We start from the raw sequence: 288,358 nt of genomic DNA on the forward strand, positions 1-288,358 counted from the left end.
GTCCAAATCCTACCTGAACAGGAATCCATTTCCTCGACAACCTTCTAGGCAGAGACTCATCTGCAAGTCTTCATAGTAGGGGAATGCACTGCTTCTGACGGCCTTCTATCTGCTTTTGGAGAACTCTAAGTATTAAAAAGTTTTTTTTCTTATACTGAGACAGAATTTGCCTTTACAAATTTTTTCATTTTATTTTCTCAGTCTAGAGTTCAATGGCCACTTACAAGCCCCATCCCCCTGCTGCTTAGAACAGAAGCTTTGACCCAGATCAATGGACAGAATTAATGCAACAATCATTTATTAAGCACCTGCTATGTTCCAGGCACTACCTGCCTGGACCTATTCATCTGTCCTAAAGTAGCCTAGAGTCTCTCTCTCTTCCTCCCACCCTGGGGCTCGCTAAATTGGTGCCAGACAGTGTAGATGCCAGCTTGACTTTAGCACCTACTGTGGTTCAGAACTCCTGAAATAAGCTGATCCACCACCCTTAGCATCTGCAGTAGACCAGACTGTATACATGTGTCACCAGACCCAACTTCGCTACAGTTTTCTTCCAGTATTCCTCTATTCTGTGTTGTGGGATCTAGTCTAAACCAGTCTAATCTTGTCTCCATATTCAATCCATCCATAGCAACCAAAGTGATTTTACTAAAATGGAGATTTGATTAGGTCACACACACACACAAAACTCCAAAGATTCCCTATTGCCTCCAGGATCATACATAAAATCTTCTTTTTGGCATTTAAATGAATATTATTCATATTCATTTAATACTATATTATTATACAATATATTATTCATATTCATAACCTGGCCCTTCTTACTTTTCTACTCATCTTATGTTTTATTCCTGTCTACACACTCTGTATCCCAGGAGAACAGGCCAACTTGCTCTACTGAGGCTACATTTCATTTGTCTGTGCTTTGTATACTCATCTCCTTGCCTGGAATATTCTCCCTCCTCCCTTCTGTCTCATGGAACCCCTGGCTTCCTTCAAGACTCAGCTCAAACAATACCTGTATTCCACCCCCACCAATGCCAACTGCTAGGGGACCCTGCCCTGAACTGCTTTCCCTTCATTTTGTATATATTCTGTATAAACTGATGTCAATCGATCAACAAGCATTTATTAAGTCCACACTATGGGTTGCAACATTGTACTAGGTCCTGGGGACACAATAAAGTAAGCTCTTTAAGAGTTTGTTAATATTCTGTGTGCAGGTCATCTCTTTGTTTAGAATATAAACTCCTTGAGGCCAGAGGCTCTCACACATTAGGTTTTGTATTGCCAGTGTTCAGCACAGTACTTCCCATAAGACAACCTTTCAAATACTTGGAACTGCTCCCATATGCCCCTCTCTCCTTACCGTCTCCCCAGGCTAAACATCCCCAATTCTTGCTTTGAATGTTTTATTAAGATATTTTGTTTTTATTTCACTTATGTTTTCCAGTCTCTGTCTCTGCCTGTATCTCTATCTCTGTATCTCTGCCTCTCTGTTTCTCTGTGTGTCTCTCTGTGTCTCTGCCTCTGTCTCTCTATCTCTGTCTCTCTGTCTCTCTCTCTATATATATATAAAATATATATTTCTCTCTCTCTCTCTGTCTCCCTCTCTCTTCCTCCCTCCCCCTACCAGAGGGTCATCCCTTATTTTTAAAAAAAAAAGGGAAGAGGGAACAGTTTAGCAAAATGAAGGGATGTACAATCAGTACCTCCTCTTCCTTTTCTCTCTCTCTCTTCTTAACTCTGTACAATCTCTTTTCACACGTTATCATTAAACCAAAACTGTTCTGCTCAAGTTCCCCATGATCTCTTAATTGCCATATTTAATGACCTTTTGTCAATCCCCATCCTTCATAGCTTTTCTACAGTCTTTGCCATGGGCAATCACTTTCTTCTCCTTCACATTTTCTCCAGTTGTCTATGACACTGCTCTCTCCTGGTTCTCCTCTGCCTCTCTGACCAATCCTTCTGTCTCCTTTGGAAGATCATCATCTATGTCATGCTAACCATGGACGTCCCCGAGGCTCTGTCTTGGCCCCTCTTTTCATCTCCCTTTTTACTCTCTAGCTTGGATGTTTTATTATTTCCAAGGGATTCAATTATCAGCTCTGTGTAGACGATTTCCTGACCTATTTATTCATCCTTAATCTCTTTTCAGATCTTAAGTCTCACATTTCCAATTGTCCATTGGATATCCAGAACTGGACTGCTACAGACATCTTAAACACATCACATACAAAACTGAACCCATTACCTTTCCCTCCTAATCCTTCCTTCTTTGAAACACTCTTATTACTGTCGAAGGCACCACCATTGTCCCAGTCACTCAGGCTCATAACCTCAGTGTCGCCCTTCACTTCTCACTCATACTCACGTCACATATTCAATCTTTTGCCAACTCTTGTAACATCTCTCCTGTGAGAAAGAAAGAAAGATCTTCATGTTCTAGCAGCTCCCACCTCCTACTGGACTAGCTGATGAGTCACATCCCTGCCTCCCCCCTCCCCACATTTGCTTTATTAGAATTCAATCAGCAAGCATTTATTAAGCCAGTCCTAAGTGTCAGGCACTGTGCTAAGTTTGAGAAAAATACAAAGAAAGGCAAAAATAGGATCCTTCTCTTAACAAGCTTACATTCTGATGGAGGAGACAACATACAACAAGTTGTATGTACAAGATATGTACAATGTAAACGTAAGGTAATCTCAAAGGGAATAAGAGCAAAGGGGGAGTCAGGGAGGGAGGCAAGGAAAGATTGCTTGCAAGAAGGTGGGATTTGAATTGAGTCTTGAAGGAAACCAGGAGAGCCAGGAGGAGGAGGTGAGGATGGAGAACATTCCCATTATGGGGGAATGGTAACCAGGGAAGCCAGGAGCTGGAGTTGAGAATGGAAAACATTTCCAATATGAGGGTGGAGAAGTTGGGGAAACCAAGAGATGGAGGTGAGGAGGGGAACATTCCCAATATGGAGGTAGAGAAGTCAGAGAAGCCAGGAGATGGAAGTGAGGATAGACAACATTCCCAATGTTGGAGGAAGCTGTCAGGAAAGCCAGGAGATGGAGGTGAGGATAGACAACATTCCCAGTGTTGGAGGAAGCTGTCAGGGAAGCCAGGAGAGGGAGGTGAGGATAGAGAACATTCCCAATACTGGGGGTAGGGGACAGCCAGGGAAAAAATACAGAGTCAGGGAATGGGAGTAACATGTTCCAGGAGCGAAAAGAAGCTCAGTTTAGGGAAATAAAAGAATCCTGCAAAGGCATCAAGTTTACAGGAGAACAAAAGTCCTGTTGCCGTACTATCATTATCCTGCTCCAACAAAGGCATGGTAATGCCACCATAAAGTCAAACGTTGGTTCTTTTCCTCATAGTATCTTTTGGACTAGGGTCTATAAATTGTTTCCCTACTGATCTCTAAGATGATTTGGGAAACATCCCATGTAACTGTCTGGTAAGAGAAACCAAGCAGGACTGAGAAGTCAAGCCAAGGGCTGGAAGCCAGTGATCCCCCAAGGCAGCACATTTCTTTGGGGAAAGATGCTTTCTAGCTTTTCCAGCAATGAGAGGTGGGAAAGCCTGGGGAGCTAAAGATGTGCTCATGACAAAAGGACTGTTTTGTGATAAGCAAAAGGAATAAGAAACAATGAGCAGTATAGTCTGGGCAGACTGACAACCAAACATTTACCTGGGCCAACTTTAATCAGCATTAAAGTAGGTATGGTCTTTATGGTGGGCTGAGATTTCTGTCAAACTAGGGAAAACCCACTGTCAGATAGATAGACTGATTGATAGATATGTAGACAGAAAAATAGGCCCATCAATAATTGACAGGATTTTTTCAGCATATACTACATGCCAAACACTGGGCTACACCCTAGGAATACAAATAAGTAAGATAATCCCCACCCTCAAGCAGCTTATATTCTAATGGGAGAAGACAGTATCAAGGGGAATTGGAAAGAGAGGGGGCAACCTATGTCATGGCCGTATGACATGGTCATTACTGGAAAGTGGTTTGGAAGCCTAGTTCCAGGAAAAATAAGGCAAAAGCTCACCTCTCACAACCCAGGGTGGGTCCAGAGGCAGAGTCCCGAGTTCCTTTGAGAGGAAGTAGTGATCTATTAGAATCTGAGTTCCTTGAGGGTAGGAACTACCTTTTGCCTGTTTTTGTTTCCCCAGCCTAACACACAGTAGGTGCTTGATAAATCTTATTGACTGACTGATAGTTTAAGTAGAGGCGACATGGTATGAAAATGACCAAAAATGACTGTTTATAATGGTTAATGTATTTACTAGAGTGTAAATGAATGTTGGAGTCTTTCTTGAAAAAATCATAGCTAGCTACCATTTACATAACACTTTAAGTATTGCAAAATATCATACATATTATCTCATTTTATCCTAGCAATAATACTGGGAAGTAGGTGCTATTATTGTGTCTACTTTATAGATAAGGAAACTGAAGCACAGAGGTGATGTGACTTACCCAGGGTCACACAGCTAATAAATGTCTGAGGCTAGATTTAAACTCAGGCCTTTCTGATTTCAATTCCACAGCATTATCCACTACCCCACTTGGCTGTCTCTAAAAGAGATTTTGATAGGCAACTGTCTGAGGAGAGCTGAAGAGGGATTATTTCATAGAATGGTGAAAAGTGGGAAGGTAAAAGTGGTCCAATGGATTGAGTGCCTGGTCTGAAGTCAGAAAGACTCCTCTGAGCCCTGAGTTCAAATCTAGTTCCAGATACTTACTAGCTGGACAAGTCACTTTAACCTCATTTGTCTCACTTTCCTCATCTATAAAATGAGCTGGAGAAGGAAACGGTAAACCACTCCAGTATCTTTGCCAAGAAAACCCTAAATGAGGTCACCAGGAGTCAGATACAACTTCAACAACAACAAAGGATGCTGGGTGTAAGAGGCGTGCAGAAAGAGGTTATTTCACAAGTAGCTCTAGGGATGACCCTGCTGAATATGATTAAGGCATCTTCAGCTTTTTAATGGTTTAATAGTGTTACGAAGAAAGAGAGCTGAGAATTCATTCTTTTATAATGAACATAGTATTCTGCAATCCCCTTCAGAAATTGAAAGGGGTACAAAAGCAAGACAGAATAATCTAAGAGGGATATTGCAATAAATACTACCTTTAGACTTTCCATAATGACACTAATCTCCAGGCTAAGGAAAAACTTAAACTCCTTGAATAGGGAACAATCTCAGGGAGAGTGAAATGAGGGTCAATAAAAGTTTTATCTGGACAGTTATATAATTACTAGTCCCTTAACCTCTCCTTGCCTCAATTTCCTTATTTCTATGCCAGAGGGGAGTTGGATTTAATGATCTTTATGGCTCCTTCCAGCTTTAACTCTATGATCCTATGAGCAACAGAAAATAAGTAGAGGCCAGGAGTATGAACAACTGTTCTCTACAAGATTAGAAAGTCATCTATGACATATCTATAGATTTTTGAGGACCTCAGAGAAAATGTCATCTAGTTCAGTCCTTTCCTGCAATAGACGAGGAAACTGAGGTATAGGCATGTTCGATGGCTTGCCCAAGACAACATGGGTAGTAAGTAATTGTATCAAAATAGGTATCATTGAAAGTTTGGGTGTGAGTTCCAAGTCTTCCTGCTTCCAGCACCCTATGACCTGCTACTGACTCAGGGATCTTTCTAATGCCACCATCCAATAACCAACCCTGGTTCCTCTAGATTATTTAGTTTAATGATCATGATAGCTTTATGCCTGCTATAGACAAACTCTACTCTCACTCTTCTATTAAAGTTCTCTTTCCTGCCATCAAAGTTCTAGAGAGAAAACTGACTTTTTCTTCCTTTGCCTCCTTACTACCCCCAATGGGGACTTACTTTTAGTTCCACAATTCTTTTTTTTTATTATTATTGTTATATATGCTGCCGAAGTGAGCGGTTCCACAATTCTTCACCCTTGAAATTGCCTGGCACTCATTTAGGCATCGGTTGTCATGAGTTCTCTCACTCTTTCAAGATGTGGTGACAGAATCAGACTGCATTACATACATAAAACCTATTTGCTTCATTGTGAATGTCTTCTATGGTTCTTAATCACCAGTTAACTGGCAAAGGATCTGATCCATTATTTCATTAATTTATACAAGACTTCTGATTAAAGTCCTCTGGGCAAGTGGCACAACGATGATATTCATGGAAATATCAAAAGAAAATTCAATTCACATAGTCCCAGATAATAGCAAATGTATCCACGGATTAAACGCAAGCATGATTATCTGGAACTGTATTATCTACCTAGCTGGTTATTCTAATGGTATCTTGAATTGAACAGAACGGGTAGGAATCCTTTCCTGACAAATTCTCTTGAAGTAATTGGGATTTGTTCCTTTTTAAAGTTATATTGATGTGTTTTGTTTTTACATTATAAACACTTCATGATAGGTTTCTTGTAATACCATAAAACAGTTAAGTAAAATTAATAATACAGTGATGTTATCTGAAAGGGCAATATTTAGCATCTGTAGCACATGCACACACCACCTATTTTTTTAAATTTAGCAGAAATCTATTTTCCAAAAGAACAATTTACACTATCACATCAATATTATAAAAATGAACAATTGTGAGGATTTTTATAAATTGATGAAGAATGACGTGAGCAGGACCAGGAGAACAATTTATATAATGACACTGGAAAAAACAAACAACTTTGAAAACTGTAAGCTATGATCAATGTGATGACCATTCACGATTTCAGAGAACAGATGATGAAACATGCTATCCATTACAGAAAGGTGATGGATTTAGGGTGTAGAATGAGACATAATAAATTTTTGTATACAGTCATTGAGGGAATTTGTTTTGCTTCACTATGCATATTTATTACAAGGAATATATTTGTTTGTTGGATTTTTTCAATGAGATGGGAGGGAGAGAAAATAGATTTCTGTTGATTTGTTCCTTTAATCAAATTTATGCTGAAGCAATATAGCACTGAGGATTGGGAGCTGGACCTAAAATTCAGATCCTGGCATCTGAAACTTCTTGAAACTAACCAGTTTCAAGACTGGTAAACCAACCTTAACCTCTAGGTGCCTCTGGCAATTCCTTACTTCTCACCTAAGTTACTTCTCACCTAAGTCATAAATGGATTGCTGTATTAGTTGTGAACACTTCTCCATGCTGAAGTAATCTGGAATACAAATCCTTTTTCTACCACCCCATAAAATATACTTGGCATAGCCATGGCTACATTTTGCCATTGATAACTGAAGCAAGCCCCTGTATTGTGATTACAAAGCCCTTTCCCATAGGTATCTACAAAGGTTTATGTCCTTGGTTGGACCCACCTTCATACCATGGAGCTGGACTCAAATGCAGAATTCTTTGACCAAGTCCTTGGGAAAACCAAAGGGTCACTTTAAGAGGTCAACTTATTTTTAGGTTGCCTGTGTTGTTGTGTCTTGATGCCTAGACTTTGACCTTCTGGGCTACATACAAAGCAAAAATTCACAGGTTTTTCTTTCTTCCTCTCCCTGGGTCTTTTCACCACCATATGGCATTGGTGTAGTCAGGCCTCACATCTCAGAAGTTTTCTTGTTTGTCATTTCTTCTAGATTGCTATCCTACCGTGCAATCCTCTACAGGCTGGCCTTCAAGAATCTCCCTCATCTCCAGAAAAATGGGAGTTGATGGTGAAACAGTGGTGCTGAAGAACTTGCTCATTGGGGTCAACTTGATCTTGCTAGGTTCTGTCTTCAAACCCTCAGAGTGTCAATTGGAGGTGACAACGGAAAGGGTCAAGAGACAGACAGTGGAGGAAGAAGGGGGATTTGTTAACTACAGTGCATCCAGCAAAGAGCATCCCATGGTCTTCAACCATGTATATAACATCAATGTGCCCTTGGACAGCCTCTGTTCTTCTGGTCTGGAGGCTTCAGCAGAGCAAGAAGTGAGTGCAGAAGATGAGAGGATATACATGGACCACACCTCGGACAGTGAGAGCCATGTCACCTTCACTCACAGGATCAACCTTCCTAAACAGGCCTGCAGATGCTCCTCCTCTGCCCAGCTCATGCAGGAACTACTGAATCGGATTGAAATGCTGGAGAGGGAAGTGTCTATGCTTCGAGACCAATGCACCTCCAACTGCTGCCAGGAAAATGCAGCCACAGGTAGCATGGAATGCATGAGATCTTGGTGGGGAGAAGCTGGAGAGTGAATTAAGCACTAAGGATGAAATCCTGCATTTCTTCATAGTGCCAGGGGGGAAAAGTACTCTGTGTATAACACTCTGTTAATAAATCTCTAAGATCTAAATGTAGCCCATCCCAGGGGATTCAGTTCAGGGAATTTCTACATTGCTTAGTCCATTTGCAATACATTAACCTGATTTCGGGAGGATGAGTCAGGTAATAGTACATTGATTCAGCAGCATATCTTCTGTGGCAAGTGGGGGATTTGATGTCTGTCTTCATTCATCTTTGGTTTTCACAGGCTGTTGGATTGATATCTAACCATGTTAACCTGGAGGACTAGAGAATTCAGTTACTGTGTTCATTCAATCTCAGGCTTTCTCCCATCTCTGTAAATGAGAGCCATCATGGGCTCAAAGGAGATCTCCATTGAGAAAGGAATTGAAATCCTTTCTCCCACTCCACCTCATTCCATCCTAAAAGACTCCAAGCTCAGAGGAAATACACCACCACCCACCACTACCATGCAGTCACACTTCTGCCAGTGATGCCTTCTTAACTCTGACACAAGAGACCTTCCTCTCTCTGATGATAAGGGGAATCTAGTTCCTTTCCAAAGTTCACTTTCAACTGTCCTTACACAAAATGGGTCTCTGCCCTGTCCAGGAAAAGTAGCCTCCTCTGGTAATAACAGGGGAAATTATTTTCTTATTTTGGTACTAACTTTGATTGCTGTGTGATCAGATAATACAGAAGCTTTCTTGGGGATGAAAGCAGAAAGCAGAAGGGATGAAATTTTAATAGTGTCTGAATGGCACACAAGTCCAGAGGGATTGCAAGCAAGCTCATCTTGAGATTCTGTAGCTGGCTGGTGATCATTTTCTCAGTAGTGAAATATTTTATGTTTTTTCTCACCTCATTCTCCCACTCCCAAACTAAGAACCCAAATAAAGAATCAGAAGATGTAAGAAACAATAAATCCAATCCAAGATTTCTAATCTTATGATTCTTCGTAATTCTTTGTTCAGTTTAATTTTTTTAAAAATATAATCAGAAAAATTCAACAAATATCTATTAAACACTAATATGCACAAAAGGTGTACTAAAGTGTTGTGGATAAAGAACTAGCCTTGGAATTAGGAAAACTGAGATTTATAACCTGCATCTGACATGTTCTTTCTGTGTGACGCTCAATGAGATTTGCCCACATAGATGACATCCCAGGTATAGATTCCATTCCTACTCCCTCAAAAAATGCAATTCATTATACTAGGCTCTTGGGATACAAAGAAAGAATTCATCCTGTCCTCACAGAGCTCATAATCTACTGGGAGAATATATATACAGATGTAAGCAAATACAGTCTCTTTGGAGGAGGGATAAAATATTAACAGCTGAGTGAATCAGCAAAGGTCCCAAGTGGGAGGGGAGATATCTAAGCTGAGTGTTGAAGGAAACTAGGGAATCTAAGAGCCTTAAGAGAGGAGGGGAAAATGAGGCATAAATGCTCACTCTGAAAATTTAACCATCAGTTCTCATAAGTGGGTTAAAGTTGGCACTGGCCTACTCCCTCTAAGACTCCTCCACCTCCAAATCTATATCCATCTAACTCTGGACTATGATCATCATCATCTTCATGGTCTTCATCACAGCTCACACTGATGAGATTAAGTCAACAAACACATATTAAGTCGAGTACTAGTAAGGTTAGGAATCACTTCTTAAAGTGATATAAACAGTCAATAAAGATATATTAATCACCTATTATGTGATGATGAGCACAAGCACTGTGCTGAGTTAGTCAAGTGTTATTGTACCCATTTTAAAGATTAAGAAACTGAGTCTCAAAGAGGAAAAGTTCCTTAGCCTCTGTGGCTAGAAAGTGTCAGAACTGATATTCAACTGCCCCCAGCTGCCAACAACCCTATGTCTTCTAGCTCTAAGTCCAACAGTTTTCCCAATCATCAGACTGCCTCCCACAGTAAAAGGCATGTGCTAAGTCATATCCACTAGAGCCATCCCAGCAAGCCATGAGTGCCATAGGCAATGGCAGTTATGCAAGGATGGAGTGAGCAGGAGAAAACACATGGTCAAGAGCACAGCTGTCATCACCTCCCTTAGAATAAGATGATAATTTACTCCCAGAGGGATAACTGCTGTTAGCTCCACCCTCTCCTAGAAGGCGTTTTATTAGAGCAGTCACTATCTCCTTCCCACCTGTTTCCTGATCATTCCAGGTCAACTGGATTATATCCCGCACTGCAGTGGCCATGGAAATTTCAGCCTAGAGTCCTGTGGTTGCATCTGCAACGAAGGCTGGTTTGGGAAGAATTGCTCGGAGCCCTACTGCCCCATGGGCTGCTCCAGCCGCGGGGTGTGTGTGGAAGGCCAGTGCGTGTGCGACAGTGATTACAGCGGTGATGACTGCTCAGAGCTCCGGTGCCCAACTGACTGCAGCTCCCGTGGACTCTGTGTGGACGGCGAGTGCGTGTGTGAAGAGGCGTACACGGGAGAAGACTGCAGTGAGCTGCGGTGTCCCGGGGACTGCTCGGGGAAAGGGAGATGCTCCAATGGCACCTGCTTCTGCCAGGAGGGCTATGTTGGGGAAGACTGTAGCCAGCGCCAGTGCCTGAATGCCTGCAGTGGGCGAGGGCACTGCCAGGACGGGATCTGCTTCTGTGAGGAAGGCTACCAGGGTCCTGACTGCTCTGCAGGTAGGAAGGATGAGACTGGAATGGGAGAGAGGGGTGTAGGCTCACTGAGGTGCCATTTCCAAAATGATCTCTATCTGTTGTTACTAGGATGATGTAAAATAAAATTGATGGTTTTCCAACAGAAGAAATTCACATCCAGAGAAAGCTCACTTACTCTCAAGGGGAGAAAGTTGGGTCACCATGTTGACAAGGCAGATCAAGCATTGAAAAGGGGAGAAAGCAGAAGTGGTCAAGGACTGCCTCAAACAAAAGACCATCACATCTGAAACCAGGAAGCAAAGCCAATACTACTAATAATGATAACACATAACTGGGGGGCTTGTGATGGGGATTATTTTTTTAACAAGGCTCTCCCTAAATGTGGGCAGCTGCCTACATCATCTGATTTGGCAGATGCTACCCACCCTCAGATATCTCCCACACTATCTTGCCACGTCATTGCCCTCAAATCTTCCCAGTGACTCCCATTTTGAAATGCATTTAGGAAAAAAAAAACTAGTTTTAAACTCTTTTGTATCTGAACTTAATGATCATGAGCAAGATATCATTCATTTATATAATTATACCTTAACCTGTGAAGTTAAGGTGGGGTTGATTTCTTTGGTGGACAGAACTTCCAGTAAAAAAGCTTCCTTTTCCACTGAATATAAGCAACTGCCCTATAATTTTAAAGTCAAAGAGGGTTGTTTAGAACCGTGGTCTCCACATAGGTCTCTGGAGACCTATGGTTTAACTCAGAGGTGAATGTGATCAGCCAATTAGGGAAAGGGAATATGAGCTACATCACCCCCTCCCTGCACAAACCAACCATGGGACTTGTCTCCAACATAACCATATACACCCTTTGCCCAGTACACCCCAAGAGTCCCCTACTTCATTCCCTTCCATTGCTGTACCAGCTCTCAGCCTTTTCTCTCTCTTACCAGATTGGCTCCTCAGGTAGTTATAACCTAACCCAGATTCCCAGCAACTACACAGAGCCATTAGAAATACTCCTCTCCATTCCCTACTAAAACCATACTCATAAGGGAAAAAAATATACCTAACATGGTTGTACAATCAAGAAAGTTTGGAGATTCCTGGCCTAGGTCATTGAGAGCTGAAATAATTTAGTCAATGTCCCATAATCACTATGTACCAGAGGTACATAGAACTCAGGTCTTCCAGACTCCAAGGTCGACTTTCTTTTGCTCCATGCTGTCTCTTACTATGCGTTTATATTAAGGAAAGACTAACATTATTTAGGAAAAAGTATGCAAAAATTAGCTAGCATAACTAGTAGCAATTTAGTATTTGATACCCAGTAGAATAAGAAAAAAGAATGTCAAACAATCATGACTCATTTTTTACCAGATGCTGCTATGGCGAAGTGGGGGCCCCCTAGTATGGTGTATGCTTGTAATCCCAGTGACTGGGAACCTGAGGCTGGGAGACCTCTTGGGTTCAAGAGTCCTGAGCTATAGTAGGTTATGCCAATGGGGTTGTCCACACTGAGGTCAACCTCAATATGGAAAACCCCTGAGAGCAGAGGGCTGCAGGTTGCCTAAGCAGAGGGCTAACACCCAGGTCAGAAATGGAGCGGATCAAAGCTCCCATGATTGTCAGTAGTGGGACTGACCCTCTGCACTTCCAACCTAGGCAAGATAAGAAGACTCAGTCTTAAAACAATAATAATAAAAAACAACCCCCCACACAAAGTTGGGGTCTATCTCCCATCAATAATCAATAAGTTTACGTGATGATGCTCTTATCTCAGAACCCAATCTCTGGGTCTGACAAACTGCTGGTGATTTACTGGTCAGATCTGATTGTTTCACAGCAGAAAAATTATCTTAATCATTTAGCCACTGTTCAGCCTCCTCTTATCAAATCATTGATTACTGTTGATCCATTTTTTTAAACTTTCAAATTCAGATGAAACTATTGACCCCTGCCATCTAGTGCTCATTCTGTAGTGACAGGTTGAGATTGACTTTAGGAGATAAACAGAAAGAAACACTTAACATTCTGATGCATTGGGGAAAATGCCTGACCCAAAGCTATAACAAGCACAGGGTAAACGGAACTTTGTTCCAGGACACTGATATCTCAGGGGGAAGGGCCCCACTTCATCCCCTCAAAAAAGTCCTATAACAACTACCTCAGGAAAGGTCCTCCCTCCTCCTGGGTTCGCAGAACAACCATCATCACCACCAAAACCCCCAGGGTCTAAATCCCCTTGATGCCACTCACAGTCACCTTCCTTTCTAACCTCCATGGAACTAAGCCACCCCTCTATCTGCATTCAGACTGTGCTCTTCATAACTGCCTTGCCTCTTCCCAACCCCCAACCCCTGAATTTTTTTCCAGGTACAATTATGACTTTGCTGAGAGCTCCTAACTTAACATAATGGGAAGGATTCTATCCAATATGGAGGGATGCTTGTTCATTCCTCAGCATAACCAATGATGTGATCCTAGGAAAAGGAATAGTCACAGAGAGGTCTCATTCCCCTTTTGCCTATTCTCAATATATATCCTTCCTGAAGGAGAGAAATAGAGATAAGGCAAGCTGCAATAGCATATTCTTTAATCATGTTCCTTACCAATCTCAAGGAGTTCATTTGAAAGAGGATTTTGCAAACCCGAAAATGCTACATGGTAAATTGGTTATCATTTTAAGTCCTTATTTCAGTTTATTAAGATGCTTTAACTTCAATTATTTCATTTATTATCATGCCTTTGGTTTTTATTCCCAATTGAATGAAATATCGATTTTAGAAAAGAACCAAATAACCAAACTAATATTGTACCAGTGCTTTCACTAGAACACTGCCAGAAGAGGAAAACTCTTCTGATGAGGAGGGCCTCATTGGTCTTGTCACTAAAGCCACCAAGTTAGCAGTAGGAGAGCAGGAGCCTAGAGAATAAATCCTTTAGGAGATCATGAATTGTTCTCCATCAGAAAGCACTCTCTAAACAAAGCATATTCCAGAGCACTCTAGTCCAGGCTCAGCCTCTATAGCTGTCTAGATTGTGTCCAGGTTACTGACAGCTCTTGGCTGGGACCTTAGGAATTAGTCAAAGACTTTACTCTCTATTCATTCAAGATTTAGGCTAGGAAGCAAGGCTATGTCCTCCTACAGTTATCCCTTCTACATCATGACTTTTCCTGTTGTGGTTTCAATATATTAAAGGTCAGTATAAGAAATTAGATGGGGAATTTTGGGGGGAGCTTTTCAGAAGCCGCAGATAACACCTGAAGGCCAGCAGACAATACAGGGCTTCTCACCAGATACTTAACCCAAACTCCACAATAAGGCACTTTAAACACCCCTTAAAAGAAAAATGAAAAATTCAGACTTCTTCTCTGGTACAAAGGGAAGACCAAAAAACTTTATGAGAATTTTCCCTAAACCTCCATGATGTGGAAGGGAGTGTGTTTGTCCTTCATTGCCGAAGAAGACCATGCCATCAGAGAAATAAGACAGGACTTGCACTTGACTTTGTTTTGAGTGAGTGAGGGCTGATATGGAAGGGATAACTGTACATAAAAGAGTGGCTTTGAGGAAAAGCAACCCAAACAATTCGATGACTCAGCACCCTAAAATAAAGCTGTAGCTATCTACATCTCTCCTACCTTAAAGAGAGATGAGGTTAGTTGAAGAGACCCTCATTCTGCCAATGCAAGTGATTAGTGGGGTATGTGTGAGGGTAGCCAAGGTTGCAGGGACTATCTTATTTCACTGATATGAGCTAACAGACAATATCCCCATTAGCTCTTACAGTCAATCAATAAACTTTTATTAAGCATTAAACGTATGCCTGGAGCTTCGCTAAGCATTGGATCATACAAAAGAAAAAGTAAAAAGAACTTTCATTCTAATGGGAAAGGACAGTACATAACTAGGTATGTTCTCTATTCATTCTAGATTAGGGTAAGGAAGCAAAGCTATACCCTTCTACAGAAAGAATGAGTTTGAGGAAAAGAACCCAAGCAATTTTGTTGCTAAAGACCATAAAATAAAGCTAAAAACACTAACACCTCTCTTCTGCCTTAGGGAAGTCAAAGGGATCTGAAATTGGGTGAGGAGGCCCTCATTCTGCTAGTGCAAATGACTTTGGGGTACATGTCTACAAATACAGAGTGGATGGAAGATGCTGAAAATGTGAAATCTTCCAGAGAAGAAAGGGGGAAAAGCAAAGAGTCATTAGACTAATTAAAGTAATAACCCATCATTTACATTTAGAAGCTGCACTTGTTCATTATGGCCTTTTGAATACTGATTTTTCATCTTTGGCTTAATCTGTGGGCTGCTGGAGCTTGTAAGTCCATCTTAGTTAGGTTTTAAATTCCTTTTTGTCTTTCTTTAAGGGTGCTGGTGTTAATTCCTCATTAGTTTAGTACATGGATGCTTCAAGAAACATTAATTTTTAGACAGCGGTTGAGGATAAGTGCGAGGGAGAAACCAAGACTAAAAATTAATAATCACAAAGCAAGTGACCAATAATATCTCCTATTAATTTGAAATATGACCCTTTTAGGATGCATGTGCTGATGAAAGGGCAAGTAATTTGCCTTCATCAGACCCTCTGGTGGCCTGTAGGCATTGCTGAAGCCTCCTCAGTGCTGAACTAAAAAGAGCAAGGATAGCTAGACAACAGCTCAAAGTCCAGGGACCAAAGTAGGTTATCGGTAGGCAGAGTGACGTGGGGCCAAAATTTTTCAAATATAATCATCATCCATCAGTTTTAAGTAAATACCCAAGATGGCACACAGCCTTGGAGTAGGCACTGTAGAAGTAAGAGTACAGAAGGCAGAGAAGACAGGAGCCTTGATCTCAACTGGGTTACATTCTTCTTCACCCAAGGCAGACAGGCATAGATATGGTCAATAAAAACACTACATGTCATGACAGATAAGTCAAGGATAAAGGAATGAAATTGGTCTGGAATAGGGGAAGCAATCCCCTGACTTCCTATTGTCTATGTATTGCCTCCTGGCAGTTGCCCCTCCCGAGGACCTGCGTGTAGCCGCAATCAGCGACAGGTCCATTGAGCTGGAATGGGACGGGCCGATGGCAGTGACAGAATATGTGATCTCTTACCAGCCAACGGTCCTGGGAGGTCTTCAGCTCCAGCAACGGGTTCCTGGGGATTGGAGTGCCATTACCATCAAGGAGCTGGAGCCAGGACTTACCTACAACATCAGTGTCTTTGCTGTCATTAGTGACACCCTCAGCCTCCCTGCTCTTGCCAAGGTGGCCACTCGTATGTATTGTATTCTCTTCCTCTCCATTTTTCTTTGCAAGGGAACTAATGATTATATTGCTTCAAGAGTTCATTTATTAAGATCCTTCTCTGTATAGGGGGCTATGCTAGGCATAGAAGATATCAAGGCACAAATGAAACTATTCCTGCTTTCAAGGAGCTTACATCCTAATGGGGGGGGGGTGGGGTGGAATATACAGAAATTGCTAAATGTAAGGTAATCTGGAGAGAAAACTAACAATTGGCATCAGAGATGGACTCATGCAAGAGGTGACACATGAACTCAGACTTAAAAGTAAGTAACCATTCTGAAAAAGCTGCTAGATGAGGACAGCATGAATTCCAATCATGGGGTACATACCCTGTGCAGAAACACACAGGAGTGCGATGTCAAATTTGAGGAAGAGCTAGTAGTCAAGTATAGACATAGCATAGAGTACATAAAAAAGGTATAATGTGAAATAACCCCAAAAAGATAGATTACACCCAAATTATAGAGGTCATTAAATGTTGAATTAAAGAGTTTTACACAATTGGCAATCATAACTGTGGATGTGAATGGGATGAACTCACCCACAAAATGGAAGCACATAGCAGAGTGGAATTAAAGAGCTTATACTTAATTCTAACGACAACAGGAAGCTACTGAAGATTTGGTGGTGATGGTGAATGACAGTAAATCCTCTCTCCATCTTAGGGAGGTTGTTCTGGCAGCTGTGTGGAAGATGGATTGAGATGTTTGTGACCAGAGAATTGTCATGGTCAAGCTTGAGGAAATAAGGGTAGAATGTTAGTATCATTCCTGTGACTGACAGAGGCAGAGTAAAGAGAGGGCAGGTGAGGAAACTGATGTACTAGAAAGCCTAAAGTGTTATAAGGGTGAAATCATTATGAATATCAAAGTCTCTGAGTATGAAGAAAAGGACAATAGAGAAGAAGACTGAACTAATAGTTAAAATCCTTAAGAAAGGAAGTAGAATAACTTAGAGTTCAATCAACGATGGCAACAATTTCTATGGTACAATTTAGATGGATGGAAGGAAGCTCAAGAGAGTAGAATTTGTTGTGATGGCAATTAGAGAGACAGGAAAGGGAAGCAGGGAGCAAGGACTGTGCTGATTCTTCCCTGATATTTGTTTTTAGTAGTGTGACTGGAGAGGTGGGCTAGAGATTAGAAATCTTTTCTCCTCATTCTGCATGGATACTTGAAACTATTCCCCTTCTGAGGGGAGAAGTTTCCGGAAGAGAAGATTAATCTTTACAAAGCTGCATTAACATAAAAGTATTTAAGGCGATTTCCAAAATCAGTCTATCTGCTTAAAACATGGAATCCAAGAATTGAAAGGTGCTTTAGCCATCAACAAACATTTTGTCTTTTATGCACTCAACAGATATTTACTAAGTACTTACTGTATACAGAAGACTATGCTAGATGAAGGTAGAGTTTACTAGGGGGGTGAAAAAGAAGTGATCCCTGCACTTATCCTCATGTAATCAATGGTCTAGTAGAGAATACAAGCATCAGTAAAGATATGACACATTATGGCATGTGAAGTGATGAGGAAGAGTGCAAAATGTTTGAGGAGGGGTTTTAAAAAGTGGAAGAGGGCATTCTGGGAATCAGGAACAACTCAAAGAAAGGTACAGGCAAGAAAGTTCAGAGTATCTATGCTCAGGGAGCAGAAAGTCCATTTTACCCACTGTGTAATGGAAAGGAATAGTATGAAATAAGACTGGAAAGATAAAGTGTTTCTTGATTGTAGGGAACTAGTCAAAGACGTTTGAGCTTGACTCAGTAAGCAATAAGGAGCCATTGGAGATTTATTTTAGCACAGAAAGAGATGTGTCCAGATCACTGAGAAAATTATTATAGAAGTGACAAGAAGGATAGATATTGAGAGGAGAGACAGAGAGACAGAAAATAGATTAAGAGGGGGAGAGGAGGGAAAAAAGACAGAGAGAGAAAGGGAGAAGAGAAGAAAAAGAGAGAGAGAGAAAAGAGACACACAGACAGAGAGAGATTGACACAAAGAGAGAAGAGACAGAGAGAGAAAGTTCAGAGACAGAAAGTTCAGAGAGACGGAGAGAGATACAGACAGACAGAGACAGACACAGAGAGAGACAGAAAGAGACGGAGAGACAGAAAGATGGAGAGAGAGAGAGAGAGAGAGAGAGAGAGAGAGAGAGAGAGAGAGAGAGAGAGAGAGAGAGAGAGAGAGAGAGAGAGAATGAATACTGATTAGGAAGTTTTTTCACTAGCTCAGACAGGTGGTAATGGGGACCTGTATGAGCACAGCCAGTAAATAGAGAACATGGCTTGTATGTAATAGATATTACAGAAGTGGGGATCGATAAGACTTAGTAGTTGATTGTATATGTGAAGTGAGAGAAAGGGAAGAATCAGAAGTAACTCCAAAGTTTCAAACACAGGAGTCTGGAGGACTAGCATTTCCACAGGAAGGAATAGTGAAGTCAGTTATAAAGAGGAAAAACTAAAAGGGAAAGTAATAAGATTGATTCAGGTCATGATACATTTGAAATTCCTGTGGGACAACCAGATAGAGGGATCCTGTTGGCAGGTGGAAATGTAGGTCTGATGCTCAGAAGAAAGTTCAGCCCAAAAGATATTGGAGAGGTGTCTGAACTGAGGTAGTATCTGAATGTGTGAGAATGAATGAAATTGCTGAAGAAGAACTAGGGAGTAAAGGTGAAGGACAGACCTTTAAGGAACATTCACCTTAAGGAATCAGTTAGAGGATGGAGATCTAATGGACAGATTAAATATGTAGGAGGAAAAGTAAAAGGTGATGGTGTCTCTGAGACCAAAAGAGAAGAGAGAGTCCATTAGGAGTGGGGTAGACAATGACGCTCAATGTTGCAGAGAGGGCAAAAGGATAGAAAGTCCTCAAGAGCCAGCCTCACCACTAACTGTAACCATGAAATTACTTCATGTCTCTAGGCTTCTGTTTCCTCATCTGTAAAGGGAAAGGTAATTTTTAGATCAGTGGTGTCAAATTCAAATAGAAATGTGGGCCAATGAATTGTACCTTCAGATCCCTGCAGGCCACATTGTGACTCAGAAAACCATATAGTAATTTGATCTGTTTCATTATATTTTTATTTATTTTGCTAAATACTTCCCAAAGTCTTGTTCAGAATACATTAAGGAATGCTGTGGGCCAGATATGGCCCATGGCCTGAGTGTTTGATGCCTCTAATCTAGGGGATGTCTTAGGTCCCTTTCAACTCTGATATTATATCATTTTATCACTCTGTAACTGCAAAAGGTCTTTGGATTTGGCAATTGTTAGTTCACTAGTGACCTTTGAAAGAGAGATTTTAAATGACTGGGAAAGAGGAGAGTCACATTACAAAGGGCTGAGAAAGAGTGAATAATGAGGAAGAGAACTCACTTGGCCATGAACTGGCAGAGAAAGAAATGACTTAGTGGTTGGAAGGGGTAGGAGGCTCAAGTGGGAGAAGGTGAAGAAAGCTAAAATTTGTATTTTTTTCCAGAGACATTCAGCATCATGGCAGCAGAAAAATAAAACTAGATGACAGGCATCACTCAGATATTCCCCAACAATTCAATGCAATTCAGTAAACATGTATTTAGCGTCAGCTGTGTACAAGGCCCTGTGTCAGGATCCAAGGCTTCAAAGACAAAATGAAATATAATCCTTAACTTCAAGAGGTTCCTATGGTGCTGGATGGAGATTTGCAGGTCAGTTATAAGAGCATCCTAAGGATTTAATTAGGCAGCTGGTGGCACAGTGATTAGAGCTATGGGCCTGGAGTCATGAAGACCCAAGTTCAAATCCTTAGGCACTTACTAGCTCTGGGATACTGGGTTAGAAACTTACCCTGGTCTACCTCAGTTTCCTCAACTGTAAAGTGGGAATACTAATAGCACCTGCCTCTCAGGAATGTTGTGAGGATCAAAGAAGATATGTTTGTAGAGACCTTAGACCAGTGCCTGCGCATAGTAGGCACTTGATAAATGCTCATTCCCTCCCCTCCTTTCCTCTTCCTTTGGGGGTCCCCATTATGTTCCCAGAACTGTGAGGCACTGAAAGAGATATAAGTATAAGCCACATGAGGATTAGAGAAAAAAGGTAATATTAATTAATCATTCAACCAACAAGCATTTATTAATCACCCACAATGCACCAGACGTTGTGTTGAGTGCTAAAGATACTAAGAAAAAAAGGGAGGTAGTCCTTGCTCTCAGGAGCTCACCTTCTTCCCAGAAATATGAAACAGTAATAGGGGAAAAAAAGGAAGTATATAGTTAAATACTCCATACATTATTATATTTTATAAATACAATACGAGTCCAGAAAAAAAATAAAAAGGCGGAATCAAGTAATGATGGAAGGTTTCATGCAGGAAGCAGTATCTGAATTAGAATTTGAAGGATATGAACATTTTGGCTAGGCAGAGGGGAAAGACTTCTTAGAAGTACAGAATCTCAACAGGGGAAGGGACCCCTACAAGTCAACCCCACAGCTGAACTTATACCTTTACAAGATCCCCTCTATAAAACTCACCAGAAAAGTGGTCATCAAGGCTTAACCTGAGGCCAACTTTCAAGGCAGCTTATTTCCCTTTTGTGTAGTTCTAGTGATTACAAAGTGTTATCTACATCGAACTTATAACTGCTTCTCTTCATCTTCCCCCCATTACTCCTGGTTCAGTTCTATGAGGTCAAGTAGAATTGGAAATGTTACCTGTTCCCCCTCGCTTCAGAAAGGACTAAAAACCGAGCCATCCAGATAGGAGAAAAAAATCACGCCTGCCAGAGTTCACGAACAGATTCAATAATTCATTTGGGTGACTAATAACCTTCAGTGTTACAATAGAGGACGCCCCCAGATGGAAGCTGACTTTATGTGTACATCTGTCTATAATTATCTTTGTTTGTATTTGACCTTTTACTAATTCCTCTGGTGCCCAAGAACCAGCTTAAAATCTCCTGCATGATAACATTACAAAGGTAGGTTACCATCTGCTGTTTTTCCCACCTTGCTCATGGATGACTCACCACTCTGGATACCCTGGCAGGACTCCCAAATGTCTCCTCTCTGATTTATTCGTGTATAAAGCAATGAAGTCTCCATCCTTCCCAGGGTTTGTTATGCCAACTCAGGGCATCCCCTTAAGCGTGCTCCCAGGTGACAAAGGCAAAATCATATAATCTCCACTGACAAGCTTTCCAAGGGTTAAGAACCAACCAGGCTCCTTCTCAGGCATGCTGCAAGAGAAGGAACCCAAACAGAGAGAGGAAGATGCTGTTAGTTCTCCTAAGGGAATATCCCAGGAGACAATAGCCAAAATGGGGGCAAGCACCCTGGAGAACATAGCCAAGTAGGGGCTGCCACAGGTCAGAATGGGTAATTGGAATACCATTCTAAAAAATACATTGTCACCTGGGTTAAGCACAGAAAGTTGGAGGAAGGTACAGAAGAGAAGCCAGAGGGAAGCTGAAGAAAGATTGAGAGATACAAGGGGAAAAAATGCTAGAGGTCAAGAAGAAAAAAAAAACAGAAAAGAGGAAGAATGAAGATAAAGAATTCATGAGGGAGGGAAAGAACATGAGGTGAGGAAGGAGAACACTGGACAAGGAGAGATAAAACGAACTTTTTAAAAATATTCTTAATTTTAGTTTTAATGTTTACATTTTCCCCCGCAGAAGCTGGCTGTTACTTAAAGCACTGGAATATCCTACCTCCTTGTCTCACTCTTCTGAACAAAACAAAATACTCATTGTTAGTGGTGAAAAGCATACTATTTCATGAAAAAGAAATCACCCAGTCTTGCCTGGGTTGCTGGTTTACCTCTGTACCTTTGGCCAACTCACCTCAATAATCCTGTGCACACCATGGGGACACACACTTGTTCCATCTGTGCCTCCTGGGCATATGAGGAAGGCTCCAAAGAAGACTTTGGGAAAGCATTTGGGGCTTCTTTGCGAAAAGGCACTACATAAAAACAAAGACAACAGCTGGAAGAGGGGTTAAGTGGGACCTTTTTCTTGAGCAACTGAACCATTTTATAATAGGAAGTATAGGAAAATCATTTGTTAGGGAATCTATTCAATTATTTATATGTTAATTAAGCTAAGACCAAAGTCCACGATGAGGAAGAGGCTTTTCACTGAGTGTATAGATTCTCTGTGTATAGATTTCTCTGCACATTCTGTGGGATGTATGGGGTAGAGGGCAGTCTGCTGAGAAGCTGAAGTTAATGCTCTGTGGCTGATCCATGGGCTCATCGGGGTTACCCATGAAACCATCACCCACATTGCTGTATTCCAGATCTCTCCACCCCTCAAGGGCTGCAGTTCAAGACTATCACAGAGACCACCGTGGAGGTGCAGTGGGAGCCCTTCTCCTTCTCCTTCGATGGGTGGGAGATCAGCTTCATCCCAAAGGTAACAACCACTTGGTTACACTGCTTCATGCCCTACATCCTCGAGCTAATCTCCACCTGGAATTGGGTCAGTTGTATAGAAGAAGTTGCTGCCTAAAGGTGATAAAACCCGGAGAGGCTGAAAGTTAGCATAGCTAGCTAACAGCAGAACCAGGAGTAGAATTTATATCCCTTCTTCCTTTTCCAGAGGCATTTCTAACATGCCAAGCTGCATTTCTCTTGGTTGAATAAAATATGGTGCTAATTATACATTTACATCCAGTCAGGATGTTTTTGTGGAAGAAACATTGGACTTGGATCCAGGAAACTTGGACTCTTGTCCCAGTTCTGCCACTAAGTATTTGTGTTTCCTTTTTGGAAAGGCATTTAGCCTCTCTGAGCCTCAGTTTCCATTTCTGTAAAATGGTAATAATTGCTTTACTACCCTCTAAGTAGTATTGGTATGGGGAAAAAATTTTGCAGTCCTCAAAATACTAAAGATGAGTTGTTGGTAAATAGCCCCCTCTGCAAGATGAAGGAGACCACAAGGTCATCTCTAGAAATAGTGAACTGGAAGAGGAGCCTATTTGTTTGCACAGGGGACCAGATTTAAACTTGTCCCACTGGTCAATTGCCTGAAATTAATACATATGATCAACCTGAGGATGAAAGTAAAACTGAAGACATTCAACAGAGCTGCTGCTTCTCTCAACAGTTTCAGGATTTAGTAGGTGCAGCCATTCAAAAAAGCAAAACCGTTCCTTAAGATGGCTCTCTTCTTTTGGGAGGGGGGCAAGAAAGGCTAGATTCAGTCAGACTCCTGTCCCATCTGGCTGTGCTGTATTCTACATGTACCAGTAATACTAAGGGATACTTTGTGGAAACATTTTCCATGGCATCATTCTCTAAAGGTTACAGCCCTAACAACTCTGGCTTCCTTAATAGCTCATTAGAACTCTATCATGAATTTAGATAAACTCTTCTTGAACTTTTTTTATATTTTCTACCTGTACTTCTGAAGGTAATGAGTTCCATAAGTTTACTGCCTACTGGATGAAATAGTTCTTTTAATAATCTCCAAGAGTTGTCCTCTAGTTCTGCATGTTTTGCAAAAAATTTTGGGATCATAGAATTTTAGATTTAGAAGGTACTCTAGCAGTCATCTAGGTTCTCTGTGCTCCCAAATAATGTCCTGCACTCCATTCCAAAAAAATGATCACATAGTCTTTTCTTGAAGATTTCCAATGAATAGGGTAGCCTCTCCACCTGTCAGCCTATCTAGAGTTATAGTCTAGGTTAAGGTTATAGGCCTAACCTTCAGAGAATGATGTCATCCATTATAGTTTTTATAAACGTCAATCATATCCCCTTTCTCCTCTTCCTCTGTCCAAATTGGGGAGTATTTGCAAACAAATTACTGTATCTTCCTGCCTTTTTGACTCAAGAGCTATTTCTAATGAGTAATTGTACATTCTAGTCAAAAGTTTCCTGATTTCAGCTTTGAGTGCCTTTGAAACTTAGAATCATAGAATTTTAGAGTCAGAAAGAACCCTAGAGACCACCTAGTACATTAACTCCCTCATTTTTACAGACCTGAAAACTGAAACCCAGAGAAGGTAAGGGACTGTCACACAGCTAGTTAGTGTCAGTGCTAAGACAAGAACTCAAATCTCCTGACTTCTAGTTCAGTGTTCTTTCCATTGGGCCATACTGCCTCTCTCTAAGGTGGGTTGATGGCATGTTTATATCATGACCAATGATTAATTTATTATGAAATTTTATTTTATGAGAAATGAATTTTAAAGGAATGTATTTGTATAACTATAGTGACAAATATTGACCCTAGATGAAAGTTGGGAAAATCCACCTTCCCCCTTCTTTGCAGAAGTGGGATACTATGAGAGCACAATATTGAATGTTATTAGATGTGTTGACTGATTTTGCCAGATTGCTTTTTTCCCTTTTTTTCTCTCTTATTCTTCTGTACAAGAGTTAGCTTAATGGGTGAAAAAGGGAGAGAGAGGCATATTGGAAATGGAGTGAATTTTGAAAACAAAAGATAATCAACAAAAAAATTAAGGAATTAAAAAGGAAAAAAAGCACCATGCAACTTGGCTGCATGCCATCCCTATAGAAGAATGTGAGGAAATGGTCTTTTGCAAAGAGAGGGAAATCATATCACCCTACAGCTACACAGAGACAAAATTCTGTGCTGGCTTCCTCCATGCCCACCCCTAAACAAAAGCGTTAGATCAAGGCAGGATCCAGTGTCCTTAAAGAATAAACATTTTATCATTCACATGGTAACCCTTTTATTTTCTCCTTGGAAGAGTTAAGTCACATAAACTTTTTAAGAGTAGTTCTCTAAAGTTGCATCTGGGGTATTCTCTGCATTCAGTTCTGGGGATAACTGGCTTGAAAAGAAGCCAAATGTGTGTGGAAGGTTCTGGTGATAAGAGTTTGCCATGGCAATGCAAGACTCAGCCTCTAGTTTTGCATAGCCAGGGGTGTTGAGAATGGAGCATGGAATGATGAGTGAGTGTATGTGTGCAGGCTGATTGAGCTGATACAGAGTGATGTGAGTTGGACGGGAGAAAATAATGTAATATTATTACAAGTCAGCATGAGCATTTTGTGAAGATGTCCGTGTGTGGATCCCCAGAAAGTTGTGAATGAATCTTGGTGCATAAACCCTGAGGGACTGATTTTTCCCCAGAGTGAGCCTTCATTTAATTAACTTCTGAGCTGTGGAAAGAGAAAGCCCATGGGGCTCCATGGAGGTTCACATGTTCCTCTGGTACTGGGAGCCTGAAAACACATGCAGTTCTGGGTCTCAGTGCCTTCCCATGCAACCATCTCAGCAGACAAGGTGCAATACAAAGAGAACCCTAACGGATACTGTATCTGACGATGAGACTCTGAGCCGCAAGTACGCTCTCCATTAAAAATGACATTGTCTGAGTCCAGACAGCTTGAGAGGCACAATTTTAGAAGCTTAAGCTGTGTTAGTAGGTTAGCATTAGCACTTCTCTGCTGCCACCAAACACTAAAAAGGATAGACTGATAAATGGAGAAAAGGGGAACAGAGAGGACAATCTAGCAAAGTATATAGGAAACACCTCTTGGACAAAGAGGAGAAAATCCAGCCCCATACATTCTTTTTTGCCTCTTCTATCTGTTCTCCTCTCTTTCCCCTCTATTTTAATCTTTGTTCTTACTCTGCTCCCATTTTGTATTAGCACATTGGAGTAAATCATGTCACTAAGCTCTAACTCATCTGACTGAAGGAGAAACAAGACATTGATAGATTCACATCTGATTGAACTCCAAGAGAAAAGCCAGATAGAGCAAAATAATAGTTCCTGACTATATAAAAAATGTGAATGTCTTTCCTACTTTTAAATATGCTTGTATGTTTGTATAGATGTTTAGACACACACACACACACACACACACACACAGAACTATCTCCTCTAAATAGCCAAGGTCATGTTCTTCAGGATTAAGGATAGATTGCCAGCAAAACCTGATGAATGCTACCCAACATCACCATTTTGTCTGAGACAAAGTTCATTCTATATCACATGATGACTAATTTCCATTGACAAACTCAACTAATTCATGAAGAGGCAAAGAAATATTTTTTTAATTGGCAGTTCATTTATTAAAACTTCAAACAAGCTATATAGTCATTTTGTATCACTCTTAAGCCTGATGGGAATTGGTAGTGGCTCTAGGCACATGACTATCTACATGACTAGGTTGGAGATTGTCAGACATTGGTCTAGCATATGCTGAACTCATACAAACCTTCTCTCCCAGTGATGTTTCTTTTTCTTTCCTTCTTGAATCTCCCAGAACAACGAAGGGGGAGTGATTGCCCAACTCCCTAGTGATGTCACATCCTTCAACCAGACAGGCCTAAAGCCAGGGGAGGAGTACATTGTTAATGTGGTGGCTCTCAAAGATCAAGCACGAAGCCCCCCAACATCAGCCAGCATCTCAACTCGTAAGTTATTCCTGCACTCTGACTTACCCCTCTGGCCTAGGAGCTGACCCTAGGAATCTCAATGCTGACTATTCTGTTTATAATAGGAACCTATTGCCTTCCCAAAGAACTCTGGTGAAATTTTACAGAGACTAAGGAAGGTTATAGATTGAGTATAAAGAGTACCCAAGGGTCAAAAGCAAGAAAATCTGGGTTCAAGTCCTCTCTCTAACGGTCACAATTTTTCAGTGCTACATACAACTCTCTAAACCTATAGGAAGCAGAGGAATTTCCCAAGTGCAGTAATAGTTTCCTCATGGGAAGCTACCTCTTTGAGTGAAATCACGGGTCCTGTCAAAAATAAATAAATAAGCAAATGAAAAAGTAAGGGCCAGACTCCTTCCCTGACTTGTTAACTAGACTCCCAAATAACAGGTTGAAAACTAGGAGATAAAAAGATTCCTTTCCAATATTTCCTGCTTCTGTTCTCAGTCATCAAAGAACTTACTCGCTTACTACTTGACCCCTTTAGAAAAAGAGGAAATGGAACATGGAGTCAAATTGAACAAGGCACTATTAGAACTAGCTCAGTGGGGACTTAGTTGATGGTAGAGATGAGGTGACATTATTCTCTCACTAGGATAGGTTCATTCCATCCTCATTTGTTATATTGGCAGAGTTAGGTAGGTAGATAGGTTGCCTATTTCTCTTTAAGTGACTCTTTTCCCACTTGATAAGTGTAACTTTCATGTTGGGAGGGAAAAAGACATTTACCATGTGTGTATTAATAGCCAAAATTATCTAAGGGTTAAAAACATACTTTGATAGTAACCGTTTTGGCCCCATTTTATAGATAAGGAAAACTGACACAGAGATTAAACAGCTTGTCCAGTTAGAAGCAGAAAATAGAATAAAATCCAGACTTTCTGCCTCCAGCATAAAAGACTTTTTCAAACACTCATGAAATATTAGTTGTGCACATTCCTCAGCCCCAAAAACCAAAGGAGTTTAAACTATTGAACTAGCTCCATTTTCCAAATTGATGCCTACTTCCTTACCCTTAGAGCAACAACTAACTGGAATATACAATGACCTAAGACCAATTGTGTAGCTTAGTGGGTAACCCTTACAACATAGTTCCAAATCAAAGAATTTTTGGGTCCTGAATTTGACATTCAGACTTAGTCCAGGGTTTTTCTAGTCCAAAGAGAATCTAGGGAAAATCCCAACACCCAAGAAATCTAATCCATTCCATGGTTGAGACCCTAGAAACAGACACATTACAAGATTGGGGCAATGTGAGTTTTGCCCAATGGCCATTTGTGGTATTTGTCCTGTTCTATTAACAACTGAACTTAGAACCTTATTAGCAGCAATCAGTTAAAATAGGAAGATCTAAGTTGGTCGTTCTTCCTGACCTATAACCAATCTATCCTACAAGTCAATTTGTTTGTGGCTCCACTGTTTCCCACCAACATCCCACTTCCCCAGCATTGGAGTCTTTCCAAGTGTCTATCCATGAGCTCTAGTAAATCAGGGTCTTTGTCTTGAGAACCAAGTCCCAGAGTCTACTATCTGCACAAGCAGAATGGCTTATTATGCCTTTACCTAAGGCACACCTGACGTAGCTGAACTTAGTTTTACAACCCACTATGGTAACATTTATATGTAATTCTTAGCTAATACTTCACAGCCTTAAAGTCCTCCCTGATGTTTAGCACAAAAAATGCTTTAGGAGTTGAAGAAGACTGTAGACCAAAGAACAAGAACAACAAAGAGAATTATTAAGCACCTACTAAGTGCCAGTCATTGTATCAAGCATCAGACATATAAAGAAACCAAAAGATATACCCTGCTCTCAAAGACAGTATAGTCTAATGGGAAGAATTTTCCTTCAAGTCCCAGCTAAAGTCAAACCTTCTACAAGAAGACTTCCATGATCCCGCTAAATTCTAGTGCCCTTCTTCTGTTGATTTTTTCCTGTTTATCATATATATATATATGTATGTATGTATGTGTGTATACACATAAATGCACACATATGTATTACAAATATATGCACATGTATATATACATATATACATACACACATATATATATACACACATACATGCATATTGTATGTATGTGTGGTTTACACCTAGTTTTCACAAGCTGTTTCTCTCCATTAGACTGTGAGTCCAAGAGCAGAGACTGACTTTTTTCTTTTTTTGTTTCCATACCCAGTGCTTACCATAGAGCCTTGCATATAATAGGTACTTAATAAATGCTTAATGAGTGACTGAGAAGATATAAAATAGCTAAATACATTAGAGTCATGTAGATCCTTTCTTTAAAGGAGTTTTAAGACCTTAGAGAATGGGGCCAAATCTTGTCTTGGTCTTATTCCTAGACCACTTTCATGAAAATTCTTTAGCTGTACTTGGTTTAGAAGTCCCCTAAAATTATTTTTTAAATGGCTATTTCTGGTCATTTTATATTTGGCTAAATTGAAAGTCACTGCAAGAGAGAAAGGAAAAAAGAAAGGAAGAAAGAGAGAAGGAGAGTAGGGAGGAAAAAAGAGAGAAGGAAAGAAGGAAGAGAAAGAAAGGGAGAGTAAGGAAAGAAGGAAGGAAAGAAGAAAGGAAGGGAGGGAGAAAAAGGAAGGAAGGAAGGAAGGAAGGAAGGAAGGAAGGAAGGGAGGAAGGAAGGAAGAAAGAAAGAGAAAGAAGGAAGGAAAGAAGTGAGGAAATGGGAGGAAGGAATTATCTGTACAAGATTCCTTTCTGAGAATTCAGTGGGAGACATGAGGTCAAGTTGAAGATCAGTTTATTTTTCCTGGTTTGCTGTGTGACATCAATGCAAAGAGACCAGGTCAAGTTCACTTAAGGATGGCCCCCCCCCAAGGTCAGGATCTGAGGGGTACCTACTGAAGAGGTAGCCAACTCCTAACCAACCTGGCCTGGTGCCTTTAGAAATTTTTTTTAATGTTTCTCTCTGCCACGGTCTAACCTGTACCAAGCACCCCCTGCAAAGCACTGAACTGTTATCAGACATTCAGGCAGGCTTTTTTCAATACAAACCATTCCATGAATGCAAATGACAAGACCACCTGCTGAGAGAGCTCTCTGTGCAACATGATCTCATTCTAATAAGGTTAGTTGTTAAAATAAGGTTTTGTGGATTTAAGGGGTTGAAGGACAAAAGTCTCATGTAATAATTTAAATCTTTATGCTACCATTTTTTTCTTCAAGGATCTCATGTTTACTGTTATTTTAAAACTCATATCACAGTAGATAGAGTATGAGCTCTGAAGACAAAGGACCTGGGTTCAGATCTTCCTTCCCGTACTTGCTACTTGTGTGACCAGGAGCAAATCACTTAAACTCCAGGAGTTTGTTTTCTCATCTATAAAATGAGGGGGTTGGACTGAATGACCTCTAAGGTCCCTTCTGCATCTAAAGTTATAACCCTATGATCATTCTCTGTAAGGCAGATTGGTGACCAGTATGGATTTCTCCCCCAACTCCCATTTCATAAGTGGAGAAAATGAGGCAAAAGGGGGCAAAGTAGCTCAAAGTAGTACCAGTGGTGGCATGACATTCATATAACTTTTCAAGGGTTGCAAAGTACTTGACATAGCACATGTGGGAAGAAAACCTAGATCTCTTGCTTCCAGAGCTAGAGATAAATGTGATATTAAGGGGAAAAAAAATAACCTACATGTCAATGGAGTCTCACTTCAGGGGACACCAAAACAAGTTGACAATTTCCATTCCAGTTGATGGTAGCTAAAACCACTGGAGAATTTGTCTCAAACCTTAGAGCACAGGTCAAACCCAGCCTCAGAGGGTCCCCAAAACTTAACCTACTTGACGCTAAGGGACTCACTTCAGGAGGATGCTAGATATGCGTCCATCTGGAAGGGGTGTGCTAGTAAATATTTACCAGCGCTCTGAAAAAAAAGTGTATGCATGATATACTTTTGAGTTTAATCTGTATTCTTAATATTTTGTCCATCAGTTTCTTAAATTTAAACTATCAACAAAAAATAAATCAAACCCTGCTTTATGGCATTTGCTGATTTCAGACGTCTAAATGCTAACACTGAAAATTTAGCAATCTGCTCTCCTGAGCCCCATTGGATTTGGCTCTAACACACCCCTGCTTATAGGATACATTTCATTCTGTAGCCAACCTAAGTAAATCAGTCTACTTCTGAACTAGCCTAGGGCAGGCCAAACAATAAATCTCAGATTGATTAGAAAATGCTAGTCTCTTTTCTTCCCACTACCCTTCCTACCCTACTACCCTCCCCCCCACACCTCCTGCAACACACACACACACACACACACACACACACACACACACACACACACACACACACACCTCATTCTGACCAGAGCAGAATCCCTGGATCTGGATGACTAGGGCTAATATGGAACTAATTGGTTATTTTAGGGTAATTCTATATCAAGATGTGTTCTCCCAAACCTGGCATGGTCCAGATGCACTTCAGGAGTCTTGGTATGGCCCTACATATGCAGAGTGAAATCCAGGGACTTAGAAAAGGCAGTATTTTACATTACAGCAGTAATGTCTTTTTGGTACAATAACATGCTCAAACAAGTGGAAAACAGAGATAGTCCAGAGCTGCCTTTGGAGAGGTAAAGTGTTATGGAGAAGGACCTCTTTCGTTGGCTGCCATTTTCCAGCGGGGCATGTTTCATGTCAACTAATGCAAAGATCTATCATAGTCTGTTGCCTTCTTCCTGCTTTAAGTCATCATGACTGCTGTGTGGCTCATGCAGCTGAGCAGGGATATTTACTGGTCAGAGCTAAAGTTCCCCTGGGCAGCCAGTCTGAAAATCATGAATGTTTGGATTGGGCTAGCTGCTTCATAGGCTCAAGGCTCTTGGAGATGATGAGAGGTAGGCAAAAGTCCAAACAGGTGTGGATATTGCATGGTCTTTTGTCTTTACTGCTAGGCAGAGATATAATTGGCTAGCTCAAGGTAACAGATGCCCTTTCCTTCCAAGGGCCAGTATATCCAAAGCAACTGTATAGAGAGCTAGAATCAAAGTCAGGAAGACTTGGGTTAAAATCTTGCTCAAGACACTGACTATTTGTGTGACCCTGGGCAAGTTATTTGACCTTTCTTAGATTCAGTTCCTCCTCTGTAAAATGAGGGCATTGGACTTAATCTCTACAACTCCTTCCAACTCATGTTCTATGATGCTATGAATATAAGTATCACAATCCAATTGAAAAAAAAAACTAGGCTTAGAGAAAGCTGAGTTCTACACTAATCATTGTCTCACTGGAAGATCTCAAGGATGCCACCTCACCCTCCCTGGGCCTTCCTTTCCCCATCCGTAAAGTATAGGGAATAACACCTGCCTTCATTCTACCTACCTCATAGGCAGCATGAGGATGCTAAGAGAGAACTGTTATGAAGGTGCTATGCCAGTAATGATCTTTTATCAAAAGTATACTCCCCATCCATTTTCATTCCATCATTTTGTTTCTCACCTAGTCATTGATGGACCCACACAGATCTTAGTTCGAGATGTCTCAGACACTGTGGCCTTCGTGGAGTGGACCCCACCTCGAGCCAAAGTTGACTTCATTCTCCTGAAATATGGGCTAGTCGATGGAGAGGGTGGTAGGACTACCTTCAGGCTGCAGCCTCCACTGAGTCAATATTCTGTGCAAGCCTTGAGACCTGGCTCCCACTATGAAGTGTCTGTCAGCGCCATTAGAGGGACCAATGAGAGTACTTCCACCATCACTCACTTCACAACAGGTATGGCAATAGATGGGGAGGAAAATTGAGGGAGAAAGGAAAGCAGAACTGCTTGGAGAACCACACCACCTGAAAAAATAATAAATAAATGATCAGATCTTTCCTGAAGTACAGGTAAAGGTTTGATCTTGAAGAAAGGAAAATAAGATGGATGACAGAACAACGGATCTAGAGACAGAAGGAACTGCACTGGGTATCTAGGACAAACCCCTCATTGTACAGGGAGATTAAATGATTTGCCCAAGAATACATGGGTAGAAAGCATCAGAGGCACAATATGAATCCAGATCCTACAAATTCAGTGCCAGTCAATGGATATGAAGTACCTACTGTATGCCAGGAACTGTGTTAAGTGCTGGTGATAAAAAAAGAGGCCAAAGATAATCCTTGTCATCAGGGGTTTTACAACCCAATGGGAGGGATAACATGCAAACAAATATGTACAAATATGTTATTCACAGGATTAACAGGAAATAATAAAGGGAAGACACTAGAATTAAAAGAGGTTGTATAAGTAAGTCTTCCTATGGAACAGGACTTCTTAAAATTTTTCCACTTCTGACTCCTTTTTGCCTGAGAAATTTCTACATGACCGTGGGTACATAGGCATATAAAATAGGTATACAAATTAAGGAGAGGTCCTCTGGTCCAACTCGGGGGGCAAGGAGCCCTGAATCCTAAAATTGCAAGATTTTGACATGTCACTGTTCATCTCAGTGTCTCTAAGCTAGATCCACACTACCATCAAGTGCCATGATATTGAATTGAATTTAAAAAAAACCAACCAAAAAAAAAACCTAGCTGGATTTATCTCTTCTTAGAAAGGAGAGTAGATAGATTTTAGTAGATAGGGTGCTGTTGCACTTGGACTTGTTGGTAGACTTGGAGTTAGGAACATGTCAGTTCAAATCCTGCCTCAGAAACTTAATAGCTCTATGACTTGGGCCAAGTCTATATGTCTATTTCTTCATCTATACAGGGAGACTTAATGGCCTCTATGGTGAGTTCTAGATCAAAATCTATGATCCTATGACCTCTGCTGGAATCCTGTTCTGATGAGTCATGGTACTAGGAGGATCATGAGTTCTGGGGGACTATGCCAGCAGAGAGTGAGCCATCTCAGGCTCTACCAAGCTGGAGGGATTTTAGATATGACAGTAAACTGAGTACCTGTCTTCCCGGGCTAAGCCTGTGTTTGGAGAGGCTCATTGGCAAAAAGTTAGCTTAACAAGGGCAGAACTCACTAAAACTATCACTTGGATGTACAGGCATTGCCCCATGGATTGGTGGAGTCATTCATCATGTAGATGAATCTTTTAGTAACTTTGAAATATTTTCTGAATATGCCAGGCAGTCCCAGTAGAGGATGGAGAACCCAAGACTTAGCTATGTTTGCTAGATACAAAGCACTAAATTTCTTCCCATTGATCTTCCCCCTTCCTCCTTCCCCTCTACATCCCATTGCCCAAGACCCATTTTAAGAATGGTGTCTAGAGAACAGAATCCAAAATGCTGAATTTGGAGTTGGAGAACCTGCTCTGATATCCTTACTTCCTGGACAGATAATTTTATCTCTCTGGGCCTCATCTTAGCTCTTTCCTCATCTTATAAACAGGGAGAGGAGATGAGGAAGACAGCCTCTAAAGTCCCTTCTACCTCTAAATCTATAATCCTGTGAATGACAGTTCCTCTCTGATTCTCCAGTGTTGGTCTTGCCTCCCACCTGCCTTGCCCCATATGGGCAACGCAAGTGTCATGCTCATTTCTTTATTGCAAGATCACATTTGCTTGGAAGGAGGCTTTTCTGGTGCTGTTCTCAGATAAGGGATTGGAGAAGCAATAAAGCAGGAGAGAGCTCTCCACCAAGCAGTCACATATAAAAGAAAACTCTTGATGTTTAGCCTGAAAAGATGGGGATGAGATTGGCTGGTGGCCCAGGCAAATTCCAATCAAGAGCAATTACATTCTGCCACCTAGAAACTCTTGCGGCAGCCTCCATTCAACACAGCATGGTTTTCTGTTGCCAGTTATACTGCAGACTGGCAGCTGTTAAGCATCTGCTGCTTCATTCCCTCTGCAAGGCCATTCTCCCACTCCTGGAGGGGGTCATGTGGAGAGGAAGGGCAGGACAGTGAGGCGAGGAGCCATTCTGTGGACAAGCAGCATCACAAGGCCTCTAGTTAGTTAGCAGGAGCCAGTCATGTTAAGAAGAGGTAAAGGCCAAGAGCTCTCAGTCATTTCATCGTTCCATTTAAATTCAGATTAGTCAGAGTGCTTTCCCAGGTGATGCTTTAGAGGGCCTGAGGACACCAACTGGGTAGGTGGTTAAAACAGAGGCTTTGGTTTCTAGGAGTAACATTGACTCTATCAGGACCATAAGTGTGTGTGTGTGTGTGTGTGTGTGTGTGTGTGTGTGTGTGTGTGTGTGTGTGTGTGTGTGTGTGTATGAGAGAGAGAGAGAGAGAGAGAGAGAGAGAGAGAGTATGTGTGGGAGATAGAGACAAAGACAGATACAGACAGATACATAGAGACAGTGAGAGACAGATTGATGGAGATATAGGGAGAGAAACACAAAGAGACAGAAAGTCAGAGCAAGACTAGGAAAGAGAGATTCGCACTAAAGGAAGCTAGGTGGTATAGTGGATAGAGCACAGTGTGTGACCTCAAAAACACCTGAGTTCAAATCCTGCCTCAGGCACTTACTCATTATGTTACCCTCAACAAGTCATTTAGCTAAGACCTGTCTGTTTCATCCATAAAATGTGGATTGTCATAGAACCTGACTCATGGGGTTGTTGGGAGAATCAAATAAATAAATATGGGTAAAGCATCTTGCAAACCATAAAAGTGTTATATAAGGGTTGCTATTGCCTTGTACAATTTGTATATTGTATTGTTTTGTCACCAAATTCATAATCATATTATTATTATTAATATTCAAATGCCACCTCATCCAATGACAGCTGATCCCTCTAGACTGTAAATGATGGTGATGATTTTTGCCTTGGTCACTCATATGGGAGTTACCTTCATTATAAAGAATGAGGCTCCAGTTCTCCCTGTGAAGCATAATTTCAAAATAAATTTTATTGACATCTTTTGTTTTTCATTTATTCAGAATTTTCCATACTATCCTTCCTCTTCTCCCTTTTAAAGAGCCATTCCATATAATAAATAATTTTTTTAAAGAAAAGAAGAAAGAAAATCAGCAAAATCAATCAACACATCCAAAAAGTCTCAAGTATAAGTACCACCTCCATGGACTTCCCGTCTTTGCACAGAAAAAGGGAAGAGGTTTCTCTCATTTCTCTTCTTTGGAGCATATGCATTCATTTTAATTTTTCAACATTCACTTTTGATTGTTTTGAAGTGGTTCTTTCACACTGTTCTTTTTTCTTTTAATATTTTACCTTTCATTTACATGTAAAAGCAATGTTAACATTTGTTTTTTACAGTTTTGAGTTCCAAATTCTCTCCCACCCTCTGTCCCCTCCACTCTCACTGAGAAGGCAAACAATTCAATAAAGGTTATACATGTGCAGTCATGAAAAACATATTTCCATACTAGTCATGTTGCGAGAGAAAACACAGACAAAAAACGCCCAAGAAAAATAAAGTTTGAAAAAATATGCTTTGATCTTCATTCAAATTCCATTAGTTCTTTCTCTGGAGGTGAATAGCATTTTTCATCACAAGTCCTTCAGAGTTGTCTTGGATCTTTGTATTGCTGACAACATCAAAGTCATTCCCAGTTGATTATTGTATCATATGTGTACAATGTTCTACTAGTTGTGTTTACTTCACTTTGCATCCATCCATATAAGTCTGTCCAGGTTTTTCTGAAACCATCCCGCTCATCATTTCTCATAGCATAATGATATTCCATCACAATCATATACCACATGTTCATTCATTCATTCATCCATTTCCTAATTGATGGGCATCTCCTCAATTTCCTTTTCTTTGCCACCACAAAAAGAGCTGCTATAAATATTTTTGACCCTTTTTATTTTTCTTTGATCTCTTTGGGATATAGAACCAACCGTCCTATTGCTAGGTGAAAAGCATGTCCTGTTTTATAGCCTTTTGAACATGGTTCTGAATTGCTCTAATGGCTGATCACTTCATAAATCCACCTATTTACGTTGTTGTCATTATGTATATTATTCTCTTGACTCTGAGTACTTCACTTATCATCAGTTGACATGTCTTTCAATGCTTCTCTGTGTTCATCATACTTGTCATTTCTTACCACATAGTTATATTCCGTTATATTCACTTATGGCAGTTCGTTTAGCCATTCTATCAGGTTATTATTTTTTCAAGGCTTTTCACTTTAAGGTACCAAACACAAACCCCAGGACTTCCTATATTAGAATAAGAATTAGCATTTATATAGCACTTGAAGGTTTGCAAAGCATTTTCACATATTATTTCATGTGATATGAAGGGATCTTAAGAAATCATCTGGGCCAAATGACCTCTTCACAGCTGTATCTCCTCTACTACATCATAGAATCCTCAATTTAAAGTGGGAAGGGGATACTAGAGGCAGGAGCAGGTTGGTGATTGTTTAACCACCAAAACCAACCAAAGAGTTTGGGGCTTGCCAAAACCACTCCACACACTTTAGCTTAATCCGCATTACATTCTCTTGATCACTTTTTTATGTTTTGCCAGTCAACATAAGAAGTCAAGTCCTAATTTATATGTTTGTCAGTTTCTGTAGTATAAATGGCCACACTGAAACATTAAGAAAGAACGAATTAGAGCTGGTATCAACACATCTTTGCTTAGAAGTCATCTTTTCCAACACTCCTTTAAAGAAAAGGAAAATTAATTTCAAAAAGATTAAGTGTCTTGTTCTTAAGTAACAAGTGATGGAGCGAAGACTCAAAACCTCATTCTCAGACCCCAAATCTGGTAGTCTTTTCACTGTTAGACCATGACATGGGTAACAAGCAATCAATAAACTTTTAACAAGTACCTACCATATAGTAGGCACTATGCTAAGCACAGAGACAAAATCTCTGCCCTCAAGGAGCTTATAAGACTTTCAGGGAAAGAGGTCCTTACACTACCTCCCAAGACAGCCTAAATAGATACTTTGGATGAGCTCTCATTGTTAAGACATTTTGTCGTTGTTGTTTTTTCCTTTGTATAGAACCAAAATCTGTCTCTTCAGCCTGTCTACAACTTCTACCCATTAATCATGATTCTCTCCTCTAGATCCAACAAAACAAACCTATACTGTCTTCCATGTGGTAACCCATCAAATATTGAAAGAAAGCTATCCTATCCCCTCTCCAGCCTCCCTTACAGGCTAGCCATCACTTCCTTTTTCTGTATAATATGGTCCAGAGTTCTCTCACCATCTTGGCTGCCCTTCCCCAGGCTGATTCCAATCTGCCAACATCCCTCCTGAAAAGAGGTTCCCAAAATTACACACAGAACTTCAGAGGTGGCCAAAAGGCCATAGCCCCATGAATTCATAAAATGATGTTACTATGGTTGTTTTGCTGTTTTGCAGAGATCGATGCCCCCAAGAACTTACGGGTGGGCTCCCGTTCGGCAACCAGCCTCGAACTTGAATGGGACAACAGTGAGGCTGAGGTTCAGGAGTACAAAGTGGTATACAGCACCCTGGCGGGTGAACAGTACCATGAGCTGATGGCCCCTAAGAATTCCGGACCTACCACTAGAGCCACCCTCACCAGTGAGTAATGCCTTCCCCACCTCTGAAGTCCTTCCTTCATTCCCTAGGGACATCACTGGGATCTGTGTTAGTCATTGGCTGCCCAAAGGTCCTCTAAAATTAGCTACCTCTTCCTGTGTAGAGCATGCATCCATGGCTTTCAATGTTTTAAAAGAATGAGTAAACTTAATGCCAGAATTTATATGAGCTTGTTGCATAATCTGTTCATTTGATTGGGAACAAGTAGTACCTCTCAGAAGATGTATCCATTAGTATGGAGGCTGGAGGTCTTGTTTTGTTAGGGTTTTTTTCCATCAATACGTTTTCTATCCCACTGGTTTGGGCATTTTTGTGTATGATGACAATTGCTAAGTTTATTTACTCTCTTTTCACAGTTTGTTGGGAATGGAGGATGAGTAAGGGAGTAATTGGTGTAGTGGATAGGGAATGAAAACCTGGGTAAGAGAGTTATAAACAATGGAACACCCTTCATTTTACAAATGAGGAAACTTGGACCCAGGAAGGTTAAGTCATTTGCTTAAAGTCACACAGGTTATATGCACCAGAAGTGGAATTTGTACACATATCCTCTGATTTCAGACCTGATGTTCTTTCCACTCTACTGTGGTTCCTATATCCTCTCATCATAGTAAGAAAGCCAGGACAACTGAACTGTGGGAACAGCAAAGCAGTAGCTATGAGCACCCATAGCCATTAAGGCAACCCCTGTATATTTCTCCATCTTTTAAAGGCAGGCAGATGACAGCTGAGCCTAGACTCAGGAAGACCTGAATTCAAATGTGACCTCAAATATTTACTAACTGTGAGACCCTGGGCAAGTCTCTTAAATCTCTGTTTGCCTCAGGTTCCTCAACTGAAAAAAGGTAGATAATAGCACCTCACCTATCTTACACCTGGTAGGCATCATCTAAATGCTTCTTCCCTTCTCATTACCCACCCTCACACCACCTTCCCTCCTCCCATTCTGAGGTTGCTTAAAGACAGCAGACAAGATCAAAAGAAGTATAATCTCTGCATTGGTGTGTGTAAATCTAGCCTTCATTCCCACTGTTGCTTAGTGACTCCATTGAAAGGAACTGAAAAATAAGGAGCCAGGGAAGAATATTTTATTGTGGCTCCAGGTATCTTTTGTTCATGGCTTTTCTCATGCATTTCTGTGTTACTCTACAATGTATGTATGACTAAGTGAGTCTCCTGTGTCAGGATCTGCTACAAACTACCTATGATTATAGGCACAGAGAACAGAAGGATTCAATAGCGGATTGTGTCACCAAGTCCATAGTATCTCTGATAATACCCACTAAGCCTGGGTATCTGTGCCTTTTTGTGTGTCTCAGACCTTTGTGGCAGTCTGGTGAAGCCAGGTCAATAGACCTCTCAGAAGAATTTTTTTAGATGCATAAAAGAAAATATGTAGAATTACAAGGGAAACAAAATGTCAGTGAAAATAAGGACTTGGGTTTGGTTTTGTTTCCCTATCCAAGTTCATGAAACCACTAAAGATGCTTTGGGGTCCTTGGACCCCAAATTAAGAAGCTCTACTATAACTAATTCCTTATTCTTCCAGGAAATATTTGTATCAAAGGCTGTGATAATTCTAACACTCTCCACTAAATGCCTGTGTAGCTTAGTCTATTGCCCACCCTGATGTTGGGAAAGAATGAAGGCAAAAGGAGAAGGAGATGGCAGAGAATGAGATAGATAGATAGACAGATAGATAGATAGAAAGATAGATAGATAGATAGATAGATAGATAGATAGATAGATAGATAGATAGATAGATGGATGGATGGATGGAAGGAAGGAAAGAAAGAAAGAAAGAAAGAGAGAGAGAGATAGACAGGGTCATGGAAACAATGAACATGAACTTTGATAATGAAGGATAGAAGGGCCTGGCATTCTGTGGGGTCAGGAAGAGTTAGACATGATTGAATGACTGAACGACAAGAAAGTGCCTACCTCTGGTAATCTGACCAGCTTGTGCCTCTTTTCCATTTCCCAAAGAGAGACACAGACTAATGAGGCCCTTATAAGGGACCTCTGCTCTCCTGAAAAAAAAAAAGTGCTGCTCTCCAGACCTAGACCAGAAAGGGCATGTTTCAAGGGAAATACACGAACTCACTCAACCAGACGATGGGAAGCAGAACCCCAACATTGCCACTGAAGAGTCCCCATGTCACACAGACCTATAAGCATCCCTACAGGGAAGCTTGCCACTGTTTTCAGAGCATAATGACTTGCTTACCTTGGGCCAAAAAAAGTGTCCAAAACTATTTCACTAGCATCAAGGCATCTCTGCCTCCATGGTGGGAGTAAGAAGGAATAGGAAGTGGAGTGAGAAGAAAGAAGGGGAATCAGTTGATGAGAACTTGTCCCAGCTCTCTAAGTAAAGCTATTTTTCTTCTTTCTTTTTGCCTCTGTGACTCTGATGTTTTCTCTGCTCCATTGTGTTCTACCAGCTACTTCCAATGAGCATGCTTAAACTGGGGTTTGATTCCCACCAGGTGACTCAGTTTTCTTCCTGCATCTCTAGGACTATATCTCTGTTATCATCCAGGCATCACAGACAAATAAATGCAATGTGTGGGAGTGAAGATGGAAGGAGAATGCCCCTACCTGGCATGTTCTATCAATAGCCCAGATATGTCACAAGGCAGAAAAGATTAAACCCTAAGGGTAGGAATGGGAGGGAGGGATTAATAACATACTGTGTCCCTGTATCATCTGCCTTGGATGCATTAACTATTGAACTAGTGTGGCAGAGTAGAAAAAACACTGGCTTTGGAGTCAGAGATCCTAGGTTCAAATCCCAGCTCTGATGTTTACTTCCTGTGTAAATTGGGTAAGTAACTTATCCTCTTTGGTCCTTAGCTTTCTCGTCCATAAAATGAGTGAATTGGATTTGATGAGCTCTAAGGTCCCTTCCAAATTGAGATGTACCATCCAAAACTAATCCTCTGTGCAAATCTAGGTCTTCCTTACTCCAACGCTCTCTCCACTGTGCCATTCTTCCTCAGTAAAGTTACTATTTCCTGCTAGATCAAAAAAAAGTTTTAAGGAAACATGGAATACTTCAAGGAGCACTGAACTAAGAATCAGGAGATCTGAACTTTAGTTCCAGCTCTGCTTGAATGTGCTCTTTGACCTTGGACACATCATTTTGCTCCTTCAGACCTTGGTTTCTTAAGCTGTAAAATGAAGCATTTGCCCAAAATGGCTTCTGAGTTCTCTTCCAGCTCTGCTATCCTATGACATCATGGTGAGTGACAGAAAACATGCAGCTGTGTTGTCTAATGGGAGAGACACTTTGAATGACAGAAGTGAACTAGAGGCTGCCAACAGCCTTGCAAAGATTGATTTAGCTAGTCTCTATGCCTTGGCTTCCTCCAAAAGTATTTGCTGTCTTGGTAGACAAGACAGCAGCAAGTGCACAAAATAAACAAGGATAGTATAATCAAAGCCATTTTCCTTTGAGCTGAAACCTCCCCCATGACCTTGCCAAATGAGGCCAGTTAAAGTAAATATAATAAATGTTTTCCCCAGACAGACATGCTTATGAGGAAAAAAGAGGAGACCTAAAGATATGCTGACCAAGCAAGTTAATACGGGTAAATTAAACACAGAGGGAACCGACTAGCTGCCTTAAGTGGCTTTTGTGGATAGTTGGAGACATTCAGAAAAAGTAAGTTAAACAAGAGACTCCTAGAATTGGTGCTGAAGGAAACATGTTTTAAAAACAATTCATCGTGGTGTGGAGCCTCACGGTGATTTGGCATGAATGAGATTTCAAGGATTGTGGTTGCTTGAGAAAGGAAATGTTTAAATCCAGTAATGAACGACACAGGAAAGTGGCCATACCCACCCCCAAATTCAGAGAAAAGTCCTTTGTAAACCTTAAAGTATTATGAAGTGAGTTATTGTTATTAACCTACATATTCCTTTTTAAATCTCCCTATATATGAAATACAGCAAATAAGTGATCTAATAATTGGTGGAGGGGCAGCTAACCAAAGGGAGTGACAAAGGGAAGGCAGCATAGTAAAATAAAAAATTTATTGACTCTGGAATCAAAAACCTAGGTTGGATCTTTCCTGTGAGAGTCTTTGTGACCCTGGATAAATCACCGTGTCTCAACTGCTTCATCAGCGAAATGTTATTGTTCAACCTTCATTCTCAAAGAGAACCAATGACATCAAGAGGCAATGGCTTGACTTGATCATGAATTGGATTGAAGTGAGCCAGAGTTGCACAAAGTTGTCTGCCTCACTCTAAATTTCGAAGTCGTCAAAGTCCATGAAGCTATACTGGATGTCTTCTGAAGTCCTTTCCAGATCTAGAGCTACGAACCTATGAAGAAAATAATGGGAATGAAATATAACATATGTATGTATATGTATGCATATATATTGTATGCATATGCACATATTCATATGTAGTACAATTATTATTCCACATTTTAAAGATGAGTTTATCTCATTGTCCATCTTCTGTATCGGTCTAAGGTATAGAGATAGACACAGATATATAGATACAGCACACACACATATATGTAGAAAAAGATAAATAAATACACATATGCACATATACTGATGAATAACATCTGTAGGATGTTCATCCAACTGCACCCAGTGCAGCATCTGAGGCTGAGATGCAACAAGCTACGGATCCACTGCCACTTTGCTAATTTCAGCCTGACAACACCAAGAAAACGGGTTCTTCACCACTCAGCACCACACCATCCATCCGTGGAACCACCAGTTAAAGCGAAACACAACTTTCAGATGAACAAATGGAGAAATTTTGAATGTTGTGAAGAAGTTCACTTACCTTGGCAGAATACTTTCCAGGGATGTACGCACGGATAATGAGGTTGACATATGTATTGCCAGTGTTAGCTCAGCGTTTTGGTGGTTACAAAGGAAAGCGTGGGAGAGAAGAGGTATTAGGCTGCTTACCAAACTGATGGTCTACTGACCTCATTGTTGTATGCCTGTGAAACCTGGAGAGTATGCCAATGCCATGCCAGGAAACTGAATTGCTTCCATTTGAATTGTCTTAGGAAGATTCTGAAGATCATCTGGCAAGATAAGGTACTTTCTCAAACTGAATGGTCACTAATTCAAACTCTACTCCAGAGAGTGCAACTCCAATGAGCTGACCATGTTGTTCAAATGCCAAATATATGTTTGCCTAAACAGAGAACTTGCACAAGGCAAGGGTTCCCATGGAAGTCAGAAGAAGCAAAACAAGGACACTCTCAAGGCCTCTGAAGAACTTTGAAGTTTGTTGTGAAACATGGGAGATACTGGAGCAGGACTGCCCAGCATAGCATGCCTACATCAAAGAAGGTTCTGTGCTCTATGATCAAAGCAGAATTTCAGTATTTCAAAAGAAACATGAGATACACAAATTTAGAAACATCTACACTCCAAATGTTCACATGGATGATTTGTTCCCAATCTATGGTAGAGCCTTCCAAGTTCATATTGGTCTGATAGACCAAAGTCAGACGCACTGTGCTTGATCCCAACACAGTGATGTCATTGGGTCCTTTTTGAGAACAAAGGACAACAACCACCCAGTAGTTTGGACAATAGACAGTCTTTAGCCTCTTAGTTTATCTTACTTGGATGGTTGGGCCAAACTATTTTGAATAATAATGCATTTAATTTATAAACTGGGCTCAGAATTGGATAGGAGGAAGAGAACTTTCTGGGTTCCCTTTAGATATTCCAAAGTTCTTTTAGTGACCTGGAGTTTGTCCCTGAACCAAAGGTCTATCTTTTTAATAACAATATTTGATTCTTGATGCAATAATCTCTTAATGAACCCAAGCCTCTCTGTGAAACAAAGATCTATCTTCTTCATGCCAGTATTCTTTCTAAGATGTTGTAAAGCATGGAAACTATAGTCTCCAAAGAAGTGTAAGTGAGGATCACCCGAAGGATAATGGAGAAATCCACAGTGTATGTGAGCAGGATACAACATATTAAAAACAAAGAATTACACAGGGGAAGTTATGTAAAATACATTATACAGGAGATGTATGAGCTAAGAAAGATAAAATCATGTATCAAGAGTAAAAAAAAACTGTTGGACATCCCTTACTCAACTAGTAGCCTTTCAATGTCAAGGGCATAAGTAGAAGACCTGACTCTAGGCTCAATACTCTCTCTACTAGGCTACCAGCTGCCTCCAGAATGTTAGGTGGGCCCTCAAGAAAGAACTTTTGGGGCGTAGAGGAATGACAGTTACACATGATGAACAGACATGAAAAGGAAAGACATCCATCTGCCACAGTGGAGTCTTACTCAGGATGGAGAAAAGATGTTTTGCATCTGTTCCCTAAAGACCATGAGATCTTTTCATCTCTAAAACTATGAATTATCTCCATTAGAATATGAGCTCTCTGAGAGCAGGGACTGTCTTACATTTCTGTTTGGATCCTCAGCTTTTAGCATATGGCAACCACTTAAGAAATGTTCTTTCATTCATTTATTCATGGAGAAACTGAACTTCAGAGAGGTTAAGTGATTTGTCCATGGTCATGCAGCTAGTAAATGTCAGAGGCAGGATTTTAACCCCAGTTAGGCCTCCTGGCTCCTGGTCCAGCTACACAGCTCTACTCCTAACACAGGATATTCATAATACAGGAAACTGTATTATCACCACTGGGGAGGTGGGTTCGTTTTTGTTTTTGAGGCTATATGTAATTAGCTCCAGGAGCTTACCACTGAGGAGGTTTATAAAGGGAAATAGCTTAAGTGATTTACAAAGGGATTAGAGCCAGGGTAGAAAGTTCTCTGCCAGTCTGCTTGCTAATATAAGAATTACTAGGATTATCAATTCTCTTGCTGCTGGGCATGGAGGAGGGTGGGGTGGGGAAGGAGAATGGAAAGGGCAGAGTTTAGAGAGAGAAGGGGAAAACTGTAAGAAGTGTGCTCCAGGGATGGTTTTTGTTTTGGGAGGGGTTATATTTCTCTCTGCCTTACCCAGCTTTGGCCAATAAGAAAAGAGGCCTTTAGCCCCCAAGGGAAGCACTGATCCAGCTTTGGGAGCCTCAGGATTCCCTCACAAGAGCAAAAGAAATGTTAGCTCGCACAAAAGGTTATAAGAGAAATTAATAGCGCTATCACTGTGTTCTGATCACCTCCCAGTAAATAGCCTGTTGTTCTAGCTTTGACTTTGGATTGCCTTTCACATGCCCTTTGCCCTAGTAGTTGACAAAAAGCATTATAGTCACATTGACATGTATGCTTTTAATCTGCAGAAGAAGAAGCCTGAGGATCTAAGATCATTTTATAGATTCATCTCTCTCCTGAATTCAGGCTACGGATGAGGAACCTGCAGCCTTGAGGCCACATGTGGCTTCTGGGTCCTCGGGTACAGCCTTTTGACTGAGTCCAAACTTTATAGAACAAATCTTTTTATTAAGGGGATTTGTTGTGTGAAGTTTGAATTCAGTCAAAGAGCCTGGCTTGAGGACCTTGAGGGCCACATGTGGCCTTGAGGATGAAGGTTTCCCACCCCTGATCCAGACTTTTCCTAAATAATAAACTCCTTCTCTTTCAGAATCTTTAAGTAGCTCTTGATTGACCCATTCCTCATCTCTCCCCATACACCTGATATCCAGCAACAGAATTTGCTCCTGAATGGCAGTTTCTCTGAATGCAATATTTTTTTTTCTCTTTATTAGTGGTTTTTCTACCATTAAAAATAACTCTTTAGTCTCTGTAACTCTGGCATGAAGATATCTGTCTGGCCAACCACTGTACAATCCCTTTGTGGCCCAAAGGTGCTAGACATTCTTCACATAGAACTTGGCAGCCATTAATAGTTAACAGGACCTGGCCATGACAAGCCAGGTGACTTCTCAAGGAGTGCAGTGCCCAAAATCTCTAGGGAAAGAAGGATAGAGAAAGGATAAATTGTTGACCTTGGAATTTGGTTTGGGTTCTGTCCTCACTGATCTGGACTCCTGCAGAATAGTAGCACACTACTTTTCATGAGGCCTCTTGTTATTTTCCCCACTGGCGGGGATGAATTTGCTCTGATCCTGCCACACTCTGTCATCTGATTCCCTTGTGACAATAACACATATTTATGAGTCCAGGATCCTTCATCTGTTTCTAGGCAGTTGTTGCTGTGTTTGTCATTCACTGCCAAAGAAGACCATGCCATCAGAGAAATGATGACATGACTTGCACTTGACTTTGTTTTGAGTGAGGAATGGCTATACAAGGTCACCAGCCTCACTTCTCCTCCAGAGCCATCTGAATCCAGTGACCAGACATTCATCAGGATGATTGGAGATGGCCCAGGATGCACTGGGAGACCTTGGCCCCTTTAGGACAAGGTCTATTCAGGTACTTACTTAGGGTGAGTTAATGCCCATTCAGTGAATAGGACTGTTTAAGAAGTAGTCAGGGGATGGCCCCTTTAATGAGGCAAAGAAAACTACATCAGGCTGGGAGGGAAACAGCAATAGCTACTATTGATAATCACTCTTAAGCCAGGAGGGTCCAGAAGAGAGCCTTTACTCAAGGGTCTAGTATAGTCCAATCTATGGGCTCCATCAATCAATAAATATGTATTAAGCACCGACTGTGTGCCAGGCCAAGTGCTAAGCACTGGAGATATAAAAAGAGGCAAAAAATAGTCCCTACCCTCAAGGAGCTTAAAGTCTAACACAAAGATGAACAAACAAGCAGTATGCAGGATAAATAGGAGATAATTAACAAAGGAAAGGCACTAGAATTAAAAGGAGTTGTGGCAGGCTCCCTGTAGAGAGTGGGATTTTAGTGGGGACTTAAAGGAAGTCAGGAAAGTCAATAGTCAGAGATGAGGAGACAGAGGTGCTCTGGGCATAGGAGACAGCCAAAGAGAATGCCCAGAACCAAGAGATGGACTGCCTTGCTTGTATGACAGTCAGGAGGCCAATGTCACTGAATTGAAGAGGAGTGGAAAGGAAGGTGAAAGAAGACTGGAAAGGTAGAATGAGGGCATGGTTACCAAGGGCTTTGAATACAAAAAAATAATAGCATTTTGTATTTGATCCTGAGGCTGTAGGAAACCAGTGGAGCATAGTGGATAGAGGGACGACATAGTTGGACTTGTATTTCAGGAAAATCACTTTGGCAGTTGAATGAAGGAAGAACTGAAGTGGGGGATGAAGGCAGGTAGACTCACCAGCAGGTTATTGTAATAATCTAGGTGTGGGGTAATGAGGGTTTATATGCACTAGAGGGGTGGCAATCTCAGAAGAGAGAAAGAGGCTATTGGAGAGATGTTACAAAGGGGAAATCAACAGCCATTGGCAATAGCTTGAATGTGGGGAGTGAGAGAGAATGAGGAGTCCAGGATGACTACTAGGTTATGAACCTGAGTGACTAGGAAGATGATGTTGATCTCTGCAGTAATAGGGAAGATGGGAGGGAGAATAAGGTTTTGGAGGAAACAATAATTTGTTATGGGCATAATGAGTTTAAGATGTCTACTGGATGTCCAGCTGAGATGTCTAAAAGGCAGTTGGCAATGTGATACTGGAAGTCAGCAGAGAGATTGAGGCAGGAAACATAGGTGTGTGATATCATCAGTGTAGAGATGATAATCAGATCCATGAGAGCTGAAGAGATCACCAAGTGAAAAAATAAAGAGGAAAAAGAGAAGTCTGCCCAGGACAGATGCCTGATGGATGTCTACAGTTAGGAGGAGGGGCCAGCAAAGGAGAGGGTGGTCAGATAGAGAAGAAGAAAACCAGGAGAGAGTGATACCCTGAAAACTGAGTGAAAACAGTATCAAGGAGGAAAGGGTGATTTACAGTGTCAAAGGCTGCAGAGAAGTCAAGCGATATGAGGACTGAGTGGACTTGTCCAAAACCTGAGAGGTTAGCAGTCTTTCTGATTCGAGGTCTGGTAGTCTATCCACAGAGCCACCTAGCTGCCCCACTATGGAAGACTTAGAAGTCCTTAAAACTGAGGGCTTAGGAAGAATGTGAAAGATCCAATCCCTGCCTTCTAAGAATCTCAGAATTTACAATATCCTCCCAAGTAAAATGAAGCTTCCTTTGAGGTAGGGAGTCTCTTTTACTTTGTCTTTGTTATCCCCAATGCCTTGCCCATAACTGTTTGTTGGATAGGATCACTGATGTGGAGGCATTGGCTCAACAGGTATAGATTGAGAGGTCCTGAATGGCTCACTTATGGTCCAGTCAGCAGAATCCCTGACTCAGAATGACATTCTTCACTTTAGAAGAGGCCCATGCAACCCAGTAAGAGTTGCCAGCAAGTCCACCATCTAGGAAACTGAGTCACCTTATCTACACACACCCAGGCACAGTTACTAAAGTGAGAAAGCATTAAGAGACATTCCTGGGAAAGTTCTGCTAGTTTAGCTTGGGGACTTGAGAAGAGGAGCTATATTCCAAGGCCCCTTAGCTTCTGTTGAACTCCTGTTATTTTTAGGTCTTCCTCCTTGGGCTTACCTTGTCTGCCTCAGTTTTCGCACCTGTAAAATGATCTAGAGAAGGAAATGGCAAACCATTCTAGTTTCTTTGCCAAGAGGCCCCCAAATGGGGTCATAAAGAGTCAGATACAACCAAAAGTGACTGAATACACACACACACACGCACACACACACACATGCACACACACAGGGTTTAAGGTCTTTGTAGGAGATGGGTTCATTGGTAGAGAAGTCAAGGTACAAAAGCAACAAGCAGAACTCCTCACAGAACAGAAGAAGGATTTTCCATGAAGGAACTCAATTCTCTACCAAGACTCCAGCTGGCAAATCAAGTCAGACAAAGGCACTTAATGTTCCTTCACTTCACCCTGTCTGCACTCCCATGATGTGCCAGTTGCACAAACACCAAATTGTGTATAACAGCCTCAACGCCCTGTGGGCTATTGAGGGGAGGGAAGGGGGTGTCTAAGGTCCCAAGCTGAGACCTCACTTGGCCTTTTTCTGAGTGAAGTAACACTGACCCCAAGTGGCCACTTGAGTGAAGAACCTAGTGGATACTGGGAAGGGGTCTGCCTTTTTGGAGAAAGGGATGTCAGGCTCCAGGAAGAGTGAGGGTTCATAAAGGAGATGAGAGGAGACCATTAAACCCTTCTCCCACACAGGGGAAAGACTTCAATGGGGGGAGTGGAAGAAAGGGACCAGGGGAAGAGCCAGGTGGGATTTTTCAGCTTCTGCTTGGCATCTTAAGCAAGCCACACTTGTTTACAGTAAAGGATTGGAGACTGGATGTTCCAATAGGACTGAGAATGATGAGACCTGTTTTTCATTAATTTCATTGGCAAGGAGAACATTCCATCTGAGAAAGGTCCTTAAAAAAAGATAGGTTTCTTGAGCCAACTTCTTCCTTAAAATCTGCGCAGAGTTGGCCTAGTTAGCTGCTTTTCTTGATGTTTGGATACTATCCACACCCAAAGAACAGGGAGATGTCCTCAGAAATCTGAATGGGCCAAGAAACTCAGAAGAGGTTCATAGATGAGGTGAATGGGAGCTAGAGATCCTTTACCACTGGACAACAGCAGGTGGGGTCTTTTGTATAGGCAGAATAGGTGGTCTCTGATGGGGTATATTCATTAGGACTCAAGGAAGTGCCCTCTGCCTCCTAATATCTTTCAATTTTGGTGCCACAGCATTTGAAATGCCACCAGTAGTGACTTGTTGTTTTGAACTAAGCCCTTTCTTACCCTAAAGCAGCCTTCTTTGAGAGTACAAACATTCCTGGGATAGGTGCCCATTGGTGCCACTAGTTTTAGTATGAATTAACCATATCTTTGTTCTGTGTGATACAAGGAGGCAGGGGTAACCGAAAGCAACATGGCACATGCCTTTAGGAAGAGTGAGAGAATGATGCCTTGGAGTACTGAAGACAAACCATGCTTAGGTTACAATTTCACCTAATGTGATGACCAGCTAGCTTGGCACGTCTACAAAATCCATGCCTCCTTGGGAAAAAGCAGACAGCTCCAACCCCTGCCCAAGTTTGACTTTACACTTGAACTTCCCATCAGTCTTGCCTACTTAAGAGGGTCCCAGGTAGGTGAGAAACACTCAGGCTTCATTTCCTGACAAGGTCCCCTAAACCCAAATAGCCTTTTGAACCCCTTTCAGTCAGGTATTATGTCCGCATTCTTGCTCGCAAGAAACAGATCTGAGCTTCTCACCCCAGGTAGACAGAGTTAGCAGTCTAGAACCATGGGTTCACAACCTAAAGAAATGGTAGTCATTCTAGTTCCTGTATTCATAGCCCTTTCTGCTTAAATGTGAAATCATTAACATATTAGTCTAAACCACTGGCCCATCTCTGGATCCCTCTCTCTGGATCCTATTCATTCAATGAGAGTCATCCTAAGGGCCAAAATGGTACTTTCCAGCTCACATTAGGACCACTACCCCACATTATAATTGATTATCTTCATTTAGTTTTCCATGATCATAATCAAGGAAAGCCAGAGTCCTATAGACTGGCAGTGCCCCCCACCTTCTCTGACCTTCTCTGATATTTATAGGCAATTCCACAGAATTTGGAACTTAAATGTTCTTCAGTTTTGAATATGTGAGTTATTCTGTTCTCTCAAATAGGCTCCATGAGGGCAGGCATCATGCTTTATGTAGAATCTTGTACTTAGCCAGGTACTGATGGCATACATCTCAGTTACTGTGGAGGCAAAGCTCACAGATCTTTTGAGCTTGGGAGTTCTGGCTGGGTTTCTATGCAATTTGGTACTAATATGGTGAACTCCTGGGAGCAGAGGGTCATCATGGTGCCTAAAGAACAATGAGCCATCCTAAGGCAGAAAGTGAACAGGTGAAAGCTTCCCCACCAGTCAGAGTAGGACCAGACCTAAGAGTAGTCTCTGTACTTCAAGCCTGAGCAAGATAAGGGGAGAGATGGTTTACTTTTGTTCATCTGATTTACCTCTTAAATACAAATGACCACTCAGGAACAGCCACCACCACTTATGTTGTCATAAGGATTCCTTTCCTGTCCTAGCTGTGGCAACCTTAGTGTTTCTTTCTCCATTCACCACTCTAGACTTCACATTTATCTTCAATATCTCCTGCATTGATTTTCAGTTCCTGATTCTCCCACTTTCCCTTTCTGGGTCTGGAGTGGCAGGCCTGTTGAAAGAAATGAGGTTTTTATTCTTATTCAGTTGTTTCAATCACATCTGACTCTTTGTGGCCACATTTGAGGTTTTCTTGGCAAAGATACTGAAGTAGTTTGCCATCTACTTCTCTAGCTCATTTTACAGATAAGGAAACTGAGGCAAATACTGTTAAGTGACTTTCCCAGGGTCACACAGTTAGTAAGTATTTGAGGCTGGATTTGAACTCAGGAAGGTGAGTCTTCCTGACTCCAGGCCCAGCACTCTTTTCATTGTGCCACTTAGCTACCCAAGCAATGGGATAGGGGACAGGATAAGAAGAAAGGTGAAACTCCCAGAGTCACTCTTCTTTGCCACCCCTAAAGCCAGAGTCAGGACTAGGTGTAGGTGAAGGAAGCAGTCATCTAAGCTAAAACATACAGGCAGAAGTAGAAGGAAAAACACAAGGGAAAATTTTTAATATGGATTTTCTTAATGCACATACTTTAATTTCCCAAAGGTCTACCCTCCTTGGACATGTGTTCATGTGGTGATTTTTGGGTACCCTTCTTCTGTAGAGTTACTAAAGGATGAAACTATGTAGGACAAAAGACAAAAATACTGGAAAGATCTGTAAGAGGGTTATATAACACTCATTTCTCCATTAAAGACAGTAGATTCAAGAATATTTGGCTCTAATGTGTAAGCCCTGGATGTGCTGTGAAAATTGGAAATGATAGAGAAAGACAAAATTGAAGCAAGAACCTGGTTTAGACCAAGTATACACAGAGGAAATGAGTGCCGGAGGAAATATTTATAATTGACAGTAATTAAAGAATGTTTCTCAAATATCTAAGAGAACTTCAATATTTTTCCAAATCACATGTGAAGTCACAATGAAGGCCCAAAACCTTCAGGGGGTTTATAATCTATTAGGATTATAATCTATATATAATAGGAGTTTATAATCTGTTTGTGATAACAGAACACACATACACATGCAAAATTGAAGAACATTTAAGTTCCAAATTCTGTGGAATTGCCTATAAATATCAGAGAAGTTCAGAGAAGGTGGGGGCCACTCTGCCAGTCATAGGACTCTTGCTCTTCTTGTTTCAGGGGATATAGTTTTCAAATATCAAAAATTGAAACTTTCACATCTTTCTATGAGCACACCAAGAATTTGTCCAAGTTCTGTTCACTCCCAACACTCCTCTCATCTCAACACTGTTCAGCTACGCAGCATGCCTAACATCTTCACTCCTCTCCTCTCACAAAGGTGTCATCTTGTCCCTGTGAGAAAATGCCCAGGAAACTCCATACATCTGAGATTTGCCCTAAAATACGGGTGGACCTTAACTACAGGACCATAGGTAGACAAAAATATTTGTAAAGCACTTTGCAAATGTTAAAGGATTATATAAATATTATCCATTGTTATCAGTTACCTTTCTGAATTCCTACTATTCCCTATAGGAATTAGGTGAAAAGAGGCAAAGGGAACGTAGAAGGGAGTTGATTGGTTCACTGGCACTTGAATCAGGGTTGATTACCTCTATAGCCAAGAAGGAATTCAGACAACAAACTGGATGATCTCTGTGGTACCTATACTTCTACTGCATGACCTCTGAATTGCTGGCTCCTTCCATCATGCTAGTGAAGATGTATTAGTAACTGTTATGAAACTCTACCTTTGACCACAATGATCTGTAGTCCAATCAATTCATCAAACAAAAATTGCTGAACATTATTGAAGGCTGCTAACTCCATCCCCTTGCTACTCACTAGACCTGGCCAACACCCTCTGGCATCTACCCAGTTTCTCTATCTTTCTCCCAATTACATTTGTTCCCCATCACCTTCTCAGAAGGGCAGAAATTGGAGAGGACAGGAGTATGCTGTTTATTCAACCTGTAGAGACTTCTCACTGGAGTGGGCAAGGGACCACCATCTGCTCAAGTGGCTCCTTGAACTAATATAAACAGTACTTTGTCAGCTAAGGACCTACTCTCTCCAAGACTCAGGAGAGATCCAGAGCAGGCAGAGTGGGGAGAGAGAGATAGAGAGATGATGGATTGGTTAAGCACTTCCTATGTGACAAACATTGTACTAAGCATAGGTGAAACAAATACAACCACAATTCATTCCTGCCCTCAGGAAAGTTATTTTCTAATAAGAGAAAAAAAACCCATGAAAAAGGAAGTAAAAAAGTTGGAGAAGGAGGAAAAGTGGGGAAATGTTGAGATGGCCAGGAAGTGGCATTGTGACTGATGGCTAGCAAGACAACGCTTGTCATTTTCTGGTGTCCCAGGAGTGGATTCCATGATGCCTTGAGGAGTGAAGAGATTGGAAGAAGGGATAAGGATGATGGTGAGGAAGGGATCCAGGAAATCAAGCAGGGAGGGTTTTCAAAACTAGCCAATTTGGGGAGGAGAAGTTGGACCAAAGTGGGAAGACAATAGCCTCAGGTATACTTGATTGGGGAACACCTTTGTATGAACCCTTTCAGGTACGAAGGTAGGGCTTTCCTTGGCCTCTGTGTATTTTCTCCAGGATGTTTGTTTGGTCTGCTATCTATATCCATGCACAGAATCTCTTTGACGAGAGGCCAAAATATGTTTTTCTTGCAACCTCATCAAATGAAGAACCATCTTCATTTGCATAATCAATTGTCAGTCTGGCAATCACTGATGTCTAAGTGGTCAACTTTTTTTTCCTTTTATTTAGACTGAAGACACTTAAAAGTGAAATATTTTTACACTGCTTATTCTGGACTTAGCACTTAAAAAAAGCAACGTTTGAATTACGTTGGATCCTCCCTTTAACAATAATGGACCAAAGACGATGCCATATAACCTAATGGAGAGCAAAATGTATTTTGTGGAGCAAGAGAGTGGGAGCAAAGGAATTTAAGCGATTTCAGAACTTGAATAACTCTGCTTTCAAAAGTAATCAGGAAGCCAAAAGTGAGGTCCCATCAATGAAGTACCTACAGTCTGATCAGAGAGGAGCAGCTAAAAGGGCTGCCATTTTGAAATCCATATTTAGAAAACCAGGTGGGCTAAGGAGAACAGAATTGTGTAACTGACTTCAATGCCCAGGTTCAATATTGAGCAAGGGGAATGGTCGTATTAATTGCCTGTTAATGTCTAGACCTGCATTTTTTCCATCTGTAAAGTCTAGATGGGTCTATGGATAGATCCATCTCACACACTGGTGGCTTCTATCCCCACTGGACTCTTTGTTGTTGGGTAGGTGGGAAATACCTTCACAATAACTAATACACAACAAATATTTGGAACACAGTCCATTTCTAAATCGGGGGCTTCCAATGCTTCTTTCCTAGTCCCTGGAGCTCCAGAACAATGAAGGGCAGAGTAGGGTAAAATGGAGAGGAAAAAGGAGCCTTCCAAGTTGTTAGCGCATCGAAGTCTTTGGCTTTCTGCCAAACTGAATTTGGTATAACTGACCCAAGAAATCTCATAATCTGGATTCAGAAGTAGGATATCAATGGTCTAATTGTTTTTAATTTCTTAGTGTCTCATTTCTTCCAAGCCCTTCCCCAAAACCCTAGATGAGCACTGAGAAACATTGGATTTAATAAATTACGTAGAACTCTCAGAAACAGCCATGTTTTTCCCTCCTTGTTTCTTCGCAGAGGGGAAGGACTCTGAATGTGCAATATCACATATAATATCAGACTTTTTTGAAAAGTTGGCTAGTTTTACTGAATGTTTTTCCTCTTCTTTTTGATTCTTTTTTAAAGGTATAGTTCTTGGAGAGGGGGGCAAGAGAAAAGAATGCATTGGGGAATGAATAGAGACAAAATATATCAATTAACTTCAGTTTTTTAAGGAGAGGTATCCAACATGTATAAAGATAAGTAGATGAAGTCACTTTGTAATATATGTAATTCCCAACCTAAGTTCATAAGTCTAGAGACTGAAGAGGACCTGAGAGGCCATATAATCCAAACCTCCCATTTTGCAGATAATTAAAGTAATTTACCCAAGATCACACAAATGGTAGTGGAAGGGCTGATATTCATACTCAGGTCTAATAGCAACAGATTCAACATTCTCTCTACTACACCATGCTGCCCTTACAATATGAATGGTCCCCAGCAATTGGTGATGCAGCTAAGGGACCATGTGGCCACAGACCTTTTCCTCTATGGTTTCACCCACTGGTATTTCCCTCTTTCCTTTCTCCCCTTCACTCTTATCAGAATGTTACCTGGGACAGCCCTCCTCCACTCTAACCTGAAAACCTGATTCATGGACCCATAGAATAGTAACTATAAACTTGAAAACTCAAAAAGTCTTTAGAGACCCTCTAGTGTAAGCACCTCATAGTGTGGATGAGGAAACTGAAGCCCAGAGTTCAGTTTTAGACATGCTTAGTTTAAGATGTCCACAAGACAACCTGTTCAAGATGTCTAATAGCCATTTTGAGATGTCTGAATGAAGAGAAGTTAGAGCTGGGCAACTAGATTTGAGATTCATCAGCACAAAGACAACTGAGTATGTGGGAGCTGATGAGATCACCAAGTGAAATTGTATAGAAGGAGAAGAGAAAGGGGCCCAACACAAAACTCACTGCTATAGACTGCACAGGTTAACTTCAGAATCAGGATTAGAAGTCAGCTCTCCTTTACTCCCACTCTGGTGCTCTCTCCATGGTACCATCCTGCCAAAGCAAGGTATGATGGAAAATAACACTAATCTTGGGAATCAAAAAAACTATATTTGAATCGCATCCCTGGTCCTCACTAGATATAAGACCAAGGGCCAGTCATTGAACCTCCTGGAATTTTGGATTCTTCATTTTAAAAGTGGGATAATAATATTTGTACTGCCCTTTGAGGGTTGGTATAAGGGATGAAAGTGCCTTGTAAACCTCAAAATATAATATAAATATGGGTTGTTTTTAGGAAGCCCCAGTCCTTACAGATCCTTACCCTACTGATATCCCAGTTCTCAGTTCCTGTCTTGCTGAAGTCCTTTGTCATTGGTATATAGAGCCATTGTCAGTGGCTTAGAGCCTGAGTAATCCTCATTTTCACTGTCAAGTTTGGGGTAAGAGGCAGGGAGCCCCAATACCATAGCTTTGGGAGGAACTGGGTAGAATTCTGAATGGAACTTCCCAAAGAACTGTGACACATGAAGTGAAGAGAGGGTGCTATACTATTAGCAGGATGCCAGCCTTGAAGCACAAGGAGGCTTTGGTGTGTGGGCCTGGCATCTATGACTGTGATGGAATACTACAGTGCTCTAAGAAATGATGAGCTCAATGATCTTAGGAAAACATGGATAGACTTACATGAATAATGAAGAGCAAAATGAGCAGATCCAAGAGGACTGTACTCGGTAAAAGCAATATTGTTTTAAGAACAACTTTGAGCAAATAAGTCATTTTGACTATTATAAATACCCAAATTAACTACAAAGGACATATGAAAGAAGATGCCATCTGCATCTGGAGAAATAACTGATAAATAGAAGCATGTATAGAATAGCTTTACATGTATATGTATATACATATGTGTGTGCATGTATGTATATATACACATACATGTATATTTGTTCTCTAAGGTGGGGGGAGGGAAGAAAAAAAGAAAAATTTACATGATAACTTTATTATACATTTTAAAAGAATAGTAAGTTATACAGAATAAATTTGCAGTTTCACAGGCAATCACCTTTTGAAAATTATACTATGTTGTAGAAATGCTTGTTTTATTCCACAAATTAAAAATAAAACTAAGTTAAAATGTTGGTAGGCAAAAAATATGTATGACAAAATTGGGTAGGTGGGAAATGCCTTCATAATAACTAATTATTAATTATTATTGGTTAATAATAATTAATGATAATTAATTAGATTAATTATTAAATATTAATAACAAATATTTGGAACACAGTCCATTTCTAAATTTGGGGCTTCCTATGCTTCTTTCCTAGTCCCCAGAGCTCTAGGACAATGAAATCCTTTCTGATTGGGTCAATCTTCTCACTGTCGCAAGGCCTCATTCCCATTTCCTTGCCTTTGCTCATATTGGTCCCTTGCCTGGAATGCCCTCCCTTCTCACATCCACTTCAAATCACACCCACTCTGCAAGGCTTGCTTCCTCCAGGAATCTTTCCTTAACCACTCTACTGTTTATAATCTGTGCCACACAGTTTGGCATTTGCTTATATACTGATCTGTTTATTCTTGTTTCCTGCATGTTAGTCTTGGGAAGGGAACATGTCTTCATCAGAATGCCCAGAGTTTTACAAACAGAATTTTGAGGGCATGCTTGATGCTCAGCAAACACCTACTGACTGTCTGAACCAGCAGCAGACATTCAGGGAAGAACAGAATGAATGTAGGCTGGCATAAAAGTAGGGAAGAAAAAATCTACTATACTTGAAGTCAGGAAGCCCTGAGTTCAAATTCCCTCTCAGCAGCACTTGCTAGTTGTGTGACCATGGTCAACATGGTCAACAGAGTTGTTGAAAGGGTCAAGCAAGAACACACAGCATGAATAAATGAAGGAGCATTTAGTAATAACATAATATGTGCCACACACTGTGCTAGGTGCTAAGGATACAAGTCAAAAGATTCCCTGCTCTTAAGGAGCTCAGGTTCTAATTGAAGGAGATGACATAAAAGAAAGTTTAGCTAAAGTGTAACTAGAAATACTTCAAAGTCCTCAGGATGCAGATGGGTAATTATACCCGGGCATCCTTAGATAGCCTAAGGCTAAGTAGATCAGATGAGAGTGCCTGAGTAATGCGGGGTACAAAGGTAAGGCAAGTGGTAAGGCTCAGTGTCCCTCCATTTCACTGGAGGGAAGTGAATACTTTCTCAACCAAGTTGTGTTCATAATCAAGAACCCTGGACCCAGTGGGGAAGGCACCCCCAGTGGTAGCAAGCCTTCTAACCTTTCAGCCTTATTCTGTATTCTGAGATGACGCAGGGCCAGCAGAGGGGGTGAAAGAGGAAGGAGAGGTGGGAAGGACCCCCTGGCGAGTCTGGAGTCTAAGTCTCCCCCTCTAATGTTTATTATCTCCATGATCTCAGACAGGTTCCTTAACCTCCTAGTCCTCAGTTCTCTCATTTATTAAATGTGAGGGTTGGAATAAATGACCACTCAGTTCCCTTTCACTTGGAGAAAGGATAGTCTGAGAGGCTGGCAGGTGATGGAATCTACTTCCCAAACAAGTAATTACCTGAGTCACCTTCAAGAAAGGGAGCAGTCCTTCATGGACCACTGCTTGTTGGACTGAGTTGGGGCTAGAGGAGAGTGGGGTAAAGAGATAAAGAAGCCATCAATAAGTCCAATGGGATCTTGCAAAAGAGTATCCTTTGGGGACTGATCTATGGGTAGTCCTATGATATACTGGGAATGCACATTTTCTTTTTCAACAGAATTGTGTTTTACTTGCTGGCAAAGAGCAACAATCCACTTGTAGCACAGGGAGAAAGCTGCCAAAAAAATCAAAAGAAACCAGCAAGCACGAACCTATAACCTATGCCTGCTTCCCCATCCCCTAGATAGAAAGCTCAGAAAGAGAGCACTCGAAATTCTGCTCGACAGTTTTCTAGGAGAAGATGATTCTGTTGTAAATTATTGAACGTTTCATTTAAGCTTCATAAATAAAACTCAGACGAAAATGTTATATGTAAGATCAGTTTGGTAACATATAATTCCTATCTCCCTTGCTCTCTGTCACCCTTCATCTCTGTCTCACAATTCCTTCTTTATTATAGGCAATTGAAGGTCTCAATCAGTTGCCTGAGAGAACTAGTTTATATCTCAAAGGTAATCTAATTTCTGCAGCCAAGGGGCTTGTCTAGTATATAGACAAGAGACAACTGTATTCCATGTGTGCATGCTAGGGTGCTAGACTTACTCGATGCAAAAAAAGGGAACTCTGCCCAAGTCAAGAGATGTGGACTTCACTGATTCCTGGTCACCATATATCATGGGTCTGAACAGGCACTCAACGATTCAGGCTTCAGTGAACCAAAACCAAAGGGAAGACTGGCATATGTACCATGTATACACCAATGCATTTGATATGCATCTTCAGAAGGTAATTTTCCAGTGAGTGTTTGACAACCCTGCATACAAATGACTGGCCATAATGGAGGCAGTATGGTTTTGGAGAAATCACTGAACTGAAAGACCTAGGTTTTAAGCCCAGCTTCATCTTTTATTAGTTCTGTATGTGTGTATGTGTTTGTGTATGTGTGTGTGTGTGTGTGTGTGTGTGTGTGTGAGAGAGAGAGAGAGAGAGAGAGAGAGAGAGAGATAAGCTTGAGTAGGACGTTTGATCTCTCTGTACCTCAATTTCCTTCTCTATAAAATGGGCATAATAGTATCCTCTCTATTTACTTCACAGCATGGCTTCCTACCAAACAAGAGAGCACATTACAAAATGATTGTCTCATGTGTTTCAAGGAACAAGTTCTCCTGAAAGTTACCCTATTGTCAGTTCGCATCAAATGTCTCAAGCTAAATTGCCTTACTCAACATTCAAGGGAATTTTCTTTAAATATTCTTCTTTGATTCCACACCTAGACTCCTTCATCCTGAACCCACTCTATTTCTCAAGTCTATTCCCAGGTCAAGCAAGGGATTCCTTCCTCCACCTTGGCCCTATTCCACATGACAGCGAAGGGTCAAAGGACAATAAAAAGTAGTCCCTTTCCCCCCAAAAAAATTGCCAATTATGACAGATGAAAGATAAGTTAGAGGTTCCTCATTTTATCTGTAGGTGACCAACACTGTTGCAGAGGCCCCTTGGTAACATCTAATATCCTTCCTGAGTGTATTTCTAAAATAAGTAAAATAAGATGGTTAATGGATTGTAGCGAGAAAAGGAGTTCAGGATGGAGAAAGGAAAAGTCCAATTAACTCCTACATAAACAGGCATATGCAAAACCAGATCAATTCATTTCAAAACAATTCAGCAAATATTCATCAAGTGCCTATTATGTGCCAGGCACTGTGCTAGTCCTTTGAGATAAAAAGACCCAAAATGAAACAGTCCTTGTCCTCAAAGTGGGGGAAGGTAGACTATGTACATAAGTAAATTAATACAAACTGTATTACCGAAAGAGGGACAATGCTAATAAACTCAGAAGATCAGGGAAGGGTTGAGTGTAAGAGGTAGTCATGAGGTTTTCCTTGAAAGAAGGAACCCAGCAATTCTGTGAAGCAAAGTGGAGAACAATGCATTCCAGACATGGAGGACCACTTGTATCAAGGCAAAGGGGCAAGATGTAGAATATCCTTAAAGAGAACAGTTAGCAGGCTGTTCGTCTAGAAAAGAGAAGGCATGAAGGTGAGGGATTTCAAATAAAACAGGAAATATAGGTGGGAGTCAGATTGTCAAGGGCATTTAGTCATAGACTGAGATGTTTCCTATTGGGAATAAGTAACCACTGAAGTGTTTTGAGTAGGAGAGTGACATGTTCATACCAAAATTTTAGGACTATCAATTTGCCAGCTGCTTGGAAGGTAGATTGGAAAGGGGAGATCCTGAAAGAAGACAGATTGATTAGAAAGCTATTGCAATAGCCCTGGAGAGAGATGACAAGGTCCAAGCCAGGATAAAAGTTGTATGAGTGGAGAGAAGGGGAGAGATATTGTGCAGGACTGATAAGATTTGACAGTTGAATAACTAGGGAAGTTTATGAGAGAAAGAAAAGTTAAGGATGACTAGAAGAAGTGAAAAAGGGTGACTGGAAGGGCAAAGAATCATGGGAACATAGATATAGAGCAGGAAAGACCTTGGATTCTGCTGAGTCCAACCCCTTCATTTTATGAATGGGAACCTGAGGCCCAGAGAGGCTAGGTGTCTTGCCCAGTGGCACAGGTGGTATTCATCAGAGGTGAGATTTCAACCAAGGTTCTCTGACTGGATACAGTACTCTTTCCACTGCACCATGAATGATTGTACTATCAACAAATATAGGAAGGGCTGCATATATGGGATTGGGGGTGAGGGACTAGGGAAATAGATTGAATTCCACATTTTAGACATGTTGAGTTTGAGATGTCTACAGAAACTTCAGAAAGAAATTGGGAATAAAAAACTGGAGTTCAGGAGGGATGAAGACTGCATTTGGGAATTGACTACATAGAGGTGATAGCTGAATCCACAAGCCTTGCTGATGAGATCACCAAGGTAGAAAGTGCAGATGGAAAGAAGAGATGACAGAGCCCAAGATGCCCAGCCTTCTCAAGAAATGTAACCTTTCCTTCCTGTGTCTGGTGATAGATCTCGTGCCAGGGACAGAATATGGTGTTGGGATATCGGCGATCATGGGCAGTCAACAGAGTGTACCGGCCACCATGAATGCCAGGACAGGTAAGTGAGGAGGATCACAAAGATATTGCCACGAGGGAATCAATTTGAATAGACTGATAGATGAATACTAATGCCAGGTGAGGCTGCCTCCAATGACATGCGAAGGTTTATCTTATAGGAGAGTCAATCAGAAAGCAATATCCCCAAATGTCCATTTCCATTCTCAGCTACTAACACCTGGGTTGGGCGTGAGGAAAGTCAGAGAAGGAATAACCCAATATGTTTATCATATGAAGTGATGTTAAGAGCTGTCAGCCAGGGTGAAGTCCCAACCCTGTTCCTCAAAGATCTGGTCAGTGTTAGCCAGATTCTAAAGGAGTTATTTAATTCAACAAGATTTTGTGAAGCACCATTTACATGCCAAGCATTATGATGATACTGGTGATACAAAGACAAAAATGGGATAGCCCCTGCCTTCAGGGAACTTACACCAGTCACAAATAAAAATGAAAGACAGAGGGGAGAGAGTTCAAACAGGCCGAGGTGCATAGTGCAGCTAGTCTTGGATTGGAGCTGTGGTTCCCCCATCATGCTCATTTCAGTCTAGTGAATCTGATGGTCAGCTGACCCTGTCAGTTTCCTGAATTCCTATCACGGTAACAAGTTCTGGAAGGTTCACCAAGGTTTAGGTCCAGACCAAGACAATCTGGAAGAATTAATTACATAATCCAAACTGCAAAGAAAAGTCCCATCAAGTTCTATTCCATCCTACGTCTAGAGACTTCTTCTAGAGACCAGGCTAATCCAGGGCCACCCCAGAGACTCAGGTATACACATTCAGGTTAGGGATAGGGCTGCTAGATCAGCCTCTGCCCCTGTTTTGGCCTATGAAAGCCCTCTCATATGAAATGAATCAGAACTAATCTAGGTGACCCAGGGGTCTTCTGGCCCAGGATGTCTGAACCTGCTTCAGTCCAGTCCTGTATCCCTATGGCCTGCCCAGACTCCAAGTGACTGGAATTGGGATGGGGGCTGGGAGTTAGGAAGGTGGCCAGAGTGAATTCACCCCAATAGTCTCCTTGCTACTTGATGTTAGCATGGTTTTATATTAGGCAGCTTACTTGGAGACAGAGACAGATAGGAAGATAGAGACAGAAAGAAAATTAATGGGAACAGAGAGGATTCATCACATTCTAAAAAAGACTGAGAATCAGTAAGAAGCCTCCTCCCAGGGGTGGATATATTCCAGGGGTATCTGAGCTAATAATACCTTTCAGCTGATTGTCCATCTGCTTGCAAGCAGCTGGCTATCTTTCAAAAAGCAAGGTGCTAACAAAGTGTGAGATCATTGTCAGCAGTGACAGGCTAATCCTGGTGGCTGGCAGCCCTATCTGATTACCTCGAACCCCCAGGGGTGCCAATCCCTGCTCAGAATCGGGCTATGCTCCCCAGGACTGCTTTTCCATAAGCTGCTTCTGCTGAGTCTGATGAAGATCCCGCCTTTTGCCCATAGATTTGGACAATCCCCGTGACCTCATGGTAACAGCCTCCTCTGAGACCTCCATCTCCCTCATCTGGACCAAGGCCAGTGGTCCCATTGACCACTATAGAATCACCTTCACACCTGCATCTGGAATGTCCTCTGAGATCACTGTGCCCAAAGACAGGACTTCATATACACTTACAGACCTGGAGCCTGGTACTGAATACATCATATCAGTTACTGCAGAAAGAGGCAGACAACAGAGTATGGAATCCACAGTGGATGCCTTCACAGGTATTGTGATTACAGAGACACCTAGCTCAGCTCAGACTGATTTCTAGTGATTTGGCACTGATCCCATCCCAGAGGCATGAAAATCACAGGTCTTAGGCCAGGGAGGGAGAGGGAGAGCTCCAGTTCCTGCCTATATACTCCTACGATGCCAGGGAGCAAAACATCTCACTTGTTTTTAAAGCTTTTCCAGTTGAAATAGACTTAACATACATTCTAATACTTATTTCAAAGAGAAGAGAGGAGAATGAAAAAGAGAAGGGGAGATGAATAGGAAAATGGAAAAGGAGAAGGAGAGGAAGAAGGGAAAGGTGGAAAAGCGGGGGAGAGAGAGGGAGAGAGAGAGAGAAAGAGAGAGAGAGTAGCTCTCAGGTAAAACAGTCTTTTGAAGGTAGTTTGTGTGTGTGTGTGTGTGTGTGTGTGTGTTCATCCATGAAAGAGAAAAGAAGGTAAAGGGAAAAGGAGGAGAAAGAAAGGAGAAGGGGGAGATAAAAGAAACAGGAAAGGGAAAAGAGGTAAAGGAGGGGAAAAGGAGGGGAAGAGAAAATGGGAAAGGGGAGAAGAGGGAAAAGGAGGGAAAATGGGGAGGAGGGAATGCCAGATTACGTGGTAAGAATATAAAAGCAACAAGAAAAGTTTGTACTAAGAATAGTATCAGCCCAAAGAGGCTGGCTTTGTTTCATTCCTTTCCAATGGGCTTTCATGTCTTTCCAAGTAATCAGCCATCTTTGAAAGAGAGATGCCCTCTACCATACTATGCTGGCCTAAAATAAGGGGATATACAGGAAAGGGAACCTTCACCCAGTCTTCTCCCAGTCCTACCTGGTCACCTCCCTTGACTAAAAACACTTTGCCCTAGGAGAGCATTGGAAATAGCCAATGCTAAATACTATTAGTCCCAGAGAAATAAAACCAGACCTTGGCATCATTCTTGCCCATGAGCCTATGCCCATTCTTCTGTGGGGAAGAAGAGTCTTGAGGAATACGTGTAGTGGTCAATAGACTCTTGGTTCCTATTTGTAAGGCTTTTCTAGAATTCCAGAACACGTTTGTCCATAGGCAATAGGCTGTGGAACACCTGCTGCGTTGCTGGTGTCTAAGTCTAACTTTCCTTTTGGCTTATAGGTTTCCGTCCCATCACCCATCTGCACTTCTCTCATGTTACTTCCTCCAGTGTAAACATCACCTGGAGTGACCCATCCCCTCCAGCTGACAGGCTCCTCCTGAACTACAGTCCCCGAGATAAGGAGGAAGAGGCTTTGGAGGTCTCTTTGGATGCTACCAAAAGGCATGCCATTCTGATGGGTCTGCAACCAGCCACTGAGTATATTGTGAACCTGGTGGCTGTCCACGGGATGGTGACCTCTGAGCCAATTGTGGGCTCTATCACCACAGGTAAAATCAAGAGAGAGAAAGGGGAGGAGGAGAGTAGAAGTAAATCAGCAATAAAAAAACAAAAAAACAAATTAGGGAAGTGGATTTGTTCTGCTTTAAAATGTCTCTATGGTCACTAGTCAATCTCCTCAAACTAAACGAAAGATGGCAACAAAAAAGGCTCCTACCATCAATCAAGCAAGCATTTATTAGGCACCAAACACTGTGGTAGATGCTGAGGCTGAAACACAAAAATGTCCCTTCCCTGAAAAAGCTTACATTCTTTAAAACGGTAGCAGAGAATAGTGTTTTGTAGAAGCAACAAAACGCTGTCCTTCTTGCTCAAATATTTCTCTTCTGTGAACTTTAAAATATCTTGTTGGAGCTAACCTTCTACTAGCTTCCCCTTTATCCCCTTGGCCACTATGCTAAACCAACTTGACTTCATGTGGTTTAGCTGCTATTCATATAATACGTTCCATGTCATGTTACTTACCACCTATGTAACCTTGACAAAATCACTGAGTATCTCTGGGTTTCAGCTTCCTCATCTGTAAGATAAGGGGGCTAGAAGACCTCCAAGTCTTCTTTAGGTTCTAACATCTATGATCACATGATCTGGTGTACAGTTTTCGTCACATCTTTAGTCTTAGGTAAGGTTCCTCTTGAGTGATCCTTTAGACCAGGTCTGGGGGACCTATGTCCTCAAGGCCACATGGAGACTTCTAGGTCCTCGGGTATGGTCTTCAGACTAGGTCCAAGTTTTACACAACAAATCCTTTTATTAAGGGAATTTGTTCCATGAAGATTGGATTCAGTCAAAAGGCCTCACTTGAGGCCTGTGATGGCAGAGATGGCATTCATGTGGTTGAGTCCTTGTCCATGCTACCATTCCAAAGTTTTCCCCTGTTAGAATGTAATACTCCTTGAGAACAGGGACTGTCTTGCTCCTGTTTCTAGTTAGTATAGTTCTTTGAACATTGTAAGCACTTGATAAATGTTTCTCCTTTTATTTATTCATTCACTCATAGCACAAACATCATTGGCTCCTAGACTGGACAGGAAAGGAAAGGTGATGGTGGTGACTGTTATTGTTTTTAAAAATCTGTTCCTTTTTTTCCCTCTCATCCTGACCTTCCAGGGATTGATCCTCCTAAAGATATAGTAATAAGTAATGTGACCAAGGATTCTGTGACTGTCTCCTGGAGTCCTCCCATTGCGTCTTTTGACTACTATCGAGTATCCTATCGACCCACACAAGGTAATCCTGTGGTGACTAATTTATTCAGCCAAATTAACATATGGCACAGGAGAAAGAATGCTGCCATACCTAGGTTCAAATGCTGGCTCTGCTATTTATTTCATATATGACCTTGGGTCAAGTCACAAGTCTCTGGACCTCAACTTCCCCATCTGTAAAATAAAAAGTTTGGGGTAGATGACCTCTAAGGTCTCTCTCAGCTCTAATTCTGTCAACTATGAATTCAAATGGTCTTTGGAACTGAGGAAGCATTTCTACAGAAGAGTAATTGCAAACTGGAGGGCAAGAAACTCATCCCTCCCTGGTTTTTTTTTCCCCTTTTCACAGTAATTTTCTGATGTTCCATTATATTAAATAGTTTGATGATTTAATTCAATGCAATTCAAGTAGAAAAAACAGTGGGATCCCATTAAAATCTTGCCTACTTCCCACCCTATTTCTGGAACAAAATGTAATGCAGTTCATTAAAATCTGGGGGAAAAATTAACTAACCAGCAGTGCTAACTAATCCCTATTGTGTGACATTGAGAAGTGATTTGTCCTACCAAGAGAAGATAACAGGAACCAGGATTCAAACTTTAGGTAAGAGGCTGGACTGGGTGACTTCAGCTGCCTTATCTTTATAACAGAGCCCAGGTTGGGTAGTTTAGGGATGATAGAAAAATTCCCTGGTTCTTTGATTTTACAGTCCCTCACAAATCTGGGATTCTATGATGCTGTGGAAGTTAAGAAGTAAAGTCTAGAACTAGCCCTCCAGATGGTATCTTCAGGAATAGCAGAGGTGCCTATATACTAGAACAATTGGCATGGTACCCATCTAGCATCAGCCACACAGGACAAGCTGCAAATCAAGGAAGCTGGCATCGGACTCTGCACATTCATCATGTTCAGCTCTTACCAAAGTCTGGTTCATGATGATATGTAGTGAATAATCACCCTCGTGATGGGAAAAACAGAGTTTGCCAGAGCCTCCCCTCCCATGAAATGCCAGGATAATTTTTGCAGCCATACCTTTAGAAACTGACCTGCTACACAGGAGAAGTTGCTCTCTCATAGACAAACCAACTAGCATCTTCAATTTTTTTACATCGTAAGTTGGAAGAACCTTGAATCTCACTAACTCCTTGGTTCCTAACTTCATCACACCCCAAAAGGCATTCCCTTTCATGCTAGACATTAGGCTTCCTGAAACATGGAAGTCACTATTGAAATTTAACAGTAAGTTTTTATTCTTCGTAGTGGGGAGACTAGACAGCTCAGTGGTGCCCAACACAGTCAACGAATTCATCGTGACCAACCTGTATCCGGCTACAGAATACGAAATCAGCCTGAACAGCGTTCGAGGTCGAGAAGAGAGTGAGCGCATCTGCACACTTGTACATACAGGTAGGATGTCTCTCACTGGCCCCATGCATTGATGTTCCCTTCCAATGATATGCTACATACAGCAATAGAATGGAATGGGAAAGAATGTTGGACTAAGATTAGGAAATCTGGGTTCTATCCACCATGAAGCTTGGGAGGAATGATTTAACCTGTCTGCAATCTCAGTTTCCTCATCCATGAAATGGGGATAATAGTATCTGCCATGAATAGCTATTGTAAAGATGAAACAAGGTCATAAATACTAAAGCACTTTAGAAACTGTAAAGCATTCTACAAATGTAATCTATTACCAGCTTAAGCATTCCACTGCTCTGGAGGGGCCCCAGGTATCTACTCCAGCTGTGTCCTAGCCCCTGAGATCCCCCAGTAATAGAAAGTAGGAGACACAAGAAGAGAAGTCCTTTGTCCCTAAAACAGAGGATGCTGGGTCAGCAGTGAGTGACCTTTTTTTTACTAGTGCCAACTTGTACTGACTTGCAGGAGCCAATTATTAAAATTTCAGTATGAGCATTTATACCTCAGAAATAAGCAAATGCTGCAAATCATGTCTTAATTTATTATTTCGTTAATTATTGACTTCAGAAAAGGATGGAGAAGATGTTAATGATGCTAAGTAAACTTAAAAATGTGTCGACATGTCTTTTTCTTTTTTTTCCCATATTTTTTCTTTTTAAAAGAGCCAGTTGTTAAACACTTAGCCTCACATTGAATAATGCTAGGTGATTCATAATTTCTTTAAAAATCCACGTCCCTCTGTAAAATTGCAGTACCAGTTACTCACTGCCTCAGAGGTCCTGAAATTATGTTTTTAAAAATAAGTTATATTGATAACATAGTAGAAATCACGTTGGACCTGGGTTCGAATCTTGTCATTTACTGTGTGACCCTGGGAAATTCACTCTCTTGGCCTCATTTTCCTCATTCATAAAATGAGAGGTCTGGATGTGGTATCTTCTAAGATCCCTTGCAGTTCTAAGTCAATGATAGATTATCTTTTGTCTTCACATTCAAGTCTTTTCCCTAGGTTGACTCCTCCTTTGTAACAAAGGAAAAGGATTAAGCAAAAAACATCCAATACAGAAACCGTCTGGTGTTGTCTGTAATACTCTGTCCCATTAGACCACTCCCCCCCCCAAACCTCTGCCCAAAGGCAGGAGATATGTTTCATTATCTCTTCTTTAGCACCTTCACTGATTTCCCCATTACTCAGAGTTAAAAGTGTCAAGAATTTCAGGGGGCATTTGCAGCAAGCCTTAACTTCTGATGTGGAAAGTGCTGTCTTACAAAGCATGAAGCATATGGAACCTTTCTAAGTTTCACTGATGGAAGGAAGTTGCTGTATAAACACTGAATCATCCCCAGACAGGTGAGAATCCATCCTATTTTTAAAGCACTCCAGAGAAGGAAATTCTACATCCCTTGGCAACTTACTCCAGTACTAACTGTCTGTGTTGGGAAAGCCCCCCCATAACCTGTGAGTATATCCCTCAGAGGGTGTCATGGAAAGGGCATGAGATCTGAGTTCAAATCCCATCTTGTATATCTATTAGTCGTATTCCAGTCATTTAACTTTTCTGGACCTCAGTTTCCTCATGAGTAAAAGGAGTTAGAACAGATAATCTTTGAGGTCCTTTTCATCTCTCTTATTTGCAGAATAAATAAACAGCTAAGTCCCCATTAGTGCAAATAACCTCGTATGATTCAATTTAATGCTGCACATTTCCATTGTATTTGAACCAATTAACATATTTTGCATAATTATAACTTCAAATAGCACTAATTTGAATACATGGACCACTTCAGAGGATTTATTGTTTGCACTAATTATTTGCTTGACAGGATTTTGTGGGAGATCAAAAGAAATAATGTATGCAAAGTGCTTTGCAACCTAAAAGAGCTACATAAGCATCAGTTGTTGCTCTTACTGTTGTTAGTCACGGAAATGAAAAACAGCTAGTCAGTCTATTTTTTTTTTAATTCTTACTTGAAGGACAAGACTCATAGTTTCCTCTTCCGCCTTTGCCTAGCTTTGTCCACTTCATTAGCCTTCCCTGTCTGGTTCCTGATTCGTGGAGAATTTAGTCATCCTAGCCCAGAGGGGGGCAACCTTGTCCAATGAAAATAACACTGGGGGTAGTCAGAAATCCTCAGCCTGAATTCTTAGTACTAGTGATGATCATTATAGCTTGCATTTAGAATATGTATTGATTAGCAAAACACTAGTACACATGTTTATCTCATTTAAGTAAGTACTATTATTATCTCCATGTTACAAGATGAGGAAACTGAGGCTTACAGAGATGAAGAGACTTACCCAGGGTCACACAGCTAGTAAGTGTCTGAGTGAGGTTTTGAACCCGTCTTCTTGACTCCAGCCAGGTCCAACGCTCTACCTACTACACTACTAACTAGCAGTCTTCACATTAATGCTAACATTTGTATAGCACTTTAAACATTTAATTTTTAAATTTAATTTTAAAATTAATTTTAAAAATCTCATTGAACAAATAAATAATTTAATTAATTAATTTAATTTAAACATTAAACATTTGCAAAGCACTTTGTATGTTACTCTTTTGATTCTTATAACAACCCTAGAACACAGGTACCATTATTACATCTAGTCTACAGATAAGGAAACTGAGGCTCGTACATGCCCAGGGTCACATAACTAGTGAGTATCTGAAGGAGTATCTAAACTTAGATCTTCCAAGGTTCTTGTCCAATGCTCTATCTACCAAACAACATTGCTTTTCCCAGCTTGCTAGTTGTGTTAACGTAGGCAGGTCAGTCTCACTGAATTCCTTATTTCCTCCTCAGTCAGGGTAGCAAAATTCTGACACAAGATAGTTGTGAGGATCAAATTAGATGTCTGTAAAGTATTTTGTAATATGTATATAGCATAGTTCTATGTAAGCACCTTTTGTAGCTTTCGTAATACATCAGAATATGTTACATATATTTATATACCATGTCCCCTGTTTTTTATTATCTCATATTCCTATATATTGTGCATACCATATTATGTTTTAATATGTGATCTATACATGATAAAAGCAATCCAATATTAAGCACCTATTAGGTGGATGGTACAGTGGAAAGAGACCTGACACTGGAGTCAGAGGACCTGAGTTTAAGCCCCACTCTTGATATATATCACCTGTGATACTTCAAGAACATGAATGAAACTGCTTAGGCTTCTGTTCCATCATCTGTAAAATGAGAAAGTTGGACTGACTGGTGTCCAGCTTTAGGCCTTTGCTCCTATGTGCGGGTCACTAGGTGTGATTATTTAAACCTGTTCTGAATGACCTTAGCAGCAGCCTAAGGCAATCTGTCCAGCCTAGACCATCTGTCTTTCTAACTTTGCTGTAACCACAGTAAATGGGAAAAGGATGGGGCTCCCTCAGCAGGCAGTAGCCTCAGTTAGCCCCAATATTGGGGAATTCCCTTGCACCCACCAACACCGCCACCACCATGCCAGAGACCTTCGGGATGAATGAAAATTCCTCATGGTTTCTTCTCACATTGTCGGCAGTTTTGTTAGGAAAAACATCTGGAAGGCAAAACAAAGATTCCTACAGGAACAATGAAGTCCTTTTCCTACAGGATTTGCTAACCCTCTCCTTACACTGGGCCCCCTTCCTGCTAGAAGCCTATCCATACTTTCAAGTAATTCCTCTTCTCACACAGAGAGCATAGATTTAGAGATGAAAGCAACTATGGAGGTGACTGACTCTAAGAACTGGTACCCAGTGAACCATGGAAAGTTGCTTCAGTCTGCCTAAGAATGTTAGAAATCTAGGCCCTTTGCCAACCGGAAATATTTTCATCCTAGGAATTTTCAGAAGCTTCCTGACTGAAAGTGAAGGGAGCAGGGGAAATCTCTGGTCTGTCAAAAATATGCTATCTATTTGTATGCTTTGTAAAGTTTACATATTTGCAATGTTCAATAGATCTCATCATAGTAAGTGCACTTTGTCCAATGGTTCATAACACAATTCCTCCACCATCTTCCTGGTTCTTGTCTATAGCCTCCCATCAATCAGTCCTCAATGGATTCTCTGCTCAACACTACAGAACTTTCTTGAGACTAGAGTTTCTTAACTTTTAAGGGTCAGGGACCATTTTGGCAGACTGTTGAGCTCTACAGATCTCTTCCCAGAATATTTTTAAATAATTGAAGGAAGTTTAAAATTTCACTTAGAGGTTGATGAAAATAATTAACAATCCATAATAATTATATTATATTGAAAGAAATAAAAATATAATTTTTCCATTTCTGTTCATGAAACATCTGAAATCTATTCATAGAACCCCTAGTCCATGAAATCCATGTTAAGAATACCTGCTCTTGGTCTTTTATAATTCTATGGGCATCACTGCATCACTCAGATGGGCATGTCCATCTGTTTAAACCATCAAGACTTATATAAATGTGAACTGGTCTCATCACCATCACCACCACCACCACAATTATTGTGGCTATTAATTATGAAGAACAGGTGCCACTGAAGCAGATGCTTAATGATAACCAGTCAAAAATGGTCGTTAACACTGAGTCCCCTCACTGTAGTTCAGGTATACCTAGTATAGGAGCTCATAGTTTGCTTTTTTGGTGCATAAGGTCTATGATTTTAAACTTGTTGATAATAGGTCTCTCTCCAGGACATTTATCACATTTTATCTCTTGTTTGGCATGTATAGTGAGGCAAGTATCTTATCTCTAAAATTTTAGTTTGGGGTACTCAGATTTGGTTTGGTGAGAAAATTATCTCCACCAATGCAAAGCTTCCTAGACCAATGACAAATTAAGTTATTTTTTCCAGGGCTCAACCAGTCAATGTGTTGGAGGCAGGTACTGAAACTCAGGTGTTCCAGGCTACAAGGCCCGCCCCCGTATCCACCACACCAGTGCTGTCAAACTAAAATGAAAATGGGAGGCCTGACGGGCTGCATATTGACTTAGAAAGCCACAAATGAATATAACCTATGGATTATATTTTAAAATTTATTTTATTAAATATTTCCCAATTATATTTTAATCTGGACTCTAGACTCTGCACAAAATACTCTGTAAATGTAGCTTGAAATGTCTAACACTTCTGCGGCTGTACCATACTGCTTCTTTGTAATTACCACCCTTAATCTCACCTAGGTCTCACTTGAAGTAGCCAATGATGCAAAGTTCATCTACAAAAATTTCTTTAGATTTCTGAGTGTTTGGGCAACCTAAAATTCTAGGCGTATCTAGGTAGAAGAATGGTAGGCAAGCTCAGGACCCTCAAGTAGAGAACAGAGAAAGACCTATCATAGATGTTGGTCCCAAAAAGCATGGATTGATTCAAATTCATTTAATTCAGCAAACAGTTATAAAGCGCCTACTGTGTGCTATGCTAGAAACTGTTAGAAACAGGTCATGGTCCCTGCCCTTAAGGAAATGACAATCTGGTAGAAGAAATAAGACACACAAATGACTACCATAGTTAGAATATAAATAAGGAAAGGTAGCTTAAAAACTTCCTCTTAGCTGGAACTGTCCAGACTCCAAGAGAGTTTTCTCAGGAGGTAATAATGATGTTAATAGCTGCTAGAGAGGTAGTGTGGGGTAATGGGAAAGGTTTGGATTTGGATCCCAGTTGAGCCACTTACTGCCTGTGTGACCTTAGGCAAATCACTGTCTAAGCCTCATTCTCCTCATCTAGAAAGTATGGGGTTGGACTGGATGGTACCTTGGGTCCCTTTCAGCTCTATAACTTATGGTATTATCTTTATGGTGCTTTTAAGCTTGCAAAGTTACATATATATGTATATGCATGTATATATACATGTGGGTATATACACATATGTATGTATGTACATGTATATATATGCATATATATATGAAATTTTATTTGAGGTAGTGATTTCCCCATCATTAGCAGAGTCTTCTAGCAGAGACTGGATCACCACTTGTCAGAGATGTTGGGATCCTCTTCAGTTGTAGGTTAGACTGGGGTGACTTCTAAGCTCTTTTCAAATTCTGGGATTCTGAGAAACGTGCAGGAGAGCTCCAAAGAAAATGGTATGACATATTCAAAAAGGGAGAGATAATTTCTAGTTTTGGGAGAGGGAGGGAGACAGGAGAGGAGGGGAATGGATGAAGGAAGTTTTCATGAAAGAAATGACACCTGAGCAGAGCCTTGGAAGAAGAGATTTGAAAAAGCAGAGATAGAGGATGCCTCCAGGAGTGCATAGCATGTTCTATTTGGTTGGGCAGATGAGAACCACTTGTTCCAATGGCCATGAAGATGACTGTAGCAGGCATTGTGGAGCATTTAGAGCTTGGTCAGACATCAAAGAGGACAAGGTCATCCACTGCATCCCAGGCCATCATTAGTTGTCCTGACTTCTGTCCTGCCCCTGCATTTCAATGACTCTGGAAAAGAGTGAGGCTGTTGATGACTTTGTGCAACTCTGCTTCACTTAAACCTGATTCATGCTCAAGTCAAGGCATCACACCATGATGTTAGTGCTCCTTTTCAAAAACAAAAGATGAACTACACCAGCATGAGGCATAAAGGCAAGATGGTACATTCCTCTACTTACTTAGAGAGTCTGACAGAGCAGGGCTCTCACTGAGGATTAGGGACTATCAGAAGCACATCAGGAGGTGAGCAAACTCAATCTGCCCAATGGGAGAAACACTGGCTTCTCACAAGCTGCCTTCCATGTCCAGGAAAAGAATGCCTGGCAGCAGGAAGTACCTTCTGAGCACATGGAATAATCCCATTTGTAGTGAGATCAGAGTGGTGCTGGGACAGTTCACTTGACCTCCAATATTTCCTGGCCCCAGGTGCCATACAGCCTGTTTGCACTTCTGCCCTGTAAGATTCATTCCTTTGGGTTGAAAGCATGTCTTTCTCCAGACATTACTTTTTAAAGACATTAAAATGTAGATAGACCAGGAAGAAGAAATTGAATCACTAAGACTTTTAGCAAGAGTGGGCTGATCATATTACTTTCCTTCCTAATGCTAAAACTTAGTTTAACTTGCCCAAATACCTTTCTTCTCTTTCCAACCTGATAATAAACTCCTGGAGGGTGAGTTGCCTTGTATTCTTTTTATATTCCCCTCCAGTATTCAGGACCATACTATGTGTTCATATAGTGAACAGCTGCTCTATAAATGCTAGCTGATTGGCTCAGGTAATGAACCAGAAAAGGAATGAATATATGAACCAAAAGGAAAGGATGTGACAAAATGAGAGAACCAGAAGGTGACAGTAGAGAGAGCATCAGATTCAGTCAATAAACTTGGGTACTCTGATTCTAATTAGCTATGTGACCTTGGGTGAGTCACTATCTCTCCAGACAATGTTCTCATCTATAAAATGGGATAGAGGGTGGTCCATATTGTCTTTACAGTCTCCTGAAGGTCTAACATTCCTTGGCTCTGTGGGCAAGGGTATGAGATAGAATGGGCACAAGAGAGGTCAGAGAAGAGCTTCCTCTGCTTTATGATTATGTCTAGGACTGTGGCATCAAAGGACATGGATTTATATTCTAGTTTCTGCCACTTTCTTAAGTATGTAGCCTTGGCAAGTCACTCAAGTATCTCTGGATGTCATTCTGTCTCTTCATCTGTAAAACAAAGGAGTTGGACTAGATGATTTCTAATGCCCCTTCCAACCCTAAACCTGTGAATGATCTCTGCTTAACAGAATCCTGCCAAGTAAAGGACTGTTGTTCTTCACCCTCCCCTCCCCCTACCTGACCCTTATCTCTTTCATCCAACATTCCCTATTCCTTTTTCAGCCATGGACAATCCTGTGGACCTGGTTGCCACCAACATCACCCCAACAGAAGCCCTGCTACAGTGGAAATCACCTGTGAGTGAAGTGGAGAACTACGTCCTTGTACTAACACATTTCGCAGGTAGGTTTCTCCAAACTTGGGTGAGTGGGCAGGTGTGAGTGCATGTGTGTGCCCTAGGATTGGGTGGGGAGAATGGGGAAGGATGTAGAATAACCATCCTGTTTGGAGATGAAGCCACAAGGCTGTGATGACAAATCTGAGAACAAGAGGAGGAAGAAGACTTTCTCTAATCCCCCCACACAAAAAAACCAACAACATGATAAAATATAACAAAAAGCATCCAAACCATAAAAGCAGTGTCAGTTTGTGAACAGTTTACACCTACTGTGAACACCTACTAAGTGCCAGGCATTGTGCTCACATAGAAAGGCAAAAACACAGTCCTGACTCTCAAGAGCTCCTATTCTGACGGGGGAGACAGCATGCAAAAGCAGCATACATAAAAGTTATTCACAGTGTCAAGGGAAGGTAGTCTCAGGAGGATATCCAGGAAAGGCCACAGATAACACTGGACCCAAAGTCAAAGGACCTGCATTCAAATCCTGCCTGCCTGTGTGACCAAAGGCAAGTCACTGAACCACTCTGGGCTTCAATTTCCTCATCTGTAGTGAAGGGGGTTAAAACTAGGTGATCCCTAAGGCCTCTTCTAGCTCTGAGAATACATCTTCTGATCTAGCAATATTGCCTTGGTTTCAAATGGGCCTCTTCTGAGCTGGAATTCCTTATTCAGTTCATATCCATATGCACCTCATTTCAGTTGCCGGGGAAACAATCCTAGTGGATGGAATCAATGAAGAGTACCAACTAGTGGACCTGCTCCCTAATACTCACTACACAATCACCATGTACGCCACCAATGGACCTCTCACCAGCAGCACCATCAACACCAACTTTACCACCCGTAAGTACCCAATTGCTGGCCTAAGGTCCCAAACAGTGCATCTCTGTATTAGAGATGATATGCTCCAATATGTTAGACTAGGTAAAGGCCTTCAGGCAAGCATCTTAGGGTAATATTATGAAGAAAAAGCAATCTGACACAGCTGGGTGGCATCATGGATAGAGCACTGGACTTGGAGGCAGGAACACCTGAGCTCAAATCCTTCTTCCAACCTTTACAAGCTATGTGAAGGAATAAATGAATGAATAATTGAAAAAAGCTCTTATTAAATGCTTATTACTATGTATACAAAACATTGTGCTAAGTGCTGGGGATAAAAATAGAAAAAAACAAGGCATTTCCTGCTTTCAAGGAACTCATGTTCTAATGGAGAAGCTTTTAGCTGCAAGTCAGATGGAAAAGTCCCATGTTTGTTGGTAAGGAGCAGCAGCAAAGTGGATGGTAATGAAATGCCTCTTCTCTACCGTCATTTTCAGTGGCAAAATCCTATCAGTTTCCGCTATTGAACCATTTCACAGGGACAAGAACTTTGGTGGCAAAATTATCTTTGCTGGATTGTTGGTTGTTGTCCATCCTTCGTTTTTCAAAGAGGACTGATGACACCATGGGCTGATGCCTTGACTTGCCCTAAGAACTGAATTTAAGTGAGGCAAAGCTACACAAAGTCATCAGCCGCTCTCTCTTGCTTGTTGACAGCTGTGGCAGCACAGCAGCACCTGCAGGAGCAGCTGGCAGTTGGCATCTCACAGACTATCCCTAGGCAAGTCATTTAAATTCTCTCAGTCTCAGTTTCCTCATCTGCAAAATGGGGGCAATAATAGCACCCACTTCACAGGGTTGTTGTGAAGACCAGAATGAGATAAGCTGCAAAACTCTTATCAAAATCTGGAAGCACCATAGAAATGCTAGTGATTATTACTGATATTTTTAGATGAATTGATGTGGGGACAAAGGAAGATTCTTTATTTAGAATGTGAATATCCATGGAAAGATATAAGCTCAGGTCATTGGACATCTTGGTTCTGAGATTTAAAAAATTAAAAATATTTTGAAAGGATTTGAGGACTGAGTATCATTGATTTTGTTCATTCATCCATCCAATGAGTGTTTATCAGACATCTGTAACGTGGGTTCCTTGGATATGATTACCCTGTGAGTTTTGTTTTTATACAGCGTTGTGTTAGCAACTAAGACAGATCCAAAGGTAATTAAGACACAATTCCAACTCTAACAGAGCTAAGAGTTTTTGTCTTTGTACTCCCAAAGCTTAGCATAGTTCTTGCCACACAGTAGCTACCAAATAAATGCTTGTTGAATGGACTTGAATCAAATCGAATCCAGCAGGGAGACTGTAGCACACAAATAGTACATACTATACAATAAATGTCATCAGTATAGAGAAGTGACTGTGAGAAGTGTTGCAGTTCCGTAAAAGAGACAAAGCATTGACTGAGTGCCACTTGGTAAAGACAGTGTTCCAGCTTCAAGTCTCTGATGTGTTCTTTGGCTTTTGATTTAGTACAAGTCTTGGAGACTGGAGGCAGTCAGGTCAGGTGCTAGGGGACTTTCTCTCACAGTAGAATGATGAGGCACTGAAGATAGAAACTAGTCCAATAATCTACTGGGTTACAACAAAGCAACTGCAAACTGCTACTTATATACCTGAGTGAGTCACAGGGGCCAGTGAAAGCAAGTTTCAGCTTTCAGCAAACCAGAAGAAAATCTATTTTAGCTGCTTCCTGTAATACCAGGGCTTACGCAGCAAGGTCTGATAGAAAGGGTCAGACTGGGAATTCAGAAGAGCCAGATGGATATCAGAAGTCTGGGCAGGAAGGTATCACATCCACAAGGGCATTTTCTTAGGGGGCAGATGATGTGAGCAGACCCCAAAATCCAGGTAAGACATCAACCCAGAGGTCAGAGATCTGTCCGCACAGGCAAAGAAGACCAAGCAGGAAACAGGGTGGTCCATGGGGCCAAGGGTAGCAGTAATGCAATGGTTTTGTATATTGCCACCTACTCACTGGAATCCATGCCCCCACCTATTTGGTTACCCCACAAACTCCAGTTCAACTCATCATAGTACCCTGATTGTTGGAACCCAACTTCATTCATAGGTCCTTTATAGTTGATTTCAATATTCTGATGGAGGAACAAGACACAAAAGTGAGATGCTAGTGGGGAGGAATGGAAGGGGTAGAGAGAGACTTACCTACATAGTAGTTCGATGGAGAAAGTCCAGAGAGCAGGAAGGAAAGCCAGAAGAAGACTGAAGACATGGCTGACCTGGGCACTTGCCTTAAAATGGGAGATCTTGACATGAGTGTGCTGGAGCTAGTTTACAGTGGCTTGGGAGAGTCAATTGTTAAATTTCCAATGCGAGCATTTACACCTTCAAAATCACCACATACTACAAATCAAGGGCTGATTTTTGTTTTGCCTAGATTTTTCTAGACTTAAGAAAGTGATGGAAAATATACCAATATTATAGATTAAATTCAAAATTGCATCATGCATAATTTTTTTGTTCAGAGAGACAATTGTTAAGCATTCACCAGCAAACCATTGCATTTATCTAATGTCTTTTGAAGTAGTGGTTCCTTATAGACAAGACTCTTTCCCTGCCCATTAAAGAACAGGATCAGGGAATGAAAAAGACTCAGCCTACAAGTAAAAGTCAAGTAGACAAATGGATGAAGAGTAAGAGGGCATGGGGCCTTCCTGTTCATGAAATACTCATTCTCTCTCTCTCTCTCTCTCTCTCTCTCTCTCTCTCTCTCTCTCTCTCCTCCCTCCCTCCCTCCCTCCCTCCCTCCCTCCCTCCCTCCCTCCTCTCTCTCTCTCTCTCTCTCTCTCTCTCTCTCTCTCTCTCTCTCTCTCTCTCTCTCTCTTTCTCTCTCTCCTTTACAGTTCTCGATCCCCCCACAAACCTGACTGCCAGTGAGGTCACCAGACAGAGCGCTCTAATTTCCTGGCAGCCTCCTATGGCAGACATTGAGAACTACATCTTGACATATAAATCCAGTGATGGAAGCCGGAAGGTGAGTTGTGGATAAATGAGAAGGTTGAGTACAATCATGCCAATCACTCAGGAGTAAAGGGGGGAAGCAATAAGGGGAGAACACATACCAGAAAGAAAGGGCTAGGCCTCCTCAGTCATTTTTCACCAATTTGGTCAAGCCAAGGTGCGCTACATGACGCATACAAAAGGGTCATAGAATTTAGAGCTTTAAAGACCCTTAGGGATCCCCTTTATTTTTTTTGTGGGGAAGTTCCCAAGTTTTCTTATTATTGTCACAAAGTCTGTGTCTATAAATCACACAAAGACGAGGAGATTTGGCCAATTTGGAGTGAATATCTTCAATATAGATGGTTCTAGATAATTAAGATCCTCAAATAGAAAACTTGACAATGAGTAGAGCCATCTCAAAGAGATTAAGGGATTCCTAGACAGTCCTTCTTAGCATAGGTTCCCCCTCATGGTCTAAATGGTTCTGGAGGTAATGAAAAATTAAATTGCAATTGTTCTTAAATATACCCTGGATAAATGGCGTAACATATCTGAACCCACCTCCCCCAGACAGAGTAGAACTGCATTATCATCTTTTATGATACCACCTTCCCCATATTTCTGTGAACCGTGATTTCCTCTTCTCCTCTTCTCTCTCCTATTATGCAGGAGTTGATTGTAGATGCAGAAGATACTTGGATCCGTCTGGAAGGACTTTCAGAGAATTCTGAATATACAGTACTCTTGCAGTCAGCCCAGGATGCTGTTCACAGTGTGATCACCACTGCTAGCTTCACCACAGGTGAGGAAGTAATTGGGGCTTTCACACATTCACTCCCCCACACACACCCCCAAATACCAACATGGTCCTTCATAATCCTGGCTGAATCCTGGCCTTTAATGGAGCCCCTGAAAGAAATTAAGCTGCCTCTTCCTGCCAAAGAATGTATTTCTTCTACTTCTGCATGCGTCTACAAACATACTCACTTTGACTAAAGACATGGTACGCTACATAAGACTTCCTCTGTGGCTACCTGTTTTAAGGAAGGACACCAAATAAAGCAGGTTTCCTCTTCCCCTTTAATCTAAAAGGGCTTTTCCACCAAAGAACATCCTATCCACCTTGGCCCACAACATCTTTGTCTTCTCAGATTTCCATCTATTCTCTCCATCTCAGGGAGAACACAAAGCTGGAACATCCTGTAAATTAGTGGATGAGTGAGTGCATGAATAATAATAATAGCTAGCTAACATTTATATAGCTTTAAAATTTGTGAAATACCATACAGATGCTATCTCACCTTATCTCACAACAATCACAGGAGGTAGGTGCTATTATTATACCCATTTTCACAGATAAGGAAACTGAGGCAAGCAGCAATTAAACAACTTGCAAAGGGTAACACAGCTAGTAAGTGACTAAAACAGGATTTGAACTCAGGTCCCCTATCTATTGTATCACCTAACTTCCTTGCAAATAATATAATAAATAATGGTAAACTAGTTTAGTAAGTATTTTATGTGCTGAATGTTATACTGAGTTCTGATAATAAAAATGCAAAAAGCAAGACATCCTTTACCTTCAGAAAATTTACATCCTAACAAGGGAATACAACACATAAAGCTAGCAGAGAAGTAGCCTGAGAGAAGTCTTTTTGTTGAGGAAGCCATGGGGATAGTGAGGTGGGTCATAGTCAGGGTATGCTGGTGCCAGTTGCCAACAGCTACTGGGTTGATTGTTAACATTTCAGTGTGAGCATTTACACTTTGAAAATCAGCAAATGCTACAAATCAGGGCTTGTTTTGTTGTTTTCTTGAAGAAAATGATGGAGAAAACAATAATGCAGATGAAACTCAAAAATATGCAATGCATGCTCTTTTTTTTTTTTTTGGAGAGCTGGTTGTTAAACATTTACTAGCACATCCTTGGCCATAGGACAACTGATTGACATAATCTTTCCAGAAATGGTGGTGTTAATTTAATTGTTTTATTCAGTTAGAGGTGGAAAACAGAGGAAGGAAAGGAAAAGTAAGCCTGCACTGCAAACATAGCACGAAGATGTCCAGAGAACACCAGAGTTAGGGGGTCAGGGTTGATGTATAAGACAAAGTCCTGTCCTAGTTTTCAGGACATAGATTATCATGACCATGTCTAGTTCTGAGTCCTTTACCTGCTACATAGGATTCATGTATGAGCATGTGCACATGTGTATTAGTGTACATCCAAGAAGCATATCTAAGGTATTTAGATTCTTACACATATAGTACAGGTAACTATATTCATACCACTGTCCTTGTCGGGTTAGTTTCTTTTCTTAAGTTGCCATCTTCATGTTGCTAGAGAGAGGTGAGTGAGTAAAAACCCCCTTGTACATATGCAGTTTATGAAATTGAGTCTAGATCAAGAGTTAGGTCATGAAGCAGAGGATGGAAGCCAGAGCAGCATGTTTACCAAGTAATATGCAGTAAGTATATATTAAATATATATATTGTATAATTTGATATATATATATATATATATATATATGCCCCTCTTAAGGCACTGAAGTCAATGATGCTCAGTCCTCACACCCTTTCAAATGACTTTTAAAAAATCTAGAAAATTGATATCGTGCCTGAGCTCTGGGTTCAAGATCTTCCCTGCATTGTCCCATTACAAGGAAAGAATCCTTCAAAGTTCTCTTCCAAGTCACTTTTGGAGTTTCCCAACAAGAGACCTAGGGATTATAAAGAGTAAATTGGAAAAGAAACTAGAAGCAGAGCAACCATTTAAATATTGTTAAAGAGTAAAAGCGAAAAGCAGTGAGCACCTGGATCAAGGTGGATATAGTGGAAATGCAAAGGCAGGTGGAGAAGCAAAAGAGATCATGGAGGTAGGATCGTTAACTGCACTTAGCTATTGATTAAAAGTGACATAAAAGGGAAGAGTCAAAAAATGACTTTAGCATGGCTTCTATCCATTCACACGGCTTCCACGCTAGCTCTGTCCTTATCTTCTCTTTCCTTGACAATTGTTGTTTTGTTGGTCAGATGTTTTTCAGTCATGTTTGACTCCTTGTGACCCCATTTGGTGTTTTCTTGTCAAGGATACCAAAGTGATTTGCCATTTCATTCTCCAACTCATTTTGCAGATGAGGAAACTGAGGCAAACAGAGTTAAGCTCCTACGCACCAAAGACTAGATTTGAACTCAGGAATAAGAGTCTTCCAGACTCTAAGCTCTATTCTCTGTGCCACGTTGCTGCTCAAGACAATTCTAATAGCCAACTAACTGATCTTCCTGCCTATGCCTCTTTGCATTCCTATCTACCCTTCACACAGTTGCCAAAGTAGTTTTCCTGCACCATGAGTCTAAGCATGTCACTCTCTGCCCCCTTCCCCTTCAACAAACTCCTGTAGTTCCTTATTATCTCTAGGATCAAATGCCTTCTTCTCTTCCTTTTTTCTTCTTTTCCCATCCTTCCCCTTCCCTTCCATTCTGTTCCTTTCCCTTTTCTTCACATTTAAAATCCTTCACAATCTGATCCCAACCTCCCTTTCCAGTCTTGTTCCACATCATTTCCCTATATATGTTCTACTGTCCAGCCACAGTGACCTTCTTTCATTGCACTCCACCTCCTGTCTTCACTATCTTTGCCCTGGTTCTACCCCATGCTTGGAACTCCCTCCTCAACTCTGCCTCTACCTACTATCTTTCATGTTTCAACCAAGCACCCCTTTCTGCATGAAGCTTTCCCTGACCCTCATAGTTTCTAGTTCTTCTCTACTATCACCCTCAAAAAAAACCTTGTAATCATTTTGTATATATTCAATGTAAACTTCTATGTGTTCATGTTGCTTCCTTATGAGAATGTCAGCTCCTTGAGATCAGAGACTTCTATCCCCAAGGACTAACATAGTTCTTGGTATATAGTACAAAAGGGTGCCTAATAAATGCTGGTTGATTAATTGATTGGTTTAGGGGGCTGAGAGGGGCTTTGAAGTCTCTTCCAGTTCTGAGATTTTGAAATTCTGTGACTTGGATTTTTTAATGAAGTGAATCATGACTTAAAGAGAATTATTTCCCTTAAAAAAAAAAGACATAGATGGCAAGTACTTGAAAGAAACTCTCTATTTGCATATTTATTAGACACAAACTTATAATTTCAACCCGAAAATGCACAAATTTCATTGCTAGCTATGCAGTATGAGCCTTTAATTCATGTTTTGGTAATGCTACAGCTAGCTGTCACAAGCATTATGATAATATCACAGAATGTTTCTGTCTTTTTGATGACATCTTGAATCCAGAGAGAGTCTGCAACCTGCCAACTAAAAAAAGCCAGGAACCACTTAGCTACTCCTTCTGGGGTGAAGTCTAGGCCCTCATCACGTGCAAACACACTAATATCTGAAGCAGGGCTATAACTAGGATGGAGTGATTAGGATTTTGTCCCAGAGTACTGAAATTTAGAGTGCTGATATCACTTACAGTCCTTCAGCAGGAAAAAAAACTAACCTTAATACCTAGAAACAGATTTCCTCCATTGGTAGCCATATCCCAGGTAAGCTCCTCCCTAGCCTGGCTCTGTGTTGCCTCTTCCCCACCTCAGCAGTTGCATCTTAATGTCTTGGGGATCATCACAGCCCTACACCTACCCTACCACCACTCAGCAGAGTGAACATTTCCTGCTGCTTGCCCTGGGTACAGAAAAGAAAAACTGAAACTGTAAGGGATTGTCATTTACACCATAGTATGAATGAGTTTCAACTATTTTTATGAAATCAGGTTTTGATAGAGGTCAAAGAAGGAGAATATAAAAGCACTGAGTCCCTGAGGCAAGGCTGGGGAAAACATCAAGAAAGGGAAAGGACAGAAAAGGACAAAGCTTGAGAAGTTATCGCTGTCTTTCAGCACCTTGCCTAAGGCCAGCATTGGACAAGTGGTGATCTTTTGTTGCCTCAGAACTATGGGTCTGAATGGTAAAGGTCAGAGATTTCTGAGTGGTGGGTAATGGAGCTGCCGAGTATTAGTTGATTTTAATGGAGATCACCTGCACATCCTAATGCCTTCTAAAACACTGATGCAGAAAAAAAGCCTAAAACTGGATCCCAAGAGGGAGAAGGATCCATCACCTGTCAGGTCCTATACCCACTCCCAGCAGAAAAAAAAAAAAGATAAGACAATTGTTTTAAGCATACTCTTTGTGGCTGATTTAAGAAATCTGGGATTTTTCTCCAAGAAAAAAAGAGAGGGGAAACATATTACAAAACACTTCTTTTGATCAAGATGTCTTCTCTTTCTGTGTTCCTGCCACACAATGTACAACTATTTCATTCCTTCCATCATGTTAATAGCTGCCTGTCCTGTTGTCTCTGGTGTTTGCACAAGACTCAGGGGGGAATTATATACAAGTAGTATGGAAGGGGAAAAAATATAGATACATTATTTATAATTTACTGTCGCCTGAAATTTCATCCAAGGTCTACTTGTCTTTTAAAGACATGAATATAAATGAGGAAACAAATATTCCCCACAGAGCAACAGGGCTTGGTGAAATGATCATCCTCAAGGCAGTTCCTTTTGTCTGATTTAATGCTATAAGAAGCAAACAAGACTTTCGCTAAAACCTGTCATCAGAGACCTGTGGAGACGATAAAAATGGGTTATCAAGACCTTGGGGTTAAATAAAAACATTTGGTTGTGGATGTGCCCAGAGATGGGCAGGTATCTCTCTTGCCACCTTCACATGGGGCCCCTCGGATCCTTTGTCCCCTGTGTCCCAGATGCTGTGCTGTAATGCCCAGAAGGCTCATTTTAGCGAGGGTATCTGTTTTTAAAGCTGTGAACAATTAGGAAAGGAGCAAGCTCTGGCTCCTGGATGGAAAATATCTTGAAAATTTATGTAGTTAGCAGAAATATCCTAGTCAGGAAAAGTGGGTATGGAGAGTGACCCCTCAGGGTAGATAATCATTCATTCAATATTACATCTCTGCTCACAGGGAGAGAAAAGATGAGTTTTTGTTTAAAAGGAAAAGGAAAGAGAAAGCGTGAGTGGGAGATGTGTGGGTGGAGGGATGTCAGTTTCTTTTCTGCTGTATGTTGTGCTGGATAGCTTAAGCAGACTTCACCAAATGGAGCACTTTTCCCCCTCAGCACCCTCAGAGAGAAGGGAGACCTATCCCACTCTGTTCTCTCCTTAGGGTGAGACGGATGGCTAATAAAATTGAAAGTGCTTTTGTAGTCTGCTCCTCACACATATAAAATACACAGACAGAGAGATGGACAATATTGAAAATAGTAATTGGGTCAATAGGCAAGATTCACCAAAAAATGAGTGACGCTCAAGTACCATACCTCCATATTTGTCCAGTATCACTAAGGATTAAGCTGTTTCACTTCAGAAAAAATTCTGGATACTTAAAGTTTCCCTCTCCTTTGTTCATCAAAACTTCAATACAATTGAACTTTATTCTATAAAGACTGGTTGAGAAAACTGGGGAATACATAAGTCTAAAGATGAGAAGATGAGAAGAAGGGTCAGTACATGGGGGTTGTCTTTGAATAGGTGAAGGTCTGTCACATGGAAGAGTGTCTAGACCTGTTTTGCTTGGTCCTAGAGGGGAAGATGAGGAGATGTGAGGGGAAACTGAAAAGAAACAGATTTAAGTTTAATGTTGGGAAAAACTTCCTAAGCAGGAAAGCTGCCCAACAGTGAAATGAGCTGCCTAGGGAGAGAAAAACTCACTTCCTTTTAACTGGAGTTGATCGCGGAAAGGTCAGTTGGACACTTACCTAGGATGGTTATAGACAGTGTTCTTGTGCATCAGTTAGACTAAATTATCCCTAGATGCTTTAAAATTCTGAAATACTTTATCTTGTAAGGGCAATTAGGTGGTACAGCTGGGACCTGGAGTTAGGAAGACCTGAGTTCAAAACTCCCCTCAGATGTTTACTAGCTTTATGACCCTGGGCATGTTGTCACTTAACTTCTGTCTGCTTCAGTGCCCTCAACTATACAATGGGAATCATAATAGCATCTCCTTCTCAGATTTGTTGTGACAATCGAATGAGATAATAGCACTTGGGACACAGTAGGCCCTTAATAAACGTTTATTTCCCTCCTTCTTTCCTCTTACTTATGGTGAGACCAATGTTCTTCTCATTTCCTCCTGCTGCCTCATTTTATTTCTTCTTAAGACCCCAGGAAACTCCAAAGACAACATCATCAAAGCAGAGACGGCATTGGATCTGGAGTCTGAGGATCTGAGTTCAAATCTAACCTCACTTACTAGCTGTATGATCCTCAGGCAAGGCACCTAACTTCTGCCTGCCTCAGTTTCCTTAACTATAAAATGGGGATAATTGTAGCATCTACTTCTCAGGGTTGTTGTGAGAATCAAATAAGATATTCTTTGAAAAGCACTTTGCAAATCTAGCACCGTCTAAATGCTATTATTATTAATTACGTTAATTATTAGATTATATTGATAAGCACATGTATATGCTAGCTATTATTATTAATTGCATTGCTTATTAACTACATTATCTTATCAAACATTATAAATGCTAGCTATCATTATTGTTACTTACATTACTTCTATCATCTTAGTTAAAATAATAGAAATGTAGCTACCGTTTATAGATCACTTTAAATTTATAAAGCACTTTTCATAGAAGATCCCATGTGATCTTTACAAACAGTTCTGTGAAGTAGAAGCCATTATTATACCCATTTTAAAGATGAGAAAATTGAGACTTAGAAGTTAAATGACTTTGTCAGGGTAATACAGCTAATAATACCTGAGGCAGTATTTAAACCTAGGTGTTCCTGTGAGTAGAGGACTCTATCCATTATATCATGGTGTCTTAAGACAATCACCACCTCTACCTGTGTTGATTGAGAGGCAGTACTGTTAAACAGCTGATTCACCCAAGATCGTAAGAGGAGTAAGGGGCCAAGATGAGAACAAGGTTAGTTTCCTTCCCTTTCATTCTCTCCTCTTATTCACTGCTGCCCTAGAACACCCTGTGAATATTCTACACAAAGCCATTTCTAAGCAGTTCTTCCAGTGAATGCACCAACACTATCAATAGTAAAATTACCTTGGGAAACACTTAACCATGAGACATTTCAGGGTCCTTATCAATGGAGGTTGTTTCTGTCCTAACTCCTATAATAACTCTATTTAAGCTAAAATATTTTCTTCCCAAAAGTTTTCCTAGCCCAGAACTCCCCTTGCATCAAAAGAGAGAAACTCCTCATTTTCCAGTGAATCTGATAACCTTCCTTGTATGTACGATTATGATTGCCTGTAGGTCCTGAGAGTGAATTTCTGTGTGCAACAGTGACAAGATATGGATCTTGCAGACAGAAGGCTTGTATTTCAGGGCATTTTCCAACATGAGTTGCCCGTTCTATGCACATTATTTAGTTCATGAATTGAAACTCCTGAAAGTAAAGCATGAAAGAAAAGGGGAAAAAAAGGATAATGGGACAAATCCATAAAAGCAATAACAGAGAAAATGGTTAGAAGAGGGAACTCAAAATTTATACTTCAGAAATTTTAATTCCAAGAGAAACACAAAGAAGGAATAAACAAGGATATAGACCATGAATCGATAATAAAATTTCAGCATAGGCAAAAAGGAAGAAGAATTAATGAGAAGAACAAAGATATGCTTAGAAAAAGGGATGGGAGAAAATCCTAAAAAAACAAAAGAAGTTGGAGAGGAGGTGAAGAAGGGAGATTGTGAACTAATTACTGAGAGGAGAAAAAGGGCAAAAAGAGAGGAAAAAAATCGATAACCAAATAAAAGGATAAGAAAACAATAAGCAAAGCCACAAAATTAGGGGAAAGGATGACAAATGTCAGTTAGGTGGCGCCACAGTGCACAGAGTGCTGGGCTTGGAATCTGAAAAACCTGAGTTCAAATTCATTCTCAGACATTTACTAGCTGTATGACCTTGGGTAAGGCACTACCATTTTTGCCTCAGTTTCTCCATCTGTAAAATGGGATAATAAGAGGATCTATTTCCCAGGGTTATTATAAGGATTAAATGAGATAATATTTATAAAGTGCCTCACACAGTCTCTGGCACATGGTAAGTGCTATACAAATGTTAACTATTATCATTGTTACATGGAATTTGAGGGGAAGGTGGAGGGGACAATAATCTGTAGGGAAAGGGTTGCATCAAAGTAGCTTAAATAAAACTAAGTAGTGGGATAAAGTATTACAAGTAAAGTTAAAATATTTTTAAAAATTAAAACTCCCAGGCATACCAAAGACATAAATAGGGGAAAACACAAACATGATTTTATAACATTTCATATGAATGGGATAACGATACAATTCAACAAAAATCAACAAAATCAGATGAATGAATCAGAGAATAAAACCCTACAAACTTGTTTACAAGTAATACACCTAAAAAAAAGCAAAGAGGCACATAGAATCAAAACGAGAGACTTGAACAAAAATTACTATGCTTCACATAAATTAAAGTAGCAGCTATACTATCAGATATTGCTATCAAGCAAAAATAAAAGTTCACAATATCACTAAATATAAACAAGAAAATTCGAGTAGTAAGGGAACCATCGACAGTGAGCCAAGATCAATATTAAATTTATATATATGAAATGACATAACATCTAAATTCAAGTAAAAATGAACTGAAATATAAAAAATAACACAATAAGAGTAGGAAAGTTTAATTTCTCCTCAGAAATTGATAGATTTAGAAGAGAAATAAATAAAACTTAAGTTATAGAACTGAACATACTAAGAATTTAGAGCTAAAAAAGTGGAGAACCTTCTGAATGGGACTACTAGAGATTATGCATACCTAGTAGCACTATATGTGACTTTTACAAAAATAGACCACATATTAAGGCACGAGAAAATTGTAAATATATCTAATAAAAAGCAGAAACAACAAATGTGCCCTTTGCCCACTATAATGTGATAAAAATAGCAATCAATCCATAGAGTGAAAGTCATAGACCAAGATGAATGGGACAAGGAATAAAAATCATAAAAATAAATAAAACTATGTAAATAATAATGATGAGACAACAAATCAAGATTTCTCAGATACAATGGAGGCAATTCTCAGAGTTTAACGCTGGTCCCTACAGATATATACTAAGCAAAAGAAAGGAAAAGAGAGAATTAGTGAAGTGAATATGCAATTTTTTAAAATGAGAAAAGCAACAAATGAACAAACCTAAAATAACCACAAAGGAAAAGATCTTCAAAGATAGAGGAGACAGAGATAAACTGGAAAGACCATAGAAATGATTCACAAAGCTAAAAGCTGTTCCTTGAAAAGACTGACAAAAATGATAAAAATTATAGTCAGTATGAATAAAAAGAAGGGGTCAAAAAATCGAATGAAATAAAAATGAATGTGGTGAAATCGTAGCAAATGCAGAAGGAATGAAAGGAATCCTCAGAACCTACTAAACATGGATATATGTCAACAAAACTGAGAATTCAAAAGAAATACAGATTTATCTAAAAAATTATAAAATACCAAATTAATAGAATACCAAATAAGGATGTTAAATAATTCAGTATCATCAAAGTAAATTGAACTAACTATAAAGAAACTACCAAAAAACTACCAAAAAAAATCTTGGTCCAAAGGGATTCACAAATGACTTTTATCTAACTTTTAAAGAACAATTAGTTCCTATACTACAAAAATTATTCTCAGAAATTAAGAAACCCTTCCACCAAAGTCCTTTATGAGACAAACATAATCGTGATACCCAAACTAGTATGAATGTAAGCCTTTCCTACATATATTGATGCAATCAAGTGATATTGTTTCATTTTGGTTTTAATATGATATTAATTGTTTTCCTAATGTTGAACTATCCTTGCATCCTTCCTAGTATAAATTCAACTTGATCATAGTTAATGACTTTTGTATAACTTGCTATGATCTTTTTGCTAGGGTTTGATTTAACATTTTTGAATTGATATTCACTAATAGTATTGATCTATATAGTTCCTTTCCTATTTGCTAATGAAATGATGACTTACTTTAAAATTCCTAGAGAATCTGTGAAGAAACTGTGACAAGGTAACAATTTCAACAATGTTGCAAGCTACAAAATATATCCACAATAAAAGGTCTGTTTCATTTCCATCTCTTATATTCTCCAGCTGTGTAACAACAGACAAATCACTTAATTTCACTGATCCTCAGTATTTTCATCCATAAAACAGGGATAATAATACTGTACCTCCTACCTCCTAAGTTTGTTGTAAAGAAACCATTTTATAAACGGTAAGGTACTTTATAAATGGAAGTTCTTATCATTCAGTCAATTGACAAAGTGTCCCTTTCTATTCTTGACAAGGTGAAGATGTGTGGACTAGATTACAGTGGAGCTAGGATGATATGGAACTAGTTGAATGACCAGACCCAAAGAAATCATTGATGGATTAGTGTTGCCCTAGAGAGAAATCTCATGCGATAATAGTCCAGAGACCAGTTCTTGGCTCTATATTGTTCAACATTTTCATCAATGACTTGAACAAACTCATAAAAGACATAATTATCACATCTGCAGATAACATGACCCTGGGAAAAATAGTTATCATACTGAACATCAGAGTCAGGATCTAAATAGATCTTAATAAGCTAGAATTATGGGCCTAAGCTAATGAGATGAAATTTAAAAGGATGCATAATGAGTTTTTAGAGCAGCTTGGTGGTGCCATTGTGGATCAAACACCTGGTCTGGAATCAGGAAGACCTGAGTTCAAATCTGGCCTCAGTCACTTACTAGCTGCATGACCCTGGGCAAGTCACTTCACCCAGTTTGCCTCAGTTTCCTCATAGGTAAAATGAACTAGAGAAGGAAATAGCAGACTTCAGTATCTTTGCCAGAAAAAAAACCCAAATGGGGTCACAAAGAGTCAGACATGACAAGAACAACAAAATATGAGATTGTATACTGGGATTCAAAAAATTAACTTCACAAGTAAAAGATAGGAAAGCTATGATAAGACAACACAATTACAAAAAGGTTCTGGGGGTCTTAATGGAATACAGACTTAATACAAATCAACAATATGATGTGACAGCCAAAAAAAAACTAGTATCCAGAGTAAAGAAGGTGATAATTTACTTTACCCTGGTCACACATACCTGAAGTACTGTGTTTACTTTTTCAAACTGCATTTTAGAAATGACATGGATAAACTACAATCTATCCAGGAAAGGTCATCAGGGATGATGAGGGGTCTTATGTCAATATAAGGATTGAAGGAATTGAGAATTTTTACTCTGGAAAAGAGAAACCTTTTTTTTAGGGAAAAGTCATGTGGAAGTTGAATTAAACTTGTTCTGTTTGATCCAAGGGGGCTAGCAGAAGCAATGGGTAGATATTTTTAGACTTGTAATCAAGCAAAACACCCCAACTTTTACAGCTGTTTCAAAAGGTACTGGTTTTCCCTCCCTACAGGTCTTCCCACTGAACCAATGAATACTTGTCAGGATACTTTTGAGAGATTCTTCCCATATAGATTTGATTAAATAGACTCTGGCTCCAATTCTGAGATGCTAGATTCAGCAATATTATAAACTATATTGATTGAAATTAATCATTCTACAAGGGAAAAACAGCCACCTAGTATATCTAACACTCTTCAGTCCAAGTGATCACAACTTCAGTCTTTTTCATCATGGGAATCAGTGCCATCAGTTACTCATGAGAGTCCTTATTTCTACTCTCCAATTTCTTCCTCTCCCTGCAACTATATTTGTTAGTTATTCCAACAAAGAGAGAGCTATGACGCCTTCTTCATTTGGTATTTAGGAAAAATTTATTGATATAATTGGTTGGGCTCACTGAAAAACAATTAGTAATTCTAATTGTCTTTAAATAATGTATGTCTTGACATGAAAGCTGCAAAAATAGTTTCAACAAATATCAGCAATACCCTTTATACAGAACCTTTTATAAAACCACTGTTGCATTTTATTTGATTTTTTAAAAATATTTGGATAGAAAACCAGTCTGGTCTCTTTAAGCAGTCAGGTTATAAAATGAAGAAACTGTTCACAAAAGGGGAAGAGACTCTCTTAGTGATAAAGAGTAATATGCAAATGAAAGGATAGTATTTTCTACCATTTTGAGAAAGGTCATTACAAAATATGTGCAGAAAGGTAACAAATAGTGAGCCTGCAGTGACATTAGCAGGAAGATATTCAGACCTATTAGTGATTATAGATTAACAGGGAGGTGTGGAGCAGATGGAGTGCTGCACTTGGCATCAGGATCCTGCCTCTAACACTTATTAACTTAGCTGGTTAACCACTGGCAAGTCAAGTAATCTATCTCCGCCTCAGTTTCCTCATGTGTAAAAATGGCAATAATAATAGCACCTACCTTACAGGGCTGTTGGCAGGATCAAATGAAAAATTAAATGAAAAGCACTTGGTAAACTTTAAAGTTCTAAATAAATATTAGCTATTATAATTGAGAGGCAATATGGCATAGTTGCTAAAGAGCTTAGCCTCAAAACAAAGGAGACAGAGGTTGTCTGAATGCTCTGTTGTTTGTCCTTGATCTGAAAGAGGACCATGACTTCAGGGAAATGATGCCATGACTTGCAAGTAAATTGGATTTAAGTGAGAGAAGGCTGTACAAAATCATCAGCCTCACTTTCTCCTCCTGAGCCATATGGGTCAGGTGGCAAGATACAGATCAGGATGCCTGGAGATCACCCGGGATGCAGTGGGAGAACTTGGCCCTTTTAAAATAAGGTCTTTAAGAGGTCTCAGTTTGACTGGGGCAACATCCTTTCAGTGATTAAGGCTAGGTAAAAAATGTGGCAGAGAATGATCTCTTTTACCTAGTCAAAAAAGAAATATGAATCTGGGAGGGGAATACCCTCAGGGTTTCTGCCCAAAACAGAAACAATTACAATTTACATTCACTCTTAGGCAATTAAGACCCAAACAATGAACAAGTGGGGCTTAGTCTGGGACCAATTGTTGGCCAACTGATGAGAGCCAGAATGATTTGGGTTTAAGGCATGGTCCTTAAAAAAGAAATCTAGCTTGTAAACCCAAGTTATCTTGGGAGGTTTCCTATGGACAGATTGCCTGCAGATAAGGGTATATCTTATGTGAACAGAGGGAAGAGAAAGGAAGGGAAAGAAGAAAGGAATTAAGAGAGAGAGGGAGGGAGGGAGAAAGGGAGGGAGGGAGGGAGGGAGGAAGGAAGGAAGGAAGGAAGGAAGGAAGGAAGGAAGGAAGGAAGGAAGGAAGGAAGGAAGGAAGGAAGGAAGGAAGGAAGGAAGGAAGGAAGGAAGGAAGGAAGGAAGGAAGGAAGGAAGGAAGGAAGGAAGGAAGGAAGGAAGGAAGGAAGGAAGGAAGGAAGGAAGGAAGGAAAGAAAGAAAGAAAGAAAGAAAGAAAGAAAGAAAGAAAGAAAGAAAGAAAGAAAGAAAGAAAGAAAGAAAGAAAGAAACTGTGCTGCCCAACTGGCCAGTCCATTGGGTCCCCAGTGGGGCAGCTCCTATAACTCACATAAGTTGTGAAGAGGTGCATGACATTAGGGAAGTGATGCCATGGCCTGCAAGTGAATTAGATTTAAGTGAGGGAAGACTATGCAAAGTCACCAGTCTAACTTTCTCCTCTGGATCCAATGAGGTCCATCTGAGTCCAGTGGCAAGATATAGACTAGGATAACTGGAGATGGCCCTAGGAATTCTCTAGGAAACTCTGCAAGACTGTAAATTCAAGAGAATTCACATTGCAGGCTGACCTACATTAACAGTAGTTCTCTCATCTTAGAGTTCTGTAGACCAGAGAATTCAAACACCTATTTGCCAGCTGGAAACACTCCCTAGTGCAGCCTGAACAAGATTAAAATATAATTGGGAAATATTTAACAAAATAAATAAAAATAGAGCAGAACACAGAAAATGTTAATATGTGGTTTCCTAAGTCAATAAGCATTCGGTGAGGATTCTTATGTACCTTTATTATCTCCTTCTCCTATTTGAGTTTGACACTACTTCCGTAAATCAAGGAAATCAAAACTCTAGACCTTTCATTGTTTTCCTAGAATAGTAGCCTAGAACTGATGAGACCAAGAACCAGTAATAGTGTCCTGGGGTAGCCTGAAGATGAGAGTAAATTGATAATCCTTTCCCCAAGGATGACTGAAAGTAAATTGTTACGTGAATGGAAACTGGAATGTTTCATTTGCAATTAAGAGTCAACATTTCTTTTAATCTTTGCCTTAATATGGGAATTAAGTTGTTTATAAGAAGAAACAATTTTTTGTTTTCTTAATTTTAAAATCATATTTCTTAAGGAAAATCTAAAGTTAATGGATCAAAGGTTATACTCAGTCTGATGAGGGCTGGAAGGGGGGTACAGGAACTCCAAGACTGGAAAAATGGACTCAAGTATTGTTGAGGTCAAGGTACAGATTCATAACATTTTTCACTGGGCAAGAGTTCTTAGGGAACCTGCAGCCTTAGAGGGGTACAGATAAAGTTTACATAGGATACTCTATAGTATCACATGTGCCAAGTATGCTAGCTCAGGGTGGGATTAGGGAGTAGTTAAGGAGTGGTTAGTTCTTAAAGGAACTTGTGCTTTTGGTATCTACTAGGCAGGTATTTTACCCAGAGTTCATCTGGAAGTAGCCCAAGGGGGGCTACATGGAAGTGTGGTTTTAGTCCTGAAACATCACTAAGACAACTAAGGGTCCAAGCTGACTAAGAAATACCCAGGCTACTCTCATCAATGTCTTGTTAGACAAGATAAATGTAAGGGAGTCTAAGTCTAGGATACTTATGATTGGTTAGTGAGTAGTAAATGTCATTATGACCCATAGTCAGATCAGCCAGTACACAGCTGGTTCAGACTAATAAGTTCTACAAGTGCAGCTGGCTGCTGTATCAGGAGAGAGATAAAAGTTGTTGATGGGGCAGACTGTGTCCTTGGACTGGGGAGAAACTGCTTGGGATGGGGAGAAACTGCTTGGGATAGTATTTTGAGGCTAGAGGGAAATGTGATTTTTAAAAAGAAATGTGATTTTAGAATTGGGGTCCAAGCACATGCACCCAAGCATCCCATCAAGCTCTCTCAGTTAGTTACCCCTATTCAACTAGGCCCAAACTATTGTAAATAAGTGACCACCCTCCATTTGCTCCAGTTGTCCAAAGTGCCAATGTAACCCAAAGTGGAATTAAGATTAACATCATGTCATTGAACTAATGTTAGTAACAAAGGATTATAGCCTATGACGTATTTCAAGTTTTTTTATTATTATTACTAAATAAATTTTACTGAACACCAACAGTTTTACAGAATCACAGAACATGAAAGTTAGAGAGCATCTTAGCAGATGTAGAATTCCACCCATTCCCTCCAGCTCCAAATCTCTCCAGCACACCCCAGAAGTACTGATCTAGCCTTTGCCTGAAAATTTCCAGGGAGTTTGAAGCCACTGACACCCTAAGGAGCCCATTAGAATGTGAATTAGCTCTGATGACTACAAAGTACTTTTGACATCAGACCTAAATTTTTCCCTGCAGCTTCTGATCATTGCTTCCACTTCAAAGCTCTAGGACCCAATATAACAAATCTAAACATTCTTCAACTTGATAGCCCTTCAAACACTTGAAAATAGCTCTCATGCTTCCCATAAACCCTGTCTTCTCCTGGCTAAATATCCCTAGTTCTTTCAATAGAGCATCTTGTGACATGAACCTGATGACCCTTGATGTCCTCACCCTCTTACTGGCATGATTAGTTAATAAATAATCTGTGTCAGGAAAACTAGCGGAACCAATGAGGTTGCTGTGGGGTCTGCCTTCTGTGACTTAACGCTGTCCCTTTTTGTGACCTATCCACAATCTACTCTATTGGATCATTTACTACATACAGAAGCCTTTTCTAATTTGAACTGCATTATACCTAAAGTGTGCTGATTTCAGCTGGATCATTTTTGATGTGCTAAACCATTTTTGATATCTATTAATGACCATTAGCGAAGCTGGCATCTCTTTAGACAGCAGCTAAATTTGTTAAGCTATTCAAAGCCATAGAACTCCATTGTTTGTCAATATATTTTTATTTATTTTATTAAATGTCTCAATTACATGTAAAGAATTTTAACATTTTTTAATTTTTGAGTTTCAAATTCTTTTTTCCCTTCTCGACCCTCCCCATTCCTTGAGAAGACAAGAAACTTGATAGCTTATACATGCAAAGTCATGCAAACATATATTCATATTAGTCATGTTGCAAAAGAAAACACAGACAAGAAAGATAGGAAGCAAGGAAGGAAGGAAGCAAGGAAGGAAGGGAGGAAGGAAGGAAGAAAGGAAGGAAGGAAGGAAGGAAGGAAGGAAGGAAGGAAGGAAGGAAGGAAGGAATTTTCTTTGTTTTCTTTGGGATTACATACTTCACAGTGGTATAGTCGGGTCAAAGGGTACTCACAGTTTTATAGCCCTTTGGGCATAGTTCCAAATTGTTCTCCAAAATGGTTACATCTGTTCACAACTCCACCAACAGTGCATTAGCATCCCAATTTTTCCATATCCCCTCCAATACTTGTCATTTTTTTCTGTCATGTTAGCCATTCTGATAGGTGGGAGTTGGTACCTCAGAGTTGTTTTAATTTGCATTTCTCTAATCAATAGTGATTTGGAGCATTTTTTCCCATGACTATTCATAGCTTTGATTTCTTTTTCTGAAAATTGCGCACAGAACCTCATTCTTTTATCCTAATAAAGCTATTTATTAACAAGGCATTAACTTTGTAATTACCTCTTAACAAACAAAATCATGGAACAAACTTCAAAGTAGTATATTCATAAAGCAGCCAAATTTTGTGTTGCTCAAATGAGAGTCTTTCTTTGTAACCTAGTGCTCTGTATTACTTACGGCATTGGATCTAAATCTTTCAGTGTCCCTCTGATTAGGTACCAGTTGACTGCTAAGCATTATATTGCACCCTGAAACTAAACTCCTTAGGTCCAATTTTAACTAACTAGCAATTGTTCTCTAAATTGGATTGTTTCCACCCAATCTGTGAGATGAGTAGTAAATTACTTCCTCTCCTTCTTTCAATTCTCTTAAAAATAAAACCACACAGTAAAATAGTCATTTGACTGTTTGGTCCACTACAGAAATTTTTTTGAACCAGAATTCCATCTCCTGAGCTTGGTAACTGGCTTGAGCTGCATCTGGTTCTTTAATTACATGTGTGATGGTTTGGTAGAAATGCATCTCAGTTCAGCATCTATTTGTTAAGCACCAATGTGTAAGGTACTGTCGTATAAGGAACTGGGATACAAAGACAAAACAAACAGTCCATCAAAGAGATCGCCCTCTATTGGATAAGTAATCCCTCTATTACTACGTGCTGACTCTTAAAATACTTTGCAATATTTAAGTCAACAAGCATTTATTTTTTATTAACTTATTTGTTTTCAGTTTTCTACAATCACTTCCATGTATCTTAGATTCCCCCCCCCACCCTTTCTTCCCTGAGACAGTATGCAATTTTATATAGGTTCTACACATATATTCTTATTAAATATATTTTCACCTTAGTCATGTTGCATAGAAGAAGTAAAATGAATGGGAGAAACCATGAGAAAAAAAAAAGATAACACAAGAGAAAATAGTTGGATTCATTCTGCAATCCAGTTCCATATTTCTTTCTCTGGATGTGGAAGGCATTTTGCCTCCAGTCCATTGGGAATTTTTTAGGTCCTTGCATTGCTGTGAAAGGCTAAGTCTACCAGAAAAATTCCTCTCACACTGTAGTTGTTGCTGTGTACAAAGTTCTCATGGTTCTGCTCCTTTCACTCAGCATCAGATCATATAAGTCTTTCCAGGCCTCTCTGAAGTCTTCCTGTTCATCATTTCTTATAGCACAATAGTATTCCTTTACATTCATATACCACAATTTTCAACAAGCATTTATTAACCACCTGAAATGCACTAGACACTGGGATTACAAAGGAAGGTGAAAACAGAACTTACCTTCAAGGAGTTTACAATCTAGTGGTTTATAATCTGATTTTTAAAACTTTATAAACTTTCACACACATGTAAATTTGAATTAAAATTATTTTGGTGATGGTGGATGAAAATTGAGTCTTTTGTGTATGTGTGTTTCAACACAAAAATGTTTTCTATATTATGAACATGTAAATCACTAAACTTGTAGAGGAATAGAGTTCAGGTCTAGAGCTGAAATAATCTCTGCTGCCAGCAGTGCCCAAAGCATTAAACTCTCACTAAGGGGCACTTCATTTGCATCTCCTCTCCTTAATTGTTGTACTCATCAACCATTCTCTCTAGTGATTGCTGCTGCCATACTTACTCCACATCTACTTCCTGTTCTGTAGGACCAAGAAGATAAGATATGAGACAGGACTAGGTAATAATCTGATCAACTCATTGTACTAATTTCATATGGGAACTTCTCAGAAACCCTCCTCTGGTTTCTAAACCAAATGTGCATTCTAAATAACAAAAACCTTTTGAAGGAAACAAATATTTTACATGTCCATTTTAACTTGTATAAAATAAATTCCTGAAGAATTTCATGAGACTGGCAGTGTAGTATGGTAGAGATGCCAACGTTCTCTGACTTGACAGATAAATCCTGGAGGATTTATTCAATTGTCTGAGACAAATAAATTAAATGATTTGCCCAGGATCACACAGTCAATAAATGCAGAATTCAGGATTTGAATCCAGTCTTCCTGACCCCAAGGTGAGAATACCACCCACTATTTTATGTTGTTGATTTAAGTAATGTTGATGTACAGCAGTAAGGTCCATCCCTTTCATTTATGAGAAGTCTGGTTTTGAAAAGGGTGGTAAAAGAACTTTTCTATAAAAGAAAAGAATGAAATTGACTTTTTGAAGGATATAAAACACTTCCTTTCATATGTGAACAACTTGTTTGCTAAAAGGATCATACAAAAGCATTTTAAAACATTTGAAATTGAAAAACATTTTAAATCTACTTATGAAGAAATAGTTTCTCTAATAAAATGAGAGATAGAGGCTATTAGGAAGATAAAATAGAGGACTAATGAATTAACAAGGGCAGAGAAATTACTGAGGCTTCAGGACATTGTGATCTCTCAGCTCATTTGCATGTGACTGTTTTTAGAGTTTGAAAGGTTAGAAGTTACAAAATAGTAAATCAATTGACTGTTTAGATATCATGGGAAGATTTTAAAAATGAACTCTATTTCATACCTGATAGAAAGGTGAATTTCATGAATTTTACTTGATCAAGGAAAAGATGAGTCACTGACCACAAGGAGGCTCTGTTTCAAGGCATTAGAGGAAATGGAGAAGCCATCAGAAGAGCCAGCTAACAGAAAGGCTTCAACAGCAGTGCTCAGATGTGATGATTAGAAGAGAAAAACTTCTTTGCAGATTCGCCGAAGAAAAGTCTGGAAAAGTGGTTTCTGGGAAGCTCATTGGAAGAAAGCTGAACTCAGAAATAGTTGACGCTATTGCTTTCCAGCACCAAATACAGATTCAAAGAGATGAGGCCTCTGAGATATACCTAGTTGCTCTCTCGTGCCCTCTTTGGTACAAGAGGGAGAGATGAAGCAAAAGAGACAGGCTATGAGTCTGTTTTGCGGTAAGAAGAGATTTGGAGTTGATTGAACAAAGCACAATTCTGTTAAGTGAAGGAAGAGCCGGCTGAACTTGTCTTCGTTGTCCAGAGACTCATCTGAGTGATTTTGATCTGAACTTAGATTTGCTGTAAGAGAAGACTGAAAGATAATCAAACAAAGCAGAATACTGTTGAGTGAAGAGCTGACTGAGCGTGTCTGCTGTACTCAAAGAAAAGACTTGAGGAGCATTGCTGTTCTCTGGCTAAAGTGAACCCCTTGTCACTTCTTGTCAGTTATTTCATAGGCTTTCAGAGCCCCATTAAAGACAACTGTGACTTGAAAGGTTTTTTTTTACTATTTCATCAACTCAGATGAAAAAGGAGAGATTTTGCCCGGCAGGAGAGTAACGAAGACCAGAAGGGAAGCAGCTAGTAGAGCAGTGTCCTTGTGTGGTGTGGATTATTGCTGAAGGAGCCAAGGACATCAAGACTTGATATAGAAAGTTGTGAGATGCCCTTGGCATATATCATTCTCCACTCATGTGCCTCCTGCTAGGTTTCTATCATTATGTGCCCACTCTTTTCTATAGATACTACTGTGGAAGAGTGTGACCCAGGTTTATATGTAGACTTATGTTTTGATTCTTCCTGAATTTTTACTATATTGAGTAACTGTGATGATTATTCTTGCTTTTGCCTTATTGTTAAGTAAATGTTTCACATTTAAAATGTAAAGTCATAATGGTGACTGATTTATGTAAAGATGTTCTAAATGTACATTGGTTGGAGCTGAGGAGTTATAATGGCAAATGGTAGGAATATAATCACATACACGAATATAAACACAATAGGGTTACTATCACTTAGTACACTAAGCAAGTCATAACTTGGTAGTTATGTGGCAGTGGTCCTTCTCTGGAAAATACAGATCTGCCAGCGTGAAGGCAGGTTTGGTTAAAAAAAAAAACCAACCAAGAGCAAGAGAAAGGGGTTGTGTTGCAGCCAGATTATACCTCTATATGAATTAAATGAATTAATAAAAATGAATAAACTTATTACAGATGGGGCTCATTGTAAAATCTTTATAGAATTGTTTGCTGTCATGGAAAGGGAGGGAGGTAGAAATATTTGGAAGTCAAAATTTTATAAATGAATGTTGAAAATTATCTTTACTTGTAATTGGGAAAAAATACTATTAATAAAAAAGAAAAAAAACAAAAATAAAATTCATTGAAAGATTAAGGAACTTTTGATTTAAATGATAGAAAAAATGTTAATGTAGTTTAAACAAAGGTAGCTCAATAAAGAATTGAAAAAAATCTCTGGGGGCAGTATAGTACACTGGTAAGTTTCTATGACAACTGTCCATGCCATCCAATGTGTTCCCCGTCGATTACTAATTGGCCAGCCACAGTTAATTAGCTTTTAGTTAGATAGAGTTACTAAACATATATGGCACAAATAACTGTTACAGAAATGTCACCCCCAAAGTCTAGGGCACCCTCTCCCACAAATACACACAGAGCCAATGGGGAAAGTGGGTACAGACTTAAGAAACAACATCAAAGTCTTCACAGAGAAAACACACAGAAATGTGTAATGCATGCCTTTTGTCAAATAACCATGAGGGATTTCTGTTGAGTCCCAAGCCTTTTTAGAGTTCATAGTGTTACTTTTCTATGCCTCCAAAAGGTCCTAATCTCTCATGCAATGTATCAAGTTTGTCTTCTCTCAGCTCCAGGCTATTCTCTCCAATGACATGGTCAATATGGGAGTGAGTGTTGAGAAGGACATTCTCTCTGGACTAAACCACCCCTTCCTCTGGTAGAAGTGGCCTTCCTTAAAGCACTCTGGAAGCATAACTAATGTGTTGCTAGAATTGTTCTCATACACATAGACCCATAGGTTCATCTCATTTTTCCAGCCAATCCCTTCTTATGATTTGATCCAGTGATCTGAAGCACTTCAATCCTCCCCAAAATACATATATACATGTATCATGAAGTCACATTTGAGATCACACCCACAGAATATACACCAATAGGATCACCAGTGTTTTAGATCTGAATGGGACCTTCAAAACAATCTAGTCTAACCCCATCATTTTACAAGTGAGAAAACTGAGGCCCAGAGAGTTTAAGTAACCTGCTGAAGGTCACACAGGTAACAAGCAAAAAACCAAGGATCTAAACCCAGGTCCTGTTACTCCAAATCCAGCATACTTTTACTTCTACTTGCTACTATATTATACTGTCTCTCTTTTATATGTATGTGTATGTCTATACATGTATATGTATACATGCAGCTATATGGTACACATATGCTGCATAGATACATACAGCTATGCATATATACATGTATAGATACACATGTATATGTTAAGCACTAAAGCTTAAAACCATACTGAGACTCTTGAGATGTCCTATATAATATAGCTTTCTAAAAGGTTTACTATAAGAATATTACCCCAAAATGGCTCTTCTCCCCTAAAAGATTACCAACCTTTGTACTAATTCCTAATCCTCTGCTTCCTAGAGGTTTGCCTGAATGCATTCTTTAAGACAATAAGGAGTGGTGCTTAGGAGCCTCAGGAACTTTCCAAAGGTGGCTGACAAATTGATTGCCTGAAATGCTTACTGATTTGTTATGATCCACACATAAATGACCATAATCAGCAATTTTACGAAACTATAAAATATATCTCATATGGATCGAATGTACTTTTTCTCACAGCACAATTCAGGTATTCGCCTTATTGTGATAGCTTCCAGGTAGGTGTTCTGATGTATGCATATATGTATGTATGTACGTATGTATGTATGTGTATAGATATATTTTTCCTCCTTCCAAAACCTATTTTGGCTTTCTCTGCTGGGAGGGACTATTATAAATAATTAAAGAAATGACCATTCTTAGGAAATCTCCCTTTCTCCCTGTCCAGGGGGTCGGGTATTCCCTCATCCTCAGGACTGTGCCCAGCATTTGATGAATGGAGACACCCTCAGTGGGGTTTACACCATCTCCATCAATGGGGACCTGAGCCAGAAGGTCCAGGTGTACTGTGACATGACAACAGACGGGGGCGGCTGGATTGTAAGTAACTATGGGATTTCTCAGAGCCTCTCAACATTCATAGCATTCCACAAATTCACCTTTTTTCTTATCCATCACCACAATTCAACATGCCTCATTTCCTCAGTTTCCTGGAAACTCTGCTTAATAGCCCAGACACAGATAGGTTGAACAATATGGAAGCAAGTAAGATTAAAGATGGGAGGAGGAACCAGGAATTTGAGAGACAAACCAAGATTCTCTACCTTCCCACCCATTCCTTTCCCAAGCATTGTTAATTCGGAAGGAAAAGAAAGCAGAAGAGCAAGTTTTGGAGGAGTCTTAAACACTAAAGGTCCCTGAAAATTTTCTAATATTCTTGGTGAGAGCCACCATGACAGTAGTGATGGGGATGGAGATGGTGACAGAAGCAGGATGCTGAGGTCTTGAATCCTGAACAACCCTGAAAAAGAAAAGAAATCAAAATGAGCTTAATTCCAGATATTTAGTAGGACCACACAGAAGTTCTTCGTGAGCCTTAACTATAACAGGGAAACGGGTTGAAGTGCTTTTGTAGTTCTACACACCAGTAGGTTGGATGATCTCTAGGAGAGGCTCTTTCTTCTCAGTCCTACTATGTAAAGTCAGATATTAGGAGCCAGATAGAGGCATGCAGACCTATCTGGGATCAGGACCTCAGTATCCCTGTTCTTGTCACCATCTCTATATCCCCATTACTACTATCACTCTGATTCTCACAAGAATATTTGGGAATTTGGGGGGACCTTGAGTGTTCAATACTTTGAATTCAGAAAGGTCTCATTTTCTGTGCCTCTTGATAACTATGCCAGGGCTCTGATCAGTGCAGGCTTGAGTGTAAAATGAATGACTCTCCATCAATGCTTGCAACAATGTGGGCTATCTCAGAATGAATGCGTTTGCACAGGTGGTTTCCCATGCCTGGAATGTACTCTGTTCTCATGCCACATATCAAAATTCCAAGCTGCCTTCAAGCGTCTGTTCTGGAGGCCTTCCCTGTTCATCCCCATTTCTTCGTGCTTTGCTCTGCCATCATTTTTTTTGTTTATTTTTACTCTCTGTGGTATGTACTTATCTCTGTTTATGCTGAATCAACTCAACTCCTTGGAACTGGAAGGCAGGTATGACTTTGTTTTAACCATTGTGTCCCAAGTGCCTAACATGGTGCCTTGCACAGAGTAGGTTCTTAATAAACATTGCTTAGTTTGAATTTTTTTTAAATTGGAATGCTCCTAATGCCTGATCCCTGGGCAGCTGAGGAGTAAGGGATAAGAAGTCCTATATCCCAACCTTCTCCCCAACCAACTCCTATCTCCCCCACACCCACCCCCACCCCACTCACTACTCACATACAGAACTAGCCTTTTCAAATTGCTGAGAATGGGTGGTTTTTGAAGAATTAAATGGTACCTCTGTTCATAACAGCTGCTCTTGGGAGTCATTCCCTTTTATATCTCTGACATATGTGTGCCTCCTTCTTAAAGCATAATTGGAAATTGAAGTCGAAGCTGATTTATTGGAGGGTAAATGAAATTAGCACTTAAACAGCTTGGAAAGTGAATGATTTGCAGTTACTTTGCCTCCAATAGGATGGTGTCAGTCACTAGCTGATGAGAGCTATTCCCTTTCTTTTGAAAAACTCTAATTTAACTACATGGAAAAGCATAGGGCCAAAAGCATCTCTTCTAACCATTCAGAAAGATTTATGCATACCTGTGTTGTTGTCTACATTCAGAGAGTGAACATGATTGCCAATATCCTATTAGGAGAGTGTAGACATGGAAAGGGGAGCAAAGCATCTATGAAAATAGCAGGCCCAATACTAATGCCTTGTTTTGTTGCAGAGAGAGGCAGAGAGAGAGAGAGAGAGAGAGGAAGAAGAAGAAGAAGAGAGAGAAAAGAAAAGAGAGAGGAGAGGGGGGAAAGAGAGAGAGTAAGAGAGAAAGAGAAAAAGAGAGAGAGACAGAACTCAAATCTGCCTGATGTTTGCCTAGTACCCATCCTTAGCACCCATTCTCATTTCTCCCCCTTGCCTTTTTAGGTGTTCCAGAGACGGCAGAATGGCCTGACAGATTTTTTCCGGAAATGGGCAGATTACCGTGTTGGTTTCGGAAACTTAGAGGATGAGTTTTGGCTGGGTATTGACCCTCTGCTTTTCTTTTCTGTGCACTTTGACATTTTGTCCATCTCTTCCTTCTCTGTATCCATCTTGGGTTATGAGGAATTCTCTTCCCACTTACCTGCCCCGTCTCCTTGTGTCTGTTTAGAAAGCTGACAGCTCCCAAATCATTCTCATTCCCTTTCACTCTGTTTGGCTTCTGTATTGATCTGTTTTTATCTTATTGTGGTGTTTCCTCCTTTGTGCTATCTCTTCCTAGCCTCATTAACAGTCCGTTATGTTGACGGGATTTGACATGAGAGAACTACAAAGGGAGAGAGCTGCCCAGTTGGGGCAAATGGCAGAGTGAGTTTACAGGGGGGTCTTTCATCTCCAAGAAGCAAGGTACCAGCCAGCCTTAGTTAGGTCACAAGAGAAATGAGTCCAGTCACTTTGCTTAGCTCCACAAAGAAATATTATTACCCGCTTCAGGAAGGAAATGGGAAAATTAAGAAGGCATTAGAGGTGACTGGCAATTTCCTGGAGGTCCAGGAATGGCAGGAGGTATGGATCAGAATGGAGTTGTGTACAAACAGAATCTATGAGGTCAGTTTTTGATGCCAAATTAGACTCTGTCCACACATGAAATTTAACAGAAGTCAGACAAGGAGCCTAGAGGAAATTCAACAAACTCTGTTTCTCTTTTTAGTCAGATAATAGAGAGCATACTGAATTTGGAATCCAATGAGTGTCTTCCTATGAGCCTTAGGAAAATCATTTCATCTCTCAAGACCTTCATTTGCTCAAGGACTAGATGATCTCTAAAGCTTCTTTCAGTTCTAAGTCCTTTGACCCTATGACAATTGTTATGGGAATGATGGAATGGCAAGCAATCAACTAAAAATATTTATTGAGCATTTATGACATGCCCAACATAAGCATGATTGAAGCATAGGAAAGATAATAAGGCAAGACTCAATCCAGGATATTCATCAAGGGGCCAAACAAAAAGAAAGTAAAAGAGGTTCTTTGCCCTCATGCAGCTGATAATCTAGCTGGCAGGGCAAGACAAAAGTACGTAAAACAATAAGAGTGTGATTTAATTCTGAGCAGTATGGGGCTGACCGTAGCAGCTCAGGCACGAATTCAATTCAGGAAACATTTATTAAAAACCAATTACGTGCAAGGTATTGCATTAGGCACGGGACAGACAAAAACAAGAATGAAATTTTCTCTGCCCTCAGAGCTTTTATTCATTCCATTGAGGTGGTCAGGCTGGGGAGGTGGGGGAGGGTGTCTGACTGCTTCTTCTCTCCCCTACTGCGCAATCTCCTCTTTACTCAGCACAAGTTTCATGGACACAGACTCATTCTCCCTTCTCTTTACCAAGCTGCTCTGGACCAGATCTCACTCATATTCTTTGCTCTTCTCTACAGGATTGGATAACATGCACAAGATCACATCCCAAGGGCGCTATGAGTTGCGGATAGACATGCGAGACGGCCAAGAGGCAGCTTATGCCTATTATGACAAGTTCTCTATTGGGGACAGCAGAAGTCTCTACAAGCTCCGCATAGGAGACTACAATGGCACTGCTGGTACTTTCTTACCCCCATCCAGAACCCAAGGGCCACAGGGACCTGGCAAAGCTGGTGGGATTATGAAGCTCATGGATATTTCCACGTACAAGTGATTAACTTTTCATGGCACAAAGCAGAGTAATCTACTAAGAGTGTTGAGCTGAAGAGTTAGGGTCTTAATCCTGGTTCGGTCCCTAGCTCACTATGTGCTCTGAACAAGTCTTTTTACATTGTTGTGCCTCGGTTTTCTTATCAGTAAAATGGGAGGGATAGTGCCCACCCAACCTCAAAGACTCATAAAGATAAAATCAATGACATATGTAGAAGTGCTTTATAAAGCAAAAAGCTCCATGTGAATTCAAGATATTATTTCTATCATTCAGATTAACTAATAATTGGTTTATTGTCCTATAACATAATGAATAATTATTTGGATGGAAGTTCCCTAATGACATGACATGTAGCTATAAAGGTTTCATCACGGATAGGTGGTATGTATGCCAGGGTCCCTGTTCTTGGAGAAGTGCTACTAGTACAAATTAAACTCCCCAGGTCAGGGACACAAATAAATCAGTCAACCAAAGAGAAATACCCATGCCCTCACTTTGAGCCAGGCACGCCACTGAATGGAATGGGCTCACTTTATTTTCACATTTCACTTCTGTTTTCACTCCTTTGCCTGAGGTACGTGAATGTTGATTGTCTCTGCCTAGGTTTTTGGAGGAATTTAGTGGAGCTCTTTTGTGGTTGTTTAGTCATTTTTCAATCATGTTTAACTCTTTGCAAGCCCATTTGGGGTTTTCTTGGCAAAGATATTGGTGTGGTTTGCCATTTCCTTCTCCAGTTCATTTTTCAGATGAGGAAACTGAGGCAAACAGGGTTATGTGACTTGCCCAAGGTGACCCAGTCTAAAGTCAGATTAGAACTCAGGAAGAGGAGTCTTCCTGACTCCAGGCCCGAAACTCTATCCACTGTGTCCACCTAGCAGCCCCAAGCAGAGCTCTAAGCCCCAATTATTATATCATTAATTTTATTCAAAGAGACTCTGATCTGTTCCCAATCTTTTTTTAGAAGCATCAAGATAAGGTATGGAGAGGTGTTTTGCAAACTTTAGAGAGTTATATAAATGAGAGAGCCATGAGTATAAATCCACAGATCACCTCCTTCAGTCACTCTGAACTAACTTTAGCCATGGTTGCTGCTCTACATTTTTTGCTGCTCTCACCCGCTGAGGTTTCCTTTGTCACCGTGTATATATCGATGATCATTGCCAGTACCAATAATAAAATCTTGAAAGATTGCCACAAACCCTTCTGCTTAATTATGCAACAAGCTGAGCTTTAGATAATAATATTAACCAAAACCTGCATTTATAGGGCATTTCCCAAGATGCCTATGTCACCTTCACTATAACCCTATAAGGTATGTAATAGAGATACTCAATTTTTTAATTCTGTGACTGTGACTTGAGGAACTCTTGGTTTGAAAACTCCTTCCATTAATGCAGGACAGCAATTCATCTGTCACTTGGAGTCTTGGAGAGTTGTCTTGGGGCAGAGAGATTAAATAGACTAGCCTTTGGTTACATTACTTATGCCAGGTAGAGGAACTGAACTCAGTTCTTTCTGACTCTAAGGCCAGACTCCTATCCACTCTATCATACTTCTTTTCAAGATACCAGTTATTATCCCCATTTTACAGATGAGAAAATTGAGGTAAACTTAAAGAGGTAAACTGACTTACCACTGCCAATAAGTAGGAGAGCCAGAACTCAAATGAGCCTGAGGACTTTCCACCACATTCCTCTCAATTGTAAGGTCATCCTTATTCAGGTCTTGACACATGCTACTTTCAGTTGTTAGGTCTTCCTTATCATTCAGGTCTTGAAATGAAGTCGATTAAGCCAGGAATGACCAGGAGTCACCCAAACTCCCTTTTTACAGTACTCAAGATTATTCCTATGCCTATGGATAAACTATCCCTGGTCCTTGTTTCTCTAAAAGGAATAAAACACAGACTTTCCCAATTCTTCAAAACAGCATTTGAGGGGATGCACAAATCTAATTTAAACCAGAGTTTTACAGTTCTTGGTTTCATTGACCTTGTCTGTCTCTAACCTTGTCATCTAAACAGGTGACTTTCTGTTGGTTTTTCCTGCTTAACCATATCTCATATAGAGGTAGCCATGACTAGTTTTTATCAACCCATTTCTACTGGTTATAGTCGAATCTATTAGAGACAATTTCCTACTTCCAGTCTTGTGCTAGAAGGTGCTTTTATGGAAAAAAAAAAGGCACTTCATCTGTTGCCTGTGTTCAGGCAATCCTAGACAAATGGTTGTCTATCTTCAGTCTAAAGACCTAGAGGCAGGAAGATTTCATTGTCTTCCTCTCTCACAATTTTCAGAACCTAATATTTGCTCCAACTCCAGTCTCATTTAACTTGTTTTGTTGCTCAATCTAATTTTTGGATTGACTCTTACCAGTTATGGGTTTATAAACATTTTCACCGGCTTTCACCCTATTTATCAGTGCTTCTTCTGCCCCTCCACTCTGAGTTCATTCTTTCCTACTGTTCTCCTCAGCACAAGGATAAAAAAAATTTTAAGTGTTCGGCTAGGATTATAATAGGTGTCCAACATAAAATTACAGATCCATTTGTCCATAAAGATTGATTGAATGCTAATATGAACTAGCACTTTACTAGTCACTTAACAAAAGAAGTGTAAGGAGGCATGGTCTATGGCCATAAAGAGTTTGAGATATTTTTAAGAACATGAAATGGGATTGGATAGTAAATATGTGTGTGTATGTGTCTGTGTATTCAGATAAAAAGCACTATAACATATTTGAAGGTGAAAGGTGTTGGGTCTGATTGTGGCAGACATTGCAACAATTTTCAAGGACTCCCTTATGTCGCTAATATGTGAATAAAATAAATAGATAACAAGTTTTAAATTATGTAGTTATGACTATAAGTGTAGAAATCTAGAGAAGGGAGCCATTGATATGAGGTGGGACATTTGAGGAAATCTTTGCAAAGAATATTGACACTGAACTGGTTTTTGATGAATGAGATGGATTAGGAGAGTCAAAGAGAAATATGAATGGCATTTCAGGTAAGGCAAACAGCGTGATTAAAGGCCAAAAAATGATTTGACACATAGTGTATATAGTCAGGAAATCTTTCTGACTAGAGTAGATTGTATGAGCTGGAAAGCAGTGATAAATAATTTCAAGTGGATTAAATAAACACAACACAGACCTAGAAGGGACTTCAGAAATCATCTTTCTCTTATAAATGAGGAAACTGAGACCCAGAAAATTAATATGACTTGTCCTAGGTCACACATTTTATAAATAATGGAGCCAAGATTCAGTCTTCTAGCTCCAAAACTCTTCGTTCTATACCATGTTGTCTCTGTGGAACCGGGCTCAAGAAAGACCTTGAAAGCTACACTTTAGAATTTGGACTCGATGCAGTTAATGACAGAGACCTATTGTAGGTTATAAAACACAAGAGGAGCACAATAAAAGAGTTCTCTGTGAAGATTTTGCAAGAGGGAGTGGAGTGAAAGAGATTATCATTGTTAAAGTTCACAGTTAAGAGGCATAACAGTTATTGCAAACAAAAGGCAATGAGAATCTATAGTATAATGGAAAGAAATTTTAGATTCAGAGCATTATTTCAAATGAAAAAGTGACAGCAGTTGGTGACACTGAATATAGGAAATGAACGGGGGAGGGAGGGAAGAATTAAAGATTATTCCAAAGTTTCAATCCTAGGAGATGGGAAAATTGACAGAAATAAGAAATTGGAAAGTCGATTTAGGTAGGGGAGATATGGTGAATATTATTTGGGACATATTGAGTGTGAGGTGATTGGGAAACATTCAAGTGAAATATCTTATGTACTATGGAAAATGTTAGACTAGAGTGCCAGTGCATGGTTGGAACTAGAAATATAAATTTGGGAATCATTCAGATAGGAGTGTTAGTTGAAGCTATGGGAATCAGAACCATAGGAGACCTCCATAGAAATAGAACAGAGCTTAGGACAAAAGTTTGGGTAGAAGATGAAAAGGGAGGTAACAAAGGACACAGGAAGGGAGCAGAGACATTGGAAGATTATCAGAAAAATACAATATCATGAAAGCTAAGAGAGGAGAGGTTTACAGGGAAGAGTGGGTAGGTGGTAAACAAATGCCATGAAGAGTTTAAAGAAAATGGGCATTGAGAAAAAGTCACTGGATTTGGCAAGGAAGTTGTAGTAATCTTTGTGACAGCAATTTCTATAGAGTGGTAAGGACAAAAATTAGATTGTAGGATGTTAAGAAAGGAGTAAGAATGATTGGGAAATGGAGGCATTCATCAGAGACTACATTCAAGGAATGTGTTGCCCTTTGATCAACTGATCAAAAGTAAGTTGGGTTCAGATCCTCAAATCTAGACTGTCTGAGATAGATACCATGAGGGATACAGTGTAGTAACGCGAGCCATCCCAGGAGAGTTGTCAGGAGCCCCAAAAAGAGTTCTCTTTCATTTGTAGGGGACAAAGTTGTTTGTTAGTGTTACTTAAGGGAGAAGACATTTAATTGTGTTTGAAGGTGGAAGTATCAGGTATATATTATTCACCTGCTATAAAACCTTTAATTTCCCCTAGGATAAAATACAAACTTCTCAGCTTGGCTATGAAAGCCATCCATATAAACTGGTTCCAACTCACCGTTCTAGTCTTAACTCCCATTATTTTCCTTCACTAACTCTACATTCCTAGAAAACTGGACTTTTAGTCATTTTCCATGCTTGGCATCCCATCTCCCACCCCCCTGCAGTTAGAAAAGCCCCACACTATGCCTGTGAGGCATTCTTATCCACCAAACACAGTCTTCATCTTCTAGACAATGCTTCTCTGGAGCCTGAAGGCTCAGCTCAGGAGTCATCTGATTCGATTCCCAACCCCAGTTCCAGTCCTTAGAGTTCCCTCCCTCCTCAAATGTCCTTGTACTTACCTATGGGACATTATCTCTACCCACCCACATCTGAGTAGAAAGGAAACTCCTTGAGAACAATGGTCTTTTCATTTTTATCTTTGGATCTATCCCCAAAACTAGGTCTATGTAGGCATTTAATATATCTTTGTTGTACCAAGCATAAAGGAACATAAAGGAGCCCATGAAGTGGGAAAGATGGAAAATTCTAGAGAGGGAGAGTATAATTGTAGGACTGAAGTGCTGGAGGAGGGGGGATGGAATTTGGATCATCAGAGAGGAGAGAAAACTTCCACTGAACTGGAAAGGAGTGTAAGATAAAACATAGGGAAAGTACTCTGTTAAAGCTGGAGAGAATACAGCTCACTCCAGATGCTCTCAGTCTTCTCTGAGAGGCAGGATATGAATCATCTACTGACAAGGGAATATAGGAGCAAAGAATTAGAGATAGGAGGAGACAGAATTACAATAACCAGACTGAAGTTGTACCGTAGAAATCTGTAATGGGGCAGACAATAGTAGAACAGTGACTTATATGTAGCATTTTAAAGCTTGCAAAACACTTTACAAATATTATCGTCTTGTCCTCATGATAATCCTAGTACGAAAGTGCTATTATTATCTCCACTTAGGAGACTGAGGTTGAGAGAGGTTAAGTGACTTCCTCAGAGTCACACAGCTATTACGTTTCTAAGGGAGGATTTGAACTCAAGTCTTCCTGACCCCCCAAGTCTGAGCCCTAGCTGCCTCTAAATAGATATGGATAATGAAGGCAATCCAGTGCTGGAGATCAGTATGTAGCCTGGGTGAAAGGTCAGCATGTGAGGCACTTCAGGTGGCTGCAGAAAATAGCATTGAAGAAATCAGCCATGACGTATAAGATAAAGTAGTCTATTTTAGACCATGGGTAGCTAATGGACTCTCTGAAATGGGAATGTTTGAGTGGTTGTATTTCTTTGTGAGAGAAGAACACATTTTTAGGGATAACTATCCATTAAATCACACTTCTCTTTCTTTGCAGGGGATTCCCTTACTTATCACCAAGGGCGACCCTTCTCCACTGAGGACAGAGACAATGATGTTGCTGTTACCAATTGTGCCATGTCCTACAAGGGAGCTTGGTGGTACAAGAACTGCCACCGAACCAACCTAAATGGAAAGTATGGGGAGTCCAGGCACAGTCAGGTAAGGACAAATGTTGGGAGAAGGAGATACTTTGTTGTCTGTTTGCTTTTTTATTAGAAAGCAATCACCCTTTTAATTGTTTTAACCATTTCACACATCCAGGCACCTAAATATTGGTACCAATATTGGTAATCAATAGAGTCTGGAGTCCCACTGCCCTGTAGTTTACAAGGACACATGATTCTGAATCCCTTTTATTCCCTGTAAATAATCACATGGAATCTCATCTCCAGGAAGTCAAGAATACGGTGCAAATAATAGAATGAAAGCAGGATAGAGGACTAGAAGTCAAAGGAGGAAAAAGGAAGAGTTTTCAACTTCATATTGGATCTGAGAAGAGACACTAATCTTCAGTAGGACAGAATCAAACCATCCCCCAAAACTAGTACCCTGTAGGTTTCAAGAGGTCCTGGGGAAAGGGAAGAAGAATGATTCAGGGCAGGGGGGAAAAGGAGATTTAAACTTGTCACCAAAGTCATGTACTGACAGCAAACCCAACCTCTGGAACAATAGGACGCTCGAGAGGCCCCTTGGATATCCCAGAATCACAAGGTCATAGGCTCCTCTCCCATGATTAGTCGCAAGGTCCCACAAGAACACTGAGAAAAAGAAACTGTAAGCAAAATTGGAGGATCTTTTGAATATCCCTTTGCAGCAAATCAGGTTATCCATTTTAAAATTGTGGTTAGCTGCCTGGAACCAGTTATGGAAGAGCTACATTTGCTCCAGACTGTCTCTCCAAGGCATTTCCTTTACATGTCGTGGTTCTCCCAGAAGCAGTTCTCTGATGTCTTCCTTGTGACAGTGCCATGACAGCAAGGTGATCAAGTCTACAGGTGCACCATACTCCCATAACACTTGGAAAAATCTACCTGTTACTAGCACTAAAAGCCAAAAAGATGACTCCCAGCAACTAAAGATAAAGCATCCCCATCTCTCAGACCAGAAACCCATAATTTCATGACTGTTCAAAATGGAAAGATAGGGATCACAAGAGGAACTTGACTGGAATGTAAGATCCATCAGATGTTGTATGAATGGAAAGCCCACTAAATTCATATATCATCCCTTTGCTTCTCCTAAAAGCACACCATTCCTCATCTCTCCCAGCTAGGGGTTGACTTGTGGGAGTAATGGGAGAGTAAAGAGAAAATATGACACCCTTATTATTCTCCTGAACAGGGGATCAACTGGTATCACTGGAAAGGCCATGAGTTCTCCATCCCCTTTGTGGAAATGAAGATGCGGCCTTACAACCACCGACCTTTGGTTGGAAGGAAACAACGGTCCCTCCACCTGTGAGCACAGGAGAGCCCATAAACAACCGACCTTTTCTGTCATTTGTTTGTATTTTATAATATGAAATGAGGTGGGGGGGAAATAATAATGATGTGCTATTGAAACCTACTAAGGGTATATAAAGGAAGTGGGAATGAAGCAGGAAGACAGTACAGAGAGAAGAGTCAGGGCCACAGCATTCTGCCGTTCTGGATGACGAAGTTTCATGGTCCTGGCCCTTGGTCCCAAGTCTCCCTCCTATTTAACCATACCCCAACTCCTCACTAAAGGAGACAAAGAAAAATTTTCATGAAAGACCAAACCAGGGACAAGTCCAGTAGCCCTTACTATTTGGGTGGGCTAGGAGTTTCTTCTCCTCCCCTTGTCTTCTCTTCAAGATGTTCTTCATCTTCCTAACCTGAGAGACAAGGTAACTGATGGTCTCTGAAATAGGGCCTCCACTCAACCCATCTGACTGATATATTAGCCAGCTGTTAACATCAGTATGCCCTAAGTAGGAGGCTGACAGATGAGACAGCTCTTCAACATAATTTTTATGGCAGCATCATGTTGGCCTTTCACTATTCTAGTGACCTAGGCTCCCTTTAAATGATTCTAAATTCTCAACTTCTGTCCCTCTTATTTTTCTTACCCAAGAGGTACTCTTTCTTTTAAGATTTTCCAGGGAGCCCCACTTCTCCTTCACCTGCTAACAATGGCATTTCCCAACTCTATTTATCATCCCCACTCACAGACACTGATTGAGAATGCACAATACTTAAAATCCCTGACACTGGATTTCATAGCCATGTCATAATGCACTATAAATCTCCCTCAACTCAACCAATCAACAATTCTCTATTGAGTACCTACTACATGCTCAGCACCATGCTATGAGCCAGGGCAATACAGCAAAAATTTGTAAGATATGGTCCCCACCAATAAGGAGATTCCATTCCTCAGAGTAAGTACAGAAAACACATACCTGTGTTTCCTCAATGTTTGATCCTTCCTTTTTTTTTTTTTTGAGGAATTGCCACAGTCTTGTACTCAGTCAATATCACCAAACTATGGATAAACCAGTTAAAGTCAAGGTAATCCTGCTGAATAACCAAGCAGCTATTCCATCAGCTAGTATGGCATGGCAGGGATAGATTCTTGGTCCCAGTAGGGATGGAATGACCCCCATTAGTCGATGAGCTCCAGAGAAACTTTTCTTCACCTTCCTTTATTATTTACCTAGGATAGAAAAAATGAAAAGTGCCAGAGCAAATTACATCTAGAAATCCAAAGGTGAAGAGGAGAGAACTGTGCCTACCTCCCATTTTATTAGATGCTGTATCTTCACGATCACTATTTGATTTCTTTTTTTAAGCCTAAGAGGACAGGAAGTCACAGTGGCTATTTTGGAAGCTTTTTCTGCTTTCAAAGCAGATTTCAAACACATCCTATACGAGCTGCTAAAATCTGTGTGCAGCTCCTCAGCTCGATCCCTCCTTTTCTCGGTTCATGGTGACTGTCCATTGACCACCTCCATTTTCTTCAAACTTGATCTAGACCAGAGACTTTAGGACCCTTACCCAACATTCACTGTTTGAAGCTGAGAGTTAGAAATTTGCTCATGAAGTCATGAGCAGTCAAGGGAAAACTTGACTACATAAGAAAAGAATGGTAATCCCTTGGGTCTAGCTAGAGTGTCTCCCAATACGCGTCTTCCTTGAGGCGAAAGTAAAACTATTGTTTAGATTCAGTGAGGTGACAATCTGAGCACTGGGCCTCTTTAACATGCCTCTTAAGACCTTGGCACATCTAGCACTGAAAATGAGGCTAGTATTTTCCAACTTGAATTCAGCGTAAGCTCCACAGAAAGTTAGTAAAAAATGAACAAACAACCCATCATATATATATAATATATACATATATACACACATATATACATACATACATATATGTGTATATTTAAAAAATATACTTCCAGTTTCTTCAGGAAGAGACATTCATGGCCATCCAGTTCAATACCTTCATTTTATGGAACAGCAAACAGGCCCAGAGATGTTAAATGATTTTCCAAAGCTTCGGTATCTGATTGGAGGACAGAACCAGAATTATAACCCAGGTCTCCAAAAACTCCCAAGATAGTGCACATTCCATGACACCAATCTACCTGTTATGTTAAGTTGGTTGATATGTGGGCCAAAAACAGTAGGAAGAACTACAGATGTTGGCAGGATAGAAATTGGCATAGGAGAGATGACCCATTTAGAAAAATTGGAAAATTTAAAAAGATGCTTCCCTTACAAAAAAAGTAAAAATCAGGAATCACATGTGAATCTCAGAGCCAAAGACAGAGAAATAGAACTTCCTGACAAGTAAGGCATGAATCCATTTAGTGATCAGTCATGTCGATTAGCAAGGAAACAGGGTAACTTTAATTCTTTCATCTGTTTCTTAAGGTTATGGGCCTGGGTAGTTAGAGTTAAGACTGAAGCACTGAAAAAAAAAATGACTTATTTGGCCCCAAAAACTTGTGTTAGGAATGTAGACTTAAGTCAAGAAAGTTGCCTAAAAACAGAATCCTGCTATTCAGTTGAATTGAGCCAACTAGTAAGATCATTGTAGAAATAACATGAATAGAAACATGCTACAATAATGTCATTTAACAGTTTTCCTTTGAATAGTTCTAAAAATCCTATGTTAATCCTTAAAATACAGGCATCGTTTATCTTCCTTTAAAGAACTCGGTCATCCTTTCCCATTTATCCCTCAGTGCTAACATATAAATGTTTAGTATGGCATTGTAAAACATACTAACTACCTCATCACCTGCTTTCATAAACACATGTTCATCAACAATTAAATGCTCTAATCAATACCAGAACTCCCAGCAGTTTACAAAGGACATAGAAGACATTGGCACATGTTAGAGCTGAAATGGACCTTATTGGTCCAACCCCCTCATAACAAATGAAAAAAACTGAGGCTAAGAAAGGTTATGTGACTGACCCAAGGTCTCACAGATAGGAAGCAATGGACATAAGGACTTAACCCAGATCATTCTGATCTCCAAACTACTATTTTTCCATCATGCCTTGGCCACCTACCAATGTGACAGCTATAGCCCCTACAGAATTACATTACTCTGACTATGGAGACAGAGTTATGAAACTGATTTTAACATACACAAAGAAACATCAATAAATACAAATGAGTTTTAATCTTCTTATAAACAGATGAAGACTAAATAGGAAAATAGGGTTGTCAGTTGCTATATTCTTATTCCAAGACTGGACAGGTGCTAAGGCAGAGAGGTAAATAGAGATAGAGAGACAATGCTGTAAAAAATACAGCAGAAGGGGAGAAATCAAAGAGGAGGAAGCAATAAGATTTCTACTCCAGACTCTGAGAGTGATGTGCTTCCTAGATTCATTTATAAGTTGGGGCTGGCTTTATCCATTTGAATCTTTGAAGAACAATTATGGGGCTGGAGAATTCCACCCAACCTAGAAAGAGAAAGATTTTGAAAACTAACAAATATTCCTTGATAAGGAGCAACAAAATAGGGTTTAAGACACAGAGGGAAATAACTGAGGGACATAGGAAGCTATATGGTACAGTGAAAAGAGCACTGGCTCTTGTATCAAGAAGTCCTGGATTCAAATCTTCCCCTGATACTACCTGAGTGATACACACAGAGTCATTTAACCTCCCTAGGCCTTAGTTTCCTTATCTTTAAAAATGAAGGGGTTGTATTAGGTAGCCTCTGAGGTCCTTTTTAGCTCTAAAGCTAGGATCGTATGAGCCAATCCACTATCATACCTAAGAAGCAAGTAGGAAGAGCTATTAAACTTTAATACCCTCATTCTACTTGGAAACTAACAGGTTCTACCCAAATTTAAAATTGTTCTTGAAAGAGAGGCATACCTTGCAGAAGCCACATGAACATGTGTCCATGTCACTGGACACAAAGCCAATTAATCGTAGTCCCACTTTTTTCAAATCTAGTCCATGAAAAGAGCAGTGACTTCATGAAAAAGAACCCCTGACCTTTGGGACAGGTCTGTTTTATGGTTTCGATAGATCTTAGCTAACAGCTCCAAAATGGAGATGTTTCAATCACTCCCACTGTGTAATGCAGCCTGGTCTTTATTCTCTCCATCACAGACATGGAAACCGTGGTGAGAAAAAAAATGGTTGGGATATAGAGTAATTTGTACCACAAGCCCCTAATTAGCCTCTGTGTTCATAAGGCAGAACTGTCATCCTGAAAATAAGTTCCTCTGAATACTAGAGAAGTTTTAGCGGTTGGTTTATGTATTATGGGTACCCTACTAGTTTCTCAGTCCCTTTGATTTACCCTCAAAAAGGGCTTCGTCCCATCAGCATTTGATGGGCCTTCTTTGGGAACTTGATAGGGAGCCCTCAAAGTCTTAAAAAGTCCAGCTCAGTTTGAATAAGCCCATGGAAACCCCTCTTCTTCACCTCTTAAGTGTTGGAACTAGATTTAATGATCTCTAAGATCTTCTCCAGCTGTCACATTCTATGACCCTCTACCACTCCTTGCCTTAGTCTGACTGAGCTGCATGACCAGCTTCAGAATCTCAGTGGACAGAGCTGGTCTTCTGTGATTCAGGGATTCTTCTGCTTTTCACTCAAGGTTCCCAATACCCCAGTCCCCAAAGCCAACCTCATATGACCCATAGTGCCATTAACTGTAATAAGCTTCTTGATTCTTAGGGATTTAACACTGATAGTACCCACAGGCCATGGACAAAACTATTTTATAATATTCTGTGGGGAACTATACAATCAGCAAGCATGGCTGAAAAATTTGTGCTTATTAAAATAGTTAATAGCGATATAGTGCATTAAGGCTTAAAAAACACTTTCGCTAATAACTCATTTGACTGAACATAGCAACCAGGGAGGGGGCTTGTGCAAGTATTATTATTCCTGTTTTAGAGATGAGGATAGTGAGATAAAGAGAGGTTAAGTGTCTTACCCAAGATGAAACTTATCAAACCTTGAAACCAAGTCTTGTGACTCCAAGTCCAATGATTTTTTCCACTACTACATCAACAGCACCCTCCTTACTCGAACAAGAGTAAGCACTTGATTTATTTATTAAGTACCCAGGATGCTGAATCTGAGGAAGACAGTGTTGTATAGTGGATAGAGTTGACCTCAAAGTCAAGAAGACCTGGGTTTAAGCCTTGTCTTTGACACGTACTGGCTATATGTTCTGGGATAAGTCACTTAACTTCTCAGGGCTCTAGAAAATTCTAAGACTCTAAGACTGTAAGCGCCTTACCTAGCAACTCTCCATCCCAACGGAATTACAAGTGTAGTTTCAATCTCTATCCTATATGCAAGGAACTGTCCTAGGTTCTGGGAGAGCCTTATGGCAATATTATAGGGTTAACATAGCCATATTACAGAATTCTGGTGGCCATAAAGTATTTAGTACCATATTAAAGGGTCCTTTTGTACATATTTCAGTGCCTCCATTTATTCATTCATTAACCACTTATTAAATATCTATTATGTGCAAAGGGAAATGCCATAATATAGCAGATAGATGATTGGCCCAGGAGTCAGGGAGACCTAGGTTCAAAGCTTTCCTCTGATGCTCACTAGGTATATAGCTGTAGGCAAGTTACTTAACCTCTCAGTGCCCCCAAGCAACTCTCTAAGAATTTAAGTTAAAGTTGAGTTGTTAATGTGTATCTTTGGAGGGAGTTTCCATACCAGGAATTCCTCAAACCAATGAAATAAATCATAGATGGGGGGGGGGGGGGGGGGATAGAGCTCTATACAGGGCACTGGAAGAGATTTAAGACTATTGTATTTTGCTCACATTGTAGGGTCCCCATGGTCATTTTATAAGAGCTCTATGGTCAGCTTACAATATTTATTTCCTTTACAATCCAGCCTCATATAGATGTAAATGAGATTCCCATCAATAGTTACTGATGTGTCTTAGCATCACTCTACTCACACAAGCTCAAAGAACAAATGAAACTTAAAAAAAATAACTCTCCCCCAAAGAGAAGAAAAACTTCACCATGCTTCAAGCAAAGACATTGGTGTAGGCTGCAGTCCAATTTCAGGAAATAGTTATCGTTTACTCTAGTTTCATCCACGCTGGATTTGCTTACATCTCAAACATTTGAAGAACAATCAAAAGATGAGAAGCTAATGAATAGATGTGAAGCCAAATTGGCTTTCCACTGACATCTACATATTAAAATTACTCTGTAGGGTTAGTGACATATATCCATCAACTACTATTCTTTTCCCCTCCCTTGAAGAGTCAAGACCATAGAAGTTCTAATCACAGGGTAGGCAGACAACTCACCCCCCTTTTGTCTTCAGGTGTGAAATGGGAGGAGCAAGGTGGCACGGTGGATAGAGCACCAGCCCTAGAGTCAGAAGGGCCTGAATTTAAATCTGGCCTCACATTTACTAACTGGGTGACTTTGGGTAAGTCACTTAACCCTGATAGCCTCCAAACAAAAGGGAAAAAAAAGAAATGGAAGGAATATTGGATTTAGAATCAGACACCCTGATTTTGAATCCTAGCTCTGCCACTTATGAGCTAGGTACCCTTGGACAAGTCCTTCCATCTACCTGGTCCTCATCTACAAAATGAGGGGTTAGACGAGATTATCCCTAAAATCCTATATTAATTGCTCTAGTCATTTCTTTTCATTGGTGAATCAGTCTTAAGTGCCATAGTTATGCCCTACAGACTGTCTACTTTAAATCTCATGGAATCTTTTATGTTTCCAATCAAATTCTCTAAAATTTCCCTCTTCCCCATCCGTAACTGATATGTGACTTCATCAGATCTGTCCCATCTCACTGCCCAAATGTCCTTGCGTAGTTCACAGTCTTTGAGCACCATCCTATTCTCTCTAGACATAAAAGTCTCCCCTAGGTTATTGTGGCTTATTGCATAACCTCTTGAATAACCCTGTTCTCACTCTGTTGGCAAAGTCTGCCTCTTTGCTTAAGATAATTGAAATGCTTCTTGATTGTTTGGGCCATGAGGTTGGGGCTCACTGATGACATGCTAAGTTTCCATTTCAGATAAATTAACTCTCACTCTCTCAAGCCCAGTGGATGCTTAAACATAGGTTGTCTTGGATTCTCCCCAATAGTTTTTATTAATAAGTTGGATTCATGTTTGCAAAGTGGTAGTGTGACAATATGATTAGAAGGAAGGTCTTAGAGTCAGGAAGTCTGGAGTCCAAGCTCCATCTCTAAAACATACTGGTTGTATGACCCTGGACAACACATTTAACATCTCTGTGCCCTCCAAGCAATTCTCTAAGATTAGAAAATGAAGAATAGATGAAGACCTGCACAGGCAGAAGGAGTTTCCTCCCCAGGACTTCTCTATCTGTGAAATCACAGGTCTTGCTCAAAAAAAATTACAGTCATATAAGAAGTTCAGTAGATGGCTCTTTTTGAGGAAAAAAAACATACACACAAGATATCCAAGGATACCTAAACAGCTCCAGAGATCCCAGACGCATATCTAGCAGATCACTGACTCAACAGCTCCCAGAGTCAACCTTTGACATGACTTTGCCGTTTTGGCTTTCTCAGAAATGTCTACTTCTCTCTCTGTATTTTAGAGATATCGGATAGGAAGACCACAGAGGTCTAGAGATTCTTTATAAAAATTCATGGATTCATAGAACTTTATGACTGGAAGCAAAATTAGAGAAATCAGTTAATATAGGTCAAACCCCCCCTATTTTACAGATAAGGAACACAAAGTCCAGAAAGGGAAAATTACTTGTCCAATGCCAAACAGATTCTCTAGCTCCCAAGCAAGCCTTTTCTGAAGCAAAGAATATATTCTCTCGGCATGAATTGAGCCAAGTGGCTGCCACCTTAACATCCCCCAATGCCATCTCAAAAGGACCTTCTACTATCATTTCCGTTCTGTCTCCACCAGCAAGCCTGAGGTCTGCTCTCACCAGTAACTTTTTTAGACCCTGACAATCATTCCTAAGGATTACAAAAATATCCAAGTCTACACCAGGTAAGGGTAGGGTCAGGGGAGAGGGGAAGAGAATCATGGAGAACTGAGAGGGATTAGATACAGAAATCATCTGCTCTGTCTTCTTAGAAAATTAACTGCCTATCTTGCCCCCCTAAAAGGGGCTTCCCACTTAAAGCAGTGGAGCACTAATGGGGAATGCAGAATATGGGGAAGTTTTCTTAATTCTTTTAGGCAGAGTCCTCTTTCCTTTCATCTCTCACTTAATCTTTTTCACTGATGCTTTTGATGTAGCTTCAGCTCCAAAGTGGTGTGATTTTCTTCATCCTCAGCTTACGTGGGCCTACTTTGGGAACAGTGAGGATGGGCTATGAAGATCATATCCCTTTGCCCTTTATAAACTATAAAAAATGATAATTTTTTAATCTCCCAAAGGAGTGGAATGAAGAGTAAAATCTAGGGCTACCTCTGTACCAGTCATGCCATCGAAAGCCTATTTTTTCAGTATAAAGTCTAACTAGAGACATCATGTCATACTTTACCTCTTCTCTCCCACTCCTTTCCTTAGCTCTCCCACCTGGAGCCACTGCTTCTTTCTCCCCCCAATCAAGCCCAGTCTTACAGAACAGACCGTTCTTAGGAATACAGGATTCAAAATGTAAGTGGTGAGTTTCTCGTTAGCCTTTAAGCTCCCACATTATGTCATTCATATCCATGAATTCTACTCCCTTATTCTCAAATGACTTGCAAAACTCAGAGGCCCCAAGCATGGTGTTATATCTGGGAAAGAGTCATTTGCCCTGAATTCAGGGCAATCAAAACCTACACTATTCTTTACTTTACTATCCCAGGAAGATAAACATCAAGACACCAGAGACCCCAAATCCTTCACTTTTGTGTTTATGGTTTTAACTTCTATCATCCTTTTCAGAAAACAAACAATAACCAAAAGAACTTACTGACTTTGTAGCTACAGTATGCTGAGACAGCCTTTACTTAAAAGAAAGAAGGGCAGGAGGGAACAAGGAAGAGGAGGAAATGTGGACTCCTCAGATCAATGGATATTTTGATGAACTAAAATAAAATTTAAAAAAAGAACAAAAAAAAGGAGGAAAAGGAAAAACCAGCCTCCCAATCCTTCCATGGAAATGTAGCTCAGAGAATGGGATCTACGCTTGTTAACCATTGTTAACTAGTATTTTTAGTCCTGATTGCTCTTAGCCTCTGTATAGTTCCTTTTTTAATGCATTTTCTATACGTTAATAAAAGATTCTGAAGGACTGATTTGTGTCTTCTGGATTAGATGGGGAAGGGTGGGCAGTCATCCCTTATTTGTGTTTGACCCACGTGAGGGCCAAGTGATCTCTCCATGTTGTCTCTCTGTTTGCTGTCTCCCCTCTTGCTTTTGATTCATAATTTCCTCCTGCCAAAATTCATTCTATAGGAATCTTCAATGTGCTTTTCCCCTGGCTTTGCCACTGTTTTTCTTACCCCTACCTGTCCATTACCTTTTTGACCAACTTTCTCTATTTCTGCCCCTTTGGGGTTGTTTTCTTTGGAATTTAGTGGATAGTATTTTGTTTTAAATTTACCAGCATTATCCACACTGATCATCAGATAAACTTGACTTTAGGTAGGTCTGATAGTGTGGGCTGACACTTTACCAGACACTTTCTCCCTCAGTCCCCAGACCCAGCAGTAAGTTGATCTCCAGGATTCGAGTGCCATCTATCGGTAATGACAGAGAATACTCTTACCTACCCAACTTCCTTTACTTTGGTTCAAAGGAGAGTCCTAGAGTTTGAGAATTTAGGGATCAGCTAATCTAAAACCTTCATATTACCAATGAGGAAGCTGAGGACCATTTAAGTTAAGTGATTCTCCCAAGGTCACACAGATATTGGTACAGGAGAAATTTGAACCCAGGATCTCTTCTATCATGATTTTCCACTGAATAATATTTCCTCCTCAGAGCTAAGTTGTATTGCTTTGCCTTGACACTGACCTGCTGAGGTCAGATCTTTGGATCATGGATTCCAGGTCCATGGGTTTCTCACAGCAAGCTCACTGAGCAAACCTTGGACCTAATACCCCCAATCCCATGAGAAGACTGGAGAACATCTTTCCCCTCTCTGACATGTAAAAACCTATTCTGTTGTCTCCCCTCATATATCTTTTTGTTTTTCATAATTAAATGTTTCCTTTGGTAAACTTTTAAGGGAAATTTTACCTCTCAGTATACAGAGAGATACACAGATAGACAGGGGGAGAAAGAGATGAAGACAGATAGAAAGGAAAGAGCATTTGCTAAGTACTAACTGCAAATTATGTAAACTGGCATTATTTTAAGTTCTACAGATACTGATGAAAGCAACTAAAATAGTCCGTACCCTCAAGGAACTTACCTTCTAATGAAGGGAGACAATATGTAAAAGGGAGTTAGGGAACTGGAAAGGGGGGAGCAAGGTATATGGTGGCATGACTGAAGATGTCCTGATGAGCAACAGAGGCTCCACTACCCCAACCAAGCAAAATAAGACCAAAGCTGGCCTGTCAAATCCCAGGATAGCTCCAGGAGCAGAGGCAGTCCTCATGTGGGGAAGGAACAGGTATGATAACTACAGTAAGTCAAGTGTGGATCATGATTATAGATGTCCTTAAGAACAGAACTGAGCCACCATGCCACAACACTCACCTTAACCTCCAAGGGGACTATTTACACCCCAACCGAAAAATAATCATCTCAAAGCTAGGACAAGGAGAACAAAGCTTAAGACCAGAAAGAACATAGATGCCAGATTATCATGGGTTCTCAGTGGCCAGCATGAGAAAATAAAAGCAGGCAAAGCTCTCAGCAGGCAAGATATTCTAAAACCCAAAACTAAGAGGACCAGATTTCTCTGTAACTGCCTCTTGTTAAGAAAGAGAAATGGATGGATTGCCAGGAGGAAGGCACAGTTGTTAACAAACCACAAATGAGGAATTTATTATTCTTGGGCCCTCCCAGATCTCCTAACACTGTGGAAGCATATAGAGGAAGAAAGGGAAAGGAACAGCTGTTAACAGAAAGGATGTTACCCTCCCCCAAAAAAAGGACCTAGAAGAGCAGAGAGGAACACTTTCTTTCTTGCCTTCTCTCTGACCCCACGGCCTTCTCAAGACCTCTGCTTGAATTCTGAACCAATATCCAAGTCATCCAAACAGAGAATCTTTAACAAATCAGTCACATTCCTTGAACCTAATTTGGGTGAGCCAATCTAGGAAGCCAGTTCCAATTAGTTCCTGTAGCAAATGATTCCAAGAGGAAAAGGAGGAGAATGTTTGGATAGGATTAAGGGAAGCCTGAATCCCCACTACATGGGATTTGGCAGGGTGGGAGAAGAGGAAACTCATGTGGTAACATACAATGAGTTCCTCCCCTCCCTCCCCACCCCCCCCCCACCCCCGCCCCCTGCAACAGAGCAGGATAAATCCAAGGCTAGCCTGTCAAAGCCCAGAGTAGCTCCAGGAACAGAAGCAGTCCCCCCAAAAAAAGAGAGGAGAATCTAAGAGATTTCATAGTGTTAAAAGAGAACCTCAGCGATTATTGTTTATCCTTGAGAGAGCTAAATGCTAACTTTCTGTTCTTACTTATGTCTGTGTAATTTGCCCACTGCATAACACCTCTGGGTGCATTTACAAGCCATCTGAACACAGATTTAATTGTTGCTGCATTGTGGGAGCCAAGAACCACCGCGGGTAAAATTAAAAGTGGTTTATTAAGCAAGAAAAATGTTCCCAGCATTAGTAGTCAGTGCAACTACCGAAAAATCTCGACAAAGTGCCTGTCTCTTTGCTGGGATTGCTATAAATGGGTGACCCATAATGACCATTCACAGATTCAAACGATGATTTCTACTGCCAGTCAGTAATAGGATACTACTGTTATGTAACAGCTTGATAATGGATGTAGCCTATTATATTATGTCAGAAGACCTTGGTTCAAATCTGAGCCACACCCCAAGGTCACCTGGCTGACCTTGGACAAGTTAACCTCTCAGAGCCTCAGATTCCTCATTCATGAAATAAGGATTGTTGTTTGGCCTTCATTCTCAAAGAGGACCACGACATCAGGAAGATGATGTCATGACATGCAAGTGAATTGGATTTAAGTGAGGGAGGGCTGCACAAGGTCACCAGCCTCACTTTCTCCTCTGGAGTCATCTGGGTCCAATGGCAAGATATAGAGGAGGGCAATTGTACATGGCCCTCTTAAAGTTAGGTAACAAGTGAGGCAAAAAAAAAAGGTCTCTTTTGCATACTCAAAATAAAAATCAATCGGGGAGAGGAAGACTCTCAAGGTTATAAGGCCAAAAGGGAAATAAGGATTAGACATCCTTCTAATATTATGAACCCATCCAAGTTCCTAAGGAAAAATACAAAAAAATTGTCACTTGGAACATTACCAGAAGCAAACTCACCCTTTTCCTTACACTTCTGTATTTATCAACATCAGCATGATAATTGATCATGTTATTTGCTGAGCATTTTAAACCTAGAAGGTGCTGTGCTATCTCTAGCAAGGCAAAGCAGTCTAAATTGTCACTGATTGGTTCTATGACTTTGAAAAACTCACTTAAGATCTTAAGAGTCTCGATTTTTCCCTATCTATTAAAAAAGGGAGTTCGAGGCCAGTTTCACTGTGATATTGTCCCTGTTCCCAAGAGATTCACTTTCTTTTGCTTTTACTTTGCCCTTCCCTTGATTTTACCCCTTCCACTTTCCATCTCCTTGTTACACCCATTAGAACTCTTACATTAAAGTTTCTAAAAATGTAATAACCAAAATCCCTCATTTTAGAAGATGGCTAGGTGGCATAAAGGGGAGAGTGTTGGACTTGGATTCAGGAAGGCATGAGCTCAGATCCTGCCTCAGAAACTTAACTGGCTCTGTGATCCCAGGCAAGCCACTTAACCTGTCTCAGTTTCCTCATCAGCAAAAAATGAGGCTAATAATAGCATCTAGCTCTTAGGGTCATTATTAGGATCAAACAAGATAATAGATATATTAAATTTCTTTGTAAATCTTTAATGCTAGTTATTATTATCTTTTTTGTGAGGTATTAGGGATAGGATAGAGGAAAGAGGTTAATACTCATAGGTTAATAATACTTATTAATATTATAGTGTAGTATTAATAATATTATTACTCTTAGATTATTAATAATACCAATAATTGATTCAGTTAATACTAAAAGGTTAATAATAATAAAATAGCACTATATATAATGTCTACCATGTGGCAGGCACTGTGCTAAGCATTTTTATAAATATTATCTCATTTGAACTTCACAACAACCCTTTGAGGTTGGGGTTGGTTTTATTCTGTATTTTAGAGGAAATTGAAGCAAGAAAAGGGTTAAATGACTTGCCCAGCATCTCAGAGCTGAGGTAGGATTTTAACTCAGGTATTCCTGTCTCCCAGCCCAGCACTCTATCCACTGTGCCACTTAACTTCCCTCATGAGTGGCATTGCAAATCATGAAAAAGTATAAGCTGACACAGATCAAGAAGTTGGGATATTGCATGCCATGTCTTAATGTCAATAATAATGGGGCACATGTGAAAGGCTGAGTAAAAGGTCACATATCTAATAAAGCCTTCTTAAGAGGCATAATGTTACTAGAGCTTCTTCCTCCAGGGATAGTACCTTTAAGTTCAGTTCAACATGTATTTATTATGTGCCTACTAGATGCAAGTCAGCTCTTAAAAAGTTTGTGGTCTAATTACGGAGACATGGCATGCTATACAAAGAAAGATGGCATAAGGTAAAAATATGATAACATCAAAGGAGAGGCCACACCAAAATATTATGAGAAAACTGGAGTTCAGAGAGTTGACTTTCAACTGAAGGAATTGGGCAGTATTCCTTGAAAAAGGAGGCAGGTGAACAGAAAACACTTAAGGGAAGAGAAGAATTTAAATAGTGGAGATGTAGAAGGAGGCATTTGGGGATGGCCTTCCTGGATGCAATAGGAGAGCAAAGAATAATATTAGATAACAATGCTTATCCTAATTGGGTTGGAATAGATTATGGGGATGAGAATGGTTTTTGTAACTGTTTTTCAAAACCATCCCACCCTATTTTAGACTTGATACTATAACTAGGTATGAACATGTTCCAATCAACCAATGACTTTAGACTAAGTACAAAAAAATCCATCAAACGAGTGATATTGTGTAAAAATTGTTTGGAGAGGAGGTAATTCAGCCACACCTGAGGGATTACCTATAAATGAATAATCCAGTTTGAACCAGATTTACTCAAATATTTAGAGCTAACATCTCTGAGAAGAAAATGATTAGGGGGAAGGAGAAGCCTTAGCTCTAGCTAAGCTCTAGCTAATCTGAATCTCCTTGTCCTACTCCTTTGACCCAGTGAGTTTTGAAGGTTTCATATGATTTTGAAGGACTTTTCATCTCCCATCAATGTACCACCCACAAACCCAGATCAACTGCTAGCAGTGTCTGCATCAGAAACCAAAGACATATGGATGTAGATTCACCATACTTAAAAGAAATGTCTTACCTACCCCACAAAGGAGAGAGAAGGAATTCCAGTGATGAGGAGTTACAAGCTCCCCTTTTGGTAAAGATGTTTTCTAAGCTTGAGCCCACTTTGCCCTGGATTACATATGTACTTGTGGACAAGTGTGTTGTAGACTTTTGGGAATATGTTTTGTACCAAACATTCTTACTATACCACCCTAGTAACTACACCTTTCTAAAACTACTCAAGGCTAGCTGACTCAATGATTCTCAACTATAATATTTTGGAGGGAGGCAGGAGGAAAGAGGAAGCACATTGACAGAGATTTAAGCCAATGACCTCAGAGAATCTCTGAATTCTGACTCAGTTGTGAGAGAGAGAATTATATTAAGAGATTTCTTAGAATCTAGTTGGGCTACAAATCGAAATAAACCTGGAAAACTCCTTGGAATCCAAATGGAAATATTGTAGACTATGCCATTTGTATTTTATCTTATAGAGAAGACAGAGCTTCTAAAGGATTTTTAGAAGGGTAGTAACATGGTGAATTAGGAAAATTACTATTTGGGCAGCTATGTGAAGAATGGATTGGAATAGAGAGACCAGAAGCCAAGAGTCTAATTAAAAGGTTTTTGTAAAAGTACAAACAAGAAATGATGAGGACCTATTATACAGTCTCTGCACAAAGACAGCTGGTAGTAGAATGGATAGTGTACTGGCTCCCCCTTTCCCATTAAAAATAGAGGGAGCAAGATTGTCTACTGAGAGGGGGAAGGGTGTGTGTGTGTGTGTGTGTGTGTGTGTGTGTGTGTGTGTGTGTGTGTGTGCATATGATATAGGAAGCTTAAGGAGAGAAGAGAAAATTTGGAACACCTACTGTGTGTAGAATGTGATAAACAATAGAAAAAAAGAGTCACAATGAGGAAGATTCCACAAATTGCCTCAGGCAGCAAATGCTGGACAATTTCTTTGTCAAGCAGAAAGACACAAAAGCCATGGGAAAGTTCATTTTACAATATAAGCTCATTTACAAAACATGACAGAGAAAGATAATAGAACATCATATTTCACAAAACAACAAAAAGAAGAGGAATAGGAAATTAGCCTGTAGAAAGCTTTGTGTGAGATCCCACTGAGCTAAGATGATATAAAGACAACTGAAGGATGAAACCCAGAAGAAGACAAAAAGGAGATGTGAAATGAAACAGATGGCAAATTTGAAAATCTGCCAGAATTTCTGTAGTGATCTATGTTCTCATCAATGACAGCAGAGCCACATTCTGATTTTAACATTTCTATGCCCCATGTTCTATATGAAGTGCTTGGGAATCATGCTGATGAAAAGTTGGAAAGCCCAGCTAAGCCTTAGAAGGGTTCTAAGATTATGTAAGATCTGTACAATACCATATAAGATTCCTTGAGACACACAACTGCAGAAATAACTTTCAACAATCCTCGATAAATATAGAGAGGCAGAAAACAGGCAAACATACACTCATTAAGGATCTTTGCCACTTCTTAGAGCAAGGGGCAGCATGGTATATTAGATAAAGTGTTATAGAAAGAAGGTAATAGTTGAGAGGTACCTGGGAGTTGCATGACCTTAGATAAATCCTTTATTTCTCTAGATTTTTGCTTCTCCCTCCTTTGTTTTCTAAATTCCATTCCAAAGATGGAGATGAGGTGGTAATCCTTCAAAATATTTTTTTAAAAATAAATTTTAAAAATAAAAAATAGATGCCTCAAGAAAAGGGGAAGAAGGGACAAGGAAAAAAAATGAATAGCAAAAACAAATTTTGTGGATCTTGAAATATTTTGCCTAGAGCCAACCTCATATTTAAGCCTTCTGGGTGAAGCTAGAGAGGGAGCTGAGACGGGAAAAGGAAGCAAGATTTGTGAAAAATACATGAGCCAATTAAGCAGCACAAATTGGACTTCATCCCCACTACTCACTGTCCCAACATTAAAGACACAAACACATATATTTCCAAGAGCAGCTAGGTGGTACAAGAGTGAAACTGCAGGACAGTGCAAGGAATAGAATGTCAAACGGCTCGAAGTTCTAAGTTCAAATTCTACCTTAGATACTTACTGGCTGTGTAATGGTAGGTCACTTAACCCCTCTCAGTCTCAATTTTCTTAATTTTCTCTAGCAATAGAATCTACCTAATAGGGTTGTCATGAGGATCAAATGAAATATGTAATGTTGTGCTTAATAAATGACCACTAAGTGGTACAGTAAAGAGAATGGTTGGCCTGGAGTCAGTTCAAATCCAGCCTCAGATTCTTAGTAACCTTGTGACTTTGGGCAAGTCACTTCAACTCTGTTTGCCTCAGTTTCCTCACTTGTAGAATGGGAATAATAAAATAACACTTACCTCATAGGATTGTAGTTAATCAAGTGAGACATTTGTAAAGAACCTTGTAAACCTTAAAGTGTTATTTCAATATTATTAGTATTATCAATACTGCAATTTCATTCTACTCCAGCCCTAGAAAGGAAGATCAAGTCCAGAGGGTACCTTGCCCCATGCCTAGATTCTGGAGCTTCTCTGAGAACTCTAACCTAACCTAGAGCATATTTCACCTGGGGTGAGGGAGGAGGTAGAAAGACAACTGTTGACTTCAATCAGACTACAAGGGGAAAGCATTTTCGTTGTGAGAAACTTGCATTGTTGTTGGGGGTCTATCAAGGTGGATTGTTTGGGGTTTTGGGGGCTTTTGGTTTTGATTCAATTTGTTGATTTGTTTATTTTTTTACTGTACTTACCAGCCTTACTTTCACAGGCAGAAAAAGGAACTTAGCTCATACCACACCCTGTGGCCCACTGGGACCTCTTCACAGAAGCAACAAAATAAAAGTCAAGCTGTCCATGAAGAGGAAGAAAAGTGTTCCCTTCCTCTCCTTCATTACCTCTCCTACAAACCAAAGGTGTTGAGCCAACAGCCTCTTGACCCTCCCAGATCGATATAACTGTGCACAAGTTTATGCCTTTGATTCCTCATTGCTAAAATGGATGTGTTGGATGTGATGGCCCTCTGTGGTCCCTTCCAGTTTTCCAGCTACAATCCTATGGGCCTAATTTGTAATAATCAATCAATTAACAAGCATTTATTATGCATTTATAATGTGCCATGCAAAGCATAGGGGATCCAAAGAGAAGCAAAGACAATTCCTACCCTCAAGGAGCTTATATTTTAATGGGGGAGATGGTATGTAAATAAATGGTAATATACAAGATACATAGTGAACAGATGAAAGGTAACCTTTGAAGGGAAAGCTTTGGCAACTGGTGCACCAGGGATGGTCTCCTATAGGAAGTGGTATTTGAAGTCATTCTTGAAATAAGTCAGGGGTTCTAAGGAGGATGAGAGGGACAGAGATAAGGAGGGACAAAAGGCCTGTTTGCCTTGGACTACAAGGTATAGGCAGGTGATGGAAACTCCAAGAGCTGCCCACTGGACCCTGCAAAAATAGCTTAGAACTTCAGAGCTATAATGAAACATAGGGATCACCTGGTAGCTGCATGTTCAGCCTCTGATCTGATTTTTTTTTAAAGAAAAGGAACAGAAACCATCACAAACTCACATCCTACCTCCTTCCCACCTGACTGTCACAACAGGTGGCATAGGCACATTTATGGTTCATTAAGTAAGTTTGTTTTCACTTTTACAATGTCACATGGGCTGTGCCAGGTGCCCAAGAATGTTCCAAACACCTCAAGAACGATTTAACTGTGGTTTTCCTGCCCAAGGTAATTCTGTCCTTACAGTAGACACCCACAAAGACCAAGAAAACCCCTTCTTGGAAACCAAAGTAGTAGCTTACTTGCAGGCTACAGGTGCTTAGAGATTGATTGACTCCTTCAGGCACCTAAGGAACCCTTTTAGACCAAATAACAAAAATGAATCTGGGCTCAAAGCCTACGGGAAGTCAGGGTAAGCCCAGAGGAAATCAGAAAATAGAAGGAAAAGAAATTCCATGTCCTCTAGCTGTCTTTCTCCTATAAACTCAATGAAAAGAAAACATCTGTGTCTGAAGGGAGGTAAGGAGTGGAGCTGTTCAGCCTGCGTTCTCATTACTTTGACAGGGGATTCTGGGAAATGGACAGATCAACGCAAAATTATTTGGTTTACCTATCGGGCAGCTAGGTGGTTCGTTGGATAGCATGTGGGACCTACAGTAAGGAAGACTCATTTTCCTGAGTTCAAATCTGGCATCAGATATTTATTAGCTATGTGACCCTGGGCAAGTCACTTAACCTGTTTGCCTCAGTTTCCTCATGTGTAAAATGAGCTGGAGAAGGAAAAGGCAAACCACTCTAGTATCTTTGCCAAGAATATCCCAAATGCGGTCATGAAGAGTCCAACCCAACTAAAAAACAACGCACAACAAAAATTATATCTCTTTATTTGCTTTTTGGTTTGGTTATTTCTTCTTTCATTCATTTAGGCAAAGCAAAATTTCCCTTCCTAAGTTAAAGTGTTTGGGGAAAATTATCTGAAAGCCCATTTTAATCCACAGACTATTGTACCATGACACCACATATGTTGTAAATGGAGGCAAGTCATGTGGGGAGTCTCAAAATCCCTCCTCATTTTAGAGAAACCAGAGCAGCTTTATTTCTATTTGGGCTGCTGTTTTTCCCCTTGGCCCCACCTCCTATGGTCCCCAAAGGGTATTTCAGTCATGAAAGGAAACCATGTGAAATAAGACTGGAAAGGTCAATTGAAACTAGATTTTGGAAGGCCTTGAAAGCTAGGATAAAGAGATTGGGATTCATTCTACAAGCGTCAGAGAAGGGTTCTGAACAATGAGCAAGGGAACATAATCTAGACACAAAAAGAAAGGAAATATGTTCTTTTCAAAAGGTGAACTTTTGTGACAGGTATTTACCACTGACTGAGCATCCTATAAAAAATGGAGATTCTTTCCAGGAATCTGACATAATAATGACCCTGAAGTTTTTCAAAAGGGACTTAGAGAAGAAAATTCACTTTTTTGTCACCATTATATAACAAATACATGAAATTTGAAATAGGGGCTCACCAGGATCTCTCCATTGGGACATCTGATGGCCTCCTGTTTCCAGCTAAATCTGAGTAAGCATGAAATAATACTCCATCTTCCATATACAAAGACTGCATTACTGACCCACAAAAATGTAACACAATGAATGTTTGTCAGCTCTCTACGGTGCACTGATCCCTCTGCCCTAAGGCTTTTCACTCTGAAGTCTGATCTTCATCTGCTATCAACATACTCTTCCCCAAAGCTCAGGTCTGATTGTTTCAGTCTTCTATTTAAATAAACTCCAGGGGTTCACTATGACCTCCAGGATCAATAAAAATTCTCTTTTTGGCTTTTAAAGCCTTTCATAACCTGGTCACTTCTTAGACTGATCATGTTCGTATATTCTCTGATCCAGGGACACCAGTCTCATTGGTGGCTGTAGCATGATATACCATCTCCAGATTCTGTTTTCACTGGCCTGGAATTCTGCGGCTCCTTACCTCTAACATCTGTATTCACCATCTTCCTTCAAGTCTCAGCTAAAATCCCATCTTCTGCTAGAAGCCTTTCTTTCCTATTACTGCTAATGCCTTCCCTCTGAGATTATTTCCAATTTGTCCTATATACATGAAGAGGCAGCTAGGTGGCACAGTGGATAGAGCGCTGGAATTGGAGTCAGGAAGACCCGAGTTCAAATCAATCCCTAAAAGCTTACTAGCTGTATGTCCCTGGCAGAGTCTCCTAACCTCAGTTTCCTCATCTGTAAAATGGATATAATAATAACAACTATCTCCTAAGATTGTTATGTGGATAAAAGTTAGAGATTATTTGTTTTTAAAAATTGCAGTCCTTAAAGCGCCATGTAAAAGATATCTTGTTAATTGTACATAATTGTGTGAATACTGTCTCCTCCGTTAGATTGTGAGTTTCTTACTGGGCAAGGACTGTTTCAGACTTTCTTTGTATTCCCAGCTCTCCACACAGCTCCTGACATGTAATAATCAATATTACTTTGTGTGTAGAGGTCTGTGCTTGGAGCTTAGATGAGGACAGCTGGTGGTACCACAATTCACAGAGCACTGGAAGTAGAGTCAAGAAGACCTGAGTTCGAATTCTGCCTCAGACACTTACTAGCTGTGTGACCCTGGAGAAGTCACTTAACCTCTCTCAGGCTCCATTTCCTCATTTACATAATGTGAAAAATTAAAATTTTTACCCCCCGGCACAAGGTTGACGGTGTGATACTCATACAAGATAACCAACAGATGCACGTCGTAAAGGGCCCCATAAATGCTAGCATAAGATACAAGAGGTAGGATGACCTAGTGGATAGAGAACAATACTCAGATGCTGAAAAGCCTGGATTCTAATTCTGCCTCTGGCATAAACTAGTTACGTGAGCACGATTAAGCAAAGCATTTAAACTCTTGGTGCTGCTCGGTGATTCACGAACACCATATATGTCAGAAGTCTCTCCTAATCTTTATCGGCAAAGGGAAATTCTGCACCGGGAGTTCCCTATCCTGATAAAATCACACATCTAGATTCTTCTTCCCAAAATGGACTGCTCCCCTCTCAAAAAAAAATACATATGTACCATATATCCTTGCTTATATGGTCCTTACCATCTAATACCAGGGGATCTTAACCTGAGGTCTGTGAACTTTTTAAAAAATATTTTTGTATCTTAATATCAATATCATTGCTTTCCTTCATAATCACAGGAATTTCACTTTATGGATTTAAAAACTTTACTCTGAGGCTTGACCAAAATTGCCAAAGGAGTGTGTGATGCAAAAAAAAAGGTCAGAATTCCTAGAATAAAAGGACAAGATCCCTACCAAGAAGATAACTATGATACATAATATAATAAATATAATATTATATGTTAAGTGCATTGGAAAGTTAGAAAGCAAAGGTTGGAAAGGGAAAGCCACTCATTTACCAGTTGGAAGGATGCGGGCAAGGGTGTTTGAGCTGGGCTTCAAAGAACGGCTCCGGATTCAACAGACAAAAGGAAGGAGGAAAGACATGGAAAGGGAAGGAGGGAAAGCAAGGAAACAGCCTTGGCTGTTTGCCAGTTTGACCCTGCACCTTTCTTAGACGGTTGTCTTGCTTGTCTCCATCAAAAACACTCCTGATTACCAACCACAATGACATTAATCTTTGCCTGGATGATCAGCCATCACTGTTAACTAGTAGGATGCCATATTATAACTTCCTGAACCCTGAAGCACAAGTGGGATAGAGGTATCAATCAGGAAAACCCATGTTTGTTACAGTCAACTTGACTAGTTAGGAAAAAAATAAAGTGAAATATGCACATACATATGTAAATGTGTGTATATATGTATACATATACTTATATAGTTGGGTGTATACACATATACCTACATGTATATATGCATATGTATATACATATATGTGTGTGTATATATACATAGTTCTCATGCAACAGTGCTATATATACATAGTTCTCATATATATATGTATGTGTGTAAGTATTCATTTATTCATATGCACACAGTGCCTGGTCTGAGAATAAACCTTTGTTTTTCTTTCCTCAGGGTTGATTACTTTGCATTTCTCCCAAAACCTCATGACCTTTCCACATAATTGGGAGCAAAAGGGACATGCTGTGTTTGTTAGAATGACAAATGCTGCATTGACTAATTTTGCCACTTTTTCCCTCTGTGGATAATGGGCTGTCAGATGATCCTTCCATGGAACTGAGTCACTATCATCTTGTAGGGAGTTTAGGATGGATAGCATGTTGTTACTATACTGCCCCAGAAATACCAGGGGCCACAGGAAATAGGACCAACCCCTGACTTCTACCTCCTAGTTTCGTAGAGGAATGAATGGGAGGTTGAGTTTGTTCTATCAGGGAAAAGATAGAGTCAATTGAATCTGTTGCAATGATAAGAGGAAAAAGGAAACTTGGACCCTGGCCCTAACTTCAAATCCAGGCAACTTCCTCCAGTCCTGTTAGTTTGTCCAGGACACACATGTGAGCAAGGCTCAGTATTCTGAATTCCTATCCTAGTCCAGGGCTCTCAAGCTTACCCTTAAATAGAAGACTCTAGTTTTCTTCTGCCAATTACCTCAAGACATAAAAAGAATCTAAAGTTCTAGAGAGGGAATGCAGAGAGGAAGAAAAAGAAGAGATGTTTCTTATCAAAAGCCACATCCCTGGATTCTAGTCTTTCTCCTTCTCTCTCCATCATGGACTCTCAGAGGGGAAAGCGATCTCAGAAGACATCTAGTCCAACAGAAATCCTTTCTAAAACATCTCTGCATCTGCTTAAAGACCTTCAGTAACAAGGAAGTCATCACCTCCCAAGGAAATGCAATCTACTTTTGGATACCTCTCAAACCAAGGAATTTTTCTTTCACTGAGTTATATCTGTTTTGTTACAATTTCCACCCATTCATCCTTGTTCCAACCTCTAGGGCCAAGCAGAACAGTCTCATCTATCTGACACATGATCATGATATCCCTTCGAATACTTGATGACAGCTATCATGTCTTCTCCAGGCTGCACAACCCCAGTTTCTTGAGTTATATTTCATTTCCTCCTCTTTGTTTACTCTAGTGTAGCACACATAGGCACTTTTGTACAGTTTGAATGACTATAGGGCAAGAGAATTTCTGAGAAAAAAAATATCCATTTATCCAAGTCACAATTATATTTTGTTCCAATACTTTAACTCAGGAAACCAGACAAGATGGCAGAATAGAAGAAAGCAGAACCTCCTATCACACATGCGCGTGCACACACATGCACACACACACACACACACACACACACATATACACAAACAACCACCATCACCACCACAACAAAGATCTAAGACTAAGTAGAGGTTGGGAAAACTAAGGAGAAATCATCAGTGATCATTTTTTTAGAACAAGGTATCAAACTGAAACCATAGTCAAGTGATCAGGGCAGGAGGTGTGGGGCAAGGGTGGGCTAAGATTGCACACTCTGCTTTCAGGGCTAAACAGGGTTGGACCAGCAGCAAGTGATCTCCTAGAGTGGGTCAAAGACTCAGTCTTAGGACTGGAGCAGAGCTGCAGGGTTTCCCAGAGGGGCTTTGAGAGGGGCAGGATCATGGACTGAACCACCAGGTTCCTGAACAGACCTAGGTCAGAAATACAGGGGTCACCTGAAGAGGATCCATATTCATCCCAAGGAATCTGGACCAGGACAGAATGAGTTCAGCAGCCTCGTCTATCCCCATAGTTGACTGCAACTCAGCCCCTACCCACAAATGGGGATAGGCCAACACCATGACCATTATGAATTTGTGAAGCCTTTCTGGTAGCTGACAGGGTCTGGGGCCAACTGCTATCTACTGGAGTGCCATTCACAATCATCTGCAACTATTTTGTCTAGACTCAAACTGGGGTTTGGATCCTGGAAAGACCAGGAAGGTAGTGATGAGTTGTTGTTATTTGGTTGCTTCTGTTGTGTGTGACTCTAATTGACCCCATTTGGGATTCTCAACAAAAATACTGGAGTGGTTTGCCATTTCCCTTTCCAGTTCATTTTGCAGATGAGGAAACTGAGGCAAATAGGGTTAAGTGACTTGCCCCGGGTTACACAGCTAGTCTGAGACCAAATTTGAACTCAAGTCTTCCTAAATGCAGGACAATATTCTATCTGTTGTACCACCTAGCTTTCCCATAGTAATAAGTACATACCCTTAATCTTACTACATAGAGCCCATTGAAAGTTTGTTTTTCCCTGACTCAAAATACTCCTGTGAGCTTTGAAGAACCTGGCACTCAATACCTGAGTAGCAAGACCTCAGAAAAAACTGGCCAGGATTACAAACTTGCAAAAATATGTACAGAACCTAACTCTAATGCCAAGTCCCAATCTAGGGAGTAAAACTAGAAGGAATAAAGAAAATGGATAACAACCCATTATGATGCCAAGAATACCCAAGAATAAACATCGTAGATGATAACTCTAGAACTCATAAGGAAGGGTTGTTATCATTAGGATTATCTCATAAGGATAGCCTTTAAGAAAGCATAGCTTAACCATAAGATCAAACAGAATTTCTCCATGAAATAAGTGAAGAATTATTTTAGTATTAACATTATATAGATAACATGGGAGAGGAGATAGGACAAGGAGATAGGAGAGACAAAGACAGAAAGAGACAGAAGAGAAAGGAGAGAGACAGAGAGAGAAACAGAGAGACAGAGGAGAAAGGAGGAGAAAAAAGACAGACAGACAGACAGAGAGACAGACAAAGAAAGAATAGAGGAGAGAGACAGAGAGTGACAGAGAGACAGAGAGAAACAGAGAGAGACAGGGAGAAAAGAGGAGAAAGGAGAAAGAGGAGAGGAGAAAGGGGAGAGAGATAGACAGAGATAGAGAGAGAGAGACAAAAAGACAGACAGAGAGGAGAGGGAGAGAGAGAGAGGCATTGAAGAGGAAATGAGAACTTTGAAAAAGAATTAATAGTTTAGCATAAGAAGTACAAAATCTTACCCAAGTAACAGACTCTTTGAAAATTAAAGTGGACCAAACAGAAGTTAATGAGACTATGAGAAATACTAAAACTAGGCCAATACCTAAACTCTTGGGTGTAATGCCCAAAGCCCGTTGCTGCCCCACTGTAGGTACAGTCCATGTTAAAAAGCTCTGAATAGTCCCTTCCCTGTCTCCCTTATCTTACCTTTACCCTCCTGGTCTCTCTCTCTACCCTATTGAATCAGTTTCAACATTTGATTGGTTCCACCTCCACAATGTCTCACCCCCTCATCACTGGAGTCAGGCCTTCTGCACCTTTCACTTGGATTCTCACATCACTCTCTTAATTGTCTCTTCTGCCTCAGTTTCTCCCCACCCCAACCCATCCTCCAAAAAGATATTGTTCCTAAACTCTGATATTCCTAAAAATACAAGCTGCTCCCCATGTCAATAACCTGCTCAAAAAGCTTCCCTGGTTTCCTATTGGTTCTAGGATAAAAATACAAACTCTTTTATTTGGTACTCATAGCCGTTCATTGTTTGACTCCAGCTTATCTTTCCAAATTAATTTCACAATACTCCCCCTCACACACAGCGTGTTCCAGAAAAACTGGCTTAATTGATGTTCCCTGTATAGAACTTTCCATCTACTGCCTCTGTCTCCCATGGGGTTGGAACACTCTCCATCCTCACCTCTGCCCAGCTCCTTTCAACACTCAGCACAAGAGGTACCTCAGGAAAGAAACCTTTCTGCAAATCTCCCAGTTATTAGCACTCTCACCAAAAATGACTTTCTGTTTGTTCTGTCTATATTTGGTATTTCTTTATGTCCTTGAAGCAAAATATAGGCCTCTGGAGAGGCCTACATAACAAGTCTTAAGACTTGTTTTCTTAGTGTTTCTAGCACCTTTAAGAGTTCTTGGCACATAGTAAGGGCATAATAAATGCTTACTCTCCAAGTCTGGTCTTTGACATAGCCTTATAGAATATTTAAGCTGGAGGAGACTTTAGAAATTATCTAGCCCAGTGGATAGAATGCCCTGACTGGAGTCAGGAAGACTCATCTTCCTGAGTTCAAATCTGGCCTCAGGCACTTACTAGATGTGTGACCCTAAGGCAAGTCACTTAACCCTCTTTGCCTCAGTTTCCTCACCTGTAAAATGAGCTAGAGAAAGAAATGACAAACCCCTCCAGTATCTTTGCAAGAAAACCCCAAATGGAGTGATGAAGAGTCAGACACAACTAAAAATAACTGAACAACCAAAGTCCAACCCCCACATTTTACAGGTAGAGAAACTAAGTCTTAGAGAAGGGAAAGAATTTGCCTAAGGTCACCCAGGAGTAGAGTAGGGTCATTAGAAAGAGTAACAGTCTCAAATCAGAGGACCTGAGCTGAAATCTCACCTCAGATGCTCCCTCTGTAGCCTCAAAGGCATTTAACCTCTGCAGCCTCAGTTTCCTCATCTATAAGATAAATGGGCTGAACTAAATGGCTTCTGAGGTCCCTTCCAGCTCTCAAGAGATGATCCTAGAACCCCGGCTCACTGACCTCCAATAATATTCTTTCTACTAGATTGTACCACCACCTTTCACAAAATGAATCTGGCTGTGACTAATTCGGTACTTAGGTCCTATTCACTCCATTTAAGCATACTGAATATGTTCTGTTTCTCCCTTCAGTATTCTCTTGCTCTGACTATTCAATTAATTTAGAGAGTTATTCAGGAGGAAAAATGAATTAAATAATTACCACTTGATGGCTGCAGATGGAGAGGACATGGCCTGCCCATTGTTCTGGAAAGACTCATGAGATAACATTCCTGTAAAAAGTAGGGAGCTAAAAGCAATTAAAAAAAAAAAAAGGCAGATTCCTATTATATCCTGAAAGTGACATCACTTTTCCATACTTGGCCAATCTGGCTAAGTGATGATATACCCATGTCGTGCTTTCTTTCATGTCTTCAGGGATTGATTTATACCACCTGTTCTCACTCCCGCAGTGTTTTTGTGTTTTGTTTTGTCTTGGTTTTTTTTAAACTTGTGGCAGAGAGCCTGGCAAAACTTCAGACTTGTAGGAGAGCCTGCCAAGGCAGAGAGAACACAATGACCACTGCCCACTTCTGCTGATTCATAGGAAGACAGATGATAGCATCAAAAGAAACTTCGGAAGTATTTTTGTGATCTTTGAAGTCCTAGGTAGGAAACTAAAGGAAGTGGGGACGCAGGAAGTGTTTTTAACTTTTCTGGCAATTGAAGGTTGAAACTTTGGAAGTAGGATAATTGAGTTCTAGCTATGCAAACAGTTTGTGTGTGTGTGTGTGTGTGTGTGTGTGTGTGTATGTGTGTACACTTATGATTTGGTTTTCTGGGCCATGGCTTCAACCATTAGAAAGATGATTTTCTGAAAAGGCTGGACTTCATCCCATAAAAACTTAGTATGATAGACTAGACAGTTTGGTGGTGCAGTAGATGGAACAGAGTCAGTTCATCTTCCTAAGTTTTCAAAACTGGCCTCAAATATTTACTAGCTGTGTGACCCTGGGCAAACTGTTTGCCTCAGTTTCCTCACCTATAAATGGTAATGTACAGGAAATGGCAAATCACTCCAGTGTCTTTGTCAAGAAAACCCCAAATGAGGTCATGAAGAGTTGGAAATGACTAAACAGCAACAACGATAGATTAGATTAGATAGATTAGAACACCTTTCTGAGTACAGGGGTCTCGCTATAGGTTACCTCTGCTCCCACTGCATCCTGGGTCATCTCCAGTCATCCTGAGGAATATCAGATCACTGGATCCAGATGGCTCAGGAGGAAAGTGAGGCTGGTGACCTTGCACAGCCCTCTCTCACTCCAAACAAAGTCAAGTGCAAGTCATGTCATCATTTCTCTGATGGCAAGGTCATCTTCAGCAGCAAAGAATCTGCTCTAGATAATCTCCCATCCCCTGCCTACAACTCCTTTCCTTTGTGTAATCTTCTGGACTTGGAATGTGCTAGAAACACCCATGTCCTATGCATGGACCTGCATTGGACCAGAGATTTCATTGACACATGATATTTTGGGGTGAGGAAACTCCCTGTAAACCAGTACAAGTTGACACCTTCTCTTCAGTTTAGACTCTTAAAGTCATCTGGAAAATTGAGAGGTTGGGTCACATAGCCAGTATACATCAGAAGTAGAAGTGGGAGTCAGGTCTTCCTTTCTCAAAGATGGGGTTTCTAAGCACTCTGTCCAACTGACTTGCTAATGCAATATTATTGTCACCTGTTTGCCAGATGAAGAAAGTAAGGCTCTGCCAGATGGATTTATAATTGCACAGCCAGTAAGTATATAGGGTGGAAATCAACTTCAGGTCTATGGCTCTTCTTCCAGTGCTATATTCACTATGCAACACTTACTCTTCAAACAAAGCAGGATTGATAGAAGGAGCAGGAAAATATGCATATCAGGAAGATACCCAGCATCCAGATGACCTGTTCCTAACACACACATGCTGGCTTTGAATAGTACAGCCATTGGTGGACCTTCAGGAAGGTTCTGTTCTCTCTCCAGCACTCTTAGATGTGCACAGATGTAACCGATGTATGCTTAGAAGTAATAAGTATCTAATACTTTGGGGAGACTATTCCCATAGACTTCCTAATGGAAGAAAGCCTCTTATGGTTGCCATTATCGACATACTGAGGTTGAGATCTTTCTTGGAAATGGGAATCAGTCTTACTTTTTGTGAAAGTCTCTGCTGTCTGCCTTCTGGCAAACTGGAAATATGTTTTGAAATTTAGGAAGTCGTTGATTTACCTGAAGGAGAGAATCTCAAGGAGAAGTTGTGAGATTACTTGATAGGAATGTTGTAGGGGGGAATCTCTTCCTAGGAATAGGATGGACCATGTGTTCTCTGACCCCTTTTCAACTCTAAGATTAGCATTCTATGTTCTCTGTCCCCCATAGTCCGACTCTGAGACAAAGCTGCCTCTTTCCTGCCTTCAAGATCAGCTTTCTACTTATCATGCTGCACTGATTCTCTGGCACAATATCATTGTCCTCTTTTTACAGGTAAAGAAACTGAGGCCCTGAGAGGTTGAGTGATTTGCACATGATCACATAGCTAATAAGTGTCCAAGTGGGATTCTTCTGTGAGTGGAACATCGTAGTTTTTCAAAGGTTCACTGGTGTTTCAGGGCATGTTCAGCAGGAGAAGGGTTGATCATGATATATTCATCTCCTTCTGAGACTAAATTGGTCTGGGTTATCCTTTAGCATCTGCTGAAAGGCAGCATGAGATAGTGAAGAGGACACTGCGAGTGCAGGTGGGTGAGACCTGGATTCACGCACTGCCTCTAATACTCACTATGTGACCCTGGGTAGGTCTTTAAAACTCTGGGAGGCAAAGGTTCCTGATCTGGAAGATGGGGATAAAAGTGCCTGCAGCACAACCTCATAGGAGGTTTGAGAAGAGAGGAGAAGCACTTTCTCCCACTCTGTGGCGGTTGTTCAGTTGTTTTCAGTCATGTACGACTTTTCATGAGCCCATTTGGGGTTTTCTTGGCAAAGATACTGGAGTGGTTTGCCATTTCCTTCTCCAGGTCATTTTACAGATGAGGAAATAGAGACAAACAAGGTGAAATGAGTCACACAGCTTGTAAGTGTTTAAGGTCAGATTTGAACTCAGGTCTTGCTGACTGCAGGACCAGCACTCTATCCATTGTGCCATCTAGCTGCCCTTTCCCCCACTTTATAGATGAGGAAACTGAGAAGCCTTGAGTGACTTTCTCAGGACCATGAGGCTTGTAAATTTTTGAAGTAATATTTGAACTCAGGTTTTTCTGACTCCAAATCACTCAGTCCCCTATCCACAGTACCACCTAGATTCCAAGAATGTCAAAGTTGTAAGGAACTGAGTCAGTCATCTAGTGCAAGTCATATTTTTTTAAAAAACCGTCTCCAAAGCCTCTACTCAACAGAATGGAAACCCACTACCTTCTGAGTTATTTATTTCATTTCTAGAAAGCTCTAATTATCATGATAATTTTTTCCTGACATCAACTTGAAATTTGCATTTTGGCAACTTCTAAGCCTGACTCCTGGTTCTACCCTCCAGGGTAAAAGGGAACACATCTATCCTTCTTCCCCATGATAGCCCTTTAAACACTTGAAATCAGTCATCAAGTGCCCCTTGAGTCTTCTGTTCCCAGGCTAACTACTGTCAACTCCTTCATCTGCTGTCTCCAGGCTTGAAGGAGAAAATGCATGGGAAGCATTTTGCAAAACTTGAAGACCAATGTATTTAAATGGCAACTATTATTAATGCCTACAGATAAGCTACTTGCCAAGTTAAAGTATTCTTTGGAGAAAAGGGAACTGGAATTTCTGGGGCATGTAATAAGTCAGTCTGCAAGGATCCATATAAGATGGATCTTTTACTGAAGTGGGGGACCCCTGCCTAGTGAAAGAATTATTTCTCAGTTTTGTGGGATACTACCAGGCTTCAAGGACTCAGGATTTCTTGAATGGAATGCCACCTTCTCGAAAGAATCAAAGTCAAAGGTCACCAAAGGCACGATGGAAAGGCTCATGGTGGGTAGGTGCTGGCCACAACACATTATAACCAAGGAGTTGCTTAGGAGAAGCAGAAAAATGTGACATATTTGATCAGAAAGCGGGGAAAGGATGCACTGGTCATGAAGTGAGCCAGTCAATTGATAAACATTTATTAAGTGCCTCTTATATGCCAAGCATTGAGGATACAAATTTAAAAAAAAGAAAGACAGTCTTTGCCCTTAAGGTGTTTACAATATAATGGAAGCAAACAATACATGAAAGGAAGCTGAAAAGTGAGGGCAAGGGAGGAGGAAAGAGTGAGAGATAAGAGATGAATCACCCATGTGCACCACTGGAATCCATGCAATGTCAAGAGGCTTAGGAGATGGCTCCTTGATTGGTTGGGTGGACCCACTCTGGAGGGCTGATGTGGACAAAAGTAGCACAAAATAAATACTGTGATTTATATCTGTGGAGGAAGTACTGGCCTTGATGAGATCACAAATCCCTTACTTAACAGATGTACCTCAAGGATTTCTAACCAAAGTTTTCTAACCAAAGTTTTCACCAATTGATAGAACATGCTAATACATATCCAATCACCTGCTAAATCTTGTCATTTCTGCCTTCATGATATCTCTATATGCCCCCTTCTCTCCATTCATATGACTCCTATCCTAGATCATACTTCACCACCTCTCACTTGGACCATTACAACAGTCTCCTGCCTCCTTGACTCCTTCCCATTCCAATTCTTGCTCTCCACAGCTAACAAGGTGATTTTCTTAAAGTTCGATTCTAACAGTGTCATTCCCCTACTCAAACTCAAGCAGCTTCCTATGATCTCTTGAATCAAATGTCATCTCCCTCTCTTTGGAATTTAAACTCTGCGCAACCTGACTCTATCCAGACTTTCCAATCTTCTTACACATTTCTCCCTTTCATGCATTCAATGGAAGAAAAAAATTAGAATTTACATGACACCTACTATGTGCCAGACACTGTGCTAAGCACTGTCTACAAATATTATCTCATTTGAAACTCAAAATCACCTTGGGAGGTAGGAGCTGATTAATATCATCTCCATTTTACAGTTGAAGAAACTGAGACAAAAGAGGTAAAGTGACTTGCCTAGAGTCACACAGCTAGTACATGTCTGAGGTTGGATTTAAACTCAGATCTCCAAGCCCAGTGCTCTATCCGCTGCACCACCAGCTACTTCTGGTCCAACCATTCTGACCTACTTACCATTCATCACACATAACACTGTTTCCTATCTCCCTGCCTTTGTATCAACCTTTGCTCCCCATTCATGGGATGTAATCCTACCTCATCTCCACCTCTTGGAACGCCTGGATTCCTTCAACTGCTCAAGCATAACTTCCTATAGAAGGTCTTTCCCAACCTCCTCAGCTGATGATGCCTTGTCTTCTAATACCATCTTCCACCTATTCTGCATGTATTTTGTTTATACCTATTATATTATATTAAGCACATTGTCTCTCCCATTAGAACACAAGTTCCTTGAGAAAGGGGATATGTGTTGCTTTCTTTGTTTTCCCAGGACTTAGTGACTGGCACATATTAAGTCCTAAATAAACACTTTTTGACTGATTGGTTTACATCTTCTGGGACATGTATCCAAGATATGATGAAGAGCCTCTGAACAGTGGTCCATCTTGATGACTAGTACTCACTTTAGGTGGTACAGGTAACAAATCATCATGTCATTAACATGGTATTGTGGAAAGAACTGGGGAATTTAGAGTCAGGAGAGCCTGAGGTTCAAATCTCAAGCTCTACGCTACAGGACAGTTGGATTGAATTTGTTCACTAATGCTTCTTCCAGGTCCAAATCCTGTGATCTTTGGGATTTAGAAGGACAATCAAGTTAAAAATTCTGAAAACCCAGCAGCTGACCCTCAGTAATGCCCTCCAAAATCCTTTATATCCAGTTTGTCTCTCCTGGTTAGGGGAGGAGGGCTTGTGCCCTGAAAACAAGGAAAAGGACTTTGAGGAGACAGAGCCCACAGTTAGCATTCCAGCTCCCCCAGAAAAGTCTAGAGGCCCAGGCACTCAGCAGTAGGAGACTCACCAAGGGCCTGGACAAGGGCTTCACATTAATCTGGTCATCAAAGTTAGACTAGCCTTTCATTTGCACTCAAGGCTTTATTCAGTGCTTTTGTACAGTCAAATCACTTTAGCATTCATCAATTAATTATGATCATTTACTGTCATTAGTTGGCTAATTAGATTTGAAGTCAAGCCTCCAGAGGAGAAAGACAAGTTTTGAAATCTCACTCCAGGCAGCCTTCCTCCAGCCTCGTGTCTTCCCTTCTTGACCTTCTAGAAGGAACAGTGGACTCAGAGCTGGAGCCCAGCCAAGTATAGATCCTGTGGATGACTTTTCTTCATTATGCAGTCCAAGCCAAATGCTTCTTCTCTCCTGGGCTGCTACAATTAACAGTAATGAGATGCTCTTCCCAGGTGGCTTGTGTATCAAAACCACTAAATTCATATTTTCTGTCAAGAACCATCAGCCCATTCTTACCAGGAATACTCTCCAGTATCCTACCCTATCTCTTTGCTCCTAGAAGCTACATCAATATCCCTTGAGAAGGAAGGAAAGTCTAGGCATAATGACCACCAAAGCAGCCCTTACAATAAGTATTTATACAGTACGAGGTCTGGGGGAGCTCTCTCCTCACTCGGCATATAGAGAAAGTCTTTTTAAAGTTCATTAGGCTGGAAGGGAGACATTCCTTTGCAACGTTTTTCTTGAATAACTGGAGTATTAGAAAAAGGCCACTGGAATTCCCAAATAAACATATTCATTCTTACTTTACCTTATATCTATTTGCCTGTGAACATTTTGCCACCTCAAGGCCACATGTGGCCCCCTAGGTCCTCAAGTGTGGTCCATAGTTTGGATTCCATCAAAAGGCTGCATTTTAGGACCTAGAAGTTTGGATTACATCAAAGGGTCATATTTGAGGACCTAGAAGGCCACATGTTGCCTTGTGGCTCTAGGTTCCTGTCTGGGACATAATAGGTTGACAAAATGTCTATTGATTAATTGATTCAGGCTTTTAATTTCTAAAAGAAACACCCAGATACTCACTAACACAAACAAGGGAAAAGGAGATTGCAAAGGATCTCTTTGTACAGGTTGCCTGGGTAGTAACACACGCCCTCTCTTCCTCCCCAGCTGAGCTCCACCTCTGCTTTGAAATTGCCAAAAATACCAAAACAAACTAAACAACAGACATTTTTAAAGCAGATTACTAAATTCAAGGCACTGGGATGCAAAAATAACAAATGTCATAATCCATGTTCTCAGGGGGCTTCTATTTTGCAGGGGAAGTGGAAAAGGGAATAGAATGCACACAAATAAGTATACTATAAGGTAAGGTGAGCTAGATTAGGGTGTTATAGGGACACAAGAAAGAACTAAGTGCTCCTTGGAAATTCTGAGGAAGGAGAGAAGAGTAGCCAATGTTTATTCTTTGCATGTATTATTTCACTTAATCCTCCTAACAACCCTATGAGATATGTGCTGTTATTAATTCCAACTTTACAAGTAAGGAAACTGAGACTGAGAGGATAAGTGCTGACTTCCCCAGGGTCCCACAGTCAGTATCTGAGGTAGGATTTGAATGCAGACCTTCCAACTTCCCAGTTCAGCAGACAGAAACTCACAAGAGAGCTATCTTTGGTTCATCATGCCCTTTTAATGCTCTTGTTCCTCCTGGACTTTGCCATCTTGGTCCCAGATACCCAACTCGACCCTAGGAGAAGGGGAAAAAAGAAAATCATTTTCTTAAATATTGGGAAATACTATATGCCACCTTTACCCACATACAGGAGTCTCACTAGGACAATGTCCTTGGGACTCATGAAGTGACTCCCAAGGCTGTAAGATCACAAATTTGGAGCTAGAAGGGACATTAGAGGTCAACAAATCCCACCCTTCTTTTTTTACAATCAATTTATTTATAAAAGTTTATTTTCTCCCTTCAACCATGATAACATGTTACCCAAATTTGGTTTTTCCTGAAGGATCTGTATACAGAGGCTTGTCAAGCCACTGGTCAGCAAGGCAAATGTTGTCTACCATGGACCTTCTGGTCATTCAGCCCAAATCTCACCCCTGCCGGGGCTTTATGTTCACTGAACTGAGAGGCAACTTCATTGAATCTCATTCCAGACTTCAGTTTTTCCATGACCTCCATGACTCTGCCATGCTTTTCACACAGAATGTGTTGGACATTTTATACATTTCCACCACCTTTAGGACCACAAGCCTTCTTATCTGCACCCTCACTCCCAGAAGCTGCTCCTTCTTTCCCTCCTTTGCTAGAGCTGCTATTCCCCGTCATATCTTCCCACTTTTCTCCAACTCTACTTTTCACAGATTAAGAAACTAAAGCACAAAGAGATTCAATGACTTACCCAGGGTCGCACAACTAGTAAATGCTTGAGATAGGAACTAAATCCATGTCTTCTTGACTGTCAGTTGCTTTGTCCTTTTATCTTTTCCACATTTTGTTTTTTGGCTTGAAAAGCTACATTCCACTCTCCAGATCATTAAGTGTTACTTGAGGAATGAAGGGGTGGAGGGTAGGAGAGGCATTCAATAAGAACAAAATAGCTTCAAAGTGGAAAAAAAAAGGAAGAAGATCAAGATGCAGAGAGTAATCTTGACCTGCATTGAGAGGTGGGAAGTGAGAAGAGCACCACAAAGTGAGAAAAGATAAAGAGGGTTGCTGAGTGCTTTTGAGAAAGACATTTGAGGTTCTTCATAAAGAGGAGAAAGGTGGATGCTCCAAGGAAATAGGCACTTGCCTTCCAAGTAACAATAATACAGATGTATCAGCCCTGTTGGGTGAAAACCCATTCAGTATGAGTCAAAGAAAAGAGATGATGGTTGTTGATGACTGCTCATGGAGGGGGACTAAGGCAATTCTTTTGCCCCTGGAATGCAAAAGTTGACCAATCTGTTATCTTCCCAAGGTATGTATTTTCCAAGGCATGACAGAGAACCTTCCAAGATATGACAAAATGATGACTGCCACCCACTCCTGGTAACCCATGTGGGTATAGATGATAATGTCAGAAAGAACCAAAAAAGCATTGCTAAGGACTAAAGAGACTTGGGAAAGAAACTGAAGTCCTCAAGTGGTGTTTTCATAAATAATACTCTCAAAGGCATGGAATTCAGCAGAGAAGAGCAGATTCGGAAAGGGAAAAGCTAGATAAGAAGCTAGTGACAGAGCACAGAATTTGGATTTCTGTTAAAATATAGGCATGAAAGGGTGATAGCCAGGGATGAATATACTACCAAGTACTGGTAAGACTACATTAGTCTGCAATCTCATGAACCTAATAACAAGGATGTTAAACTAAAAACTAAGGGGAAAAGGAGAAAACTCTGTGTATGTGTATCTATATACACATACACAGATAGAAAGATAGGCAGACTGACAGATGATAGATAGATAGATAGATAGATAGATAGATAGATAGATAGATAGATAGATAGATAGATAGATAGATAGATAGATAGATATGAAACTAGGTACCCTAGACAGTAACTATAATGAAGGAAGAAAAACAATAGCAGTTGAGATACCCCAAAATTTATAAAACAAAAAAATCCAAAAAAAGAGCCCATAATAAAACCCACAACCTCAGACATCTATACACAAATGCACAAAATTGTACAATGAGGTAGACATATTAAGATAAGTAGGCATATTTGACTGCATACTGAAGTACAAAGGGTGATGAGACATGTCAGTGGAATAGGACTTTGGAAAAGCATACTGTCTTCAAAAGAAACATATTAAGTAAAAGGAGGTAGCTGAGGGAGGGAGGGAGAGATGAAATAGTGTTGTATATTAAGAAGATTGTTGTTGTTCAGTCACTTTCAGTTGTGTCCAACTCTTCATGACACTTTTTGGGATTCTCTTGACAAATATATTAGAGTGGTTTGCCATTTTCTTCTCTAGTTCATTTTACAAATGAGTAACTGAGGCAAATAGGGTCACAGAGCTAAGAAGAGCCTGAGGCTGGATTTGAATTCAGGTCTTCTTGACTCCAGGTCTGGTGCTGTATTCATTGCATCATCTGGCTGCCCATTAGGAAGATAACTCATGTGAATTTCAGGAACCAGAGTATGGAAGTATGGTGCAGAGCATTTAGGTAAAGATAAATGGAAGTAGACATAGAAGGTATTTTGTCATCAATGTTTATTATTAAAACAGTCCAAAAGAGAAAATAGATGAGTTCTGGGCACAGTTCATAAGCCTGGCACCGAGGCATGATATAGCAGGAGAGAAGGGAAGAAAGAAGAGTAAATACTCATCTTACAAAAAGAAATGGAATGTCTAAACACATGCTTGGCTTTTCTTAATGATAATTCAGCATTCAAACATCAGAGAAATCTACAAGGAGAAATTTTGGTTATGAATCTCACCAACAAAGAGGAAACACTGGGAATTCTAAAAGGAAGCAAAGTCATTCTCTGAATTTATAGTCAACAAGAAAAAAGCTACATATACAATCTGACATGTAGCCTAGATTTTGGAGGAACAGATTTGAAAGCTGTCAGAAAAAGGATAGCCAGGTAGCTAATAGGAGATTTTGCCAAAGAAGGATGAGAAGTTCTCAAGAAAAGACACTCTGAAGATACAGAGATAAACAGTTATGATAAGGAAGAGAAAGGGTGTTGTGTAATGAGATTAATGTGGATACCCAGAGAACTTGCCAGATAATTTAGGTTTTAAAAAGATGTGGAAAAGATAGAAATAAGTGCAGGTAGCAGAGGATGAATAGAAAAGTGAGGTACATTCCTATAAGAATGGAATCAGGAACAGTAAAGCTCACCATGAGGAGGAGTCAGTGAGGAAAGCTAAGGACGTTAACAAGGAATGTCTTAATTTTAGCTCAATTGAGGTCAAAAAGGAAGGTTAAAGATTAAACAGGACCATTCACTGCTCAAGGTGGAAAGGACAATGATAATTGAGGAAGTAATCATAATTGATGAAGCCACAATTCCTTACTTTTATTTTGGTTCCATCTTCTCTGCCAAAGAATATTATCTTTGGCCTGGAAAGGAGAGAACAAATAAGAGTAACTGGGATTTAACCTAAAATAAGTAAAAATATATAGCACCTAACTGCCCTTACTCAGGTCAAATGACCTGAACTAGATGAATGGTATACCAGGTAACTGAAAGAATTCTAAGACATGGTTGCTGAGTCACCATCAATGGTATTTGAAAGAAAATAAAGGTAAAATATAAATTTTTCTCCTGGTTCTGCTTATTTTGTATCAATTTATCCCAGTCTTTTCAGGATTCTCTGAAACTATCCATTTCATCCTTTCCTGGTACAACAGTATTTCATGACATTCATATTATGTTCAATCATTCCCCAATTAATGGACACCCTTTTCATTTCTAGAACTTCACTGCTGCAAATACATTTCTACATGCAGATCCTTTCCCTTTTTCTTTGATCTCTTTAGAATACAGGTCTAGTGTGTGTATCCCTGGGACAAGGGGTATGCACAGTTTAGTAATTATTAGGGAATAAATCCAAATTTCTTGCCAGAATGGCTAGACAGGCTGACAACTCCAACAATAATGTGTAAATATGCCTAGTTTCCCACAGCTTCTATAGCACTTGTCATTTTTCTTTCTTGTCAGCTTTGCCCATTTGATGAATATTAGGCAGAGCCTCAGAATTGCTTTAATTTTCATTTCCCTAATTATTAGTGATTTGGAACATTTTTTGTATGGCTATTTATAGATTTAGATTTCTTATAATGTGAAATATTGGTACACACTTAATTTATGCCAGAGTGCAAAATTGTCTAGGTTTTTTCCCAGTGATTTTAAATAGCCAATACAATAACCAACCATGGTCCCAAGGGACCAATGATGAAGAATGGGGGAGAAGTGACACGCTAAATATGCAGAATTAGATAAATTTTGAAAATTGTCAATGTGAAAATTTGTGTCGATTAGCTATGCATATTTGTCAAATGGGCTTTATTTTTTCCTTTATTTCGTAAGGGAGATTGGCAGGGAATAAAATAAAATGTATTGAAATTTAAATTTGTTTGTTGAAAAATAATTTTAAAATAAAAAACATAAAGAAAAGGAGAGGATAGAATTAGGTGAAGAGATGTCTTGATTTAAAAGAGAATAGAATATGTAAACAATAGGCCCCCAAAGTCAACATCAATTCCTAATAAAATTCTAGAGCTTTTTATTTCAAAGATGGTTAACAAATATCTAGAAAAAGAAGCAGGAATCACAGAGGGCTTGACTGGCTTCACCAAGAACATATCACATCAAAGTAATCATCTTTTCTTTTTTGACAGGATTATGAACTAGTAGCTCAATCAAATAATCAATCAATAAATCTTTATTAAGTGCCTACTATGTGCCATACACTGAGCCAGGAGGTGGGAATACAAAGAAGAAAAAAAATTAAATAGTCCCTACCCTCAAGGAGTTTATTTTCTTTTGAAGGAAACAACATCTACCCGCCTATGTACAAAAGACACACAAGGGAAATATAGGTCAATTTCAAGTGGGAAAACACTAACTAGAAACTGAGGAGCATCAGGAAATGTCTTGTGGAGGAAGATGGCATTGGGAGAAGGGAGTGGAGATGGTGCCAAAGCTTGAGGGCATAGTAAGGTTGAATGAGGTTGATAAGGTAATGTAGATTTAGTTATCTAGATTTTTAGCAAAGCAATTAATAACATTTCTCATATGATTATTGCAGAAAAGATAAGATATATCATAGAGGATAATATGGTTAGACAGGTTCAGAGCTAGTTGGATAACTATGGCCAAAAAGTAGTCTTTAAACTATGATGTTCACTTGGAAGTTCTCTGTTTGTGTTCCCCAGAGATGGCTGTTTGACCTTGTGCTATTTAACATTTAAATCAATGACTTGTATAGAGACATACTTAGGAAATTTGAATATAATATGAAGCTGAGATGGATAGTGAATAAACTGGAGTAGAGAGACAGATTTCAAAAATATTGAATAAGATAAAATGTAAAAGAGATACATCAGTCTTGGAGTCAGGAAGACTCATCTTCTGAGTTCAAATCTGGCCTCAGACACTTACTAGCTATGGACCCTGAACAAATCTCTTAACCCTATTTACCTTAGTTTCCTCATCTGTAAAATGAGCTGGAGAAGGAAATGACAAATCATTCCAGTATCTTTCCCAAGAAAACCTCCAAATGGTCTCATGAAGAGTTGGGCATAACTGAAGATAACAGAACAAAGAGATAAATGCAGTCTTACTCTTGAGTTCAAAGTACCATCATAACAACAATAATAGTAATTAATATTTACTTAGCACTTACTATGTTACAGGCACTGTGCTATATGCCTTACAATTATTTTCTCATCTGAGCCACATGACAATCATGGGATATATTATCATTATCTCCATTTTACAGGTAAAGAAACTGACACAAACAAAGATTAAATGACTTTCCCAGGTTCACACAGCTCGTAAGTGTCAGAGGCCAGATTGTAGCTTAGGGCATCTTGACTCTAGATCTGATGCTCCATCAACTGTGCCAGTACAGTCATGGAAGAAAAATATGGAAAAACTGTCTTTAAGTATTAGAAAAAAAAGATGTCAGATGTTCTGGTTGGCCCAAACGCAAAGAACTAGAAGAAATGGAAAGGTGCAATGAAGCAAATTTAGACTTAATATAAAGAGAAACTGAAGATGGTGGAGTAGAAAGACACACATACGCAGGGTCTCCCCACACAGCCCACAAAATATCTGTAAAGAGGAACTCTCAACAAATTTTGGAGCAGTAGAAGTGGAGAACAACAGAGTGGAGGAGATTTCCAGCCCAGGGTGACCTGAAAGGCCCACAGGAAACGTCAGTTGCACTGGACACGGAGCCCAGCCCAGCCTTGGCCACACAGCGTGGCTCATGAACAGCCCTCGGGGGCACAATCTCCATTCTAGGAATCCCCAGTCACAGCACCAGTGGGTCTGCAGATCCCTCAATCCACAGGCGCCAAAGATCAGTGTAAACACTGGATTGTGTCACCTTGGAGGAAATGAGATCTTACAGATTTCCAGAGTATACCCTACTCTTGACAAAGGACCCAAAAGTCAAGTAACTGCTTGGGAAAATGCCCAAAAAAGGGGAAAAAAATAAGACTATAGAAGGCTACTTTCTTGGTGAAGAGATATCTTCTCCCATCCTTTCAGATGAGGAAGAACAATGCTTACCATCAGAGAAAGACATAAAAGTCAAAGCTTCTGTATCCCAAACATTCAAAATAAATATTCAGTGGGCACAGGCCATGGAAGAGCTCAAAAAGGATTTTGAAAATCAAGTAAGAGAGGTGGAGAAAAAACTGGGAAGAGAAATGAGAGAGATGCGAGAAAAGCATGAAAAGCAGGTCAACACCTTGCTAAAGGAGACCCAAAAAAATGCTGAAGAAAATAACACCTTGAAAAATAGGCTAACTCAATTGGCAAAAGAGGTTCAAAAAGCCAATGAGGAGAAGAATGCTTTCAAAAGCAGAATTAGCCAAATGGAAAAGGAGGTTCAAAAGCTCACTGAAGAAAATAGTTCTTTCAAAATTAGAATGGAACAGATGGAGGCTAATGACTTTATGAGAAACCAAGAAATCACAAAACAAAACCAAAAGAATGAAAAAATGGAAGATAATGTGAAATATCTCATTGGAAAAACAACTGACCTGGAAAATAGATCCAGGAGAGACAATTTAAATATTATGGGCCTACCTGAAAGCCATGATCAAAAAAAGAGCCTAGACATCATCTTTCATGAAATTATCAAGGAAAACTGCCCTGATATTCTAGAACCAGGGGGCAAAATAAATATTGAAGGAATCCGCAAATCACCTCCTGAAAGAGATCCAAAAAGAGAAACTCCTAGGAACATTGTGGCCAAATTCCAGAGTTCCCAGGTCAAGGAGAAAATATTGCAAGTAGTTAGAAAGAAACAATTCAAGTATTGTGGAAATACAATCAGGATAACACAAAATCTAGCAGCTTCTACATTAAGGGATCAAAGGGTGTGGAATATTATATTCCAGAAGTCAAAGGAACTAGGACTAAAACCAAGAATCACCTACGCAGCAAAACTGAGTATAATACTTCAGGGGAAAAAATGGTCTTTCATTGAAATTGGGGATTTTCAAGCATTCTTGATGAAAAGACCAGAGCTGAAAAGAAAATTTGACTTTCAAACACAAGAATGAAGAGAAGCATGAAAAGCTAAACAGCAAAGAGAAGTCATAAGGGACTTACTAAAGTTGAACTATTTACATTCCTACATGGAAAGACAATATTTGTAACTCTTGAAAACTTTTTTCAGGATCTGGGTAGTTGGTGGGATTGCACACACACACACACACACACACACACACACACACACATACACAGACACAGAGAGAGAGAGAGAGAGAGAGAGAGAGAGAGAGAGAGAGAGAGAGAACAGGGTGAATAGAATAGGATGGGATCATATCTTTAAAACAATGAAATTAAGAGGTGAGAGAGAAATATATTGGGAGGAGAAGGGAGAAAAGGAAGGGGGCAAATTATCTCTCATAAAAGAGGCAAGTAAATGACTTTTCAGAGGAGGGATAAAGTAGGGAGGTGAGAGAAAAAACGTGAAGCTTACTCTCATCACATTTGACTAAAGGAAGGAATAAAATGCACACTCATTTTGGTATGAAAACCTGTCCTACAATATAGGAAAGTGGGGGAGAATGGGGATAAGCAGGGTTGGGGGGATAATGGAAGGGAGGGCAATGGGAGAGGGAGCAATTAGATGTCAGCACTCTTGGGGAGAGACAGGATCAAAAGAGAGAATAGAATAAATGGGGGGCAGGACAGGATGGAGGGAAATATAGTTAGTCTTACACAACACGACTTCTATGGAAGTCATTTGCAAAACTTCACAGATATGGCCTATATTGAATTGCTTGCCTTCCCAAAGGTAATGGGTGGGGAGGGAGGGATGAAGAAAAGTTTGAACTCAAAGTTTTAGGAACAACTGTTGAGTATTGTTCTTGCAACTAGGAAATAAGAAATACAGGTAATGGGGTATAGAAAGTTATCTTGCCCTACAGGACAAAAGAGAAGATGGGGATAAGGGAAGGGAGGAATGTTAGAAAGGAGGGCTGATTGGTGATAGGGGTAATTAGAATGCTTGGCGTTTTGGGGTGGAGGGAGGGGAGAAATGGGGAGAAAATTTGGAACCCAAAAATTTTTTGGAAATGAATGTTGAAAACTTAAATAAATAAATTTAAAAAAAATAAAGAAAAACTTCCCATGAACTAGAGTTATTGAAAAGCAGAATGAGCTGCCTTGAGAGGTAGGGTCCTTGCCCTCATCGGAAGACTCCAAGCAGGGAGGGTAGGTGAGTCCTTCTTGGGGCTTTGTTAGTGGCTGTGGGTTGAGCTGGGTGACTCCTTTTCAACTCTGAAAGTCTATGAATCATGCATTGACCTCAATCTTCCCCTAGTGATCTTCCTCCCTGGACTGGCTTCTTTTCTCACCATAACTTTAATCTCTGTTCATTGCACTGATATATTAATACACTTTTTTATCTCTTTCTTTCCATGATAGTGGCCTTTCTTTGACCTCATTCCTTAGTCTGTCTTTTCTTGTTACTCTCCTGTGGTAACTAATTTCAACTATCATTATTTTCCTTACAAGCTTCTCTAATTTATCCAGCTTTCATCCTCTTGCAGTAGCTCTGTAACAAGAGGTATAATTATAGTTTGGTTTTCAAATTCATTTCTCTTTTGCCTATTATTACTAGATTATTTTAATGATATAGCTTCATGAATCTCTGTATTCTCTTTAACACTGTTTGATCTATTTTATTCAGGGCCAGCCCTGGACAAAACTATGAAGTAACAAAGCTTGACTTTTGTGCCCCCCCACTCCCATCTTGACACCTTCTCTAGGTTCAATGTCAGTCAGTCTTTGTTAGAAAGAGCATTTTCACAAGGCCCAGGATCCAGAACTGAGTTTATATTCAGCCTCAGATACTTAACTGGCTGTATGATCCTGCGTAAGTCATTTAACTTCAGTTTCCTCAACTGTAAAATGGGGATAAGAATAACAACTACCATCTAGGGTTGCGGTGAGAATCCAAAGAGATAATATTTGTAAAGGACTTAGCATAGTGCTTGACACATAATAAGTGCTTTAAAAATGCTTATTTCTGGGGCAAAGCCAAGATGGTGGAGTAGAAAGACGCACATACTCTAGCCCCGAACTCATAGCCCATAAAATATCTGTAAAAAAGAACTGCCAACAAATTCTGAAGCAGCAGAAGCCACAGAACAACGGAGCGGAGGAGATTTCTGTTCCAGAGAGCCTGAAAACCTCTTGCAAAAGGTCCTTCGAGCCTCGGACCAGGAGCCGAGCACAGCCCTGCCTCAGCCTGAGAGGAGCAGATCTGAGCAGGCTTCAGGGACAGAATCTCCAGTGGCAGCGTGGGTCCCTCCACCCACAGGTGACGGGGGTCTGTGAGAGGGTCTCTTTGGCAGGTCTAGAGGGGAGTGGGGTGCCCCCATAACTCAGGCCCCCTTGGGAGGCAGCAGTGGAGGCAGGAGCAGACAGGGGCTCCCCAAGCAGGCAGGAGCCCAGATCCATTGTTTAAGGTTTCTGCATAAACCCCTGAGGGAACTGAGCCTGTGAGGCGGCCCTGCCCTCACCCAAGCAGCTGAACTTGATCTCACACTGAATAACAGCCCCGCCCCCGCCAAAGCCCTGAGGCTGGGAAGCAGCATTTGAATCTCAGCCCCTAAGTGCTGGCTGGGAGGATCTGGAGGCCAAGTGGGTGTGAAGAGGACGCTCAGAAGTCAAGTCACTGGCTAGGAAATTGCCCAGAAAAGGGGAAAAAAATAAGACTAAAGAAGGTTACTTTCTTGGTGAACAGGTATTTCCTCCCTTCTTTTCTGATGAGGAAGAACAATGCTTACCATCAGGGAAAGACACAGCAGTCAAGGCTTCTGTGTCCCAGCCCACCCAATGGGCTCAGGCCATGGAAGAGCTCAAAAAGAGTTCAAAAAATTTTGAAAATCAAGTTAGAGAGGTGGAGGAAAAACTGGGAAGAGCAATGAGAGACATGCAAGCAAAGCTTGGACAGCAGGTCAACACCCTGCTAAAAGAGACCAAAAAAAATGCTGAAGAAAATAACACCCTGAAAAATAGGCTAACTCAATTGGCAAAAGAGGTTCAAAAAGCCAATGAGGAGAAGAATGCTTTCAAAAGCAGAATTAGCCAAATGGAAAAGGAGGTTCAAAAGCTCACTGAAGAAAATAGTTCTTTCAAAATTAGAATGGAACAGATGGAGGTTAATGACTTTATGAGAAACCAAGAAATCACAAAACAAAACCAAAAGAATGAAAAAATGGAAGATAATGTGAAATATCTCATTGGAAAAACAACTGACCTGGAAAATAGATCCAGGAGAGACAATTTAAAAAATTACCTGAAAGCCATGATCAAAAAAAGAGCCTAGACATCAAAAATGCTTATTTCTTTCCTTCCTTCCTTCAAGTTGACATCAGGAAGGACAACCATGTCCTCATAAAACATATCCTTGAGTGTCTCTCCCAGAGATGTAATATTGGTCAGTCCTATTAGTCTTGTGTCCTGACTACACTATTCAGTTGTTCAGTCCATGTCCAAAGCTTTGGGACCCAATGGACCATGTTGTCCACTGGATTTTCTTGGCAAAGATATTGAAGAGATTTGGATTAAGGCAAACAGAAGTTATGTGACCTGCCTAGGATCACATAGTAAGCATATGAGACCAAATTTGAACTCAGGTCTTCCTGATGCCAGGTTTAGGGCTCTATCCACTAAGCCATCTAACTGCCTCTTACCTGTAGTCAAGTCATGGTTGATTTATTTTTTGTAAGGTGAGGAGGTTAGCTCTATCTAGGCCCATGAGGCACAGAAATCATCTTAAAAACCAAATAGACAAAGGTAAAATAGAATTATAAGATCTTAGAATCATAGATTAAAAGCTAGAAAGTCCTTCAAAGATTATGTAATCCAGTTCTGTCACCCTTAACCTTAAGCTTGTTATGTGTGTTTGCACATGTGTGTATATATGCTTGTATATATGTGTATATATATCAATTCAGATACATCCACATATATGTATATGTACATGTATATGCATGCGTAGATTGTATGTGCATCATATACAAAATGACTATTTTGATAAATATATTTCACAGTAACTATTTTCCTTTGTGTGTTTTTATTGTTATTTTCAGCCCCAATCTATCACTCATTTATTAAGTAACTGCTGTGTATATGGCAATGTGCTAAGGATACAAAGAGGAGACAAAGAACAATGCCTGACTTCAAGAAGCTTATATTACCTTCGTTGGATACAACACATAGATAAAATGTACATGAAACTTTGAGGTAGAGGAAGAGATCCCTTAGAGTTGGCAGGATCAGGAAGGCTTTCTCTTAGGACATGGCAAATGAGCCTTTAATTCATCTATGCAACATGACTAATGTGAAAATGTGCTTCATAAGAATGTATGTATAGAAATCATATAAGATTGCATGCTATCTCAGGAAAGAAGGGGAGAAAAAGCTAAGACTTATGTAAGTGATTGTAGAAAACTGAAAACAAATAAATTAATTTTTAAAAAATAACCTAGCATTGTAAAAAAAAAGAAGAAGAAGAAGAAGAAATAAGTAGGAGTGCATTCCAAAATGAAGGTCTGCTTATAGGAAAGCAAGGAGTACCAAGATTGCATAGTCTTATGTTGGAGAATATGCTATGAGAGGGAAAAAAGAATCTGTCTGTCCCCCTTGCCCCAAATTAATTATACCCCATATTAATTATTCCCCATCCACTACTTAGCTCCCTCCAGGCAACTTACCTTAGCACTCCCCCAAAATGTGCAAATAGGTTTTTCTCATATCATCCCAAGAAGCCTGTGGATCATCCAATAGTTGTAAATTATGAGGATTACTTTCATACATCCCATGACAAAGATACAAGAGTAGGTAAGGAATGCTTAGGGGATGAGATAGGATTCAGCCTTGGACTGATTAGAGTTACAAGATGGTCCTTGGAATAGACAGGCTGTTAATTTACAAGAAGGGCCTGTCTCCCCAGGCCCACAACTAATCTGAAAAGCATGGATCATGATTTATGTTGTTACTTCTGATGCCAAGGGGAATACAGCAGGTCACTTGTTCGTACAAGGCACTGCTGATCTAACTCACACACTGTCCTTTGCAGTTAAGAGATTTTTCTCAATGAACAGACTGTACTTGAATTTCCTTGATAGTAAAGAGAAAGCCCCTGAGTTTTGCAAAGAGTTTTAAGAACATTCAATGGGATTCTTGCTGAAAGAGGATGTGTCTTCCCAGCACTTAGGTACTTACCACAGTGCCTGATACATAGTAGGCAATTAATAAATTTTTTATTGACTGCTTGAACTCGTGTGTGTGTGTGTGTGTGTGTGTGTGTGTGTGTGTGTGTGTGTGTTATTAGAGAGAGGAGCCAGGCAGTTCTGAAATCAAACTTTGCTTTCTCAATTTTGCCAAGGGCCAAGACTGTTCTAAATTAAATTAGCTTCATATATACGCAGGATCACAAGAGAGGATTTTGGGTCCCATGAGAATGATGTGCAGCAATTATGGATTTTGAGTCCTAAGGGGCTTGAAAGATATCTATCTTACAGCCCTTCCCTTCAGCCTTTCTTTGGTTCTGTCAGCTCTGGGAATTTTCTCTCCTCTTGGTGAGGAAGTGTAAGCTTTCAAAGAGCTGGGACCATTTCATTTTTGTTTTTGTATACCCAAAACCTATCATAGTACGTAATACATACCAGTCACTTAATAAATGGTTATTGATAGATAGTTATTTGATAAATCATTTCCACATAGTCATAGTGAGTCAATGACAAATGGTAAAGAGAAACACTGAAAAGAAAAAATTCAGGAAACACCCTCCAGGTTTGACAAAAATGACTTGAGGATAGACATAGTCTATTTAGGTACATGCTAATAACCTGAAAGCCAATCTTAAATCACAGTCTTGTTTCGCTATTTCCCACATTCCTATGTAGTCCTTGGGGAAATCTTCCTACTGTTTTAACAACAGAGTGACAAGAGAGTTTGGGAATTACAACTGTGCAGAAAAGATGTGATGGGGACCCCTGGGATAAGAGCCAAAGACAAGGAATGCTTTCAGAGGAATCACTTCTCGAGTGCCGGCTCTAAGTCACTGTAACCAATCTACATACTCAATTCTGTTAATTTCTTCACAGATCTTCTCTTCTCCATCATCACTGGCCATAGATATTGCTGTCTGAGCTGTAATTATTTCCTTAATTTCTTAGATTCATCACGACCACCCTAAGGCAAGATAATCAAGCATGTCATGAAAGGATGTTTCTTGTTGCCTTCAGCACAGAATGAAACCAAATCCATTAATTCTTTTATTTTGCTCTCTGGAGATAACCTTTCTGCCTTTCCTTCCTGTTTAGCTATACTGTCTTTAAGCATTCAGACTTCATTTACAGCAGGAATATCAAAGCAGTAGTGGTTCATTTTCTCCGGTATTGTGTCAACTCACTGGGTTATTAGACAATGATCCAGGATTAATTAAACTAATGTTTGCTGATGGCCTAGGAATTGTGATTCTTAGCATTCTCTTCCATCTTTGCTACCACTCTCATGATAGAAACAGAAGGGGACCAAAGATAACCAAGTGCCATTTTTGCTGTAATCCATCTGGGAGGAATCCACAACCCCAACCCCTCAAAATCAACAACTGAGGGCCAACCTTCTAATAATAATTTTTTCATATTAAATATTCAAAACCCCCTCATCCTGCCTTCTTTCTTCTCCAAGGAGAATGAAGGACTAGGGAATAAGAGAATAAGTGTGCTAAACTGGGCAGAAGTATGGGGCAGTATAGCATAGTGGTTAGTGTTCTGGACCTCAAGTGAGGAAGACTTGGATCCATATCCTGCCTTTGATACTCAACATCTCTGAATCTCAGTCTCCTCATCTGCAAAATGAAGGGGTTGGACCAGATGGTTTCCAAGGTCCCTTCCAATTCTAATAAATTATCCTATGATTCTTTTATGGATATATGACAGACACCACTGATTTCTCAAGGATAAACACAGAGAGAAGCAGAGTAGGGAACATGAAAATGAGAATAGAGAGTTTGCTCTGACCCCATAGCCCATAATAAGACAGTAGAGACTAGATGCGACTCAAGACAAGCATAGGTTTGTGAGGTTGTGATAAACAAGAAGAGATGCTAAAAATGCATCCAGAGCAATGGACAGTAAAGAAAAGTAGCTACAGAATCAGCATCTGAATCCATATTGACAGTGGCTGTCTATGATGTGCAAACTGTCCCAAATCAAGAGCTCATTCAATGGACTGGACATTGTCCCTCCTGGTGACCATGAGTGGAACAATTCTTGGCAATACATACTTGTTCCCATGAGATAGGGCAGTGGGAGTCTGTCTTAATGACTAAAATGCATGAATCTTAACTGGTGAGTTAAGCCAGCCTTATAGATTGACTATTGACAATTGTGTGGCTGATCCCATTTGACTATGTTCACATTATCAAGGTTCACTAATATGTACAGCAGAACAGATTTATCATGTATGTACCAAGTACTGTTCTAAGAACTGGGGATACAATGAAAAAAGTAAAAATAGTTTCTGCCCTCGAGGAACTTACAGTCTAATAAGAGAGATAAAATATACAGATATAAGTAAATATAAGGTACATATATGCAACATACCCTCTGGGCTGTTATTCCGACTTGAACTAACATTTGCCTTTTGGGTCCCCAGAGGGCAGTTGCTGATTCAGGTCCTATCAGTAACCCTATGTGTCTGCATTACTAACACTATAACCCATGAGCCCCCACAAATATGTTTTCCATTAACAATAATACAGTAGATACAAATAGACTTTACCAAAGGTCATTACTTAGATGGGCAGTAACAGTAGTGGTTATAAAATATTCCCATCATAAGTCTAGGGCTCACTCTCCAACAAATACACGTATTATACTTGGGAAGAATGAGACCAAACTTACAGAACAATAGCAGTGAGTTATATATGTAATATGTACATGTAGCAAAGGCAACTCACAGCTCCTGATAATTCAGGGCTTGAAAGTATATTCTTCATTGAGTACTTCTGCTGGATTCCCTAAGTTTGTATCTCTCCACAGCCCAACTTTCAATTTTCAGGAGTTATGCTCCTTGAAGCTGCTTTGCTTTTTGGGTGACTCTCTATCTAACTCAGTTTCTTTCTGCTCCTCAGCAGATTCAGTATCTCCTACTTGTCTAATAGCTTCCTTTTCAATGCTATGCAACTAATGTTGGGGTAAGGACAAAGAAATTTCCTATACCCTTCCTCCAAAAGTCTTCTCCAAAAGTATAGCTATTAAAAGCCCCTAGAGGCATGGCTAATTGCTTTTCTCAGCCAATTTTAGTAGTCCCCTTCCTGACTCAATCAAAGAGGAGTTTGCACCTCATAAAGAGATCAGGGTAGAGATGCATCTTTTACAGTTAGTTTAACACCTCATTAACATCCTGTGATTAAATTCTGGACTTTCAATGACTATTTCATTGAACTGGGGAGGGCAACTCTCTCCCTTACTCACACAAATCTCAGAGTATGTCATAGGATCATGATATAGAGCTGGAATGGACCTTAGGTCATCTGGTCCAACCCTCTCATTTGACATAGGAGAAAACTGATACCCCATAGAGAGGAAGTAAGTTCCTCAAAGTTACACAGGTAATAAGCGGAAGAACTGGAATTTGAACTCTAATCCCCTAACTCTAAGTTTAGCATTTCAAGTTCAGTGCTCTTTACGCCCTCCCCACTCAAATCAAAGTCAACTGCAAGTCATGTCATCATCTTGATGTCATGGTCCTCTTTGAAAATGAAGGACAAACACAACAGCAACTACACTGTCTAATTTTGAATAAGTTTTTCCTCATCTACAAAGAGGTGGGACTATCATGTAGAGAAGTGGTTCTCTGAGGACGATAAAATGCTCATCAGCCTTCCTGGAATTGTGCACTGGAATGCACAACCACCAGACTGAGTATGGGACTTCCCAGTGCCTGCACATTATTGTGAGCAGGATCAGGCTAGTGGCCAGCAGCGTCCCCTGGTGACTAGACACATGGAGTCTTTTGTGGATCTGTATCCAAAGGACTCCAAACTCTGTAGATGTCAGACCTTGCATTCCACTAATACAGCCTTCAAGAAACAGGGTTAATAAGGTACATGAATAGGGCTATACTATAAAAAAATTATTTTATACAGTCAGAACTGTTGAAATGGACAAATAGAGAAATAATCAATATAGTTGAAATGCAGGCCATACACTTTAGGGTTTTCTACCTATTTAGGAAGTAAAGTTTCCATATCTTATATTTTTTACATTTTATCCATGCATAGGAAATTTTCCCAAGAATTATCTTTCATATGCAAAGAAGTCTTCCCACCATCAATAAGGGCACTCAGGTGTCTTGAGATTTTCTTTCCATAATACTGGTAGTAAATTTTTATCAATATTTTTACAATCTTAATCTTTTTTTTACCAGCATGGATTTGTGGACTGACTAGCCAGGATTAGTGAGTGAAATCTATAGCTACAGACTGGAGAAAAGAATATATGATATAGATAAAAAAAAGATTGGATTGAAACACAGAAGACTTTGTGTCCTTGAGCATCAGTTTCTGTACCTATAAAACTGGATAGTGGGGAGCGTAGGACAAAGTTATCTATAATATTCCTATACAATTCAGTCCTATGGATCTACATAAGTTAAATGGGTATCAGACCTGTAACTTTGTAACAATGTGTTTTAACTGACTGAGTAACACTTCTCCATACCTCCAGCAGATATATATGATATGACTGGTTCCTTTAACTTCACTTTCTCTCTTCTCCCATCCATCTATATGCCATTTTAATTGTTCTTCCTAAAATACCAATGTCATCTTGTCTCTCCCTCACTCACTAAGCTCCAATGGCTACCCATTTCCTCTAATCAAGATCTTAGCCTGCCTTCCAAACTCCTCCCACAACTTTATCTGTCATAAGTCCCCATGCTCCTTTAACCTAGGTCAAACTCTTCTTCTCATGAGCTCAGCTTCAGCCAGACTAGTCTCCAAACTGTTATCTAAACAAACATGGTCCTACCTAGAACTCAGGCTATTCTCAAATCCTGATATGCCCTTTCTTATCTCCAGTTAGCCAAGTTCCATTCCTGCTTCAGAGCATAGCTCAAGTCTTATCTACTTAGCAAAGTCTTCCAGGACTAAAAATTGGAATATTGGTGCTAAAGGAAACCTCCAAATTCAACTAGCCAAACCCCATCATTGCACAAGAGAATAAACAGAGCCAGAACAGTAAAGTGATTTACCTTGTCACACCAGAAGTTAGTGGTAGATCAATGTTTTGAACTCAAATCTCTTGACTTCTACCCCCAATTATTTTCTACTACTTTACAATGCCTTATTCTAGTCCACAATGATATCTCAGTGCTTAGCCCAGTGTTTGGCACATAGTAGATTCTTAATAGATGCTTATTGATTGATTGCTTGTTGATTAAATGTTCTCTCCCTCTACTTCTGAATGGATTCCTATAGAACATTTTTTAATCATTCCTCCAGGAATTTATCACATGAAATGCCAACCATTCACTTTGGGGTCTTGCTGTTCATTTAGGAAGGAAAGTCATACTTTCTTAACAATTTCGTATGCAAGTATCTGTTTTTCCAAATAGAGATTATAAGTTCCAGAAAGCTAGGTAAAGTATCTTACTTTTATGGCATCCCTAATACATACATATAAATGTCATTCAATAAAGTTTTCTCAGTGACTATATGCCATCCAGAAATTTTTTAGGGAGAGAAGAAAAGGAAAGAAAGAGAGAGAGAGAGAGAGAGAGAGAGAGAGAGAGAGAGAGAGAGAGAGAAGGAAAGAAAGAAAGAGAAAGAGAGAGAGAAAGAGAGAAAGAAAGAGAGGAAGGGAGAGAAAGAAAGAAAGAGAGAGAAAGAAAGAGAGAGAGAAAGAAAGGAAGGAAGGAAGGAAGGAAGGAAAGGAAGGAAGGAAGGAAGGAAGGAAGGAAGGAAGAAGGAATATGTAGATATATGTCACTATTGAGAGAGAGATAACAGAAAAGAATTACAATACAAGGAAATATTTTTTCTATAAGAGTGAGACAAACATTGAGCATTAGAAATGCTCCAAGAAATGAAAGATCACTTACAAGAGAGGTAGTCAGGAAAGACTTCCCAAAGGATGAGATTAGCATGGGACAATGAAGGAAGGAAAAAAACTACTATATCTGAGAGGAAAGTGAGAACACCATTTGACCTAAAATGTAATGTTGGTAGAGTGGAGTCATAGGAAATATGGCTAGATGGGTAGTTTGAACCAGATTTAAAAAGGTCTTGAAAGCCTAGTCAAGGAATTTGGACTTAATTTCAGTAGCTCAGAGAGCCTACTGAAGGTGAACCAAGGAATGATTGATGAAATTATTCAGTAGCAAAATTAATTTAGATGTAGTATTGAGAAGAAAATCATAGCATGGATATCATTTCATTCATTCACTCAATAAGCATTTATTATGCACCTACTAAGTGCCAGTCATTGTATGAGGCACTAGAGATACAGAGAAACAATTAAAAAGTATTTGTTGCCTTCAAGGAGAATACATTCTACCAATTGTCATCACAGTAGCCCAACATTGAGATGATAAGAGCTTGAGCTAGAGTCATGGCAGGAAAATATAAATTATTATAGTATTTAGAGTTGCAATGGATTTTCCATATCATTTAGCACAATTTGATCGTTTTCAAATGAGGAAACAGGAAGATGAACTGACTTGACCAAGGTCACATAGTGACAGAGTGGGGTTTCAAACCTTGGTGTCTTAATCCCTAAGGCAGTCCTCTTTCCTTATGTACCACTCTACCACCCAAGACATGAATGGATCTGAGAGTTACTATGAGAAAAATTGATAAAGCACAGAACACAATGATTAATAGAAATACAAAAGCATGAATCACTTCTCTGACCTTCACTGCAACAGAGATCTCTTGTCTGATTCCAATCTCTCATGCACTTCAGTAAAACACAGGAATGGTAATATTAGTAGCAAGCATTTTGCCTTAAACATGCTCATTTAATCCTCACAACAACTTTTAGAGGTTCTGTTATCATCCCCCTTTTATGATGAGGAATTGAGGCTGAGAGGTTATGACTGGTGCAGGGTCACACAGCTAGTAAGTGAAAGAATGAATTTGAACTCATCTTCTCGACTTTGAGTCTACCACTCCATGCCTCTTCCACCTAACTGCCTGCATGAGGCAAGAAAAGAAATTATGACTTCAGACCCATCACAAAATCAACAGTAATAATAGAATCCTTCATGTAGAGTCTCATTCTAATCATGAGATCTAACTACTAGACAATATTGCTCAGAGTAGGCAATCCCAGGTTTGCCATTAAATGACAACATCTCTGGGGTTTACATTCTCCATTTGTCAATTTAAGCCACAACTCATTTCTGTCTGATTTTCCCCAGAGGAAAGGCTGAGAAAAGAAGGTGGTTGTCTCTCTCACCATGCCTAGCCCATCTCCTCATTTCTCTCTCCACTGCTTTGATTTGCATCTCCAGTTTCTTTTCCCATTGTGCTTGTTATTTGAAGAGTAGACTATTTAAAGATACTTAACCAGAGATCTGGGGTGAGTGTAGTAAGGGGAAGGGGAAGGGGAGGCAGGGCTAGTATACCATCATGATTCAAAGAGATCCGAGATACTTCTCAGAACTTTGCAAGTTCTTGGCCCCCTGAGACTGCATCCTCAAATAATCACAAATGAGAATGAACTTGAATTCAGGAGGTCTCCACCCACACCCAAAGAACCTCTACCCCCTATCAACTTGGTAGGCTCTATGAACTAAAGATGTTCATAAGCACTGGATTTGATCCCACACAGCAAGGGCAGCTCATAATCTGGTACTAGTGTTCTACTAAGGTCCAGAATTGTATTTGTGGAAGGGCCATAGATTTCCAATCAGAAAATCATGATTTGAGTCCCAACTCTGCTGCTGTATGAACTTAGTCACTTAGTCAATCAGTCACTCAGGCAATGATCTGTGTTTAGCTGTGCTAAACTCTGAGGAAAGAAAAAGAAAAAAAGAAAGGAAGGAAGGAAGGAAGGAAGGAAGGAAGGAAGGAAGGAAGGAAGGAAGGAAGGAAGGAAGGAAGGAAGAGGCAGGAAAAGAACATGGAAAGGAGAAGAACATGGAAAGGAACATGGAAAGAAAGAAAAACATGATCCCTCAGGGAGCCTACATTCACTTGGGGAAGATACTGTGCAAACAGCTGTGTATACACAAGATATATAGAGTAACTGCAAAGTAATCTTTGGAGGATGGTGGCATGAAAAAGGCTTCCTGCAGAAGGTGGAAGTTGAGCACCTCTGGATCTTAGTTCTATCTTCTGTAAAACAGGGCTTTAAAGTCCCTTCTAGCTCTAAACACTGCCATGTAAAACTAATTCTGAAAGAGCAAGCTTAGAGCCAGATCTTGCATGCCAAGGCTGCTGAGGTCACCAGTTGGCCAGGACCACAATTATCTTTAGGGGAAAGAAAAAGCAGCTATGATGAAGATAACCAGTCAACTTTTTCTTTCTAGTCAATGTTTAATACTTTGGAGGTACTTCTTTCAGCTACCAAGATCAAAACACCTCCAGGAGCGAGGATGGGGTAGTTATAAGACTAGAAAACACACCAGAAAGAAACAATGGAGATGGCCTTGGCCTTCAGACTTACTTCTCTAGACTTTCAGGTCAGATCCTTCCCATTAGGTGCTATTTATGACCTAGGTATCAGCCAAGGAACCTCTTAATCAGGGTTATTTATCTGTTAATACAAAAAACAAGCAGAAGTGTCCCCTCTCCCTCAGCCATCTTTTTGCCCTCCCCCTTGAGAGACAGGGAAAGTGGAGAACCCCTCATGAGATCTCCAAGGAAGGATGACAACTTACTTCAGGACATCATGGTTGGGAGAGGGTTAAAAGAAGGAGAGAATCTTGCCAGAAAAATCCTGGACCTTGGACAAAGAGCAGTTCCTGTTTTTACCCAGAAGGTTATGAGACTTCAAGGGGCGCCGTTAGGTAGTTAATTCAGAAACCAGACTTCTCTTCCAGATTCCCTGTCCCAGGAGAAGAAAACAAAGGACTATACAGTGAAATAGGATGATTTGCATTAACCTTTGAAGGGCCAGAATGCACACAAAGAGATGCACCTATCCAGAGGAATCGCTGAGACCCAGTCAGAATCTTGAAGGAAGGTTTTGAGTTCAGAAAAAGAAAACCAGGTGACAGACAGATCTTCCTTTCCCATTCCCTTTCTACTCAATTTTTATAAAAAATGTTCTTCTGAACAGTCAGGAGATTTGGGTCAAAAGGAAGCAAAGGCAATACACTGAAGGGTGTTTCTGAGAAGACCTAAGGAAGTTGCTTCGAACAAAAGGAGATTTAGCCTGGGATTCACCACTGACATAAAGTTCTTTCTTTAGATCTACCCCACTTTCAAACTAACTGGCAGAATCCTTACAGCACTTAGGTAATCTTCAAATTAGAGACAACTGTGCTAGCCTTACTGTGTAGTTTACATAAATATACACACCCAAGAAGTTGTAATTCCAGTCTAATCCTCAGCTCTCAGCTCTTGAAAAGTATGCTGTTCTTGACGCTGGGTGTTGAGAGAAAGGAGCAATGTATTTTTTATTTCAGGTGCATTTTCTGTACCAGGCCCTGGTACAGAATTGTATCAGTCCTTAAATTCACAGAACTGACATTTTAACCTGATAGACAATGAACATCTACACAAGAGATACAAAGTAAACTTGGGGGAAGTTGTTGGGGATAGGGAACCAGGAAAGGTCTGGTACAGAACGCAGAACTGGAGCTGAGAGTGAGTCCTGAAGGGAACCAGAGATACCAAAAGATGGAGATGAGGAGAGAGAGCATCCCAAGCATGGGAGGAAGCTTGTACAAAGGCATGGGGATGAGAGGTGGAAGGTTACATATAAAGAAGACCAAGAAAGCCACTTTGGTGGTATGGGGATTCATGGATAACCAGACTGGAAAGATAGGTTTGGACCTGGTTGGGAGAGGCCTAAAAAGCTAAATGCAGATTTTTTTTTGTCTTAGAGATAGTAGGAAGTCATTGGAATTTATCAAGTAGGGTGGATGACATAGTTAGACCTGAACTTTAGGAAAATCATTATGGCATTTGTGTCAAGGAAAGGCAAATTGGAGTGGAGAGAGATTAGAGACTTGGAGACAGGGATACCAATGAGCAGGCTATTGCAATAGCCCTAAGACAGAAGATAAGGGCCTTAACAAGGGTGGTCAAGTCTACGTGAGTGGAGAGAAGGAGATGGATTGAAAGATGTTGTGGAGGTTTGGCGCCTGATTAGATATATGGAATGAATGAGAGTAAGGAGTTGAAGATGACAATGAGGTGGCGGTGCCCTTGGTAAAAATTCAGAAAAGGGGTGGGGTTTGGGGAAAAGAGAATAAATTCCATTTTGAACATGTTGAATTTGAAAAGCTTAAAGATTTCTAGTTCAAAATGTCCAGTAGGCAGTTTATGATGCATGGGATGGAGGTCAGAAAAGAGACTAGGGCAGGATCTACAAATATCAGAATCATCTTTATAAAGATGATAATTAAACCTACCAGAGCTAATGTGGTTACCAAGTGAGAGATTAGAGAGAAGGGAAGGGAGTTCAGTGCAAAGACTTAGGGTGCACACCCACAGATAGGGAACCTGACATGAATGATGATCTTTCAAAGGAGACTACAGAGGAGTAGTCTGATAGGGAAGAAGACTAAAAGAGAGCAAAGTCCCAAAACCTAGAGAGAAGAAAACATAGGAGGAGGTGAACGATAGTGTTGAATGCTACAGATACAGAAGAATGATGAAAACTGAGAAATTTTCATTAGCATGGCAGTTAAGAAGTCATTGGTACCCTTGGGGAGAAGAGAATCCAGACTGAAAGGATTGACAAGAGACAATCTCTCAGACAAATACTAAGGTGCAGGGGCCAAGGGATTTAAAGTGGACTTCTTGGTTTGGCCCCAGACCAGAAATCCCCTTAGGAGTCTTCAGAGAAGATTCCAGTTGTGCCATTTTGATCACAGCAGCAGACTCAACACAACCCAAATGTACTGAGTTTATTTATTATGGATGTAGGCAACTATATAGATGGGCAATTTTATACAGAGAATTGATTTCATTTTTGACTTTGTACCCATCACCTAAGACAGATGTTGGTGTATATTTAATGCTTAATAAATGGTTGTTAAATTAAAACATATCGAATCCTGAACCTCTGAGCTTGTTTGTACCCCACTATAATTGCTCTGGTTGCACCTATCTGGTTAACATCAATGAAAGGCCAGAGCTTCTCCAAGTGGACTTGCCCAAGATGGTCCTCTTTGAGAATGAAGGATAAACACAACAAATCCCATTGTCTTTCATATCAACTCATTTCCATTTCTAAAACTATTAGTCAACTTCAGGCCCTTATAACCCCACATTTGAACTATTCACAGGCTTTTAATCTGGTCTCCTTGCCTCTGATTTCTCCTCTCTCCAGTCTGTCTTGGGCACTGTGACCCAATTCATTTCCCTAAAGAACTTCCAGGATCAGAATATTCTCTAACTCAACAACTTTGGGTGATTCCCAACTGCTGACAGGATAAACTACAAATTTCTTAGCCTGGCATCTAAGGCCCCAAACTACTTTTAAATCTCCCCTCCTACCATCCCTACACATATCCTAAGCTCCAGTCAAACTGGAGCATTTTCCATTTCCCCAATATGGTTTGTACTTCAAAGCTATGTGCCTCATCATACTATATATATGTGTGTGTGTGTGTGTGTGTGTGTGTGTGTGTGTGTACACACACATATATATATATATACACACACACAATGCCTTGAATACCTCTTCCCTCATATCACCAAATATTGAAAGCATTGAAAGCTTACCTTTTTCCTCAAGATCTTGTTCAAATGCTACATCCTCTGTGAGACCTTCCCATCCAATCTAGACTGAAGTGATCTTTCTCTCTTCTATGCTCAATAACAGAATTTTGTCCCATTCCTATGATTGAAAGAACAAATGAAAATCACTTAAGTGGTTAATATAGGATAGGCACTATGATAAGCATTGAGAATATAAGTAAAAAAAGATTCCCTGCCCTCAAGGGCCTTATCTCCTAATGGGAGAGACATTGCATCAAGGAGAAATGTGTGTTCATCCCTCATGGCCAAAGAAGACCGTGCCATCAAAGAAATGATGACATGACTTGCACTTGACTTTGTTGTGAGTGAAGGAGGGCTGTGCAGGTCACCAGCCTCACTTCTCCTCCAGAGCCATCGAATCCAGTGACCAGATATTCATCAGGATGACTAGAGATGACGTAGGATGAGGCAGTTGAGATTAAGTGACTTGCCCAAGGTCACACAGCTAGTGAGTGTCAAGTGTCTGAGATGAGATTTGAACTCAGGTCGTCCTGACTCCTGCACTGGTGCTCTATCCACTGCACCACCTAGCTGCCCCCTTCAAGAGGAAGTAGAAAGCAGTGAATGGGGTTCATGCTTGGTGGTGTGGTTTAGACATGGTAGAGAAGTGATAAGGAGGACAGATTCCCAACAAGACAAGACAGAAGCTCATCTATCAGCTCTTGGGGTAAAAAAGGAATCATATAGGTAGTTCTGATGAGAAAGGGTTGACAGAGTAAATAAAAGTGGCACCATATAGAAATGGTTATATAGCATTCATCACTTATCACCTACTAGTTATGCAATAGACTAAAAGAGTTTTAGAACTAGGAGGGACTTGAGGTCACTACCACCAAAATTAAAGTCCAGATAAACTAATTAAATTGTCAACCAGTAGTATTTATTAAGCATTTACTATGTGCCAGACATTGTGCTAGGTTCTGCTGATACAAAGACCAAGAAAAGAAACGATCCCTCTCCTCAATGAGTTACATACCATCAGAGGAAATATTATATACCTACGTAAGTATTTATAAGACAGCTACAAAGCAAAAAAAATAAGGTAATCTTTGATGGCAAGGTACTAGAAGATGAAGAGACCAGAAAAGGCTTCACTCAGCAGCTAAGAGCAGAATTGAGACTAAAACATAGGTCTACTGACTCCTAGAATGAATACATGAATGAATGAAGGAAAAACATGTTTAAATGCTTACTAAGCACTAGGAATACAAATGCAATAGCAAGGTCATTCCTTGCCCTCAATGAGTTTATATTCCAAGAAAAGAAACAACACATATAAAATAGTGCCCAGGGTGAGGCATCTTCATGAGGAAAATTACAGTGATGGTAAGTGAGGCCACAGGAGTGTAAATTGGCATGCCCTATCCAGATACAATGGCAAAGTTAAATTGGTTCCATGGCTCTAGGGTTTTCCTGGAATAGTTATCAGGGAGAAGCATTTACTAAGGACAGCAAGGACCGAGGATAAAAGTCCTTCTAGTCTCCTCCTTGAATTGTAAACTCTTTGAGAGTAGGGATTATGCCTTATAGCCCCTTGTACTCATTCCAAAAACAAATGGCTAATATATGACTACTATGAATAAGTCTCTCTGCAAGGCACTGCTTGCATATCATAGACAAAATAAACGTTTGAATGACCTAAAAAAAATAGCATCATTCATTCTGGCAAGGATTTTTTCCCCATTGTCAAATTCTGCATGGATGAAGCAGACGGTTGTTGGGTTTTTTTAAACCTTTTCAAAAAAGTCTCCAGACTGAAACATTTTTAATATATTGAAACAGTATAGAAGGCCTTGAAGGAAGCTGCATGGTGTAATGGAAAGATGACTAGACCTAGATTCAGGAGGAGACTTGGACTGAAATCTCAGTTTCAACACTTAGAGCATAAGTGAGTAGAGATGAGTAAATTCTAATGGAGTTTCCTTAGTTTTCTGAGCTATTAAATGACAATACCAATGATGATAGTGCTTACTTTATGGATTTGTTATAAGGGCAGAGCTGGAGAGAAAAGTAAAGGAGAGGTGATCTGTACTTCGAGAGTAGACAAGGAGGAGGGGGGAGAAAATAAGAGTTAGTACATGCCCTGCTCTTCCAGATAGGAGACTGAGGAAAAAGAAAGAAGGGAAAAAAATACACATCCTTCCTCCCATCATCCCCCAGAGAACTTCCTGACAACTGGCAGTTGTAGAACTGGGAAGAAGTTTCTGAACCAATTAAAGTTCCTGGAGCAAATCAGTGAGTTCGTCCACCACACTGAGTATCTGAAACAAATTTCAACTGGAACCACAGAGCAATAGGGGGTGAGGAGAAAGCCACAATGTGGAGGAGCAAACCCAGACTTAATTTTCATTGACACTGAATTAGATGGACTATGTATGTCCAGGGCAGAAGAGGTCAATTCTCTAGCAACCCTGAATGCTGTTCTTGCAACGGATCCCCACCCTTAGGGTAGCATTGAAAGTCGGGAGGGTTGTATAGAACTCTGAGGGAGACTCTACGGGAGAGAAGAATTATTGTGGACTATTTATGGGCCCAAGGGCAAGTCTGTTGAGTGAAATAAAACCTAGACCAATGATGTCTAACTCATATAGAAACTGAGCCACTAAACCATACATAAGGATCCTTGCAGCCACACAGTGATTTAGAAAACCACATATAAACATTCTCCATGTTCTATTGTATTTTTGTTCATTTTGTTAAATATTTCTCAGTTAAATGCTGGAAGGGCATTTGACACCTCTGGTCCAGACTATACTTAATGTATGGTTAGTCTTAATACTTGAATGGGAGCAGAGAGTCTTTTTTTTTCCCTTTTAGTGACTAAGGTTTCTTTGCAGGAACCTTAGGTCAAGACATGAGTCAAAAAGAAAGTTCTTACTAAGAAGCCTCCAAGATTACACTCAATCTGTTTAAACCCAAAGGAGTACTTCTGGGCTAGGGGTTACAAGAATGAGGAAGTTCCTGTCTCCACAATCTCTCATAACCACTCCATGGCTCTCTTGGGAGCCCTAGCTCCCAAATGTTTGAGAAACACTGAGATAGTACTGTATTAGTCTGGATGCGAGAGACAAGTCAGCTCAGTAGCAAGACCCTGCTCATATAGCTCATGGGTCATTTCTTTTTATTTCATTTCTTGACATAGTTCACTACACAGAATGTGCAAGAGCCCTTCCCTCTTGGGTATGATGGTTCGTTAGAAATGTGGAAGTGAAGACTGAGAGTTATAACATCTGTAAAATGGGTATAAAAATAGCACCTATCTCTCGGGGATTTTGTGAGAATTCAATGAAATCTTGTGTGTTTATCTCATTGCCAATGAGATAAGAAAAATCCACTAAATGTAAAGCATTCCATAAATGCTAGTTATTTTGATGATGATGATGATGATGATGAAGATGAAGATGATAACAGGCAACATCAGTGTGACTTGTGTAGTCAGATAGTGCTTTGCCCCTTGAATGACTCCTCTACAGAAATAGCTTCCTGGGTGGTTTACCAATGGCAGCAAGTTAATGTCTTCTTTCTCCCCACAACATCCCTTTAAATAATTCCTGCATTCAACATGATAGTGCTTAAAAGGAAGCTAAGCTGCATATTTGTCAGATGTAACATAGCTGCAGTTCTTGGGTTTTGTTGTTTTTATTATTATTAATAGTCACAGCACAGGAAACTGCATTAGCTTTATGTTTTTTCTGTCTTTAAAAAGAAAATGAATGGCTCTTCTACTTCTTTGGAGAAATGGAGTATGATACACCATTGATGGACCTCCTGTCTCCTCACCTATAACGTCAAGGATGCTTCATTGCCTCTGTGCCTATAAATAGATGAGCACCCAGCTGCTCCTTCTCCTCTACTTATCTTATACAAGTAGAGAAATATGGTCTTAGAGAAGTACCCAGAAAAAAGATAAAAGTCTTCCCTTGACCCTCCAGCATCTGAGCCAGGCCAGTGGAGCCTGACACCTTGATAAACATTATACTCAATGAGTCCTACCCAAAAGGTTTAAGCTCTCAATTAAAAGTTCCCCAAGGGGTAGGTCTCTTTTGCTAAGTGATCTCCAAACTTCTCCCTCCCTAAAACACCCCGATAGGGGATACTTGGAAAGCTTTTTATGATAATAGAGAACTAGGAGAAGGAGGGGCTTCAGGGAGTAAACTGAGACTGTCTGCCTTGATCTAGTTTTAGCCTGTCTCTTCTTGGCAAGGGCCAGAGCCAACAGAGTAATTAGCCCTCAATATGCCCGATAAGTGATTTTTATAAACTGATCTGTTCCTGTAAGCTTTGCTGCCACTGTTACTGCTGCTGTTAATTTTTCCATCAGGTCTGACTCTTTGTGACCTCATTTGGGGGTTTTTTGGCAAAGATACTGGAGTGATTTGCCATTTCTTGCTCATTTTATAGATAAGGAAACTGAGGCAAACAGAATTAAGTGACTTGCCCAGGGTCACACAGTTAATAAATGTCTGAGGCCAGATTTGAACTCAGGAAGATGAGTCATCCCAACTTTAGGCCCAGCTCTCTATGCCCTATACTGTCTAGCTGATGGTTTAGCTGAAAAAATAATCTTTCTAAAATTCCCAAGATATCCCTTGTTGATTTGGAACCTATCAGTCAATAAGGGAATCCTGATTCTTGGATCCCTTCCAAAGCTCTGTGGGGCTCCCCAGACTCTTATGGGGAATCCTCAAAGTCAAAACTTTTTTCATAATAATACTAAGACATCAATAGCCTATAAAACTGCTCCTCCCTTTTCCATCTACATATCTATGTTAGGCTGATACTTCAACCAAAACCATATATCACCACTGAATAGAACCAGACAGTATAGCCAACTGTTTTCTATTAAGCCAGACATTAAATTGATTTGCAAAGCTATGTAAAACAATGCCATCTTGCTGATATTTTCACTTTTGTAAAGCATAATTATTTTTCATTTTTAAAATGTTATGTTAATATATGTTTATTATCATTATTTCAAATGAATTACTAAACATTTTTATAATTCCTTGGCTTAAATTTCTAATAGATAAATATCAATAGATAAAACAACATAAGCCAAAGCTCTTTGGGAGGTAAGATGGTCTTCAAAAGGTTTTGAGGGTATAAAGAGATCTTGAAATGAAAAAGTTTGAGAGTTTCTGATAGAGTGGATAAAGTGTCAAGCCTAAAGCCAGGATACTAAAATACAAGCCCTGCTTCTGACTCATACTGGTTATATGACAAGAGTAAATCACTTAACCTCTCTGTCCCCTACCAACTCTCTTAAGACTAGAAGTTGCTGGTCTGTGGTAGCAGGGGTGGTTTTCTATACCAATGAAATCACAAGCCCAGGTCTTATCATGCAATGATTTTCCTCCACACTCCCAGTCTCTAAGCTTTACTATTACTTCTCCCTCATCTTGAAAGTTAAAATTATCATGCTTTCCACCCCCTTCCAAATTATATCTTCAGTACAAATTGCTGCTTGCTAAAATGTTCATTGACTTGAAATGTCCTTTATTTTCCTCCAATAATATTACCCTAGAGATATCAACAGTGTAATAATAACAGAATAATAATAGCAGATTTTGGTAGAGTATAGTTTAAAAAATGCTTTATATCCATTATCTCATTTGATCCTTACAGCAAATTTGTGAATTAGATAGAGAAGCTATCTTCCCTCACTTCTTATTTCGATTTTATTCCTATTCCATCTTTCTAGAGGAAGAGATGGGAATGGATGATTCCAAATCTATCATTTCCAGATTTTCTCTTTCTCTCTCTCTCTCTCTCTCTCTCTCTCTCTCTCTCTCTCTCTCTCTCTCTCTCTCTCTCTCTCTCTCTCTATTTTTTAAATGCCCATCTTCTATGAACCTTCTCCAGTTAACGATGGCTTTTTGCCATCAGATCTGACATAGTACTTTGGATCACTCTAATGTACTTCACGGTTAGCTACTTACAAGTAGTATATGGGTCCTATCTTCCTATAATATTCTAAGCTACATGAAAACAGGGATATGTCATATAAATTCTATGTGTCCCCTAGTACTTAGGACTGTATATATAAAGAAGTCAGGAGGGCTCTGCGATTCATTCTTGTAAGGGACTCCTGGTGTGAGAATTCTCTCCACCCTGTCTATGACTCAGGATCAGAGCATAACAGATTTAGAGAAGAAGGGGACTTTAGAGATCAGTTAGTTCAACCCTTTCATTTTAAGAATCAGGAAACTGAGGCTCAGAGAGCCCAAATAATTTTCCCAATGTCAAACAGGTAGTAAATTCCAGAGATAAGATTGGATCTAGTTCAAATCAGCACTTTATCCACCATTCCATGATGCCTCTCCTATAAATAGCTGCCACTTAATGAAGATTTGTTGAATTGAACTGAACGGAAAGAAGAGTGAGAGAGACCAGAATCTCTAGAAATAGAAGAATAAAGTCCGGTGCTGGGCTCTTCCCAAGCTAGACCTTCCTGTTCCAGTTCTGACTCACACAGGCCTACTGATTTGCTATTTAAACAATGGGCCAGGTGGTAGAATTCCCTATTACAAATAGGCATAGCTCTCTCTCCCCCTATATTCTCTAGATGCTAAATGTCTTACCACGAGTCAGATAAACCAGAGCCCCTCCCGGTTCCCTTCCATACTTCCCATCCCCCAAGGCATGTCTTTCTGAAGGACTCCTGTTGCCAGCTTGCTGCCAATTTACTACCAATGTATTTCCACCTTTCTGGGTCACTCTCCAAAAACGGGATTGGAAGGGCGGGGCGAGTTATTTGGGAAATGGAAAAGATGAGGAAGGATTTTTCTCTCTTCCAAAAAAGGAGAGAACCAACAGAGTTCAGGAATTCCCCTTCACAAGTGGGTGGCTGTAGAGGACACCATTAGATTGTTTTTATAAAATTTGCCCTCTTTGTCCCTCATCTTGGTCACAGGGGACCTGCCAGCAAGTAACCTCATCTTTGCTGCTGGTGGCCAGTGCTGAGGCTGCAGATTCCTAGGGGGAAACTATTCCCTGATACTGAAGAATAAGAAAAACCTGCATTTCACAACCTGAGCCAAAATGAAACAGTCAGACCCAGAGGAGCAGGAAAAGCCCCGTGTCTAGTGGAGAATGGGATGTAAAGAGTCCTCCTCCAATGGAGAGGGTACTTGAACTAGAGTGGCTGCCCCATCCACTTTGATCAAACAAAATGTTAGGTGGAGTACAAGAAGGGGTGGAAATACCATTCCTGTGTCCCAGAAATCTTTTAGGGATAAAAAAATTAGCATACATTGTTTTCTCAGTGTGAGAAAACAAGACAGGAAAAGGGATCCTACAGCTATGATTCTACCTTCAGATGAGTCTCTATTAATGGCTGCCTAAAAGATTGCTAGAAAAGGAATGAGAACCAGGTAGGACAAGTAGCCTGTTCAGACTTTATGTTTAGGTCCACTGACTATAGCCAGTGTACCTTCCACCTCAACTAGTTATATAACAATTTGGTGACCCAGTTAGAATTAGAATCCAGATCTCCTGATTCATAGGGTAATGGGGAAGTGGCCAGTGCCCATAAGGGACAGTGATTTTCCTCTAGTGCTATTGGTTTGAACCCCAATTCCAGTGTGCATTTCGCCCAATATTGATCACTTGTAATTCAGTCATTTTTCAGTCACGTCCAACTCTTCATAACCCTGTTTGAGGTTTTCTTGACAAAGACACCAAACTGGTTTGCTATTTCCTTCTCTAGCTCATTTTACAGATAAGGAAATTGAGGCAAATAGGGTTAAGTGACTTGCCCAGGCTCACACAGTACTAAGTGTCTGAGGTAAGGTTTGAACTCATTAGGTGAGTCGTCTTGACTTCAGACCTGGCACTCTATCTACTGTGCCACCTAGCGACACCATTGCCAATTAATATCTCCTCAATATCTTAATATTGTTGATTAGATCTCCAGTATCAATTTAACCAAATGATTTCTCCTCAATATCCATTAATCAATTAACACCAATATCCCTTTACAAAGGGATATTTACTAAAAATGACATAGCAAGAATCGAAGTACAGAAATGTCTAGTCAGCTGACACATGTCCTCCCCACTACACCTCAGTCCCTAGGGAGAGCAGGCTCAGATGGTGTTGGTAATTACAAACATTCTACCTACCACCATTCAGTTCTGGGTGTGTTTGCAGGACGTGGTGTCTTGGATCTTTAGCTGAGTCAAACAGGTCACCCATTAGGCTGATTTCTTCCTGGATTGGGCCACTGGACCTCTGATAGTGCTTGAGCTCTCACAAGGCCTTGCACCAAGAGAAAGAATGCAAACAATAAGCGACACCATCCCAGTCGCTAGGGACTATGCCCTCGCCATCAAGCCAAATATGGTGGTGGGAGGAGCATTTCCGTCAGTGTCTCAGAATACAGAGTTGTCCTTTGTCCTCATGGCTATCAGAAAATAAAGAGGCCTCTTGGTATCTTTTTGTGTGCCTACTCCATTCCCAAAACAACCATTTAAAAATCTCTCCTTCACCACAAAGTAAATAATCACATGCTATTTAGAGCACATTTGCATGCTCTAAAGCACACGCTCCATTATACATGCTCAGCAAGCAGAGCAGATTGGGCATGCTCAAAGGACCGGTCTCCTTTTGACCAGTCCTTTTGTTAAAATAGATATACATACATATGTGTGTACACACATATGTGAGTTTGTGTGTATTGTTTATATGTGTATATATGTATATATGCATTGTGTATTATTATCCATATGTGTATGCATATATCAGTATGTATGTGTGTATAAATTTACACATGTAATATATACATACATATGTGCATGTATATGTGTGTGTACATGTGTGTGTGTCTTGATGGAATCTTAGCTACCAACCGGTCTTATCCCTAATCCCTTCATTTTAGGTAGTAAGAAAACTGAAACCCAAGAATGTGAATTGACTCCATGAAGGTCACATAGCTAGTAATTAACAGAGGCAAAATTTTAATTCAGGTCCTTTGTTGCCAAACCCAACACTCCCACCATTACATTATGCTACCCCTTTTTGTTTGTTTGCTATTTGAGCCTGGGTCTCCCCATCTCATCAAGGTGGGAAGTGCAGTCGGCCAATCGTGGACCTCACCCTACTGCTGAGCAGCATGTACACTTGGCCCTGTATTCTGACCAGGGTCTGTTCACACATTCTTCAGCAACCTTCCCTCATTCCACTCCACCCCACCCTTCTGGGAGGTGTACCATATTGGTTATGTGACTCAGAACTCCCAAGCACTAGCAACCAGCCACCTTTATCCTCCCCTAATGATAGGAATTATATATATGTGGCACCAAATCCAGCATTATGGGATATTTCTTATTAGCTATCTAGTCTGTCTGTGTTCGTCCTTCGTTTTCAAAGAAGACCAAGACATCAGATATCTATTAGTATCTCTTACTAGAACAAAAAACAACCAGAAGACTTCCCTTGACATGCAGCGGTCAAGAGTGGCAAGGTTCTTTGTGAGCAGACTTTAGATGCAATGAAATCAGCAAAGTCATGATGAATGATAAGCACTGCAGATAATAATTATATTGACAAATTGGACAGTTTTGTGCCAGTACACAATAGAAAGGACTATGGATGATGTCAGGCTTTTGGGCCATGCCTGCAACCAGAATGACAGAATCTTGCAGCTGAAAAGGCCTTCACAATCCATCTAGATTAAACTGCACCTGAACAACACTCAATTCTGCTTAAAGACCTCAACATCCATTATTATTTTTAGCAGGCATCTCCATCGTATTACTCTTTGTTTCTCTATTGATAATCACCCAATTATTCTGATTCATTCATAGATGTGGTTTAACAAATACAGGACATCATAAAAATATAAATAGCACAAAGATGTCTGGGACACCAAGTACTTATTGAGTGTATCTTACATGATGCTAAGAATCATTACAGAGACCTAAAGAAAGACCATGATGCAGTGAAAGCGAAATAATGAAACTTGCTTTGATGAGTTAGTGGGTCCATGATTTTATCATCTGGGTATTCCAGTGAAGCATATGAAAATTTGCTCACAGTTTCTCATCATAAGAAATTATTTTTCATTTATTTCCAAAGGTCTTTCACAGAGGATCTATCCAAATCACTAGAGGGCTCTTGTTTGATCTCTTAACATTTTGGGGAGGTACCAATGTACAAAGTACCAAGATTATCCATTTGTTAATCTCTTTTATACTACTTCTTAAATATAGGTCATAGCTAATAAAATGTTGCAGAATAGACCTATCCATCATGTGTCTTTCCAGGGACCTTTGGGATTTTTGTAATTTGGATTCATCTAAGACTATGGTTATCCAAGCTTCACAGTCAAATAACATCACTTGGAGAATGTTGATCTTAAAAAGCTAAGCCTTGCGTGCTTGCTTTGATGGCATATATACTAAAATTGGAACGCTATAGGGAAAATTAGCATGGCCCCTGTGGGAGGATGATAAGCAAATTCGTGAAGCTTTCCATATTTTTTTGAAAACTGAAAATAAACTAATTTAATAATAATAAATAAATAACTTTTAATTTTTTTAAAAAAAGCTAGGCTTTGCAGCAGCATAACAACTCTCATCGAAAATGTTGCACCATTCAGTAAAGCAATGGAATTATACCCATTTCCTTTGACCCAGCAATACCACTATTAGGCATATAGACCAAAGAGATCAAAGAAAGATGGGAAAAATTCAAATAAACAAAAACAAATTCATAACAGTATCTTTTGTTGTTAAAAAATGGCTGTACATTAAGAAAGTAGCTATTCATTGTGGAATGGCTGAACCAATTATGGTTATGAATGCAATAGAATATTATTAGAATATAAGAAATTAAAGGAACAGTTCCAAAAGCATCTGGGAAAACTTAAACGAACTGATGAAGGATAAAGTGACTACAACACTACAAAGAAAAACAACTTTGAAAGACTTAAGAAATCTAATCAAAATAATGATCAACCTCAGTTCCAAAGGACTGCTGATGAAACATGAGACCTGCCTCTTGACAGAAGGGTGATGAGCTAAAGGTGCAGAATTAAACACATATGTGTGCACAGATGCGTGCATGTAGTTCATTCCACTCCTCCAGTTCATCATCTCTCTGTCAAATATGCATATGTGTATACATATGTGAATACATATGTATGTACATTGTCCTTGTTTCCTTGACTGCTGATTGGTTACAAGGGAACAATAGATAGAATATAGGACCTAGAGTCAAGAAGCCTTGAGTTTGCATCCTGCCTCAGATACTTAATAGTTATGTAACCCGGTTTTATGCCTGCTTGATGACAAGATGTCACAAGACAGAAGTTGAGTAAGGGATAAATGAGTGATACAAACAGTAAATGATCTAGGAGTTCAGTAGAGGCAGGGCTCATGGCTAAAGTGGTCAGGGAAGGCTTCATGGAAGAGGTGAACCTGGGGCTAGGTTTTGAGGAGTATCTATGATAATGGATGTGTAGAAAAGGGGGAGCAAGTTTTCTAAAATTTGCCCTCAAATATCTTCTATTTCCTAAAAGTTTCTTTGTTTAGACTATGGTTTGGAAACCTATATTAATCACATTTTCTATGTCTGGCATGGTAAAATTCTCTTGAAACAGGATTCTATCCCTTTTATCCATTTTACTTACTGATGTACTCACCTGGAGCACAGATAAAGTCATCCCAGATGAACAAAATTTCCCAAAGGACCAGACTAGTACATCCTTGAGGGGAGGGGAAGGGAAAGAAAGAAATAGTCACCTTAAGAAATGCTAAGAAGGGAAAATGGTGGCAGAGTCCCCACAGCTCTTGCCCTATGTAGTGCCAACACAATATTCACAGCACCTGTGGCATCTATGAATATGCCAGCATAATTTTGAATTGCAAAACATAACAGACTCCCCACCTGGAAGACAGAACCAAAACATTTATTTAAACACTGAAAAGCCAAATCCATCACAGCAATGAAAAAATCTATACGCAATAACAATGCAAGGGGCACTACCATCCCCAAGCCTTTCCTCTACTAGGGCCTTCCCACAAATGAACACTCACAGCTCACTGCCTGCTTCCTCTCTCTCCCTCTGCTCTAACTGCTGCATCCAACTTCCTCACAGCTCTGCTCCACCTTTCCTGCTCTACCCGTTCAGCAAGCTCCTTCCAACACAGACTCATGTGACTCAGGCTTCCATGTGACTCAAGCAGGTCACATGAGCCTATTAATGGATAGGAAAGATCTTCCCATTATACAAAAATACATTAAGAATACACCCTATTGACCAATTAAAACAATAAATGGTATCTCTCAAACATAGACACCAGGATATCATAGCATAACTATACCAGCATCATAACATGCTGGTTTTTCATCACCAGGGAAGAAAAGGCTTCTGAGATCCTTAGCCCTACTCCCTTCCCTCCAGCTACCCCTACTGCTCAAGATTCAATACATAATTCTGTTGGTATTTATCCATCACTTATAACATGTCCACCCCCCATTTGTGAAAATACTCATTATCCCAGAGTCCCATGGTCCAGGATGACCTTGACTGAAAGTACCACAGATCACAAGCTTCCATAACACATAGGTAGAATTTTGAAGAAAGAAAAAAAAGTGGAGGTAAATGTAGAATAAGGAAAGGGCAAAGTTTGATTCTGTTCTCAGCTGTCCCTTTCTTGGCTCTGTATCAATTCTCCCTGTTCCCTCCCCTATCCCTGCACCACCATCACCACCACCACAGCTTCCCTCCCAAGGAGGCCATTAACAGAACACTAAAGGTTTCCTCAGGAAGGAATTTCTCTTCACAGTCAAAACATGTATAAAATACACTAACAAATCAACAATGAAAATAACTTTTTAAAAAACATTTGGGGAGGCAAAGCCATCCTGTCTGATTTATTTTAAGGTCCTACAGTGTTGACATATGGGAGGTAAGGCATGGCAAATCAAAGATGGAAGGGTGAGAAAGAAGATGAAAGTAGACAGGAGAGGGAAAAATTTTCCAAGTTTCAGACAACAGATGCTCTCTCATTTCTAGAGGTCCTAGAAGCATGGCCTACTGGGGATGGGAGATGCCTGGCATTTAGGCATTGCTGGGTCTGGGTAATATTTCAATAGAAAAGAAGGGCCCCTTGCATCCAGTGCTATCATCCTCAACATCCCCTGCATGGAAGACCAAGAGATTCAATAAAGGACAGTAATAAGAACTTTATTATGCAGAAGTTCATGGCAGAAGCAAAACCACCAGACTCTACCATGATGTCAGTTTGAATGATGGAATTTCATTTACCCACTCTCCTAATCATAGCTCATGTTTCTACAGTGCTTTAAAGCTTACAAAACATTTGCAGCAGAAATTTGGATTCAAAGGACCATTGTCTTTGGCTCATTATGCCCCCCACCTCAGAGTAGAACTCCAAGAAAAATCTCTTGAATCTTAGGAATGACTCGTGTCTAGAAAGATGAATAGGCTCCCTTCTAAAAGTGTACTAAAAGTAAAAAGTGGATATAGGACAGTTATTTATTTCCTCCTTCCTCTGGTAGAGGATGGTTATTTATTTCCTCTACCACAAAAACTAGCAAAAGACATAAGCATGAATAGAAGTATTTAAAACATGAATAGGCATTTCACTTTCAACCTTGGATCTGTTGTGAGTTAAGCAACTTAAGTGAGTTAAGTAACTCACTTAAGGTTTGGTTTGGTTTGGTTTGGTTTTTTCTGGTCAGTCTGCTGTGTATACCATTCTCTTACTGGTGGTTATCTCCTCCCTCAAAAAGTTGTAGCTTCAGTATAAGTAGGTATGCAACTAGATTCTCTTTAAGGAGTCAAGTCTTAACAGATTATTCAAACAACCTGTAGGGAAAAGGGAATGTATATTTTATATAACACCTACTATGTGTCAGGCCCTCTGCTAAGCACTTTTCCTATTTGATAGACATACCTCTTCTTAACAATGCAGGGATCTAAGACAATTCCAAAAGACTCATGGTGGAAAATGCTGTCCATATCCAGAGAAAGAACTATGGAATCTGAATGCAAACCAAATAGTATGAATGCATACCGAATAGTATGAATGCATACTATTTGTTCTCCTTTTATAAATTTTATTTCTTCCTTCTCATGGTTCCTCCCATTGGTTCAGGTTCTTCTTTACAATATAACAAATGGGAAAATATGTTTAATATGAAAGTATATGTAGGGCCTATATCAGATTGCACACCATCTCGGAGTGGGGGAAGGGGATAGAAGGGAAGAAAATTTGGAATTCAAAATGTTATAGAAGGGAATGTTGAAAACTAAAAATAATAAGTATTTTTAAAAGATGATAATGATTATGTTATAGAAATGAAAAGAAAAGCTTATCGTTTCATATGAAAATAACTCCATGACTGATTAACTCACTCAGATTAACTCGGGGTCAGTTACAGACGAGCCAGTGCTTATTTTCAGGGTTTTTGTAATAGTTTTTCAGGTCATTTAATATTTGTAAACTTAATTCCTAATCTGCAAACACTATTAACTCAGTTTTACAGATTATAAAACCAAGATTCAAAGCTAGTAAGAACATAATCATACAACTAGCCAAGAACCAGAGTCAGAATTCAAACCCAGGTTGCCTGACCCCAAGTCTTATCTTTCTAGTAGATCTTTCTAGCATTGGCACAGCATCACAGAACACAGAGCAAGAAAGGATTTTAGATCTTTTTTAATTCAGTCTCATTCCTTTTACACATATGGAAAATGAGACCTAGAATATTATTAGTTCTCTCTATCTTGCTTTTAGGCTATAATAGTAATTAGTCAACAAGATGGCACAGTGGATAGAGCATTAGGCTTAGAGTCAGGAAGACCTGAATTCAAATCCCATCCTAGACACTTACTAGCTGTGTGATCCTAGGAAAGTCATTGAACCTATGTCTGCCTCCATTTCCTCATCTATAAAACAGTGAAAGTAAGAACATCTACTTTCTGGGGAAAAAAATCAAATAATATTTGTGGAGCATTTTGTAAGCCTTTAAACAATCTATAAATGTTGGCTATTACTAATAGCGATTCACATATATCAAGAAAGACAGAGAGCAAGAGAATGAGAGAGAGGAGAAAGAGAGTGAGAGAGAGAAAGAGAGAGAGCAGTTTAGAGGAGCTCACACCACACTTTCTCTACTGCAACCATATAAGGTATAAGTACTTTTAGTCCCCATTTTACAGATGAGAAAACTGGAACACTTAGAGATTATGACTGCCCAGGCTTATATATTTTCTAAGTATCTTAGCCAGAATCCAAATTCCAGTTTCATTCCAGAGCACTGTCTCTAGAATCAAAAGACTCAAGTTCAAATTTTACCTCAGATGCTGACTATTTCAGAGCAGGTTACTTAGCCTCCTCAGGTCTCAGTTTCCACATCTGTAAAATGAGGGGGCTGGACCAGATGACCTCTGAGATCTCCTGCAGCTCTCGATTTAGTATCCCATAAGTCCTTCCTACTTTCCACTGAGCCACCTGCCTCTTAGCAGGGCATATTGTTCCAGAGGTTCATGAAAAGGCTTTTATCCCTCTTGTTAGAATGACTATAAACAGAACACCTAATTTAACTACAGAACAAATACTGTGGGACAGAAATCAGCCTCAAGTGTCAAGCATACAGTACAGGCTACTGAGGCATATGAGAATCAGGTCATTGTTTAATTGGCAGTTTGGAAAAGAGTAGAAATCATTAAGGAAAGGTGTAAGTTTAATGGGGGAGGGGAGGAGAGAGAGAGAGAGAGAGAGAGAGAGAGAGAGAGAGAGAGAGAGAGAGAGAGAGAGAGAGAGAATTTTTTTAAAGCTCATATGAATTAGAAGTAGGAAGAAAATAATAAAAATGCAAATACTTGATTTCTCAGTCTGCTATTTATTGGATGTGGTAACAGGCTTAGCGGCCAATGAACTAGCATCTCTCCCCAAAAGCAAAAGAAAGCAATCTTTCTGGAAAGGACACATTTATTTCAATATTTCACCATCATGGAATGCCTAGTTTTTTATTCTTCTTAAAATATTAACCATAAAAGGAAAGCTGAAGGAGAAAATGAAGATCCATTCTGAGCAGAGAAGTACTCAGTATGAATAAAACCACTTCCACAAATGAACCCCAAGTTGGAGATGGGCACAACCAATTAGAACTAAATAGGACTGAGATTGAAGTCAGAAAATTGAAGATAAGGGTCAGTGATTACCCTGTCATCTAGCCAAACACACAAGTGGCACTACTGTTCAGGATGATTTAACACATTTTAAGTGGTCATATTAAGTGTTTGATTCCAGTTAGAAAAAGAGAATTGACCATTAAAAGAAAAAAACAACTCCAAACTTAACATTCTGGGTGAGGGTGGTAGACCATCCCTCTCTCTTCAGACAGTGACTCCACATGGAAAGAGAATGCATAAGAAATTGTCATCATTAATTATAGCGAAAGTGTAGCAGTAAGCACCCTGGAATACAAAGGAGGACCTGCTGCACAGGTTCTTAGATCTGCTTTTCTAAAAGGAAAACAACTATTGAGGGGTCAACAATCTTCTTTATTTATATTCACCAATACAGAAAATACAAGCAGAAAAATAAAGAACAACAGACAGAGATTCTGACTGTCTGACTATACATCACAGATCAACAGACAGATCCAACTGTCTGACCATTATATACATACATAGTTACCAGAGATAAAAGCACCAACATCTGAGTTTTCAAAGCCAGGAGCTTCTTAAGAGCTACCCAGGGTCTTATCTGGCACATGAACCTTCTTCCAAAGAGTAAATCCCAAAGTAAAATCTCACTTCAGAATATAGATACACTTTTCAGAGCCAGAGGGCACAACCCCAGGTGACCCAGTGCCTCATTAGAAACAAAATATGTGTGCCTTCCTACAAAACAAGTCTCCCCTAATCAAGCTTCTCTTAATGGGCTTCACCTGCTTCACTCAAGGCCTATTAATGGATAGGAAAGATCTTTAACTCTTCCCCCCACCCATCATTAACCTTACATTAACATTAACGTTAATGCCACCATCTCCTAATCTGTGATTATGACATATTAATGTTCAATTGAATGGGGAAAGGTTTAGTCTGACCTCATTTGGACTGTTAGTAGTCCAATGATAGATTGCTCAAAAATGGAGGGAAAAGAAGATATTTAAATTGGAATAATCAGTGAAAAGATCTTATCACTTTAAGGTCTTAAGGCAAAGGTCTTGTCACTAATTATAATACAAACAAAAGTGTACTCATATGGTTCCTTTTTCAAAAAGAGGTAGTTCAGTGGCACAATGGAGAGAGTGCTGGACCTGAAGTCAGGAAAACCTGAGTTCAAATCCCACCTCAAACACTTGGTCACTGTGTGAAAGGGAAGTCACTTAACTTCGGTCTGTCTCAGCTTCTTTAATCTATAAAATGGTGAAAATAATAGTCCCTACCTTCCAGGATTGTTGTATTAAGTGAGATAATATTTCCAATTGCTTTGGAAATCTTAAAGCTTTATATAAAAACTAGTTTTTTATTGTTATTCAGTACTTTGACATATCAATGAACCTGTGAGCTCATTGGTGTATATACTTCCCCTAATGACACAGAGAACAACTTATCCATGCCTGCTGATTTTGTGCCCTTTCTACTCATGTCCTTACGTAAATCTTCCATAAGGAATGTGGGCCTTCATCTAGACCTCTTGACATTGTGTAGAGATCAGCAGCAGAGCACACTGCCAGAATATATTGGCTCACCCTTGTTCTCACTACATGACCATTCACCCTTTTTTTCCCCTACGTTTACTCTTCTCTGATTTACATGGCTCCTCCAACATAATTCTTCATCTATATTTTGCTACAGTAGGTCCCTCTCTATTGCCTTTCAGGTAATTCTCAATCTCAATTCATCAGAGACCTTGGTATTCCATGTTTCACAGTCATGGGAGATCTCTGGAAGAATACAAGAAGAAACTGTGATTTCATCAATGCAGGATAGACCATCTCTTCTCAGGACATCATCTACATCTCCTCTCCACCAGAACATTGGACTCTGGTCCTGGAATCATTATGGGCTTTGATAATCCAGCTTTGACCTTATCTTGCCTAGATTTAAGACTCCAAGTACTTCCAAGCTTTTTTATATCCACTCAGACCATCATCTTCATTTTCTTCCTACCAGAAAATTGGATTCCAATCCTAGAACTACCCTGAACCTTGATAGGTCAGTTATGGCCTTATCTTGCCTTGACCCCAGCCTCCATAGCACTTCCCAGACATCTCCAAGCCATGTTATGGTGCTGGTAACCCATTCCCTTTTCCGCTATTTTTTATGTACTATCTTCTCCCACATAAGCTCCTTGAAGGTAAGGATTTGCTTGGAGGCAGAAGTACACAAATGAAATATGCAAAGCATTGTGAAGAAGCCATAAACATTATTGACCATAATCTTTCTTGAGAAGGTAATGTTGGATTAGGCCTTAAAAGATGGATAGGATTCAATAGATTGAAGTAAGATGGTGGAGAAGGTATTCTGTGTTATTTATTGCTTTGTCACATGGGCTGACATTTCTACCATTCTTGAGGTTTGGAACAGGTAAATTGCTGATGAGTGGTGAAACAATAGATATACCTGAAGTTAAAGACCTCATTTTAATCAGTCACTGAATCAACAAGCATTTATTAAGTGCTTCCTATGAATCAAACACTGGGCTATATATCATGGCAGCAAAAAAAGCAGTTTTTGCCTTGAGAAAGCCTGTATTCTAATGGAAAGGACAAGAGTAGGAATGGAGTACAGTCCAGTTTGGCTATCATGAAGAAAAATGAAAGGAAAAAACCACATGAAGGAGGGTATAGTGTGCAGCAATCAAAAGGTGAGAGTGCTGCTAGATTCTTCCCTCCTCAATCTACATCTCAAATATTATGTTCACTTCTGTGAACAGATAACCTAAGAAGGACATTGGCAAACTGGGGGCCATTTAGAGGGAGAGGATCTGGATGGTGAGATGACTATAGACAGTGCTATGAGCTGGTTGAAAGAAAAACAACTGGGTACATTTAGCTCTGAGAAAAGACAAAAAGGATAGGGCTCCTTTCTTCAGATATTTGAAGGGCTGACCTGTCAAAGAGGACTTGATCTGCTTTGCTTGACCTCTTAGAGCAGAACAAGGTGGAAGATGCAGATAAAGTAGGTTTCACCTCAATCTAAGTGTAGCCTAGGTGAGACCATCCACTCTCTCTTAGGCTGGTCCACTTACCCCAACCTGACCTCCCAATGTTCCTCAACTTGATATTCTATTTCCTGCTTCCATGACTGTACATTGTCCCCAGATATGAAATGGACTTCTTCCTCATTTCCACCTCTTAGAATTCTTAGCTGCCTTCACAGTTGAAGAAACTGAGGCTTGTCCAGGATCATAAACCTAGTAAATGAAGCTAATTTGAACTTAACTCTTCCTGACTCCAAGTCTAGCACTCTGTTCTATTCACCGGGCCACCTACCTTCACCTCCCTCTCTAGACAGATAGATACAGAGTTATGTGTATGAATCTATATCGACTTATCTATATATGTATGTGTATGTATATTGTGTGGACAGACAGACAGATAGACAGACAGACACAGACAGAGACAGACAGACAGACAGACAGACAGACAGACAGACAGATAGATAGATAGATAGATAGATAGATAGATAGATAGATAGATAGATAGATAGATAGATAGATAGATAGATAGATAATCTCCTAGGCTAGATACCATATAGAGTAGCTACAATATAGAAAGAAGAATGTAAGTGGCGATGCCCTTCTCTTAATTACTAGTTTCAGTGGTCTTCTCTCAGTTTTCATGTATGAATTCTATCTAAATGAACTCATACAGAGAGTATTAGTTAATGAAAATGGAAAACAACAATTAGAAGTGAAAGAAAAAAGGTCTTTCAGCATTTCTAAGTCTAGGTGTCTCCCAAGGTTCTCTATACTGATGACACTACATATAGACATATGTATATATGCAGATAGTTATAGAGTTATATAAATATTTAAACATGTGGTTTTGTGCCTATATGCATAGTTGTGTGTGTGTGTGTGTGTGTATGTATGTGGGTATGCATATGTATGCATGTGTATCTTGTCCCTCATGGTAATCTCAACTCTCATTGATCTGATTGTCATCCCTAAGTAGTTGCCTCCCAAGGATCTATTTTCCTTAGTGATGATAACAGAAGTACTATGTCTTCATTCCATCTACACCCACAGTGTGCTATTGTACCAAGTGTAGAACGGGCGATGTCATTTAAAGAAATAATGCCAGAGAGCATTATGGGCTCTAAATAGAGCATGCAGAAGAGAGCTGTGCTAGAGGGCACCCAATTTGAAAGGCACTCAAATATTCATTTTCAAGATGTCTCAATGAGGGTACAATTCTTTAAAAGACATGGAAAAGAGAAAGGAAGGAAGGAAAGAAGAAAGGAAGGGAGAAAGGAAGGAAGGAAGGAAGGAAGGAAGGAAGGAAGGAAGGAAGGAAGGAAGGAAGGAAGGAAGGAAGGAAGGAAGAAAGGAAGGAAGGAAGGAAGGAAAGAAGGAAGGAAAATTAAGCAAAAAGACATCAGCTACATCTGGGCCTCTTTTCTCATTATTTCAAGATCTTAATGAACATGGTACAAAATGCAGAAATAAATCAGTTAAGTATGAAAGTGAAAACAGTTAAAAGCTATTCAGGAAGAATAAAAGCAAAGCCTTATAAAGAATTTGGCAAGCTGCGGAAGGGGGTAAGGGAACAAATGTTTATTAAGCTCCTACTACGTGCCAGTCAGTGGGCTAAGCATCTGATCCTCATGGTAACCCTGGGAGGTAGGTGCCATTATCATTCCCATTGTACAGATGAGAAAATCGAGGCAAACAACTATTGAGTGACTTGCCTATGAAAAAGTGCCTAAAGTCAGATTTGAACTCGGGTTTCCTGACTTCAAGCCCAGTGCTCTATCATCCACCAGCCACTTCTACACACCTGGAGGTTATCCTTGAGGTAAACACCAGACAGGAACAAGAAGATTTTTTCAGGAGGTCTCTATACCAATGAGATCCCAAGTCTAGTTGCTATCTGTTTCTATAGGGGACCTAATTTTAGGACCAAACAGGTGAGGTACGCAGATAGTATAAAATCCCACCATGTCATTTATTTATTGATTTTTTTAAAAAGAAAATGTAGACCTGAAGGCTCTAATCAAACAAGGTGTCTTCAATGGATACATTCAATTTGTAAAAGCATACAATAAACTATGGTGAAATTTATATCACTACTGATAAAGCTTCAGAAGTGAAAGCCAGGCTTGGGAATCGAGCAGTTGTTTAGAAAGATTGTGTCTAAGAATGGGATTTCAATTACGGGGTCATGGCTGAAAATAGAAGAAACATGAGTTTTTGACCAGGGAAATACTGTACCTATCATGATCTGAGCAGAATTGTATTTTACTGGAATCTTTAAAGGAGTTTTAAATTAAAAGGGGGATTTAAAAACTGCCTTCCCTCTATCTCTTTGTATGTCTGTGTCTCTAGATAGGTAGATATTATATTCATAAATACACATACACATGTCTATGTTTGTGTGTATTTATGTATATCTTCTCGATTAGACAGTGTATAGAGTAGCTACAATGTGGGAAGAAAAATATCCATAGAAATGCCTCTCAAATGTCTTTAATTGCAAAATCCAATGATCCTTAGTCTTCATGCGTGAACTGCAGTATTTTACACTGTAGACCACCTCTTCTTTACGGATATTTATTTCTCCTTCAATTTTCTCAAAATTGCTCCTTCCTGTATCTTCTAAAGATCACAGATTTAGGGTTGAAAGAGGAGAGGGAAGGAGAAAACATATCTCCTCCCATTCCTTCCTCTTTTGTGCTAGTCTTAGAGGACAAGGTGCTAATGCTAACACTTTTACTTGTGCCCTGACTCCCATCCCCTCCCATGTTCTCCCATATTCTGGCCCTTTCAATCATCTCTCTATCCCTAATTTTCTTTTTTTCTTTTTGATTTATGGAATAAAACAAGCCATAACATAGTATAATAAAAAAAAGATGATTTGCACACAAAACTGCAAATCTACTATGCAAAACTTGCTGTTCCTTCCAAATATACAACAAAATTAAATGTAAATTTCTTTTTTTTATTTTTTTTGTCCCTAATTTTCCTTTTCTCATCATAGGCATGCATAGCGTGCCAAGTAAATTCTGTGTGTCTCTATGGTACTCATTCACTCTCTCCTTCCCTACTGTTCATAAACATGCCTGGATCTTTCTTCTCATCTTTAAAAAAAATAGTTAACTTTTCTTTAAAAAAAACCTTCCATGGCTATTATAAGAAAATTCTTCTCCCTTTCACAGTCAAACTCTAACGGGAGGGAAAAACTGTCTGTATTCATTACCTCTGTTATCTCACATCTCACTCCCTTCTCTTTTCTGATTTTCTTGCCTGTCTGCTCTATCCTTTTCACTCTCCTTTATAGAATCCTCTCTCTCTCTCTCTCTCTCTCTCTCTCTCTCTCTCTCTCTCTCTCTCTCTCTCTCTCTCTCTCTGTCTCTCTCTCTCTCTCTCTCTGTCTCTCTCTCTCTCTCTCTGTCTCTGTCTCTGTCTCTGTCTCTCTTTCTCCCTCCCCCTTCCATTCATACACACACACACACACACACACAGACATAGACATATATACCTGGACCAGTTTTCATTACATTCTTTTCAGATTATCACATCATCATCAACTCCTGTGAGTTCAACGATCATTTCTATGCAGTTGACCTTCAAATATATATACCTAGTCTTCATTTCTCTCCTGATTTCTTGTCCTACAACTTCAACTACTTTCTAGATATCTCTACATGGATGTTCCATTACCATCTCAAATTAAATATATAGAAAAACGAACTTATTATCTTTCCCCTAAACCCTCTCTTACTAATTGGGTGTTGGGAGATGTGGAATAGGACTTAGATGATGACCTACAAGGGTTTCAGAATCACTGAGCTGTGCATTGTCAGTGTGACAATATTCATCACTGAGTAGAAGGTACCACACTTCTTTCTAGAGGAAACTGGAGATAACAGGAGATAAGAGCAGCATGAGATAGAAGGTACAAAGTCAAATAAGAGGCTCCATTTCATCTCTCCTCCCTCTGAAGACTGGAATTTAGGCAGGAGATGACTTCTTCACATTAAGAAAGGCAGAAGATTAGGCTGGCAAGATGAAAGGTGGGTCAAGCAATTAGCACCCTTCCATCAGGGGGACTCAAACAGCAAGTGATAGAAGGTAAGTTGGTAGAGGAAGATCTTCCTGACACTTCCCACCTGAGTTCTCATTAGGAAACATTCCATCCCTCATTTTTGTGCCTTTTCACAAACTGTCCACCCTTCCTTGCCTTTCAGAGCCACCAGCATCATTCAAATGCTACCTCTCTCAAGAGTTCTTAATTCCATTAGGTTTTATTGACTCCTCTCTTGGTATTTTTGGGGTCTGTTTCTTTGCTACATATCTGTGAAGATATTGTAAACCAACCCCACCCCCAAATAGAATGTAAGGTCTCACTTGCTAGGGAAAAAAGAAGGAGGAGGAGGAGGAGGAAGAGGAAAAGAAAAAAAGAAGAAAAAGAAGGAGGGGAGAAGAGGAAAAGAAAAAGGAGAAGGAGAAGAAGGAGGAGGAGGAGGAGAAGAAGGAGGAGGAGAAGAAAGAAGAATAATGAGGATGACAAGGATGAGGAGGAGGGTTAGAGGAGGAAAAAGAGGAGGAGCAGGAGGAGTCAGAAAGACCTGAGTTCAGTTCCTACCTCAGACACTTACTAGCTCTGTGACTGAGCAAGTCACTTTAAATCCGTCTGTTTCTTCACCTTATAAAATAGAGATAATAGCCCCCAACTCACAAAGATGTGAGAATCAAGGTAAAGTGACTTGTGAACCTTAAAGGACTATATAAAAGTTCACAATCCCACTTGATTGTCTTGCCATCAAACTGACAACCTAGATGCTATTATTTTTATCGCCATTTGACAGATGACAAAACAGTATTGGGAAAGTAAGGGAACTGGCATGAGTGACAGCTAATAATCATCAAAGAACATAGATTTGTGATGAGACTCAGGGATAAAACATATTAAACACCATATAAACAACAATTATCTTATATCTTTACTGCTATATTTCAAGCTCCATGAGGGCAGATACTGCATCATATTGGTTTTTCTAACTGCCACCCACCTGCAGGAGATGTGCTCTGCATATACAAGGTACTTGATAAACTATTGTTGCATGTGGATGGATGAATGAGCAAATCAACTGAACACACATACACATGCGCACACACACACACATACACACACAGAAGCACCAAGCTCTGGGTGATGAACTCTAAAACACTTCCCAGTGAAATATTTGTTCTTGCTCAAGCCATATTAAAAAGGAAAGTTGTAACCCCAGGAGAACACTTAAGAAAAGTATGATTTGCACAAAAATATGTTATATTCGACACCCCGCAGGCACTCAATAAATACCTGTTGACTGACAAGTATATTGCGGAAACATAAAAATCGCAAGATTGGAAGGATATATATAAAACAACATAAAAATGTGATTTGGATTTGGCACAGTAGAATGATTAGCACAATCTCAACAAGAACTTAAAAAGAGAAGAATGGTGTAGACCTATAATAGACTATTCAAACTGGAAGTTTGAAGGCAACCAAGCTTGTTTCTGCAACGAACAATCTCATAGGGCAGTGACCTCCTACAATCAGAATAATCTGGTTCCTGTCTTGCTCCTCAGTGTGCTGATTTGGATGCCCCAGTTCTTTATCTGCAAAAACAACCACAATAACTCACATTTCTATAATAGCTAATAAGTGCTAGTATTCACATGGGGCAGCTAGGTGACACAGTAGATAGAATTACAGACCTGGAGTCAGGAAGATTCATTTTCCTCAATTCAAATCTGTCCTCTGACACTAGCTGTGTGACCCTCAGCAAGTCACTTAACTCTGTTTGCCTCAGTTTCCTCATCTGTATAATGAACTAGAGAAGGAAATAGGAAACCCTTGTAGTATCTCTGCCAAGAAAATCCCTAAATGAGATCACGAAGAGCTGGACAAGACTGAAAACTGACTAAACAACAAGCATTTATATGACCAGTGCTTTAAGGTTCACCAAGTGCTTTACATTTTAACTCTTTAGATCCTCAAAACCCTGGGAGATAGTGCCTATTATTGTCCCCCATTTAAAGATGAGGAAACTGAAGCACAGAGAGGTGAAGGGCTTGCAAAATCACCCAGCTAAGGAGTATGTGAGGCATGAGGCAAGATACCGGACCCCAGATCCTAACAATGTGCCACACCTAGATGCCTTCACTTTAAGGTTTTCAAAACACTTTACACACATCTAGCCCTTACAACAACTCTTTGGGGTGGGCAATGTTATCATCCTTGTTTTGCAGAGAAGAAAGCTAAGGCTCAGAGTGGTTGTCACTTTATCCAAGGTCACTCAGCTGGTATTAGAGGCAGGATACAAACCCAGGTCTCACGAATTCTTAGTCCAGTCCTGACCACTACATCAAGGTGTTTCTGTAGTCATAAAATGGCAATGACATGCTCATGAGAATTGGAGCCAGCTTTTTATAAGCCCTCCTCTTCGGGGTTCTTGGAGTAGAGCTGGATTACTGCTTAGACCTGTTTTAATAAGGAGGTTGTTTTCAACTATGAGTTGTCCTGGATGGGTGCTGAGGTGTCTGTCGAATCTAAAATTCTGTGAGTCCTTCTATTTCTATATATTCACCAGGTTAAGCCCAACATTTTTAAAATGTAACACTTAAAGATGGTGAATGTAGACCTAGATACTCTAGCCACCCTGGGTATTTAAAAGATCAGGAACAGCCTTTTCCACCTCACCAGATTCCCTGGTTCCTGCCTACCCTGAGGGGCCAATGGTTTGGGTGCAGGATTCCAGAATGGCCATGCAGATGTCCACTCAATGCCAAGAAGCATCTAATTCAACTGTTCTTCAAACTGACAGTCCAATTCAAAGGACCTCTTCTAGCTATAGATTATTTATATGGCCCACCCCCACACCCCATCCATTCTCTATCTGGCTGTTACACTGATTTTCCTGCCTGAAGTGTGTCACTCCTTTACTTAAAATCCTCCAATGCCTCCCTATTGCCTTTAAGACTGAATAAGTAGAAGTATATATAGAATGATTTTACAATTGTACACACACACACACACACACACACACACACACAATTCTGTCTAATGGTAGCCATCTCTAGGGTAGGAAGGAGGGATAAAAAAAGGGAAAAAAGAAGTTTAAATGATAACTTCATTATATATGTAAATAGAATAGCAAGTTATACATAATAGATCTGCAATTTCATGTGCATTTTTTTTACTATACTATGTTACGGAAATGCTTGTTTTATCCCATAAATTAAAAATAAAATAAATTTTTATGAAAAAAAAAAACTTGTTATAAACCTCCTGGCTTCAACTTGCCTTTCTAACCTTATGCTACATTAGTCTCCTTCCCACCCTCTGTGGTCCAACCATATTTGACCTTCATGATGTTCATGACAACACTTGCATCTCCTACCTTGGTGCCTTTGCACTACCTGGCCCCATGCCTAGAAGGCACTGAATCTTCTCCTTTACCTCTTAGGATTACTCATTTCCTCAAAAACTCAGCTCAAGTATTATCTTCTACAGGAAATCTTTCTTGATCCCCTCCCAGCTGCTGGTAACAACACTATGTGGTGAACAGAGCAGGCAATATTATCACCATCTTACAGAAAAGGAAACACACACACACAAAATTACTGTATTCTTCAGGGTATATTTTATATTTTTATTCTTGTGCATGTTTTCTCCCCCAATAGAATGCAAACTCCTTGAGTAAAGCCAACAACAAACATTGATTAGGTGCCTACTAAGGGCCAAGTACTGTACTGAATACTGGGGATACAAAGAAAAGCCAAAACAAAAATTAAATCCCTGTCCTCAAGGAGCTCCCCATCCAAATAGTCTTTGAGTAAAGGACATGCTTACTTTTTTGTCTTTGTAACCCTGGGACCTAAACAAGTACCCAGTATGTAGTAGGCACTTAAATATTTGTGAACCTAGAGATGGTCTCCATCAGAGAGGAGGGTGTTTGCCATGCACTCTGCTACTGAAATATTTACCTCAAGAAATTCAGATCTTTTTTTGTTTCCTGTGGTTTCATTTCCTGCCCAGAAAGAGAGATTGGTGTTATAGAGGCAACTAGCAATAGAGATAGGCCCTAAACAAGGGTTAGAGAATCAGATGAGCCTGAAACGGTATCCAACATATGGACTCTTTGCTTTGAAGGCTCAGGCCTAGGTTGCTTGTGGAATAACCTATGTGAACTTGGTTAGGGTTCCTGGACGAGCTAGATTCTGTGGGATGAAATTCATTTAAACACAATTCATTAAGCAATTATTAGGCATCTACTGTCAACCAGACACTAGACAAGGTGCTGAAGGGCTGGGGTTGGCAGAAGCCAGCTCACATAGATTGATGAGAGTCGATTGTTAAATTTTCATCAGGGGTATTTACACCTCAGAAATTGACAAATGCTATAAATCAAGGATTTATTTATTGCTTTGTTGATTGTCTTGACTTAAGAAAGTTATGAAAAAATATTAATAATGCAGATTAAATTGGAGTGGGTTATGTGTATTATTTTTCCGAGAGAGTCAGTTGTTAAATATTAACCAACACACCACTGGAATACTAAGACAAAAATAAGACAGTCTCTGCTACCAAGGAACTTGAATTCTACTGGGCAGAACTTTATGTACACAGATAAATAAATACAAAGTGATTGTGGAGGGAAGGCAATAACAATTAGGGGAGCCATGAAAGGTCTCTTGCAAGAAGAGGCACTTGAGCTTTTACTGAAAGTAAATTTATTATTTATTTTTAGCATTCATTTAGCGAAAAATGAGTTCCAAATTCCACCCCCCTCTCTCTTTCTTTCCCTGTTTCTCTCTCTCATTTTCTCTCCCTCTTTTCTCTCTCTCTCATTTTCTCTCTTTCATTTTCTCTCTCTCCTTCTCTCCTTCTTTCTCTTTCTCTCAATTTCTCTCTCTCTTCTGCCCCTCCCCCAGTCATTGAGAAGGCAAGAAATGTGATATCAATTATACATGTGAAATTATGAAAACACATTTCCATGTTAGTCATGCTGCCCCCCATCAAAAAAAAATGCCAAACAAGAAAAAGAGAGTGGAAAATTATGCTTCAAGCTGCACTCAGACTCCATCAGTTCTCTCTGTAAGTGGATCACATTTTCCACCATACCTCTTTCAGAATTGTCTTGGATCATTGTCTTGATCAGAGTAGCTAAGTCTTTCGCAGTTGATCATCATTCAGTATTGCTATTACTGTATACAAGGTTCTCCTGGTTCTACTCACTTCACTTAGCATCAGCTCACTTAAGTCTTTCAAGGTTTCTCTAAAACTATCTTGCTCTTCATTTCTTATAGCACAATAGTATTCCATCATAATAATATACCATAATTTGTTTAGTCAGTTGATAGGTTTATCAATTAAGGGCATCCCCTCAATTTCCCATTCTTCATCACTACAAAAACAGCTGCTGTAAATAGAGTTCCCTTTCTCTTTGATGTATGTGGGATACAGATCTACTAGTGGTGTTGCTAGATCAAAGTGTATATAAAGTTTTATAACTCTTTGGGAATAGTTCCAAATTGTTCTCCGGAATGGTTGGAGATCACAGTTCACAACTCTACCAACAGTGCAAAAGTATCCCTATTTTTCCATATTCCCTCCAACATTTGTCATTTTCCTTTTCTGTCATGTTAGTCAATTTGATACGTATGAGGTAGTAACACAAAATTGTTTTAATTTGCATTTCTCTAATAGTAAGGGACAGTTAGGTGAAGAAATGGGTAGAATGCTGCACCTGAAGTCAGAAAGACTCATTTTCCTGAGTTCAAATCTGGCCTCAAACACTTACTAGTTGTGTGACCCTAGGCAAGTCGTTTAACCCTGTTTGCCTCAGTTCCTTATCTATAAAACAAGCTGGTGAAGGAAATGGAAAACCATTCCAGTATCTTTGCCAAGAAAACCCAAAATGGACACCATAGAACAACAACATGGAAATATGTTTTGTATGATTTCACATGAATAATCAAATTGACATACTCCATATACATAACAAATTGTTTGCCTTCTCAAGGGGTGAAGGTGGAAGGAAGGAGGGAGAATGTGGAACTCAAAAATTTTTTTTAATGAATGTTAAAAATTTTTTACAAATAATTGGGAAATACTTAACAAACTATATATTTTTAAAAAGAAAGAAGGTGGGTTGGAGCCAGACTGTTCATGAAGGGCATTAAATGCCAAACAGAGATTACATCTCTATTTGATCACATAAGAAATAGAGGTCTATTGAAGTTTCTGGAGCACAGTAGTGATATCATCATAATGGTGCTTTTATTTGGTAGCTTTGTGGTAGCAAAGGAATAGAGAATGAGAAGAAGGAGACAGTGTTGAGGGAATATGAAGTGTATAACTGGGGAAAAGAGAGGGCTCCTAAGGAGTGGCTATAATTTTTTTTTTCAATAAAATATCAGGTGATGTCATCTGCTGAGATGGAGGTGGGGGAAAGTGTGTAGGTGGTCTGATGAGGGAAGAGGTTGAGAATAGATGCTATGGGAACACAATAGAAAGTTAAGTCAGGGAAGAATAAAAGGTTTGGAATGGAGAAGGGAAGGTCCGGCACAGACTAGCTAGCATAGCTTTGTGGTAGAAGCAGTCAGTATCCAGTAGCACACACCAGCATGTATCTGACTGCTAGGGCAAATGCAGTAATTCCAGGGTTGGGGGTTAAAAGGAATGTGAGCAGCCATAGCACAAGGGATTCAAGAGTAGACAACAGTATAAGGTTGAACTTGTTACCTTCAGGGTCTAGATTTTGTAATAATTTAGTTTTTATAATCACTTCTAGTCCTAGAGTATGGGAGATGGTACCTCAGACATCTGATCCTCTTCAGTTCTCCCTTCTGATCTTGAACTCAAACCAAGACCTCCAGCCTCCTGTAAGTGTCCACAGTCAAGCCCCTGCGTCCCAGGGACAAGATTTTGAAGGGTGGAAAGCAGGGAAAAGGAAGGGTGCGAAGTGACCAGAGGCTATAATGAGAATAAAAAATGCATGGGTTTAGGAAGGAAAACTAGAGAAGAGAAAGAGACAGGAGGTGATGACCAGATAGAGGGATTTCAGAGTTATGGACTATGAAAGTAGAATTTTTCTTGTGGGTATTGTGACCAATGGTGTTAGAGTGAAGGTACAGCAAGATACATGAAAGCTGAGGATGTCACTAAAGAAATATAGCATTTGAAAAAGGAAATTTCATCATGCAGCAAGAGAAAAGGAAAACCACTGGATGGCCCATATGTTCCACTAGCATCCTCATGCTGTTCAAAGTGAGGAAGGCCCCCAAAATAATGGGCAGGCACCCTCTGGCAGACTTATGAGGGAATATGAACAAGAGTCACGTGGGATGGGCAGGCATGGATGAGATGCCTTTGAAGGGAATATTTACCCCAATGAGAATACACTGCTCTTTGTGAAGCTTAGGAAATAGTGAGTGCATTTGGAAGAAGAGAACTGAGAATCAGAAGAATCTCAACAAGTTGGAAGCAAATGCAATAAAATTTAATGAGAAAAAATATAAAGTTCTACACCTGAGTTTTTTAAAAAAATCAACTTTAGATCTAGAGGATGGTGGAGGTGCTAAACCCATCAGTTCATGTGAAATCCATCTGGGCTGGAGATGATCTACAACCTCAGTATGAGTCAGTATCATGTGGCAATCTAAAAAATATACATTTTAGTCTGCACTGAGAGAAAAGAGGAAGTCTGTAGTCCCCACACCCACCCCCATATTCACACTGACCAGAGTTTGGGTTCAGAACTGAATCCGATCCCCAAACGTTGATCAACTAGAGTCTTGTGTACACTTGTGAGAACAGACAATATCAACAATTAGAAATATTAACACAGGGCCCATCACCCCTAGGAAGTTATTCCTATGCCTTTAAGGAAACAAACCCTTGTCAAAAAGGAGGAAGAGGGGTGATGATATATGTACTCAGAGCACGAGATCAACAAGTTAAAAACTTATAGTACTTCTGAAATAAGCAGGCCCCATTACAAAGAGCAATAGTAAAAGTTACAAATAGGTACATATTAGGAAAGGGAAGGGATTTTATAGATGTATGTGTATATACAATATATTTTAATGCACATAGGACCTACAATATACCAGACACTGTTCTAGATGCCTTACAAATATCATCTTACTAGATCTGCACAACAAGCCTGCAAGATAGGTGTTGCTAGTATCCCCATTTTACTACTGAGGAAATTAAGACAAATAGATTTAAAGTGGCTTGTCCAAAGTCACACAGCTAGTGTCCGAAGCAGGATTTGAACTCAGGTCTTCCTGATTTCAGGTGCACTGCTCTTCCTATGAAACTACCTAACTGACTCACACTATTGGAGTTATTGAATGTCACCAATATTGATTACAATTCCAGAGTGGAATCAGAAAGGTCCTCCACAGGTAGGTTCAACACAAACTCAAACAACTTTAAGTTGACAAAAAAGCATCACACAAATGATTGAATAATGAAGAATTGTTTACAGAAATACAGGAGCTTACACCAACAATGCAAGACCAAATTATTAACTACAAGAGATTATAGAAAGGTCATCTCCAAGGAGCCCAGATTTACTGCTCAAAGCAGAATTTCAAGAAAATGGTAGAAACTATTCAACAGATCACTGCAGGTTGCAAAAATTTAGCACCTAGCTAATATCTGGAAAGACAAAATTAAGTGGCTAGAATTATACAACAGAATCTTATTATCCTTTATGAACTGAAAAGACAAATCCTCATGCTAGAAATACAACCCTTAAAATATCCTTGAGAATCCAATCAAGTAGAACATCATGGCAGATAAAATTATCTCCCATAATTGCCCAGACACAACACCAACCCACAAAAATTTATGAACAGCATTTTTAATAAATGTTGCCATACTGAATACTCAGTAACCTCTAAGCTATGTGGAATGCAACTCTCCAAATAGAAATCTCTAGCTGAAAAAAAAAAAATCAAAACCACATGGGATCAGAAAAGAGTGCATAGGGTCTCCATTGCCCTGTCGACCAATGGAATCATCTTGAAGATACTTGTAGCAAATCTACAAAAGATAAGCCTGACTCCTGATGCTTTCATTCAAATGTGGCAATCATTCATTTTATTTGCCTGGGCACTATCAGTCAATCAATAAACAGGTATTAAGTTCCCACTATGTGCTAGGCACTATGCTAAGCACTAGAAAAATAGAAGGGAAGCAATTGTTCTAGAACTGCTTCCAGATGAGCTCCATCAAATATAAAGATTGGAACAAAAAAAAAAAAACACTAATAATCACATATAGGGTTTTAGAGTGTACTTGCAAAGACTGGGGCTGTTCATAATGGGGAAGGAAGAATTTGGCAGGACACGATTGTTGTCTTTAAGTATTTGAAAGGCTTAAAAGGATAAAACTTTATTTGGTCTCAGAGGGCAGAACTGGGAGCAGAAATTACAGGGAATATATTTCAGGACAACATAAGGAAAAATAAGAAAAAACTCCCTAAGCCTTGAGAGCTGTCCAGAAATGACATGGAATGTTTCAGACAGTAGTCAGATTCCCATTCCTGGAAGGGTTCTAGTAGAAGGTAGATGAATGACTCCCTTCTTCGGGGATGTGGCAGATAATATTCACAAATTTGGTGACAGACAGCTAGGGGGTGCAGTCAGGAAGACTTGAGTTCAAATTTGACCTCAGCTATTTACTCGCTGTGTGACCCTGGGCAAGTCACTTAACCCTGTTTGCCTCAGTTTCCTCCTCTGTAAAAAGAACTGGAGAAGGAAATGGCAAACCACTCCAGCATATCTTTGCCAAGAAAACCCCAAATGGGGTCAGGAAGAGTCAGGAACAATTGAAAAAAGACTAAACAACAAAATTCACAATATGGGGAGGGTTCGGACAAGATGACCTTGAGGTTGATTCCAGCTGCAAATTATCTTACTGTATCCAACCCAAGTTATTCTGAAATTCTAGAGAGCAGGTGCCGACGGAGAAATACAAGGAAAGAAAAACACGCCAAGCTAATAGTTTTTGACTCCGAAGACTTCTCCCACCCGTCACCAGCCTCCACCTCCCACAGTGTCTCTGCTATGGAGCTAAGACTCACAAACAGCAGCAGCAGAAGGAGGAAAAAAAGGCCTTCACGATCACAAAAATAAACAAACTTCTATTTTTAGCCCAGGCTGCAGCTGCCGGGCCCTGGGATCTCTGCTCTTTGGATGTAGCACTAAAGGAGGGGAAGGAGAGCAGGGTGCATCAGTAAGGAAAACAAGGGGACTGCCCAGCTGGAGGCCTATTTTCCATTGCTGAGCTGAATCACCAACAGGCCACAGAAAAGCAGCGTCCGGCCTGAGAGTCTCAGGAGTCTGCAGGTCTGGAAAAAACAGCCACTGGGATTCTCGCCCATCGTAGAGCTGGGTTTTTTCTCCATATATAGAAGTAGATAATATATTGCCCAAATCAGTCCGTGTGCAAAATGTTAAAATGCTGCCCATCATCCTGTGGCGTTCGGCCAGCAACGGTGGTTTGGATTTGTTGGTATTATTATTGGTGGTGGGGTTTTTTCCTTTGTCCCTCAACTTTATTCCAGGTTGAACTTTGGGTGGAATCTTTCAGGACCTCAGGCCCCAAACTTTTTATTTCCGTTTCTAGAAATGTTTATAAAGCTGCAAAATGTTCAAAAGCTCAGATCACAAGAGAATGGCAGTACCAAGAGTGACACAGATGGATTGCAGCAGAATAGAAGACTCCGGGAATGAACTGGAGACCATCAGTTATTCAGGCCTCTGGGGACCCTTTTAAAGGGAGAGCCTTTATCACAGTAGTGATAAACTCAAGGCCTAACTTCTCTTCACTATGATACCCCTTCCCCTATGGCTTATTTGTCTCCCTACCCTGATTCCATCTATCTTCATTCTATACCTTCTTATTCCCATTTCGTAGAATTATAGAAATTCCATGTTAAACTGGACCTCAAAGATCATCTAGTTAATGCAAACCTGAGGTAAGAATCCCCAGCAGATGGTTAATTGCCTTCCACTTGAAGACCTCCATTGATAAGGAAGTCACAGATTTTAAAGGGAGCATCTTTGACTTTGGATGGTTCTAATTCTTAGAAAGACTTTTCTTACGCTGAGTCAAAATCTGCCCCTCTCCAACCCAATACACCCAGTTAGGCCTTCCTGAGTCGGTAAGAAGGACGTTTATGAAGTTACATCAAGCTTCTTGTGAATAGTTCTGGCTTACATGGCTGTGTCTTTCTAGGCATTAAAAGTAAATGCTAACTTTTTGTGACCTGCAATGATCCATTGTACTATTTCTATTGATTCCTTGCCAAATTTGCATTGGATAATAAGTCTGGACTCATTAGGGATGACCTTTCTGTAACGCCTGGTAGCAATGACCCTTGGCAGCTAGGGAAAGATTAACATGCCCTTTGTCAAACATGGGGAAGAAGACTAATAGATGTTTTCCAATTATTTGATAAATAAGTTTTAAAACTTTATAAAAGTTCTCCTGGAACAGGCACAACTACACAGGGCACTAGTAAAGTCTAACAATAGGCCCATGCCGCTGGAGGGTTATTAAATGTAATCAATAGGAGCTTATGAAGTGGCTAAGCTCCAAGAATGGATTGAAAAATCTGGTCTCTGTTCTAATTTAAAACAAAATCTTTAAGCTGGAAGGGACCTCAAAGGTCATAGAATGACAGAATCTGAATTAAAAAGAACCATGATGTCAATATAATCCAAGTCAAAGAAGTAATCCCCAAAGAGTGATCATCTCCTTTCTGCTTGAAGACACCAAGGAAAGAGAGTCAATCAATTCTCCACGTAAGCCATTCCATTTTAGACAACTCTACTTATTAGGAATGGGGTAGCTAGACGGTGCAGCTGTTTTCACTGCAGGCCTGCAGTCAGGAAGACCTGAGTTCAAATTTGACCTCAGATACTTAGTAGCTGTGTGACCCTGGGCAAGTCACTTAACCCTGTTTGCCTTAGTTTCCTCATTACTAAAATGAGCTGGTGAAGGGAATGGCAAACCACTTCATCAACTTTGCCAACAAAACCCCAAATGGGGTCATGAAGAGTCAGACACGACTGGAACGATTGAACATCAGCAATTATTAAGAAACTTTCCTTGACGTCAAACTTAAATCAGCCTCTTTACAACCTCCCCCTGCCGCTTCTGCTTCTGACCCAAGTAGAACAACTCCAATCCCTCCTCCAAATGATAGCCCTTAAAATTCTTGAAGATGACTCTCTGGCCCTGCCAACTCTTCTGCTCTCCAAGCTAAGCCTCTCCAATTCCAACCAATCCTCATAGGATATGGACTCAGGACCCTTTACCATCCTTCTTGCCCACCTCTGGATGCTCTCCAGCCTATCTTGAACAGGAAGTTATGTTCCTCTCACTGTATCCCATGATCATATTAGCTCTTTTAACAGCCACATCATACCAGCTAAACCCCCATCTTGTACAGACAGACTTTTCCCTAACCCCTTAATTCTATTGCCTTCCTTTTGTTTATTATTTCTAAACCTGAGTGCCATACATTTGCCTGAAAGACTATTCTACGTAGAACTCACATGAGGCAAGTGCTCATTTGGAAGTCAGAAGAAGCCGTACAAAGATTCTGACAAGGACTCTCTGAAGAACTTTGGAATCGATTGTATGACATGGGAAACACTGGCACAGGACTGTTCATCATGGCCTGCCTACACCAAAGAAGACACTATGCTCTATGAGCAAAGCAAAATTGCAGTAGCTCAAAGGAAATATGAGATGCACAAATTTAGAGGCATCTCCACTCCAAATTTTCACATGGACTATTTGTGCTAAACCTGTGGTAGAACTTTCCAAGCCCATATTGGCCTGATCAGCCACATTCAGACACACTGTGGGTTGACCCTGACATAGTGATGTCATTTCAATCCTCTTTGAGAATGAAGGACAACAACCAATCAACCATTTCTAAATTATCCTATATATAGATTGTTGAACATACTCGCTTGCATATCATCTCCCCCATTAGACTGTGAGATTCTTGAGAGCAGGGACTGTTTTTGCCTTTCTTTGTATCATGAGCATTTAGCATAGCACCTGGCATATAGTAGGAGATTAATACATAATTACTGAGTGAATGGCTATCTAAGCAAAAGACTTTACATTTATTCCCTAATGAATTTCATTTGAATAGATTCAGTCCAATGTCAACCTGTGAATATATTTTTGGATGCTGATTCAATCATCCAGTGTGTTAGCTCTTCCTTCCAGTTTTGTGTTATCTGCAAAATCTGATGAAGTACCAACTATGTTTTCTTTTCCTACTCATTTATAAAAATACTTTTTTAAAAGCTCAAGGTCAAGCACAAATTCCTGTTGTACTCCACTGTCAACCTCCTTCCATGCTGACATTGAACCATTAATAGCTATTTTTTTGAATCTGACAACCCTACCACCTCTGATTATTGCCTAATCTACGTCTCTATATCCACAAGAATAGTAGGAAACACTTTATCCAAAGCTTTTCAAAAATCTAGATAAACTATACTCACAGTATTCCGCTTATCTAACAATTTAGCAATCTTCTCAAAAAAGGAAATGATAAACTTGTTCAAAATGAAGTTATATTGGCTCTTTATGATAATTACTGCTTTCCTTCCTAGATATTTATCAACCTTCTCTTCAATGATCAAGAATTTTCCTAAAATAAAAGTCAAACTCACTGGCTTAACAGTTGAAAACTCTGCTCTTTTCCTCTTTTGAAAATTTGAACATTTGCCTTCTTTTCAAATTTGCCTAATTTCATAATTTCCTCAATCTTAATTCCCTTAATTTTCCATGATCTTTTTTTTTTAATGGTTCATAATCTGCCAGCTCTGAGTACCCAACATCGGAGCTCACCTGGCTGAAAAACTTGAATTCACCAAGATGTGTGAGGTGTTCTCTTACTATTTCCCTGCTTAACTGGAACATCAGTATTGTAAAAATGAATGCTAAAAATTTTCTTCACACAAAATTGGGGGGGAAAGCTACTATTAAACTTAACTGGAACGTCAGCTCCCTGTGAGTCATCTTTCTGTCATTCACATTGCAAAAGTCATTTTTCTTAACAGAGGAAACAGATGATAGGAGTTAATCAGCTCTGTCTTCTCTCTGTTGTTGGTTATCAACATCCCCTCCACCCCAAACAAAGGTCCTACTCCTTTTTTGGTCCCATCTTTTCTCCCAATATAGCCATAAAAGCTATCCAAAACCTTTTGTTATCCTTAGTTTCCCTCAACAATCTCAGGTCATTCTGAGCTTCAGCATTCCTGATGACCATTTTTGTAGAATCAATCTATGACCTTATTTTCACCCTATACTACTTGGTCTCATTTCCATGTGTACATAAAAATACATATATATACATACATATATGTGTGTACATGTGTCTATATATGCATGTGTATAATATGCGTGTGTGTACATATACATGTAGATGCATGTATGTGTATATATACATGTGTCTGTGTGTATGTGTCTATAATGTCTGTATATGTCTATAATGTCTGTATATGTGTGTATGTATGCACATATATATTGTGTGTGCACACACTTCTATACATATAAATTTATGAAAGTATACTATATGTGTATGCACATATGCATGCATTTATGAATGTATTTGTTTGAATCTAAGTTGTATATCCATGTGAGTTTCTTCAGAAAAATCCCATTTTTCCTTCTAATTGGAATTGTTACTCTTTCATGACTTTGGAATTTCATTTTTAAACATCTCCCAGATTTCATGGGCTGACTTTATAGCATTTACATCATAAGAATCTACCTATATTTACCCCTGAAACTTTTGAAATTTGCTTTCCCAAAACCTAGGATGTAGTTTCACCCATAACCAGATTTCCTCTCCTCTATCACAAAATCTAGGAAGGAATAGTCAATTCTTCAAAGTACTTGTATCATTTCCAGCCTGCAAATTATAGTTCTCTCTTCCACATAGCGACTTTCCCCATCACAGTTTCAATATATCTTGGGTCAGCATAAGAAATTAAATGGGAATTTGGGGGGGAGTTTTGAGGAAGCTACAGATAACACATGAAGGTCAGCAGATGACACAGAAAAAGTTTAGAAATGCAGAAATGCATAAAATATATGCATAGTATTGTAGCATATCAACCCAAATTTTACAGTAAGATACAGTGGGTAGCTGGGTGGTGAAATGGATAGAGCAGCAGTGCAGGACTTAGGAGGACCTGAGTTCAAATCTCACCTCAGACACTTGACACTCATTAGATGTGTGACCTTAGGCAAGTCACTTAACCCCAATTGCCTCATGTCATCCTGATGAATATCTGGTCACTGGATTCAGATGGCTCTGGAGGAGAAGTGAGGCTGGTGACCTGCACAGCCCTTCCTTACTCAAAACAAAGTCAAGTGCAAGTCATGTCATTATTTCTCTGATGGCAAGGTCTTCTTCGGCAATGAAGGACGAACACACACAGTAAGATATTGTAAACACTCCATAAAAGAAAAAGAAAAAATTCAGACTTCTTCTCTAGTACTAAGGGAGGGTCAAAAAATTTTACACAGATTTTCCAGATTACAGGGGCATGGTATCCCTAGCCCTCTCAATGTGGAAGGGATAAATGTAGTTCTTTCTGTGTGTTAAAGCAAGTCAGATTCATAATAGTATTCCCTTGGTTGGTAGCCCCACTTTTTGAAGGATGAAATTAGCACTAAGACAAATCAAGAAAGTATTAGCTACTCTGCTTCTGACAGAGGAGAGCACCAATAGATGCCTTGAATAATTAAAGTTCTCCTACTTACTACATTTCTACATCATGCCTCTGTATCCAGGCTTGTGATCTGTTTCCCAAATTCCTCATCAATTTCTTCCCTCTCTCTAGGTGTTCTATAGTGTATGCCAATAATAAATCACTTCTGTTTCTTCCTCCACCTGCATCTAAATGTTTTCACTACTCTCTAGTTCCTAGATTTCCTCATAGAGTATGCCTTCTCAGTATACAATGCTACTCCACCCCACATTTTAACTATCCTGTTTCTGTTAACTAAGGAATATCCATCAGAAATATAGTCTAACGATGAGTTCTCTTGCCTCACTTCTTAGAGATAGCAATGAGGTGATATTTACCATCTTACTTAAGTACCTCTTTTTTCTCTTGCTCATTCCTCAGTCTTTGGACATTTATTAAGGACATTTGAGGCCAGGAGTTTTATGACTATCTCCTTTCTTGGATTTCTTTTGTGAACATCTGTGTGTCTCAACTGCTCTTCCTCATTTTTTGTATCTGTTCTCTCTGACAAATAATTTGGAGGATATTCCCAGACAGTCTTCTCTCTCCTGCATCTTTTTGATTTGGAATCCTTTACCATCTTCTGTCATCTTCATATTTTAAGTCATACTCCATGAGCCCAAATCCCCTGCTCTGATGCCAATTTCTTACCTTGTTGTTCACTTTCTAAATTGATTTCTCTCTTCTATATCCCTTGCTTTCAGTGGTCAACAATGAAGAAAACACAATCAGGCCTCTCTGGTCTTTGGTTTCTTACCCAAGATTTCATAATTGTTGGTAATAATTTTTGGATTCCTTCTGGCAGTGTCACTTATGCCCGTGTGAAATCACCAGAAGTGGATCCTGTTAAACTTTGACTTCCGGGCATGGGGGGGAGGAGGGAGGGAGAAGAGGAAAAGATGCAGACCACAAAGCAAAACCTAGAAAAATGACAAAGAACATAGTATAATATAAATAAGTACTCAAGGAAGACTAAGAAAGCATACTATTTCTTCACAAAATAGAACCATCAAGAAGGCCTATAGAATTAAAAAGAAAATCTAAACTTGTAACCCAGGATCTATCCTGCCACCTCTATAGTCCGCAAGTTGGGGCTTTCTTCAAATAATAAGTCTCAGCACACAACAGTGGAATTTCATAGTCAGTTAAACTTACCCCTAGAAGGAAGTTCCTTGCATAAGTTCCTGGGCATCATACAGGATTATAAGAAATAACTCAACAACATTATGCTGAAGTCATGAGGAAACTGTGAAAATTATCCAGATTTTGTGAGAAAGAGTTCATGTAGACAACCAAGCCCCTTTTTCCTTTGTTAGCAAATACATCTTTGACTATGTAATTATGTGTTATATGTTGTGATGATAACAGATGTCATCAAAAGAAATCCTTCAATCTGTGATTTTAAATGTGCCCCATAAAATAAAGTCCTGGCCTTGGATTAGGGTTTGGGAGAACCATCTTCCTCTTCCATTTCAACTTCCCAAAGCGTTTGTGACATGGTAAAATCCCCTCAACATCTAAAATGACTGGATGTTGGGGGCAAGTTCTTTTATTTCACTTAAGGTTGGCTTAAGGAGGAAAGGCTAGAAAACACACCTCTCACTTTTATAGAAGAGAGGAGGGTGAGCTCTCTTCAATGCAAATGATTACCAAATCTGTTATCTCCAGACTTGTTTTCACCTACACTTCTAACTGCTATCTGTAGGACATTCATTTGATCCTGCCCTCACCATAAACCCAACATTCTCAAAACTAACTCATTACTGACCTCTCTTAAATAGGTTCTCATCCAAACTTCTTATCTCAGTCAACAGTACTTCCATACTCCTCGTAATCCAGGCTAGAAACTTTAAAATCCCTTTTGACTCATCCATCTTTCAGTCATTATACACATTCTTTCAAGAAGTCCTCCAACTCCTCCTTCAAACTATTGTTCACTGCCATCATCTTTTCTACATTCACAATATTGATGCCATAGGCTGTGCATTGCTTGTCACCTACATGTGGATTACAGCGTCACAGAATCTCAAAGGTAGAAGAGGCCTTTGGAGGCCATATAGACCAGAGGTGGGGAACCTGCAGCCTCAAGGCCACATCTGACCCTCTAGATCCTCAAGTGGGTCCCTTTGACTGAATCCAAACTTCACAGAACAAATCCCCTTAATAAAAGAATTTGTTCTGTAAAACTTGCACTCAGTCAAAAGGCCACATCTGAGGATCTAGAAGGCCACATGTAGCCTGGAGACCTCAGGTTCCCCACATCTGATCTAGACAAATCCAGATCTGAAAAATAATCCTTGATAATACTCACCCATCAAGGAATCACCCAGCTTTTGCTTGAATATCTCAGTGAGGAAGAACCCACTACCTCATCCATTCAGCTAACAAAGTGATCTTCCTCAAGGGCAAGTCTGACCATGTTCACCATCCTACTCAGTGGCTTCCTATTGCCATGAATGCCAAATATAAACTCCTCTTTTTGGAATTTAAAGCTTATCATAACTTGGCCCTTTTCCAGTCTTTTTCTGCCTTACACTACTCTTACCTCTTCCATATATTTTTCAATCCAGTGAAACCAGTTTACTTGCTCTGCCTCTAAAAGGACATTCTACCTCCGAACTCCAAATATTTTCACTGGCTATCTCCCAGGTCTAGATCTTGTTCTCTCCTTGTCTCTACCTTCTGGCTTCCCTGCCTCATTTCAAGACTCAGCTAAAACATTGCTTTCCGCAAGACTTTCCTGGTTCTCCTCACTCTTAGTCCTTCCTTCTATTGATTATCTCCACTTTATCCTGTACATATCTTGTGTCTACACAATTGTTTGCAAAAATATCTCCTTCATTAGACTGTGAGCTTCTTGAGAGTAGAGACTATTTCTGCCTTTCTCTGTATCCCCAGCACTTGGCACAATACCCAGAACATAACAGGCACTATTAAGTTTATTTATATAGTGTTTCCTTATATAGTAAGTACTTTTTGACTGATTCTTCCCGAGGCAACACATTTCATTTCTCAATAATCCTAATAGGAAGTCTTTTCTTATGGTAAATCTAAACTTGTCTCTTTCCATTTCCAAATATTGCTCCTACTTCTGTTTTCTGAGGGAAATCAGAAGTTTGATCCTTCTTCTACTTAAGAGTTCTTCAAATAAGTTCTTCAAAAAGCCTTCTCTTTTTCAGGTTAAATAGCCCCAGTTCCTCTAACTAGTTCTCATATAAATAAACCTCCATGCTCATTGTTACCCTCCTCTGGCAGGGAGGCAAATTGGTACAGAAGAAAGAATGTTGTCACTCCAAATTCCCTCTGGGGCTAATGGCCTTTGTGACCTTGAGCAAGTCACTTAAACTCAGTTTTCTCATCTGTAAGATGAGGGGGTTGGACAGAGGTCCTTTCCAGCTCAAGAGTGGGATCCTATGATTGTTCTCTAGATTAGAAATGGCCTTCTTTAAAAAAGGAAATAGGCCAATTTGGCTGGAATATATAATGTAGGTTAAAGGAAGCATATGCAATAAAACTGGAAAGGTAGGTTAGAAGTAGATTGTGAAGTACCTTAAAAGCCAAGCAAAGGAGTTTGTATTTTATCTTAAAAGAAGTCACTGAACCTTCTTGAGCACTCGAGGAACATGGTCAGATCTCCGCTTTAAGAATTTCACAGATGAGTTAGAGACCAGACACTTGAAGCAAGAAGACCAATTTGGAAGCTATTGTTATAATCCAGGTGACAGGTAAGAAGAATTGGAGTAAGGGTAGTAGTTGTGTGGGTGGATGGAGGGGTAGAGATTCAAGATGTGTTGTGTATTATAGTGATTGGATATGGAGGGTAATGGAGAGTGAAAAGTCAAGAGTGACTTCAGGGTTGCAAACCTAGGAAGGATGGTAGTGCCCTCAACAGAAATGAAATGAAGAAGTTAGGCGATCAGGTGGGATGGGGATGAAAGCAAATAACAATGATTTTGGACAAGTTCTGTTTGAGATTACAACAAAACATGCAAATAATGATATCCATCAGGTCATCAGCTGTGAGGAACTAGAACTCGGGACAGATTAAGACTGTAGGGATAGATCCAGGAGTTATCTATACTGAGATGATCATTGAATTGGTAAAAGCTAATAACATCTATTTTGGACAAGTTCTGTTTGAAATTACAATAAAACATGCAAATAATGATATCCATCAGGTCATCAGCTGTGAGGAACTAGAACTCGGGACAGATTAAGACTGTAGGGATAGATCCAGGAGTTATCTATACTGAGATGATCATTGAATTGGTAAAAGCTAATAACATCTATGTTGGGCAAGCTCTGTTTGAGATTATAATGAAACATGCAAATAAAGATGTTCATCAGGTCATCAATTATGGGGAACTGGAGCTGAGGAGACAGATTAGAACTGTAGAGAGAGATCTAGGAATTATCTATATTGAGATGATAATTGAATTGATGAAAGCAGGTGAGATCATTGACAGTGTAGAAAGGAAAGAAAGGGGGGCCTAAGAGGATATAGTGATCTACGTTGGTTATTGTCATATCTTTCTGGATGTCCCCCTCAACTCCTCACACTTTTATTATTGCTATACTTTTGTACCTCTTCTTTGACTCTTATCTTCTCTCCTCCAAAATTTATCGTACACAACCTTCTCAGAATTCCTCTGCTTAGACATCTAGAATTGCCCACAATAATCCATCTAAATCAGTCTTCTTGGCCTCCACAATTTTCCATTAACTGACATCCCCTTACCTCTCCTGAGCCATTTCCCATGACTCCTCCAGAGAGGCAGTTAATTGCACCATAATGGCTTGAGGATTGCCCTTGGAATCAGGAGGCCTTGCCTGTGACATGCACTGGTTGTGTAACACTAGGTAAGCCCTCTGTACAAGTACAGGGAGTTTCATCATCCAGAAGAGCCCAGACCAATGAAACCATAGACCCAGACCAAACTCTCTTTCCCCTCAAAAAAGACCTCCTCTAGCATTAAACCTCTTCTCTAGTAAGACCAGTCTCTATGTCTTCCCAGTTCCCTTTCACCTATCCAAATCATACTTATCCTTCAAGGTCAAGCCCCATCTCCTTCACTAGAAGTTTAGATATCTGAAGGACTGAAAGATAAAAAAAAGCAGTTGTCCCCATGCCACAAGGTTTCAAGAAGTAGGGGAAGGAAGGCATGTGTCTGCCATTTTCCTGGTCTATTAGACAGGAACCTAGGATATGTACATAAGGATATCAGGTATAGTAGTCTTCTATAAGTTGATCTTCATCACCATCACGTCTGTGGTGGAGGCTTTCTTTGCCCAGATATGAATGGGCAGATCTAGGGAGGTATTATTTACCTGGGGCTTAGGAAATTGTGGCAGGGATGGTGTTCTGACTCATTGAACTGGTAAAGGAAGCATATTTCAGAGTCAGTTTGTGGTCTTCAGGGCATGAGACATGAACCACCTACATTATTCACAGAGGATTTTGCCAAGGGTGGATGTGCTAACTGGGATGATCTGGCATATCCTGGGAGTTTCACTGACAAAATGTAAAAAAAAAAAAGCATTTCCATATTTGATGTGTTTGTACCATGAGGTGTACACAATAGACTTTTTCTATAAACTCATCCCTATCCAAGCAAACAACTGGAACCACAGAGATGCCTACTGCCTACCACCCACAGACCTATGCCAGAAAAAATGGAATCCAGAGAGACTGTTTACACTGAGAACAAAGCCAAGAGTGGAAGCACTCCCAAGTACCCAGAATATTAATACTGTTCAGTTTGTACTTGCTATTGATATCACAGGGGGAACAAAACCTTTAAGAGTAAAATTTGGAACTGGATGTTAGCCAGTCACAGAGACTGAAAACTGAGACATTTCTCTCCCAGATGGCATAAACAGAGTACCTGCCCAGACCTCCATCCATTCCTTACCAACCTAGTTGCCAAAGTTATACTTGTTTTTATATTGAGCTGCTCTTGGGTTTAATTATTGTCTCTCTAAAACTTACAGAGGCTCTAAAGACAGAAGGTAATACATTTGCAATGAGGGCAGAAAGAAAGAAAGGAAAAGAAGCATGTTGATTATTTAACCAGAAGTCAAAGGATTTCCTAGACCTTACTGTCATGCCTTCCATACTTAGGACTTTCATCCATAAAAGCAGCAATTTCCGGGCATCATGAATAATGCCATGAAGATATTTTGAAAATTACGTTAAAAATTGTTTTTGAAAGGGCAAATTATTGCTGTTTTTATTTCAAGCAAAAGTAGCTTTCATAATTAGAGTGATTTGTGCAGGAATGGATAGTTTAAGAAAGGAAAGTCTAAACAGAAATCGAATCGTAAGGGAATAAATATAATCACTAGTGTAGAGGCAGACACTCACAATCTGTTTACAAGTAGGAAGCCAAAATTGAAAAGCAATGAATTTAAATTGGAGCTAGTGGTTGGGGGTTGTGGGGGGTGGGAGTGGGGTGGCACGGCAGGGGAAATGCCTTCTCAGAATACCTATAATCAACCTGGAGGTCTCCTTGCATTAGGATAAGGAAGTAAGCTTGAACAAGCCTGAGTCACAGAATCACAGAATTTGAGTTGGAAGCAGTGACTGGCTATCTAGTCCAACCCATATCTGAAAGGAATTCCTACTACAGGTATGCCTTCCACATCATGGGATTTAGGGGCACAGCATCCCTGCCATCTGGAAAAACCGCATAAAAATTTTGGCCCTCCCTTCATACTCAAGAAGTCTGAATTTTTTCTTTTATGAGATGTTTACAGTACCTTATTGTAAAATTTAGGTTAAATATTTGGTCATAGGCTATATGTAGGTCAATGTTAAGTAAAAATACTATACATATATTTTATGCATTTCTGAGTTTCTAAACTTTTTCTGTATCATCTGCTGACCTTTGCCTGTCATCTGCAGCTTCCACAAACTCCCCCAAAAGAGTTCCATTTAATTTCTTTTGCCAACCCACCATATATGGAAATTGCAATGGGGAAAGTTGCAGTATGGAAGGGGTAACTGTATAACATACTCAACAAATGGTCATCTGGCCTCTACTGGAAAAATTCCAATGAGGGAGAACCCACCATCTCCCAAGGCAGTTAATTCTGCTTTTAGACACCCTTAATGGTTTGGGAGTTTTTTTCTTGACATTAAGATCAAAATAAGCCTCTCATGGCTTAGTTTTTCTCTAGAGTCAAATAGAATAAATATAGTCCCTCTTTCTACAGGACAGCCCTTCACGTACTTGAAAATAGCTCTCATGAGTCTTCACCAGATAAAACTCTCCCAATTTCTTTAACTGATTCTCAAATGAAATGAACTCAAGACCCTTCAGCATTCTCCAGCTTTCTGCATCCTCCAGCTTACCAATTTCTTCTTTAAATAGCGATGTTCAGAACAGAACATAATACTCCAAATACAGTTTGGCCCCAGCAGAGCGCTGCATTTCAGGAAATTATGCTTCTCAGTGTGGCCCCAAGGTCCACAAACTCTTTTGATGACCACATCCTATTAATGATTTGTATAGAGCTCACAGTCCACTAAAACCCCAAGATCTTTATCAGACAAAAATTCCTGCCTCCCCCATTCTGCATATGTGTACAGGCTCAAATTTCAATTTGTAATTTTTTTCAAATATAAGTCTAAAACTTTAAAGTTTTCTATTGAATTTCATCTTATTTGATATGGCTCAGTGCTCTGTCCTGTCAAGGTCTTTCTGAATCCTGACACACCAGTGTCATCCCAGTGCATTAGTTGTTCCTCCCAGCTTTGTAGCATCTGCAAATTTGATGAGCATGTCATTAAAGCCTTTATCCAAGACATTGATAAAAATGTTAAACAGTCAAGAGCCAAGCACATACCCTTGGGGCGCTCCATGGGACAGCTCCTGCCAAGTTGACATTGAAGTGTTAACAATAACTCTTTGTCTCCATTCAACCAATTTTGAATCCATCTCACAGAATCCATTTAACATCTCATCCACGTCTTTGCTTCTTTTTCATAAAAAGTTTGAATTTTTATCAAATGCTTTGCTGAAACCTAGTTAAACTACATGTTTTATTCCATAAACTTTTTTAAAAGGATGTGACTTACCCAAGGTCACATTAATAATGTGACAGTCAGGATTTGAAACCAAATCCAGTGTTCTTCTGACTGTACTATCATGAATCTTATTAACTGCGTTATTTTATAAAACAAATTACATACAAACGTAGTCCAAAAAATAAAAAATTTACAAAATCTATAGCATCCTCCTGCCCTCCCAGTTAATAGCCTTCTATGACAAACTAATGCTGAATCTTTGGGCTTTGGAGTTTGGGGGAGGAGTTGCTCATTTTGTTTTGTTTTTTAGATTGGTCCTCCGTCTTTGCCAAGATGGAAAAGCATTGGCCACTCATTAGTCCAATTCATTACTGAGAGGCATGGAAGACTGACCTATTCCATTCCTTATGTGGAGTGGTTCACTCCTCTGTAGGTAGCTTGATAGCCCCTTATCTCTAGAGGAGTCACCATATTAGTGCCTGACTTAGCCCAGATACTCAATCAGCTTCAGCCCTATTACAGCTTAGAACTCTGGAGTTCAAGGGAGTTGAACCTCTTTGTAATCACCACTTCCCTGGCTACATGTTCACGTACCATCTCTTCAATTATCCATTCCTAAACATTCCCAGGACTTACTATCAAGTTCACCAGCCTCTGGTTTGTACACTCTCTTCTTCTTTTTTAAAAACAATTGGGAATCTGTCTCTCCCTTTTCCTGCAGCACCTGAAGTTGACTCGAGGGTAGCCTATGGTCATTTCAGCCCAGGGTTTTGTTTTGTTTTTGTTTTTTACCAAGAAAGCCAATACAAGAACCTGGTTGTTTTCCCCAGGGTCAGCCTTAAAGGTTAAGCAGCACCCACCTTCTCCTCATGATCAATGACAGGTCTACCATTTTTAAAATGGAACCTATTTCTATTTCCTGCCAGTTCTGCCTCTTGAGGGAATTAGTTCTGTTAAGTTCATCACCCACTAGGCATAGCAGAATTTCTTTCCTTCTTCCTCTAAACTTTTTTACTTGAGTTTCAAAAGCCATCTCTTCCTTCCTGTTTTAGCATTTGGTGAACAAAACCATGTTTATCCTATCCACACCTTCACTTAGTCTAGTCACCTTCTCAATAGACACACATTATCATTGCCGTTATCATATCCTCATCTCCATCTTACCCGCTTTCATGCTCTCCAGGCTTCCATCTTAACCAGCCTTCAGTAGAACTTGTATATGAGTTCTCCTCATCTACATCTTCAACCTTTCCTCATGTTCACCTTTTTTCCCACCTTCACATGCTTTATCGATGCCTTCACCTCATCACTCTCCATCAATCAGTCAATCAATAAGCATTTACAGAGGGCAGCCAGGTGACATGGTGAAGACAGCATTATGCAGAGTCAAGAAGACCTGACTTCAAACTCAGCTTCAGACACTTCATAGCTATGTGACCCTGGATAAGTCATTTAACCGCACAGTTCCTCATTGGCAAAATGGAGATCATAATAGCACCTGCTTCCCAGGGTTGTTTTGAGGATCAGACTGGATAATAATTGTAAAGTGCTTAGGACAGGGCGCAGCACATAGTAGACAATACATAAATGTTAGCTAGCAGTAGTAATAAGTGGCTACTATATGCTAAGCACTGGAGATATACAAAAGAAGCAAATGACAGTTCCTGCCCTTAAGGAGCCCTCAATCTAAGAGGGGAGACATCACATAAACAACTATGAACAAACAAGCTATATATGGGATAAATAGGAAATAATCAACAAAGGGAAGTCTCTCAGCAAGCATATATTAAGAGCCTACTGTGTGCTAAATACTAGGTGTATAATGACAGAAATGAAACCATCCTTTCCCTCAAGGAGTTTGCATCCTTTAGGGGAGAGAGATACAAAAATAAGCATGTACAAAATACACTTCCCAGTTTTAGAGATTTTTTTATCAAGTCTCTTGTTAACCATCACTTTTCCATCAGCTTTTCAGGGTTTTTTATTTGTTAATGTATTAATTCTTATCATTTGAATTTCCCCTTTTTGGATTTTCTCTAAATTTTTCTCTAAACAATTCATCATACCTGTTGGGGTTGGAAGCTCAATTCCGTGTGGACAGTCTCGGGCAGGTAAAGGTGGGAACTTCTAAATCTTAGAGCTCTCACGAGACCCCCCCAGGAAACGGCTGGGAATCGAGGTGAACCGAGCTATCTCGTGTATTTCCGCCTCTTCCCGTGAGAAACGTGATGGGAGAGAGATCTCCCCGCCCTCGAGATTGTCCTGGATCTGGGCACACTATTGTTATCTAACAGCACAGTATTTAGATGCAAACTATGCGACTGGAGAGTTAAGTAGGATCAGGGAAGCCTGAAAGCTCTCTTAGCACATGAGGAGCCAAAGAGGACACAAGGCTCCGCTTTTCCTCTTCTCCTTCTCTCCCCTCCCCCTCTCTCCCCGCTTGTACTTCTACTTCCAATCTCTTATTGTAAGATCTTTGCCTCCTTGGGAGATTCTCTTTCCCTCCTAAGGAAGAATCCCCTGCCCTTGTAACCGAGACCCTGAAATAAAGCTCAACCCTTGTTCGACTCTGGAACATCCTTTCTCTCATATGCGCATCTGGTTTGGCCAACCGAAGACCTCGGGAGGTGAGGTAAGAAGACTCGGGTAGCCCACAGGCCTCTAGGCCTGGCAATACCCTTCCTAGATAAAGCAGTAGAAACTAGACAAAGAACTCCAAGTATAGATTTGACATACAGATAAAATAATATTCTCTGTTTTGCTTTCAGTACTAACAGGATACCTCAAATGCACCCATTTGATACATAGCACAGCTCTTGGTATCAGAGGTGTATTAGATACAATCTCTAGGATAATAATGTCATGGATTTCTACACTTGGAAGAGATATTAGACTCATAGACTTAAAAAATTTCAGGCTGAAGGAGACCATAGAAATGATCCATCTTCACCCAATTTACAGATGCAAAATCTGGGACAAAAAGAGTTAAAGGGACTAAGTTAAGGTCACACAGCCAACCAGGACTAGACCCCCGGTCTCAGCTTCTCTCTGTCGTCCCAGATCCATGATTGCTTTCTCTATCTTGGGCAATTTCTGGCCATTTTATACCAGTTTCTGAAATTTTATTCATGAGAATAGTGGAGCCACCATAATGATATGAACTGGTTCATTTTGTAGTTGTTGGCTTTTTTATTTCATTGCTGCCACAAATAAAATTTTATCATACAGAATGTTATTATAACACCAGAATGTTTAGTCTATTGAAAGCTTTTTATATATTTTGGCAAACAGCCCACTTCATTGTTGATATAGTACTCTACATTAAATAACCCAAATAACAAACATCTCAAAGCCAACAATTACTCCAAAGTGCCCGATTACATGAGGTGAAGAAAGCAGAGTTTTCTACCATTTTTGTTGACATTTATCAAGAAGGGGAAGAGAAGAAAGGGAAGGAAATAAACAGTTATAAGACATCTGATGTATGCTAGGTACTGTCCTAAGTGTTTTGCAAATATTATCTGATTTGATCCTCACAATAACCCTGCAAGGAAGCTGCTATTATCCCCATTTTTGCAGTTGAGGAAACTGAGGCAGACAGAGGAGAAGTGACTTGCCCAGGGTCTCACTGCTAGTGTCTGATTTGAACTCAAGTCTCCCCAATGCCAAACCTCAGTGCTCTGTACACTGCCTCACCAGTTGCTTTCTAGAGTTGCCTCCAAGGGACTTCTGGAATTTTCTTCTCCTCTCATCTTTTCCATCTCAAACATCCCACTTTCCATGAACAGAAAAGAAAAGTAAAAGGTTCTCAAACCACCTAAAAAAACAAAATCACACCACATAAAGGGATACTAACTACCACAGGGGATAGAGGGATAAACTTACGGTCTGGAAGATTCTGCCTTAATAGCTGTGTGACCTGGGTAAGTCACTTAAACTCTGTTTGCCACAGTTTCTTCATTGGTAACATGGGGATAATAATAACCGTACCTACTTCCCAACGTGGTTGTAAGGATCCAACCAGATAATAACTATAAAACACCTAGCCCAGCGCCTGGCACATAGTGAGCGCTATAAAAATATTTACTGTTGTTGAAGAGATTAATAGTACCTACTCACAGAGCTGTTGTGAAAACCATATGCAATAATCATTGTAAAGCACCTAGTACAGTATCTGGTACACAGTAAACACTGTTATACAGATTAGCTACTATTATTGTTGTACTCAAAGATAATAATAGTATCTACCTTTCAGTGTTGTTATAAGGCTCAAATGAGATAAATTGTATAATTATATATAAAAGTGTTCTGTAAACCTTAAAAGCACTATATAAGTGCAAGCTATTAAATATGATAATGTGTGCAAATTGTTTTACAGTTAAGGTTAGCTATTAATAAACAAGGATTTCGAAGTGGAAGGTGGTGGGGTATCTATGATACTTCCCATTTTTTTCCTGTTGGATTCAGAAATCTTTCATGAGTTCCCTCTAGAGAGGATGGCCATTGGTTGGATTACGTGATAATAGAATTTCCAGCAACATACACAGGTTACCTTCCACTCCTACACCCACACTCAGAGGACCCCAACTTTGTATGAGCTTACTCCAGCTCCAACTCCTAGAAATATGTGCAAGTAACTCAAGAAATAGTGCTTGGCAGCTCTAGCCTCCCTCCTGACCTTCAGTTTGCATCTCCAACTGCCCATTGAACATTTCAAACTTAGGTATCTTAAACCCATAGATATCTTAAGCTTAGCATGCCCAAAACTGAACTCATTGCCTTTCTCCCCAAGTCTTCGTCTCTTCCTAACTTCCCTACTATAAAGGAACCATCATCCTTCCAGTTCTGCATTTTCCCAACTTAGGTGTCGCCCTCAACTCCTCACTCTCACTTCCCATATTGAATCTATTGCCAAGTTCTGCCAATTCTACATCCTCCTTCTCCTCCGTCACTGCCACCACCATGGTGCAGACCCTCATCATCTCCCATTTAGACTATCATAATAGCATGGAAAAATTCAGACACTCATTTGGTGGGGTTGTGAATTGATCCAGTCATTCTGGAGAGCAATTGGAACTATGCCCAAAGGACTATAAAACTGTACATACCCTTTAATCCAGTAATACCACTGCTAGATCTATATCCCAAAGAGATCATCAAACATTGGAAAGAACCTACATGTACAAAAATAATTACAGCAGCTCTTTATGTGGTGACAAAAAATTGGCACTGAGGGGATGCCCACCAATTGGGGAATGGCTGAACAAGTTGTGGCATATGAATGTAATGGAATAATATTGTGTTATAAGAAATGGCAAGCAGGTGGATTTCAGAAAAACCTGGAAAAACTTACATGTACTGAAGCAAAGTGAAGTGAGCAGAACCAGGGGAACATTGCACACAGTATCAGCAACACTGCATGATGATCAACTCTGAGTGACTTAGCTCTTCTCAGTAATACAATGATACAAGACAATTCTAAAAGATTCGTGGAAAATACAATCCAAATTCACAGAATGAACTGATGGAGTCTGAATGCAGGTTGAAGCATACTATTTTCACTTCCTTTTTGTTTGTGTGTGTGCGTGCGTGTGTGCGCGTGTGTGCGTGTGTGTGTGTTTTCCTTTGACCTGTTTCTTCTTTCACAACATGATTAATATGGAAATATGTTTTACATGATTGTACATATACAACTATATCAAACTGTTTACCATCTTAGGGAGGGGGTAGGTGAGGGAAGGAGGGAGAATATGTGGAACTCAAAAATTTTTTTAAATGAATTAAATTTTCCTTACATGTAATTGGGAAAAATAAAATACTATTTAAAAAGAAAAATTTTTCTTCTATAATACAATACTAATAACTGACATTTATCTAGTGCTTTCAAGTTAACAGAGAATTGATTAACATCATTTCATTGAATTTTCCCAATAACTGGTCAACTAGTCTCTGCTTGAAGATCTCAGGTGAGGAGAAGCCCATGACCTCCCAACACAACCCATTACACTTTTGGATCATTCCAACCATTTAGCAAGCTTTTCCATTAAGTCAAAGTCTACGCCTCAGAGACTTCCACCCTAGCTCGGAATTCATCCCTGTTCATGGCAAAAGATCCATCTATGGAATCTTTCCCCATATTTGTTTGCTTTTTTCCTTCCCAAGACTTCAGCATCCTGTGGAGATGGAAATTTCATCTTCACTACAAAGAAGTCATTGGTGGCTCTGCCACAAAAGTTGTAAAATATTCTCCCTTTTTCTCTAAAGTTAAGCAATAAAGTTGCCAACTGGACACTATCTCTTAGCGTGGCACTATGCATCTTGTCTCTAGGTGCTGGCATCTTTTTGTAGAATGTTACCACAGTCCAACATAGGCATGCAAATTTACAATGTTACATAATAATAGTTATTATTTTAAAAAGCTATTTCCCACAACATCCCTGTGACAAAAACATATAATTATTTCTATTTTACAAATGAGCAAACTGAGTCTCACAGAGTCTAAATGACTTGCTCCTGATCACACAATTAGCAACGGGCAAATACCAGGACTCAAATCTGGGCCCTCTGACGTCAATTCCAGTATTAATTCTGCTAAATTAGGCTGCCTCCAGAGATTTCTGAACTTCCTATAGTCTAGTTAAGGCCCTGGCTGCCAGGAAGAAACAAAGTTAAACCCTCCCTGACAGGTAAGACTGTCACATTGAGGGAAATATTATCTATTCCACTAGAAAACACCAGACCCCAAAGTAAGTATAAGTTTAAAAAAAACCCTCCACCATGACTAGGCCATGGCTCAAGTGATATTCCTTATATGGAGCAGCTATTTGTTTCTTGATTAGACTAAAAACAATTATATGGGAACATTTACTATCAGATTGCAATTCCTTAGACCACTATTCAAAGCCCAGCACTTAGCATAGTGCTGGTACATAGTAGGTACTTACTAAATGTTGGTTGACTTGATTTATAAATAGTTATGGCAGAGTCCCTTTCTAAAGTCACTGTTCTTGTCACAATGCATAGAGGACTGGACCTAGAGGCACAAAGATTTAAAGTCAAATCTAGCCTCAGATACTTACTAGCTGTGTGACCCTGGGCAAGTCACTTAATCTCCCTGTTTGCCTTAGTTTCCACAACTGTAAAAAAAATATACAGATAAATAATAGCACCTGCCTCACAGGGTTGTTGTGAGGATCAAATGAGATAATATTTGTAAAGTACACCATAGTAGGTGCTTCAAAAATGTCTGCTGATACTATTATTACTGACTACAATAAAAAAAAATGTGACTATAAGCAAGAGGGGATGAACCATGCACAGAACAGCAATTCCAGGTGTTGAGCATTGTTACAGAGTTTAGCTTTGGCCATTCCAAAAGGCAGAGCTAAGATTCCTTGATCTTAGATACCTACCTCTAGACACCCAGTTCCAAATATCCTAGTACAAATTCTCTGTTGTTTACTTTCCCAAAAGTCTGTGTTCTCCTTCCAGGTCAAATTCTTCTTCCATTCGCAGCCTGTCCTTCTCCTAGCTATCTTTGTCTTCTTATCTATCTTCCTTGGGCAGATAGGTGGCACAGTGGATAGAGCACAGTAGATGGAGTTCAGAAGACCTGAGTTCAAATTTAGCCTCAAATTCTTACTAGCTGTGTGACCTTGGGGAAGTCACTTAACCCTGTTTGCCTTAGTTTCCTCTGTAAAATGAGCTGGAGAAGGAAATGGCAAACCACTCCCATATCTCTGCCAAGATAACCCCAAACGGGGTCATGGAGAGTCAGACACAACTCAATAAGCTATCCTATTCTAGACTCCAGTTTATACTTGTAGCCCAGACTGAATAATTCACCTCACCCCTCTCCCCGAAGACAACGTTTCTTCTAAGGAAACTAGGTAGGGCCTTCATAGATTGCTGGGATCTAAAGCCAAGAAGACCTGGGTCTACATCCCTGCCTCAAATATTGACTAGCTTTTTGGCCCTTAACTGCCAGGCCTAGAGGCCTGAGGGCTACCCGAGTCTTACCTTACCTCTATCGCAGGTCTTCGGCTGGCCAAACCGGATAAACGTATGAGAGAAGAGACTTTCTGGAGTCGAACAAGGGTTAAGCTTTATTCAGGGTCCTGGTTACAAGTGCAGGGAGAACTCTTCCTTAGGAGGGAGAGAGAAAATCTCCCAAGGAGGCAAAGATCTTATAATAAGAGATTGGAAGCAGAAGTGTAAGTGGGGAGAGAGGGGGAGGGGAGAGCGAAGAGAGGAAAAGGGAGGAGAGGCCTTCTGTCTGTCAGGGCCCCTCCGCGCTAAGAGAGCCTTCAGGCTTTCCTGATCCTAATTAAGCTCTCCGGCCGCATAGTTTGCACCTGAATACCGTGCCTGTTAGAAAACAATAGGTGTGCCCAGATCCGGGACAGTCTCAAGGGGGATGCTCCTCCCATCACGTTTCTCACGGGAAGAGGCGGAAATACACGAGATTGCTCGGTCTCACTCCTTGATTCCCTGCTGTTTTCTGGGGGGCCTCATGAGAACTCTAAGATTTAGAAGTTCCCACCTTTACCCGCCCGAGACTGTCCACATGGAATTGAGCTTCCATCCCCAGCACTTAACCTGTCTCTGTCTCAGTTTCTTCATCTGTAAAATTGAGATGGTAATAACAGCACTTACCTCACAGGGTTAATGTGACAATCAATGAGATTTCATAGGTCTAGATGTGAGGATCAATGAGTTTATTTATATATACATACATATATATGTATATATGCATATATGTGGATATGTGGATAGATAGAAGTTCTATATGTGTGCATGTGTGTACATTTATATATGCGTGTGTATATATTATATGTATGTGTGTACAGTGCAAAACCTTAAAGCACTATGCAAATTCTGTTATTATTCTCATCTTCTTCTAGTCCAGACAAAAAAAACAAGTTTTTTTTCTCTTTTTCAAACTGCCTTCCTTCCCACCAAACCCCGAGATCCTTTGAATTCTTTAAATCTGGATCATTTGGTCTCCTTTGGGGAAGGTGAAGAGGCATCATTTGTTTATTCATTAACAATTAATTTCTCTAATAATAATCAATAATAGCTCACATATACTTAATGCGCTGGGCATCTCTCCTCAATTCCTAATTGGATTTTCCCTATACTTACTTTTGCTTTAATCATATCTCATGTTGTATCATACTCATCTATTCACATCTTATTACCAGTAGTAGATTAGGACAGAAACTGCGTTTTTTGTTTTAACCTTTGCATTCCCTGGGTCTTATATATAATAGGAGGTTAATCCTTTAAGCAGTAAATCTATTAAACTTCAATCTGATAATAATTTTCCATTCTCTTTTTCTCATCCTGGTTTTTTTTTCCCTTTCCATAAGCCTTTGCTCACACTAACCCCCATGCTTTGAATGGCCAGTGCACCCTCATGACCATCTGTTGGTCTTTCCTTCCTTCAAATCACATGACATCTCCCCAACTCCCCAATGCTTTCCCCAACTCCCCCAAGTATGAAAATGATCTTCAAATGATTTTGTCAACTGTGTGAAGAGTAGGGAGAGGCCAGAGAGAATAAATGAAAATTATTGCAAAAACCAAGGTGAGAAGTGATGAATGACTCAACAAAGATAGTAGCTAGATGAGTGGAAAAGAATGGGGGAGATGTAGAGATAAGCATGATTAGAATTCCTCTATGTTTGGACAGTGGAGTGAGAGTGAATAGTTGAGGATGTTACTGAGTGGCTGTGAGGATGGTAGGGTCTTTTATACGATACAGAAGGGTTGAAGCAGGTGGGTTGGGGATAGGGCAAGCTCTTTCTTGGACAAGCTGAGTTTGAGAGGCCTCTATGACATTCACTTTGGAACTTCTAATAGGCAGCCAGTGATATCTGGATAGTGATGAGCCCATGGGAGCTTATGAGATCAGCAAGTGAAAGAACAGAGAACAAAGAGAAGAGGGACAAAGCCAGGGCCTTGAGGACTACTCACAATTAGGGCATTGGGATATGGATGAAGATTCAGCAAGAGTGACTGAAAAGAAGCGGTCCTGTAGGAAGGAGGAGACCCAGACAAGACCTGTGTCCCAAAAACCCACAGAAGAGCAAGCAGCCAAGAGTAGAAGGTCATTAATGGTGTCCAAATGAAGCTCAGTTAAACAGCAGGTGATTTTCTAAACTAATATTAGAAGTTTCCTCACTGGGAATATCCTAGTATAGGAATATTATACCCACCAATGAAATCATAGGTCCAGAACAAAAGACAAAAAACTATAGTCCTGACCTTGTAGAGTTGATCTGAGGGTAAAATGAGATAATGTATATAAAGTGTTTGGCAACCATAAAATGTTAGAGAAATGTCAGTTGTTCTTATACTCTCCCACCCACCACACCCCCTTTAAAACAGCTCCCTTGGCTTTCTCAAAGGTCACTATTTCGGGATACTGGTCTGATGCTTTACTTGGTCCTGTACTCTACAAAGTCGCAGTGGTTTAGACCAAGATTTATCTCTGGGATTCCTTACATCTAGAAGCTCTTGAGGCAATAATGAAAAGTCGACAGACAGTAGAGAGGAGCAGCAAGTCCGGGAAATTTATAACTCCTGTTTTACTGAAAAGGTCTAGTCTGGTTCAGTTTTGGTTTTGGTTTTGTTGAAAGCTGTTCTTTTCAATCTTTGCTTCTGAAAACTCACTACTGGATGAATAGTTTTCATTAATTAAGCTCAGATACTCAGCGATCTTAATCAAAAATGTATATTGAGAATTGGACAGGGCACGGAAGTCAGGTTTATAGTACCAGCCTGGGGTTGGTTTTGTCCTGATAAGGCATTTTAAAGTCCTCGCCCGACCCCACCCCGCCCCGCCCCTCCCCGCCCCTCCCCCGGTCCCACCTCTCCTCCCTGGTCCAGGAAGTTTGCTCTGTTAGGCAGAGCAAGGCTATTTTCAGTGAAGCTGGGTTTCCCCAGAGTGAATGTTTTGTCCCTGGGAACTAAGTGCGTGAAACAAACTGTTGATACTCTCCTGGAGATGAAGCGGGGTGTTGGGAGAACATTATACGTGAGGCTATGTACCTATGACAAAAGGGTGAGGGGGTGACAGTGTGTGTGTGTGTGTGTGTGTGTGTGTGTGTGTGTGTGTGTGTGTGTGTGTGTGTGTGTGTGAGAGAGAGAGAGAGAGAGAGAGAGAGAGAGAGAGGGAGAGAGGGAGAGAGGGAGAGAGGGAGAGAGGGAGAGAGGGAGAGAGGAGAGAGAGAGAGAGAGAGAGAGAGAGAGAGAGAGAGAGAGAGAGAGAGAGAGAGAGAGAGAGAGAGAGAGAGAGTCCAATTCAGGAAGTCATGTCTCTGACATCAGTGGCAGGGCTGAGTTAGAGTAAAACCTCAAAAATGCAGGGCGTGAGCCAGCTTGAGGGGAGGGAAAACAGAGGGAGCTTTTCTTACCGAGTGCAAACAAGGCAGCCTAGACTCCGAAATGAACTGTCCAGGTACACAAGAAAAAGAGAAGAGAGGGAGGAGTGTAGGGGGCGGGGGCAAAGGGGAGGGGAGGAGGCAGAGGGAGGAAGGACTAGGAGTTGTCTGACAGTCTAAGACCAGAAAGAACAGTTTCTCACCATTTCCTTTAGATGCTTAAAACATCTCGACTTGGGAGGGGGTAAAGAGAGAAAAAGAAAGAAAGACAGAAAAGAAACCCGGCACTTCCTTCCCAAACTTTGAGCGGTGGTAACGCAGCTGGGCTTGAGACCTACCGAGATCCTTAAGGGACCCTAAGAGAAACCTCTCTCGGACTTGGAGGTGAGTTTGGGAGGGGTAGTGATGTTACTTTATTTTGTTTTTTGGGAACTTTCCGAACTGTACGAGGTCACTGAGATGAGAAGGGTCGCCAAGCTATGTCATACCTTTGAGGAATGAAGGTGAGTCCTCTAACAAGTGGGTTATAATGACTGAAATTTTCCTGCCTCTCTTCACCCACCCCACTTACACACACACACACACACACACACACACACACACACACACACACACACACACACACACACACACTCTTCTATTCTCCCATTAAATGGGTTCTGAATCTGTCCCTTCCACATGTCAACATGTGAACCAGCTCACATGGCTCCTCAGTTTCCCCACCTGTAAAAGTGAAACGTGGACAAGAGGAGCGCCAAGGTCCCTTCTCGTGCTGGCATTCTAAACTTCTATGGGGAAGGCCCACATGAGATATTTAAGGGATGGGGAAGCAGAAGTTTCCTAACTCCAAATGACACTAGCTTCGCTTCCCAGCCCCCCTATCCCCACACCCCAGGCTTTCAAGGAAACAGATGGAGATTCTGTTTGCTTTGGAATTCAAGTTCTGAATCCCTCCACAAAATGCCATTGGTTTAGATATCCTCAATCCCCTATTGCTGTGGGTCAAACAAATTTTGCTGTGGAACTAATAGACAACTCTGAATCAGGAACTTAGCCAAAAAATAGAAGAAAAAAGCAGAGTTTTTTTTCTTTTCCTGGCACCACCAAGGGGATACACTGGGACACAGACTCTTTCCAAGCTTGTTTCCTTCAACCCCTTCCCCTCGAACCCTCATTGGTGGCTCTGAGACTTAGTGGATGGAGCCAGGACCTACCTGCATTAGTACAAAGTACAGAGCATCATGTGAAGTGGAGTCACAGAGTCTGTGATGCCCATGATGAATATGCTAGTTAGTGCAAATAATCCTCCTGTTTTACAGATAGGGAAACTGAAACAGAGACAGACACTTGGCCTAATTTTGCAGGGCAAATTGGCAGAAAACTGAATCCTAATACTGTGGCTATTATTTTATTGAAAGAAAAGGGTCAAGGGAGGAGAAGAGAGGTGTGCCCTCGACTCTTGGAAGCATTATCTCCCTCTCCAAAGTTGCTGCTTCTCATTCACCTGGATAAACTTAGCACAATTATCTGAACATTCGAAAGGTTAACTGTTTTTAAGCCAAATCATCTTTTGAAGAGGGATAGAACACACCATGGGCTTTGGGTTGCTACAATTAACACTTTAATGAAACCTGTCGATGACATCTTTTTACTAATGGTCTCTGTGTCACAGACACACACACACACACACACACACACACACACACACACACACATACCCATGAATTTACATAGGATTCCACTTCCTGGTGATAACAGCCTTTTAGGCTATATTTAACATGATTTAAGGGGCAGCTAGGTGACACAGTGGATAGAGTACCAGACCTGGAATCAGGAAGACTCATCTCGCTGAGTTCCAATCTGGCCCCAGACACTTAGTAGCTGTGTGACCTTGGGAAAGTCACTTAACCCTATTTGACTCAGTTTCCTCATCTCTAAAATGGTCTGGAGAAGGAAATGACAAACCACTCCAGCAGTATCTTTGCCACCCCAAATGGGGCCATAAAGAGTTGGATGTGACTGAAAATAACTAAACAACCACATGAGTTAATTCAGTGAGTATATTTTGCACCCTCTGCACTTAGCCTTTTACGAGGAAAGCAGTGAAAATCTGGTCAATGAAGGAGGCTCTTATTAAAACTTAATTGATAGTTTCTTCCCAGAAATTTTGGATCCATAGCTCCCAAATTAAAAAGTTAGTAAAGGTTCTCTCACCCATATTAATAACAAACAAATTGACATATTCTCTGTAGGGCATTTAGCTTATGAAACTAAAATAAGGAGAATTCTTGCCCTTTCCCTTCATAGACTAAATTCAAGAAAGTAATTAGCCTCAGAAAGATGAATCACCGATCTCCAGCGAGTGAATAACTCTGGAAAATTTAGAGGGGTTAGTTCACATGGCAAAAATCTATTAAAAAAATATATTATATTTTATGTAATATCTAATGCGTATGTTATATGTTACATGACATGTAATATATAAATATATTATTACATATATGTAAATGTAATATATAACATATACTACGTAATACATAATATATATAAATATATAAAATAATTTTTATTGAACTTTAGGGTGATGTGATAACATTCTGTTATCTGGGTTACTTAGAAGATTCTTGATCCTCACAATATCTCTCTCGTGTACGTCCTCTTCTCTTCACCCACACAACCACCATCATCACCGTCACTTCAATAACCTCTAAATTTGTCTCCCTACCTTATCTTTCTGAATTTCAGCCAATCCTCCTAACAGCTGCCAAAGTGATTTGCCTACAGAGTAATTCTGACCGTGTCATCCCCCTACTCAGTAAGTTCCAGTCTATTCCCTCTAGAATTACAAACAAAATCCTATTCTATCATTCTAGTCTTAATGCGTATTGACTGCCATGCCCTCTGTAGTCCACCCAAATAGGCTTCCTTACTCTCCTTCTCACTTGGCAGTCCATCTGGCTTCTTGAGGCCCTTGCAGAAACCATCCTCCATCCCTGGAATGCCCTCCCACATCTCTGCTTCTTAGAATCCCTGGTCTCATTGTTTGACCTTCCCTCTCAGAAAAGACCATGACAACAGGAAGGTAATGCCATGACTTGCAAGTGGATTGGATTTAAGGGAGGCAGGGCTGTGCAAAGTCACGAGCCTTTTTCTCTCCTCCAGAACCATCTGGGTCCAGTGGCAAGATATTATAGATCAAGACTACTGGAGATGGCCCTACCCCAGTCTTCTAGACTCAGTTCAAGTAGTACCTTTTGCATGAGGACGTTGCTGGTCTCCTCTACCCACCCACCCCCAGCCCCCAATATTCAAATATCTCAGTCATGTCTGACTATCCATGACCCCATATGGTTTTTTCTTAGCAAAGATACTGGAGTAGTTTGCCATTTCCTTCTTCAGCTCATTTTACAGATGAGGAAAACTGAGGTCAACAGGGTTAATCACTTGCCCAGGGTCATGCAGCTAATAGTATCTGAGCTTGTATTTGAACTCAGGTCTTCCTTAGTGCAGGTCCAGCACTCTATCCACTGTGCTGCCTGGCTGTTCTTCTCTGCTCCCAAAGTTAATTCATACCTGTTTTGTATGCATTTCATGGCCAAAAAAACCCCAAAACTCTGTTTGCCTCAGTTTCCTCATCTGTAAAATAAGAATAACAATAGTGCCTTCCTTCCATGGTTATTGTAAGAATGAAAGAGATCATATTTGTAAAGTGTTTAGTATGGTGCATGGCATATAATAGGCACTATGTAAATGTCAGAATTATTAAGGGGTTCCTAACCTGGAATCTGTGAGCTTGGTTTTTTAAAAATATACGTTCGGATCATTGAATTTTAATATTATTGGTTTCCTTTGTCATCCTATGTGTTTCATTTTAATAAATTTTAAAACATTGTTGTAAGAAGGAGTCCATAGGTTTCACCAGATTGCCAAAGAGGTCCATCTCACACAAAAAACAGTTGAGTCCTTTACTAAAAGTGGGTCTCAGCTGACGAGGAAATTCATGGAGGTCTATAAATTATGAAGCCCATCTGTTGATGTCAGAAATCAATAAATACTTGAGTAAACTAATAAAACACGCCATGACTTCTATCCCTTACTCAATACAACTATGTTGTTAGTTAGTAGTGCCTCAGGTAGAGAATCCTGACTGTACTGAAACAAGAAAACTAAGCTCACTCAAGCAATACCCAGACTCTGAAGGGTTAACTCTTCAGAGGGAGTTGCTAGCTTATAAATTAACCTGAAATCAAGAAGATTATTAAATTCAATTCAATTAAAAATATTTATTAAGTACCTTTTGGGGCAAGGATGAAATGTTGGGCACTGAGATGAAAAATGGCATTGGCCCTGAGGCCTTAAGGGTCTCAGGGAGCAGCATCTTAAATCCATTATTATGGATCTCTTTAATGGTTTAAAATATATTTTAAATCACTGAGAATAGAGTGCATCTTTATACACCCCCTATTCTAGGAGAAAGAAGCTCTTTGAAAACAGTTTGTGTTTTGTCTTTGTCTCCTGGTGCCTAGCACCATATCTTGTACATAGCAGGCATTTAATAAATACTTATTGGATAGAATTGGACAGAGGAACCCCTTCCTCTCACGTCCAATGAGCATTTCTTTTTCATTCGTTGTTCCCTGATCTTTTCAATAAAACAACTGAACCCAAAAGAAGCTAACACAAGCTTTGGACATTTGATGACTTTGGGGCCCCCTCAGGCAGGGTTTCAGTCTGTCTCCCCTCCACCTCCTTATAGAATACATGGAAGTTCCCCTAACCCAAAGTCAGAGGCCTGGCATACTGATTCTTCTGAGTCTAGCTGGGGTTTCCCAGAATCCAGTTGGTGCCCCATTCTGGTCACATATCAGTGACTTCCAGCATGAGGCAAATCTGTGACATCTGCCAGGAAGGAGGCAAAAAATCTAAAAAAAATATATCAATGAATCTTTCCTAATGAAGGACCTTAGATCAACTTATCCTTATAGGTGAAACAGATGAAAAGATGCTCAATATAAAATTCTTCTGCATTGAAGAGGTCAGCTTAGTGGAAAGCGTGCCAAACAAAGATTCAGACATCAGGAGTTCATTCCTGGCTAAGTCACTTCCCCTCTCTAGGACTCAGTTTCTCATTCTGAAGGAGAAGATGAGGCAGTTGAATTGGATGGATCACCTCTCAGGATCCTGGCAATTCTCAGATTCTGTGAGGTTTTATCTAAATCATGAGAAGAACCCTGCTGAGATACATGGAGTACAATCACCAAATCTCTTTCCTTAACCCTGACCCTTAAACTGTTCTCCAAACAGGGCTCCTATGGAGCCCTAAGAAAAAGGAAGAGGCTCAATCGAGTGAAGATTTTTGGCTACTCTATCATGTCTGTCATGAAAATTCCTTGTTTCAGACACACATACACACCCCCAAGAGGGCTCAATGTGTGTTAGAGACCAGGAGGACCCATCAAATACTGACACATGACTTTCCTGACCAACCCAGAAGGCACCAGGTGAAGGATAGAAACTCGTCATGTTCCTCCAAGGCACCATGAGGGAGATAAAGACTGTGAAAAATGGATTTTTTCCCATCATTTTAGGCAAAGAAAGAAATGTATGAGGGACATTCTTTGAAGGACAGTCCCCAGGACTCTAGCCTTGCTTCACTTTTCTTTCTTTCCCAGCTATATCATGTTGGCCTATTAAAATACAACACCAGTGTGGGAATAAGCAGGGGGCTTAGTACGGAAAGAGTAGCTGATCTCCAAAATGAACCACACACAAACAAGAGATTCCTTTCTCAAGGGGCAACTCCCAAAAGACACTCTACCCTGTGGCTCCCACGATTGAGAAGCTGTTTTGCAGTTAGTCAGGAAGCAAAAAGAAGAGAAAAAATAATAGCCAATTAACACAAAACTGAAAGGAAACTTGGGTGTCTTGTCCGTTACTGTTGATAACCTTCCAGGGTTACTTCAGTAGACACTGCTGAGCTTTGGGAACTTCCACCCCAACCAGTTCAGGTCTAATTCAGGTTGCAAACCACATAGGCTTAGGGAAGCACCTCTTGTATGGAAAAGAGCATGGAAAGTAAAGTCAATAGACCTGACCCGAAATTCCATCTCTGATGCCTACTAGATGTGTGATTGTGATCCAGTCACTTAACATCTCTTAAGTCTTAGTTTTCTCCTCTGTAAAATGGGCATAGGATTTAGATCAAGAAAAGAGATTAATATAAAATAAACCAGCCAGTATTTATTAAGGAAACTGTACCTTGTTAGGGGTTGTAGGATACAGGCAAGAATATGCCTGGTTCATTTGTTGTAGTTCACTCATTTCAGTCATGACCCCACTGGGGGTTTTCTTGGCAAAGATACTAAAGCAGTTTGCCATGTCCTTCTCCAGCTCATTTTACAGATGAGGAAAGTGAGGCAAACAGGGTTAAGTAACTTGCCCAGAGTCACACAGCTAGTACATGTCTGCAGCCAGATTGGAATTCAAGATCATGCTGATTTGGGGCCCTTAAACTTTACAAATTCTAGTATTGGTGACGATTGATGATGACATAAATATCAAAGGACTGAGCCTGGAACCTTGGCCATCCAACCTCAAATTCAATGTCTTATCTATTAGATAAAACACTAAAGCACTATACAGCCCCGAGGTGGTGGAGGGAGGGAGGGGCTGTAAAGGAGGAATGATGATAAATCTTCACTTTACTGAAGACACTTGGCCTAAAGGGGCCAAGGTCTCCCCTTGCATCCTGGGTCATCTCCAGTCATCCTGATGAAAATCTGGTCACTGGATTCAGATGGCCCTGGAGGAGAAGTGAGGCTGGTGACCTGCACAGCCCTCCCTCTTTCAAAACAAAGTCAAGTGCAAGTCATGTTGTCATTTCTATGAGGGCATGGATGGTCTTCTTTGGCAACAAAGGATGAACACAACAACTGAAGACACTTAATACTCTTCATCTTTTCCAGAAAGAAAAGAACAGACATCCTAAGAAGGGAAGAGGAGAAGCTGGGTGTTTGGTGGGGGGAAGAGAGAAATAATGGGCTGAAGGAATTTCTTTACATGTTTGCATTAACTGAACAGTGGACAATGTACGTCCCTGTTCATCAGAGCCCATGCATATGGCAACAAGTCAAAATGGCCTTGCATTTTTTTAAAGAGAATTATTGTATTATGCATAAGTATTCTGTTTAAGGTTAATTGAGTTTTAGTTTCTCTAGTTTGACGAATAAAAATTATGACCTTTATAATTGATTAGTCAATAAATGTTTGCCTTTAAAAAAATAAGTCAGAACAGATCTATGATTTCAGTAGGATAGGGAACCTCCAGAGGAAGAAACTATAGGTCTGCACCTTCTTTGGCACTAAAAACCTTATCAAGATGCCTAGACCATACAGAGGTTAAGGGACCTGCCCAGGGTCATGCAACCAGTATTTGCTGGAGGCAGAACTCAAGTCTTGACTGCAAACCTATCTCTATCCACCAAGCCATACATCAATAGCACTCTATAAAGCGCTTACCCTTATATAAGTGATTTACTGCTCTTGCTATTATGGAACACACTGTGAAAGTTACAAAGATGGATAGTACTGGTGGCTCAGTGGATAGAATGCTAGACTTGGAGTGAGGAAAACCTGAATTCCAATCCCACCTCAGAGACTTAATAGCTGTGTGACCCTGGGTAAGTTATTTCTTCATCTCTATTGGCCTCAGATTTTTCATCTGCAAAATAAGGTTATAAATGGCACCTAGCTCACAGGGGAGTTGTGAATTCTAAATGAAGTAGCATAGGTAAAGGACTGTGTAAACCTCAAAGCGTTATGTGAATACTAGCAATGATGATGATGATGATGATGAAGATATGGTCCTTGTCCCCTTCCCCAAGCTTCCAAACACAGATTGATAACAATAACCATTGATACTTATATATCACTTTAAGTTTTATAAGGCACTTTCTTCACAACAACCCCATCCAATAGAATGAAAGTATTATCCCCATTTCACAGAAGAGAAAAAACCCTAAGTCTCAGAGAGGTTGGTTATGTAACATAATCATAGTTATAATATAATAATAGCATTTACTTACATAGTACCTGCTCTGTGCTAAGTACTTTACAAATATTATTTCCCTTGATCCTCACAGCAACCTTAGGAGGTAGGTGCTGTTGTTATCCCTGTTTACAGTTGAGGAAACTGAGGCAAACAGAGGTTAAGTGACTTGCCCAAGATCACACAAGTAATAAGTGTTTGAAGCCAAAGGTCAAACAACTGGTAAATGTCATAAGGTTTCAGAGATGATCCAAAGCCTGATTTCTGCTGCCTCCAACTCTTTTTCACTATATCATGCTAGAGCTTGACAGGCTATTCAAAATGATCAGAGAAGTTGTCAAGCCAGGGAAGAAAACACTGCCTCTCTGATTCCTGACCTTGTGACCTCATCCATCCATCAATCGTCCTTTCAGGTTTTTTCGTCCCTGGCTGCCTCCTCACTTTCTTACCTGACCTACAACACTCTCTGCCATCTGCCTGCTGGACTTCAGAGAAGCAGAAGTCATCCAAGGAGCCTGGTGGCTTACTTAGATTAAAATGTCCAAGTGCATTCATGGCCTGACCATTTCAAAATGAAACCTACAGCGTGAAAGGTGAGCTTCTTCATATACACCTTTTGTGATCCCCCCCAGAGCCTCCTTTGTTTCCTAGCTAGAAACTCCAATCCAACCCTTTGGGGCATTGGGATATTACCAAGGGCCATGGTTGATTTAGGGAATAAACCAATAAAGGGCCTAGTGGTTCTGGATGCTTGCAGGCTAGCTGATTTCAAACTGTATTCCTAGGTAGCCCATCTTTACAGGAATCCATCAATTTTTCCAAGCCTGGAGTAGGATTTTCCTATAAGATGGCTACAAGAATGCTTGTATTCCCTGCCTTGGATAATTATTAAGAGGAAAGCGCTTTTCCAGTGAATTATTGGAATGGATGGCCCAAAACTATCAGTGGAGAAAATTTCTCATTTTCCAAACCTGAGTCAGGAAAAGGCAGCAGACGCTACCCTTCTCCCCAGAGCTGTCTGAGAGCTGGTGAAAGGAGACATTGAATCATTCTGCATGTGTCAGTGGGCTGGGATTTGAGGACGAGGTCAGATGGACCTGACAAATATTTTCAGGGAACAGGATTTCTGGAACTTAAAAATCCTGATTCCAGGAGAGAGGGGGGAAAGAGGAAATCTCATCCTTCCAGAAGACATGAGAAAATTATCAAACCAGATTTAATTTCCAGTTAATAGCCATGTGATTCTCAGTAGACTGACCTTCTGTACCTTTCCCTAAAGTCTAACATCAATCTTCAAGAAGCTACAGGCTTTCCCAGAATAATAATAAAGCTAGTATTTCTAGTGTTATAATATTTGCCAATCCCCTTACATATATGTGTGTGTACATACATTATCTCTACCAAGATAATTTGACTAATGATGAGAGCTTGAGGTGGGAAAAAGCATAAAAAGGGAAGGAGGAGAAGAAATGAAATGGTTATTTTGTCCCTCCCTACCTCCAGGGCCCCTCCCAAAATATGAAAGGGAAACATGAAAAGAAACAGATTAAGTGTTAGGCTTGGAACAAAAAAGACCCACACTCAAATCCTGTCTCTGGTATTTTCTTCAGGACCATGGTCGCTTAACTTAAGTGAACCTCAGTTTCCTTATCTATAAAATGGAAATCATAATACTGGGAGTTGCTGCCTCACCAGGTTCTTGGAGACAAATAAAATAGCATATAATGGTCCCCCCTTCCTTCCGCTTTTGTTTCCTTCTTTCCTTCCTTTCTGCCTTCCTCCTTTTGTTCCTTCTTCTTTCTTCTCTTTTTTCCTTCCTTCTTTGTCTCTCCCTCTCTTCCTTCTTTCCTTCCTGCTTTCTTTCCTCCATTCCTTCCTCCCTCCTCCTTCCCTTCTTTCCCCCTCTTACTTCCAATCTCATCTTCCTCCTCTCTTAGTGTGTTTTTTAAGCTACTAAAGCTTAAAGCTTTATAAGATTTTGGGGACACCCTGCATAAATTGATTTGCAATCCTTGAAACAGTATCTAAAAGTCATCAATTAATACCATTGGAATCTGGGATGATTTTGACATGCTCAGACTCAGAGGATCATAGAATTTTACTGTTAGGAGGGGCCTCAAAGGACAAAAACACTAACGGGTCATCCTCTTAGCTTGTGGTTGTGCAGTATTAGGGGCAAGTGCAAGAAAGCCACAGAGCTTGATGAGTCAAGGAAAGTGCCGAAATCTTGATGGCTCTGACTGTGTGTTCTGGATCATTCATTTACCTCCCATTTAATAGGTTTGGATTCCCTTCTGCAAAAGGAGCCAAGAAGGCTATAAATTTTTTTTTTAAAGGCTTCTGAGAGGCCCAGCTCTTACTCTGTCCCTGACTTAATCAATACCAAAATGTGCCACTGGGGCTCTAGTTTCAAGCTCACACCTGCAGACCTCAGCTTCGCCTCCTCCCAACCACACAGAGAGTTCCAAAGAGAACAGAGAACAAACAGTTTGGGTTCTTCCTGCTTGTTGCTACCAACATTTCTGACTTCTCAAACTCTGGCCCCTGCCTACTCAAACATTTCTAACCTATCTGACCCTTCTAGCTGAGCTGTGACAGCCCCCTCATCCTTCTAGCTCTGTCTGTCCAGACTCAACCCACTGACTTATCTGTAACACACCCTCTAGGCCCTTTCTGCCAGGCCATTCTCCTAGTGTTTGGTCTAACGTTCCCCTGCTACAAGTCTGTCTCAGTGTGACTGGGGCCTGTACAAATTATGTCAGGGCAGGACCTGAACTCAGGACTTCCTGACTCAGGGGTTGGTTCTCTATCCACTACTCCACACTGCCTGCTTTACTTATTGGATGCTTTCTTGTTAAGGTCAAGTAATTATTGGTTTAGTATTGGAAGGGATTTTAGAGATGCCCTAGTTTGACTGCTTTATTTTACATAAGGGAAAACTGAAGCTTTGAGTGGTTAAGGCCCAGCACATAACAGATGCTTAATAAATATTTGTTTCCTCCCTTTCTCCCTCCCTCACTTCCTTCCTCTTTTGTTTCCTTCTTTCCTACCTTCCTTTCTTCCTCCCTTCTTTCCTTCCTCCTGTCTTTCTTTCCTCCATTACTTTGTCCTTCCTCCTTTCCTTCCTTCTTCCATTTTCCTCCTCCCTTCCTTCTCCTCTCCCTCTCCCTTCCTTCCTCCCTCACTTCCTTCTTTCTTTCCTTCCTTTCTTCCCCCCTTTGTTCTTTCTTTCCTTCTCTTCTTTCCTTCCTCCTTCCTTCTCTCCCTCTCTTCCTTTTTACCTCCCTCCCCTTTCCTCTGTCCCTCTCTCTTCCTTCCTTCTTTCACTCTCTAAGGTCACACAAGTAGTAATTAACAGAAGGTGGATTAACTTTAGTTCTCTGACGCCAAAGCTAGTCTTCTTTCCTCTACTGCACGTTGACCTCTCAGAGCTCCTGTAAGATGTTAGCCGCCTCTCTGTAGGGGTAAGGCAGTTGGGCTTGCCTGCATATACTTGAAATGTCATAATTGGCTTCCAGCTTCTGAATCCTAGTAGCTTGTGAGGTTACAAAATAGAAGTACTAATCCTATGGATGAACACAATGGAAAAACAAATTGTAACAGTCCTCACCCATCATGACCTTGATCATCCATTCCAAGGACCATGGGCCATTCCCTCTACATTGAGAGTCAGTCAGTACATCAGTAAATACTTATGAAGTGTCTACTGGGTGCCAGGCATTTTGCTAAGCACTGGGGTACAAAGAGCTTGCAATCTAATGGAGGAAGGCAACATGTAAAAAGAAGCTGAGGGGATTGGGGAGAGAGGAGGAAGAGGAGAAGGTGTGGACTCAGCAGGCACAGTGGGAAAATCAGTCAGAGAAGTCCCAAAGCATTACAACCAGGTGAGAAATGAGGAGATTTCTGAGCTGAGCTCTCTCCTTAAACAGAGATCTCCTTAACTGGAAATTTGGATTTCATGGTCCTACCCCCCCAACCAGACAGATGATGAGATCTTAGCAAGGTGATGTTCTCCCTATAATAAGCTTCCTGGGACATTGTAGGGAAGTCAGTCATAGATGTCTCAAAGTCATACAACCAGGTGAGAAAGGAGGAGATATCTTGTAGAAATCCCTCTTGGCACTGCAAAAACTTCACCATGTTGGAGTTAGCCATTAAACACATCCCCCGCTGTCTTTGGGTCCCATTACAGCATCAGCCAGTTCTGCAGTTTGGGAATGTTGTCTTCATGGCCAGTGCCCTATCAACCAAGTGCAGCAATTTAGTTTGGTAAGAGGTGGGAAAGGGGGAGAGGGAGGTATTGGGAATGAGGTCAAATCTTCACTTTAACTGCATTGTCCAAACCACAGCCTCAAGTAAATTCCTGCCATTGTGAAGGGCTCTTCATTGGAATGCAGCAGAGATTAGAACAGCTGTACTCTGGGAAAAGGAAGGCTGAGGGATGAGATTGTGTAATTTGTTTGAATGTTGCTAAGACAACTGTAAATCCAGTCTGTTTAGTAACCGTGTGAGATTGGAAGCCTTAGGATTTAAAGACCAGTCTGGGTCAATTTCTCCTTCTCTAGCCAGCTATGGCTGTTTGAACATCCTTGCACTAAACCTATAAAGCAATAGGCTTCTCAATCCTTCATTCTTTTAGTATCAACTGTATAGGTGACCCAAGCTTATGAAAGGGAGAGAAGGGAAAAGTGATCTTCTTGTCAGAATAACCTTCTACTTTATAAAGAAGGGGACATTTCTTTAATGAAATTTTCTAGCAATCACACTTGGCTAGTGAGACACAAGGTACCACATGTATAAATGTGCCATACCCAGTCTGAGGGTTGCTTGGTGATGGAGAATCGCCAGGTGAAAAGATTTATCTTCAGGATAACTAAAGTTTTAGGCAAGTTTCTTCTCACAGTCAATCAGGGTTTTACATTGTGGTGGCATGTATCTTGTAAAGTAATAATATCCTTCAAGTTTTCACCCAGAGAGATAGTCACCCATATTTATTCTGGGTGGACAGAATCTAAAAGCTGGGAGGCATCTCTGAGGCCATCGATTCCAACCAGTACCTGAGCAAGAATCCCTCAAATAACATTAACATCTTCCACAACTACTTATCCAGTCTCTGCTTAAAGACTTCCAATGATGGTGGACCCAGTTCCTCCTGTGGAAGCCCACTCCATCTTTGACTAACTCTAATTATCAGGAAATTTTCTTTATATTGAGCTAAAATCTGACTTTACACAATTCCCACCCATTCATTTCTCGTTGTCTGCCCATGGACCAACCAAAATAAGACTAATCCTTAGTCCAAATGGTCACCATTAAAAAAAAAACTTGATTAGAACTATCATATTTTCCCCCTCCCTCCCTCAGAGTCTTCTTTTCTTCAAGTTATATATCCTTAGTTCCTTCTTCCAGGCTTCATAGGTCATGCTTTTGGTCCTCTTACCATGTTGGTCACTTTCTTCCAAATATACTATGGCTTGTCTTTCCTAAAATGTGTTGCCCAGAGTTGAAAAGATGGTGGTCTGTCCAGGGCAGAATAGAACAGAGATATCACCTCCCTCTTTTTTGACACCATGTCTCTCAATGAAGCCAAGGATGACATTGACTTCTGTTACCACCAGGTCACCATATTAACTCAAAATGAGATCACTTTTAAGCCAAAACTTCCCTCACTCTATGCTCTATTTTTCATCAATCGCACCCCCAGGCTTCCCCACCACCATAACTCATACAGGAGAAAGTGTGGTACTTCATTCTATACTATAATAAGCTATTCATCAAAACACCCAGGGTCTTGTCATTGGCTGATGTTGTAATGGGGCCCAGAGATACTGGGGAATGTGCCTTGTCAAAACACCTATGGTCCTGCCTAAGATTTGACTATTCTATTATTGGGAGTTTCTGTCAGAGGCTCTAGCGTACCATTTCATACATTTTCCCTAGGGAAGGAGGAGGCCTTAATGGCATGTGTCAGGTACACCATGTGTACCTTAGCCTGATGAGATCTAACTTCATAACTAGCATTTCTTCTACCGATTTCATTACTCCACTCTACAGACTGACCAGCCAGTCCCATAGCCCTGGACAGACACAACTAAGGACATTCTCTCATCCCATTCTCCCAAAGGAGACCAAAGGTCTGGAGAATCACCAACATGCTCAAAGAAGGGCAGGAACCCAAGAGCCAATCCCCACTCTCACTGAACCAAGTCAAAGATGGCTTCCTGCACACTCTAGCAGAAATTGTGCTGAATTTGGAATTAAAGCAATGTGGGTTTGAAATGCAGCTCTGCTTCTTCCTATGAGTCCTGAGGAGGCACAGTATAGAGCATTAGGCCTGTAGTCAGAAAGACCTGAGTTCAAATCCAGTCTGAGATACTTAGTAGCTATATGACACCTAGGCAAGTCATTAAACTTCTGTCTTACCTCAACTGTAAAGTGGGTATAAATAACAATAATTAACAATAGTAATAGTTCTCAACTCTCCGAGTTGCTATGAGGATCAAATGAGATAATATTTCTAAAGCACTTATCACAGTAACTGGCACATGGTAGGTGCTTACTAAATGCTTATCTCCTTCCTTCTTAGCCTCAGTTTTCCTCATCTGTAAATCATAGGGGTTGGAGTAGTTCCCTTCTAGCTATAAATCTAGAATTCTCTAATCCTTTCATACCCAGCAAGGTGTACTGCTGAAACAGAATGGCCATCAGTATTCAAATCACTGTTGGTCATATGTTACTGGAGAATTTGTTGAGTATCCTGTTAAGTCAAGGACTTTGCTTGGAATTCCCCACATGTTCCCTCCTCCCCCTTCCCTCTGACTACATACTCTGCCCCTCTACCTTCAGTTTCCATATCACCTCTTAGGACCCTAATGGTGCATGCACAAAGTAAGAAGTCATTTTAGGAGATGGTATGATGGATAGAGCAGGAAACGGGAAACCCAGTTTCTAGGACTGCCTCTGCCAGTAATTAGCTGAATGACTGGGAACAATTTACTTAAACCTCTCTGGTTTTTCATTTTCTCATCTGGAAAATGACAATTAAAATAAGGTCATACAATTTTCTGTCTGGGAGGAAACTAAGAGACTACCAAGTCCAGGTTCCTCATTTTAGAAATTAGTAAACTGGGGCTCAGAGAGGTTACACAATTTGCCCAAGGTCATCCTCTTAGTTAAAGGCAAAGTCATGAATGCAGTCCTAGTCAATACTGATCTGATCTCCCTTATGTAATTGTCTTTGTCCTTCATCAAATGAGGTTATGTGTGTGAAAGTTCTATAAAAATAAAGTTCTATAAAATAGAGCATTTTATACTAAGAATAGATATCTTTTCTGAAACACACACATAGACACACACACACATGCTCACACTTCAAGAAAAGTTCTATATGGGATTCAGATTGAGTATTGGGCAAGATAGAAGGTAGCAAAAGGTGAATATCATAAGAGGCACAAACATAGTGCTTTGAGATCATAAGAGACTCTAGAAGTCATCTAGTCCAACCCCATTATTTTACAGATGAGGAAACTGAGGTCCAGAAGTTAAGTGATCTTCCCAAGGCCATGAAGGCAGTCAGCAGTAGGGGTGGGATTAGAACTCAGATGCTCTGACCCCAGAGACAGTCCTCTTTCTACTCTTTAGGCTGGAATCAGTCAGTCAATCAATAAACATTTATTAAGTTCCAGAGACTGTACTTAAATGTCAGGAATACAAAGAAAGGCAAAAGACAGCCTAGCTCTTGAGAAGCTTATAGTCTAATGGGGAGACAATGTGCAAACAAGTTACATACAAGATAAACTGGAAGTAATAACCAGAAGGAAAGCACTAGCATTAAGGTGGATCAGGAAAGGCTTCCTGTAGAAGATGGGATTTTAGCTGAGACTTGAGGAAGCTAAGAGGCAGAGATGAGGAAGGAGAATATTCTAAGAATGGGGGTTACCAGTAAAAATCCAGAGGTCAGAGATGGAGGGAGTGTATTATGTGAAAAAGAGTAAAGAGTCCAGTGTCGCTGGATCCTGAAGTAGATGAAAGGTTGGGGGTGGGAGTCGGGTTATGACTTTGAACATCAAACAGAAGATTTTATATTTCATCCTAGAGGCAAGAGACAATCTCTAGAGTTTACCGGGAATCTGAGGAGTTAACATGATCAGACCTGCAGTTTATGAAGTTAGCTTGGCAGTTGAGTGGAGGATAGACTGGGATGGGGAGACTTGAAAGGAGACCAACCAGCAGGGTTTTGTAATAGTCCCGATGTGAGGTGATGAGAGAGGACCTGCCCATATGTGGTGACAGTATCAGAGTAGAAAAGAGGGAATAGATGAGAGATGTTACAAAGGTGAAATCTACAGGCCTTGGCTACAGCTTGGGTATAGGGGAATCTAATGAGAAAGGGTGGAGAGTCAAGAATGAAACCCTTGTTGGGAGTCTCGGAGACTGAAAAGGATAGTGGTCCCCTTGTCAGTAAAAGGGAAAGAAACAGGGTTTGGAGAGAAAGGTGATGAGTTTGGTTTTGAATGTGTTGAGTTTAAGATGTCTATGGCACATTTCAAGACATCCAGTAGGCAGTTGGAAAAACAAACCAGAGGTCAGCGAGGAGGTCAGAGCTGGATAAGTAGATTTGAGAATCGTCAGCATAGAGATGATAATTGAATCCATGGGAGCAAGTCTCTCTAGAAGCATCTAGAAAGATCCTGTGATCTAAGCTAAGCATGAAAGGAGAGACCGAATTTCTATACCACCCACCCCTTGCTAAGGCAGTCTCTCTGTCCCCTAAAATATTCCATGCACATTTTTACCTAATCCCCATTTCAATTTAGGAAACTTTTACTTCCCTACAGAACAGAGCATCTACCTGCTCAGGAAGATGCAAATTTTACATAAAACATGTTCCTTGTCTTCAAGGGACTCACAATCTAAGAGGGAAATACATTGTTCAGTCACTCACAAAAGCATTTATTAAGTAGTTCGTCTGTGCTAGGCAGTGCCAAGCATTGAAAATACAAAGGAAAACCAAAACTGTCCCTGCCTTCAAGGAACTAATATTTTAATGGAAAAGCCAGAATTCTATTAAGCCATAAATCTATTCCTATATTTCCCCCACCCCATTCCAATAGAACTGAAGGTTCTATTGCTGGTAGCTGAGGAATGTCCCCTTTATGTAAGAGGGACAGACCATTATTAGAACCACTTATTATTTTTGCAATCCAGAAAATAACCTAGGGCAGATACCCACATGTTGTCAACAGCCTACTTCTAGGTCACTGAGGGGATAATGCAAATCCTATATTCCGCTCATTCTAACTAGCCTATGGCCTGGCCCCACTGCCTCCTAACAATGGGAGGAATGTGCTTTTCAGAACTTGCTCAGCAGGACAGACATGCTTGGCCAACCCTTGGAAAACCAGCTGAGGTCACTGGGGCACAGACAAGACCCAGATGATTGGACCTCCAGCAAGGCTTTCTTACTTCAGCACAGTGCAGGGGACAAATCCTGGTTCTTTACAGATAGAGAACACAGAGAGAAAAGGCAGAGAATCCCTAAGGTAAGAGGAAAATTCCACAGGTATTCAGGCTGCTCTGACAGCCAGCAGAGCCAAGGTTCAGCAATGTTATTGTTAAGTAGGTGGAATATGCCATTCAGAGGTGCTCCCCCTTCCCACTATGAGGATTTTGCTTCTTTATTTTAGTGCCACGGCCCCATTTTTATCTCTGACCAATCTCGTGTTTTGATAGTCAAGGATAGGGCCCTCTCTCTATATCTTTTCTTCCATCTGCATCATAAATTACCTCTACTACCACATATCTGAATCCCCCAGGCCCTAACACCACCAAAACTAGTCTGATAAATGAATTTCTGCTGGATTGCTAATGGATGATAAGGCTGCTAGTTAACTCAGCCCTCTTCAAAATTGTTAAGAGGGAGCAAATGGATCTCTGGGCTCAACTGACTTCCAGGTCAGTTGAGTTTATGCTGTTTTTTAAAAATTTTGAATTTATCAGTCTCTGACATTTTCAACAGACAAAGAACAAAAAAGAATTGTATGTGAAAGTGTAAACTTTTGTAATGTGGGGTTTGTTTTTCCTACTGGTATTAATGTCTAGCCTCTCAACTGAACAAATAAAAACCCTGAAAAAAATAAAACCCTTGATATATACATGTATAGTACTACAAAACAGATTCCCACATTGGTCATGTACAAAATGTATGTCTCCTTCTGCATTTTAAGTTCATCACGTTATTAAAGTATATAGTGAACATTAAATTTAACAAGGTAGTAACAAAATTGCCTTATTTTGTGTTCCCTTCTGAGCTTCTTTTTTTGTTATTTTTGATGAATTTTTAATGTCTTATTCATGGTCTTTTATTTCTTTTTTGGTTGCATCTTTATCATTACCCACTAACTTTTCCCACCCTAGTGAAAGTCTTGCATTTTAATGTTAGTCTACCAACTTCCCAGTTCTTCAATTTATTTCTACCCTTGGTGATATCCCCTCTCTCCCACTCACAAAACCATTCTTTAAGTCAACATCAACTAAATGCCTTTTATGTATGGAGTACATAGCATTGTAGGAGAAACAGAGAAAAATAAGACACTTTTCCTTTCTTCATGGAGCTTACAGAATCAGCAACGAAGGACGAACACACACACATACAGAATCATAAAATTTCCATGTTGGGAGAGACTTTGGAGGCCATCTAGCCCAAACCATACCACACCACTATATAGTGGTCAACTAGCTTTGGCTTTAACCACTCCCTTAACAGAGAACTCATTACTTCCCTGGACAACCCATTCCATCATTGGGCATTGCCAGGATGTTCTTCCCTATGTTGATCTGAAATCAACCTCCATGTGACTTTTACCCATTAGTCCTACTTCTGTTCTCCGGAGGTAAGCAGAATAAATCCAATTCCTTAGATACCAAAAATTCCTCATGTTGTGGTCTTTCTTTCTGCATGTATTTATATTCCTAAGGTTTAGCACAGTGCCTGATACATAGTGAGTGCTTAAGAGATGTTTGTTCGCTTAACTTGAATTTGTTTTCAATCAAAACTTGATCTCAAATCCAGCTTCAAGGCTTAGTCTTACCTTTTCACAGGCAAAAGTCACTACCAGTTAGAAGGGGTAGGTAATGAGGAAAAGTTTAATAAAGGATGTATCATTGAATTGGCTTTTAAAAGAGAGGTAACCTAATCAAAAGGTAAAGAGAAAGGACAGTGCCTTAGGTTTAGAGAACAGCTTAAAGAAAGCAAAGAGGAAAGCAGAGGAGAAATGACCAAAATCAGAAGGGTAGCAGTAGGGATAGATAGGACAGATATGAGAGATCTTTCATAGGTTAAATTGAATGGCCTTGATAACTGAATGTATATAAAATATGGGGGAATAGAGAAAAACCACAGATCTCATGAAGGTCTTGAGTTTGGGAGCCTGAAGTGTTGCCATGGACAAAAATAATGAAATCGTGGAGGATCAGATTTAAGAGAAGACACAATTCCAGACACAATTTTCAACATAAGATCTTAGATCTAAAGCTGTAAGGCATGTGAGAGTCATCTTGTCCAACCCTCCCATTTTAACAGACAAAGAAACTGAGGACCAGGGAGAGTAAAAAACTTGTAGGTTATAAACTTGCTAAGCAGTATTTGAGTTCACTTTATCCAAATCTGGAGTCTCTCTTCTTTGCCATACTGCCATCAGTGTAGAATCTGAGATGATGATGGAACAACCAGGAGAAGGTGTCCTGTAAGCAGTGGATTTGAATCTCAAGAGGATGGTTTGGGGCCAGAGATGCAGATTGGGGAGTTATCCATATAGAGGCAGTCACTGGTGGTATGGCAACGAACGAGACTGCCCAGAAAGTATAGAAGAGAAAGATGGACAAGGACAGGAAATTGGAGAACACATCCTGTTAGGAATTAGAAAAATTACTGAGAGATGGTAAAGAAGACAGAAAAGAGGGAGATGGAGAATAGAAGAACTGAGAGAATACGGTGTCTCTGAAAGTGAATGAAGATTCAGAATGGTGATGTGGTCAACAAGGAGGAAGAGAATTGAAAAAAGTCCTTTGGATTCAGCTACGAGGACGGTCGCAGGTGTCTTCTGAGAAACCAGATAGCAAGTGACTCAGGAGAATGGGGAAGCAGAGGCATCAGGTACAGAATACTTTTTGCAAGAACTTTGGGTAATGATTCTGAGAAGTTTTGATAAGTGGAAAAGACCCCAATCAGAGAGCCTCAGTCTTCTTCATATAATACCAGCCCTATTCCCAAACACAATAATTGAATTTAATGGGAGCCTTCAACACCTGTTCCCAAAAGACTGATTAATAATTGGTTCAGGTGCCACGGAAGGCTTTGATACAAATATTGGGTGTTACATGGAGCCTTTCAGCAGTTTCTCCTGACACCGCCCAAACTTATTGACCTGGGACTACAGTCAGTTCTAATAGCAGCTTCAAAACAGACACATATCTATTGGACACCACAAAATGCTAGGTTCTGGCAGGTTCTACTTTTCTGGAATTAATCACAAGAACGAGAGCCTCAAGTGAACTATGTAAAAATGCTGCTTGGTTCAAAAAAATCTACTAAAACCAATTCTATGTGCCTTGACTACCAATTTTTTAACCATAAGACCTTATCTTCATGCAATATTAAGAATATAGATGTAAACACACACACAGTGGGGAAGTGGGATCTCATCTTGTAGCAACATTAACTCTTCCATTCAGTCCTTCTGTTATGATGAAGCAGGCAGTGAAATATGCCAGGCTCATTTCAGATATTCTAAGCTCAACATTCCAAAGGCTTGGGTTAGCATGTGTGGGAGATCTATGCTTTTCATTCCGCAACAATCTTGCTGTTAAATTGTAAACCTTAATGCTACATTGAGGTAGCTTTGGGAATTTAATTGCCCTGAGCTTAAGTTAACACTAAAAGAGGGGGGAAATTGTAAGGAGGGAAAAAAACACCCTTATCTATATTGCTTTGGAGTTACATAATTGTATCCTTGTGCCACTCCATTAGTTTTAAAGTAGCCTAGACTATCAAAAACCAAAGGGAGAAACAAGAAAGAAAAGATTCGGTTACTCTGGAGAATTCTGCAGAACTCTAGGTTCCTTTGTCTAGAGCGAAAGAGAACAATGCCCCTTAAAATTCAGTCAAAGAAAAGAGGAAATCACCACCTGGGTGGAAAACCTGAATCCTGTCAAACTCCTTCATTTTAAAGTGTTTTCTTTTTCCCCCGTTCACCTGCTCCTCCCTTCCAAAAAAATCATGGACTCTTTTCCTTTTTTAAAGGCTGTAACATTTGAAATTTTAAGCATCAGTTAGTACAGCTAGCCAAGAGCAGAAAGGGTCTCAATTATTTTTAGAGCTGAAAAAGTACATTTTTCCCCTGTCTCCTCTAGCTCACAGAAGACTTAAGAGAATTAGCTCAAACTTTCCAAAAATAAAACTTCACCTTGGTAATGTAGCCACACCTAAAAATATTTGGCCCCCAAGAACGGTTAAGAGAGAAAAAATGAGAGCTTTATAACTAACAGCCTGAGCTGTGGTCTTGGCTATGGCATTTATTAGCGCTAATACCGGGAAATGTTATTCATAAAAATATAAATGTATATGTATATAAATAAATATGGGTGTCTATAAACATGTATCTGCGTATGTATGTAAACACACATATGTAGTCAAAGTTCAGAGAAAAGCCTGTTTTTATTGTTGAAGTCACAGAGAACCAATGTGGGAGTGTGGAAACCCAGAATTCCCCAGCTCTGACAAGCAGGGAATTTAGGTGACCATGATTCATCACGGCCCAATCTCTGTGTCCATGTGTGTCTATGTCCTGTGCCTTAGGTATTTCAGATTCAGCCCTAATTCAGTATGATTGAGTGTTTCATGGCAGTTTTACCCCTATTAATTCCTCCTGCAAACATTCCTCATTCTTGTAGTTAGGCTGACCAACAAAGGATCAGGGGAAATCCACCAAGGCAGAGAGGATAGCGAGAAAGCAGTTATTTCCTTCTCTTCAAATAGTATTTACGGAGCACCCGCTGGTACACGGAAGTATAGGAGACATTTTACAAGTACATAGAGAAGACCAGTGTAGACCGTGCCTCTAATGAAACTTACAACCTACCACTTTCAAATGGTATTGTGAAAGTCCCTTTGCCCTGAGGTAGAGAAACAAGTTACTTTCCTGCGTTTTCTCTTTCCCATTGTCTATGAAAAGTGACCAGGCAGACCTCAAATTCTCGTTTTTGTGATTGTGAGCACCTGAAGTAATTCAATCAGAGGTAGCTGAGGCAAGAGGAAAGGAAAATAAATATTTGAAGCAAAATAAAGAGATTCTTGGGAGGGCTAGGAGACACTGTGGCACATTGGGGAAAGTGCTGGCTCCAAAGTTAGAATATGTGGATTCTGAAACATTATCTATGGATTCGTTGGCAAGTTTCTCTGTACCTCAGTTTCTTCATCTGTAAAATGAGTGTTGGGACTAGAGAGCCTCTGAGGTCGCTTCCAGATCTACACCTATGATCCTATGACCGTGAATGTGAAATACTTCATGTACCGCCAGACACGACTGATACATCAGTTAGTCTCGCTAGATTTTTTTTTCCTCATTTTTTTTTTTCATCTTTGTTATAAGGGATGACTCTCTAGGTCAGGGAAGACAGAGGAAAAGAATTATATTCAGAAACAAAGATTACATAAAGGTAAAAAAAACCAAAATGTTTAAATAATAAAGAGAAGGGAAGCTATGTTGAACTCTCCATTAAAGGTAGATCTTCACGACTGACTTGATACTCCCAGCCAGGTAAGCGAAGGAGAAGCAGCTGAAGGATGAAGTGACATAATTTTTCAAAGTATGAGGAAGGAGACTGTGTATCTTCAGAGAACCCAAACACTGGGTTATTTCAGCCTTTAAGCCAATAAGTTCCGTGAAAATTCAGACAAAAACTTTGTGCAGAACAAAACAGTACTTGGTTTACTGTCTTTCCTTATTTTTAATGAATTGCTTTGGGACAGTGTATGCATAACCAATATGTTTCCAGTTAATCCTAACATTTCATGAAGTTTCTCAAGCAGGGTCAAAGCACAGGGAACTGTCTGACTTACTAATAGGATGGAAAAATTATTATTAGTTCTGGTTTGGTTTCCTTAGATTCTCAAGCAGTCCCAGAAAGAAAGTTTTGTACAAACTGATAGGGCTTTGTTCAAAAGGAATGATTCCATTATTAGAGACTTTTTGGAGAAAAGGGGTTAGAAAGAAAGAGAAGGATGAATGGGTAGAGGAGAAGGGAAAGAGAGAGAGAAGGAGGGAAATGGAGAGAAAAGAAGAAGAGAAGGAGAATGAGGAGAGGAGAAAAAGGAGGAGAAAGAGGAGGAGGAGAAATATGCTTTTTGTTCCCAAATAATCTTGCCATTAATTGAAATACAGAATAAGAAAAAAGAAAGGGAGAAGAGAAGAGAGGAGAGAGAAGATACAAATTTAAAGATAAAACAGTTAAGGTCTGCGCATAGGGAGACATTTGTATTTAGGGGCCAAGGAAAGAAAAGAAAGAGTCATAGCCATCAAGGGCAACTGAGAAGGAATGGAATGGAGAGAGACAGGAAAATCACGAGAGTGCTGTCATAGAACCCAAGAAATAAGGGATTATCAAGAAGGAAAGTTTTGATTAATGATGTCAAATGCTATAGAGAGATCAAGGAGATGAAGACCTTAGAAGATGCCACTAATTGTGGTGACAAAGACCTGACCCAGAGACAAGTTTCCCTAGAGTGGCTCTAAGAATTCTGGAGGACAGATCATTTTCAACTGGTCAAATCAGATAAGACGTTAGGAAGAAAGCAGAATTTGAGCTAGGTCTTAAGGGACTAGTCAATTGAAGTGGGTTATGATGCATCATGGGTAAAGCACTGAAGGTAACACAGTTGGTCAGTGTCAGAGCCTAGATGATCCCCTTCAACAAGTCACTTAAGGCCACTGATCTTCAGTTTCCTCATCAATAAAATGGGAACACTTCACACTGTACAGATCTATGGTGAGGAAAAGTACTTTGTAAACCACAAAATGCTCTCTAAATGGGAGTCTTTGTCACCTGGAGGGAAGAATGGGGAGGGGCCAAGGAGGTTGTTCATTTGTGAAGAATATTAGAGGAGTTATAGGGATGAGGAAGTGAGGTATATGTTTAGGGAGCAGCAGATAGTTGAGTTTAACTGGAATTTGAATCAAAGGAGATAATATTTGTAAAGTGCTGGGTACAGTGCCTAGCACTCAATAGGGTCCCTTTCCTCTTCCTTTGGGGTAGTATAAGACTCCTTGTATATAAGTAGTATATAAGACACGTTGTAGAGCCTTGAGTGTCAGGCTGAGTCTGGGCTTTATTATGTAGGCGCTGAAGAATCATGGATAGATTTCTGAGCAGAATAGTAGCATATAGTAGATTCATCTGGTGGAACAATAATAATTATAGCCTTCATTTCTATGCCGCTTCTAGATGTGCAGAGTGTTTTACATGTGTTATCTCTTGTCATCCTCACTACAGCTCTGGGAGATAGGTTATTATACCCATTTCACAGATGCAGAAACTGGAGCTAAGCGAGACCAAATCCCTTCTCCAACATCACACAGCAGGTAAATGTCAGAGGCAGCATTATGAACTCAGCTTTTCCTGACTCCAAAGTCAGTGATTTGTGCGTTGCATCCCTTAGTTGCCCTAGACATAAGAAGGATGAGAAAGTAATAGGTCTGAGCCAAGAGACAAAGTGATGAGTTTAGAATCTTTAAGGTCCCTTCCAGCTATAACATTCCGTCAGAATCATGATATTTGAAAGTGGAAAATTTACAAGACCTCAGCAACCCTCTAGTCCAACACATACACAAAAGGAATCCCTACTATGATAGGACCAACAAGTGATTTTCTGATCTCTGCTTGAAGACCCCACTCCACCTCCCACTACAGTATGATCTTTTTGAAGGCAGGGACTGGATGCCTTTTGCCTTGCTCTGTATTCCCAGTGCTTAGCATAGTGCCTTGACTTGTGATTGCTAGTGCTCTAATCGTTAAGAAGTGGGGTTTTTTCCTGACACGGAACTTAAACTAGTTCTTCTGCAATTGCTAGCCCCTGCTCCTTGTTCTGTCTCCTTCCCCACTCCCATGCTGTGTCAGATATGAATCTAATACATCCTCCATATGACAGTCCTTCAAATACTTGAAGGCAGCTATTGTCATATCTCTCTCAACTAATTCTTCTCTAGGCTCAATATCCTCAGTTCCATCAATTGGTACCCATTGGACATGGACTCAAGGACTCACCTTCCTACTTTCCCCCTTCTAGACATTATCTAGTTTATCAATGTCTTTCTTAAACTCTGGCACCCAGAAATGAATATGGGACTCCAAAAAAGGTATGATAAGAGCACAGCACAGTAAGATGGTTACCACCTGATTCCTTGGCAGCTATACTAATACCTAGATCCCATTAGCTTTTTTAAACAGCTACATCACAGTTCTGACTCATACTGAGTTTCTGGTTCACTGAGACCCCAGATCTTCTTCAGAATAACCACTGTCCAACCATGCCTCCATCTTGTCCTTGTGAAACTGGTTTTTTGTGCCTGAGCGTAAGGGAGTGTAAGTGTAATTTCCTCTTAATAGATTCAGCCCAGTGCTCTGTTCTGTTGAGATCTTTTGAGGTTCTAACTCTATCATGGTGTATATTAGCTATCCTTTCCAGGTGTGTATCATGGACAGGACACAAGAAATTCTTATGTAAAAGAAGCAAGCAGAGTATGTTACGGTACATGGATTATAGTGTATATCATGCTGCAGAATCTTTATCCAAGTAACTGATAAAAGTGGAAAATAGCATAGGGACAAATAAAGATCCCTAGGGTACTCCACTAGAGACCTCCAGACACAGGGACAGTGAAATGTTAACAATTACTCCTTGGTTTTAAGTTCTAGTCATTCACCTTTTGTTCACTGAAGGCAACATAATAAAGTATGGAAGAGTCTAAATTTGGCCTACCGGCCACATGCTTCCCTCTGTCCTCCAGACTGCATCCTGAACCAAGATTAAGGACATGTAATTGGGAAATATTTAACAAAATTTATGAAAATGCAGTAAAACTAGATTATGTTAATATGTGGTTCTCCAAGTAAATGGGTATCCCATAGAGATCCTGATGCATGGTTTAGTGTCCCCCTTTTCTATCCGATGGTGTAGAGGATGGAGTGCTGAACATGGAGTAAAGATGAACTTTGGTTCAGATTCCACCTTTAAGTATCAGCTATGTAAACTTAGGCTAATCACTAAAGCTCTTTTGAGTCCCAGTTTCCTTATTTGTAAAATGGAGTTTAAAATGCCTTTCTTTGTATTTATCCCCAGCATATAATACTATGTCTGGCACATAGTGAGGGCTTCATAAATACTTGTTGAATGACTGACTTGAGTTCTGGGCATATTTTTAAAAAGACATTGAGAATCTGGAAAGTGTCCAAAGAGAGGCAACTGTAGTGGTGAAAAGCCAAGAGATCATGTGACATGAGAATCAGTTGGTAGAACTGGGGATGGATAGCCTGGAGAAGAAAACACTTGTGCAGGAAAAATGCTGTCTGTCTTCAAGTATTTAAAGCATTATCATGTGGAAGAAGGATTAGATTCCTCCTCATGACTGACCCTAGAGGACAGAAGGAAGAGTGCTCAGTGAGAGAAGGAATGGTTTCATTGTTTTGCCTTTTTATACCTAGCATAGTGCATGACACATAATGGTTGGTTGATGGTCTAAAAACAATTTTAGAATGGACGTAAGAAAAAACTCCTAATTTGAACTATCCAAAAGTGGAATGAACTAACTTCTTCAAGTGGGAATGAGTATATTCCCCATCACTGGACATCTGCAGCCAACTCTGTGTTATCAAGGAGATGCTAATTCTCCTTGGTATGTGTTGTCCTTGGGAGGTTCAGATTCTGTGCTCTATAGAAACACAATTGACTTTGTGATCCACTTCTCAGCAGTGGGCTTCAGGACCCAGAATGTCTGTCTTTCCCAGGACTGGACAGAACAGAATGTTTATGTTTTATAAGGATTTTATAGTAAGAGCCAAAGATCTGAAACAATAAGTGAATAGATTGACTTGGGGGAATGCAGTTGAGTATTTCATCATAGCTGAGCCATGTTTAAATTGTAACGAAATCCTCCGCAAGCTGAATATTTGCTGGCGGTTTAACACTATGTATAGGACAGTACTTACACATCTCTTAGGCGGCATCTGAACATATCATGTTAGCAAGGGGAAAACCATCAAGAAACATGTAGCTCGTGCAGTGCCATTAATAACCACTGCCTCAGGTTCTCTCCTGTGCCCTCCTTTCCAGTAATGCTTGGCTTTCAAAGGATGGCATATTTTAGCAACCAGAGGAATTTTTCTAACACTGTATTATACAGTTCAGTAGATGAGGTAAGGTTTGAGCAGTGAGGATGGAGAAGGCTGGCACTGAATATTCCAGTTTTGTGGTAAATCTATGATTTAAGTGATGTGAGTATTCCCTCCAATGATACACATAGCAATGGGGCAGCTAGGTGGTGCAGGGGAGAGAGCACCAGTGCAGGAGTCAGGAGGACCTGAGTTCAAATCTCACCTCAAACTCTTGACACTCAGTAGCTGTGTGACCTTGGGCAAGTCCCTTAACCCCAATTGCCTCATCCTGGGTCATCTCCAGTCATCCTGATGAATATCTAGTCATTGAATTCAGACGACTCTGGAGGAGAAGTGAGGCTGGTGACCTGCACAGCCCTGCCTCACTCAAAACAAAGTCAAGTGCAAGTCATGTCATCATTTCTCCGATGGCATGGTCTTCTTCGGCAATGAAGGACGAATACACACATAGCAATCTAACCATGTATGCCTATGCCATACTTCTCAAGTTTGCCACATGGGATCCACCCAATGTGCCAGTTGTCTTTCCTCAACTCTTAACAGCAAGAATGGATAATGGATAAGAAATTAAGAAATTTTAATGGAACACAAGCACTGTTCTTCAGTTTTTTGTTGTTGTTCTTACTGTGTAGCTAGCTCATCTTTACTATCATATGGCTTTGACTATATCCTTTGCACTATTTATTCTTTATAATTCTTTGTGTACACCAAAGCTTGTAGAAAATATTCTATGCTTTCTGCTTCCTCCTTTCTTCTAGAAGGGACAGAGCAGAAAACTTACCTAGGCCTCACACTTACACCCCTCCTGTTTCTAGTCTGACCCCTTTCCTTTCTCACATCTGAGACTGCAGATTGATTCAGCTACACCCTATTACAAAAGCTAGCTCGCTTTGGACTTAAAAGCAATAAAATGGCTCTCAGGTCCACCTTTCTCTCCAGTTTTGTGAGTTTATATATCAGATTAAAAGTTATTAGTACAATCAATAGTTCAGAGCTCCCAATTGAGAAAATTCCTAACATTCATTTAGAGGTTTAGCTCTGTGTTCTCACTGAAAGTCTGAGGTATCTCGAGCTAACTCCTGAAGCCTTCAGGCTTGAGTCAAAATCAGAGCACAGGAAATATTAAAGTAAAAGAAGCGAGAAACATATATTATGGTGTTTATTATTAGATAGACATGGGAAGAGGAAGTTGGGGAAAGAATAGACCTGTTGAGGAATTTCCCTCAGTCCCTGAAGAGGCGAGTATAAACAATAGCTTTTGTAAAAGTCTCCTTTTCTGAGATGCTTGGGCAGCCAGGTGTCACAGTAAATAGGGTGCTGGGCCTTCAGTCAGGCACTTTCTGAGTTCATAGCAGGCCTCAGACACTAGCTGAGTGACCCTGGGCAAGTCATTTCACTCTGTTTGTCTCAGTTCCTCATCTGTAAAATGAGCTGGAGAAAGAAATGGCAAACCGTTCCAGAATCTTTGCCAAGAAAACCCCAAATGGGGTCATGAAGGGTCTGACACAACTTAATGACAACTAAGATTCTTACAGGTTCCACTGACCCACTGCTTTTAGGTCTTTTCTGTCAAAGCTCAGCCCTCCTTTCACTTTCTCCTTCTGATTTTCAGCCCTGTGCATCTAATTCCATTCCATTTGGCTCATTAAGTCCCAGGTGGGGCTGATGATGCTGTGTTCCCACTGTTCTAACTGCTCATCTCCTGAGGTACTCATTCTTACCTGTCAGACTGTCCTTAAAGACAGTATGTGTGTGTGTGTGTGTGTGTGTGTGTGTGCGTATGTGTGTGACAGAGAGAGACAGATACAGAGACAGACATACAGACACAGAGAAAGACAGAGAGAGAGTGAGAGACTTTAAGATCTCCTAGGCATGACTCAAGTCTGCCTTCCAGTCTAAAGATGAAGATTGTTCCAAATCACTCTCAAGGCTATATGGGAATGCTGGCCTTAACTGCAAATCATGGTCTGCCGTTTGGTTCTCAAACCCCCATCACATTTGTAATGTGTTGCAGCTTGCTCACGCCTACCTCATGCCTCCTCTTTGCACTTTGAGTAATCCACAACTTCCATTCTTTAGAGACTGTGGAGCTCCATAAGTCACAGCTATACATAAGCTCTCACGTTTAGAATACCAGCTGCTCAGTTAATGTTTATGGATGATTTTAAAACTGTGTTCTTCTTGGCACCCATTGGCCCCTTTGCCCTCCCTCTATCACTGGCCCTGCCAAAGTTGACTGCAAATCATTTTATATTTTTTTTGTCTCATGGGTTGCCATGGCAGAAGAACTCACCAATTGGGGAACCTCCTGGTGATGGGCATCACACACACACACACACACACACACACACACATATACACACACATGCACACAAGTAAGGAAAGATTGATTTGTGCATGATTCAAGATCTATACACTGAACCCCAAGATCAGATAGGGACTCCAGGAAAGACCAGGACTGATGAGAGGATGTATTCTTTGGAAGACACCAGAATAGCATCCTAAAGGAAAAGAGGCGCTGTACTCAGAAGAGCTGAGTTTGAATCTAGATTCCACTGCATGCTAACTCTGTGATCTGGAGCAAATCAAGCAGTGGATAGGGAGAGGACTGGCTAGGAAAGAAGGAGAAATCTTTTAGCTGCCGGGCTTAATGGCATTTCACCAAGCAACTGCATCTCCTTCCCTCCCTTCCCTGGGTCAGGCCATGACGTTCTCAGCTGCCCCGCAAAGATTCCAAGCATCTTCCGCAAGAAACTTTCACCAAGCTGAAATTCTCAGTTGGCATTGCTGTATACCAGAATCCAGAGTCACTGTCATAAGGCAGTAGACTGGTCTTAGAGGGTCAGGTCCCCCGTGAGTCCCAATTCATCTTAAATAGGTAGGTGACCTGTGATTTTTTTTTTCTAATTCTGGGAGGGGATGAGGAGAAAAACAGGAGTAGGCAGAGAAAGAGGTAGCAAGCCAATAGGAGGTGGAAAGGAAAAGCAAAAAAATTTATCACTGCAGTCCTCCCCTATCTCCCAGCAAGCAGTGTTTAGCTAATACCTACTGCTGTCCTCAAACCAAAATAAATTCACTTCTTTATAACCCAGAATAACTGCCTGCCTTCTGCTGTGGTCACAGGTATAGAGTCACAACAGTCTGCAGTCTTGGATAAGCTGTGAAAGGAAGTATCCTTCTGTTCCCCCTCCTCAGGGTGCATTTTGGGGGCCAGTGGACTGAAGGGAGACCACTGTACTAAATCTTTCTTGGGAAAAATCCCAGAATTTTCGCAGGTGCCACTAGGACAATATTCAACTGTTTTCTTGAAATGATCGTACAGCAGCTCATAAATGGTGATGAAGTTCTATAGATTAGTAGAGGTCTTAATAGACCTAGAGGAGAATAGTTAGCCTTAATAAAAATATAGGCCACATTTCCCATATATGCCAATGAATGCTCTCTTCATAGTCCAATAAGTAACTTCACTGATGCCAAAGTGAGTTATTGACTCAGTATAATCTCCAAAAGAAACTTCTTTATACAAAGGCCATAGTAAATACAGGAGGGAAGAGGCTTATGTTTGGGTATGGAGACCTAAAGGTGTCAGAGCAGGGATATGCAAATATCTTGAGAAGTCATATGCAATCATCTGTTCAAGTTGATTGAGCAGCCTAAGATCATCCTTGCTTTTAAATTAAATTAAATTTTAAAGTTAGCATTTTATCACATGGACCTGTGATTTTTGTCTATGTTGGGAGTTCTTAGGATACTCCCCCCAACAACGGCTTTGCAACTTCTAATCTTGGAGAGTTTTCTGGGAATACTTGGAAGTTGTATGACTTATCCAAGGTCACACCGCCAGTCTATATCAGAGGTAGGATTTAATCTTGGTCTTCATGACGCTATAGACTTCTTCAGAACTGGTTTTCGTGACATGGGTCCTTTGCCCTTTGAGATAAGAATAGATTTTGTTTGGGCAGCACCTTTAAAAACATCATCAAATTGCTGTCACATGTCCTCCTGCTTAGAAATCCTTTTGGAGGATATCTGGGAAGCGTGGTGGTTTGGAAAATGGTCTCATGTGTTAACAGACCAGAGGCCTTTTTAGCCACTAGGGAGTCTAAATAATAGTTTTAGCTTTAGGTGTGAAGCAAAAGCAGGAGAGAAGAGGAAAAAGATGGAAAGAAAAATCAGTAGTTCTCTTGAAGACATGTACCAGATTGATATTCAGGAGATTTGGGAAGAAAGACTTTTAGTTTCCAGGCTCAATAGCTTTTCATTGAGCAACTGCTTCTCCTCCTGCCTCTTCCCTGGGTCAGACCATAGCATTCTCAGCTGCTTCCTGCCATTCTTGAAGATTCCAAACATCTCCAGTGAGAAACCTTCACCAACCTGGAATCCTCAATCCCCAGTTACTGGATGCCAGACTCCAGAGTCATAAGGCTGCAGACTGATCTAAAGCCTGAGTTTAAACTCTCCCTGTGTATCTCTGTGTATCTGTGTATCTCTGGGGCTCAATCTCTTCCATGAACAAGATAGTCTCAAAGTTTCTTCCAACTCTAGAGCTTATGAACTTATAGTAGTTTGTAAATTTAAGATCCTTGGGACACATCCAGGAGCTTATCCATAATTGTACTTCCCCTGTATACAATAGGACTTTAATAGATGATTACTGTTAAATGACTGATTAATTGAATGAATAAATGAGAAAAAAGAAGGGCTAAGATCTGGGTCTGTGGTTTCATTGATACTGGGAACTGTAGAGAGAAACAGACAGAGAGAGACTGAGAGAGAGATAGAGAGAGAGAGAGAGAGAGAGAGAGAGAGAGAGAGAATGAGATGTCCTTGACCAATGCAGGTCAGCATCTTCTCTGCAGACTATAGGCTTAAAGAGTTCCCTAGGATATAAAGAATAAGTGATTTCTCCAAGGTCACACAGCCAGAATCTGTCAGAGATAGAACTTGAAGCTAGGTGTTTCAGGCTAGCTCTCTATCCATTATACCACACTGCCTCTGAAGAAACAAGGTATTCATCTGAAGAAAGCAGGTGATGAGTTTCCTTTGAAAGAAGACTTGAAATACTGTTGGTGCTCCCTTAAAGTCTACAGGACTAATTGAAGGCAAAGGGAGGTTGCATAACGAGTCGGTGTGTTTGCTCTGTTTTCCAGGCCGAAGAAGTGTTCACAGAGTCTCCTGAGTTTGGCATGTGAATTTTCACAACCTTTTTTTTCTGTTGAATGATGAATTTGATTTTAAGCTCGAGTAGTCACGTAGTTTTTATAAACTTATGCTCAAATAGGGCTTGGGTTGTTGTGTATTTTATGTGTCTCTGGGCCTTTTTGAGGCATCTATTGCTGTAATGCTTAGAATCTGGGAGACTGGTGGGAAATAAATCTCTTCCTGGCCTCTTTTCCTTGACACTTGTGTGAATTTTGAAGTGATTATGGGGAATAGTCAGAAATGGTGAAATTCCATAAATCTTGTGCTTCTATCCAAAAATGAGTTAAATATGATCACAAGGGGTGGAAAGAAAGGTGGGGGCCAACTCACCCCTTATCACAGAATTACAGCATCCTTCAGAGCTGGGAGAGCCAGCCACTGCCTGTGGTTGCTCAGAGAAAGCAGCCTGGACCAAGAAATTCTCCAGGTTTCAGTACTCACTGTGAATCCTTGGTCCCTGCCCTTGAGAAACTTAAGGTCATTAAAGTCTATATACACATGCATTTACATATTATTTATTTGTGTTCATCTACCTATTTATATGATAGCCAATCCAGCATAGAGCATAGAGGGTCATCCTTGGAGTCAGGGTTGTTGGGAGAACCAAATGAGATCATGTTCCTGAAGCTCTTTATAACCCTACGAATAGAGAAAGGAAATATTGGAGGAAGATAGTCCCTCTATCAATGCAGGTCAGCACCTTATCTGCAATTTATAATCTTGGAGAGGTTGCTGGGACAGTAGAGGTTAAGTGACTTGCCCAGGGTCACACATCACTAATGTGTATCAGAAAGAGAACTTGAACCTGGTTCTTCCTTGCTGTAGGGGTCAGGAGTTCAGAAGAGATTATGAGGAAGAGCCAACAAGAGTCATATCCTCTCAATCTTGGGCCACTAGCCAAAAATGAGTACCATAACAGTAAGGAGTAAAAAGCAAGATGAGGGACAATCTACCCGTTATCATAGAATCATAGATCATAACAGAACTCCCTAGCCGTGCTGCCATCTGTGTAGCCATAAAGAGTTGCATCATAGACCTTTCAATCAGCAAGTATTTCTAAAGGGCCAACATGCTCCAGGCACTATGCTGAGTTTCAAAGTGAAGTGTTCCCTGCCCTCAAGGAGTGTACATTCTTCTATTTGTCATTACAATGATGATTTTTCTGTTGTGGTGCAGTCTCCCTCTCTCTGGTCCCTGTTCCCCCATAAAATCTCATTGAGCTTATTTCTAATGCCAGCCTCCTTTTCCAGACCTAAATTTACAATGGTAAACAAGAGGTCTAGGCTACCCAGGCTTGAAGCCCATGCATGATCTCACTGATAGGATGGTGAACTGCTATCCTTTTCTGTCTCCTCAGGTGCTATCTGCTGGAATTTCTGGATCGTTCTCATCTTCCATAAGGACAGGAGACAGAGGAAGGATTACACATCCAAGAGAGAGAAAGTCAAGCAGATCCAGTGAAAAGGGGTGAACAGGAAGGTTTAATCTGCCCTGATTTAGTCAACTCCCATGGAGAAAATCAGCTCTTTCTTCAGCAACCTCTGGAGCCTCATCTATACCAAACATGAGCAGGGTCTCTTCAACACCATCTGCCTGGGGATACTCCTGGGGCTTCCCGTACTGGTCCTTTTAGCCCTCCTCTTCATTTGTTGCCATTGCTGCTGGAGTAGGCCAGGCAAGAACAGTGGGCCTTCAGAAAAGAACAAGAAGAAGAAGAAAAAGAAGGGTGAAGAGGATCTATGGATCTCTGCCCAACCCAAGCTTCTGCAGCTGGAGAAGAGGCCATCGTTACCTGTCTAACAGGAGGAAGGAGGGAAGCATCCTCCTCCTGAGACTTGGGATCTTAGATCCAGCCACCATTGTTCAGGGAAGAAGAAATCCATGACCTGGCTCCCCTAGGTCCCCAGACTGACTTCTAAGCTAAGAAACTCCAAAGCTAGCAAGCCAAATAACCCAAGGCCAATCATGGCAAGCAGGCCTATGTTTCCACATGCAATGGAGTGTTTTAGTCAATCTGGCTTAGCTACTGTGGATGCTCAAGAGATGCGCAATATTTAATAATACCTGTTGCAATAGGTACATGCTCATACCTACATTTCAAAAGGCAAATAGCCATACTTGAGTATGTACAACTATACCCAAAGGCACAAAAGCACTGTTGTGCACAAGCTTTGGTAGAGCTTGTGAATGTACCAAAAAAAAAGAAGAAAGCAGCACATGTACATGTGCGAATGCACACACACACATACACATACATGACAAGGTACATAGGCAAGTGAACAAGTTCATTACACACTTATATTCACCAGTTCACATCTGTATAGTCTCTTGTAAAGACATGCCAGCTCCGTGCATGTGTACAAACATTTTTAAAATGTCAGGAATGCTTTGCTGACCGCTGTCCCCATTGCTCAAACTTTAGATATAGATCAAGTTGTCACTAGCATAGGACAAATCAATGGTGGGGCAGGGAGGATTTTTAGGCTTGTCCATCCCTGTAGGGACAGTTAACTTTTCACCTGGAAGTGCCCATGACACTTCTCGTTGGGCAGTCCAAGGGCTTTTGGAGTCCTGAGATATTACACAAATATTGATTCACACTTACATGCCATGTCCCAATATTCTTGACCCTCACATTTGGGTTAACAGCTTGAGTTGTTAACAGGATGGATCAGATTGCATTTCTTCTCTCCTTTTCTGAGATACAAGTGTTATACTCTTCCAAACCCCATTTAGTGTTTAGTTCTCACCCTCAGGGCTACACAGCTGAGGGCCTTCCTCCTAGCAACCACTAAGAGAGCTGCCTAAAAAGCCAGGTGGATGTTAATGGCCAAGAAGCCATGGAAAACTAATGGTTAGGTCAAATGTACTCTTGTCATGTCGTATACCTCTGTGTTCATGGTTGTTCAGGTGGAGAGATGTAAAATAGACATGGAAATTCAGGGTATGTTATAAAAGGTGAAAGAAGCTAAAGAGTCAATGCTGAAATTTGCATGTTGAATCCAATGGCCATAGTGTTGGTGGGAGCCAATTGGGTGGGCGTATGTTATATTGGAAGTAGGAGGCAAAGGCATAAAAGAATGGAAATGATGGTACTGAAAGAAATAAATGAAAGTCAGTGGATGAGCCCCAGATGCATTTTCTAAAGGTCCACCCTACCAAGGGGACAGTAATTTACTACTACACTGGAAAACCTCAGAATGAAACTTGGCAGGCTTTTCTTCCTGTTTATCCCAAGACCCAACATAGAGCCTTGCTCATAGCTGACAGTTGGTAAATTGCCAATTATGACGATGCTAGCGATCATTGCAACGGTGAAATTTTAACATCCCACCAACTCAGAACAAGGTCCCTACCCACTTAAGTGAGAACATCAATTTCTCCAATGGAAGAAGGGTTGTATATTGAATTTGTATAGTAAGGTACAAGAAAGAAACAAGAGAACGGTGCAAATGCTTGCAAAAATGGTTATGTATAAGTATACATCCCTATTCAGCATACATTAATTAATATATATCCCCAGACCATCCAAAGCTAAAGAACTTTGGGAGGTAGGCCATCATCCTCATGGAAAATGTGAAGAACAGACAATCCCAATTAATTAATGAGTGTGTTTCAAAAAGGAGTATAAATTCTAAGCCAGTATGTTTTAAATAGGAACCCATTTCTCCATGAAAGCAATGTTATAAATGATTGTTCAGTGCCTAGACCACTTAAAAGCATATATAACCCAATGTGTCAGCCACTCATAGGGGATGGATAGCTTTACTAAGCATGGAGTTGGGAATATCTCATTTCAAATCCTGCCTTTGATACTAGCTGGGTGACTGAATAAGTCATTTAACTTCTGTGTTCATCAAGTGACTGACTCCCCTAGGACTTACCTCCTCAGCAATAAAAAGTGGGTGAAGGGAGCTCCAAGGAATGTGTTACCGAATTGGAAGTTTCTATAGTACTTTCAGATTTATAAAGCACTGACCTTGACAACCACAGAGACTATAAGTGGTATCCCTTTTGTATATGAGAAAACTGAGGCTCCTCAAGGATGCGTGAGTAACTGCCCAAGATCATACAGCTAATATGCTTACAATCAGGTTTCAAACTCAAGTCTGTAACTGACTCCCAGTCTATAACATACTCACTGCCTCCAAAGAGGTTGGGCTCTTCAACCATAGTCCTGTACATTACAACCTTCCCACCATTCAATTGTCCAAACTCCAACCAGGAAAACCAAAAATGCCCTGGCACAGGGCATGGAGACTTCATCTCACTGCTCTCCCTCCCATTCAAACTGCTTGGAGGCATGAAAAGCAGCACAGAATGGGTCTGAAGAGTTCTAGAGCAAGTAGGGAAAGTTGAAGGAAGTTTTTTCTCATTCTAGGCTAGAGCTGGTTGGTTTTCCCATTCCAGCTTGGGGAGAGTCAGGAAAGGCAGAGAAATGAGCCCGATGAGAGTGGGTGATAGGAAACAAAAGAAAGGAAGCAGCAATCTCCTTGGGGAGAAGCCAACCATGGTAGCCTCTTGCAGGAGCTTGAGGAGTGGGAGAACAGCCTGTGAGGGAAAGCTACTTGTGAGTTTGTAAGTCATATGTTCATAGGTCTATTGCAGTATCATATTTTTGCCCTGCAAAGTAGCCCAAACTTGGAAAGCACCATAATATTTTCTGGTATCCTGAGTCCCTCATTCCTTAAAGAAGAATTGTCTCTGACCTAGAGACTGATTTGACACTGCTACCTGCCATGTTAAAGATACTTGGCAAGTAATGGCTCTGACAAGGCTTCCCATGTTTGAGATGCCCTGCCCACTCCCCCAGCTAGCTCCAATCACCCCTTTTCATCTCCTACTCCCAGGGCCCAGCCATTGCAAAATTGGATGAGCAGAGCAGGAAGCATGGAACATAGTAAGTGATGGGTATAATTTCGGTGGGGAGGGGAAGCCCAGTCACCATGGAACAGGCATTCCTGTGCATGGTTTGTTGGTCTCCTTTGCCTGGATATACTTGCTCTGGCTCCATCCAAGCAAGAATCAAAAAGTCTTTTCTCCTCATATGTGTCTGTGGCATGGGACATGTGCAGAAATTTTCCAGAAGAAACTAATTCCCCTCTGGTGTTGGCAGCCTATGGCACTGGAGACCCTTGTTTTCTTACCCAAGTTGCCACTCCCTGTTAATTTCTCATTCTTTTTTCCATCTCTCCCCTTTTATATTTCTTCTATCACCCCACTTCAGGGACCATTTCTTCCTCCCTTTCCCCAGATTCTTCTTCCCAACCTGCCAGTGGTATCCACTGTATAATGCCTATTCTTTCTCACAATCATTATGTGGCTCTAAAGCAAGGCAGTAAGGAACAGAGCCTCTTCCCAGCTTTGAGGGGTGCCATTCCTAAATCAGCACAGCCCTGGGGAAGCTGTGGCAGAGCTTCCCCTCCCTCCAGTTTAGGGCTGGGACAGCTCAGTGAAATTCATGGAAGGCCACGTCAAAGACCACCTTTCCCCAGTGCTCAATAGGTTCATTCTGTTGGCTTAGAGAATCTTTAGAAAACAAGTGTAAATGGACTAATATACTTACACATTGGCATTTTATTTTCTGTACGGTTTGAACAGAAAAAAGGTATTAAAATAAATCAGATCTTTCTATCTCACTGCCAATTTCACTGCAACTTCTTTGGTATTAAAGATCAACCTTTGTGGTTTGTTGGACAGAAGTCATTCTTAGGGACTGGGGTGGGGAAAGGGTCTCTGCCCCAGTCAATTCGTAAGCATCATTGTAGAGCCTTACAGACCTTTCAAATAATGGGAAGAGAAGTTTCTATAGGAAAAAGAATGACACCTTGAGCCACTGATGAAAGTGACTTGTGGCTAGGCACAAAAACAGCATTTTCCGAAGGACTGACTTCAGAAGGAATACATTGATGGTTCCATTGAGCATTTAGAGTACCTTTTCTGCAATGAGGTCAATCGATCTCTGTTTGATGGGGAGAGGGACCAGAGGCAGAATTCTGAGACAGCTCTGGGATAGGGGAGATGCAGGAAGAAATTCAATCAAGGGGTATTTTTTTTCATTGATTTGATCTTGGCAAGGATTAACATGTGGTAGAGTGATTATGATGGTCTCTGATTTTTGTCCTAATGAAGATATTTTTAAATGATTTTTTTTTCCTTGTCTTACACGGAATCAGAGAGGGAGAGGGAAAATGAGACAGAGACAGAGGTAAAGAGACAGAGAAGAATTCCTCTCTTTCAAGTGAGTGTGGCATTGACTTAACCCTGATCTTAACCTCCCTGGAGGTAGTACAATGATTGGATCCCCAAACCTAGAGTTCAGGAAAAGCTGAGTTCACATCTAGCCTTAGATATTTACTAGCTATGTGCCTATGGGCAAGTCACTGCCTCAGCTTCCTTACCTGCAAAAATAGGAATACTAAGAGTGCCTCTCTCCCATTGCCTTATCTTAACTCTTATCTCCCAGGGTTGTTGTGAGGATAAAATGAGGCAGTATTTGTAAGTATTGAAAAGATTAAAGCACCATATAATAGCAGATGGACGATGGTGAAGATGTTGCCTCCTCATTTCTCACCTTGCTGCACCCTTTTTTTTCTCTTCTTACTTCTTCGCCGTGCCCCGCGAAGGTTACTGGGATAACTTCATCATCCCATAAAAGCTCATCATATCTCTTCCTTCCCCCCCTCCACTTTTTCCAGCTTCCTTTTATGTTATCTTCATCCATTAAATTATAAGCTCCTTGAGAGCAGAGACTGACTTTTTTATATTTGTATTCCCAGTGCTTCACACAGTGACTGGTACATAATAGGCGCTTAATAAATGTTTATTGACTATTGATTATTGACCATTATCATCTCATTGGGCTCCCTTTAACCTCCCCTTCTCTCCCATAGGATATTCCAAATCTTCTCTGGACTCTTTTAGACCTGCATCAAAAATTATCAGGTAGGGAAACTGGCAGTTGTTTATTCAAGACCATAGCCAGGCACAGATTTTAGCCACTTGTACAGACGAGAATAACCCCACCCCAACCAAGACCCCTCGGGTCCTTGTATGACTTGCTACAAGCTTAATAGAACCTCCATCCATTAGGATCCCTTAGGACCTAAGAACAACCATATTGGCTCAGACTCAGGTCCACCCAGCTCAGCTTTCTTCCATCCCCACAAAAAAGGCGCCAAAGAACATGCTTTGGAAGAGTATGGTTTGCCATCCTTGACTTCAGCTTCCAAGATTAAGGCCTTTTGGGCCAGTCTTCAGGCAAACATGCTAGTTTCTATTAATAACCTCTTTTGGAAAATGCCATCCCATGAAATGTTTCTTTTAAGGCCTAACTCAGTCACTACCTCTTCCATGAAGTCTACCTTGATCCTCCTAGGTGAGAGGGATCTCACCCTCTCCTCTAATTTCAGACCTTTATCTGGACCTCTCCTTTGTACTTTATACTTTGAGGCAGCTGGTGGTCCAGAGTACTGGTCCTAGAGACAGTAAGACCTGACTTCAAATCTGGCTCACATACTAGCTGTATGACCCTGGGTAAGTCATTTAATCTCTGTTACCTCCATTTCTTCATCCGTAAAATAGGGATAATAAGTTAATAATAGCACCTACCTCCCAGCATTGTTGTGGGGAACACATGAGATGATAATCACAAAGGACCTGGCACATAGTAAGCACTGTATAAATGTTAGCAATTATTACTTATTTCATTTTCCCTTATATCAAAGTTATTTGCATACAAGTTCCTCCCCCTACTGTGTGCCTGTAAGTTCCTGAGACTTGGCACAGGGTCATACACATAGGGGAAACTTAGTAGATGCTTGCCTGTTGAATAGAATTGAATTTCTATTTTCTGCCTCTATCGCCACTAAGTTCTCGAAGTTAACCATCTTCTGTGTGAAATCAGAGGCAGTCACCCAAGCAGGAATGCTCGGCATCATAACAAGGACGTGACCATGAGGTGCCAAAATTTGGAGGGCTCGGATAGCACTTATATCCTTTCAGCAAATGCGTAGAAATGACAAAGCTTAGCATCTATTTAGCAATAGCATAATTATTTAAACTAGGAAGCTACTGCATTGTCCTGGTAGCACCAGCCTGCTCCCTCCTCCAGTGAAAATTCCCCTTTAGTAGTTTCCAGCTATCCCAGGGTCTCTGCAAGGGTCCAGAGATCCAAGGTTTTCCTTCAAAAGTTTGAATTTATCTTAAAGGGTTGATTTGGGGTAGAGGGTGAAGGAGGGGGTACTTCTTTCATGCTACTTGCCCCTGGATTTTGTTTCAGTGCTGATCTCAGGAAACAGAATCATTAGGATTTTATTTATACATTTATTTAGATTCATATATCTATTTACATACAGGACCCTATTAGAATGAACAGCAACAATTAATGCCCTTACATTATAAAGGCTAGCTCTCTTCCCCCTGTCCAGTCTCTAAGGGCAGTCATCTAGCTGTCCTGAGCGAATAATGCCACCTGGTGACCAGAATAGGAAGCTCTCTGCCCCAACATAGCTTCCTAATCACTTTTGCAGCAGAAAGGAATGATGCAATTCATACTTGGCTCTTTTTTCCCCCTCCCCACCCCCATCAAAGCTCAGTTTGTTCATCCTGAATACACCTCTTTCACAAATAAGCAGACATCCTCTTTAATTCCCTTTCTCCTTCCCCTCTATGACTTTTTATCTTAGGACAATTTCTCTCTCTCTCTCTCTCTCTGGCTCTCTCTCTTGTTCTCTGTCTGTCTGTTTCTCTCTGTCTCTGTCTGTCTTTCTGTCTCTGTCTGTCTCTCTGTCTCTCTCTCTCTCTCTTTCTCTCTGGCTCTCTCTGGTTCTCTGTCTGTCTGTCTGTCTCTGTCTCTCTGTCTCCATCTCTCTCTCTCTCTCTCATTTTCCTTTTCTCTCTCCTTCCCTCCCTGTCTCCCTCCCATTTGCGAGTCAAAAAAGAGAAAAGATGATCATAATGGATCATGAGAAGCATCTTGACATGTTAGAGAGGGCTGGCCTTAGAGTCAAGGAGACCAGGGTTTGAGTCCCTTCTCAGACATTTACCGGTTGATTGCCCGTGGGCGATCTTGCTGCTCTTGTGCTTCTCGGCAGAAGAGGGAGATTCCATAATAGGAATTCTCCACACTGAAGAACTCACAGGTCCAGACCAAAAACAAAAAAAATCATCCCAACCTTGAACATGTGAGTTATGAGGGGATGGGACCACAACATCTTTAGTATGGCATTATGGTCCAGGGAAACAGGTATTTACTCTTCAGTCAGAAGACCTGGGTTTAAATCCCTACTTTGCTTCTTATTTGCCTGCATTAGTTAAAATGGGAAGCTAAGTGAGCATATTTGTGAATAATAACAATAGCTAGTATTTATAGAGAGATTTAAGGTTTCCGAAGCACTTTATAAACAGCATCTCATTATATGTATATGACAGCATAGAAATATATAATTCTATTTCTAGCATATTGACATCACATGAATAAGAACATTCAATTATGAATTCCTTGATGGCAGGGACTTGTCTTTCCTCCTCTCTTTGTATCCCAAGTGCTTAGCACAGTGCCTGGACAAATGTTGACTGACTGACTAACAATATAATAGCTGGCATTTACATAGAGTGTTAAAGTTGCAAAGCACTTTACAAAGACCTTATTTACATGGATATGATGCACATATATTTGATACATATCATGCATATATGACATAATATAAATTATATCTATTATATGTATATTATATTATAATATAACATATAAATACATCTTTATATATTCGATACATATCATATTGATACACATATATTTGATACATATACGTGTATATGATATAATATAAATTATGTTTACTACATGTATTATATTATAGTATATTATAACATATAAATATATTTTTGACATATTTGATACATATCATATTGATACATATTTGATACGTATCATATGTATATATGATATAATGCAAATTATATTTATTATATTATAACATAAATATATTTTATATAAACAATATGAATATATTATATTTAAATATAAGTATATCATATTATATTATGTCATAATAATAGCCAGCATTAGGCGCTATTGTTATTATTTTCATTTTACAGATGAGTCCAAGAGAGATGAAGTGACTTGCCCAGGGTCCACTGTCCGAGGTAGGATTTCAAACTCAGGTTTTGCTGCCTCCATCCACTGCCCCTTCTAGTTTCCTCCCTCGACGTCAGTTTCTTCCTCTGGAAAGTGAGAAGGGCTGGTATAAATGATCTTTGGTGCATTTTCCCCTCTCTGGAGGAGAGGACAATGTTTGCTAAGTAGAAGAGGTGTTGTTTGAGAGGCTCGGAATGAGCCAATATTGCCATCTCCTGGCAATAGCTGGATACAAGCAGGCCTGCTGCACACGAGGCACTCATGGACAGCACACCGAGGGTATCCAGCTTCTGACTGTTCAGTTCTGTCAAATAGGCATGACCCCCTCATGAGGCGTTTACGGTAACCACTTAACCATTTTAGCTAAGGACTTTCTTTAACAAAAGACAAAATCTTTTCTGGAAAGATCCCAGAATGTGTCCTCCCCTGTGCCTTTCTCTCACACCCCTAACAAAACTATAAATTACAATCCTTTTCTACCTTTCAATTCTCATGTTCTCCAGGCTCTTCGTTCCTTCTTTCCCTGTGCTAAGCTCTAAGGCTACCAAACCCCCACTGTCCAGGTGCTTTCTGCCTAATGGGACAATATAGGACATCCACCAATGACTGATAAAAGGGAGAAATATGGGGGCAAAGGGAGGCTCACAGAGAGTGCTCTGAAGAAATCTGAGAAGGCAGAGAGCTCTTTAAGCTTCTCAGTGGTGGCACCTGAGCAAGGATCTGAAGTCTTAAAGAATCTGGCATAAGATGCAAAATACCCCCACACTCCATCTTGAAACACACTTCTCTAGTACATGCTGTTCCCAGGAAAAGCTGTTGCCTATAATGAGCAGTCTTTAACTCCATCATCAAAGGACCATGGTGGGGAGGAGGGAGAGAGTTTAATGAATCGGGTTTCAGCTTGATGCCAGGAAAGAAAAACTTTCTGACAAAAGAGTCATCACAAAATAGAAGGACTGCCTCAGGAGGGAGGCTTGGGGCCACCCTCACTGGAGGTCATTAAGCAAAGGCAGGTAGGATGACAGAGCAGGGGTTCTCACCTTGCTTGTATCCTGGACCCCTCTGGTTGTTTGGTGAAGCTTATGGATCCCTTCTCAGAATAATACCTTGAAATATAGAAAATGAAATATGTAGGATTAGGCATTTTGCCAATACCAATTATATTAAAATTAAAGATGTGATTTTTTTTTCCCATCCAAATTCATAAGTCCCCTGCATTCCTTCCATGAAATTTTTGAGGATCTGCAGACTCCTGGTTAAGAACCCCTGAAGCAGAAGATTTCTTGTTCAAGTGTCCCTTCAGACATTGAGACTGTAATCCTGGGACCAGGACTTTGACAGCCTTTAAGGCAATCTTTATTCCAAGACTGACCTTTTTACATACAGTGATGACTTCCACACTGCATCTTTCCTCATCTTGGTTTCCATATATCATGGGTTGGCATAAGAAATTACATGGGAATTTGGAGGGGGGAGAGTTTTTCAGAAACCATAGACACACAAAAATCAGCAGACAACACAAAAAAGGTTTAGAAACTCAGAAACGCATACAATGTTTTTAAAATATCATTGTGTAACCTAAATATATCTTATCTCAATATCTTTTAATACCATCAAAATTCAGACTTCTTCTCTGGTACAAGAGGAGAGCCAAAAATTTTTACAGGGATCTTCTGGACCACAGGGACACCTCTAACCCCAGCAATATAGAAGGGATAACCATATTCAGTCTTTTAATTCCCTAGTATTTTAATTCTCTCTTCATTCACAGTGTAGAAGTTGAGAAATTATCTTCATTTAGACTTCCTGTAATTCCATCATTCTATTCAAAACCTGCTCTTCAAACACTTGTCCTCTCCATCTGAGACCTTTAACAGGCATCGCCTTGACATAAGGTCTTTCCTGATCCCCTGCACACGGTTATTAGTGTTTTCCCTATTTCTGAACAGCTTTGTTTTTACTTATCTCTGATTACATGTTGTTTCCCCTCATTAGAAGGTAAGCTCCTTGAGGACAGAGATTATTTATTTTGTCTTTATAGCCTTAATACCCATCACAGGGCCCAGCATGCAGAGAACATAAATGTTTATGGAATTTCCCAATCCCTTTCAAATTTTGCCTACTGTATTTCAGTCCTCAGTCATCTCTCCATACTGCTGTGGAGAAAGAAAGGAAAGAGAAAGAAAGAAACAGAGGTAAAGAATGAGGAAGGAAAGAAAGAAGGAAGGAAAAAGGGGAGAAAAGAAGGAAGGGATATAGGGAAGAAGAAAAGGAGTGCAAAAGGTTGTTTTAAAGATCAAGTGACATTATTTGGAAAACACTTTGCAAACCTTAAAGAGCTATATAAACACTTAATAGTGTTAAATAGACACTAAGTGTAGTAGACAGCGACAGTAGCAGTAGCAACAGCAGTAAAAGCAGTACTAATAGTAGCAGTAGTAGTGATGGTGGTGGTGGTGGTAGTAGTAGCAGTAGTAGTAGTAGTAGTAGTAGTAGTAGTAGTAGTAGTAGTAATAGTGGTAGCAGTAGTAGTAGTAGTAGTAGTAGTAGTAGTAGTAGTAGTAGTGATGGTGGTGGTAGTAGTAGCAGCAGCAGTAGTAGTAGTGTCTTCCATCCTCCTCAGGTCACATTTAAAGTATTGTATCCAGTTCTTGGTGACCTATTGTTAGAAGAGCACTTCCAAGCTCTAGGGTCCCCAGAGGAGAGTGACCAAGATGTTGGGGGGTCTTAAGACTAGACTCCAAATGGGATCCATTCTGTGGAGTTTCTGTTGAAAGAATAAGGGATGATTAGTTTGGAGAAGAGAAGACCTGGTAGGACCTGTTGGCTGTCTTCAAGTATCTAGCAGTCTTCTACATCAGAGAGGAATAGACTTACTCTACATGACTTCAAAGGGCAGAACTAGGAGGAAGAGAGAGAAATTACAAAAATGAAAATTTGGGCTTAATGTGGAAAAAAAAACCTTTGTAAACAATGAGAGCCACCCCTACGTTGAAAGGGCTGCCTCAGAGGATAGAAGGTGGCCCTGCACTGCAGGTCTTCAAAGACAGACTGGGTGACTGTTGGCTGGATGCATTGCAGAACCGATTCTTGTTCAAGTCCAGGTTACATTAGATGTCTAATGGGAATTCTGGGTGTCTGCAAAGGTGATGAGTGTACCTGCCCCACTGGGTCATAGAACTGTTAATGGTCACAAGCAGGGCTGAAGCTAATTAACTAAGAGGAACTTAAAATATTTGAAAGAAGGAGCCTTTAGGTGCATCACAAAAATTAATAGGCACTCGGACAGTAATGTGTTTGATTGGACATAAAAGACATCAGAATTCAAGTTAATATGAATGTGAAGACAAGGTTTTCAATACTTTGCCATGGTCCTGACACTACCCTCCTTCTAGGTCACTGATATTGTTGTTTAGTTGCATTGGGCTGTAGGTCTCCTGTGAAAAGTAACTAGACCATCATTCCATGGCACTCCAAGGTTAACCCAGTGCTTTCCTCACAGCCTCACGTTTCCCAATGCCACCCACACTGCATTCTCTGGTGACAAATGTCTAGATGCAAGTTTGGCTGGTACAATCCAGATAAGCCACATAGAGTGGAGCTGCCCAGCAATGTCCTCAGCAGTTGCTTCCTCATTTCTGATGTACACGGAGTGGGGGTATTGGAGCAGCACAAGCCAAAACCCCAGACCAAACCTCAAAACCATTCCTCCCCAACCCACAATAATGGCACAAGAGAAGAAGGTCCCGGACCAACACCACAGGAACCACAGCCCTGTTTCCCAGTGTCTAGTAGCTTCTCCCCTGCCACTAACTGTAACCAAAGACTCTAACCGCCATCCCTCTTCACCATGCTGATGCCCCACCATCTCTCATTCCCACCTCTGCCTAAGGTAAGCTAGACCTCCACTCCACTCAACCCACAGGCTCACTATCCTCCTCCCAACAGGCAATGATTGGGACCTTCTGCCTTGTCATGGCCCCCAAGGTCCCCTGGGTTTTGTTATCTTTTCTGATGATTTGCCTTCCAAGCCCCAAAGACCACCTGGTTTCCATCAACTCCAAGGTGGAATGCTCCAATACATGTTGTCTCCCTTAATTAGAATGTGAGCTCCTTGGGAGTAAGAATTGTCTTTTCCTATTTATATTCCCTGCACTTAACACAGTGTTTAATGGAATATAGTAACTAGTGTTTATATAGCACTTTAGATACTACAAAGTACTTTACAAATATGATCTCATTTTAGCCTCCAACAGTGTTAGGAGGTATGTGCTATTATTCCCATTTTAGAGGTGAGGAAACTGAGGTAGACAGACTTATCCAGGTCATATAACTAATAAGTGTCTGAGGGAGGATTTGAGCTCAGGTCTTCCTGACTCCAAGTCAGGGGTGCTAACCACTACACCATCTAGCCACGTACTATGTGTTTGGCATATAGTGAGTGTGTTGTAAATGGTTTGGTTTTTTTTTTCCTTTCCATTCCATTCCATGAAATAAAGGTCTCTATATCTGTACACCAACAGCTACCTTTGAAAGACAAAACAGCACAGTGGAAAGAGCCCTAGATCTGGGGTAAGTCACCTAACATCCCAAGGTCTCAGTTTCCTCCTTTGTAGAATGACAAGATTATACTAAATGGATTCTGAAATCCCTTCCAACTCTAGACCTATAATCTAGAATATCTGCATCTGTTTCCCTAGATTCTCCTCCCCACCCCAGAAATCCTCATGCTATCAGCTCCCACATAACTCAGCTGTTCCTCACCTTGGAAAAGATTGGTTCAGGGAACTACATTAGGCACAGCAATACCTTCATTTACTTCTACCTCACCAACACACCATCTCCTGAATGAGGGAGGCAGAGTGGTGTCATGGGTAGAATGTTTGATTTAAGTTCAAAGGACTCTGGTTTTGAATCCCACATCTATTTCATCATCTACAAAATAAAGGCTTAAATCCTACCTCATTAAAAATACAAAGTTGCTCAAAAAGCATTTAGTGATTACTTCTTAGGTATGTGCCAAATCCTGGGAATTCAATAAAAGACAAAAATAGTCTTGCCTGCAGAGAACTGACATTTGAATGAAGAAGACAACCTGTAAATAGCTAGGTACAAGATACAGTCAAAGAATACAAGCAATCTCAGAGGGAGGCCACCATCAGAGACTAGCAAAGGACCCCTACAGAAGGGAGATCCAGAAGGATTTGAGCTAAGAGAAATAAACTAGAAGAAAGTCCCAGAGAGCGTGGTTATAGAAGGTGTGGAAGAGAGGAAAAGTGAAAGACAGAAAGAGGACTTTATATTTGATCCTGAAGGTAATAGGGAACCAGTGGAGTTTACTGAGTGCAGAGTAGGAGGGTCAGGGTATGATTCTGGGCACACTTAAGGCTTCAAGGAAATCATCTTTGCAGCTATAATGGATTGCAGTAGGAAAAACTTGAGACTAGGACACCAGTTAGAAGACTATTAATAGTTGGGAGAAGGATGAAGAGGGCTTGAATTAGGATGGTGGTTATGTGAGTAGAGAAGAGAGGGCTGATGGGAGGAATGCTTTGAGAGTAAAAACAGCAAGATTTGGCAACAAACTAGACACATGGGTGAGAGTAAGGAATCGAGGGTAAGACCCAGGTTTCCACCCTGGGTAAATGGGAAGATGGCAGGATATGGTGGAGCAGATGGTCTCCTCCACTGTTGTCAAAACCATTTGGTGTCCTTGGATAGGAGATGTGAGAAGTTTTCTTTAGAAAGATTACCTCACCTTTGCTGCCTTAAATCAAATGGACCACTTAATTGTAAAAATATTTAGTCATCCCCCTCTTTCCTGCCCTTCAGCAGGGAGTATTTGTTTCCCCACCCAAACTACAAATGCTGCCAGCTGTAAGGCAAATGTTCCCCTAGAAGCCACCCCCACCTCCATTTGGTCCTTCCTTTCCTTTACTCCGCCTTCAAAAGGCTCAAACTGGCTTAAGAAAGTTGATTGTTAAATTTCCATTGATACCTCAAAAATCATCAACTTCTACAAAATGGGGCTTGATTTATTATTTTACTGATTGTCAAGACTTAAGAAAGTGAATGAATAGAGCACCAAGCTTGGAATCAGGAAGATTCAACTTCATGATTTCAAAGCCAGCCTCAGACTGTGTTACCTTGGACAAATCACCTAACTCCGTTTGCCTTAGTTTCTCATGTAGAAAAAGGGCTAAAGAATGAAATGGCAAACCACTCCAATACCCAAGACAACCCCAAAATGGAGTCACAGAATTGGACAGGACTGAAATGATTCAAACAACAAAAAGAAAGTGGGAGAGAAAATATTAATAATGTGAATTAAACTTAAACATGTGATCTGTGTCCTTTTATTTTTTAGAGAGCCAGTTGGGTTTTTTGTTCAGTTGGCTTTTTTTTCAGAGAGCCAGTTGTTGAACATTTACCAGCACACCACTGGCTATTCCCCATCTGACCTAAATGGTTACAGAACGTTGCTTATTAGCAATGTAATCTTTGTAGCAGTTGGACATGGGAGACAAGTTCTGCTCAAAGAAAGACTAGTCATTTGTCTAGAGAGTCATTTTCCATTATGTGGCTCCCTAAGCTAGTTTAGGACAAACTTTCTAATTTCATTCCAAGGATAAAATGAGATAGTATTTGAAAAATACTTTGAAAATCTTAAAACACTATATAAATGCTATCTAGGTATTATTTCCAATTAATCTCTGAAGTTGTCTTCCACTCTGCAGACGTGCTGCTAGGCAAGATTTCTCAAACCAGATTTTGTCAACCCAGGATGAGGAATTCCTCAGCACCCTCAACAGTAATAAAAAAGCTTAGAAAAGGAGAGACTTTGAGTTTGAAATGCCTACAATTCAAGATATATTAAAGGCAGTTGGTGATGCAATAACACAGCTCCAGAAAGAGACAAGATTGGAGCTGGGAATTATCTGTGGAGATGATCGATGAATTCATGGAAGCTAATGACTCTGGATCTCAGGATTCTTGTGAGGAAAGAGCACTACAAACCTTAAAGCAATTTCTCCATGTTTTATCATGATTAGGATTATGATTCCTTTTGCCCCTGTAAAGTAATACAAGTGTTATCATCCCCATTTCACAGATGAGCGAATGGAAGTTCAGAGAGAAGTGACTTAATTTGGGGTCACTCAACTAGTAAGAATTAGATTGAGGATGTAGACCTAGCTCTCCTAACCCTAGGGCCAAGACTATTTTAATTATACCACACTATAGAGTAGGAAAAAAGAATGAGAGAAGGGAAAAGAAGAATTGTGAGATGATGACTTTCCTTTGAATATCTCCACCAGGTGGTTTTCAAACGTGAGACATGAAGGTCCTACTTCTGCCTGAAAGGGTGACATGCCTGAACTGTGGAAGTAGATTGGGCTTTTACAAGTCATTTTCTTCTCTCTCTCTCTCTCTCTCTCTCTCTCTCTCTCTCTCTCTCTCTCTCTCTCTCTCTCTCTCTCTCTCTCCCTCTTTCCTCTTCAACTTTTCCTCTGTTTCCATTAGCCATCAAACAAATAATAGGGCCTCACTCACCAAGTTTCTTCATTGTGCACAAATTACAACTTACTGAACACTTGAGAAAATGTTGAGTTCACATGTATTTATGTGGGGGTGGGATGGAAAGAAAGTTGAGAAAAAAGACAAAGCCAGGGAGCTGTTGGATTTTTTTCAATCAAGTGGTTTATTATTTTTTTCAAGAGTAGAAATGTAAGGTACTGAAGTGGTCATCAAATTACCTAATAACAAATGTTCCATAATGGCAAGGAAAAGCCAAAAATATCTGACCTTTCTGTGTCTCCCATACTAAGCATCAAGGCTTCTGAGTCTACTGTTTGGGGGCTTCACCATATCAGGCAATTTCAGAAAATTCAGGCACAAAGAATTGCTTAACAGCACCAAGCATTAGGGAAAGGACTGGACAAATGAATGAGATTAGGCACAGCAGGGTGGAGCTAGAAGCTCTATAGAATGACAATTTTTAAAACACACCAAATTATTTAAAGTCTGAGTGGGTACAGACTAATCCACAAGGCAAACAGCTCTATGAAAGCAGTTAAACAGATTAGACTAAGAATTGTCTTGGGATGGAAAATGGAGAGCATAGTAAAAGCTTTATTATCTAGCATGCTGGAGGAGAAGTGCTTCAGAGAAATTTCCATTAACTATGCATTTCAGGGGGCCTCCCCACCCCTGCCTTCACCCTCCATTCCTTTCCTTGCTTTCTCTCCCAACACCTGTAAGTGAGAGAAGAGCAATGATCCACCCAATGCCAAAGCAGGAATGATGGATGCAAGCTTCTGGCCAATGCAATAACCTCGTCACAGCTGGACCATTCTATTCCTATTGGGTGGTCTTGCTGGATAGACTTCCATCAATCAATCAGTTAACAAGCTTTAAGCAACTACTTATGAGCCAGGCACTAGGGATAGAAAGACAAAGATAAAGCAGTCCCTGCCCTCAAGGTGCTTATATTCTATCAGTGGATGACACATGCACATACAAATACATACAAAATATATACTGAGGGAATTCAAGACATAGCAGTTTCTAGAGCTTTCCAATTGGTAAAACAAACAAACAAAAAAAAAAGCTAGATGACTTGTCCTTACAGAATTCTCAAGCCATCTCTTGTCACTAGTACATCGCCGGGGTAAGGTTGAGCAATCTTGCCAGTATGGTTTTAATTTCCCCCTCACATGCTATGCAACCACTTTAAAAAAAATCTAAATCCTAAGTATAGATAATGTCGCATCGGTGAAGATGGAGAGGGCACAGGAATCGCCATGGGTTGGCACTTGACAGAATGAACCTGTAGACTTGGTTTCTGAAGTTAACAAAAAGTAGAGATCATGCACATCCCCCAACAGCCACTCAGATCTCAATTCAAGTTTAGCCAATGAGTAATCTCCCCACCCCCACCCGAAAATCTACAGAGCTTCAATTGATCTCTTCTCATTTTGGCTTCTGGTCAGTTGGATCTTCTGTTGACTGTTCTCTTCCTTGCCAACATCCTTTTCTTCCTCCCCAGCACTTGCCTCCCACTGAAACCATGAGGGCGAATCTTCAACTCCACATAAGGGATGGAGAATTCATGTCCTTTCCATGGCTCCCAGTTCACCCCCTAGAGGAAAAAAAGGCAAGACTCAGGGGACTTAGGAGACAAGAAGGGGCAATGGAGAAAGATCATCCTTTGCCTGTTAAACATTTTCTGTTGGAATGTTAGAGTGGTAGAAGAAACAAAGAAAGAGTGTGGTACAGTGGAATCTAGTACTGGAGACTAGGCTCTGGCAAAAGACCAAAGTTCTAATCCTAGCTTGTGCCCATAGCTTAGGCAAGTTCATACCGTCTCTCTAGACCTCAGGTATCCTCTGTCTAAAAGAACACCAGCTTACCTGCTTAAAGGAAGAGGATTGACCAGATGATCTCCAGAGATCCATTCCACCTCTATACCTATATCTACACCTACACCTATACCTATACCTACACCTATACCTATACCACTGCTAGGAGGCAATGGATAATCTGCAGAACTTAGAATTCAGAAGACCTGAGTTCCTACTCTGTCTCAGACACTTGCTAGCTGGGCAAATATCTCTAGGCCTCAGTTTCCTCATTTGTAAAATTAAGGGGTTGGATTCAATGGCCTCTGCGGTCCCTTCCAGAAATTATATGATCTAAGCAGTAATTAAAGGGTCTTTGATGTGAAAGATGAGGCTTTTGTCCCCAAGATGTCTACATTTTTTGAGAAGTCTTAGTCTAATCAGAATGATATTTGGAGATGGAGCTACCTCATCACTTCTGGCAGAAGCCCCAGTAGTTCTCAGTATGAGCACAGTGGAAAAGCAAAGTGGGAGAAGAATCTGCAGAATCTTCTGCTACCAGTTCTAAGCCTTATGGAGAAAGAATATGTGATTTCAGTAGAGAAAATAAGCATTTAAACCAGGGTGATAAGATTGAAAGGGACCTTACGGACACATTCAGCTCCTTCATTTTATAGATGAGGAAACTGAAACCTCCGAGAACTTAATGACTTGTTCAAGGTCTCGCAGACTGAAAATGGCATCCAGGGCTGCTTTTCCACATCCAGTGCTCTTTCCAGCTCACCATGCTGCTTCCATGGCAGATGGGTCAACTTTGACATAGAGGAACAATTCTGCTTGACTGGTATCAAATTTAAGCTTCCCTCTCCCTTGCCTAGCACAGACAGGCAGACAGACAGAAAGAAAGACACACACATGCACACACACACACAACACACACACACACACACACACTCACAAAGGGGGAGGGGCATCAATTATTGAAATACTTATTGGCAAGTTGTGTAAAAGCAATTCCATTTCAGATTGCTGGTTTTCTCTTCTGGAAAAACAAACAACTCACTAAAAACTAAATTCTGTTTGATGTCATTTGACTGGTGAGTTCAATTATATTCAATTCACTTAATAACCTTGTGACCTGGCCAAGAGATGACCCAAGTGACCATTTTTATGTATTTTAATTTGTGAGGTAAATAATAAATAAGAGTTAAATGCTTTGTAGCCTGGGAGGCAACCCCATTAACCAGATGAATGTCTTTCATTAGAGAATCTAGTGAGGGTTTAAGGCATGCTACTGGCTCATTCTAAATACCTGCTCAGAGGCCCAGACTTCACTCTTCCATCTTCATCACTTGGAGCCCTGGCCCTTTCATTGCTGGGCACCTTACTCTGCTTTTCCTGTCATCTGTGGATTAGGAGGAACCCTGGTCAGGCCAATACTAGATAAATCAAAATAGAATGGAGAATCTGACCTTTAAATAGTTTACCAAGTGTTTAACTCCCATGACATCATTTGCTCCTCCTTTTTACTCATTCTCCATTCCAGCCAAGCTGGCCTACATGCTGTTCCTCTAGCTTGGCATTCCTCCTCCCACCTCTGTGCCATTGGACTAGAATAGATTCCCTTCTGCATCTCATGGCCATGCCTTTAGAATTCTTAGCTTCCTTGAGAGCTTTGAACTCAGGAGCCAACTTTTACAAGAAGCCTTTCTTGGTTTAATCTTTTCACTTTCTTCAAATTATATTACATTTAGTTCTTAAAAGTTGTACCTTGAAGATGAGAGTTGCTTTACAATTTTATCTATGCTCTGTACACAGTAGGTTCTCAATAAATGCTTACTGAGTTAATCTTCATAAATCCAAAAAGGCAGCTATTATTTTCTGAGGCAAAGAAGTGGTAAGTAACTTGCCTGAGGTCACCCGGTTAGTAAGTAAGGCAGTCTACAAATCCTTCTCTGACTCCAAAGCCAGTGCAAAAGATCAAGCATATAACAGCTCATGATGTTGTTTGTGGAAAAGAGACCTAAGAAAAAGGACTGGAAATAGCCTGTGCCAATTTACAGAGCTAGACCCAGGACTTGCTAGGTATAAAGAGGGGTGCTATTCAGAAACATGAAATCTGTAGAGCACAGGAGGGCAGAGGACTCCCTTTCTCAGACACTACCCTGGCTTAAATGCACATAAAAACAAGAAACTGGTTCAGAGAAATTCCATAGGTAAAATCCAAGGGAGCTTCTGAATCAGAGTTCAGGTGATTTGGAAGAAAGCAATTTCATGGACTCAAACAGAAAGGGCCTTGCTTTCTGAGGCCTCCAAGAACCTGAGGGAAATAGTTAGGGCCTTGAACAAGGGATCAAGTGACGGCCAGCCAAGAAGGGGAATGAGACACCATTATGAAAGCTTGATTCATATTTAAACCTCTATAAAGATGAATTCAGTATATATTGTCACATTGTATGTCTTCTCAAATTTGTACATAATTTGTCCCCCAAGCTCAGCCTTGAATTTTGTCAGGAAAAAAGAAATGTGTTCACTTTAAATGCATGACTCAACTTTAGGCAGATGAGAACACAGGGAAAAGTTGAGGAAGGGTCCAGGTCCCAAAGGAACAGTCTTTGGAGAAACTGTCATAGTGAGGTCAGCAAAAAGTTAGCTAAGCAGTAGCAAAAACCAGCCCAGAGGATTTCTGTTTAGTAATAGCTTCTCAATCAATTCTTTTCAATAATCATATAAGCCTACTATGTGCCAAGCATGATAGTAAGTAGGCTCCAGGATTCAAGGATCAAAAGGAAACAGGCCCTCTGTTCCCAGGTGTATATATTCTAGGCAGGGTGTAGAGAAAGGGAGAAGCAATGAGATACAAAATATGCAAAGATAAATTCATGCAAAAAAAAGTAAAACACAAAATAAAAACAAAGTAATTTGGGAGCAAAGGGATCATCAGCCACTAAGGAAGCAGGAAAGACTTCTTGAAGAAAATGGTCCTTGAGCTCAGCCTTGCAGAGCTAAGGTTGCTAGAAGGCACAGATGAGAAGGAAGAACATTCAGCGAACAGCATTAGCAAAGGTACAGAAATGGGAGATGGAATGTTCTACAAGAAGAACAGTAAGTAAGCCAGTTTGGCTGGAATGATAAATGCATGGGGAGATTCATTTGGAATCAATCTGGAAGTACCAGTTGAAGGAAGATTGTGAAGCTTATCCTAGAGGCAATAGGGATCCACTGAACCTTCATGAGCCATAGAGCATCATAACCAGACCTGTGTATCATTCTCTGGAATTAAGGAGGTAGTCTGTCTGGAAGATATGTCTGCAGCTTACCTCACTGTGCTTGGTTTCTCCATATCGGCCATTGGGGTTGGCCAGATGGCAGTTCTTATACCACCAGCCACCGTGATGTGTCAGGGCACAGTTGCTGAGAGCAATATCATTGTCTCTGTCAAAGGTGGTGAATTTCCATCCATTGTGGTAAGAGAGAGCATCACCTACAGGGAAGAGATGGAAACAGAAAGTCTAAGAAAGGTACCTAAAGGGTTGGTCCATAAGGAGAAAATCATTAGATCATAAGATTATAGATATACCGCAGAAATGAACCTGAAAAGCTACCCAATATAAGTCCCTGACTTTACAGATGAGGAAACTGAGACCCAGGGTAGAGGTTAAGTGACTTGCCTAAGGTGACACAGACATCATAAAGTACCATCTTCTAAAAATGACAGGTGTCCTTTCGGTTAGTTCTTGGTCAGATGTCTCTTTGCCACAAATGTTACCAGATCGCTTGGCAAAGGAGGGATAAGATTATTTTAAATGTATACCTACAGCCCTTTTCTTTGCATTCACAGTCTAGTTCTATGCCTCCAATGGACATTTCCACTTGGGTGATTCTCCATTGCTTCAAACTCAACATATTCCAAAACCAAGCTAACCCAATTTCATCCCAAGTAAGGATCTCCCCTATAATACCCTTTCGGAAAATGCCACTATCCTAAGGTCATTGGATGATAAATTTTGAGTTGGAAGCAGCCTCCCAGGCCATCTATTTATCATCTATTACCTTGCTACCTTGTTGTCTTGTTGTTCAGTAGCTTTTAATCATGTCTGACTTTTCATGACACCATTTTTAGTTTTCTTGGCAAAGTCACTGGAATGATTTGCCATTTCCTTCCCCAGCGCATTTTACAGATGAGGAAACTGAGGCAAACAGAGTTAAGTGACTTGTCCAGGGTGACAGAACTAGAAAGTGTCTGAGGCCAGATTTTAACTCAGAGAGATGTCTTCCTGATGCCAGGCCCAGCATTCTATCCACTGTGCCATCTAGCTGTCCCTACCTTTCACACAGTAGGCATTTAATAAATGTTTATTGTATGGAATAGAATTGAATAGTACTCTGGCTCTAAACCACAAAAGGATTCTTGATTCATCTCTCATATATCCAATATCTCATATCTTCTTCAAAATGTCTCATAGCTTTGTATCTACTCTACTTTATACCTTACTACCATTACCCTAATGTAGACCTTCCTTACTACTCCTACATTTTTACAATAGCTTATTGGATAATCTCTCAGACTAAAACATTTCTATCTCACATATACCACGCCCACATCATTCCATCCTAGATCTCTGTGCCCAACTATCTACCTTAAAAACTTATTTTCATCACGTTACTCTTAGACTCATACAATTTAGCAAGGTTACACAGTGCGTAGAGCTTGGGAGTAAGACTCAGGAAGACCAGCGTTCAAATTCGTCCTCAGACAGAGACCTAGAGTTCCCAGATTCTATTTATCTGTCCTTTTCTGAAATCCTGACTAATATTTGCTCTTTTCCAGGCCTGAAGCACCTTTCCCATTCCCTAGAACCTTTCAAAGATCTCCCACGGTGCCTCAGCAATCACCTCTGCCACTTTTTCCAACCCCTGCCTTAATCTGGGCTTGGTGATGAGCTCAATGGCAGCAGCTGGGGACTGCTTTCTCTTACCATCTTCATGTCGTCTTGGATTTCACCTCTCTATAATCTGTCTTTGTTTTGTCATTTCCCATCCAAAAATCATTCTCATTGGCAGAGAAAAAAGTAAGGCATGAGCAGCCCTTCC

At 40.3% G+C, this 288,358-nt stretch overlaps 3 protein-coding genes, 1 long non-coding RNA gene and 1 other non-coding gene across 12 annotated transcripts in view; 3 read left to right on the forward strand and 2 right to left on the reverse strand.

Annotated features, from left to right (window-relative positions):
• Window positions 1-7,612: 7,612 nt before the first annotated feature.
• Window positions 7,613-119,597, forward strand: TNR (tenascin R). Of its 2 annotated transcripts, XM_072648566.1 has the most exons (21): window positions 7,613-8,166; window positions 10,425-10,901; window positions 15,888-16,151; window positions 22,469-22,584; window positions 26,421-26,571; window positions 32,066-32,335; window positions 37,866-38,051; window positions 61,435-61,524; window positions 62,978-63,241; window positions 64,364-64,633; window positions 65,754-65,873; window positions 67,113-67,259; window positions 75,057-75,176; window positions 75,874-76,017; window positions 78,928-79,058; window positions 79,697-79,829; window positions 102,594-102,745; window positions 104,784-104,880; window positions 106,277-106,438; window positions 112,432-112,595; window positions 113,778-119,597. In XM_072648566.1, the coding sequence occupies exons 1-21, from the start codon at window positions 7,674-7,676 to the stop codon at window positions 113,895-113,897; spliced, it is 4,071 nt and encodes a 1,356-aa protein (XP_072504667.1). In that variant the 5' UTR covers window positions 7,613-7,673; the 3' UTR covers window positions 113,898-119,597. The 2 variants fall into 2 exon arrangements, with proteins under 2 accessions (XP_072504667.1, XP_072504668.1); XM_072648567.1 differs by lacking the exon at window positions 7,613-8,166 and having other exon boundaries at window positions 10,730-10,901; window positions 15,992-16,151.
• Window positions 119,598-147,926: 28,329 nt separating this feature from the next.
• Window positions 147,927-231,189, reverse strand: LOC140529715 (uncharacterized). Of its 3 annotated transcripts, none has more exons than XR_011975654.1 (4): window positions 231,124-231,183; window positions 180,784-180,919; window positions 172,625-172,739; window positions 147,927-148,246 (listed from the first exon to the last, which is right to left on the reverse strand). It is a non-coding gene; the product is annotated as an uncharacterized lncRNA (long non-coding RNA). The 3 variants fall into 3 exon arrangements; XR_011975655.1 differs by lacking the exon at window positions 231,124-231,183 and adding an exon at window positions 184,305-184,500; XR_011975656.1 differs by lacking the exon at window positions 180,784-180,919 and having other exon boundaries at window positions 231,124-231,189.
• Window positions 183,036-183,142, forward strand: LOC140530536 (U6 spliceosomal RNA). Its single transcript, XR_011975973.1, has one exon. It is a non-coding gene; the product is annotated as a U6 spliceosomal RNA (small nuclear RNA).
• On the forward strand, window positions 230,571-269,424 carry KIAA0040 (KIAA0040 ortholog). Of its 5 annotated transcripts, none has more exons than XM_072648572.1 (4): window positions 230,571-230,754; window positions 231,306-231,474; window positions 239,551-239,730; window positions 265,143-269,424. In XM_072648572.1, the coding sequence occupies exon 4, from the start codon at window positions 265,295-265,297 to the stop codon at window positions 265,583-265,585; it is 291 nt and encodes a 96-aa protein (XP_072504673.1). In that variant the 5' UTR covers window positions 230,571-230,754; window positions 231,306-231,474; window positions 239,551-239,730; window positions 265,143-265,294; the 3' UTR covers window positions 265,586-269,424. The 5 variants fall into 5 exon arrangements, with proteins under 5 accessions (XP_072504673.1, XP_072504671.1, XP_072504672.1 ...); XM_072648570.1 differs by having other exon boundaries at window positions 230,595-230,680; XM_072648571.1 differs by having other exon boundaries at window positions 230,612-230,744.
• A 12,196-nt stretch (window positions 269,425-281,620) lies between these two features.
• Window positions 281,621-288,358, reverse strand: part of TNN (tenascin N) — a 72,859-nt gene continuing 66,121 nt past the window's right edge. Inside the window, exons 18-19 of the mRNA XM_072648573.1 lie at window positions 286,585-286,748; window positions 281,621-283,065 (exon numbers count right to left, since the gene is read on the reverse strand). Of these exons, the coding sequence (XP_072504674.1) occupies window positions 282,913-283,065; window positions 286,585-286,748 (317 nt within the window). The 3' untranslated portion in view covers window positions 281,621-282,912. The remainder of the gene's footprint in view (window positions 283,066-286,584; window positions 286,749-288,358) is intronic.

The sequence above is a fragment of the Notamacropus eugenii genome, chromosome 2, assembly GCF_028372415.1.
Source record: "Notamacropus eugenii isolate mMacEug1 chromosome 2, mMacEug1.pri_v2, whole genome shotgun sequence".
In the NCBI taxonomy this organism is placed as follows: domain Eukaryota; kingdom Metazoa; phylum Chordata; class Mammalia; order Diprotodontia; family Macropodidae; genus Notamacropus; species Notamacropus eugenii.

What these genes read in the sequence shown, in the direction of transcription:
- TNR (XM_072648566.1), top strand. Translation starts at nt 7,674, where the DNA reads ATGGGAGTTGATGGTGAAACAGTGGTGCTGAAGAACTTGCTCATTGGG. An exon ending in TGTGGGCTCTATCACCACAG is followed by an intron (nt 64,634 to 65,753) that starts GTAAAATCAAGA and finishes CTGACCTTCCAG; the next exon opens with GGATTGATCCTCCTAAAGAT. An exon ending in CACTGCTAGCTTCACCACAG is followed by an intron (nt 79,830 to 102,593) that starts GTGAGGAAGTAA and finishes CTCCCTGTCCAG; the next exon opens with GGGGTCGGGTATTCCCTCAT.
- KIAA0040 (XM_072648572.1), top strand. Translation starts at nt 265,295, where the DNA reads ATGGAGAAAATCAGCTCTTTCTTCAGCAACCTCTGGAGCCTCATCTAT.